The sequence below is a fragment of the Pituophis catenifer genome, unplaced genomic scaffold, assembly GCF_029215685.1.
Source record: "Pituophis catenifer annectens isolate HBS135680 unplaced genomic scaffold, rPitCat1.0.hap2 SCAF_1, whole genome shotgun sequence".
NCBI lineage: Eukaryota > Metazoa > Chordata > Lepidosauria > Squamata > Colubridae > Pituophis > Pituophis catenifer.
Window position 1 is genome coordinate 311,166,493 of NW_027256881.1, and position 288,358 is coordinate 311,454,850.

Here is a 288,358-nt window from a genome sequence, read left to right on the forward strand (position 1 = left end):
CCCAATAGAAAACATGGCCATTTTATGATGCCCTCCTTAAAATAGCAGGAATCTTTAGTTGTGTGTGTGGGGAGGGGGGAGATGTTATAAAAAGCTGACCCCTCCAGTCTACAATATTGAACTTCAAAAGTGTGTGTGAACTTTATTGCTTTCATTACATTACTTTACATTGCTACTATAATGTTCAGAATGCAGACACAGAATGGGTCCTCTGGTTTTGGAAGTTATAGTGATACAGTAGAATGCATTGTTCATAGCTCTTCTCCAGATCAATATTCAATAAAGTATCGTGCAAATGCTGCAAAGGTCAATACTTACAAGATTAAAACTGCTTAGTAAATGCTGAAAAATTTCAGTTTTTTTCCCCCCCTTTCTTTCAAATGCAGCCTAGGAAAACCAGAGCGGTAGTATCAAGGCCACACGAAGTATTAGTACTGTTTTAGACTGCTTTAGTAACACTATATCTGGAATACAGCATCCAGTTTTCACCACTATGATACAAAAAAAAAAGATGTTGTGACTCTGTAAAGGGTACAGGGAAGAGCAACAAAAATGATTAGGGGGCTGAAGGCTAAAATATATAATGAACAGTTGCAGGAACTAGGTATGTCTAGTCTAACGAAGAGAAAGACTAGCAGTGGCGTGATAGCACTCTTTTGATATTTGAGGGGAAGTTATAGAGACAAATGGGTCAACCCATTCTCCAAAGCACCTGAGGGCAGCTGAAGAAGCAATGGATGGAAACTAATCAAGGAGAGATCCAAACTAGAACTAAAGAGAAATTTCCTAACAATGAGAACAATTAACTTCTGGTTTGCCAGAAGCTGTGGGTGCTTCATCACTGGAGGTTTTTAAGAAGAGATTGGACAGTCATTTGTCTGGAACGGTCCAGGACTTCCTGTTCAAGCATTTATTTCAAGCCATTAAAGCAAAGATACAAATTCAGAATACCTTCTTTAACTCTACTGCATGGGCTTCCATCTTTTGTTGCCACAGAGTTAAACTGGAATGTTCTGTAACTATTTCTAGTTATTTATTATTAATTCACTTTCACCATTGCTTTTCTTATTTTCAACTGCACAAAGTGAATTGTATCTATTGACACCTAAAAATATACTGATTTCCATCTGCTAAGCCTGTTGAACAATTTTTCAAAAAATATTTGGTAACGCAAACAACAACTTAAATCATTGTCAACACGCAAAGCATCCCTGGCCTGCCCTTGAGTTGCCATAGGCAAAAGACGATGGGAAAACAAACTCTGCAGCTGCGACGAGGCAGCATATCAGTCAAAACAAAAGCACATTCCAGCCATATCTCTGTCAAGGCCGTCTCCGCAGTTACCCACAGTGGTCGGAGGGGAGTGATCTCTACAACCCACAAAATTGCTTCATTGGAGAATGTGACTAACAACATATCTTGTGGAGAGGGGGAAAACCGAATCAGAGCTGGAACATAAATTATGTGGGGTCAGAGTTGGCTTCACTTGGAACTTGCGGACATGAAGCGCCTAATAAATAATAAATGGATTTCTTTTGAAGCTTGGCCGGAGGCTCATGATTTAATTAGGTCATCGCTCCGAATCCTGACAATCATATTTAATGGTATGGCAGTAGCGGAGATAACAAAAATTAAAAAAAAAATCACATGCAGTCCAAATTTGTCTAACAAGCTACTTAGCCAACTGATCTCTTTTAACATCAGGATATATAATAAAACAAAAGAACTGGAAGAGACAGTTGAATTGAAGGGGAAATGTCTATGAAAGGTACACTTAACTGGCACTGAGGGGAAAAATCCCTATGCTTTGCAAGCTTTCCCTAATGCTTTGGATGTGCGGACTTTGATTCCCAGAATGCCTTGCTTACTATGACATGCATGAAGCTGTCTAATAACTGAAGCCAATTCCATATTTTCTAATAGTTTAGATTTAAAAATACTGTTGCGTGAAAAGGCAAACAGACACTGTATGTTTGTAACAATCTGGCTTTAATTACTTACCTGTCTTGGGGAAGCTATCTGGTATCAGTTCTGTCAGATAAAAGATGCTATGGGATATACTTTGTTGTAGCTATTCTATTGTTGACTATATGACCCAAACAATATGAAAAGAGGAAGATACATCTGCAAGTGGAGAAAAACAAAACGCTCCATTTTTTATCCTCTTCAAAAGTATGTTGTTTGTCCCCATCTTTGAAACAGAGCAGCAGATCTCAAGGTTGATATAAAAGCAAAGAAATATTCTTAGTCATTTTAGTATCACTGTTCAAGAACAATTGTTATAAGCGGCGTGCAGGAAGGAAAGAAAGAGCTTTGAACTTAAAAGTTGCTGTCAGCTGGTAAAAGGAAGATATGGAGTCCATATACATACAAAGAATATGCTGTATCGGTTTTTCTAGTCATATACACAAAATCTCAAGATACGTATTTTTGCATGGTCTTGTAAAAATGTTGTTGGATCCAGTCAATGGAGGGAAACTGCATGTATACATATCTGACATATCTGAAGGTATTCAGAAATAGAATCTAAAGATGAATGCAGGCAGTCCTTGACTTATTATCATAATTGGGACCATAAAGTTCACCATTAAGGAACACAGCATTAAAAGAGATGTCACATGATCCTATAACTTGTGACTTTCTCTACCAACTTCCCCATTGATCTTACTTGCTGGAAGCCAGCTGGGAAGGTTGCAAATAGCAATAAAAAGTGGCCCCATTGTGAATGCAGCCAGTTAATAAATCCTTGGATTCCGATCACATAATCATAGAGAATGAGGGATGGTTGCAAGTCACCATCATAAGTTTGAGCAGTCGCTAAATGGTTGTAAGTCAAGGACTACCTATAAAAGCACCTCATCTTTATATGTGAAGTTTATTATTTATAAATTTGCATCTAGAGATAGTAAAACTTGGGCATGATACTTTGCTTTTTAATTAATAGCATAAATATATGGATGCATTCATTTATCTTGCTTATTTGCAGTTGTCAGGATAGAATCTGTTCACTCCTTTAAAATGAATTAGGGATTTAGCCCAAATGTAATCACAATTAAGGAATGGGCTTCCACTGGAAATATTCACTGCATTATTTTGTAAATTTTCTTCAGGTTTACACTGTTTTCCTTTACAAAACATTTTAAGGGCAGGTCAAAGTATTTCTGATACCTTATCACAAAAGCCCATTCAAAGGCGCTTTGTGAGTGTGGCAGAGAAGAGATCTGGATGAATCCTGAATGAATTTCTAATTCATGGATTAGGCTTGTACCTACGATGCTACACTTCCTACACTCAGCAGAGGAGGAGATATGGTGCTATTTTTTTAAAAGCAGGGTTTATATTTATACATTTATTCTATAGAAAGTAGATCGCTCTTTACTGTTAAATGCATCCACATACTGTAATTCTGAGCAATTAGACATACTGTGTGGATAGAGATGCCCCCTGCCTCTGGGAACAATGCCAGTGTTCAAATTGTTCCCAAAAGTACTACTGAGAGTTGAATGCCAGCACAGGTTGTTTGGCAATTTCAGAGGAATTATGACATGAATTCCTATTCAAAAGCCTGAAGTCACAGAGAGTTTTAGCTCCACACATCTAAGGTCCAAGTAGGACTTTGCCACCACCCTAATATGGGGAGGCAGAGGCCTTCCATGGCCTTACACATTCACATATGTAAATATGTGTTAATGTCAATCTGATAATGAGAATAAGCTACAAAGGAAAACAAGAAAAATGCCAATCCTCTCTTGAGGATACAGAAAGCAAGGCACAACATTGTACCTTATTGGCCATTGCCCTTGCTTTCTCTTTTACATCGGTATAGTGTAGCTTTCTTTTTAAATGAATTTTAATATAGTTTCTTAGAAAGAGTCAATAACATAATGAAAACTGAAGATATGGATTGTTTTCATGTGTCAACTACACTGGAAAATTTAACAAGCATGGTTGTACATGCTGTACTTATACTCAAACCGAACATTGGGCCTCACCGTTTGTCTTGTAGTTAAACTGTAGGAATGTCTAGATGTTTGGCAATATTTAAATCTGATTTAACAATTAAAATTAGTGCCCATCACTAGATATAAGCAAAATTTAGCAATTAGCACAGTTGGTACAATTAAGCAACTGTCAATTAGCTGCAATCTTTCATACTGTACATACTTAGTTAAAATAAATAAAAGTTTTATCGAAGCAGACTTGTAATGATTGTATTATAAGAAAATATCATTGTTTTTTGAGAATATCAGACTATTAATATATTTGTAATTCTATACTGTAGGTTGGATATTTTTTGTAATATTATTTTAGCCATTATTAGCCTTTTATATTAATTAGGAATTTGTTCTTGTATCTGTATTTTTAAAAAGGTTGTGAAGAAAATAAGTTTTTGAACAAGCTACATTGGAGAAGTCAAAATCTCCTCAATTTTGAGCATGCCAATTTTGGGGTTTATCATAAGGTATCAGGTATTTTATATTATAATATTTGGAAAAGGAAGGCTAGCACAAAAATGACCCATATTGCTATTTAAATTCTAGGCAAATTTTCTCTCTAATCATAAACTCTGCGTGCTATGAAAATGATTTGGAAGAGTTGCTTGAAGAACATGTGAACACATGAACATTTTTCTGCTATTCATTAAAGCAGCCCATTTTTTTTTCAGGATACTGACCAAATTGCAGAAGTAATGCAGTTGCTAAAAGGATTTGATTCAAAAGCAGTCATATAAGTGGTGGGTTCCTCCCGGATTGGCCCGGTTCCACCAAGCCTGTAGCAGTGACAATATGATGTCACCGAACTGGTTCTGTCCCCCGCCCCCTGCCCCCCCCAAGTTATTGTTACCTTTTATTTGGCCTCAGCCCCAATCTAGTGCTGCCTCCTGAGTCCCAACTGATTGGCTAGAAGGAAAAAAACTGTTTAAACTCTTGCCGCAGGGCTTCAAAGGGCTGCCCTACAGCTGATCAGTGTTAAAAGGCAGTGTGGTGGTAGATCGGTGCCTCCAAAAACAAATGAGTAGACTGGTGCCTCCAAAAATAAATGGGTAGACCAGTGCCTCCAAAAACAAATGAGTAGACCGGTACAGCTCTGCAAGCAGTTAAAAGCCTGGTAGACCAGTACCTCTGCTAAATCCTAAAGAATTGTCACATGACCATCAAGCCACGCCCATGAAATAAGCCACACCCACAGAACCAGTAGTAAAAAAATTTAGAACCCACCCCTGAGCCATATCTTGTTTTTTTTTCCCCAGGTTTGGGTTCAGACTTAAATATGAAAGAACATGAGGTTGCTTTAATGAATATTAGGTAAGTTCTGTGCTGATGTTTGAAGAAGGCCTATAACGCTTCCTAATTATGTTTAAAGCACATTAACTGTTACTAATATTGAGAATATTAAATATTCTCAAACTTCTCCTTGCATGCAGTTGACAAAGCAGAAGCACAGGATTGCTTATTATGTAGTTATTTGAAATATTTTCCTACTTTATTTTAATAAGAATAATTCTTATTCATCATGTAACTAATCAAACACAAAGGCCGAGATCCTGACTATCTATGGGCAAAGTTCTATTCATGGAATTCCCCAGCAGGAGGAATGAATATGCCAGCTGAAAATCTATTATGAAAATTCAGGATACAGGATATTTTGAATACCAGAGAGTCATCAATAGAAAAACTGATGGCAATCACCTCCATCCAGGTTCCATCAATGAACCATCCATTATTTCTGAATTTTTTCCATCAACAGAAGAAGCTCTGTCATTCCGGTTAAGAGATACCGTGGATCCAATGTAAAAAAAAAAAAGAAAAAACTTTTTTCAATTAGCTTATTGTTAATTGCAACTTTTTGTGTTTTGCTCAAACCGCTAAAGCTAAAAATTTCTTTAAATTCTTGTTATTTGTTTCTCTTATCACAACTTTTCACAAGCTGTGCATAACTTGCATCTTTTTTCTGCTGTCTTAAGAAAACCTTGATCATTTGAAACCTAACACATTCTATTATTATTATTTTTAATATAGAAAGTGTTAAAATATTGCTGCTCATCTTCTTTTTTTAAATAGCTAAACTCTTCTGAAAAATTCACAACTCTCTGCTCCATTCCGAAATACTTCAACTGCTGTTCTCTGGCACTTCACATTTGGTTTAAACCACTTCAGTTCAAAGTGATTAGAAGCTTGAAATATGTCATTTTAAATTTAAATTAACCAGCTTAATATTACTAGCACACTTTACATAACTTAAGCAAATGGTTATGGTTGTTGTTTTTTTAAAAAAAGAAAGATTGCCGTATTCTCTACTGTATGTCTTTGTATTTCCTATAAGTATATACTGTACATATATATCAACATCCACATGAATAAGATAAGCCACAGAAAATATATGGAAAGTTATTATTTTGCTGAAGAAAAAAATTGCTGAAGTTCCATAGAACTTTGATATGGAAAAAGGACACATTAGAATTGCATAATTATCAAGCAAGATTTAAATGTCCATATTAAGATATTTACCTCAAACTGTCAAAACATTTCCTTTAAAAATATATAACAATTAATTTCAACCTTACAAAAGCAGTGCAAGAGGAACTCTTTTCATCATGGTATCATTTTCATCACAGTTTCAAAGAAAGTGAACTCCTTTCTCCTTTACCAGTATGCCAGCTTATTTATGTAGATAACTCCTTCCCTCCCCTTCTTCCCTTTTAAGAATAGAAATTATAGCTAAAATACAATGGGGAGACTTGAAAACAGGCCCTGCCTGGTCATCTTTGGACAATAAAAATGAGATGTGCTTGCTTTTCTTTTAGGCAAAGATAGTTGATGGACAAAACTGGCCACAGGTTAAAAACTGATATTAGAGATCTGCAGGCTTCCTTTTCTGGAATGGGTTTCTAGAGCAGTATCCCATAACCATACTTCCAACTAGCTGTCATTGTCATTATCATTATCCTTCTGGCATCAGGTAAAGGCTGACTAAGGCCCTTATATCTGTTGTATGACTTATGTATGGAAAGTTCAAGTTCAGATCCCAATATCTCCAGTTACAAGTTTAGGACTCCTGTCTAAAACCAGCATACAGTTAGTCCTCAACTTACAACCATTCATTTAATGTTCAAAATTACAACAGCACTGAAAAAAGTGATTTATGACTGTTTCTCACACTTAACAACCTTTGCAGCATCCCCATGGTCATGTGATCCCAATTTGCCTGCTTGGCAACTGGTTCGTATTTAAGATGGTTGCAGGGGTTATGTGATCACGTTTTGACTTTCTGACAATCAAAGTCAATGGGGAAGCCAGAGTCACTGAATGACCATGTTACTTGAAATGAAAGGCTGCAGTGTGTTAAGTTGGAAGAAGAGATCGCCTCTCCTTCCAGCTTAAGAAAGTACAAACTCTTGAAATGTAGTTGTTCAAAAGGATTCTTTTATTAAGCAGGAGTGAAAGCCATCCAGCTAAAGCACAATCTGAATACCTTTAGGCAAAGCAGTAGGATTAAAGTGGTAGAGACCCCTCCCTTTAAGTCAGAATGCAGATTTTAGCCAATACACAAGTATGAAGATGTTTTCTTTACTATTTCCTTTGAGAACCCAAACAAACATGCATTCCCACCACTACCCTTTAAAGTGAGACAACTCACACGGCTATCATATAAATTCCTGCAGGTAAAGGGAATCTCAGGCTTCCTTGGCGCCAGGATATAGTTTGTAAAATATCTGATGACACAGGCCACGCTAGTAAATCGAATCCAAGTCCCCCCTTCCTCCACTTGAATGGCAGTATCACTTTTAGGGATCTGACACAGGGGGCTTTAAAGGACAGGCTGTGATTGAATGTTGAGTCTCCAACTGCAATTCACCAAACACAGTTCTTTATTTATTTGTATTCCACCTTTATTATTTTAACAAATAATTCAAAGTGGCAAACATATCCAACACACTTTCCTCCTCTTATTTTCCCCATAACAACCACCCTTGGAGGTGGGTTAGGTTGAGAGTGACTGGCCCAAAGTCACCCAGCTAGGACTGGGACAATGGTCTCCTGCTTTCTATCCTAATGCCTGGATCAAACAGGTGATGATTGGGTTGACATCGGTACTGTTTATCACTGGACCAAAAAATATAAAGATGATGAACCAGGAAGAACTAATTTGTGTGATCAAAAGTGAAGTGAATTACCCATGACAGCAACCAAGAGTTTCATACACAAAAAAGATGAACTTATTAAGAATTGGTACATCACTCAAAAGAAACTTAATTGTTAAGCTTGGTAACTCATAGGATGAGCCACATTACTGATGTTTTTCAATATCAGGAAATTTCTGCAAGATGGGTTCCTTGCATGTTGAAAACAGATATGAAAGCTTCAGTAGTTGAAATATGCTGGCAGTTATTGTCATGTGGCAAAAATGGAGGGAAGGATTTTTTTCACGTATCATGATAGCCTCATTATGGTCTCATTATTATGATCTAGAAAGAAGTGTCAGTCCATGGAATATGATAACAAAGATTCAACCATGAGAAAAAAAATCAGATCCCAGCATCAAAATTTATGGATATAGTTTTGTGGAAGCAAATGGTTTTCCTTGAATCTGGGAACACTATCAATTTAGCGTGTTATATTGCAACACTCAAAACTTTGAAACAATGATTAAGCAAAGTTTGGAAGCACCAGAAGGAAGTGTTTCTGCAATATGACCTCACTAATACAACATGAGCCATCTAAGAGCTAACTACAAACGAAACTCCTCTTTTACCCCATTCATCATATATTCCAGACTTGGTAAAATGCAACTTCCACCCCTGTCCAAAATTAAAGGCATTCCTTTGTGGATAGCTGTTTAATTCAAAAGAAGAGGTGGAGAGGACTGCCAGGACCTTGTTAAAGAGATAAAGTGTGGAGTTCTTTTGTGATGATTCCATGAACCTTGTATGTCACTGACAGAAAAATGCAGCAAATGGTGGCAATTATACAATATAAAATAAATACAAGTAACAAAAGGGCAAATTGCAAGAATTGCTTTTTTATTTATATCCCACCTTTATTATTTTTACAAATAATTCAAGGCAACACACCTTCCTCCTCCTAGTTTCTCAACAGCAGCCCTATGAGATGTCTTGTGTTGATAGTGAGTGACTGACCCAAGGTCACCCATCTGGCTTTCGTTGCCAAAGTGGAACTTGAAATCGCAGTTTATTTGTAGCCTTGAGCCTTGACCACTAGACCAAATTAAACATTCATATTTAAACTAAAGCTAAGACTCAACATTCACTTGATAGCTTATAATCGAACTAAAATTATGGAGAAGAAAGCATATAACCTTTATATAGTTTTTGATTTAATGTTACATAACAGAGGTACAATTAAAATTAGCAATTGATGGGAAATTCTATGAGTCATGGGAAAATCAAAGGGCTTTGTCAGCCTTTTAATGTAGGGCAGGTCAGAGTAAATTTCATGAGGACTGCAGGAACTCTAGTGTATTGCTGAAGGTTATAAAGACAGAATCTTGGAAAGTTGACAGGTTTTCGCTCTCCCCTCTTGTACCAAAGAGAAACAAGGTGGGGCAATCTTGAATTCCTTTGTTATTACCTCCTTCTTCTGGAACTAAGTTAATGTTTACAAAACAACTGTTGAATACCTTTTTCAAAGTTATCTCAATACTCGTCTATAGGTATGCATCTGTAAGTGCTTTAAAGGCAATAAAGGTGGACATCCATGACCAAGAAGCTAAAGACAAGGATTGTGTTATTTTTTATTAGATGTGACCAGCAAAGAATAGAGTATAATACACAATCTGAGTGTTTGATGGTTGAATTCTCATTTGATGGTTGAATTCCCATGGCTCCCCCACTTTGGTGCTTCCTCATAAAGTTGATCAACCAGTTGGTGATCAATATCATGGCTTCAGTTCAATTTTACTGCCACATGGTAATAAATTCACACAGTTTATTGATCATAATTATAAGTATCACATATAACTTCTTGAATGAATAAATAAATAATAATCATATGCTGCCTTAATTCTCACAAGTTGTTCATTTCATTTCTATTTATTTGTCTTTATAAATCTTCAATCCAACCTGAATATACAGAAACAATATGGGTAGATTCTAGTAAACATAACTTTCCTTGCCATGTTCATCAAATAACTAATCTTATTCAATTTGGTAATCTTAAATCTCAATTTAGAGTAACTAGTACTGCTTATATTATCTTCCATTTTTAGCTACTGTTTATCCAAAAGGATGTGCATCTGCAAATTGTAAATAATTACAAATGTCAAAAAAGATCTACAGAGATTTGGAAGGCCCAAGATTTTAGCTGTTTGGAAGTAAACTGCTCATACAACCTTAATAATGATAGTTATTTCGGGTCATAGTGCAAACAATTAATATTCATGGTATCAGTTTCCAACAGTTAATAATTTGGTATAATACAGGACCTTCATGTTTGCTTTGCTTCTTATCCTTATTGGTAGCCATCTTTCAAAAGGTCACACAGAAAATGTTCCATAGATTTTGGTTTTTTTTCCTGCAGGGTCAGATCAAGTATTTTAAGCGTATATCTCATAAATAAATCAAATAACATAAAAATGAAAAGTATGGGAAAATAGCAGTGCATATTTTGCAATGTGTGCTGAAAAGAAGAAATTAAGAAAATGGCCCTTCAGTGCCAGTGCATCTTAGTGACAACTTATTTTCTTGTGCCAATTGGAGAAACAAGATTAAAAATGAATGTAATTCTTACCCAGGCTTCAGGCCAATAGAAGTCAAGTTAAAATAATGTTGTAAGTCTCTGGAAGACAAGGCTACCAGTCACTTTCTCCCTTCCCAACGCTTGCTGACACACACATTTTGCATAGTAATATAATAATAATGAAAACATTTTTTTGCTAGAAAGTGTTCCCCTGTCAGTGTGTTTTGGACACCACACTGTATCACAGAAAATAATGGGGAGCCTTTGGATATTTCTTATAAAATTATGACAGGAATGTTTACTTAATAGAGTGATCTTCTATGTACTATGGTAAAGGCTAATTTTTTAAATTCAGAAGAATCATGTGGTAATCTAAGATTGGCTACGGGTGTGGATTTCATGCTTGCAGTTTTTTTCCTTACTGTGAGGGGAGGGCACAAATGACTTTTCTGCATGCTAAACAAATAGATTAAAAAGTAATAATTCTGCCTAATTGTTTTTGTGTGTTCAATTTTTCTTTGGGTAACAAGTTTCTTAAAAGAGAAAACAAAACAGAAAGAAAACTATAATGGCATGAATGGTTATGTGAACTGGTTATAGTGTCTGGTGAACTAAGGAGAGACTCAAGTTCAAGTCTCCTTAGGAACTTATTGGGGATCTTGGAATGAATCACTATGAGTCAAAGCTGCTTCACAAAACAGTTGTTAAGGAGAAAATTAGAAACAGGAATTAGGGTCCTAGAGGAAAAGTAAAATATAAATCCTAGAAATAATTAATAGAGTAATAATTAAAAAGTTCTACTTCATACATGCTCACATTTGCTTGTTTGAAATCGCATGCCTTGATTTTGTTAATTATTTAACTAACCCACAAGTTTTCAAAGTAAAATCAGGAGGCAGTTGTGCTATATAGATTTTTCCACTATCATTCCCGTTGCTTGCAAATTGTTTATAAGAAAAACCCAATTTTTTGACTATAATCTGTTTTAATGACTTCACCAAGTAAAGGCGACGGAATTAGTGGAAATGGTATAATTGACTGTTGACATTTTTAAAAAAGGATGTATCTATGGTTTTTTTTCCTGTTTAGAAACCATTTCAGGACTTTTTGCTCAAAACTGAAGAAAATCAAACTTTGATTTTAGGTTTCAGTGATTGGAATGATTTTGTAATTATAGAAATGGCTTGAAACGTTGTGAAATGCAAAGCAAAAAGTTGATGTTGTATTATTTTTGCAACCAAAGAAAGTTGGAAGTCATTCCTTTCTTTCTCTCTCTACACTTTTCTCTCTTCTTTCCTTATTCTTTTAACTTATTTCTTTTACATTATTATCTTATAATGAAACTTAATAAAATGTATTAAAGAGACAATGCCTCACACAAACAATCATGAGCGTGAATAACAAAAAATAATGTGAAATCTGTGGCCGTACTATCAAAACTCAGCCTCTCTGACACATGAGCAAAAAGGAAGGAGGCTTCTAATTGCCCAGTTGTAACCACTATCTTGATGTCACCAATGAATTCTCTCCTTCTCCAGTGTTACCAGCCAAAAAGAAACCATCCATCAATATGCCAATGATAGGAGATTAGAAGGGCATAGAGCAGTGATGGCGAATCTTTTTTTCCTTGGGTGCCAAAATCGCACATGCATGCGTGAAAGTGTGTGTGTGTGTGTGTGTGCCGACACCCATAATGCAATGCCCCCACAGGCCCCACCCTCTGCGCATGTGTGTGTGACCTGTTTTGGTGCTAGCAGCTTCCCTGAAGCCTCCTGGAACCAAAAATGGGGCACGGGGGGGCGCCGCACTCCCCCACCCCCGCACATGCACACATGACCCCCCCACTCCAGGCATGCACACGCAACCCACACCCACCCCCCGCACATGTGTGCGCGTCTCCTGGCAGAGACCCAAAAATCAGATGGCCGAGGGGAGGCGTGTGGGCATCCGCGGTAGAGCTGATCTGGGCATTGGCTCGCATGCCCGCAGAGATGGCTCTGCGTGCCACCTGTGGCATGCATGCCATAGATTTGCCATCACAGGCATAGAGTTTTGAGAAATATTGAGTTTTGACACTTGGTATACTCCCAGTTCTATAAGCCCATGAAACAATTATTCTATGAGTTTCAAAGATGGGAATTTTGACAGAGCCATGTTTTCCTCTTAATCATGGTAAACTGAGTGCAGATTATTGTGCTTTGAAAATGCTGCACCTTCACAAGCCACTAAACATTAACTGCCTGGAAAACACATAGATTTATGATACTAAAATGTGTATGTAAAGCTGGTGTATTAACTTATTACTTACTTATTAGCCATTATTCAGATTGCAAAGATGTGCACTGCTGGATAGTAATGAGAGACAAACAATATTAAGTATTAAGCAATGACTTCTACCACTATAAGTTATTCTATTGTAAAATAAAAAATTATATGCCAGTATAACCTCCCACTTCTGAGGATTTTCTTCTATTGTCAACACACCTTTTCAGATTTAGTTTATTTTTGTATCTAGACTAGGGGTGTCAAACTCGATTTCATTGAGGGATGCAACAGGGTTGTGTTTGACCTCAGGAGGCCAGGGTGGGCATGGCCAGCTCAATGTCACTCATGTCAGGGGCACCTGTGGTGACTTGAGCGCTCTGCCAGCGAAAACGGGCTCGCGAGCTCCGTTTTCCGCTGCGTGGCCTCTCGCAACCTTCTGCCAGTGAAACAGAGCTTGGGAGGGCTGCCCGTGGCCCTTGTGAGCTCCATTTTCGCTGGCAGAGGCACCACAGGCCAGTCCTTCACTGTTTCCAGGGCAGACCCATGCGCCAGATCTAAGCACCCCGCGGGCCAGATCTGGCCCCCGGGCCTTGAGTTTGACACCCCTGATCTAGAACTTCTATGCATTGTATCTACATGTTTTGTCCTTTTGCTTCTTATTAATTATTATTATCGTTGGTCGCACAGTCAGCCAAATGTTTAGATCACATTTGGCATTTTTATCCACCTAAGTCCTTCCCAGGAACTGGATAGGCAGATGTTGTTTAGTGATGTTAAATATATTGTTGCAGGATATAAGCTATTCAGAGTAAAGCTGCCTTTTGCAGTTGACTGATGGTTGTTCACTCAATGCCAATGGTGTTCAAGTGATGCTCCAGATGTTCTGGGATTGCACCAGTGGTGAAATCTGAACCGTTTACTACCGGTTCGCTGGCTGCGCATGCGCAATGTGCACCATGCACCAACGCGCAGTGCATGCCAAAAGGAGGCATGCAGTAAGTAGAACAGCGAGTGAGGGGGGTGATCAGCTGTGGCACACAATCTTTTTTTTTACTTTTAAAAGCATTGCTTTAAAAGTAAAAAAAAAAAGCCTCTGACGATCGCGCTGCTCAGCTGGGATCATCAGAGGCTTTTTTTTACCTTTTAAAGGCATTTTTTCTACAACCTCTTTGAGGTTGTAGAAAAAAATGCTTTTAAAAGGCTCTGACGATCCCAGCTGAGCTGCACGATCATCAGAAGCTTTTTTTTTTTACTTTTAAAAGCATTTTTTCTACAACCTCTTTGGCCAAAGAGCTGGGCATGGGCTGGGCGTGGGCAGGGGGGCAGGGATTTTTGCTACCGGTTCTCCGAACCACCCGCCGCCATCACTATCGGATCGGGTGGTCTGGTCCGAATCGGGAGCATTTCACCCCTGGATTGCACCCAATTTACTATTGATATTAGCTTTGCTTTCTTTTGACACAGTTGTTCTATTTTTATTTGTAGGTCTTTGTATTTAGTAATTTTCTCTATTCCTTTCTGTTCTATCCTGCTGTCTCCAGATATTATTGTTGTTGTTGTTGTTGTTGTTTTGATTACTTGCACTGGGTGCCCTCCTCTTGTTAACATTAAATATTTTTCAGAGTCAAATAAATGTAACCCGCTCACTTTCTAATGCCTTGGCATGGTTTTTAGATACGGGGGGTGGGGGTGGGGAATGAAACTATGTCTTCAAACAGTTTTTCATAATGAAATGTGACTGGCAAGTGTCATTTTTTTCTAAAGGGGGATGAGTTACTGCACCTTTAATAAATTTAATCCACTTCTGATTACAGAGGAAGAAAGTTCCTTTTTTAATCTTACAGGGAAGGAATATTGCAATAACTGTTCCATCAGTTTTTTAAAATAAGATTTGCTAAAGGTCAGCATATCTCCTGGTCACATATGCAGCAACATTGAAATTTTTTTGGCCAGGGAATAAAATAGATTCTATCATTAAAAATAAAAAGCATGAGGACATCTTGCAAGCCCACAGGGTTTTCCCCCCAGAAAGAGGAGACATTTTGTTATCAACCAGCAATCATAAGATTTTTAAGCAATATCTCTAATCTGCCTCTCTTTCCTCCCTCCCTCCTCTCCTCTTTCCTTTTCATATCAAGGTCTTTTTATCTTCCAATTTTGCATCTAAAGATGAGGTGAATGCCATTAGCTCAATTCAACCTCAAGTGTAGTCAGATGTGCCTGTGATTTCTGAAAGGCACTGTCTAAGGTCACATTAAAATGTATAAGAGCTTTTTCTATTCCTGAAAAGGGGGCTTATTATCTATCCATGGTGTAAAGGAGTAATAGCAGTGGCTACAGACATGGGTGAAACCAAAGAGAATGTCAGAACTCAGTGAGGGGGGTTCCTAGGAAATGTCCAAGATTTCCCATTTAGAATAGCAACCTTAGGAGTTTGGGGACAGAATAAATGATTTTCACTAATTCAGCCACAGGTTTAGTGTGTTTGTTTTTTCATTTAAGCAATGGAGTTTTGTTTGTTGTTTGTTTGTTTTACCAAAAGTTTTAAACTCCAAGTTGCATCTTGAAAACAAGTGGCTTGCATTTATAAAGCTGTAACATTCTGGCTGCAAAGAATAGATCCTGCACAGTTGATCCAAATTCATACAGTCTGGCAGAAGAGAATTGTCTGAATCTCAGTTGCATCACTACAGTTCTGGGTTCAAATAGACTAGGGGTGAAATCTAAAAATTTTCCCTACCGGTTCTGTGGGCGTGGCTTAATTGGTGGGCATGTCTTGGTGGTCAGGTGACCCAGTAGACGTGGCTTGGTGGTCAGGTGACCCAGTGGGCGTGGCCAATAATAAATAATAAAAATAATAAATAAGGTACACAAACAATAAGAGGTACTAAAAACCAACTTTTACTCTTTACACACACACAACACAACTAACTCACACACAATGTAAAAGCAGCTGTACTTGACCCAAAATGGCCCCTGCAACAAGCGGGAACCTCACACAGCCACAAAAAGCTCAAAAACCAATTTTTACACTTTACACATACACAACACAACACAACATAACTGACTCACACACAATGTAAAAGCAGCTGCACTTCACCCAAAATGGCCCCTGCAACAAGCAGGAACCTCACATAGCCACAAAAAGCTCAAAAACCAACTTTCACACTTTTTCCACCCAAAATGCCACATACAGCTTTGTGAGATTTTGTGTGTTTGTGTAGTTAGAGTGAAACACTATAGATACTCACCAAATCTCAGAAAGCTGGACAAATATTTTATTTTATTATTTTATTTTATTTATATTGTTAGATAAAAGCAGCTAAATTTAAAACTTCCTTAACTTTAAATTGCTATGTCTAAAAAAAAAATAAAACTCCTAAAAAAACCCCCAATTAACTATTTTTTTAAAGCTCCCCCCTACCCCAAAAAACCCAGCTACTTACCAAATTGAAGGCACAAGGCAGGCAGGCAGATTGAGTTGCTAGCTGATGCAATGGATTGCAGCAGCCAAAGCAAGGCAGGAAAAGCGAGCGAGCCCGAAAGAAGCAGCAAGCTGCCAAGTGGGCAAGTGGGGACCAGGCGATTGGGTGGGCATGGGCGGGGGGGGGCAGGAATTTTTGCTACCGGTTCTCCGGTAGACCCTCTCTTGTTGTAATATTGATTTATTTAGTAGGTTCTCAGAAGGCACTGTATCCTTCATTGACTTTATTAGCCATGTTATGTGACCCCTAACACTATATGTCATGATGCCACTGCTTTTTAATAGCTCTTGATTCTTCCCATTTGATTGTCTGCTCTGAGCGATGGTCAAGACACTCAAGTTTGGGGTACCAAATCTACTTCATGCCTGGTCATTCGCACATATGAAACTGCAAAAGGTATAACCTGTGCTCTAACTTCACAAAAATCACTTTCCACTATTTCTGTTCTGGCCTTATTGCTTATTGTACCCCATATTCAGCATAAAATCTCCTGTGTGGTGAGATATTGAAACATTCTAATTTATAATTCTGTTTCTGCCGATATGGCCTTTTCCTGCACTGAACCAACTCAAGACTTTTATTGTTGGAGGCAATAAAGAAGATTTGATGTCCCACCATTCCATGAAGAGATGACTGGACCAGCATTTCACTTTTCCTTCAACATGAGATCAGCATCCATTAGCACATCAGTACTAATAAATACTAATAAAAATATAGTACAATAAAGCTGCTTGTTTTCAAGTGGCATTCATTCATTAATATATTAGTATATTTGTATAATCCCAACCATCTCACAAGAGACCAGTGGTGGGTTGCCCCTGGTTTGGACCAGTTCGCAAGAACCGGTAGTAAAACCGGCAGGAGGCCCCGTCCACTACCCCAGATGGCATCATTGGTGATCTGTGCATGCGCAGAAGCAAGGTGCATGCACAACCGAAGCGAGTGTGCACGATCCCTTTGCAAACCAGTAGTAAAGGTAAGTAGAACCCACTCCTGCAAGAGACTATAGCCTGATAGCATAGCGAGGTCTTGGGTGACTTGCAGAATGCTAAGAGGGATGGAGCTAACCTCACTTCTAGGGAGAGAAGATTCCATAAGATTCCTTCACTAGCAACCAATACAAGTGTAATGTGTATTACAAACTGTATAGGACCACTCTAGAGGCCTGCACTGTTGCATTTCTATTCCAGCTGAAACTTCCAGATACTCCAAGGGCAGCCCCAGTGGTGGGATTCAAATAATTTAATAACCGGTTCTCTGCCCTAATGACTGGCTGGGTGGGTGTGGCCAGGGGGTGTGACAGGCAGTACTCGGCCTCCTGCACCCCCCTGGGAGCAAAAATGGGCCACAGGGGTCACTGTCCCCCTGTGCCCCGTTTTGGGCCTAGTAGGCCTCCCTGCATCCTCTTGGGAGCCAAAACGGGGTGTGTGGGGATTCCTGGGAGGGGAGGGGAGGGGCCAGCCAGCAATTTAACAACCAGTTCAATTAAACAACCTAACTGGCTGAATCCCACCACTGGGCAGCCCCATGTAGACAGCATTACAGAACTCCAAACATGAGATGATTAGGGCATGAGTGACAGTGAGCAGTGTGCCCCCCAACTCAGGAACTGGCACAACCCATACACAACATGACATCTCCACTGAGCCAGCTGAGAGTGAATTTAAGCAACTTTGTCCAATAGAATGCTGAGGGAAATAAATGGAGAGCAAGAGAGAACCATTTTTTTTTCTTTTACATTTAAGGTTCAGAACCAAACCATTGATGGGTTTCAAAATTTTTTACTATCGGTTCTGTGGGCATGGCTTGGTGGGCATGGCAGGGGAAGGATACTATAAAATCTCCATTCCCACCCCACTCCAGGGGAAGGATACTGCAAAATCCCCATTTCCTCCCAATCAGCTGGGACTCAGGAGGCAGAGAATAGATGGGAGCGGGGCCAGTCAGAGGTGGTATTTTCCGGTTCTCCAAACTACTCAAAATTTCCACTACCAGTTCTCCAGAATTGGTCAGAACCTGCTGAAACCCACCTCTGGACCAAACATAGGAGACATGCATAGCTCTGCCTTACAGCAATGAGCCATTATTTCAAGCATTCATATTGCCTGAAGCAGCTGCCACATTCTGCCTCAGGTTAGGCTGGCCCTAATTTTATTCCTCATTTCCTAAATCAACTTGTCCCCTTTTTAAATCCTAAACTACGTTGTATTTCACAATGTGTGTTTGTTATTTATCCCACATTATAAAAACCACCAGACTTACAATAAGCAAGTCACTTTATCTTTTTATTTTGTTGTAATGGTGTATGTTGAACCTCACCAATGGCCTTCTAAATATAATGTTATTGTTGTTATTTTCAAAGGAACATCAAGGTTTGTTACAGGTAATGTGAACAATTGACAATGGCTGTCCATGTTCCAACTTGGTTCTCTCCCCCTCCCCTTTTGACTGGAAGAGCATTGGGCCAAGGGATGTAAGAGCTTCCAATCTGTGGTGATTTTCCTTCAGTGCCAAGGGCAATGTTGAATTACCAAAGTTTGATGTCTTGAAGAGACGGCAGGCATGCTTTTTCTACTCTACAGCATTCGGCTGAACTCCTATGACCTGGCAAAGAAGCTGCACTCTCTTGGTGATCACACAGTCAAAGGAAGCACTGGGCCTTTGCTGCATAAAACAAAGGCTCACTTCCCTATGTTTAACAGTTCTCTCTCTCATTTTAAAGAATGAATGCATCAAAAGATCAAGATAGAAGGGGTTTTTTTTTTTTCTTATGAGTTGCATTATTTTAACAAGTGCTTTGTTAGTATGACTGTCATGAGTTCAGTGGCATTCCATATCCCTTGAGATCAAACTAAGAGCCTTGCTGGATCAAACCAAGGTTTAATTTGTGCAACATCCTGTTCCCACAGTAGCATCTGGAATTTAGAGGCATGTTGCCTCAGAATAATATAACCATTATTGATTTGTAGTCATCAATATCTTTATCCTTCCTTAATTTGTCTGCAGTGTTTAAATGGCTGGCAAGATTACATCTGGTGGTGACAGTTTCCATTCCAGTTCAGTTATGCACAACATAGAGTAAATATTTTTAAGTGCAAAATTTCTGTCAGTAGTATTTGGCATAAATTTGTTATGATCATATTATAACCCCTAACCTAATCCTAATCCAGTAATGGCCAGTTCTTCAACTGCATACCTTGGATTTACTGTCTTGACCTAATCATGTCACTATGCTGGGTCTCTCATCACCTTTGATTTTGGTGCAGAAGAACGCTAAGCAGACAATCAAAGCACTTGGAGCCAGAAGACCACTTAGTTAGTCTGAGCTGTCTACATGCTGAATACATGATGTGAACATTATCCTTGTTTATATTTTTGAGGTATAATGAAATATTCTCTCTAGGCCTGCCAAATTTCTTGTTTTCATAGAAAGTTGGCATTACTTAAACTACTTGTATTATGAGGTAAGCCAGGTTTCCACAACCAATTCAGTTAGCATCCCTGAAGTTCCCTGGTAAATTGTAAGAATAACTAAACACACTTGTGGGGTTTTATATGTGTGGGAAAGATCTATTTTATAATCCTTTTGAAACAGTGTTGTACACTACTAATTCCAGCTAAAGCAAAGATGCACAAACTGGTGCTCCAGGAAATAGATGCAGTTTGTGAGGTGCTTTTTCCAGAGATTTCTAAGAATTGTTAATGTAACTTCTAATATGACAGAGGGAGGATATGATTAAATTCAAGAGTGGAGAATAATCTTATTAAGTTTTCTTTGACTTCTTTGCAGTTTCATAGAAATTAATGAAATCAATTTTACTTTTTGTATCCCTACATTTTTGGAATGGCTTCTGGAAGATACCATAAAAAACTAAGTAGATTCTTGGACCTCCAAATTTGCTTATCTTTGTTCTGTGGTATACATATTCTGATGGTTTAACATTGTCCTAATTGAATGTTGAACCACGTTCCAAGGCTGAGATATAGCAGGAAGTTTTGAATATGGCCATGTTCCCAAATGGTAAAGTATAACATAACATGTGAGAAGTAATCCTATCACAACTAGTTTTGTGGTACGATGCTTGGAATATACTAGCAACATACACCAGACTGTATGTTATGAGACTGTATTGTTTTATCTTGAGGTTTTAAATTTCGTATGCTACTTACTTCTTTTAATCTAAGATGATGCAAAATGTTTTAATAAACAAAAACAAGCATCTCTCTCTCTCTCTCTCTCTCTCTCTCTCTCTCTCTCTCTCTCTCTCTCTCTCTATCTATCTATCTATCTCTATCTCTATCTATCTCTCTAGATAGATATGCAGCGAGGAGGAGGTTGTGGGGTTTTTTAGTCAAATTTTCATTTTGTATTTTAAAAGGGTCTGGGAGGGGGGAGGGTTTTTTAAGGGGACCCGGGAAGGGGGGAGGGGGTTGTAGAGATGGACCGGTGGGGGGGGTCCATATAGCTACTGTGTGGGGTGGTGGGTTGGTTGAGCGCAGCGGAGGAGACGAGAAGGGTAACCTAACCGGGGCTCCGGGTGGCGAAAAAAAGGGCAATTCCATCAATGTGATAAGTGGGAGGGGCAGGTATGGCGGACGCAGGGGGCCACATCAAGTGTTGGGGGTGCGCATGCACTGTCTCCAAGTGATTGCACACTCCGGCTCCCAATGCGCAACTCGTGTCCTGGGTTGCGCAGAGTTTCAGGCCCAGGGTCCGCAGCTGATGTTGTGTAATGCCAGGTCGGTGGTTAATAAAGCCCCCCTCATTTGTGATCTTATTTCGGAGGGGGGGGTGCAGACCTGGCAGGTATTACGGAAACCTGGTTGGGCCAAGGGGGGGGGTCCCCCTCGTGGAAATGTGCCCGCCAGGTTTCCGTGCATTTCATCAGCCAAGGGCCCAGGGGAGGGGTGGGGGAGTGGCGGTGATTATTAGGGAAAGTCTTTGTCCGAGGGAGACCACTGTTCCTCAGATAGCCGGATGTGAGTCCCTTTGTGTGAAGTGGGGCCGTGGGGTGCAGATGGGTTTGCTGGCCACGTACCTGGCTCCCTGCCACGTGGCAGTGACCCTGCCCGAGCTACTCGACGTCATTGCCGGGGTGGCGGTTGATACCCCCAGACTTATTGTCATGGGGGATTTCAACCTTCCATCTGTGGGTGAGGCGTCAGAGGTGGCTTGGGAGTTCATGGCTTCCATGACGGTCATGGACCTGACCCAGGTAGTTCAAGGCCCTACTCACATAGGGGGACACACTCTGGACTTGATTTTTATCTCTGGTCAGTGGTTGAATGATCTTGGTAGAGGGGATCTAGACATCAAACCCTTGTCATGGACAGATCATTCGCTCCTCCACCTGGACTTTCCTACCGCTTTCCCCCATCGCAGGGAGATGGAACCGACCAGATGGTTCCGTCCCAGGTGCCTGATGGACCCCGAAAGGTTCCTGACGGAGCTTGGGCCGTTTCCTGAGACTCTGACACACGACTCGACTGAAGAGCTGGTGGCCGCCTGGGAAAGGGCGTCCGCTGGAGCTTTGGACCACGTCGTGCCTTTGCGGCCTCTGACCCGATGCCGATCTCAATTGGCTCCTTGGTTCTCCGAGGAGCTGAGAGAGATGAAGCGTCAGAAAAGACGCCTAGAGAGCATTTGGAGGACTAGTCAATCCGATTCTGACCGGACACAGGTGAGGTCTTATATCAAGACCTACCTAGTGGTGATAAAAGCAGCAAAATCTAACCATTTTTCCACTCTTATCGCATCTGCAGAGAACCGCCCAGCCGCCCTGTTTAGGGTGACCCACTCCCTTCTTCGGGGGGGAGTGCGGGAAGATCCCTTGCAGGGTCGTGCTGAGGATTTTGTGCAATTCCTGCACGATAAAGTCGCTCAGATTCGGGATGGCTTGGACTCCGATTGGATGAGTCCACGGGAGGAGACGAGGGCAGGTCTTGAGAATGTTATCTGGGAGGAGTTTGATCCTGTGGCTCCCGAAGATGTGGACAGGGTTCTGGGTAAGATTAGTGCCGCCACGTGTTTATTGGACGGTACTGGCCTCCCAGGAGGTTACACGAGGCTGGCTCCAGGGGATTATAACTGCTTCTTTGAGCGAGGGTGCCTTTCCTGCCGCCTTGAAAGAGGCAGTAGTGAGGCCCCTCCTCAAGAAGCCTTCCCTGGACCCGGCTGAATTAGCCAACTATCGTCCGGTCTCCAACCTTTGTTTTGTGGCAAAGGTTGTTGAGAGCATGGTGGCATGACAGCTTCCCCGACACCTGGATGAAGCTATCTATCTGGACCCGTGCCAGTCGGGCTTCAGGCAGGGGCACAGCACAGAAACGGCATTGGTCGCGTTGGTGGATGATCTCTGGAGGGCTCGGGACAGGGGTTGTTCCTCTGTCTTAGTCCTATTAGATCTCTCAGCGGCTTTTGATACCATCGACCATGGTATCATGCTGCGGCGGTTGAGGGGATTGGGAATAGGGGGCACCATTCTGCGGTGGTTCTCCTCCTTCCTCTCCGACTGCTCACAGTTTGTGTTGGCAGGGGGACAGAGGTCGACCTCGAGGCATCTCGCATGGGGAGTGCCGCAAGGGTCAGTCCTCTCGCCCCTCCTGTTCAACATTTATGTGAAGCCGCTGGGTGAGATCATCCGTGGTTTTGGGGTGAAGTGTCACCTGTACGCTGATGACACTCAGCTGTACATCTCCACCCCAGACCACCCCAATGATGCCCTTGATGTGATGTCTCGCTGCCTGGAGGCCGTGCGGGTCTGGATGGGGAGGAACAGGCTCAGACTCAACCCTTCCAAGACTGAGTGGTTGTGGCTTCCGGCGTCCCGATATAGTCAGCAGGTGCCATCGCTGACTATTGGGGGTGAATCTTTGCCCCCCACAGAGAGGGCTCGCAATCTGGGTTTCCTCCTGGACGCACGGCTGTCTTTAGAAGAACATATGACGGCCGTGGCCAGGGGGGCCTTTTATCAGGTCCACCTGATTCGCCAGTTGCAGCCCTTTCTGGATCGGGACGCCCTGTGCACAGTCACTCACGCCCTTGTTACCTCCCGGTTGGACTACTGCAATGCTCTCTACATGGGGCTCCCCTTAAAGAGCACTCGGAGGCTCCAACTGGTCCAGAATGCGGCCGCGCGGGTGGTTATGGGTGCAACCCGTTGCGCCCACGTGACACCCCTCCTGCGTGAGCTGCACTGGCTCCCAGTGGTCTTCCGGGTGCGATTCAAGGTGTTGGTCACCACCTTTAAAGTGCTCCATGGCATAGGACCCGGGTACCTTCGAGACCGTCTTCTGCCACCAATAGCCTCCCACAGGCCAGTCCGCTCCCACAGAGAGGTCTCCTCAGGGTGCCATCAGCCAAGTCATGTCGGCTGGCGACACCCAGGGGGAGGGCCTTCTCTGTGGGAGCCCCAGCCCTGTGGAATGAACTGCCCCCAGAAATTCGTAAGATTTCTGACCTCTGGGTATTTCGCTGCGCAGTCAAGACCCTATTGTTCCGCCAGGCTGGGTTAGCAACATAATTTTAAATTGGATGTTTTAAATTTTTGGGGTTTTAAATTAAGCCAAATTTATTTAATACTTTTAAATTATTTTAAATTGATGTTTATTCTGTTTTTAAATAGGCTGTACACCGCCCTGAGTCCTTCGGGAGAAGGGCGGTATAGAAATAAAATTATTATTATTATTATTATTATTATTATTATTATTATTATTATTATTATTATTATTATTATTATTATATCTATATCTAATCTATATCTATCTAACTATCTATCTATCTATCTATCTATCTAACATAGATTACATATTTGTTACTTATATGCAAAACAGACTTACACCTACATTTTCAATAAAATGAAGGAACAGAGCTATTCCTTGGAGAATAATATTTATAGTTTTTTATACCAAAGGAAGAAGAGTCTAGTGTTCTTGTTGTCACTCACTGGAAACAGACTGTATCTCACTCTCAGCAACTATTGCAATATCTAAAACAATAAAATGGACAATCAGTGTGGTGGAACTTTCCATAATAAATCTGTCATGTTCATTTCAGAGTGTCTGCAAATTGACCACTTCCCTAAGTGGAAAAATCATATCGATTTGCAAATTGACACTTTTCCACTTTTCTTTTATGTAGGAAAATAAATCTTGAGTTACTATGGTGTGATCTTAGACACAATGCACCCTTCTTCAACTTGGTACCTAGCCAGATGAGATAGGGCCAAAATTTTCAGAATGTCCAGGCACCGCAAGTCAGATTATGGACATTGGAGGCCCAAACTACAAGATATTACATTATCATTCTACTATCAGTGGTCAAACTTCCTCCTTGCTATTGTGCATAAACTTCAGGATGCATTTGCTTGAATGCTAAAACTGCTTTTCGTCCCCATCATTGCATCATACATTAATAGTTTACTGGCAATCCCATCAGAGAAAAAGAGAGAGACTTGCCAATTCCATTTACTGTGTAGAATGACACTCTCCATTTTCTGAAGGTTTCCCCTGAAGGAGGACCATCAAATTGTGAAAGACTCATGAGATTTACAGATGAAAGCCAACTAAAGTGCCTGTTACAAAAGCTGTAATGATTATCATAGCCCTATCATAATATATTTATCATGAAGTCTTATTCTACCAACACCACCATGAATTTGGAAAACAGTACACATACACACACAGTGTATACACACACACAGTGGAGAGAGACAGGGAGGGAGAAAGAGAGGGAGGAAGGGAGAGAGAGAGAGAGAGTCATCCCTCCACTTAGCAATTGCAATAGATATTTAGTTCCTCCCTCCTTTTTTGTGTTATTCCGGCCATCTATGTATCTCTAGAAAAATGATGTTTTTACCTACTCTAACTAAACTGAATATAGAGGGGAAAAAACATCCAAAATGATACCAAATCATCCGTCAAGATAAGAGCCTTAATTCTAAAGTTAATAAAATGAATCTCTAGGAAGTGCAACAGTCCTAGTTGCTATGACCTAAATAAAATATATTTGTAATTATCGCGGGGGGATGGGGGTGCCAAAAACACATTTTTCCCCCAGAGCCACACAAATTGACATGACAAGAGATAAGGAGAAGGGCATTTTATGAGCCTCCACAGTTTGAAGGACTTAATAATAAGCCAGAGAATATTTCCACAATGTGTGCAGTTTTCAGATGTCAAGGTACCATGATGAATATTTACATTCTTAATTCTCTATTCACAGCTGATGCCCCAGTAGACTAAAACCTTGCACAAACTAGCTGAAAATGAAGGTGGCTAAAGAAATCCATTTCCAGATTTCAACGCCACTCTCCACTTTGCCCACAATGATATCCCAGTCATGTTTACTGTGACTTCTAATTGTGGATTACCAGCTTCTTTAATCTTCTCACCTGTGCTGGGAAAGCAGGTATCAATTGCTTTCCTTTCTGTGGGTGGGTCTTTTAGGATTCATGGTTTCTACCTTTTTGCGTGTGCCTCCTGCATCTCACTGGAACAAAGGATCTTGTTTCTTCTTGGATTTTCTCCAGAATTCGTTGAAAAACAATGTTCTTATTTACTGTCAGCATTCCAAAATGGAGAAAAGATAGAGTAAAAGTTCAACCTGTCTCTCTATAATTGGGAATTGGATGATATCATGGAATTTAATATATTTCAATTTTAATTATTAAATATATTATCATATCATAGTATTTTAAATTATTTCATTGCCATTCTTTGGAGAGGTAGTAAAGAAAATTAATCATTAAATTTTGTCCTTAATGAAATGCTGAAACTGAAAGTAACTATTACAAAATTCAGCATTGAACTGTTATGGATATAATATACTTCTCTCTTCTTCATGTGAATGTGCTTCCATTACATATTTAACATAAGGAGATACTTTATGAATAGTCAGTCCTGGTAATTTTAAAAAATGCCTTTTTTTCCTGTCATTTCTTATTTCATCATAAAATTTAGGAATTCTTTAGAAGGAGAAGAACGTGTCAGAGAAATTTTCCTGAGTAGAAAATGTTTACAATTTGTTATTGCACTTATTTTGTTAGAAGGTGAGTATCATTCTTTCTCCAGTAATCTACAATCTCCCTGGCTTTCCACACTTCAGTCAAATCCCATGGGAAATATTATTGATAGAACTGCCATGGAATGTTTTCTATCGGAATGTGCCTTGCCCTGGAGAAAGTTGGATAAATAATCTAATTGTTTTCTCCTGAAGAAATCAATTCTACTTGAAACTTATGTCAGGATTTCACCTGGAATCTTCCCCAGCCATTCCTGAAAGTGGCAGAGATCACAACATATGCAATCTTATAACTGAGCTATGATAATAACCCATGAGATAGAGATAGATTATAATATTGTTTGATGCTCTTTGATGTGCTATTTGACATCCCATCTGCCATAATTCCTCTTAAGATACTGCATCTCAGTATTTTGCACATGTCATTCTAACTCTAAACAATTGATACTATGAACGAGTCTGAAAATGTTAAATTATACAGTGGAATGTAATTCAAAATATAAATCATTGGATTAAAGCATTCAAAATTACTTGATGAATTTGATAAGTATTATTACACACATACACATAAACTGCTTCTTGACTATACACATTCACAAAGTGGTTTACAAAATGCTCTTAGCTTTTATCCTCCCACTTCTTCTCTTTATTTTTAAATATTCATAATTAACTGTTTTGTTAGCAGGTTCATTATTTACATTCATATCCAGTATGTTAATATCAAATTTCACTTTATATTCTTATTTCTTAATTTGATTTCTGTTTTCCAACCATGTATAAAACCTATTCCTCACTTTATAATAATCCAAATCTTCTCTTTCTTTGATCTCCATAGTTAATTTATCCATTTCGGTGCATTTGAGGATTTTCTTTATTATTGTTTCTTCTGACTTCCACATTTGCACTAGAGTAATTCTGGCTGCCGTTAGAATATGCAATATAATATAATAGAGACTTTTTTTCCATTTTTCTATCAATCATTCCTAGGAGGAACATCTCTGGTTTAAAATCTATCTTTTGGCTTATAATCTCTTCCAACTACCCTTTAATTTTATACCAAAATTTCCTCATCTTAGGGCACATCCACCACATGTGGTAGTATGTCCCTAGTTCGTGACCACATCTCCAGCATTGAGGTGATAAATTGGGGTACATTTTTGCCAGTCTCGCTATGCTAAATGCCACCTGTAAAACATTTTATAGCTGTTTTCTTTGTATGATACTGCCATGGTCAATTTATAATTTTTCTCCCACAATTTTTCCCATTTATCCAATTCTATGGAATGTCTGAAATTCCTAGCCCAACTTATCATCGTTTCCTTTATTGTTTCTTCTTCCTATTTGTATCCTAATAGGTAATTATAGATATTTGTAATCATTTTTCTTCCCGATACTAATATTAATTTATCTAATTCCAATTGTTACTATCTATTCTCATAGAGCATGCTTTCAAACTGCTATGTGAAGCTGAAGCGAGTGATTGGAGCTCACCCCACCACACAGTGCTAGGACTCAAACCACTGGAGCAGAGACCATCTCCAGAGTCATTAAGCCACTGAGCCATCACACCTTGAATGAATGAATGAATGAATGAACATTTTCCATGTTTGACCACAGAAGAAAAGATAATCAGTGGCACTTATAGAGTCTGTAGGGTTGCTCTTCTAACCAGATAACAGTTGCCATTCATCTATTTTCTTTGAATAGAAAGAAGCATCTGTTCTATGCAACAGACTGCAAAAATAACAGGTCACATGGGCCCTCTTAGAAAAATTTTTCGTCTCTCTTCCCAGACACAGAAAAGCTTTTGTTCAAAAATGATGGCTGCTATCAACTTTGTGTACATAATTAAAAATACAAAGAAAATATATATTTCTTGGAGTTCAAGCTATTTATATATGAGGAGTCCTTGGTGCTCTCTGGGGAGCACCCAGCCCTGATAATGTTACCTAGTTTGGGTAATGAAACATCTGCAAGAAAACAACCAAGCTCAGAGAGCACCAAGGACTCCTCATTTTAGCCCTGAGCTACAAATATTCTCCTTTATATTTATTTATTTATTTATTTATTTATTTATTTATTAATTATAAATATTAATTAAATTATTAATATATTTATTTATATGCAATACTATGTATGTTTGTGATCAATTAATATAAATCATATATGCTACATAATTGCTCCATTTTCTTTTATTGTTTAACATCATTAAATAAAAATAATAGTTTATGTTATCACTCCATAAGTTGGGTTTTTTTTCCATGATGGTTTTCAAGTTACTTCAAATTAGATTGATATGTATAATGACTGAAATGATGGTTCAGAAGCGGGATCTGGTATTATTAGAATATTGAAGGAAAAGAACTGGAAAAGTGGTGATAAACATTTGTAATTATCCTGTTAAATCCTTTGTGACACCTCAGAGATAGGAAATAAGAGAACCTGCAATTAAGACAATGAAAGCTATGTCAGGTCACAGTGGCCCAGGACAAAATTGTATCTGTACTATAAGAATATCAAGCTTTCTAATGTCATCAAATTCCATCAAGGAAAATAACAGATAAGTGATTTGTTCATGCATAAATATTCTCTAACAAATGCTAATTGGCAAAGTGAAAACCAAGAGCAAAGCAGCTTCAGAGAACTGGCAAATTTGACGATAATTTCTTACTTGCAGAGTCTGCTTCCGTATTCTGTCATATTTATATTTGTTAATTTAATAAAGAATAATTTGTTTATTAATTCTTTTAAACCTATGCTGATAAAAATATACCTTTTTCTCCTAAATCAATTAGAGGACTTTTTTTTTCTTTTTTTAGTATTTTGGATGTTGTTTGGACAGAAGGGTTAATTGAAACCTAACCAATTTTTGTTGTATATTACCAAAAAAACAAAAAAAAACAAACAGGAAATCAATATGATGTCAGACAAATTAATTATCAATAGTGTACAGAGCTAAAAATAATGGAATGAGATTATCTACTTAGCTCTTTTTGATGGACTCTTTTCTATGAGCCTTTTGTCTAGATTATAGCTTTAATAAGTACATTCTAGGAAAAGAATGCATCCCTTAGGAATCACGGATATTTTGGTAAACAATTGGCTCGTTCAATAAAAAGCTGCACCTGAATTCCAGTTCTTAATTTTAAATTTAAGTTCATTATCTTTCATGTTATTCAAGAATCCCATACAGATATCCTAATCAACATGAATTCTTACTAGGAATTCTCTTCCTCTCCTCCCATTTTCTGCGCCTTCCCACCCACCGAAATCTACTAAAGGCATTAAAAAAATACAGATATATCACTGGATTGAAAAAACATTGACAATCATGAGAAGCCCACCAAATAGTCCCAGAGTTGAACTATAATAGCATTTTGATCACCTCATACTGCCAATAGTTCATATCTATGCATTTGACCCCACTTTTCTCACCAAAGCGCAAAAAGCCTTCCAGATGAATAATGCAAATCATGTATGTCTGCTTAAAATGACATACTGAAACTTGTAGTGATGTCCAGCATCCCTTCTTCACTTATTTCAGTGGACTGATTGAGACATAATGTTAATCCATAGTTCACTGTTCCAAGAATAAACCAAGCCTGCCTCCAATTATCTTGTGCTTCGCCTTCTTGCTCCAATATGACTATAGAAAAGAACCAGTGGTGAAATCCAATTTTTTTTACTACTGGTTCTGTGGGTGTGGCTTGTTGGGCGTGGCAGGGGAAGGATAATGCAAAATCCCCATTCCCTCCCCAGTTCTGGGGGAAGGATATTGCAAAATCCCCATTCCCACCCCACTCTGGGGCCAGCCAGAGGTGGCATTTGCCGGTTCTCCGAACTACTTAAAATTCCGCTACCGGTTCTCCGAACTGCTCAAAATTTCTGCTACCAGTTCTCCAGAACCTGTCAGAACCTGCTGGATTTCACCCTTGAAAAGAATGCAAACAACTGCTCTTCCACTTTAGATTAACAATGGTTTTAATGACCTGTCTGCACCAAAAAATCTGCTAGCCTTAACTTGGATAGCAGAAATATGTGAACTTAAAACCATAGTTATGAAGCTCACTTGTTTCCTGTAAAAATTAACTGTAGTCTAGAATTTATTCTGTGAGATTGAAAATGGGAAGAAGACCATATCAGTGAGGAGAACTGTGTAACCCTTTGCAATGTTTTATCCCTATATTTTGGTACAGTCTTTAAATTGGACTAGAAGTCCTTCCAAGGTCCCTTCCAACTCTGTTACTCTGTTAAATGATTCATCTTTCAGTCAGGCTACTGGTAATTTCCTTGACATTAAACAGGTAATCCATTCATTAAGAAAGATGTTTTGCATCAGGCATTGGCAATCAAATGTGTTCTAATATAGCAGTGGTCATCCACAGGAAGTGAAAGAAGAGGCATCACATACTTCATAACATCACTTCTTGGTTGCATTCCAAAACCAGCACACGTTACATGATTTGTGATATTTGATAATAATGTCACGATGTATGTGATACCATCATGGCTGCTACTGAACAGCTATAATTACAACTCCCATATTTTTTGTCACTGGTCACATTTGCTAAGATTGATAAGAGTCAAGCAGGTCTGGAGAAATATGACTACAATCTTTGTTATGTGAGTTTGTGGGGAATAGTGCAAGGAATGGGATAAGGAAAGGAAATGATTAAAGCTTACGGAAAGAATAGCACTCAATCAGCTTCCTTCTTCTTTCAGACATTGACCCCAATACAAAAGTAGTTGGTTTTCTTAATTGTTATCACTAGTTAGCACCCCATTTATTCATTTAAACCAATATTTAATCATGGCAACATATCATCAAGAATTGATTAAAAAAGCCAACCATTCCAAAATTAAGAATATTGAAGACTGATTCCAGCATCAGACTCAGAAGGGGATTAAAATGTGAAAAGACATGTAAGAAAAATAAGGGAGACAGATGACAAAGGTGGCTATGGAGGAATGATAAGAAAATAGTAGAGGAGAGAAATGAAAATATACAGTATTAGAGGTACATCTTCAGTAGGATAGGATAGGATAGGATAGGATAGGATAGGATAGGATAGGATAGGATAGGATAGGATAGGATAGAAACTAAATTAAACTAAACTAAACTAAAAGTAATTAAATTAAATTAAATTAAATTAAATTAAATTAAATTAAATTAAATTAAATTAAATTAAATTAAATTAAATTAAATTAAATTAAATTAAATTCTTTATTGGCCAGGTGTGATTGAACACACAAGGAATTTGTCTCTGGTGCATAAGTTCTCAGTGTACATACAAGCAACAAGTGATAAATCATGATCATAATCATCATAAAATATATCCATCATAAATCATAAGATACAACATTTAGTGATAGTCATAGGATACTAAATAAGCAATCAACATAAATCATACTAGAATACTAAATAAATCAATTAATATAAAGCCTAAGATACAAGCAACAAGGTTATAATCATAAGAAGATATGGAAATAGCTAATATGAAAGATGAGAAGGATAATAGTAATACAGCCCTACTAGGTAGTTGACAGGAATTAGTTCTTTAGCAAAGTAATGGCATGGGGGAAAAACTGTCCTTGTGTCTACTTATTTTGGCGTGCAATGCCCTACAGAATCATCTTGAGGGAAGAAGTTAAAACAGTTTATATCCAGGATGGGATACGTTCTTTTTCTTAATTAAAGCAATTAATTTTGCCATTTTTCAAACTCTTTCACTTTTTCTATGCATTCTTCCATTGGGTTTTTTATACATATAAATTTTTATTGAAGTTTATTATAATACAAAATACAAATAGGGGATAATACGGGAATAGAGAAGCGAAAATAAGTGAGAAAGAGGTGTGAGGTAAAGAAGGGGAAAAACGTTGTAGGTCAGCGGTTCTCAATCTCAGCAATTTAAGATGTTTGGACTTCAACTCCCAGAATGCTGGCTGGATAATTTGGGGTGTTGAAATCCTTAAAGTTACTGAGGTTGAAAAAAAATGTTGTAAATCTCTAAAAACAATCTTGATTTACTTCCTAAGGCAACATGGGATGTACTGTATTTCTCATGTTATATTAACAGTAGTGTCTTGACTCATGACCAGAAATATAGCTTATATAAAAAATATAACAACTTATCATGTAATATCTTCTCTATAACCAGCACCTGACCAGACATGAGCAACAGAATTTTGCTCCAGCAGAGGCTTACAGCAAATCCTGTGCACAATTCATAAGATAGATAACCATTAAACCATTAAAATAAATCAAAACCTCTCCCTTTGGACAAAATAAGCTATTTCATAATGAATTTTGTGTCATTTCTCTCCCCCACCTTGTTCCTCAATTTCAAGAGGCAAGCAAAACTTATTTGTTTTTTAATGCATATTATGTAAGCATGTTTGTTCCCAGATTGAGCGTTGGAGTGCCAACATGCACCAAGGGAACACAGAGATGCTGGCACAACCTTAATGATCGGATGCATTTATATCCAACCCAAAAAAGGGGGAAGGGAGCAAACAGTTATATCTCCTGTCAACATTTCTTATAATATGTTCCTCAAAGTTTCTTTCTGACTAAGTACATTTGAGAGGTGTGCTGTAGGTAGAGAAGAAAAACTAGTGCAAAGGAAACCAGGAAAATAAGAGCTTTGCAGTGACTTTATGTGTAACACCATGGTCACAGCAGAAGGCAACATTTGGCAATATACCCCTTTCTATCACCTGTCTGGGACCAACCATTCCAATTTGGACCTGCCTCCATCACTAACTATTCACTTGGTGGCAGGAAATAGGAAGATGAGACAGCAAGTTCTTACCATCAATCAACCAAGACTGAGAGTTGTTTCTCCTCCTTTCTAGAATTGCCCTTTTCATTGGTCTTCCTATATGTCATTATGACCATGATGAGCAAGATATGCAGTAGGAAACATGGAAAAAAGATGGGCTTGATAACCCAAGTGAAGGAACATCTGTGGACTAGGAGATTACTTGTTGATGCTTGTTCATTTATTGGACAAGAACAATATCCATGGGGTCAATTGTAGTTGGGGATGGTGCTTGAGGGTGTCTGAGTGGCCAGTGCACCTCAAATGCAGTTCATGGCTTTAGCAATAATGTTTGGCCATCACCAGCAGTCAGTCATTAAACTGAGTAATATCAAAGTGGGGAGGACGTGTTTAGCTACCTTGTGTTTCTTTCTTTAGGGATCTACACTTTACCTTGGGGCTTCTAGCAAGAGAATTCAGGATTGTATTGACAACATCTCATAGGACATATAGGTTATCCTCCATTAATGATCACTCATTTAGTGACTGTTCAAAGTTACATAGGTGAATGAGTGGTGGTTATACCAATTCTCAAAGTTTTGACCTGCATGGTAACATGATATAACATGGGTGCTTGGAAACTGGTTTGCACTTATGTTTGCAGCATCCTACAGTCATTTGATTACCATTGTTCTGTCCCCGTCACACACGCACACACACCAACAGACGTTCAAGAGTTAAAGACCAAACCAGCCGGCAAAATCCTTTTCCTTATGATAACGGAACTTGGCAACAACCTAGTGGCTGCCTGCCAAGAGTTTATTACTTACGAAGAGGAGAGATAACTTCTCCCCGCTTCTGGTACATCAAAGGAAACAGCTCAATAATTACAGAGTCAATCAAGTCCAAAGATAATCCAGCAAAGTCTATAGCAAAAGTCCGGCAATGCAGAATGGCGTGGAAGCTTTCAGCTTTGTTCGTAACAAGGTTTGACTGGCCACCACGCTCCCTTTTATATCCTGTGGGGTGTGGTCAGTGACTCAGCCTAATCTCGGGCATGCCTTTTCTTCTGTTGCGCGCACTTATCTCTGCAACGCTGGCGTGGATCCAGCCAAGACTCATTACCCTCATCACTGTCCACCTGTGGCTGCATGCACGTGCTTGGCCCCGGCCCTATCTCTTGCCCTTTGGCGGACACCGAAGGCATTGCCAGAGAGGAGGGTCCTGGAGAGGGAGGACTTGCCAACTCTTCTCCTTCACTCTCGGAGTCCTCTCCTGCCGATGACACAGGCTCAGGTAATGGAGCCACAACAACCATTTGCAACCATCCTTGCCAGCTTCTCACAAATTAGGTCAATGGGGAAGATGGCAGAGAAGGTCACAAGTTACTTGGGTAAATCTTCCTAACCTATGAACCACATCCAAGATGCACCAGCCACTCAAACACCATCAGGCACCATCCCCAAGCTTCTGTACTTATGCTGCACCTCCCTAGCCACTTGCATGCCTTTCCCAACCATTTGTGAAAATATGGTACCTATTTTCCCATGCAGCAGGAAAACCCCACTGTACTCATTCTGTGTCTCCCTAGCACTGGACAAGCCCTCATTCTGTCTCTCAGCCAGAAGCAGTGACTTTACCTGCATTATGGCCTTCTTGTGAGCTGCCTGAGACTTCCTGCCAGCTTCTCCATTGAGTTTGATTGTTGGAAGCTAGCAAGAAGTTCCAAAGAGGTGCTTGCTTAATGACCCATAATTCTTGCTTAAAAACAGCATCAGGGGCTACAGAGATTGCCATCTCTTAATGATGCAGCCATGTGGCCTTACGCTTTATGACTGCATCACTTGGAAATTCCTGCCATAATTGAAGGACTACCTGTAATGGAGATTTGTAATCTTCAATTGGGCACAATTTATTATCATTTCTGGCTTAAATAAGGTGTGAGATCTTTTAACATGAAAACTCCAAACCAAAATGAATTTACAACAAATAAGTATTGAAACACAATCTTTTAACACGATTCATAAACACATAAACTGGTAAGCAATATCTACTGTAAAACAAGTGAGACTTGCAGGATTCTCAATGAAGAGAACATTTCTTCAGGACTGTAGTAAGCAACGTGCTTCTATGAATTCTTCCTTCTTTCCCATCTCTATGTTGGTTTTCTATTGTTTACCCACTCATCCCATGATTGAGCATACTAGGTCTTCAGTGAACTGTTTTATAATGTTTCCTCCTCATAAACAATTATTTTCTTTTGAAGTATTTTTAAAGCATATTTTTACAAACTATTTGCTGCAGGTTTCCCCAAATCTGCTGATACCCTCTCCTTTGATGTGAATGGTACTGCATAAATACGTCTGCTGTGTAAGCAGGTACAACAAATACCTGTTAAGGAAAACAAAGCAGAGAAATGTGTAATTTTATACTAAAGAATTTCTAAAAGGAAAAATATTCATTTTTTAAATATTTAGATAAAACATATGCTTCCATTACAAAATAAGGCCTGATTTCAATGTGTGTGTGTATGTGTATGTGTGTATGTATATACCTATGTATGTATGTACGTATATATGAAAGGAGATAGATAGATAGATAGATAGATAGATAGATAGATAGATAGATAGATGTGTGTGTGTGTAAAGGTAAAGGTTCCCCTTTATGTGCTAGTCGTTCCCGACTCTAGGGGGTGGTGCTCATCTCCGTTTCAAAGCCAAAGAGCCAAAGGAAAGAAAACAAATACTGTACCTTTACAGGGAGGATACATGGGATGAGGGTGTGGCTAACTGATGAGGACTTATAAGTCCGAAATAGATCTATCTTAGTCTCCAGGAAAAAAAAAAAGCCTAGAAACTAGTGGATTGTGATTTCACTGAATTAGGGCTGCATAAAAATCTTGGTTTACGTAGGAAGAACCTAGCTAAAGAGAAATACACATAAAGCCTACAAAAAGGAAAGAAAACACACACACACACACACACACACACACACACACACACATATATGTCTTCTCAAGTTTTCGCGGGTGTGTGTATGTAAAAAGTTAAAATCTTGGGTGTTTTCCCACATCATTAAAAGTCTGTTGGTTGAAATGCTTAAAATCCTGGCTAAAATCCCAGCTTAAGATCCTCCAAAATCCCAACAAAACACTTTGTGAGGTCTTTTGAAACTCTGGCTAAAATCCGAACCAACACTTTAAAAGTTTTCTTTTTGGCAATGTTTCGACAAGGTCTCTAACTTGTCATCATTGGGCCCCTACTTTCAGTTTAGAAGCTGTGGGTATGCTGCGAGATCGGAGTTGTCGCTTTTCTATGTTCGCTGCTGCTGACGTATGCTGGTTATCCTGCAACTCTCTGTCCTCCAATCAGGATATATATACACATACATACATACATACATACATACATACATACATACATACATACGGATATATATATATATATATATATATATATATATATATATATATATATATATATATATATATATATATATATATATAGTGAAAGGCTAAAAATGATTAGTAGGGAGTTTAAAAGGGAAGATTAGAAGATAAAAGCTTTATTTAAGATAAATGCAACAATGCATCCTTGTCATTTCTCTGCAGTGGCTCTGCAGTTTGCTGCTTAACCGAAACAAAAACAAAACAAAGTGAGTTTTCTGCACTTCTTTTTAACGTTTGAGCAAACAATTGAGTTTAATATTAGAAACAAGTTTGCATGTGGTTGCTTAGGAATGAGTAATATTCCTTGATGCCCTCTGATATGCACCAGACTGCTCTGGGATGTTTTTGCAATTCAGCTTGAGCAGTTACCAGAGTATGCAGTGCCGAAGAACATGACATTGTAATCTTGGTCATGTTTTATTTATACAGAGCAGTGGAGCCGATAGGGTGTGTTAACAAACAAAGATGATTGCTTCAGGGGCAGTCTCTCATCCTGAGGTAATTAAGACAAAGTAGCTTCCTTGGCCGAGAGATACCCACTGCAGACAACCTTTTGTTTTCCTTTGCTAAAATGATCTGCCTCAACCAGGCTGGCAGGCCTGTATCTATAGAAATTCAGTGCTGTTCTTTCATTGGTTAAAAGGCGCATCATTAAAGGGCAGAACATAAATTATACTTCTTCTTAAAATCCATATTCCTTAAAAGCCACCAAATAGAAAATGTCAGACTCCAAGAAAGAGCTGGATGCACTGAGGGTGGGGGAGTAATAATAACAACAAGAAGAGACAAAGATAAATGAGGAAGCCAGGAAACTCCTAAATTAAAAGCATTATCTCGATGGCCAACTACCATTGTTTTGTACCACATATTGAGAGAGATTCAAAAGCTATGATTTCAACCATTTATCTCTTTTAAGGAAAGATATGAAGGAAATGAGCCAACCTGTTGCTGTCTAGATACGCTGGAACTGCAACGTATCTGTAGAGATGATGTTACCTACCGGTAGTTTGGTAATGAAACATCTGCAAGCAAACAACCAAGCTCAGAGAGCATTAAGGATTCCACAGTTCATTCCTGAGCTACAAATCTTCTCTTCTATATGTTGGAACTGTAACCACCAGAATTCAACAAAGGCTATGTTGCTGAAAAAATCTTGGCGCTACAAACCCCAATACATCTAAAAGGTAACAGTTTGTGGAAGACAAGTCTAATATAAAGTCTAATTCCAGGACTGACTCAGTGATGTTATGTTGTCTTACACAAAGAAGAAGGCCTCCTGCCCTTATTCTATATATTGAAGTGGTCCTTGCTAGCAGCTGACTATTACTTCATGATATGGTGACAGAATTTGTGAAAAGGATTATGTAATAGTAATGAACTGCAAACTGAATATGTGAACGCAAAAAAGATCAATGCCCTGTAGTTTTAGGTTGTATTAATAGAAATATCATTTATAAATCATGACAAATAATAGTTCCAAGCTATGCTATTTGGGGGAAGATCCTATCTCAACCACCATATTAAGTTCTGGGTATCACTTTTTAAGAATGATTCAGATATATTGGAACAGATTCAGAGTACAGTAACAATGATGATAAGTAACAATGATAGTAAGGGGACTAGAAACCAAATCCTGTGAAAAGAAACTGAAGAAACTGAAAATGATTAGCCTCAGAAAAAGAAGACTTAGGTGAAATCTGTTATTTTACAGATATTTTAAAGGATGTCACACCGATGAAGATGAGGATCTATTTTCCATCACTCCAAGTATGGATGCAGAGCAATGCTTTCAAGTTCTTTTTAGGTGGATTCTTACCAAATATTAGACAAGAAAAAAACCCACTTCCAAACAATAACAGCAGTTAAAAGGTTGAATCGGAGAACTTGTAGATTCCCTTTCACATTTAAGCAGAGGATAAAGCTAAACACATTTTGAGAATGTTTTAATTTGGATTCCCTGTACTTAGCAAAAGACTTCACGAGGTTTCTAAATGACTCTTCAGTCCCAATGATTGTACAGTTTCTCCCAGGAACATGTAGTAGCAGTGTAATATCTTTACAGGGTTCCCTTAAATATCTCCATCCTCCAAAAGATGAAAATAGCTGAGGATCTCGGCAAAAAAGCTAGGAACATCCTTATCGAATCTGCTTTCTGAAACACGTACTCATCTGTCCCCTCAAACCTATGACTCTTTGACTGTTATCTTTCTAATTATGCTATCCTAATTATTAAATTTTTTGAGCATCTTTAACTTGCGAATCTTTTTCAGAGAATAGGCTGTCAACTGTTGGAATAATAAATTACACAATGGCGTTTGACAACTAAAGATTTAGCAGAGATGTATATATTTGCCTTTGTTCCCCCCACCCTAAAATATGTTTACAAATAAACATATCATTAAAGAATAAAGAGCAAAATAAAAATTATGGTTTTTTTGTAGGGTTTTATTGGCAATGTGACTTGCACAGTATGGTTCAGTTTTTTACTTCGATTCAAATTTCAGAAGCATATTTGTGGCATGAACATGTGGGATTTTGAATTCAAAATATGTTTCCCAAGTTGTTCTGAAATATCCCTTGAATATTGGGCAAGGAACAGATTTTGTTTCTGCTTTTTTTTTCTTTAAAAAAAAGAGCACTAGCTTCTGTTATGAAAGGAATTTTCAAATGATAAAAGCAAAATGAAAAGTTTGACTATTATTCTATAAAGCTATATACCCTTATTAAAGAGAGGATTGTTTCACTTTCCAAGTCTTATAGTTTTGCCCAGAAAAATGAAATGCCAGCCCTGTTTGCAAATATACTAGTAGAGGTACAAACTGCAGGCTTAATCTCTGTAGTCTCTCTTTCAGTTAGCAGGTCACACAGGCATTTAACCCCAAATGCACAATGGATATAGATGTGTCTTCATGCTGTAGTATATAGATAGAAAAGTGTTTTTGTAAATACTGTGAAACCTGGAATTCATCCATAGTCTCCAGATGGACAAATAAAATTCAAGCCTTTATATAACCTTAAACCATTCCATTTCAAGTACTGGATGTACTATGAGACCAGCCATACAGAAACGTTTTAGGGATGCAAGCCATCTCCAATGAAATGTTAAATTGTCCTGCTTGACATATGGAATGATCTTCTCCAGATTGTTTGAAAATCATTAATTGAGAAGTGTGGATATAAGATAGGTAGATCAACACCCCTACATTTGGTAGACAAAGATCAAGAGCAATATATAGTTCTTCCTACTGTGAGTTAGATTCCTCCCTCCCTTCCAAGATTTCTCTAACTTTTCTCTTTTAATGACTGGAAAAAGTCATTAAACTGGGAACACTTTTGGAGCAGGAAGAGACATGCTAGCTGCTTAAGGGAGAAAGTCTCTTTCTTCTAAATACAGCATAAACCCTTCTTTCTTTCTTTCTTTCTTTCTTTCTTTCTTTCTTTCTTTCTTTCTTTCTTTCTTTCTTCTTTCTTTCTTTTTCCAAGTTCAGTAGGATATTGATAAGCCTCCAAGGAATTGGTTTTGTCCCATATAGCAGGCAGCTGGACAGAAAGTATCACCAAGGTCTTCTTTCATTCTGGGCTTTGTTTTTACAAACTATTTACAGCTATTTCAGGTTCATCCTATCACTACTCCACATACTTTTGGAGAACTATGGATACAGTGTAGAGCTAGTGCAATTAAATTTGTTTACATATATTTGAAAATGCCCTGATCTAAAAACCTGCACTGCTTTGTAAACAATTGTGCATATTATTACACTGATCACATTAAAACAAAAGTGTTGTCCTTTCCTCACCAACATTTCTGTCCTGAAAGAGGTTGAGGGGAGATATTTAAAAATGTATTGTTGTAACATCTTTGAAGGTACCCAACTAAAGCTGCCTTTAATTAATATCCTTTGAAGCATTTACCATTTCTATTCTATTCATCCCATTCTATCAAAAAATTAAAACACGTCTGAATTTTTCCCATTACAGTCTGTGGATGGGTATTTCCCCCAAATCAAATTTCATAGCAACTCAGATTGAATCAGGTTGCTCTCAAATCTCAGAACACAAACTTGAATCAAATCATGCCTGTTGTGAATCCCTCAATCTCCAAGTCATATTGAATCAGAGCTGAAGTCAACAGGCCTCATAAAAAGTTAAGTCGAGACATTTCTTTTTAGGACAGATCACAATCATAGACTTACATGTTATTTGCTAGTTTAGGAATAATACTGAAACCATGTAGATAAAATTATGTAAATAACTATCTTTATTACCCTGCATTGTTTGAAAAATCTTAAATGCTGCTTAACCCCAATCACTGTTGAGTATCAAAATTGGGGGGGGGGGAAGGACCCATATCATGATCCTAATGTGAATTCTCTATTTTTATGTAAATTAGCCATCCATGGTCTCCACGTACAATGTTTTTTCTCTTCCTCACTTCTGTTTCTTCAGGTTTTGTCAAGGAGGGATGGGAATCCTTTTATATAATCCTACAACCCATACATCTTAAGACAGCATCATTAATGGTGGAAAATGTTATATTTCACAACTAAAGCCAGTTTCCTTACCTCTAGGTAAAAGGCTATCACTGATATTTTCTTGATATCTACTTAGTCTATCATTCTCGGTAAAATTTCTTCAGCTTCCTTTCTAGAACAATCTTAAGTTTTACGTATATACCCAAGATATCCTCAATGCGCGTATGCACAATGTTTCTTAGATTACTCTAATGCCTATGCACATTAAAAGTTCCCTTCAGTATGTTGCTGCTTATCCAGCAGGCACTACTTGCTGGATTCTTTCCCCTCGGCCAAGGCAGCTTTGGTAGGCAGGTTCTTCAGCGAGTACTGGGGATGACCGGTGAGAAGGACCACAGGTACCTACCCGTGAGGACAGCCAGCTTTGGTATGTTCCATGCCTTGAGTCTCAAGCCCCCTACCTGGAAAAGGGGCGTTGGTCCTACCTGATACGCCCATTTTCAGGAGGAGAGACTCCAGCCCCAGAGAGGTCTGGTCCAGGGTATCCTTGGGGTGTTGTTACAGGTACTATGTCCTGAGACCTTGCTGTGACATCGTCGAAACTGGAAGCATCAGCAGAGGGCGTCTCTTCAGTTTAAACTCAGTCTATAGAGCTATAGGACAAGAGTCAACCCATGCCTGGAGTCTCTCATCCCCTCCTGAAAATGGGCATATCGGGTAGGACTAACGCCCCTTCCCTTTTTTAACTCCGAACACATTTTCAGTTTCTAATATTATTTAGATTGATCTTTCATCAAAACACACTGCTTAAGCATATTTACTTGATATGGGTAAAGTTCTCTTAACTCCTGCTGTGAACAAAGTGCTCCCCAATCATTTTAATGGTGAAGACTGTTTGTGCATCCTATACACTATACAAGTCTGGAATGTTCTACCTGATTCAGTTGGTTTAGCTACAAATTTTCAGTTTCAGTCACAAATTGACTTCCGTGGACCTTACATCATACTTAAATGATCAGTAGAGGGAGGCGTGCACTAACCTGCCTATCATCCCTGTCGTTGTATTTTTATTCATTTATTCTTGTTCTCATTTTTATTTGACAAATTCTAATAAATAAATAAACAAACACTCCCATTCGCTTCATTCTATTACAGCCTTGATTATCACATTATTGTATTAGTGCACAATAATATGCATTATTTTTATATTTGATGGTTTTGCTTTTTTTTTAGTAATGCCACTTGTCTGTGTTGAGTGACTATATAAATAAATAAAATTTGAATATGAAGTCCAAGAAACTAGACTTACTCCTTGAACAAGGAATACAAGTACTTGAGTCTCTTCGAATAACCACGACTTTGCTTTCAGATGAAAAACTTTCCTTTTATCCACATATACAAAGGCAAAAAGGGAAATCGAACAAGTGTTCTTACAAGTTTGAAAGTACACTTTCATATTGAATTAGTGTTCTGAGGCTGCTGTATACAAAGAATTTAGCAGCATATTTTAACAACCCTCCCCTCCCCGTAAAATAATATGGAGTCTAAAACATTTTTTTAGTTAAAGAAAATGTCTTCCATATAATCCATGCTAGTTTGAACTCCTTAAAATAAGCAGTAAAGACAATATTTGGAGATCATGTCAAATGTCCAATTTATTATTTTTTTATAACTTGAAACTGGAACAAACGTTGTTTGAATGAGTGTACAAATGAAATGGTAGACACATGCTGAACTCAACAATATGACAGTAAGGGGAGAAAAGAGGCCAAAAGTTTTGTACAGAGAATAAAAGGAACAATAAATATTTTACTAAGTGATATTGAAATGACATCCTGCCATCTCAACATTTGTATCCATAATAGAAAATGTGCTCCGGTTTTTTTAAATGGAGCACAAATACCAAGCAATAATAAATAGTTCCAAACTTGTTGTAAAAGACAAAACCTCCAAGTAAACAACGAAAGCTCATACAATAAGAAATAGAAAAAGGTAATAAAAATAGTTTACTTGCTGGTACAAATGCAAACAACTGAAATCAACAATACTTTGCTTTGCAATTCTAATACAAAGAGCACCATAAAATGAGTATGCCTGTGAAAATAAAACCTTGGACTGTGATCAGGACTAGGATGAAATGCTGAAGTCATGGCAGTATACAAAAAGTACAACTTATTTTTTATTTTACATCCTTTTATTTAAAAAATGGTCACCCCAGAAATGCTCTGTGAATGAATTTTAACAAGTGTGGGACAGGCTTGAAATATGGAATAATTTTGACTTAAACAAAATTTATTTTTTTCAATTGTAACAGCAGAGATAACTAGGATATGCCTATTACATTGTGCCTTGTAAAACTGGAATCCTAAAAGCAGAAAAGGAGGAGTCCTGATAGTTTCACTGAATATAACATTTGTGCTTTAGAATACCACATACTGTATTCTCAGGTATTCAAATCACAGCTGCTGGTGGTTCAGAATTGAGTTCATCTACAATGAAAAAGAGCCTAAGTGACAGATCTTGAATTCAATTGATTACAGAATAAAGTGAAACTAGCATCTTGGAATAAAAATTATACTCCTGAATTTTGTCCAAAAATATTCCAGAAGAATTCACCGTCCATATCCCAATTAAGGAAAAGTCAAATGCATAAAATACTGTGGAATATGCCTTTAAGAAGTTAAATTTATTATCTGCTATTTGAAGTTCATTAGAGATACATCCAGTGAACTGTCTTTCCACAATGGATTTTTCTTCCAGCATTATTTTATCCCTAATTTGGATGAGATGGAATAGGTTAGATGCATCTTCTTTTCCTGACCATAGCATTTTTTGAAGAGAGTTACATTTTGACATTTTGCACTGAGAACGAGACCCTCACCTATTTGTCATTGTTGTTGTTCACTGCACCTAAATTTAGCAAAAGATGTTCTCAGGGATGGAAGAAATTGGGAAGGGGATAAGACTGCTGGGAAAGGAGAATTAATGAAGATCTATCTTTCCATAAGTAGTATCTCTCCACTGCACAAAAAACATTGCATGGTCAGGAAAAGCCCTCTTCATAACTAAGACATTTTAGATCTAAATCTGTGTTTTGTTTTTGTGATCAGTTTCTCTCAATGATTTTTTTTCCATAACATTATTAGAACCCTCTTAGGTAAAGTTATCAGTAGCTTTTTCATCAGACTTCAGCAATTTCTCCCTGCCTTACTCCACCCAAATAAAATAAAAGATGGAGGGGAAAGATAACTTAGTCAATAAAATAAGTACAGAATTTCATCCTAGTCCTTCAAATATTTGTAAAATTTATGGAATGTACAATTAGGAGTCAACAGTAGCAGCAAAGCAGACAAAAGAACATAGACTGGCAAAACCTGTACAATGGTCCCTTTCTTACAGAAAGGGGAAAAAAAGTAGGATGCGCCTGGACCAATTTTTACTCCACTGCAATTCACAGTTGTACTCAACAGAATGCTGCTCTTTCTTCTTTTTTCCCTTTTAAAATGACTTCACCTGAAAGCTGTGAAGAGAATAGGGTAGAAGGTGGAAATAAACAGGTACCCTGATCCCATAAAGTCTCCAGATCAGGCCCCTCTGAAGGAAGAAGGCTTTACATAGTAGAAAACCTTGCACTGTTGGGTGAGTTGAGGTCTGGTTACGCATTCCCTTAACCCACAGTTGACAGAGTACTACCATCTGTTCAATGATGAGAGAAGGACAGCATACAGACCATTTCATCCCTCAGGATATGCAGTGCCATCTAATTCAGTATCGCTGGATACCTTAAACACACATATATGTTTTATGGAACGTATCTAGAAAGTTTACATTTGCTAGGAAAAAGTCACCTCCCTTTGAGGGGAATTGTGGAATGTTAAGTCAAACAAGTTCACAAAAATGAAATTTCTTCTAACAACAGACAACAGCCAACCACCTAGTTCAACTATACCTGGGAAGGCCTTGATACAAGGGGTCCAGGCAGCTTCAAAGTTATTACTGCCTTGAAGGAACAAGCAGTTTTTTTGTAGGCCATTTCTGACAGAAAAAATATTTATATATATATATATTTATATATATATATATACATATATATATATACACATGCACACAACTAAAATAGTGAACAAAAATTTTAAATGAAACAAAATTTAATACCCCTATCGCACCCTCCAATAATTAAAAATAATAATTGTTTTTTTTCTTTTACCCACAGGTTGTCAAACAACCGTTTTACTTTACCTTCTTCTGTACAATAAGGTCTTGACATACAAATTTTTTTTACTATTTTATCCTGCCAAATTAAAAAAATATATTATGGCAGCCTGTTTGTTTGTTTTTATTTTTATTTCCAAATTCACTAACAAAAAAGTACATTAAATCCCTTTAAAAGGACAAGCGTACAGTTAAAAAATTACAAGTTCCAGTAAAAATACAGCAAGTGCCTACATTATATGAATCAACCAATATCAATATTCATTCCAGAAGAAGAGGGAAGGGAGAAGGTGGGGAAGGGAGGAAGAGATAAAAATAGGTACAGGTCAGAAATGTGATTTTTTTTTTTTAATCTGCAAAGCAATAACAATATTAAGCATTTTTTTCTACGTACTTTTTCTACATGGTGTAGCAGTCACCTTTTAATCCCCAAATACAAGTTTCTATACATTTTTTCTTGAAATAAAAATTCAACACCCAAGGCAGAAAAAAAAATACTAAAACTCAGACTTTACAGTTACAGTGACAAGAACAAATTTTATAGACCCACCATTTAAATTTTACTGCAACATTTTCAAGGAAAAAAGAGAAAAGTTTTTTTTTTCTGGTTTTGTAAAATGCCCAGGCATTCTCCATTATTACAAATACTGGTCCACTTTTACAGTAATCAAGAAATTTTAATATATATAATATATACTAAAACCCCGTCACCAAAAGAAAACAATATACACATGGCCATTATGGCATTTTTAATAACCTATTAAGCAAACTTTGAAAAAAAAAAGATTGCTCAAACACACATACACACATTTTTTTACCCTTGTATGTATTCAATACTGTAAACGTATTTTAAGACAGAGTGCACTAAATTTAACTTTTTAAAAAATTAGCCGTTGTTCCTGAATTATTTTTCATTCAATGATAACAACTTGCAATTTGTGTCATTTGAGTTTTAATTCAGCAGTAAATCATTTCCATTCCATTTCCTAAGCAGCGTTGTCCTGAAAAAAAAGAGAAAGGCTGAGAATAATTCAGCAAATGGATGTCCGAAGTTGTGCTGGATATACATCTTCATTTGATTGGGTCTTATGGCAGTTTCATGTCCACTATCTTCAACCAGGCTTTTTTTTAAAAATGTAAATGTGGCTCTTTGTTTTTTCATCTAAAGAACATACCTTTCTCGTTCTATCTTTTCTGAAAAGTCTTTTCATTTCACAAAAATTGTTTGCATGTGTCTCAAGAGACTGAAATAGGAAGATCAGTTTTCAAGGCACTCACATCAAATTGAAATGGCAGTAAAAAAACTGTCCAATAAATTATTATTAGTTTTTTATAGTGCCAGTATTGTGAATGCCATGCTTAGCAACACTGACACTTAATCTCAGATGTCCCCCTTTAATAGTTCACCCATCTCTGGGCCAAGCAAAGACAAAAATGCTGTAATTTCTTGTTTAGAAGCCACTGGTCTTCAATGCAAACAAATAAACAAAAGAAAAATAGCTTTAAAGTGCGGGTCAACAGAATCAAATGTAAATTTTATAATAATGTATACTAACTATATCAGGGGTTTTCAAATTATTACCTAGAAAGTCTTAGGTTATGAAGATTTGTATATGGATATGTGTGTTCACGTGTGTTTTGTTTTTCCTTCCGTCCAATGTGTCAATTCTTGGAGACTGCCTGCAAGTTTTCTTGGCAAAGTTTCTCATAAGTGGTTTGCCACTGTCTCCTTCCTAGAGTTGAGAGAAAGTGACTAGTCGAGATAATTTAGCCGGCTTTGTGTCTAAAGCGTGACTAGAACTCACAGTCCCCTGGTTTCTAGCCTGATGACTTAACCACTACATCAAAAGCACACAAACATATACAAACAGATAAAGATTGACATTTCAGCTTAGGGCACCTGTTCTGATCTGAAAGACTAAAAGAACAGCAAAGAATTAGAGCTATAATAACTCGCAAAAAAATATTATATGTCAGGATGAAAGGATCTTTGTAAATAAGGGAAAGCATATTGTTCCACATCTGATCAATTAACATGTCAGTTAAAGAAATTAGGCTTTGCTCTCAGTCAAAATACTCAAGTTGAGGAGAAGAAAATGAAGAAGAGCCTCTATCTCTTCTAGCCACTGTCCATGCTTCCCTCAGAAGAACCATGGAACTAGAAACAGAAAAGCAAAGCGAATAAAGTGAATAAACACTACAATATATTTTCTTCTTCAAATCAATGTTATTTACCAAATGAAGGTTCCGAATTAAAAGGGTTTTCAATAAAATATTCAAACAGAAGTAACAATGAAGCGATTAGTGACTTCAGTAATTCAGGGAACATTTCAGCAACTCCCATTAAAAGAACCTCTATTTACCATTTACAATTTAATTGGAAAAAAGATTTAATATATATGAAGAATCTCCAATAACTATGCAATGTGTAAAATGGGACTGAAATGTTTGTGGCAAAACAAATGTACAAAAACAATGTATTTTTTTTTAAAAAAATGCTAAATTAAAAAATGCATAAGCAAAACATCTTATTTAGAATGGCTGGGTTCTTAAGAAAGTTTTAATTTCAGACATTAAGAAGAGCTTTGTATAACTGTATAAATTCAGAATTTATGAAGAAATTGTATTTTACATTTTGCTTTAAAGGACTCAGGTCTGCAATTTCAAACTCAAGAGTTTAGTGAAATCAAGCACCTTTCATTTTAGTACCATTTGAAAGGCTGCAAAATTTAAAACCTTCCTAACAAATTTAATTCTTACAAGTTGTCTTAATGGCACCCACCTAAAAGACTGGTTGTTGACCTATTTTCCTTACAATAACATAACTGTGCATTATATGAGAATGTTAATGAAAAAATGCCTCTTCAGTTCAATTGGTCCTTATATAATATTTGCTGTACTTAATGCGTCTATCATTGTTGGGTATGAGTTTACTACTGAGATCCAATGAAAAGGTTTACTATCAGACTTAAATTTTCTTAAGAAACATTTTGATTAAATGACCATAACAACAATAAAAACGTTGCTGTGTTTAATGTAAAGTTGCTGGCCTCATAAGCCAGTGCAAATATACCTGTGGGCCAATCAAAAGTTAAACTTTCACTAATATGGGGAGCAACATCTGCCTTGTGTCCACTCGTGTTTTGAACTAGTTTAAAAACTATGAAGATTGTCTAAAGAGTTGTGTCATGTTTTATGCAACCATACAAGAGCAACTTTTTGAAGGAAAATGCTGTTTACATTCTAATCTCGGGGTCTAGTATTCTTACAAGTGTTCCCATGAGTGTTTAACTGTGATGATTAGCAGCCTTATGTATTGGCTTCAGCATGCCATTAGTTAGAAATCTGTACAAGCTGACTACAAATCACCAGCAATATAGGGGCCTGCCAGGTACTTGAAAATCTCTGCTTCTGTATCTCCAGCAAGCAGCCAAAACAGGAAGCCTTTGGTGAACTACCATATGTGGCTGGTAGGCTGTTTCTAAGGCAACTATTAGGGTGTTGGATGTTATGCTAGTTGGTATCTGCTAAATAATGGGCAAAGTTAGGGGGACGTATAATCTTACTATTTATTCAGTTGTTCTTTGAAGTTGGCCATTTCAAAAGGAGATGAACTTTAAATATGAGCCCAATTTAAGCATTATTTTAGGAGCCTGAGGAAGGCTTCAGCTGATTTCATGAGAACTCTGTAGATTCACATGTAAATCGCAGGCATTCCATGTGATGAAAATGCATATATATAAAGGCACCTTTCAAATCTGTTCATCAGGGTTTCAGAATCATACATTGATCCTGTCTGAACATAGCATGTTCAAGAAGTGTTACCATAACTTACAGAGTATGAGAACACCACCCATGGCCCTGCTTATTCTCCATACAATTATGGCAACATAGAGGATAATGCCAGAAGAAAAATTAAAGGATCCTACAATGAAGCTATAAATGTCTGTGTAATTTATAGAAATATTGGAAATTGAGTTTGGAGATATATTTATTCATTCAATTAAGTCATTCATTCATTCAATTCGTATAGCTGCCCATCTCAAATCAGTGATTCTGGATGATGAAGTTCTTGGAACAGTAACTGAAACAGGCAAAATCACTATATTTCAAACAGATAACGAACTGTTCCTAAGATTAAACCGAAGGGGTAATATTACATTCATGTTCTGGAGATATACGTTTTGAAATAATTTCAAACATTCAACTTTATCAGATAATCCTGATTCTAATAACTGAAAGAAAAGCTTCTCCACAGTAGGCATAATTTTATACATGTTTGTTTTCTCCCAAGCTACTTGTTTTTATCTAAGCTAAAAAGTCCCAGATGTAATGTTTCCTCACAAAGCAATTGCTCTTGCCCCTTGATAATTTTGTTGCCTTTCATGCACATTTTCCAGTATGGGGTTTTTTGTTTTTTGTTTTTTTGGAGATGCTGTGGCCAGAAACATACACAGATATCTGAGTATGATTACATAATGAATATAACTATTAAATATATATCTTTATATATTTTCCAGTATGGGGTTGTTGTTTTTTTTTGGGAGATGCTGTGGCCAGAAACATACAGATATCTGAGTATGATTACATAATGAATATAACTATTAAATCTATATCTTTATATCTTTATAAAGATATTATAGTATCAGGAAATTTAGTTATTTTTATTCCTTTTTGATGATCCCTACTGTGAAGTAACACTTTTACTGTTGTTTTTATAAGAACTGTACACTGCTTCGATGTTATCTTTAAACTAACTATAACTATTTGTAAAATCCATTTCTGGGTGTATTTGTGCCAGCTAGACCTCATAAAAGGACTCATGATATTAGGAATAAAATAAATAAAATACTTTTTATTCTGAACTGCAATGACCTTCTTAATGCCCAGTTATGCAGTTTGAAAAGAGTTCTATTAGAGCTCTTTGCAATCTGTTGTTTTAACCACCTAAAATAATGAAATGTCTTCAGCAAATTGGCCACTAGCTGCTCAGCCTTAATTTAAATCATTTATGAATAAGTTTAAAAATACTGGTCCCAAAAACTAATCCTTGGGGAAAGGGCTAGATGATACAACTTCTATTTGTGATTGATATGGTTTCAAGTGAAATATCTAGTTTTCCAGTGACATAGATAGGTACACTATAAAATTCTGTTCGTTATCCATCTTGTTTAAAGTACATGTTTTTACATTAGCTAAATAGCTGGCAACCAATTCTTTGCTGCAAAGTGTTAGAATTGTGTGAAATTTCTTTTCAAAAAAATTATTAGAAAAAACTAGAGAAAAAGGATTAACCTATTTTATAATTAAATAATACCTATTTAATCAGAACAACGTTTAGAAAAAGTTCATGGTATGGTAATGATTTAAGATTTAGAGCAGCAGTCTTTAATTGATTAATCAGCTTTAAAAAGCATATTCACGATCTTTAACAGGGCTTACTCTCAGAACAATATTCTCAGTATACAGTACAATTGTACAGTAAGTAAATAAAGAAATCTATGATTAATTGGGCAACTTTTTTTTGTTAGTCAACTAATATAATTATAAAATGCTAATAGTAAACATCATATAAGAGAAAGCATTTTTTCCTAACTATTAAAACAGGCTGTCTGATAGGTAGTTAATTTGTCCAGTTTGGAATTGCCAAACACATGAACAACACTTTGCAGAATTTCAGAAATGGATGTTTTCTACCCCAACCTGAGGATGTTAAAAAAAAAAAAAATGACTGGGAACTTTTTGCACACAGAGCATGCAATATGCACGCCTTCATTTCACACACATGGAATGACTCCTCTAAAATGAACACCTACTCCAACATATTCTAAAACAAAAATGTATCTTTTTCTTCAGAGATTTTGTTTACTCCTAAGCAAATTTATGCAGATTTAACCTGATTTGATGGTTTTTCAGTGAATGGCATAATCAAAACATCATTTTACTCATATTGTGTATGCATTTCTTGATGCACACATATACTCAAAAAAGTTTACTAATTAAACTACTCTTCAGTTAAAACACTCACTAGTCTTTTGCTGCATATTGGTATAGAATGGTCAGTTACTGTAAATGTACATATTCGGGTTATCAAGTGAAAATTACCGTGTGCATAATGTGTAATGTGAACAAGGATAAGTGGCATGCCTGCAAAAAAAAAAAACAAAACCCACAATCAAGCTTTTCTTTCTGTTTTGCTTCCTAAGATTGGCAATGAAGCTCTCAGGACCCTGAGTTTCTCCTTATTTAATGAACTGTAGAAAACGGCAGAAAAGAAAATGGATAAGGCATTTAAACAAATTCCCTAAAAATAATGCACAAATTTTGCTATTGCTTTTGTTATTATAGCTGCCTTTAGAAAATTTGGTGCCCATTTTTTTTATTTCTCAAAATGTTTATTTTAGAATCTGTTAAAAATAATATTTTAAATAAAGGCCTCTATTTTAAGTGGCATCATCAGTGCTAATTTTTAAATCCAAATCCAAAAGAAAGTGCTAAAATTTTAAGATTGTTATCCGCGATACTATTTAATATTTCCTAATTCTCAAATGATTTTTTTTTCTTTTTAAAGGACAACAACAACAAAAACATAAAATGTTGGCTTCTTCACAAGAAATTACACATACTCAGCGTAAGATTCAACAAAGCAGCGGCCCTCTAAAATTATAATTTAAATCGATATGTATTCTCCCCTTGTAATGCAAAGAATCTCAGGTTACTATTGGGGAAAACTAGAATGGGATACCCAACAAAATTTTAAAGGAAATCTAAAATAAAAAAGTATTAAAAAAGTACCTGCACATGCCAAAACATAAACAAAAAAACCCAATAAATACAGAAATTATTGCACAGTTAAAAGGCTTCACAATTTTTACTGCCTTAACCAATCCTCAGGTTTAATAGAACTTTGTAGACACAGGTTATATTTAAGTGCCAAATTCTGGCACCTGCCATAGTTACACTAAGATATGTTTATGGAGGCAAGTTAGGTCAGCTTTTCTCAATTGGCAATAGTTAAACTGTACAATTTAAATGTTACCTAGACCCCTGCTTTTAACCCAGTTGGGGGTGGGGGGTTTAACTTCTTTCTGCCTGCTCAATTTTTACATCATTTGTCAGCAAGTGTTCGCCATGCCACTTTTTCATGTGTTTCTCCAGGGTGCTGTAAACACTGAAGGGCATCTGGCAAATGTCGCAGCGGTAGACCTCCTTCCCTATCTGGCCATGCGTTTTCATATGACGTGTCAGCTTACTGCTCTGGGCACATGCATAGTTGCAGAGCTCACATTTGTAAGGCCGCTCTCCTGTGTGGCTCCGGCGATGCACCGTTAAGTTACTGCAGTTCTTAAAGACCTTGCCACAGTATTCACACGTGTCACTCCGCCGTCCTTCCTTTGAACTGGGTCGACCGGGACCGGGTCCACTGATATGAGGGGTGCTGCCTCCGCTCGCCGTCCCACTGCGCCCTGAGAGACCACCATCCAGCATATCACCTGGTGGAGTAGAGAAACGCAGGCTTCCGTTCTCTGAGGAATGCTCAGAAGAAGTTGCAAAGGGGGATTGTCGGGAGTCTGTGAATCCTAGAAATGGATCCTTCATGAAGTGCCTTGATGCTGCATATCCTACCAGCCACTGAGAGTAAACATTTTCAGAAGGTATTATTGTTGCTGGTGGCAAGTCCAAATCTTTTTCTATCTTTATTCTTTTCGAGGAATTGTTTAAATTGGGGCTTGTGATAGGGGTGGGCTTGCGAGGGAATAGCCCTGGGAAGGGTTCACCTGGCCCAAAGTTTCTCCCATTCACTGTCCCTTCCTCAGTGCGGTCAAGTTCTCCAGCTACTGAGTCTTCATCACCTGTGTCTCTCTGGCAAAGGTCTCGAGGGCAGAGATCTCGCTGATCTGAAGACCTTTTCATGAAGCCACCTCTTTTCTGCTTTTCAGCCAGCATGTCACTGTATTGCTGGATGGTACCGAGGCTTACATTCTCTATCACTTTTCCTAGGACAAGGGATTTTTCATCTGGCAGCGATTTGGAACCATTCTCTCGGTTACGGCTTAGTTCTGAATCCATGCTAAAGCTTGACTCAGGTCGACTTTCATTTTCCAGCTCCTCTTCCTCCTCCTCTTCCTCCTCCTCTTCTTCATTGTCTTGGCCTAAAGAAGGATCACTCTCATTCCTGAAATCTGCCTCACTAGATTTTAGTCCCTCTCCAGTAAGTTCACTTGTGCCAGGCTCTGGGGAACTTGTAGCAGATAATCCATCATCAGACCTCCCTGTCATGGATCCAGCTTTGTGCATATGTGTTTTCATATGGCGTTTTAATTTGCTGGCTTGGGAACAAGCGTGGTCACAGAGTTGGCATTTATAGGGCTTCTCTCCTGTGTGACTGCGCCGGTGGACAATGAGATTGCTCTGAAACTTGAAGGTTTTTCCACAAAATTCACAGGACTTACTCTTTGCCTGAGGCTGAGGAGGCGTAGTGCTGCTTGGAGGCATTGGTGGCAATGGAGGGGTGTTCAGAAAAGGAGATTTAGGGCTTGGCTGGAAAGGATTCAGTAAGCGATGCATAGGGTTGCTGCGACTAGGCGAGACTGGTGGTGGGGTGGCATTGTTTCCTGCCAGTTCTCGAAGCCTTCTGGAGAAATCCATCGCTGGCGACTCAATTGCCATGGGGTTTAAACGCATGACTCTGTCAAAGGCACTAGGATGCTGGGCAACTAACCCCATTTCTTCGGCACTAAGGCGATGTGGATCCAGATGATGACGAGGTGGTGGACTGAAGAGGGGAGGTGTATTAGGAAGCCGACCCTCACCAAAGCCAGGATGATCACGCAGGATGGGACCTGTCATTCGCAAGAGACTAAAAGGGTTATTGTCGCCTAGGAAATTCATCAGCGGTGACTGTGCAACAGTCTCAGGTCCCAGAGGAGGAGGGATGGTGATGCGTGGAGTAAGGGAGCTATTTGAAGGGCTAGTTTCCAAGTAGATGCGGAATCCATGTGTATTCTGGGCATGCTGAAGCAAGAACCAAGCGCTATTAAAAGGGTGCTTGCATGTTGTGCAAATATAGCTTGAAGGCTCATCTTTACCTGTTGCGAAAAAGAAGGGACAGAGAAAAAGGGAGAATAATTAGAAAAGTAATCTAGAGAACTGTAAATAAACTTCCCCCCCAACAGTTGCAATGTAAACATATTTAATAAAGAGGAGGCATCTGTTCTTGTTTAACATAAACTGTACATGCCTGAAATCCATCTTCATCCTAAACTCGGTCCTAGTTTATAGCATAGAAGTTCTTTAAAGTTTTAATACCAACATAGAAGAAACCAACTTATATTTCTCCATATTCCAATCCAAGGTTCTACTCAATCACATTTAGCATCCAGTTAAAACTGAATATTAGAATCATGTCTAAATCTGAAAAATTAATCTTGTGTACAAATACAAATCATTCCATCATCCCCTTTATCAAAAGCTTTGATAAACCGATGTTTAAGCTACTATAATAATTGAATAATAGCTATTAGAACTGCATTTGAATTGTGTTTAATGAAACAATCATACCAATTATTTAATAAGAAAAGATCAGCAATTTATTTGCCTTTCTAAAATATCCTTCTTTTTCCTTGAAATATCCAGAATATAGGTTTGACAGTTCCTAGAAAGTTTTATCAAAGGCAACATAGGCAACCTGTAACTCAACATTCATGATTTTACAAAGTATAAAATGGAATACTGGACATGCAGGACAGATTGGCTATCAATATTTAAAATGTGAATCCCTTCATTGTGAAACACTAATTCAGATAAATTCCTAGGTATTCTCCTTGAATTTTTCAAAGCAGCTGTTTTATGAAGAAAAAATTAACATTTTCTAATCCTGGTTTTTTTTTTGCCCCCCAGCAACAACAAACAGGAATGATAGATCAGGAGAATATCATGTTTCTTTTCCCCCCTGACTTCTGCTTTACTAGAAGATAATACATACACACCATAAAAAAGAAACATGGCAACATGATCAGACATACTAACTGCTAATGGTACATGGGCCCTGACATTTAATTATTTTGATCATGGGTACTTGCCCTGAATATGACAAGACACAATAAATGAATGTGAGCCAGTTCATGAATGAAACAGCAAACTGTCTTACTCTAATATACAAGCTGGGAGGGAAGATAATCAGTAAGTAAACCAGACAATTTAAGTACACAGATACTACTTCCCAAAGTGTTGGCTATATTAAGAATTAAGGTGTACTAAGAAATCACAAATGGGTGGAGGGATATTCATGCCTTGAGAATATAATACTCTCATTCCCACCCCCTTTCCCTCCCCAATTTTAATAGTGGGCAAATGGCCATAGAAATGCTGGTATTTCCAAATGTATGCTAGAGCTTTGGAACAATATGAATTTCAACTATAGCTTTCTAGAAGCAATTAATATTGGTGTTATAGTCCAAAATGTAAGAAAGGCCTCTTAATCCTAGCAATTGAGGCATTTGAAAGAGAGAAGGTGTTTTATGCCAATTCTGAGGTTGATTCAACAGTCAGTGCTCCTATTATTATTACGACTCAGAGTTAAATATTTCTTTCTTCAATCTAAATGTGAAAAAAAGTCTAGACCATTAATGCTTCTTAAAAACACAATGGTAGCATAAAAAATGACAGAAATCACAGAGGTATGTTAAAATTTATAGTATATTCTGTCAAAAAGCTGTTTTAACAATACATTTTGCCTCAGCTTATCCATGAATGGATTTTAACAAACCCTTTTTTTGAAATGTGATCTAACAGCAAATCAAGTACACAATCTTACAAAGCCACATGGCTTCAAAATAATGAATGTTCCGCTTCCTTAAACTATTTCATACAGCTAATTATTTTTTATTTATCAATAATAATTTATACCACTTCCCATGCAAATATGACTTGAAGCAATTTACAAATAAAAATTATACAATAAACTAAAGCACTGTAAAATCATCTTAATTAAAATTGGGATGTGGGTAGAGAAAAGGAAAGCAGAAACCCTGAATGAAAAGGTAGTCTTCAATTCAGTCGTATTCCTCCTGGAATACGACTGATCCTGGACCTCCGCGCTTTCCGAAAGGCCCTGAAGACTTATTTATTCCAACAAGCTGGCCTAGCTTAAATGGTTTTAATGGGGTTTTTAAATTTTCGATTTTATTGATTCTGGGTTTTAAATTGGGAACTTTTCGATTTTGCAGATCTGGGATTTTAAATTGGAAATGCCGATGATTTAATTTATTTTAGTTTTTTCTTAACTTTTGTACTATATGTGTTTTAAGTTTGGCTGTCCACCGCCCTGAGTCCCCCTCGGGAGAAGGGTGGTATATAAATTGAATTAATAAAAAAATAAAAATAATAATTGACACCTAGAAATATTGGCTGGATACTCATGGCCGAATGAGTCTTCGATTTTTAAAATCAGCAAAAGAATTTACTACCAGATACAAGGGATGTTCCTGCAAAATAGCTGTTATATTGAATTAAAAGAAAGACTAAGACCGATTCAATCAAAATAGTTTCAAAATGGCAATTCCCTAGCCATTGGCATTTGTTTTCTGCAGCTGAGATTTTTTTTAAAGCATATACTGTACATTAAAAATTCACCTTTTCGACATGCAAAAGAAAATTAATCTGTTTCACTTCTGCTTCCCTTTCAAACCCCACTTATTAAAGTGTGTCCGACATAAAGATATTGGTATGAAAATCTAATGTTGATAAAAATAGGCCTTCTTTCGTTTCATTTCCAAGGCCCTAAACGTTTTTTATTCAGCAGCCTCTATTCACAATGCTAAGAGACTGACTGGGACTCCCCAACTACCAAGGTTCTGACAGATTCATTTTGAGGGTTTTTTTTTTCCTTCTATTTCTGCCTGTTTCACTTTTCACAACCCTCAAAGGCTCTCCTTAGATTTTCCCTTTATTTTATATGAAGTTCTATTTTAAATAAATAAATAAATGAATAAATAAATGTTCATTTCCATATTATCACTTCATGGTTATCTTGCCTCAAAATCGCCCTGAGCAGTGTAAATGCTCACTTTTAAGAACAGAACAACGTCAAAAACTCTTTGAAGATCCACTCTGAATATTTTTATATGCTAAAACTTGCCAAGTATTTTTAAAATGCTCAGATGGTCAGATAGCGCTGTAAAGTGATTGCTATATAGTGGAGGCACAATGCCTGCTTTGGAAAAAAATGTACCGTAAGGTTAGTTTCAATGTGTATCTAAGTTGTCTAGCTTGGCTTTGCATATTATACGTAAGTGGGAAAAAGACATTTGAGTCAATTACATTCTTTATTGTCACTAAGGGTGAATTAAATGTTATGGTGCGGAGGGCAATGTTCTATTCAGTTGGTCTAAAAGGAGTATTCCATTCTTTTGCTCCATTTATCTATTTTCCTAACATTTCACACTTTTAGCATTCTGGGTCCACTGAATGTGATCAATATTGCTAACCCTAAGGTGCCCATTTCTCCACAATTTGGTGTTCCTAGAAGACTGATATTTTCCTCTTGTATACCAATGGTACTCTACTACATAAGGTTTTATATTGTGAGCAGAAGTGTGCTACTTGAATACAGGATATTTCCTGTTCCCATTATACATTACTCAACTTCTAGCATATGGCCATGAGAAAAATGCAGTTCCCCAACATGTTAAACTTGAAGAAAATTCAATTTATACTTCTTTCTGCTTCCTTGCTTTGTTCAAGCTTATTTCTTTTTTTATTGCTATTACTTTTACAATAAATCTGTTTAAATAATGATCCCCATCATTACAATGCACAAATAAAGTAATTCCTTCGTAATTTCCATCTGCATTCAGACTGTGAAAACTGCAGTTCTCCCCCTACAAGTACCCTGTTTTCCCCAAAATAAGACATCCCTTGATAATAAGCCCAATCGGGCTTTTGAGCGCATGGCAATAAGGCCAAACGCTTATTTCAGAGTTCAAAAAAATATAAGACAGGGTCTTATTTTTGGGGAAACATGGTAGATTATAATATTACAGTAACTTTAGTAACAATACTACTTGTATTTTGCAACCCATAATAAAGTACATCTACAGTGACTACAAAGTAACTTGGGCGTCCTCCTAGATTCACGGCTGTCTCTAGAAGAGCACTTGACGGCCGTGACCGGGAGGATTTTTCATCAGGTTCGCCTGATTCGCCAGTTGTGTCCCTTTCTAGATCGGGACTCCCTACACATGGTCACTCATGCCCTCGTCACCTCTCGTCTGGACTATTGTAACGCTCTCTACATGGGGCTCCCCTTGAGGTGCACTCGGAGGCTCCAACTGGCGCAGAGTGCGGCCGCGCGGATGGTTATGGGAGCAACGTGGAGCTCCCATGTAACACCTCTCCTGCGCGAGCTGCACTGGCTCCCGGTGGTCTTCCGAGTGCGCTTCAAAGTTCTGGTTACCACCTTTAAAGCGCTCCATGGCTTAGGACCTGGTTATCTACGAGACCGCCTGCTACCACCAATAGCCTCTCACCGGCCAGTACGCTCCCATAGAGAGGGGCTCCTCCGGGTGCCGTCGGCCAAAGAATGTCGACTGGCGGCCCCTAGGGGGAGAGCCTTCTCTGTGGGGGCACCTACGATCTGGAACGAGCTCCCCCCGGAGATACAGAGGATCCCGTATCTGCCGCGCGCTTAAAACATTTTTATTTCATCAAGCTGGCCTGGCCTAAATCTTCTCCTTTTTAAAATTTTTAAACTTAAATTTTAAACACTAATTTTAATTTGTATAATTATGGGATATTTTAAAATTGAGCCAAATTGTTTAATCTGTTTTAATCTATTTTAAATTTTGTATTTCTGTGTTTTATCTTTTGGCTGTTCACCGCCCTGAGTCCTTCCAGAGAAGGGAGGTATAGAAATCTAATAAAATAAAATAAATAAATAAATAAAGTAACACAATCGTGTATGCAGGACTGATATTACAAATCCTAAACTTACTGTTGATATTATTTTGATTCAGAATTTGGTTACAACTGCAAACAGGGCTAAACAGGAGCAGCATGAGATCTATTATCTCATATTTAAACAGCAACATTTCTGAAGGCCATTTTCAAGAAGGGTTAGATTTTCAATATAATTCTGCAAAATGGATTACTAGGAAATTACAAATGGGAGGTTAGATTAAACCCTCTGGACTGGAGGATGGATTGTGCTTATCAATTTGATTCCGTCAATAACAATGGATATTATTTTTTATTTTTTAACTTTAATTATCATATTTAAGATTTTTGACTTCTATGAATCAGATTTCTACAGAATTAGAATTTTGATTTACTGATCAAAATATTTGTTTATGTATATTTGACAAATATGTATCTTTTTCAGGAAAAAACAGGACATTCAACTAACTGCTTAGGATGATAATGCCACACTGATTCAAAAGATATAGTCTTGTGCTATTATGATACCCTTTTGAATAAAACTTGTTAGATTTAAATCACTCCATTCCTCCAGAAGCTTAAGGTGGCCTCCACAGCAGTCTCTCCTCCAATTTTTTCCCTCAACAATCCTGTTAGATAAATTGGATTAAAAGAGAATAAGCTTCCATGGCAGAGTCTGATCTTGAACTGGGGACCCCTTAATGACTACACCATACTGGTTATCATAAGCTAATTATCTCAGATGCATTAGTTTTGCAGATGACAATATTATTTTGAATTACATACTAGCAGTATTAAAACAAAAGGACAAAGGAAAGGGTTATTGTGTGCACTTAGCTTTGAACAAAGTTCTCTGTCCTCAATCAATTTACCTCTTCTCATTTTTAAACTAGCATTCTATTAACAGCAGTGTCAATGGTAAGATTATTTACAAACTAGACAAACTGTTCTATTTGATTTTTCCACATTTTAATTTCTAATACTAGACAAACTTAGTTAAATGTAAACAAATTAACTGTATAGTATATGAACATATGTGCTATGTTAACAGAATAATGTATGACTATTCATATATATTTTTTCCTTGGAAGAATAATAAAATTAATTTTAAAATGCAATAATTTCTTCAGATAGCTCATATCAACTCCTTATTCCAAAGCATTTTTACACAAAATTCACTTTTGGTATATAAGTATCATCAATGATTCTACAACACCACTTAGATTTCTAACAAACGTATCTCATTAGATTAAATAATGAGCCTCGAGTATCCCATAGCTTAAACCTATACAAGTAATTAATTTGTACATTTGCTGAACCTACCGGTCTATTTTGAAATATATATTTTTTTCTGAAAATAATTGTTCTCTTCCTTATTCTGTGATGGCTGGCATTATGTGCAAAACCTGAATGCATTAAAAAGGTAAGCAAGTAAAGCAAAGCAAAGCACATCCACAGCTCAAGACAGGGCTTCCGCAAACAGTTCTGTTTCTTGCTGAAGTTTTGTCCTGTGCTGGAAACAAGTTTTTTTTTCCCAATGGACACTCCACAAAGAATGCTGGACAAATTCCATCCTTTGAAGTATCTTTAATTTCTAGCTTATGCAACCCTTTTTGGTGTTTGGGGGGCAGGGAGATGCTAGTTCTTGCTTTATTCTGATTTAAATCCTTGCTTCATTGTTCTATTCTGGTTCAACCTGTCTCCACTTCTCTAAACCTAGATACACAAGCAATCAAACTCTTGCAGACAAAGATCTGTTTATATTAAAGATAAAAAAAGTTGGGGAGTTTAGTTCCTGGTGGCAACAGTTGTTACCACTAACTGTTTTACAGGATTAACATAAACAAGCAAGCAATATGGGTTCAAACTCAATTCAAGCTATGTGGCTACTGTTTCTCTTAAGAGTTAAGCTTCATTTAACTCAGTGGTTCTTTAAAATGAAGAGTTATAACATTATGTAATATTTAACATATGTATAAAAATTGTTACTTAATTATGTATTTGGATTCTAAACCAGATCTGACTACGTCTTTGATTCAATAGATGGAAGGTCTACTGGACAAGGAAGTAGAGTATCAACACTGAATATTCTTCAACTATTTGCAACAAAAGGGCTGACTGTGAGCAAGCTTTAGGATGCAATATGTAGAAAAAGCAACCACCATGTAGAATTCTCCTGATCTATTTCCAAATGTAAAGGCTTAAACAGGAATTTGCTTCCATTTGCTTATATTTCATAAAAATAAAAACAGTAGTTAACATGTTTCTATCAAGGTATATAAGCTAATTATAACAGGAAGGATAATGTAGCAAAACAGTGCTTTCAATTAAGCATTTTAATTCAATAATAATTGAATTAAAAGTGTAGTTTCACTTGCTTTAGAATTTTAAAATGGGAATTAGTAGAATTTTAAAAACAGGAATCAGTAGAATTGTGTCAGACTATCTACCTTTTCAAATTTGTAAGATTTCCTGTTTTAATATTGTTTTTAATCAGATATAGGCTAAAGTTGTTAGAGATAAATAAAAAATAACCTAGTTACAAATACACTTGAATTTAGAATATAATCTGTATGCATGTCTGAAAGAAATATACCACAAAATCTTAACTTTTAAGAAAACGTTGAAAGGTTCTTCTTAGAAATCAGCATCAGACATCATAAAAAACAGTGATTTTAATGCTACTTCAGTTCAGCTTTAGAAACGTTGGAAAATAACAATTTGCAAGAATTTAAAGCAAGCACATGTTTCAAAAGCAGACATGTTTCCACTTCCTCTATTGCCTTCATTTTTTTTCTTCATATAATAAGTATTAAGTGACTTCTCTATTTAAGGGTTGTTTTGGGATTGTTATTATTATTAATCAGGGTGGATAAAAATCAATGATTTTTTTAAAAAATCAAAAAGATCAGATTTTTTTTATTTAAATTGGATTTTTTTATTTAAATTGGATTTTTTTGATTTAAATTGGATTTTTTTGATTTTTATCGAATTTATTTTAATAAAAAACTTTTGGTGTAAAAATCTATCGTAAGATAGTTTTCTATTTAAGATACATAAATAATTTAGTTTATTCAGCATGAAATGGAGCTTAGTTATATAGCATGAGGCTGTATATTCTGCAACACTGGGACTATCAATGAGTCAACAGTAGGTCAAAGGAGTAGCAGAGACGACAGTTGCTCTTTAAAAATTATGATTTAAATCGAGTTGATTTAAATCAAGCCTTTTTACTAGTGATTTAAATCATGATTTAAATCAACTCAATTTAAATCAAATCCACCCTGTTATTAATCATCGCACAGTCAGCTAGATATTCAGACTGGGTTTGGCATTTTTGTCTAACTATCAAGTCCTTACCAAGGACCTGGAATAGGCAAATCTGGATGTTTGACAGTGTTACAGATATCATCACAGGATAGAAGCAGTTCCAAGTAAAGCTGTCTTCTGCAATTGACTGACGGCAAATTTGTCAATGCCTATGGTATTCTATGATGATGGTGGTGGTGGTAGTATATTAATGCTCCTAATAAAGATAGTGTGAATGTTCAATTAAACCACGCCTTTATTCAATTATTATTGAATTAAAATGCTATAATTGAAAGCACTTTCAAGACTTCTTTTAAGAAGTCTTCTCATAAGCTGAATTTTTTTTAAAAAAAGGAAAAGCATTTGGTTTTGTTTCTCAATGAACATATATACAGAACTGCATTATATAAAATGGACGCATGGAGGCTTCACTGATCTGAAGTTTTACCAGAAAAAAAACATATCTGATCACCATGTTTATTTATTTTATTTATTTATTTATTTTATTTTCCAATTTATATACCTCCCTTCTCCCTGAGGACTCAGGGCGGTGTACAGCCAAGATAAGAACATAGAATACAAATATTAAAAACAATTAAAAATATATATAAATTTGGCCCAAAAGTTAAGAAGTCACAAACTGATTAAAAGAATTTAAAAATTTCTTCTTAAGCCAGCCCGGCTTGCTAAAAAAGATGGGTTTTAAGGGTTTTATGTTATTCAGGAAGGAATGACACAATCATATGTAATAACTAGTGAGTCTATTTTGTGTAATAATTTGTGGCTATCTTAGGCTGTCATTAGGATAAACAAGATATTTTTCCCCCCTTTCTTTCTAAATCTGCTACTGGTATCCTGCCAACCAAATCATTTCATGATTCAAACATGGCCACATGAAAGCAGTCTTGGAGAATCAATTCACATAATTATAGTACGATGGCTCCATCAAACAACAATTTTAACAAACATATTTATTTATTACATTTTTATATTTCTCATATGCCCTATATTAAGATGACCCTGGGTGCTGCATCAATGAATTTATCAAAGGCAATGTGGAATTTAAAAGGCATCTCCATGACTTACTTGCTCCCATCACCTATAAAAACTGTTCTGCAGGCATATTAATATATATTTGATTTATACTTTTCTCTGTTCTTGACCAGCACTTCGGAAGAGGACATTCAACTTATCTAAAAACATTCTTATCCATCTTGGCATTACCCTGCATGATAATCCTGCTTTCTGTTTATTTATTTAAATATATCTAATTTTTAATCATTTTATGTTTTATTGCCTTTTAAATTGTATGCATGACACGAGGGTATTTCAATTCTACAATTCTCTGTAATATACATTAGAAAAGGTACATGTTAACTACTATACCAATGGGAATCCATAAAACAGTTGTGCTTAATTCTGGTTACAGAATTACAGCAAAGAAATATTGCAAGGTTGATGCAAGCAGAACAGTCAGCACAAATGTTTAAATTAAGTCTGGGTTCACAAATCATTTTAAACTAAAACGTGGTTTCATTGGTTTTGGCTTGATATGCTGTAAATCCCTCATTGTGGCTTAGTCCACCAATCATAATTGATCAAGCCACAGCTTAACATGCTGTATATCTCTGGTATAAAAGTATTGATATACATTGGATCAGTCTGCAGAATTCATGATGCTTTAAGAATTGTTCAGGACTGAAAAAGGATAGGGGGAAATTACAGGAAATGATTTTACAAAGGCTGAGGTACAAACAGTTATATAGGAGCCCTGGTGGCACAGTGGTTACAGTGCAGTACTGCAGGTTACTTCTGCTGACTGCCTGCAATTTGGCAGTTCAAATCTCACCAGGCTCAAGGTTGACTCAGCCTTCCATCCTTCCGAAGTGGGTAAAATGAGGACCCAAATTGTTGGGGGTAATATGCTGATTCTGTAAACCTCTTAGAGAGGGCTGTAAAGCACTGTAAAGAGGTATATAAGTCTAAATTCTGTCCCTATTGCTATATCCCAGAAATATGTATGGTTTTATTAAAGAAAAATGGGGAATCAAGATTTGTAATGGAAAAAATATTGGTAAATCTGAGCATCTGATTTGGAAAATGCTAAAAGAAATATGACAGGCAATCTGGTGTAGTGGATAAGACATCAGGCTAGAAATTGGCAGATTGAGCATTGTAGTCCTTGTTTTAGGCATAAAGCCAGCTGGGTGACCTTGAGCCAGTCTCCTATGTCAGCACTAGGAAGCAGGCAGTAGCAAACCACTTCTGAAAAAGCTGCCAACAAAACTGGACATACTAGTCCAGGCAGACACAAGAAGTCAACACTGACTCAAAGATGTGCACACATGCACACATAGACACACAGAAAAAAGTATAATAGATGGGGTTATATTCAGCTCAATTTATGACCTTCCCAGCTGGCTTTTGACAAGCAAATCCATAGGAGAAGACAGATTTGCTTAATGACCATGTGATTCACTTAACTGGGGTGACTCATTTAACAACCATGGCAAAAAAAAGGTTGCAAAATTGGGCAAGGTATATTTAACAGCTGCTCTGCTTAGCAATGGAAGTTCTGGTCCCATCTGCGATCATAACTCAAGGACTACTTGTATTTCTAAGAAATAACAAGCCTTGTGGGAGAAGACATTACTTACAAGATGCTCACTATTAGAGGATGACTTCTTAAAGCAAGACTTTAATTTCTAAGAAATAATACTATTTCACTTACAAGAGCTGGATTGGAAAATTATTTTATCACCATTGGAATTGTTATCTCTTTCTCTCACTATCTGTTACTAAATTAAATCAGAGCCAGAGCAGGCCATTCTGCCCTAGACCAAAATAGAAGGAAGAGTTTGCACTGGAAACAATCCAGCTTCCTTGCTGTCAGTCCTTCACTGGACTTCTAAATGTTTACAATGCTACTTCTTCAGTAACTCTGAATTATACAATGAACAAAGATGTTCTGAATGTAAACATGCACTGGACTTCATTTCAACACAGCTATGCCATAGTAATGTATGTGACTTCTATTTCAGTTTTTACTAAGTAAATCAGGTTGAATTATAATAAAATTCAATATATTACTAATAAAATATAAACTAATAAATATATTATTTACTAATAAATATAAACCGACATGCAATTTAGGATTCATTAACATATGAGCAATACATGCATTTTTTTTCAATGAAAGCCAATATGCCAATTTCATTAAGGATGCCATTGGCAAAGGTTTTGCCAATTCTGTCAGTAGCAATATCTTAAACTGAAGAACAAGCCAGTCATTACTGGGAGATCAGGGACTCACATGGAATCACATGAAGCATCAGAAAAAGTACAGATGCTCGTTTAGACTTTCACTGTGCATAGAAACTGCTCATGGACAAAAATTCTTATGTTGTAGATGGACCAGTTTTAGATAGAAAACTCTGTCTTTAGACAGAACCACAATATTGTGGTAATTATACAGAGATTGACTAGAGAGAAGAAAAACCATTAAATTTGTGCATAAATATATCCAGCTTATTTTACAAATTAATAACACATTTAACAATACCAAATTTTCAGGGTGCTCAGCCTGCTGTCCTCTCAGTTCTGCTTCCAACCCTGTAGAATAACTGGATGCCCTCACATAGGTGATGACAGAACCTTAGCCAGTGTTACGAACATCAATTACTTTGTTTAAGAACCTTGAGTACAAAAACATTATGCAAGTTTAGGGATTTATCTGCATTTCCCATATGATCTGAAAATAAAAGAATTGTGAAATTCATTATATACTCATCAATACCTATGATCAGTATGAAAAAACAGAAAATGCTTTTGTCTTCCAAAAAGTGGCAGGTGGCGGGTCAATAAGGAGAAAAGTCTGTTCACAAAAAAACCAACCAGGTAATATTTAAGTTAGCCCTTTGCAGTCCACCATTTCAATAAAATCCACATAATTCATAAATGCTTTAATGACTTTTAAAAAAAAAAACAAAGGTAGGTTTAAAACAAATATATTGTACTGCAGTTGACAGAAGATAGATAGATAGATAGATAGATAGATAGATAGATAGATAGATAGATAGATAGATAGATAAGAAATCGGCTTCAGAAAAATAGAAATATCATTAATTTAACAAAGAAACCCACATTACTATAAGATAGAAAAGATCTGTCCATTAGTGAAATGAAAAGGCCATAGGTTCTAGGATATACCCATGGCAATATGCTTTTGAGAAGAAGGTTTTTCAAGGACATTTTAGGCTGCCTCTTTTTGCATAAGACATTCAAATACATTTCAAGTACTTTCAACCCTTGTTATATTGTATGAAATAAACTGGCAATTTTCCTTTAAAATCTAGCTCCTACACAGTAATTGTCTAAAAGCTGGAGCAAGAGTTTTTTCCTGCTTTTTTTTTTTCCTGTTGTTTCTAGAGGAGAATTTTGAGATGCTGATGTTACAAAACTGAATTTCAGGACAGAATAATTCCATAGTTTGGAAGTCAAGAGAATGGACGGTAATATTAAATGAGAAAAATGATGTAAATCACATAGTGCGAAAAAAGTGAATTTTAAAAAATGACATCAAAAGATAAGAAACAAATCTGACATAATGTATTTTCTTGACTGTACATGGGTGAAATATATTTTAACATGACATATATTGGGGGATATTATATATCTATTCCTAGTTTGTACATGAATGTGCTTTTATTTTAATTCATTGCTTTAACAATTATGAAGTCATTATTCTGGCTTCTTCAAATCCACAAAATCTCCACATTCAAGCAAAAGGAGTATTGTAAGGGCTGTAAATCTTTTTTTAATAGAATGTACATTAAGGTATGAGGAGATAATTGATGTTATAGAGAGCATGGATGTTGAATTATATAGGTTATCTAAAACAAAGGGGACTCATTATTGAAGCACTACAAACAAGTAGTAATGTATGTATATTGTTCGGAATGGCATTATAGCAAAAGTGTTCAGGTCCACAGAGATTTATAAAACACAAGGAAACAGCAGACATGTTCTTGTAAATTTGTCTCATTTGTCTCTGAAGTTAACGGTTATTCCCTTGATCTGAATTTGCAATAAAAACATCCTAGAGTTTTTGGGGAACATTTGAATATTTAAATGGTTCACAATGGTACAAAATTACAGAATAAAAACTGCTTTTGTACATTTTAACGAGGTTTAGAGATTATTCTATTTTTTCTTGTCTCATTATTTGTTTCATATGTTTTTATATGTTATGATGGAAGATACTGTATATATTTCAGTGAGAAAACAAAAAATAATTCCATAAACAGCACAGTTTGAAGTATCTGCATATCGTTTATAGTATGGATGATCAGAATAAGTGATTTTTCAACCCCTTCAAAGAATGCTATTCAAATAGTCATATAAAATTAATAGAGTAAAATTCAACTTTAATTTTAAAAATATGTTTTCTAATAGCTACTTGTTTCTCTGTTAATTTTGTAGCTATATTTTGCCTTCAAAATCCCAAAGAAAAATTAGATGATATTGCACTTTATGTGGTTGAAGATAGAGTTTTTCTCCTACTCCGAGCACCACAGTCTGTTCAGGTTAACCAACTGCAGTGTTAGAATAACTCCAGCTGACTTGTCACAGAATACAAAAGTCATCGGCGACTGAATGTTCTTTTCTGCACCGCAATTAAGACGAATCAATACGACGTGCCACAAATGGTATTTTACTCTCAATAAGAACTCGGGCTGAGTTTATTCAGAATATTTTAGCGCTTCCCCAGGGGATTTTGGTCCGACGCAGATGGCAAATAAAGTACTCAGCCTAGGGCTAGAGCACATTATGCTAATTCTAATGTCAGATGTACTTTAATATACAGCTCTATTTAATCACCCCATTATTTCACATTTCCATATGAAAAAACCTGCGGCACTTCTGCAGAGCTTTCACTCTGCGACAATGCCAGCTTCCTTCAACTAGCTCACTGTGAAATGGGAGGGGGATGCAAAAGGGAGAGAAAGGAAGCTTGGTCATTCTAGCCAGTCAAAATGCTACAGTTTCAAAGTTGCAACGTTCCTGAATTTAAAGTGGATTGCTCAATATAATTAGCAAAATTGCTCTGCTAGGATGCTGATGAACATGCACGCAAACTGAGGAAGTGCTATTTGGAGTTAAAACACAAAACAACCCTTTCCCTCACCATTCCATATGTGCATGCGACATACACACACATCAAAAGCATATGCAAAGGAGGGAAAGGGGGGAAATGCTGTCACACTGCAATGCAACCAATATTCACAACACTGTCGCTATCAAAAATGCCAGGGTTCTTGGCTTTGCAGCTTCTGTTGCTTGACATGGCTGGCACAGCTGCCAACCTACAGATGTCTCAAAATAAAACCTTCCTTCCTCCTCTCCCCAGCTATACAAAACTGTAGTAATTAAAGTAAAAACCGTAAACCTTCAGCAATGATCATTACTCTTTTCTAGTATCTCCATCCCCTTACTTCAAAAATAACTGGTTGGCATGAGGTAACTTCACCCCAAAGCCCAGTTGATTGTTAAAACCAAACAGTATTCAATGTGAAATTAACGATTTTTCTCCCTCCCCCCCCCATTCCGCTACATAATTTGTTTGCATACCGATCTAAGGATGGAATATTTCAGGTCACTTAATGAGGATTAACTGTTCCTTAACCACCCTGATGTAATCACAAAATAAAGCAGAATAGTTAAATGGTGGGGTCCCCCTTCCAGGCTAACCTTTCAAATGTATGAAGTGGGTATTCTAATCCATGTTATCGATTGTGAGCACAAAACAGCAAGGTATTCATTACTCTGGAGGAGCTGATGCAGAATACAACAGTGGGATATTATGTATGTGGAATAGCAAGAGACATAAAGTGGGGTACATGACTCTTATCCTCACACGGTGGAACAATTACGTTAATTACTCCATAATCCTGCTTGTTAATACAAGCCTCCATGGTCTGTTGTATTATATTGTGAATCAAATTCCTAAAATCATAATGATCTGGCTATAGAAAATATGAATAGCGCAGTTTTGGTAATAATGACAAGCTAACTAGAACTTCAATATTTCATATTCTTATTCTTATTTGTAATTATCAATGGAAAAAATAATCCAAGACAATATAACTAGATTGCCTACATGATGAAGAGCTATAATGTTGCATCCTTGTGTTTCTAATATATAAACAGGACAATAAGTGTACTTACTTGTTGTTTGTTATTTTGAATTTGGCGCTGCCCAACTCCAGACGGATTCTGGGCAGCTCACAATAAAAACAGAATACAAATACAGTAATAAATAAAAAGTACAATACAAGAAATGACAGAATGGCAGTCCAGACAACATCAACACAAAAAGAAAAATATATAAATTATCTTTAATAAGTGAGATTCTATCCATCCTATCCCCAAACCTGGAAGAACAGCCAGATCTTTAAGGAAGGCATGTCCAACCCATGGCCTGCATGCGGCCATGGAAAAGCTAGTATTACAGCTCAAGATTGTAAACGTTACCATTATATGGATCATATAATGTTATATGTTATTAATTATATTATATATGAAGCCCATGACAATTCCTCTTTACTCAATGCGGCCCATGCAAACCAAAAGGTTGGACACACATGCTTTAAGGCCTTCCTGATGGCCATAAGAATAGGAGCTATCTAGTCTTCATCACTGCAGAATATAGGGATTGATAGATGACATTGTTTAGTAAGTGGACCCAGCATACACCAATTTGGTCAGCTCTTACCGCCTGGACAGAAACTGCAGGACATAGGTTGTCCCTTAAATAATCAGTTAGGCATTTGAGGTGATAACCAGCACCTTGAATTGCACCCAGAAGCAACGTGGCAACCAGTGCAACTCTGCTTTCTGTGGCTTTAATTAATTGTTCTGTTTTCTCCACTCTGGAATGAGATAGACTAGGTCTTGACCTTCTATGTGACTTCCTTTTAGATTTCTAAGGAATGCTACTATTTGCCCCCTTATTCATTTTTTCTCAAGACTAAATATCTGCAGCTTCTTCAATCTCTTTCCCCAGTACTTAGTGTCTATTATCCTTTTCTGAAACTTCTGAAAACTACTTCTCAGACTAACGCTTACAGTATGTGTCCAGAACTATACACAGTAGTTGAAGAAATACAAGAAAACCTGGACTTGTCCAAAGGTTAGGGTTAGGGTCTCCGAAATTTGGACACAAGTGAAGAAGAAAAATATTACAAATGCTCTGATTTGAAAAAAAAAAAGTTGCAATCCTTAGATTCAATATTGAACACTTCACTTCTCAAAAATTTCTAAATAATTCATGTTTAAACTGAATCTAAAATTTGCCATTTTCAGAAATCATGGCATGGGAAGCAGCTGCTTAAGCAACACATGCTTGAGATATGCAATCAGGCTTTGCCTGCTTCAACAAGGATTTGGAATAAAGTCTTTGGCTCTCGTGCAAGCACAGCCCCTCTCTGCCACATTTTCAAGCAGGCTGTTTTTTTCAGACTTCTGCATGAGCCAGAAAAAAAGGTGAAGCTTTTTTTTTTTTTTTTTTTTTTGCAGCCCTAATCTCAATGTATTTGTTGCTGCATCTTAAAATCTATATTTTGCTCACTGGGTTGATATGTATTGCATTATTGACCAAAAGGCTATCGATATTCACTTAGCTTTCATGTAAATACCTCAAGATCCTCAATCTTGACTATATTCACAGCCACTCAATTTGCATGAATATGGGATATAACAATTGCAGAAAATTGCTTTTTTTCAGTCTTCTTATAAATAAAAACAGTGGTCTAGTAAATGGAGGATGTCCAAAAGCAAGATGTTGACAAGTGCAAAGATTTCATATTTCTATCAAAACATCTGTATAAATTGACCTGGAATAACAGTAATGCTTAAGTCTCCTGTCTGTTGCATTCCATTCCTGATGACTTTATGGCTAATATCCATATCGTTTTTGGCAACAAAACAGAAGTGCTTTGTCATTGCCATTTCTCAATAAACAGAATGTATATTATATATATACAAATACAAATGTATCCATCAATTTTGTCAGGATATGCAATTTATGAAAAATTAGAGCCAAATAGGAAGAAATAATATAATAGTAATAAGAAAAGGAAATATATCTAATTTAAACCAATTCATTAATTCTATATCACAATACAGGGGTGAAATGCTACCGGTTCAGAAGGACCGGTAGTGGAGATTGGGGCTGGTTCACCGTACCAATAGCAATTGCTGGCTGGCCATGCCCCCAAACCGGACCATGTACCACAGCCCTGTCATGCTTCCCTGCCTTCCATGCAGCCTTCCTGTGGCCAGCTTGCAAAGGCAGGCAAGTGGAAGGCCATGTGGAAGGCAGGCAAGCATTGTTGGGAGCGTCAGCGATCTAAGGAAATGTCTTCTTACACCTTTTCCTCCCCATTCCCCCCCCCCCCCGTTTTTCCATTTCTGTGCCTAGATTCTGCTAATTACACCTTCTCCCCATTCCCCGCCCTCGTTTTTCCATTTCTGTGCCTGGATTATGCAAATTACACCTTCTTCTCCCCATTCCCCCCCTCGTTTTTCTGTTTCTGTGCCTGGATTATGCAAATTTCACCTTCTCCTCCCCATTCCCCCACCTCATTTTTCCATTTCTGTACCTGGATTCTGCTAATTACACCTTCTCCCCATTCCCCCCGTCGTTTTTCCATTTCTGTACCTGGATTCTGCTTCTGCAAGAGAAGGCTCTGATGTTCACTTGGATGATGGAGGGGAACTCAAAGCGTTGGGGGCTTCAGAAGGGCACATTGTGCCCTTCAAATTTTTTTACTACCAGTTCTGTGGGTGTGGCTAGGTGGATGTGGCTTGGTGGGCATGGCAGGGGAAGGATACTGCAAAATCTCCATTCCCACCCCACTCCAGAGGAAGGATACTGCAAAATCCCCATTCCCACCCTACTCTGGGGCCAGCCAGAGGTGGTATTTGCCGGTTCTCCGAACTACTCAAAATTGCCGCTACCGGTTCTCCAGAACCTGTCAGAACCTGCTGGATTTCACCCCTGCTTTCTATCCTTTGTCCACACACTGCTTCATATATTACCTTTCATTTTTTAAATTGTTCTCCCCTCTTTTCAACGAAGAACCATCCAACTATGACTTTCTCAGTCATCTCCTTCCTTCATTACAGATTCACTCTTCCTTCATATATATTTACTTTGTGATTCAAATATTGTTTCTTTTGGAAAAGAAATTCAAATGCCACAATAGCTCTATACCCACAATAATCTGAATCATGAAAGCAATAATATTCCTTGTGACACTCTATGGAACTGAAAGTTGGATTTTGAAAAGGAGAATATAAATATTTATGCTTTTGAACACTGGTGTGAGAAAGACTTCTGAGAATATTGTGGACAACCAGGAAAACACACCAATGGATCATCAAACAAATCAAGCTACGATTTTCACTAGAGACATAAATGACTCAAATTATTCTTTTTCAGACCTATTATGCAAGGATCTAGCTCTCTGGAAAAGGCTCTAAAGCTCGGAAATGTGAAAGGAAAAAGAAGAGGGTGACTAGCAGCAAAATGGATTAATTTGCAGTGGTGATGAGAGGACCATTGGAAGACCTAAATGTCCAGGCTAGGGACAGATCATCATGGGGAAGATTTGTGTAGTCACTAGGAGTCAAAAACAACTTGATGGGACATTAACAGGGGGCTTTGTTTCTGTTTGTCTCGTGAAACAGGGCAGAGTAGAGGGGTTGGAGTCCTACTAATGAAGTAGTGTCATCTATAGTGGGACCCAAAAGCATGTCCTATTTGACATTATCCCTGCCCCCCAGAGATCCAGAGAGGCTCCCGTTCTGATTATGTTCAGGAAGTTATTAAAATCTGTCTGTTCTCCAAGTGATGTTTAAGCGGCATTGGGATGAAGGGGTCAAGGTGCTGGTTAAGTCATATTGGATGGTTTGGGAATTTATGTTTGTCTTAAGCCACTCATGATCCCCCTTTTTTTTGGTCCTTTTTTTACTACTTAATTCTAAATTCTAAGTCACCCAGAGTCATTGGGAGCCAGGTGGCCTATAAATTGTATTCATAAATTATCTCCATATGACCAAGTTACCAAACAACCTCTTTTATATTGGTTACTCACTTTTATAATCTGCAATCATTCATTCTTGAGCATATCTCTTGTTTTACCACACCTGCTTCTTAAATTCCCCATTCTTACTACATTCAATTTGCTTTTATGAACTACCAACTCTCATATCTGTAAAAAATATGTAAAGCCCAAACTCATTCATTTATCCCTTAATTTTGAAATCATTTTCTTTGTTGGGTCATATAATCTAACATTTGCTGTAATGTATTTGCTACTATAGCACTAATAAAATATTGGAGTTTCAGGTCAGGAAGCAACTATTTTAAAAAATCTACACAGCTGACAATTAATTGTCATATTTCCCTAATGAAGTTGTCTGTATAGTCTCAAAGTCTGCATAATCATTATTAACCAAGATTTATAAATCACCATCAGTACAATCCATATACAGTATCAATTTATTCAGAAATAAGACCAAATTAATTAAGCAGAGTTCATAGAACTTATTTTTAATGCCACTTTAATTGTCTTCACTATTTTGTAAACCACACATTTTTAACCCAGTATTTCTGGTTGTAGTATTTCTGCATCAGATTTGATATCTTTTGGACATAATTTATGTATAGAAATAAACTTTTGTTACTGATATTTCTGATATTGTAGCTACTACTGTCAGGCCCCATTCTTCAAAAATTGCTTTAAGTATTTCTAATGTTATAGCACACTGATGGCGAACCTTTTCGGCACCAAGTGCCAAAAAGATCGCGCAGAAACGTCACGTGCACACACTCTGGAAAAGCTGAACTTCTGGGTTCTAGAGTACATGTATGCCCGATGATCAGCTGGCCAGCACACATACGCAGGCCAGTTTTCGGCATTACATTTTAGCAAAAAAGATTTGCTAAATCTTTTAATAAAAGTCTCAACATTTCAAAGTTGTCTGGATCCTAAATATGTTTATAACTTCCTTAGATCAAAACCTTATTTAACTTTTTGCTTCTATTTCTAATTCTTTACATTCTTAAACTCATAATTTTTCTTTTGTTCTAGAAGAAAAGTAAACTCACTAGGCAGCTTTTCAAACATTCCAGGGATCTCTAAATAGACTTAGAATAGTAAACAAGCAATTTTTGATTTTGAAAATCAAAGTGGAAATATAAAAAATATGGATTATAAAATAAGGGCTTTCAGTATACAAAAGAAAATGGTTAAAGCTTTGACAATCAAATTGGAAATATAGGTGACAAGCCAAGCCAATGATCTGAATGACGACAGATTTATGGTTTTCTGAATTTATGAAAAAGATTTGTTGAAGACTTGAAGACTTTGCAATGGGAAAATTGTATGAGTTTGCTCCCTAGTCTTTATATATTACTGTTTTTCCTATGTAACTCAGTTTACTGATAACCATAGAAATAATTATGATTGAAATAGTTACAGTAGCAAAAGAAAAAAATCCTCAAAATGGAAGTGGGAGAAGCATTACACATTGCTCCTTACCACGTCACTGTATACTATACTGTATGTTTAAAAAATCCTGCAAATTTATTTTAATATTACTCTGGGCAATCTTCTCTTGTAAGGTATGATGAAAGAATAAGCATTTTAAAAGCTTTGGAAAAATGCACTGCCTGAAATTATTTTTAGAACAATTTCTGTAGCATTGCTTCGGAGTTGTAGAAACACTCCAAATCAGAAAGTCAATTTTTCTTCTATTTGCAGAAGTGTGCTGGTTTTCACTGGAAAGGCGCCTGTGTTTTGTTTGGCTGCTGTTCACATACAGCTTTGGCAGGCTTCCCTTGGAGTGCTTACAGTGGATATTGCTCTCACATACAGTAGCATTCCCGTTTTAAGCATCCCAGCCACCCATTTTCTTTTAAAAAAAGAAAGAAGAAAGAGCTGCAAGAAACTTATTTGAGCAACTTTCTCTAATGCAGCAACAGAAGGGGTAACCAAGGGTGATGTCCACCTTATCAAAAACACCTTTAAATGGAAAGGAATTGTTTTAGCATATAGCCATATTACTGAAAACTTTTTATACAGGAGGAGTAAAGCAAGAAAAGGAAATACACACTGATAGTGTCAAATCAATAAGACAGAAGATGCTAGGATTCCATGATATTTCAAATCCAGAAAGTTTACAGATAATGAGATGCTAATTGTGTGTCTGCCACCAAAAAACAATAACTATATGGCTAGTTACAAACTATACTTTGAGCATTCCAAAATACATGCCTTCCTTAAAAAACAAGAAAGTAAATCAACATCACAAGAAAAAGGAAAAAGGAAAACAGTATCTGCATCCTTCTCTAAACCACTCAGCTACATATATTCTCTTCTACTGAAACTATAACTTTCCATTATATCTAACCAGCAAAGCAAACTATTCAAGCTTTCTCCCTTTTGTTTCCTGAAGTAGTTCAATTCCTGGATTCCTTATTAGCACCTGTTGCATCCTGACTTTCTGCATGACATCAGTTTGTGGAATAGTAGCTTACAATTACTACATTTTATTTTGCAATGTTAGGTTTGCAATCATCTAGAAAATGAGAGTAAGAGATTGAGAATCCCTGAAAAATGAAGGAGTGTTTAACCTTACTCCCAGCAACTCTTATTAGCAATATTAAAAGCTTTTAGTAACCCTGGAAAATATTACTATATATTATTTAAAAAGCTAGTGCACATACAACCAATATCAATGTTACAGGCAAGGTCCAAAGGCAAGTCTACTTCTGCACCCTTGCCTAATTGTATAACATCTATAACATCTATAAAATCCTGAATGAGTTTGGAGGCTCTACCATCCAATCCACCGGGCCTTGAAATTGTCCTTCCTCAAGGATTTGCCTCCATATTGAAATTTCTACTAATAACACTGCCTTTTATCACTGATTCTGAACTTCTGCAGGAATGCCAATGGGACCACATCAACTTCATCTACTCCCTGCCTTTCTCTCTCACAAGGGAAAGAGGAAACACCAAAGAAACAAGAACCAGCCGATGTGCTCCAAAATAGGGGACAACGCCAAATAGTTCTAGAGTAAGCCATTTCGTTTTCATATGGAGAAAGCGAGCCTTGGATGAAATGGAAGATGGAAGAGAACGCCTACCATAAAGACATCCATAATCAAAGAGTAAATTGTATAAATCCAGATGTTTTATTTGCCCAAGATATGTTTAATTATTAGTCTTTTCTTACTGCTGTTTAAAGATTTTATTTACCATCATTACTGACTACTTCTTTTGTTGCATTTTTTTTAAAAATGTATGACATGTTACAATTTTTTAAATTTTGTAAGATTCCCAGAAAATATTAAAAGATATTAGATGTTAAATAAGTAAACAATAAATTAGGGAGGAGGCATCAGACCCTGAAGAAGCTATTCTCAGTGACATCCCACATTTCTTCTAATATATGGTTGTGCCCTGTGTACTGGCATTACTTTTTTAGAAACTTCCCCATTAGAGATGTTTCCTGTTTACACCTCTTATGTTTTGCTTTATATTCTATCTACTTCACTCTCTCCCTTGTTTACAAAGGTTTCATTATGTTTTCAACTAATCAGGAAGGCTGCTAATACACAATTAACATGTGATTATGAAAAAAATAGCTTCCAGAAGAAGGAAAAGTAATTAAGTACAGAACACTTTTCAATAAGTGCTCACTTTAACCCATTGTCAGAACACTGTCTAGGTTAGTCCACAATGGATGGAACAGATGCCAAGGGCAAAATGTTAAAAGCAAATAAAAAGGACATTATTTTCTTTGAAAAAAATAATCAGTTGCGCAAAACCTTACACATGAACAGCTTATTTCACTTGTTTCTCTTGTGACCTCCAGCTCTTTTTTCCCGTTACTTTTCTGGAGTGCTCTTCAAAAATATTGTAAAAGAATTATTCATTTTTTCTTTATTGTGAAGCTACATGGGCAAATCATCATCAAAATGTAAACATGGTTAATAAATTAATCATATAGTGCTTTCATTGTCTGCCTATTTTCATTGTCTGCAACTTGATCAAAAATCTATGGGACGTTTTTCCCTTAGAAGACATAGCCTTTCCCAATGTGCAGTACAAAATGGCTTATTTTCATAGACCCATCTGTCCATCTGCTTTCTAGATCTATCTACAATGTGCTTATTCACACAGGAATGGAAAATGCCAGACAACCAATATTGGTTCTTCAGAAAACCTTTCCACAAGGCACGAAGAAATCAATTAAAGCTAGAGTTTATATGTACACGTAGTACTAGCCATTGCCAATAGCCTAACAGGAAGAAATCAAAATGGTTATTACAGATATATTTATTTGTTTGTTTGTTTGTTTGTTTGTTTGTTTGTTTGTTTGTTTGTTTCCATTTCTATACCGCCCTTCTCCAAATAGGACTCAGGGCGGTGAACAGCCAAAGTAAAAAACAGAACATACAAAATTTAAAAAACAGTTTAAAATAATTAAATATTTTGGCCGTAAATTAAAACAATCCAATTTAAAATCAATTTAAAATTTATGGGCACATTCTTTGCCATATGGCCTATTCATATAACGAGTCACCCTTCTTCTTACAAGATCAACATACATGAATTGGTGTTTATAGTATTGATAGCAACCAAGAGCTTGTTCATTAAACTTTCTTTTTTTAGCTCAGCCCACCACATATAATATAGACTGGTAATCTGAAGCTATTCTCTCTTTTTCCCTCTTGTAACAAGCCAATGTTGCATCAAAATTGGTGTGGCCGGTTTAGATCTAGCAATTGTCAAATATGGATCTCAAAGGCTCTAGTGTTCTGATGTTTTATGCCAAACGTCTGTTGCAAAATAATTTCTCATAGATTATATATTGTTAAAGTTCAATCTTGAAGGGGGGAAACATTAGGGATTTTTCCCTTTAGTCCCTATGTTCAAATATCCCTTGAATTTTAAAAGTTACAGTGTAGCAGAGATCAACCAAAAACATACTGTTTCCTTGCAAAGCGGAAACCATCTTATTGTACATAGAAAAAATAGAATTCAGAAAAATATTCAAACTGTTTCTAAGGTCCAAATTGTTCTCTTATGATCCTCCAGCAGTAAACTAAAGGTGTCCAATGGTCCACCTTCATTTGTTAATTTATGCAAAGTTTTATATATAAGCACATAATAGTTCTTAGTTTAGCACAACAGTAAAACTGGTCAAATTATAACACAAATCACAGCTGAACAGATATATTAATTGTTCCTTTTCTATACATTAGATTCTAAATTGTGTATCCCATTGCAGGCTACTTTTTTTCTTAACCACTCTAAATCCCATTTGTTGCATTGGCATCTTAAATAATGCAATTTGCATGGTTAAAAAAATGCCATTTCAACTAAATTGGGTCCAAAGGATTTTCAGAACTGATATGAGTGTCTGTTCAAGTAGATTTGGATGATCAGTTTACCAAAGGTTTTCATTCATTTTCTCTCAAAACCAATAAGGGGTTATGCTTATCAATATTATAGATCCGTGATGGCAAACCTATGGCACGCATGTCAGAGGTGACATGCAAAGATCTCTCTGGGCACGCGTGCCGTTGCCAGCTGCTCTTCTGGTTTCTGCATGGGCGCCAGCCAGCTGGTCTTCACATGCGCCAGAGCGCTGGAAACCCGAAGACCAGATGGCCGGTGTGTATGTGTGCGCCGGCCACCTGGTCTTTGGGCTTCCAGCGCATGCATGCGTGCCAGCCAGTTGGTCTTCGCATGCGCCAGAGCACCACGCATGAGTGCTAGAAACCCAAAGACCAGGTGGCTGGCATGTGCATGTGCGCACGTGTGTGTTCCGGTTTGGGCACTCAGTGCCGAAAAAAGGTTCGCCATCAGAGTTATAGATCATACCGGAATTGTCGGATTTAATTATCCAATAAAGGAATAAATCCTCAAGCCAATTTCAATGAAAAATCTTCTGGAAATTCTGCTTTATCCAAGAAAGGAATTTTGATGATAAGCCTAGGACCAGGACAATATGGAGGGAGTATAAATCTTATCAAACCCTGTGCATTTTTCCTGCCCTAAGAAGCAGAAACAGAAAGGCAGTAACAAATTCTCAATTTCATTTCCAAAACCCAAACATGAAGGCAAGGTTAGTACCTCATTTACTGGAATGATTATTTTTCCAGGGGGAAAAAAATCCAGCCTTCCCTAATTTCACTAGTGGGGATTATCTATTTTAGTTATGTTTCTCCTATTCATATCTATTAAAACTAAAAATGAATATCAGTTAATTCTAGTTTAAGGCATTCATATCCAATGTTAAAAATACCTTCTTTCAGAATGATGAAATTAGTTCATTTGTTACATGTTTAAAATGTAATTACATACAACACATTCAAAGATTAGGCTTCTTATTTTTAAGATAGCACAAATAGAAAGTAAAACTTTGATAGAATGGTTAACACATGCCATTTAAAACTGAAATTTGTAAACATTTTAGATTGATGGTTAATTTTTTTTTTCCACCAAGTTGTTTTAAAGTATTTTTAAACTCTAAAATGTCTGGTCCTTTAAAAATTAAGTGGTTGGTAAGGGAAAGAGGAACACTTTACATTGGTAACTTCAAAGGCAGATATCAGCTTTGTGGGGAAAATGTATTTAGAAAGCAGTTTTGAATTCTAAGTCCATAATTTATGAGATTTTTAAGGACATACAGTATTATATAATAGATTTTTTTAATGAGTTAAAATTATGAAAGCTAAAGTACATGAAAGGAACACAAATTTGGGACAGACTTTGGTGTTAAGCTTTTTCAATTCTATTCAAAGCAAATCTTCTCTTCACTAAAAAAAATGTGACCCACCTGAAATAGCAATATTATGCTGTTAGTTAAAATTAGGTACAGATATGTCAGTCCAGTACGATTATTGTAAATCTACAGCTTTTATAAGCAGAACCTTAAAAGCCCCCACCACTAGTATGTTGAGAAAACTCCTTCTTACCATTCTTATATTAAATGCTGTGAACATTTTTAGCTTCTGCTGCATGCAAGGGCTGCACTGATCTGAGATTAGTACTATATACCCTTGAACCCCATAGTATCAGGGACCTCGGTAATCTGATCCAATTAGGGTTTGGTCCTGCTCTGTTCCAGAAGACAATACATTATACATATTGTTCTGCCGGTGGACTTCCACTGGCAAGAAATCCCACCTTGGGTTTCACAGAGTTTCCCTTTCTTTCTGGAATCCAAATCACCGAAGCCCCTTGTTTTCATCTTTCCCAGTTAGTCAAACAGCTGCTTTGCTGCTTCTTTGCACAATGGTCAATCTCCCTCCCCACTTGCTGTAAAAACAAAACTGGTGAAAGAAGGGTAAAGATAAGCTGGGCACTGGCTGGGTGGAGTCAATGTGAGGAGAGCATGCACCAAGAATAGCAGGAGTGAGGACCATTAGCAGCATAAAAATTGTTGTAGATGATGACAAGCAAAGGACCTACAGAGAAAAGTTTTTCTCACTAGTGGGAAATGACCCAGTGGTTCTCATTCCTATTCTTATTCTTATTCCTATCCCCAATGCATATATGTCTTCAAATACTAAATGTTGAACAAATCTGGCAAAGTCGGTTTAAGCAAATGTTTCCATTGGTCTAACCTTATGGTTCTTTCATCCCATTTTCATGTTAATTTGCTTTTTTTAAAAAAAAAAAAGAGAGAGCTGCATTATTCTTCCTACCATATGTTTCTAACTATGGCATCTAATACAGAAAAGAAATAATTGAATCATGGAATAGAAAGAGACTTTTACGGTAATTTATTTCTATACTCTCCTCCAATTACTGAACCCATAGTATCTCTCAAAGATGTCATTTGCTTACTACTAAAGTATCTCCAATGAAAGGTAACCTACCACTCAGTGGTGGAATTCAATTTTTTTAATACCGGTTCTGTGGACGTGGCTTGGTGGGTGTTGTTTGGTGGGCGTGGCAGGGGAAGGATACTGCAAAATCCCCATTCCGTCCCCACTCCTGCGGCCAGCCAGAGGTGGTATTTGCTGGTTCTCCAAATTACTCAAAATTTCCGCTACCAGTTCTCCAGAACCTGTCAGAACCTGCTGAATTTCACCCCTGCTACCACTCCATAAAGATGTTATATCCACTGTCAAACAGATTCTATTACAAATTTGATCTTAATGTTTAGCCAAAATCTACTTCTTTGCCACTTCCATTCAAGTAATCTAGTCCTACCCTCAGGAATCGCAGAAAAATCTCCTTCCCAACAGTCCTTGAGATATCTGCCTTCATAATTTCTCTTAAATTCTCTTCTTCAAAATCACATGTACATTTTTTTCAAAGATGCCTGAGGAGTGTGAATAGTAGTATATTTGGTACCCAGATCTCACAGAAATTCCCAGATTAAAAAATATATTAAATGTAGTATATTTTAAAGATAGCATGCTGTTTTTAAAGAGTGTTTTCCCTTATATCTATTGAACCCTCAAAAGCCATCAGAAAATGAAAAGACCTGTGCTTTGGCAATAGGTTTGTGAAGATGTGAGGCAACAATAGAGGCCTATACATACATTTAATCAGTCATGAGGAATCAGTTTATTATGTGCTGCAATTCAGTATGATTCCCAGGTATTATCATGACTTAAACAGTTTTGCTATATATGTTTCTATTATGTTAAGAAAAACTAATTTTGCTACAAGTAACCAGTGACTGCTACAGTAGTTATCACTTCTAAAGCTTCTCCAGATAAACATCTCACAGGAAGCCAAAAGAGATTTTTTTTTTAAGTCAGAAGGTTTTAAAAATGGAAAAGTCTAGAAACAAAAATCTGGCCCAGTGCCCCATTCTCATTCATGCCAAAATAAGTATAAATTGGAGCCTTGCAAGAAAATAGTTAGACAACAGCGTTGTCCATAGTAATATGAATGGGAATTAGATATGATCAAATGGGCTCATTGCATTTTCAACAGCACATCCAATCTTCTCCTCAACTCCCCCACACTTTTAATGGAATACATAACAAATGATACTGTAACCAAGCAACCAGTCAGATGAAGAGTTTCAAAGTTCCAGCATGTGATCATTTTTGCTGATGATTTAGGAGAACAGGATCCAACCAAAGAGGTGATATTCCTTTTCCAATGCCCATGATTATTCCTCACTGGTGTTATTTTTCTCCTTCAAAGCTTAAGAATGTTCCGTTTTTAAGTTTTCTTGTGCATAAACTCTTTCACAAAACAGAGGGATGTTTTTGTATTGTCAAGATGAAATTATTAGTCACTTGCATATAACAATAATTTCTTCCCTTTTCATATTCTGACTGTAACACAATTTTACACACATGCTTACAGACAGGTTTGTGTTTAAATTCTTTATTTTTGCACACAAAGCCTATTCCTGAGGGGAAAAAATGCAAGGAAATTGCATATCTCCTTATGTGGACCATAACAAAGCACAAAATCTGCCAAAACCTTTTGAAAAGGAAGGGCAGTGTTATCCTATTTTAGTTGCCTACTAAAGTAATAACCTCTCCTCTGCTCTAAGCACTGAATGAACAAGATCAGAAAGAGAGATCTGTACAGCAGAGGTTGTCAACATCAGTAGGTAACTGAAATATGTTAACACTGTCCTTAAGCTGCTATAGCCTTTCTCCTCATCTTGATCCCAATGACCTCAATGCTGGTTGGTTCCTCTGCCCTCATCTCATTACCACTCCAGCCCACTATTCTGGGTATAGACTGATATCAATGACAATTGTTTTTGATACAGGATGCATCTCAGAAAAGGATTAATTATCTCAAATTACAAATATCTGAAGAAGACCTACCAATTTGAAAGATCCCATATTGCCACAAATATACTGGTATGTCTCTTACTTCTTCGTAATTTTTTATGAATGTATATCTATGGAAGCTGTTTACCTAGGGAGGACTTGTTTTGCGGACCTTTGAACTATTCCCATTTCCCACCGTTGAGCAAAGAAGAAAAAGACAGAGCTGAAGGCCAAACAAAGCAGAATAGAATAGAATAACAGAGTTGGAAGGGACCTTGGATGTCTTCTAGTCCAACCCCCTGCCCAGGCAGGAAACTCTACACCACTTCAGACAAATGGTTATCCAACATCTTCTTAAAAATTTCCAGAGTTGGAGCATTCACAACTTCTGCAGGCAAGTTGTTCTACTTATTAATTGTCCTCACTGTCAGGAAATTTCTACTTAGTTCTAAGTTGCTTCTCTCCTTGATTAGTTTCCACCCATTGCTTCTTGTTCTACCCTCAGGTGCTTTGGAGAATAGTTTGACTCCCTCTTCTTTATGGCAACCCCTGAAATATTGGAACACTGCTATCATGTCTCCCCTAGTCCTTCTTTTCATTAAACTAGACATACCCAGTTCCTGCAACCGTTCTTCATATGTTTTAGCCTTCAGTCCCCTGAACATCTTTGTTGCTCTTCTCTGCACTTTTTCTAGAGTCTCAACATCTTTTTTACATCGTGGCAACCAAAACTGAATGCAATATTTCAAGTGTGGCTTTACCAAGGCATTATAAAGTGGTATTAACACTTCACGTGATCTTGATCCTATCCCTCTGTTTATGCAGCCCAGAACTGTGTTGGCTTTTTTGGCAGCTGTTGCACACTGTTGGCTCATATCTAAATGGTTGTCCACTAGGACTCCAAGATCCCTCTCACAGTTACTACTTTGAGCAAGATACCACATATACGGTACCTGTGCATTTTGTTTTTCTTCCTTAAATATGAACCTTACTTTTTTCACTGTTGAATTTCATTTTGTTAGATAGCGCCCAATGTTCAAGTCTGTCAAGATCCTTCTGTAACTTGAGCATATCTTCTGGAGTGTTGGCTATTCCTGCCAGCTTGGTGTCCTCTGCAAATTTGATGAGTTCCCCATCTATCCCCTCGTCCAAGTCATTGATGAAGATGCTGAAGAGTACTGGGCCTAAAACAGAACCTTGGGGTACTCCACTGCATACTTCCCTCCATGTAAATGCAGTTCCATTGAGGACTACACATTAAGTGCGGTTAGTCAGCCAGTTACGAATCCATCTGGTGGTGATGATGTCTAACCCACATTTTTCTACTTTATCTAGTAGTAGGTTATGGTCTACTTTATCAAATGCTTTACTGAAGTCCAAGTAAATTATATCAACAGCATTCCTCTGGTCCATTAATTTTGTCACTTTGTCAAAGAATGCAATAATATTAGTCTGGCATGATCTGTTTTGATAAACCCATGTTGGCTTTTGGTTATTACTTTGATTGCTTCTAGGTGTTCGGTGATTCATTGTTTGATTATCTTTTCCAGAATCTTCCCTGGCATTGAGGTCAGGCTGATAGGTCTGTAGTTTCCTGGATCTGTTTTTTTTTTCCTTTTTTGAAGTGACACCCCCCCCCCCCGAGGCTCCTGCAGTAATTAGAGCCCCTGCCCATTTCCCGGGCATACTCTAAAAGATCTGAGACTGCACTGGTAGCAGAGCTCTTCAATGAGCGAGTCTGCCTGTCAAAACAGCAAAAAGATGGTGGATGCGGCGGCGATTTGCGGTCACAACGGGGTGAATGCCGACGAGGCCAGAGACTCACTGGGTGTTTCCCGCAGCTCCAGGCCAACTCCCTTACCCGGATCGGCTGCAGAGGGCACATTGCAGATCAAGAAAAGAGCTGCAGTTGCTCACAAGAGCTCCAAGACAGCCAAGAAGGACGTGCACAGATTGGAGAAAGCTCTAGAGAAACTGTGTGCACTCACAGCAGTGGGGTTGTGCCCAGGGGAGGCGCTAGCGCCTGAGCTCTCCACCAGTATGCAGTTGGTCATTGCAGACACCATCAGACAGAACATAGCTGCTGAAATACAGCAGAGCAAGTGGGCACTTTCTATAGCATCTGGATTCTCTCTTGATCCAGGATTAGGCCAGGCAGCCCAGCTCCCGGGGGAGCTTTCAGCCTTTCCAGGGCCCTACTCCCCTATCTCCCAGCGAAGCCAGTCATCGCTCTTGGGGGAGGAGGGGAAAAGGGAAATAGAGCTCTCTGACGATGAGGGACTGACACCAGATCAGCTGGGTTTTTTCAGGGCTATTCTGCCCTGCCCTGTTCAAATCCCTCCTCTTTAAGGCTAGAAATTCGAGCCGCCTAGGGGTAGATCATTCAGTTCCAGATCCAGCTGCAGGCTCAGCTGATCCCACTGACCCCCTCTTCTCTGAACAGACCATGGAGGCTGGGGTCATCCCCCCTGAAAATGTTTATTGATGTGGTCCAGAGAGAATGGGCTTCACCTGAGTCAGGCCCCAACCCATCCTCTTCTGACAGGAGGTTCTACAATGTGGGCCCAGAGCTCACTAGGGCACTCCAGATACCGGCAGTGGATTCCCCTGTGGTTGCTCTGCAATCCTCTTCTGCCATACCTGGTGATCCTGAGGAGACCCTGAAGGGCTCCAAAGGACCCATCAGGCTGCGGCCTGGATGGTCAAAGCCTCCATGGCCACCTCATTTTTCAACAGGGCCTCATTGATCTGGCTTCACCAGCTGCAAAAGAGGATCCCGGCAGGCAACATGAGGGCACACCAGGACATTAACAAACTTGTGGCAGCAGTGAAGTTCTCTGCTGATGCCATGATTAACGCATCCAAGTTTGCCTCCAGGGCCATGGCTTCTTCCGTTGCATTGCGCCACCTGCTCTGGCTTTGTCAATGGCAGGCGGACACACAGCATAAGTGGAGGCTAGCCTCGGCCCCTTTCAAAGGGGAGAAGCTCTTTGAAGATTCTCTGGACACCATCTTGGTGGAGTCGTGAGACAAAAGAAAAATCATGCCATCCTGCTCTTAATGAGGCAGATTTCACTCTACCCCGTATTTTTGCCACCCCTTTCGGGTGACGGACACAGGTGCAGGGTTTCCACATACCCAGAGACCCTACATCCCCAGACAAGAGCAGCAGCAGGATCGTTCAGGTAGAAGTAGGCAACTTCAGGCCAAGCGGCCCTTTTGGGTCGGGGAAAGTCGTTCCTTTCGATGCTCAAAGTGACTGCAGGACCAACCCTCCCATCGGGGGTCGCCTGGCCCTCTTTGCAGATCGATGGGAGGAGATTACATTGGACGCCTAGGAGACAGTGAGGTCGGGCCTCTCCCTAGAGTTCCTCTCCATACCCCTGAGGTTTTTCATGTTGTCCCATTTCAAGGGGCAAGTCGAAGAGAGTCCTCACGGAAACCGCTATTCAACATCTGTTGGAAATTCACATGATCCAACCGGTTCCAGAGGACTAACAGGGGATAGGATTATATTCCATCCTCTTTGTGATTCCAAAGATCCCAGGGGGGTGGGGGTGACGGGCAATTCTGGACCTGAAAAGGCTGAATCGCCTACTAATCTACAGGCAGTTCCAGATGCAGTCACTCCAGTCCATTCTGGAGAGCGTCAGAGAGAGCAACTTCCTTACGTCAATAGACCTGATGGAAGCTTACCTGCACGTTCCCATCTTACCGGCACATCAACAGTTTCTCCACTTCTATTATGCTGGCTGACAGTACAGGGCCCTGCCCTTCGGCCTATCATCGGTGCCCAGGACGTTCATGAAGCTATTAGCTGTGTTAGCAGCACATCTCCGGGCTCTTCCCATGTGTGTCCAGTGCTACCTGGACAATCCTCCTCCAGCCCCTGGGCAAGGGAGGATCTGTGGATCACAATCCAGGTCACAACCGCCAAGGGGGTACCCATTCCAGGTCCCTCATGCAAGAGGCCAAACAACTAGGCCTCTGGGTGAAGAGACACCTTCTGTCCATCTGGGCAGAACATATTTCTGGAGTGACAAATGTGCAGGCGGACTGGCTCAGCAGGGCCACAGTCGACCACTCGGAGTGGCGCCTGCACCCGACATTATTCCAGGAGCTGATGGATTGCTTCAGACGGCCTGCCATGGACCTGTTCGCCACTCAGGACAACACACAACTGCCCAGATTCTTCACAAGGTTTGCGGTACTGGGGGCGGAGGGGATCAATGCTCTTCACAGTCCTTGGTCTCGGGGACTTCTCTATGCCTTTCCTCCTCTTCCCCTCATTCCAAAGGTGATCTGAAAGGTATTGGTGGAAAAGGCAGAGATCCTTCTTCTTGCCCCCCACTGGCCCAGAAGGCCATGGTTTGCCGACCTGGTCAACCTGTCGATGGCCAGACCTTGGAGGATACCACCAGACAGTCTCTCCCTCAGCCAGGGAGCCTTGCTCCACCTGGACCCGCAGTGGCTCCAACTGACTGTCTGGCGTTTGAGCAGAGACTTCTGAGCTGGGACAATTACTCCTCCAGAGTGATTCAGACTATTACAGGCCTCCAGGAGGCCTTCCACCAATCAAATATATGCTGCGACCTGGAAAGCTTTCTGCGCCTGGTGTTCCAGGTCGGGATTGAACCCTGCATCAATCTCCATGGCCCAGATACTGGAGTCTCTCCAGGAAGGGCTAGACAAGGAGCTATCACCCAACACTATCTGTCGACAGGTGGCTGCCCTGTCCTCAGTCCTATCTTGCAGGGATCTGGAGTCCCTCGCTCAGCACCCTACCATGTGCAGGTTCATTAGGGCGCAAAGAACCTACAGCCTCTAGTGGTTCACAGGTACCCTACATGGGACCTGATCAAGGTACTGCACTTGCTGACCGAGGCCCCCTTTGAACCATTGAGATCGGCCACACTGCATTTCCTAATCTGCAAAGTGGCCTTCCTGATAGCCATAATATCGGCTAGACAAATTTCAGAATTGGGGGCCCTTTCTGTCCAGAAGGACCTTTGTATTTTCCACCCTGATAGGGTAGTCTTGCAGATGGATCCCTTCTTTGTTCCCAAGGTGAATTCCTGGTTCCATCGGGCTCAGGAACTCATATTGCCAGACTTCTGCCTGAGTCCTATATATGCCCTGGAGAAGAAGTGGCACACCTTGGACGTGAGGTGGGTCCTCTGCATGTACATTAAGAGGACTTCTTCCTTCAGGAAGACAGAGTCCCTCTTTGTGTCCTTCTAGCCCTCTATCCTGGGCAACAAGGTCACTCCATTGACGTGGGCCGGTGGATATGGGCGTGCATCACCAAAGCATATGAGCTACAGGCTCTTCCTTTGCCTCGGTGGGTGACGGCCCACCCCACAAGCAGCGCAGCCATGACAGCGGCGTGGACTACACAGGCCTCTCTTGAGGAGGTTTGTCACGCAGTTACATGGTCCTCTCATCAAACATTACAAGCTGGACACCTTCTCTTCAGAGGCCTTTGGCAGGCGAGTCCTCCAGAGGGTCCATTTTGATCAGGGGACTTCGGACCAGACTGCGGCCCACCCATAAGACAAGCCAGCTTTGGTATGTCCCATTCCTGGATGCTATCTCCACCACAATGGAGAAGGAACGTTGGTTTTACCTGATACGCTCCTTCTCGTTGGGTGGAGATAGCATCCAATCTCACCCTGGGGACTGTCTGGTCCCGAGTCCAGAGGTGAACACAATTAACAAGGAGACACGTCAATCTGTCATTATGCCTTCGCCAAAAGCTGGGGACCGTTGGTAACAGAGGTGTGTCCTCACAGTTCTGACAGTCTCAGTCCAATCAGCTAGGAGATGAAATCAATTCATTTCTGGATGCTATCTCTACCCAATGAGAAGGAGTGCATCAAGTAAGACCAACGCCTCTTTTATCAGCTGAACTTTAAGCAGGGAAGAGGCCCTTACAATTTTCCATCTGAGGGAAGAAAGAAGTGATTAATGGCAGGACTACCGTAAAAACTAGTTCTTCAAAATTTATAGCACAGGTAGACAAGTATGAGGCAAAGTTTTTAGGCAGGCAGATTGATAAGATAAAGAATCAATTCTAATAACACTTTTTAAATTAGGATGTCAGAGCCTAAATTATCCTGAATGCTCTCCAAAACATCAAGTTGTTTTTTTTAAAAAAAATCTGAATTGCAACTGTATAATATTCACCATATAACACTTAAGCCTGGATCAAAACCTGTATATTTATTTATTTTAAATGTGCAGTTCACTATATTCTGAAGGTTCAAGACATAAATAAAAAAGGAAAAACAAATATTCTGCCCTCCAGTGGAACAGAATAAAATATAATCAAATATAGTGAAAATGCTATATTTTACCACTTTAATTCATAGACCTAGAGCCAATCAAAAAAAGTTAGATTTATATAACTTCTAGGAATATACAGGGCTAGGAACTGAATTATTTTTCCTATAATTCATGGCTTTGTGCCTATATTATATAATAACCATAATTGTTATGTAATTAATATAGATATATCTTGAGGCACTTTCCTAATATTGGTTAAGATTATCATGACGACAAGTAATGAAGAAAATGCCTGAGGGAATTAAAACTTTATCAACTTTATCAAGTAGACCAGGAAGCAGACTCAATTTTTAACTCAACTGTGTGTTTTTCGTAGAGTTGTTATAAGTGACTCATTTCTAATATTTTATTTTATTAATTCAAATTCTTGTTATTTACTTGGTGATTTATAGTTTTTCAACCATCTATCTCAAATATATTTTCACCTAGCTAAAAAGCAAGCTGGCTAAAAAAAAAAATCTCTAAAATATTATACCAAAACAAAATAAACCAGATAAAAAGTATGAAATTATCATCAGTCTCCCAACATCACACCAGGTAATAAGATTGGAACAGAAAAGAAAAATAAAATTAGAATTCAGTACTTTATTAAGGTCTTAGCAAACAGCAGTGCCTGGCTGACCTTGTTTGGCTTCAGAAACTATCTATAATTGTTTGACCAAAACCAGATCAATTTTCAGCTGACACTTGGGAAAACAACCACCAGCACATTCCTCAGTTATCTAGGAAGAAAGCAGCCAGCTCCTAATTCACATCAATATATTTTACAAAAAGGTGAAACAAAAACCTCAAATCTAACAAACTGAAAGATAATAGGTTACAAAATGAAAATAATCAAGTTGCTCAGACTTCTGTAATGTTCTCCCTTACCTTTTCTTAAAGAAAACTTTTTTTAAAATCTTGATTTTGTAAACCACTGAGAGGTTGACATTAGTACCAGTAGGCATTATGGCTCTTTTAAGGAAGGTTACGTTGCTTTGCATTTTTGACTTAGATCATGGCAGTTAACCTTTTAGGAACACAATGAACAGATCACCAATGTTATTTTCAACAAGAGTAATAGGTAGATATGCAGGTCAGTCAACCGGTTAAGGCTATTTCTCAAATGACCAGCTAAGTGGTCAAGAACAGCAAGCAATCAAGTGGCTGACCTGACAGTACCTCTGATCATATTACTTTACTCTTCCGGCTCATTACCAAACAAGTATTAAGGATTTCCACACAAAATTCGCAATTTTTTTTCACTCAGTGTACATCACGCATTTCCTTGAGATCTGCTCAGTTTTTCACAGATTGCGCTCAAATGGGATTTTGTACTTAGATTCTTAGCAGATAGGATTGCCAATTCTTATCAGTTAAACCCACACATTATAATGATCCTATGATGAGCAACTATGTCAATTTTATGAAGAAGCTAAAAACTGTTTTGATAACTCTGCCAAAACCGGCACAAACTGATCACTAAATTTGCAGATTGTGCCAAAGTATAACCAATTGGTACACAGGTAATCCTTACTTAATGACTGTAATTGGAACCAGCCAGTATATTGCTAAGCAAATTAGGCATTAAGCAAAACATCATGCGACTGCTCCTCTTAGCAATGTTAGTTCCAATAGTTGTGGTTGTTAAGTAAATCACCCATGGTCATTAAGCAAAACATCACATAACCATGACTTTGAGGCCTCCTGCCAACTAGAAAGTTGCAAATGGCAATCATGTGACCATGGGATGCTGCAATCATTGAAATGTGTGACGGCTGCCAAGCATCCAAATTATGTTCATATGACTACAGGCACACAGCAATTAAGTGTGAGGATAAATTGTAAGTCACTTTTTTCAGCACCATCGTAACTGTAAACAGTTGCTAAATGAATGGTCAATAAGCAAGGACTACCTGTACAATTATCTTTTGATCTTCATGAGATTCAATAGTGAAATATTTTCAGAGAATCTAATGTGGTGATCTATTTATGTAAAGGTGATCTGTTTAGACATTTGATTTCAAAACCTATAGTAAATGTATCAGGAACGTTATGACACAACTTTGTATACACAAGTAGAATGCTAACCTAGAGAAATGTCCCACAGATCTTGCCCTGGACTATCTGATCTATAACGTTCCTTCAGAAGCATTCAGATGGACTCTATGAAAGTGGAGCCTATCCTGACCTGTCAAACCACAAGTAATGTCAAATATAAGTATTTTGGGATTCTAGGATTTAAAAGAGGCTTTCATCTCCAGTACCTGTGGTGTCATGTAGATTCCAAACATCTTTGCCCTAGATGTCCTAGTCCAGTGATGGCTAACCTTTTTTTCCTCGGGCACCAAAAGTGCACACGCATGTGTGATAGCACATGCACGTGTGCCCATACCCATAATGCAATGCCCCCCACAAACACGTATGCAACTCCATGTTACCCCACCCCCCTGTGCAGGTACGTGCGACCCCCCCCCTCACACTCCCCTATCCCCTGCGCATGCATGCACAACCGCCCCCCCCCCCCAATGCCCTGTTTTGGGCACAGCAAGCCTCCCTGAAGCCTCTGGAGGCCGGAAGTGGCCCTTTTCCGGAATTCCAGTAGGCCCGTTTTTCGCCCTCCCAGTGCCTCCGATGCAATGCTCTTAAAAGTAAAAAAAAAGATTGCGCGCCACAGCTGATCATCCCCCCCTCACACACTGTTCTACTTACTGCATGCCTCGTTTTGGCATGCACTGCGCATGCGCACCTCGCATTTGGTGCGTGGTGCACACTGCGCATGCACAGCCAGCAAACCGGTAGTAAACCGGTTCAGATTTCACCACTGGTCATTAACAATTTCTGAGCTGTAAAATCCAGGAAACCCCTAGCTGGTAGCACAGCTGGCTTTCTTGCCACTTAGTGGTCATTTGTTTTTGCAGCCCTGAATTAAAATGTTCCTTGGGTTCTTTGGAGAATATATACTTTGGGGGAGTTTAACAACAGCTTTTATACCACACTACTCTGTTTTACATTGGATTTTTTTCTTTTGCATAGTATGCCTGGCCATTACTAGTAGTTCAGTGAGCCTTATTTTTAATATTAAAAAAGCTAAACTTAGTCCTTAATATTTACATCTTACATTATTCTGAGGTAATTTTTCTCAGGAGAAAAAATGAGTCCCATTTTAACCCTTACACATTCATCATTATTTTCTGATTATTGCTGTTCTTTCAGTACTACTCTTATGTACTTGTACTATATCAGGGTTCCTTTGATGGAGAGGGAAGAATTTTTTGTTCATTTGTCCTCTAAGATGCAGTCAGAATATTCCACAACTGCTCTGTACCAATGCACTCTACTGCTGAGAGTGTAATTTTTTTTAAAAAGAAAATCAAACGGCTCCTAACTGAAGTAAAGGCAGCTGCTTACCTATGTGTTAATTACCATAAATATTTCACTTTACTCAATAAAGGACACCAGAGTGAAAATAAAACACTGATGGGATTAATCTTTGCAGATCCATTCCCCCATGTACTGGATACATCTAAATCTTGTAACATGAGAAACTTGTTTTAATAAACATTGCACAGTCTGTCTTTGAATCTGTGCAACTTGCTTGCCTTCTGTTTGCTGGTACTTTTCTTGTTCAATTTGCAAACAGCTATGTCTCCCCGAGTGCACTATGAAAGTTGGTATGCTGCATATTGAACACCACAGGCCCATCAATTTAGTATGACACAAATTTGCCCAGTGGAAGGATGTTTTGCACTGGGCTATTGTCCACAAACCATTATTTGTCGAAAAACAAACAAAAGGGGAGAGCGTCTGCCAGTCCTCTTACAAGAGTCTTTCCCACTTTCTGAAAATGTGAGATAATGAATAAAAATGTTCATTACGGAATTATTCACTTTTCTTCCTGATTCACATCCCAGTAATTACCATGACCACTCTAATAAAAACTGCTACAAAACGAAGGTCAACTAGCAGTTAGAAGTGTTCATTTTCATTTCAATGTATTCATCTCTGGCTCCTAATGGCCTCATTTTCTCCTATGCTCTTTAATAAATACCACTGAATTACAGGTTAAATAGCTAAATTAAATTATTGCAATTACAGCGCACAGAGCACTGAAGCTGGTTTACCTTTCCCAGTTCAACTACAGGGGAAGTTTCAATGGCCTGAGAATTCTGATTGCTGTCAATACACAGATTGTTTGAAATCTATGTTTAAATGGTCAGATATTTGGTTACATTTTCTGCCTCTTCTGGGCACCCCCCCCCCAAAAAAAAACACTTCTTGGGCAATTTTCTAGGAGAAGGGCTATCATGATTACAGCAAGAATTCAATTTTAGGACTGGACTCAATATAATGCAATTCAGGGGCAACCCCCCATTTCCTCTATGGGTTTCTTCATTATTTCCTTTTGCTCAGAATGTATTTACTCTGATTCAGTAGCTTTTACACGCAGAAGAGTTTAAGCAGAATTTTGCAAGAACAAAATTCTCATTTATTCCAGTGACTGGAAGTTCTTTAGGCCTTGGAGATTTGAAAAGAATAAAGCATTCCTTCTCTAGAGAATGTTTCTCTCTTTTTGCTTAAAATAATATGATTTTTTCATATCATTTTAACTTGTGGTCAAACCTTTATGCTATTGATTCTATTTGATTACAAGCTGGAGTGTAAGATACCTAGAAACCTTGTTGGAAAACCAGCATAGATGTATTATGGATATGGTAAGGAATAAGCACAATATTTTCTAACTTTTTAGAAAGAATTTAATAAAGAATGAGTTCTCATGTCGTTCCCCCATATTTTGAAGCAAATGAACTATAACCTTTCCATCAAAAATAAGGGGGACAGAACATGAGCTCACACACAGAATCAGAATAGAGCTGGAAGGGACCTTGAAGGTCTTCTAGTCTAGCCTCCTGCTCAACAACACAGGGGCACAAGGGATCTCCTCTCACCAGCAAGGTTTACAGAACTGGTTCAGAAAGCAACTTCAGAGCATAACTGACTGCATTTTTTAATAAAAGGGGAAATTCTTGAAGTTGCTACAAGTTTTTACTGTTAAGAAAATAATGCAACCTTGCTCCTTTGCAACGGGAATGGAAAGAACAGTTTAATAAATGTGAAGGTTTGAGCTGCCACCAGCCTGCAATTATTTTACATGAGCAAATTAAAAATGTTCTTCATTATTTAAATATATTCCTGCATTTATTTACATAGTTCTCCCTCCTTCAGCTTAATTATTTAGCATACTCTTATAAGAATGAATATCTTAATAATGAACGCTGTAGAAATTGTTTTTTTAAGGGTTTGCTTCCAAAATATATGTGAATTTCAGCTACATTTGTTGTGGAACAGCTCCCCCTGACTACTTCATTCCTAAATCTGCAAAAACAACATAAAGTAGAACTAATGAGGGGGAAGGTGAAGGGATTTTTCCCAGTGTTTGAATATTTACAGATACAATCAATCCCTTAGTACTACTACTACTAAATATGCATGTAACTTTTATTGTAAACTGCTCAGAGTCACTTAGAGGTAAGATGGACGGTGTAGAAATGTAATAAATAAACTTACATTTGTGAGGTTTATTATCCCAAAAAAATATTATTTTATTTTTACCTATTAATCCACCTGAACAAATGTCCCATCCTAAATGGAATCATCATATTTTTTTGTCAGATATTCAAATGATTTATTTACTGTATGTATCTACAACTATATTTGCATGATATAGACATGTGTAATAAGTATCCGCCAAAGCCATTATTATATTTAGATAGGGCATATCAAAAGCAGTATTATATAAAAAAGACCTGCTAAGAAACTTAGGTTGATCAGAAAATGTCTAATACGGGCACCTGGTTCATCATAAATGGTCAGATTTGCAACAGGTGAAGGGACTGAAGAAATATAGCAGTGCAGCTCATTCCCTTTCATATACTTTTTCAAATTCTCACTTCTAAATTATAACACCTGGGGGGAGGATGAAGAAAAAACCCTACAATATTTAATGTTTTGAAAATCAATATGAGAAAGAAAGCAGCTCATTTAAGATGTGACATTTAGCCATATTTTGACACAGCATGAATGAACTTGAATTCATGTACTTTCTCTCCTTGTATCTTTCTGTACCTTTTCATTTGTGACAAATTACAGTTTGCCATTGCATCAAAATCATCGAACTATTATTTGCATTTGCCTTTCAACCCAGAATTGCAAAACATATCAGCCTATCATCTAAAATTCAAGATCACCAGGAAGAGGATGGGAGATAGTACTGCAAAACAAGAGAGGGAATGTCAAGACATTCCTCTTCTATCAGCCATGATGGAATATTATATATCTGGCATACCAGACTTCTCAGCAAATATTTAGATGACATGCAATAAAAGCGTCAATAAAAAGGATTATAAGAAGCTCTCTCTCACCCCAAAATTTTGTGATATGCCCTATATACAAGATTCAGATATAATAAAACAAGACTAGCAAGAATAAAAACAAATAGAACCAATAGACTTGAATCATGGTATATATATATTTTCTGTAGAACATTTGAAAAGTAACAGCAATTAAATATAAATGATGACCTACCAACTGGCCTTTCAAAATCTATGGAAACAGCTCTCATTGTGAGAAAGAATAACTAATCTTCTTTTGAGCCAAATTTAAGTGTAGACTTGTCCATCTGACAAACTGCTACCAGTTTTTCCCACCATATAATAAAACACACCTGTAATAATTTGTATGACTATACATTAGAATGGGAGTAGAGGAGAGAGTTACAGTTGGATTCTTCCCCCAATCTTATATAATCTAAGGATGGGATTTTCAACTGTTGCCCTGTGAGATAAAAATAATTGAATAGTTTGTTTTTCACCAGGTTACATCAAAAACAGCAAAAACTATTTAGTTGGAGGAATCATTTTCTGTCCCAGACAAATATGCAGGTAGCTCTGAAATAAAGGAATTAAATCAGATAGACATGGACTTTTTGATTTGGTAATACAAAGGCTATCTTGCAAAACCATGTGCATTCTTTATCAATCACACCTACATGAAGACATGGACAAAGAAAGGCAGGTTCACACTTGCCAACTGGCCCAATTAATATTGTTATGAGATCTAGGCTGTGAAATGGGTGGGTTAGGTGATAGTTCACACTTATAGGAGCAACTGTTCACACTTTTGTAAGAAATTCCCCTTGGAAAATGACATCTGTATCTATCCTTTGTCATACCTTTTCTCCATGTGAAAGGCTTAGAAGGATACACTACTGATTCTTTGTAATAAATGTGCTTTGGCATTTTATATTCCACTAACATGCACACACCAAATAATGTCACAACACAGAATGCAGCTAAATGCTATTAACTATTAAAGAGGGGGGAAAGAGAGGTATGTACAGCTGCTGTTTTCGTGAATAGCCACGTGTTTATCAGAACATTTTATCTGTGTATTTCCAAAAAGAAATGGCCACCCACATGTTCTCCCCTTTATGGTTATATCACAACTTTGGCCAATTCTCTCACTATTACAGTGCTAAAAAGGCTTTACCAAATACTAGAAATTATATTAGGATACTAGAAATTATACAGTTGGCCCCACAACCCTGAAATCTACCTATCTATTGTAACCTGGAATAGCTTCATTGTTTGAACTTTATGGACCAATGATTAATTTACTGTAATGTAGCTTTTCTACATGTTTGAAGTATTTACAAGATGTACTATTTGAAAGTAGCTATTACTTCTGACTAGCTAGCCATTTCTATTTATGAGTATCGCCTGACTCTGCTGTTGGAATCATTTTTTACTGTCCCAGTTTTGACTCATGACTAGTGGTATTCTTATTGGCCTTCCATACCTCAGCCTACTTGCCCTCTATTAATATGCATTTTCTAGCTTTCACTCATTGAACATTTGAAGGTAAAGGCTTTAAGTTTCAATAAGCTATTTTTTTCACAAAGCTTCACAGAAAAGCTTTGAAAGAAAACATCATAAACAGAAGCATCTGATAACTAAACTATTTTGCGCTGCACTCTAGTTCACACTTCAATTATTATAGGAATGAAAATGTAAATGCTCCCTGCACACCCAAGGCTAGCATGTCAAAGAATCCATCTAGGCTAGCCTTCTATTTGACATGCTGGTTTTGCACAAGCAACATATTTCATAATGTACTTAGAAGAAATGGAGAATATTCAAATGAGCCAGCCCCCAGTTGGATGTAATTTAATGCTGAGTATAGCAGTCCTCTGAGTCATGAATGTATTCTTCTACATGTGAGAGTACTACATTTTTCCTGATAACACTCATCATTAATTATGCAACTATGCTATCTTGTTCAAGCTATGGAAATCCATGATCAGATTTTTCAATGGATCAAAACAGACATACAGACCATGGCATTCTCAAATCTAGATTGTCTCCCCAGAAGTTCTATTAAGTACCTATAAGATAGTCCAGCATTACGTGGAAAACTTATTACCTCATAATTTTCTCTGCCTTGCAATTAGAGATTTAATTCTCACTTGAACTAAATGACTAAGTTTCTATTTAAAGAAAGGAAGTCAGAATTATAACCCACATTGCCTTTGTTTGTTTGCTTAATACAACTTTTTTTTTTAAAAAAAACAGAGATAGACAGCTACAGGGCAAACGTCTTCCTACAACACTTTTGGCAGAAAGGGAATGAACAGCACATCCCAATGAAGAATTTTGCACAATATTCCATGAATAAAATGCCAAAGGGATGATGGAACTGGCAAGAACAGTAACGAAAATTAGAACAAGAGAAGTTTTGGATTAAGCTCAGGATGATACCACTATGGGCAAGGAGGAGAAGTTAGATGAAGAAGATAAATACAGTTGACATTTCTGTGGAAAAAAGCTGGAGAGATACTGTTGGTCAGGATTATTAATTGGCTAGCAAATTATAGAGATTTTATTAAATGTCAAATAAACTCCCATTGAGTTTATGAGCCACACATTCATATCCCTCAGCATTTAATCCTAATCAACAAGTCCTTTTCTGAAAGAAAAACATATGTTGAATGTGGATTTAGGTGATGAATTTAAAAACTGTTCCTTGATAAACACGCTGAAAGAATTTGTTCAAAGGAGGCAATGGACAGTCATTCCATGTTTTTTCAGAAATGAATGTCCAGGGACCATTGAGTAACTCCTTCATATTTATGAAAAAGCAAATACATTCGAATATCAAAGAATATCAGTGTAAAGTAGCTGTATGATTTGCCTGGGGATGGCTGACTTTGAAGTGTGAGAAAGCATCCCTTCTTTTATTCAGGTGTCAGCCCAATCTTTCCCCCAGGTCAGGAAAAGGAGAGCCTGAGGCCTAAGCACAAAATGAAGAAACCCTATAAGTAAACCAGATTAATCAGCCTCCCTGGGGCTCTAGCTTTTGATGACCCTTCTCTCCATACCTTTATTCTTCACTCCCAGTTACCAGCATAATTATCTCACTATTATAGTCTGGTTAAAATTTGTTAATAAGATAGAATCATTGATCCTAACAATGTTGAGGTTTGGTCACTGCTGGAATTTAAAGTCACAATTTTGTAGCTGTAAAAAACTGCCAAGACCTGAAATGGAAAACAAATAGCTATGCTTTGTTTATATTCATTTTAATCTTGTTTTTTTTTTCCTGCATCACATCCTCACCACAGACCATTTGGGCCAATATTTCTATAAAATCCACATCAACCATTTTTGTCATAGAAATTTCCATTTCAGTCTTGCACATCTCCATTTAGAAATATTAAGAACTAAGTGAAGGAAAAGAGCTAAAAGCTCAGGACAGCTGCTGGCAGTTAAAGGGGCAATGCCAGGCTAGTTGGACAAAGAAGCTGACAAGTTCCTTTGTTCTATGGTCAATCATTCAATGGCTATGTTCTCACAGACTGAATTTAACCCTTTTCTGTGGTTGCAAAATATACAAAATTATATACTAATCACATAACACATTAAGTCATAAGAAATGAACCAATGTCAAAACTAACCAGACACAATGTGTATATAAATGCAGCTGCTAAGTTGAGAGCTATCTTAGTTAAGTATACTGTAGGAATACAGTTGAGGACTCACAACAAGTACGGTAGTATATTTAAACCAGCACCAGATAATATAAATGTATTCCCATGATAACTCTGCTGCAGTGATTGGAGGCCCTAGCAACCACCCTGAATGTGACAAAAATAAAGGTTAACAGCCAATATGCTGCATGTTAGCCAGTATAATAAGTATGTGGATCATTTGACCAATTGTATTTATTTATATGCATACTCCTGACAAGCAACCAGACATTTTATTATGGATGTTCATTTTATTAGCTTCATATTTAAATATGTTGTATTTTTTGTAATATAAGGGAACTTATTCCTATGTAAATATATTGAGCACTGAAGAAACAAATAACAAAACAAAACTGTAGTCTAATAATCAAGACTGTGCTATGATTTGACTTTAAAATATAAATCAGCTCTTTCACCTAAAATATTTATTTTTTAAATCTAAGTTGGTAAATATGACTGTTATGGTTCTTGTATTTGGTATGGAAGGAAAAACAAGAATTTACATGTATTTCCCAACTTAAATAATGCATATGTCTGTCTAAATCTTCTCCTCTCTGTTCCTCTCTCATTCATACATTCTTCTCTACTCACTCACACACTCTGTTCCTCTCTTTCACTCACACATTCTTCTCTACTCACACACTTAAAACCATTAAGTGCACAGTCCAATATTACCAGCTGCTCCACTATTGTCCTACGATAGCTACTTTACATATGCATGTCAATACTATACTTGCAATTGCCTGATAAATTTCCCTTTGAGGATATCCCCTAAATACAAAGTTTCAATGGAAATGTGTAGTACAGACAGAGATAATGCAGAGTTTGGAATCACAACCTAGCACTCTGAAAATCTCACAAGATTATGCTTAGTTTAAAATAATTAAGCATATCACCCTTTTCTTCATAAAAAAGGAAAATATCTTCTGCTATGAGTTTTACTATTACTAGCAATACAGATGTCATCAGAATTGCAAAACAAGTTCTCAGTATTTTGTCACTGTGGAAATCTATTTATATTTTCCAGCTGTTTCTTCAAGGTGCCATGTGGCATTATACTGCTACATACCTTGAACACTGAGTCAGCACTACATTTAAGTGGTTTTGCCCATTCCAGAAAATCCCCAAGTTATTTAATTGCAGTTTAATAGGCCAAATCTGCCAATAGACCTTGCCAGTCTCTGCTTCTTTATACTGTTCTCTTCTAGGAGCTCCTGAAGCACTAAATAAGTAATTCTCTAAAGTTTAAACCATTTGCCTCTGTTGCATTTGAAGCAGAAAGGATAAAAAGAATACAACTTGTAGAAATTCTCAGGAAATTCTAATCCAAATCAGCCCAGTTCCATTTGCTTCACATATGTCCTTTCAACATGTGGGGGGAAAAGGAGAAATCTTAATCACTTCAGGGCAAGATTCAAAGAGCAGCTATTTGATCTATTAACACTGAAATGAACATTATGCATTTGCTATGATTATTATTTGGATATGACTCTGGATATGTTATACACATACATATATCCACATTTATCTATATAATGAATTTATTAAATTTAAATATGAGAAAATTTTAAAACCTCATTTGAAACAAAGAAATTGTAGCTTTGATTTGCATTTTGAAAACTCAAACCCATACCCTAACAACAGCTGCTCAATATGTCAGAATAATTAGCCTATGCAGATGCAATAGCACACTCACTGCTCCCACCAAAGCAATAAATGTTACTAATAAATAATTTGAAACTAAATATGGACTGTGTAAGAATATGAATATGGATTTATATACAGTTTATAGTTGTTTCTGAGTTAGAAATCAAGCAGATTTTTCTACGCATTACAGTAAGCCTCTAAGTTTGCATTTCAATATTATTCATTTAGCATTCTTCAGCATTTGCCCCAAGCAACATTACAAGAAACGCCTAAGAAAGATTTCAATGCAGGTATTAACAGCTCCCACCCACTGGATGAAATGACATCATGCTAAAAGCAGAGGATTTTCCTCTTTCTTGGCTGTAACAAGAAAGGCAGCTAGTCTGATCTTGTCCTCTGTCCCACGGGCTGCCTCCTAAGATATGTAGCTCCATTGCCCCCCCCCCCACTCAGTCAAAGTCCCAAATAAAGCTTAAGAAATCTTTCTTAAGAGGCAATCTGTGGAATAGAAGATTAAGATGAAATTTCAGACTCCTGAATCTGAGATTTCATGGAGCCATTTCCTCTAAATTAAATAAAACAAGATAAACTTCCTTACCTAAACTTCAGTTCAGAAACACTTAGTCTTTCAGCATCCTCCCAGCCATTTACCAGGAATAATATCTTTAAATGTCTGTGCACTTCAGTTGTGTAAAACAGCTGGTTGTATTTAAGCTAATCAGGCAGTTTAAGACTGAGAAACATGATTGAATTTTCCAATGTAAAATTTTCAAAATTTTATTTTTTCAATTTTCTCAATTGTCAATACATTTGAAATGTAATACATTTCATTACCAATACCTAGGGAGCTACCCTAAAAGTATCCAATCTTCCTGTTGCAGTTATATTGTGTAGAACAGCTCCCCATGTGGCTTGCCTAAGTACAGGTTCTAAGTACAAAAGCTGTTTGCTACATACTCTACCATGCCAGCCAAAATACATACAGTACATAAGCTCTTAAAAGATCCATGCTATGTTGCATTTTAAAGCAGCTATCTATTTTTGCTTATGCTAATCTGTCTTCCAGTGCAACTAAGTGAAAACTATATAAAAAATTGCAACTGTCCAAAAACTACAATATTTAAGTGGACTGCAAAATGTCAGCTTCTGCTTAAGTGATCAGTTGCATGAACAGTTTAAAAAAAACATAAGCAAAGGAATTGTTTTCCTTGTCTTAGAGTTAAAGAGGAAAAAAAGCATAGCACATATTTCTTCCTAATGATATTTATCTTTACTCTTTTTTTTAGAATTAAAATACTGTCATTTTTCTATTTAGGGGATAATTCCTGTTTAGAATTCAGCAAAAGAGAAGGTGGGAAGGATCATATTGCCATTTTCAGGCACTTTTACCTGAGTAAAGCACTGATGAATTAGGCAATGTGCATCACTTTACCAAATACAATTCTTTTTACTGTCCCTTAACTTCAGTAGGAGGAAGCTAAATGTGTATTTAACTCTTAAAGTCATCAAAAATTACAAGTGTTTCCAACTTTATTATCCACTCTTAAGACTTTAAATGTGCTTTTTTTTCTTTTTTGTAACAGCAGTGAATTAATGAATGGGAGATAAATATGAGACAATATAGACAATAGAAGCCAATATTCTGGAGAAGGATATCAAGAATCATAAAATAAATTGGTTTATTTTTGGCAGTCCATCACTATCAAAGTCCACCAATAGTATGGCCACAAGAATCTATATCTGTATATTTATAAACTAGATGAAATTATCATAAATTGTTATCTTGGCTCTCTGTCAGTATGTGTATGAACTGTATCTGGCACCAAATATCTATCTATTGACAGATAGCTATATCTCAGCAGCCAATGCTGTCAGCCACTGCTGATGAGGGCTGGAAGACACTTTCATCAAAGTAACATCTGTTTTCAATTTTCATTTATAGATGTGGAAACTCTTCAGCTGGACATTAATCATTCTCAACAGCAGCAATTAGATATGTGAGACATATCAGAACAAATCAAATTAGCCTGTATCTTTAAAAAAAACCCACAGAAATAAAAGAGAAGGCCAGAAAGCAACAAGCTTTTATGAGTGTAGCAAAAACATTAAAAGAAAATTAAGTGCATCATAATAGTATTAAAACAGGTATGTTTTCAAGCGTTAACTGTTTCTAATCAGGCAGAAGAGAGACTCTTTCCAAAATGCTTAAGAGATTTTGTGTGTGTGTGATGTTCTGATATGATATAAGTCCCAATTTTAAAGCAGAAAAGATATTTTGACTGTAGAAGAATTTGGACCAGGATAAGTCATGCTTTCAGAATTGTGCTATTTAGAAACAAAGCCAAGTTTCTCTCCCTCCTCTCCCCCCTCCCCCAGTTGTTTGTAGATAAAACTGCAAAGACAACATTTAAGAGGAATTGGTAGTAGGTTGGTTTCATGTGATGGATACAAAAAGGAAAAAAGCTGATTGGAATGAAATATAAAAGGACTAATTGAGAAACCATAATCTAATCAATTAACATATTGAAAATATATTCAGTCAAGATTTTATTTACCTTGACATAGTAATGTCAACAAGCATTACAGTAGCAGAGAATAGAAGGTGGCTGGAATGAAGATTTTCAGCACTGATATTCTCTGAAATCAAGAGTCTAATTTTGATTTATTTCAGTAAAAGGAGAATTGACCTGAAGGTCAAATTGAATGCCAGATGTACAGTCATTTCCATCGAGAGAAAATTTCAGACTGAGAATAGATTGGAGGACCAACCCCCCCTCCAATTGTGGGAGACCCACACAGACAATGTTCTCTAACATTAACAACTTCTTTTCAGCTTACATTATATGAACCCCATGAACTTTAATAAGCTTCTAGTGCCTTAAAAGATTGGAACTATCTAATTAAATCAATATTCAAATTAATTATATGAGTTTAATAGCTGGGAAGAAAGACCTTGATAACAGAGGCCAAAGCCTATGGATCTTATTCATGAAAAAATTAGCACTGAAGATAGCGTGACTCACACATAATGCAAAGCAGAAAGAACCTTCTCCAATCCACCCACAAGGGCATGTTTCAAACACCCGCTTCTCCTGCTTAAAAAGTTCCCAGCAGGGAAATCCAGATGTTTGGCATATTTTATCCAGACATCAGAAAAGAACACTGACATCGGTCAAGCCAATTCTATATTATCCCATACAAGAAATATATCTGCAACAAATATTGCTCTTTTCATACTTATTTTATTATTTTATTTTTATTAGTCATATTTCTATGCTGCCCACTCTCCGAGGACTCTGGGCGGCTTACACCAAAGACAGTATACTAAATAGCATATTGCCCCCAACAAGAGCCTTGGTAGTACAGGGATTTAAGGCACCCTGTTATTAAGCTGGTTATTAAAAAAACCAGCTGCCTGCAATTACTGCAGGGTTCGAATCTCGCCAAGGCTCAAGGTTGACTCAGCCTTCCATCCTTTCTAAGGTAGGTGAAATGAGGACCCAGTTGTGGGGGCAATAAGCTGACTTTGTATAAATATACAAAAGGATGAAGGCTATTGCTGAGCACATTGTAAGCCGCCCTGAGTCTTTGGAGAAGGGCGGCATATAAATCAAATTAAAAAAAAAAAAAAAAACAATCTGGGTCCTCATTTTACCCACATTGGAAGGATGGAAGGCTGAGTCAACTTTGAGCCGGTGAGATTTGATCCGCTGATCTGCTGAACTAGCAGTCAGCTGAAGTAGCTGCAGTACTGCACTCTAACCACTGAGCCACCTCGGCTCTTTTTAAACTTTGGATATCTTAGGGAACTTTCCCCAACCTGGACAACTCCCATCATTCCCAGACGTCTCTCTGAAGGTCATGAGAGTTGTATTCTATACAACTGTCAGTGTCTGGATAAAGGGCCAAACTGGATAAAGCTGTCTTAGAATAAGGATAGTTATTTTGATTACATTGTCACAATCTCTAAAATAACTTTCAGTAAAGCCTGTTTCTATGCACTTGATTGTTTATTTTAGGGCAATGGAAGTGCCTGTATCCAGCTTTGCCAACTATTTTTCAAATGCATCCAGAAGATGTCCTAAAAATTTTCTGCCAATCAATCATTGTAGTCACATAATAGTGAAGGACATCTTTGTCTCCTACAGTATACTCATAATCCCTAATTCACCTGCACCATGGTATACCTTTTTAAAATTATTATTTTAATCAATAGTTCTCTAGAACAGAAAGAAATCTCTGTGTGGAAGCTTGACAGATATTTCACCCTTACTTCAATTAGCAGCAACGACAAAACTCAAAATGGAACCAATAAAAGTTTTTTCATCCCATCACTATTTGGTAACATAAGTGACTATTTGGGGATGGGATGGGCAGAGAAAGGTTCATCACTCTTCCATATGTACTGAAATTCAGACATAGAATAGAGACATTCTATGCTTACTATTAAGTTATAAAGATCCTACATTATCTTAAATTCAGATAGTCTATTTAACAACACATGCATTTAAGACTCTAAACTGAATAATTTTTTAATCTATCCTGCATTCAGAATCTATTCAGGAAGATTCTAAGGTAACTTACAAAATTACAATAAAATAACAAATCATAGTATAAGCAGATGTAACATAATCCTAAAATAGCAATCAGATGCAGCATAAAATATTTTAAAACAGTCCAGAAGAATGGTATCATTCATTTCAAAAACAACCAAGTTAGGTTTCACTGGAAAAAGATGCCATACAAAGTGCATACTGCAAATGAAAATGGCTGTCCTTCACTTATCACCTCATTTAAAAAAAAAAAAAAGAGCAACTGCATTCCCTAGGCATCTTATCATGCAAGCAGACTGATGGAAGAAGTAAGCATTTGTTTCATGTATCTCAGTTTCAAATCTTAGTGGGGTTTATGGATTACCACTAGTGCCATAATTTTATATTATGGAATATTATATATATTCCATAATATATTATGGAATATTATACATTCCAAGCAACTATAGTTGAAGACTATCTTTTGGTGGCCAAAGACAGGACTTGATATAGGTGGGTGAGAGGCATAAGGGCCACCACATCACGAAGCTACTCAAGTCTTGGATTTGGAGCTGAATTCTGAGGATTTTGTTAACTGTGCCATGCCAGGAGATTGATTGATCAATTGATTATTAATAGCATTGGTGTTATTTCTTAGTGACCATATAGATGAATTTTCCTATTGACAATCTGTCTCTAACCTGGTTTTTCAGATCTTCCTATATTGTACTCATTGCCATCTTCCTTGCTGCTGGTCATCCTCTTCTCTTTCTACAGCTATCACTAGAGAGCTAGAGTTTATACAATGTATCCAAAATAGAATAATTACACTATCATGTTTATTTGTTTCCTATTTCAAAATAGAGGGAAACGTGCTTCAATATTTTGGCAATCATGGTCAAACATGGTTGTGAGAACCACAAAAAAGCAAAATCAGGACTATGTGCAAACCTGGGCCACAGATTGCTCATCCATACTTATACCTTCAATTACATTAAAAGACAGAAATTAATCTGCACTTATGAGGCAATTTGTCTCTTCTTTCCAGGAGTCAAATTGTCACCAAGGTATCTCCTATATGGCATGTACCGCAGTAGTCTATCCTTGAAGTCTCTAAGGAGGCAATAGCAACAGCAATACTACCAATAAAGCGAGACTTAAATTCCTATCAATGCTTAAAAATATCTCTGAATGTAAATCCCCCACTGGCTGGTTATATGTTGCTATAAATAAAGCTATCTAAGTGATGTAAGCCACAAAGATTTGGCAGTGGTGGCTATTAAAAAAATTATGACGGATGCAGGTGTCTTACAAAGTAGAAGCCTAACCTCAACTCAACTATTTTTCAGCCAAGGATGAAGTTTTCTCAGCCTTCTATTATTTCAGAATATTTTATTTTACACTTAATAAATGTGACTTGTGGAAACAAAATGACTTTGCTCCCTTTTCTTAATTTCATCTGTTCCATCAGCCAAGAGAAATACACTAATTTATAACTTGAAGGGAGCCTGGAGATACTGTCACCCACCATTCATCCAAATTTGTCACTAGCATCCCATTAAAGCCATAATTATTTTTTAATTAAAACTAAGGAAACTGGCATGCATGTGCCTACTTTATACATCTGTTATGGGTTAAAATAGCTTTTTTTTATATAAAAAATGTTTTTTAGACCGCAGTCTTTTGTGGCCACAGTCCATGCCAAAGAAAACGCAAGCTTGCTTATTTTCTCTGTGGGGTGCAACAGCGCCTGTGTATGCCTGAACAGATTCGACTGGCCGTGAAAAGAATTCTAAATAAAACACAAACATGGAATTTGGCAACCCCACAGAAGCAAGCTTAAGACTAATTCCAGCATGCGAACGACTCACACAGCAAGTCTGGCTCCACTATAAATGAAACCAGGCTCTGTAAAATATCCAGTAAAGTTTGAGAGACCAGATTTAAAAGGACAGTGTTGTTATTATTATTGTTGGTAATATTATTATTCTTACTATAATAACTGTATACAGTACCTGGTTCCTTATATTTCTGTATGTGAGTGTGTATGTATGTGCAAATGTGTGTCTGCACATGTTTGAGAATTGTGCTTTCCATCAGTCAACAATTCCAATGTTTATTTACAAATTAAATCAAAACAATTTTGCTTGTGGACTTGGGAAAGCCTGAAATAAGAACAATGAATGCATTATATTACAACTGACCAAAACAGAGTTAATTAAAAGATATTTTACTGATTCAAAATAAATCAGGAATGGAGAAAGTTACCTTGTTAGCATGCTTGAAAAATTAAATGCTACTAAAGCACAATCCCCAAAGAGGATACCACATTATAGAGATCACAAAAGGAAAAAAAACAGGTAGAGAAGCAATGATACTATAACTGGGACCATCATTTGCTTACACACATTTGTACAAAGCTAGAGCACAAAAAGGGGTGGGATATGAGATATATGTGCATATCTGTGTGTGTGTGTGTGTGTGGGTGGGTGGGTGTCTAGCTACACAGATATAGTATCATTTTGCATATGTAAGGAATAAATTTCTGCTAGGTTTCTATCAGCGATGAAATCTGGCCGGATCTATCCAGCTCACGCAAACCGGTAATGCCGGCGGCTGGAGGCTCTGCCCATCCGCCAGGATGTCATTACGTCTCATTTTTGACCCTCAGAAGAGGCACGTGCGTCCATAGCGCACAAGCACTCCCGTTCCCGAACTGGTAGCGAAGGTAAGTAGATTTCACCACTGGTTTCTATAATATGAGAAAAAGGACGTTGGTCTTACCTGAGATGTTCCTTCTCTGTGGATAGTGGGAGAGTCCAAGAATGGGTTCAATAATGTCCTTTCTGCCCAGAGACTGAGTGATAAATTGAAGTCACACCCAGGTGCCTCTGCCCGTGGCTAGTTTTCAATGAAGGCATAGCTATGAATAAAGTCTGTCCATGCCCTGAGTTGCCCCTAACTCTGGACCATATGTTCTCTTTAGGTTAGACCCTCCCACTATCCATAGAGAAGGAACGTCTCAGCTAAGACCAACGTCCCTTCTCCAGTGTGATAGTGGGAGGGTCCAAGAATGGCATTTACCAAACCCTACTGCTCTAAGGGCGGGAAGCCGGTTGGGCCAGAGTCCCCCTGTGAAATGCACCTTCTGTAAGACCCTTCTCCCAAAGGCTGCATCGGCTGACACAAAGGAGTCTAACTTATCGTGCCTAATAAACAGGGACAGGAAAGCCAACGTCGCCACCCTGCAAATTTCCTCTATGGAGGCTTGGGTAGCACAAGCTGCCATCATGGCTGCACTCTTAGTTGAGTGCGCTGTTACCCGTCCAAGTAAGGGCAGAGCTTTAGATTGGTAGGCCGTGGCTATGCAGGCCCTTAACCATCTGCCAACCGTCGATGGGGTTACCCTAGAGCTGTGATGGCGAACCTATGGCATGCGTGTTACAGGTGGCACACGGAGCCATATTGGTGGGCATGTGAGGTCAGCACCGGCACACATGTGCACACTGGCCAGCTGATTTTTGGGCCTTCTGGGACCACCGGAAGTAGGGAAACTGGCTGTTTCCTGTCTCCGGAGGACCTGGGGGGGTGGGGAAGTCTGTTTTCACCCTCCCCAGGCTCCTAGACAGACTCTGGAATTATGGGTGTGGGCATGCGTGACCCCCCCCGCACGATCCTTGCTTTTGGCACACGATGACAAAAAGGTTAGCCATCACTGCCTTAGAGCCTATGAAGGATGGCTGGAAAGATACAAGGAGGGACTCTGTTTTCCTATCCTTGGCCGTCCTTCTGATATAGATCCAGAGAGCCATCCGAACACCTAAGGTATGACATTGTCTTCCCAGGGCATGGGAAGGTCCTGGACAAAAGTTAGGTAACACAATCTCCTGGGCTCAATGAAACCAGGTGTTAATTTTTGGAATGAAAGAGGGGTCTAATCTGAGAACCACTCTGCATGAATGGAATACGCAGAGGTTGTCTCTAACTGACAGGGCCGCTAACTCCGAAATACGTCTGGCCGATATTATGGCCACTAGAAACATGACTTTAAGGGTCATATAACTGAGAGAAGTAGTCCTTACGACTCGAAAGGTGCCAACGTGAGCACCTGCAGAACCATAGTGGGATATCTATGGACCATAGGCGGACGCAAGTTAGCCGCCCCTCTGATGAATTGCTGAATCACCGGGTGATGAGATAGGGGTTCCCTTTCCCCACCAGTCAACACCATGGAGAGGGCCGCCACTTGCCTTCGGATGGTGTTGTGCAAGAGACCCCTATCCAGCCTATCCTGGAGGAAGTCTAGGACCTGTGGCACAGAGGCTGCAATAGGGTCAATGGTCTTTTCCAAGTGCCAAGTGGCGAATGCCTTCCAGGTGGCATTGTAAATCTGGGTAGTTGATGGCTTCCTGGAGGCCTGAATAGTCTGTATGACCTGGAGGAATATTTGTCCTCAACTGCCAAAGGGTCAACTGGAGCCATTGAGGCTCCGGATGGACCAGGGCTCCCGGCTGAGGGAAACCTTCTCCTGAGGGATCCTAAAGGGCCGCGACACCGATAAGACTCACCAGATCCGCGTACCACGGACGCCTAGGCCAGTGAGGAGCCACCAGCTGGACCTCCGCCTTTCCACTAGTACCTTCCTCATGACTGCAGGGTTGAGAGGAAGGGGTGGAAAGGCATACAGAAGACCGCTTGGCCAAGGGCTGCACAGAGCATTGGTCCCTTCTGATCCCAAGGTCGGGAATCTAGTGAAGAAGCATGATACTTGGGCATTTGTCAGGGAGGCAAACAGGTCCATGATCGGGGGACTGAACCTCTGAGACATCTCCTGGAAGATGTCTGGGTGAAGTCTCCATTCAGAATGGTCAACCATGTGCCTGCTCAAGGAGCCTGCCTGCACATTCATGGACCCGGCAATGTGCTCCGCCTTTAGGGAGAGGAGATGTGTCTCTGCCCAAGTACCAAGGTGATCCGCCTCGGTCATGAGCGCCCTTGAGTGGATGCCCCCTTGTCAGTTTATGTGGGCTTTCACCGCCACATTGTCGGTCATAATCAGGACATGATGTCTCCGGACTAGGTCCTGAAAGTGGTGAAGGGCCAGATATGCTGCCCGAAGCTCCAGCCAATTTATGTTGTTGGCAAGCTCCGCTGGTGTCCAATGCCCCTGCAATATAAGGGTCAGCAAGTGGGCTCCCCAGCCGACAAGGCTATCATCCGATGTAATCACCAACCTGTCAGGCTCTGGGAAGAGATGGCCCTTGTTGAGGGTAAAACTGCCCTTTGCAAAGTGGTGCAACGGACCAGACAGTGAATAGATACGTTGCTTAGCAAAACACACAGATACTCACAGACTCTAAACGTTTAAAGAAAAATAAACAGTCTTTACTTGTAGTAAAAAAAACAAACTTGGCTTCTCAAAACAAAGATAACACTTCTTCAAATAATCACAAAATGTTCAACACAAAAACATAGTTTGCTTACAATTCCAGTTCTCTTCAGTAACACAGACACAGTTCCTTTCAACAGTTCAACCTTCTAATAACAGGAGCAGAAGAGAATGAACTTCCTGCCTTCTTTTATGTCTGCTTAGCACAGCCAATTAGTCATCTTGTAGCAGTTAAAGTTACAGAACATAGTTTTCTATATTTTACCTACCCAACCGTAGGATAAGCATCCAACAGCCCTTGACCAGAGCCAGTGACATCCACCATTGAAGTGAGTGACGAATCAATGATGACACCATAATTCTGACACAGGCGTTGCTTCTCCTGGACCACTGGAAGGGAAGCAGGAGCCACTGCAGGGGACGGGTGTGCAGCCGTGACCAGGGAACAATGGACACGCAGAAAGCCATCTTCCTCAGTAGATGAGATAGCAGGGCCACCATGCGCCTCTCCCACACCTGATTCACCAGGGCCATCAAACTGTCTCTGCACTCTTGAGACAGATACACCTCGCTCAGGGAGGTGTTGATCACTGCCCCAAGATGCAGAATTCGTGTCGCTGGCACCAGATGGCTCTTTTTGAAATTTACGGAAAAGCCATGGGCTTGTAATATTTGAATTGTCGTACGAACATGCTGCTCGTGATGGAGATGAGGCCTGGATGATGATGTCATCGAGGTAGCACTAGAGCCGGACCAGGATGGATTTCAGGTGAGCTGCCATTGCCACCAGGACCTTGGTAAAACACCAGGGGGCAGAAGCCAGCCTGAAGGGTAAGGCCCAGTATTGATAGTGACTTGTCCCATAATGAAATCTCTGGAACTGATGATGTGCCAGCAGACTCAGCACATGGAGGTAGGCCTCCGTGAGATCGATGGAGGCCAGGAAGTCGCCCACCCGTATGCCTCCAAGATGTACTGCAGGGAGCACATCTTGATATTCATGTAGACCAAATGGGTGTTCAGAAGTTTTAGGTCCAGGATCGCTCTCCGCCCCCCTGAAGGCTTTGGAACAGTGAACAGGATGGAATAAAACCCCTGCCTCCTTTGGTCCTCTGGGACCGGCTCTACAGCATGAATATCCAACAAGTGTTGGATGGCCCTTTCCATTAGACCCCGTTTTTCGATGTTGGAGACGGGGCACCAGACAAAGCGATTTGGAGGCACAGAGAGGAACTCCAGAGAGAGGCCTAACCTCATCGTATTGAGCACCCAATTGTCCGTGGTGGTTTCCTCCCATTGTGGGGCAAAGAGAGCCAATCTGCCACCAATGGGAGGGCTGGTCTGATAGTCACTTAGGCCTACGGAATGGACAGCTTCCTCCTCCTCGAAAGGGCTGGCGGGACTGAAAGGGCTGCCTCGGTCGCGAAAACCAGACCTCTTCAGTTGGTGATCCTGTCTCTGTGGCCCAAACCGTTGTTGAGCAGAGCTGTCCACCTCAGAAGGCCAGAATGCTGGCCTTCAGTAATAGGGGGAAGGCCTGCAGTCTGCCCCCTGGAACATACCTGGCAAAATCTTCCTCCTGTCTTTGTTCTCAATCAATATTAGATCAAGGGCCAAATAGCCTAGCCCCTTTGTAAGGGGCAGAAGCCAGCCTCCACTTTGATCTGGCATCCGCTTGCCAATTGTGGAGCCATAACAGTGTCCTCGAGGTGACAGAGGAGGAGAGGGTGTAGAAGGCAAATTTTACCGCATTTAAGGTTGTGTCCAAGGAAAATTGGATGGCAGCCACCAATTTGTTGATATTTTGGTGCAGGCGCGCATTCTTGCTGGCAACTTCACTTGTAACTGGCTGAGCCAGAACAAGGAAATGCGGTTAAAAAAGGATGTGGCCGTGGCCGCCTTCACCACCCATGCGGTGGTAGGTCTTATGGAGGACAAGTTACACCTTCTTGTCCTCAGCTCTTAGGTTGTCTTCCAAATCCCCAGCCACAATAGAGATTGAGGAGGGAAGGTTCGCTACAGGTTCATCCACCACAGACAGTTGTAAAAGATCAGCCAAATCCAGACCTGCGTTGTAAAAACGCCTGTCATTGCCTTTCGGGGTGGGAAAGGCTCCATTGTTTTTGAATAACCTCCAAAAATAGTTTGGGGCAGGGATCTCCTCCTGCACTGATTTAGGCTTGTAAAGGAGTCCTTCAGCAGGGTCTTGATGTTGCCTGCGTTCCAAATTTGTTAGTGGCTTTAGCCTTGTGAAGTAAAGGCTTTAAAAGGGCTGGAGAGAAGAGTTCAGTAAAAGCCGGAGGATCCAGTGTCATGTCCTCATCCTCCGAGAGCTCTAGATCTCTGTGCCCGTCATCACCCCAAAGGGAGTCCTGACTTCCCATTGAATGACTGTGGGAGTGATGTTCCTGAAAGTCAGGTCTGCTGGCTGAAGGCAAGGGAGGAGGAAAATACGACATGCTCTCCTGTGCAAAGGAGTCAGGGCGGTAGGTTTGCTGTAAGCCTGCAGCAATATCTTGGGAAATGGCCTGAGAAATCATAATTCTCATGTCCTGAGATATGTCAGGCCCCTGACTGCCCACTGGGCAGAGCCCTGCTGCAGTGGGAGTAAATGTGGTGATAGGAACTGACCTGTCAGAATTTTCCTGCCTGCCAGTTGCTATGCAAGCAAAAGGATCCAGATTTTTTTTTCTGCTGTCAAGCTGTATGGAGACAGAAGGAGATAACTCTTCTGCTCCCTCTAGCGGTTCCTCCAGCAGAACTGCATCTTGTGGCTGAACCACTGGCTCTGACAGAAAAGTGCGCAAAGTGCTTGGAGCTGTCAAGGGAGAAACTGGCAGTTTACCATGTTTCTTTGCAGCCCTTGAAAATTGCTTTTCCAGGACTTTTAAGCGCCTCTTAGCATCCTTCTCCTCTGTGCTGGAGATTCTGGAGGACCCAAGAGCCTTAGACTTAATCCTAGCAGCTGCTCTTTTAGAAGCTGACCTGGATTTGGCAAAACCCTTGCTGCCATGCTCTATAGAAGCAGGAGAGCAGCAGTTAGCTCCGTTCCTGAACTATGGAGCTGTCTGCCATTTTGACAGCTCAGTTCTGACAGGGAAGGCTGAGAAACAAATCAAGGGCTTTGCAAGATAACAGCCTGCTCTATGATGGCAGGAAACGTTGTGGCGGTTCTGTCAGCACCTGAACTAGCCAGTGAACACACCACAGCAGGCAAAAAGTCCAATTTAACTCCGTCTCAAGCACCACTGTCAAAAACCGGCCCCAAAATTGACACAGGAACGTGAAGCGGCTTGACAGCTTTTAAACCGGCTCACACGGCTCTGAAAGCTACAGCGGAAACAATAGTGCGATCCCAGCAGTGCCAGACGAACTGGGATAGCCAGCACGTTCCCATTGCTCCCAGTCCAAAGGGATTCAGGTCGGCGACATTGCCAGAAGAACTGGATTGGCCAGCACAACCTAGTACACGGAGCTAAGAAGAGCCTTGGTGGCACAGCAGACTAAAGCACTGTTAAGTAACACCAGCTGCCTGCAATTACTGCAAGTTCAAATCTCACCAGGCTCAAGGTTGTCTCAGCCTTCCATCCTTTCGAGGTAGATAAAATGAAGACCCGGTTTGTGGGGGCAATAAGCTGACTTTGTATAAAAAAGAACACCACTGGGGGAGGAGGAAGCCCTACTAACCAGGTATATACAAAAGTATGAAGGCTGTTGCTTAACGCATTGTAAGCCGCCCTGAGTCTATGGGGTGGCATATAAATCAAACCAATAAATAAATAAACAATAAATAAGCTCTGGTGGCGGGAACGCAGAGGGAGAGCTCCTGCTGCCTCCGAAAATGTCCAATATCCTAAAACGCAAGGGGGGAAAAAATCCTGTCCTTAGAAGAAGTCCAAGAATGGATTCACTGATGTTTTCCAGACTGTCCAAAATGTCTCACTTGGGCAAGACTGAGTTGAAAACTGAGCCAGAGGCAGAAGCACTTGGGCGTGGCTTCAACGTATCACTCAGTCTCTGGGCAGAAAGGACATCATTGATCCCATTCTTGGACCCTCCCACTATCACACTGGAGAACTAACATAATGTAGATGTTATGGGCGACCTGAAAAAAACAGGAGACATCATCATCATTCCCTCTAAAGCAAATTCATTTGGCTAAATTGGCAATCTACTTTAGTCTATAAAATTCTAAATAATGTAAGATGGCAGCAGAGAGGTAAAGACAAGTCTAACTCTTTGCTGCCACCCAGTAGTTGTCTAGTTTGCAGGAGATATGAATGACTTCAGGGGACTGAATTGATTTATTTGTGCTTTAGTTTACAGGAAATATTAGCAAAGTTAATAATTTATTTTCAATTATGGTAGTTCTGCAAATTTTATAGATAGGCATTTTTTCCCCCACTGATGAGAATTCTTGCCTCACATTGGGCTCCAGCAAGCCATTGTATAATGTCCTATTTCTATGGCTTCTCTTTTCTTGTGTGCATTGTTTACAACTTATTTTTCCACACAGCTTTCAAGTCCTGCCTTGATAACAACACGTAACCATTCTTTGCAGTTTTGGAAGGTGAGAAAACCACCTAGATGCAAAATTGCTGACATGTTACTGTTTCATTTTCATAATTCACAGAGCAATGGAGGAAGGGAGGCAAGGCATCCGGGAACTATTTGGCAAATATTAGTGCTTTCACAATCAACTTTCCTTGCATCTTTCCACTGCACCAATTCTATTTATTTGCATATTACCAAACAAATACAAGCAAAACATGGAGAAAAATACATTAGAAAATTATACCATTTCTTCTGGAATAAAAATATTTCTGTGATTCCATGACCTGATGTAACTTAAAGAACAGGACAGATTGTTTGTATTTTTCTGTTGATCAGCTGTAGTAAAAGAGGGTAAGAACTGAGTTCAACTCATTGGGTTCTCTGCATGCAGTCTGCATTTTGAACCCAACAGAAGTGAAAATGATTGCAGGTTGGTTTCAAATTGTTATGAGGAACTGGGGGTGGAGGGATGTGGAAATGCCGGTAGTGTGAACATTTCCCCTATTATCTGACTGAGAGAAGCTTGATCCAAGCAGATATAAAATGCAGAGTTTTTTTGGGGGGGAGGGGTGGTTTGCCTGCTATTTTTGTATTTTATATACAACAGACAATCATATCAACTATATTTATAAGTACTGTGATTCAACACATTTGGAGAATGACAAACTGAGAAAAAGTGAGCTAAAATTTCCTACTGTGACATATATGATTTTTTATTAGTGGATAATATTCTCCAACATTTTTCTTAAAATTAAAAATCTGAAAAGTATATATTTCGCCTACCTTGTAAAGGTAATATTATAACCTCACATTTTTTAATGTCAGCAAAATGTTCTCCTTTTTTTCCTCCAATAATTTGTAGGTATGCTACAAATTATTCCAATTGTACTCTGTATTAACAATACGAATCATACTTTCAATACTATTGATAAAAATCTGAAGCCCTGGGCATTTAAAAATAAAATGCAAGTATTTGTTGAAAAAACACCATACCATTTCTGGAAATCTTATATGGCTGATAAGCCTAATATAAATGAAATAATAGAATAGAATAGAATAATAGAGTTGGAAGGGACCTTGGAGGTCTTTTAGTCCAAACCCCTGCCCAGGCAGGAAACCCTACACCACTTCAGACAAACTGTTATCCAACATCTTCTTAAAAATTTCCACTGTTGGGGCATTCACAACTTCTGCAGGCAAGTTGTTCCACTTATTAATTGTTCTGTCAGGAAATTTCTCCTTAGTTCTAAATTGCTTCTCTCCTTGATTAGTTTCCACCCATTGCTTCTTGTTCTACCCTCGGTGCTTTGAAGAATAGTTTGACTCCCTCTTCTTTGTGGCAATCCCTGAGATATTGGAACACTGCTATCATGTCTCCCCTAGTCCTTCTCTTCATTAAACTAGACATACCCAGTTCCTGCAACCGTTCTTCATATGTTTGAAAGATCATTTTAGGATCCTTTTGATTATTGATTATGAGCCTAAAATTTCAAGTCATAAAATTAATGAAAATAAGTAATCAAGCTTAACTCCCAATCCTCCAACAGCAGTTATTACATGTTATACAGAAAAACATCACTATGCTAAAACTCACTTGGATTTACAGGAATTAGATTTGTAGTATCCAATAATTATTGTCAAATTGTTTTAAAGGGAAAGTTGCATTTCTTCTTTGGATTTATTAGGATGTAACCTTATAATTTGATTACAGGGATGTTTCTTAAAAAAGGATTTTTTTACAAAATGGAAAGGTATTTTATACATGCCACATAAAGTTAAAATTCATTAAACATGTTCATTTTCAGAAATATATTTACACATTACATACAAGTAAAATGCTGGTTATTTACGGGACCGCCTGCTACCACCAATAGCCTCCCACCGGCCAGTACGCTCCCATAGAGAGGGGCTCCTCCGGGTGCCGTCGGCCAAACAATGTCGGCTGTCGGCCCCTAGGGGGAGAGCCTTCTCTGTGGGGGCACCTACGATTTGGAACGAGCTCCCCCCGGAGATACGTAGGATCCCGGATCTGCGCACCTTCCGCCGCACGCTTAAGACTTTTCTATTTTATCAAGCTGGCCTGGCCTAAATCTTCCCCCTTTTTAAATGTGGAAATTTTAAATTTTTAAATTTTAAATTCGTCTTTTTATAGGGGTATGGGTAAGGCATTTTAAATTGGGGAGCCATTTTAGATTTAATTCTGTTTTAAACGTATTTTAATTGTTTATATTGTATGTTTTTTAACTTTGGCTGTGCACCGCCCCGAGTCCTTCGGGAGAGGGGGCGGTATAAAAATCTAATAAATAAATAAATAAATAAATAAATAATCTGGATACCTTCGAGACCGACTTCTGCCACCAATAGCCTCCCACCGGCCAATTCGCTCCCACAGAGAGGGACTCCTCAGGGTGCCATCGGCCAAGTTATATTGGCTGGCGACACCCAGGGGAAGGGCCTTCTCTGTGGGAGCTCCTGCCCTGGGGAACGAACTGCCCCTGGAAATACGCAAGATCTCCGACCTCCGTGTGTTTCGCTGTGCCCGTAAGACTCTGCTGTTTCGCCAGGCAGGGCTATCTATGTAAATGATTTTAAATTGGGGGTTTAAAATTTTGGGTTTAAATTCGGGCCGAAATTGTTTAATACTTTTAACTATTTTAAAACTGTTGTTTGTACCTTGTGTTTTTAATTGGCTATACACCACCCCGACTCCTTCGGGAGAAGGGTGGTATATAAATTAAATTATAAATAAATAAATTATAATAAATAAATAAATAAACCTCTGTTGCTTGGATGTACATCAGAGAAGGTAATTTAATAGATAGTATACAGTACAGTAGATCTATATGATTTCATTTCTTTACACATATACAGGCAGCTGACTGTATGAACTGATTCTTGTGAAAAATGTTGCAACTAAAGAGTAAATAAAAATAATTTCTTGGATGCTAGAACTATCATGATCCATTCAATCATATAAGTCATCATTAGATTTATTTCACACCACTTGATAAATACTAGCTTCTAGTAAATGCATTGAGGCCTGATTTGACCTGATATAATTAATATATGAAACAATATTTAAATAAAATAGAAATAATGTGCTTTGATTTGTTTATTAGGAATATAGCCTCAATGACTAAATGGATAGGTTACTGGATTTGGCCATATTTAATGAACACTCAGTCCACTAGAAGACCTTGTGTGCTTATCAGCTCCATCTGAGAATATACACTATAAAAATTAGAAAACACTTTGTGCTGCCAAAAGAATTACAAATAATATGAATACATTATTCTCTGAAATAAAATATACAATGCAAAAACAGCTATTATTTGTGGCTGGCCTGCCCTTTGCAATCAGATGGCCACTGAAGTCTGCACAATTCAGTGGTGTTGATTTTTTGTTTTTTAGGAAACCCTTAAAAACTAGGATAGTTCAGCAGGCCCAGAGGAAGGATGGTTGTAACTCTGCATTTGATATCAATTATTTTTGCTCTTCTTATATATAGGAGAATATATAGGAGAACACTATATATTAGTGTTCTCAACTTTGTGTTTATTTATTTATTTATTGAATTTATATTGCCACCTATTTACCCATGGTGACTGTTGTTATCATTAATGGTTTATTGATATTCAGGGTTGTTGTTTTGTTTTTAATGTGTAATTATGAATGTATTCTACACCACTCAGAACTACTTCAACACTTAGGCAATTTATCAATTATTTAAATAAATAAATAAATAAAATAACTTTCTAATATGGTAATAAACATCATAATCCAGATTTACACGTTTTGTGACAACCAGCAGTTGTTGTTTTTTCCATTTTGCAAGTGCAAGGAAATTTCTGTTACTTATTATGACAAACTCAGCTTCCCTCCCATTTTTGAAGTCCCAGGAAAACAATAATAAAACTTTTTGAATTCCTTGGCTGATAGCCTACATTTGGTTTGGCAAATTACAAGTTGTTGTAAATCAGGGATAATATGATACATACAAACTAAGATTGGTCAGATCACAAATTATTAAGGAAAATCCTAGCAATGAAAATGTCTATTTTACAGGCAACTCACTGCCACTATCAAGAACATTACCGTGTTTCCCGGAAAATAAGACAGGGTCTTATTTTCTTTTGACCCCTGAAATATGCCCTTGGCCTTATTATCAGGGGGTCTTATTATTTTTGAGGTGCAGGAAGCCCCTAAATCTTGGCCCGTGGCAAGGGGTCTGGTGCCGGAGTGCAGACCAGCTGCTTCACCGGTGCTGATCTCAGCTGGCGAGGGGGAGTGGCAGGTGAGATGGGGTGAGGCGGCACGAGAAGCAAGATGCATGGAGTGAGATGGGACTCCCCTTGCCATCTCTTCTCACCTCCCTCGCTGGGCATGGCAGGAGCTGGAAGTCAGGTAAGACACGGCGGAGAAGCAAGATACGTGTCTTACCTGACTTCCAGCTCCTCCATGCCCGGCAAGGGAAGTGAGAAGAGATGGCAAAGGGAGTCCCATCTCGCTCCATGCATCTCGCTTCTCCACCGTCCCTCTCCTCCCCACCTGCCACTCCCCCTCGCCAGCCAAGATCGGCAAGCCAGATTCGGGGATCTGAACGCACTGCTGCTGCAGGGAGGAGAAGAATGTGAGAAATGGGCTCTCTCACAGCGCCTCCTCTCTCTCTTCTTCATCTGGCTCACCAAATCTGGCCTGCTGATCTCAGGTGGCAGTGGCAGTGGCTCTGACCCGATCCTCGCCAGCAATGCTGCGGGCAAGAACCGGCCATGCCGATCCTGCTTCATGGCTGCGCAGACAGCCCGCACCAACCACTGCTCAGAGCTCCAGTGCCAGTCCCCCTCCCCCCAGTCTCAGGTCGACAGGGCTAGGGCCGGCAAAAAAAATTTTGCAGGCCGCTCTTTGCGGCTGCCACTAAGAGAAGGGGCGTGCGACCTAGGGTTTGCGGGAGTGGCCTCTGCAAGGCCATTCCATGTGGATGGCAGGTGCATGTAGGGCCTGTGGGGCATGTTCCCACTCCCTTTCCCCCCTTCTCCAGCCTCGCCTCCTCATGTCATGTTGTTTGCGTGGTAGCTGCGCATGCGTCTAAGTATTTGGGGGGGGGCTTATTTTAGTGCATGTGCTCGAAAGCCCAATTGGGCTTATTATCCGGACAGGTCCTAGTTTCAGTGAAACACGGTAATACTCAGTGGAGGGCAGACATCAATAATTTTACCTCTTACAGATGAACTATTTGTGTAAGCCAATAGCCTTTCTATTTGACTTTAAAATAGAACCTCAAATGTGTTACTTACATAGACTGTGTAACTTGGTCCTTCTTTAACTAGAGATTCACACAATTTATATAGAAAAAGATTAAAAATATTTAAAGTGCAGTTTTAGGAACATTTTCCAAATGCCCTTGTCATCTCAAATATTCACACCTTCTGTAAGTTCACAGACTTCTAATTCTTTTAGACAAATTCATTTTTTTAAAAAAATAAACTTGTTTTGTATGTTAAAGACTGATCATATTGAATCATTGAGGTTTTCATTTCCCACTTCTTGGAAGACAAAAAGAGGCTAAACACTGTTGTTCTGATCTTACAAAACTGGCTAAACTTAACAAGATATACCAGAAAATCCCTTCTTCCCTATATTTATTTTCCAATATTCCATTAATTCTATGCTACAAAAATAGTGGCACAACACATTGAAAGGAGCACTTTGATTCAAGTCAGCTCTGGGGTAACTTATTTTAATTATACTGGATGCAAACTAGTGGTCTTCAAAATTTTGACCTATAAAAGAATTAATAATGCTACACAAAATATTAAGAACATTCTACATTAAAAACTGCTTTGTGCTCTCATTTCAAGAATGATTTTGAAAAGAAGAGGCTCTGGGGAACTTGTAAAATGATAGATAGATAGATGGAAGGATGGATGGATGATGATGGATGAACAGACAGATGGACAGACAGATTTATATTTACTGATTGACCTCTGGCTACTTTGACAGTAATAGATAGATAAGGGGGGGGGAGGAAGGGAGGGAGATGCATGAGTTTTTTGGATAATGCATTACTCTTTTTTGTATTGAAAAATGTTCACCAAATGATTTAATTCTATAACCACCTATCCCTTTGGTCAGTCATAGTTATAGTCAGTCATGGACTAGATTGACTGACAGTGCTAGACCCATCATGTAATTTCCTTGTTTAGGCTAACTCGTTCTCAAAACAGACAATTGTGACATGCTCAGTAAAATATGGCTTCTCAAGATGTATAAATCAAGCAATAGAAACATGATATATTAATATTCTGGGAAATATTATAGAATTTATACTGGAAAAAATACATCAGTTTGATTATATTTCAAGTTTACTATGATGGTTAGAATTGTGCAGAATATCTGAAAAAATTATCCAAATGTACATTTTGACCGGCTTTTGATGCCTTGAGGGCTCGCAACTTGGGTGTCCTCCTGGATACACGGCTGTCTTTAGAAGAACATCTGACGGCTGTGGCCAGGAGGACTTTCTATCAGGTTCGCCTGATTCGCCAGTTGCGTCCCTTTCTGGATCGAGACTCCTTATGCACGGTCACTCATGTCCTCGTCACTTCCCGCCTGGACTACTGTAATGCTCTCTACATGGGGCTCCCCTTGAGGAGCACCCGGAGGCTCCAACTGGTCCAGAATGCGGCCGCGCGGGTGGTTATGGGAGCAACATGGCGCTCCCATGTAACACCTCTCCTGCGCGAGCTGCACTGGCTCCCGTTGGTCTTCCGGGTGTGCTTCAAGGTACTGGTTACCACCTTTAGAGCGCTCCATGTCTTAGGACCTAGGTACCTACGAGACCGCCTTCTGCCACTGGTAGCCTCTCACTGGCCAGTACGCTCCCACAGAGAGGGGCTCCTCAGGGTGCCGTTGGTCAAACAGTGTCGACTGGTGGCCCCCAGGGGGAGAGCCTTCTCTGTGGGGGCACCTGCCCTTTGGAACGAGCTTCCCCCGGAAATACGGAAGATCCCTGATGTACGCACTTTCCGCCGTGCCCTCAAGACTTTTTTATTCCAACAAGCTGGGCTGGCCTAACTCTTTTTAATTGCTTAATTTTAATTTGCTTTTATTTTATTTATCTTATTTTATTTCGAATTTATATACCACACCTTCTCCCAAGGGACTCAGGGCAGTGTACAGCCAGCTAAAAACATACAATACAAACATTAAAAACAATTAAAAGGATATATTAATTTGGCCCCAATTTAAAATGACAAACCAGTTAAAAATGTTTTTTAAAAATGTTATGTTAAGCCAGCCCGGCTTGCTGGAAAAAGAAAGTTTTAAGGGCACGGCGGAAGGCACCGAGGTCTTGAATTCTCCTTATCTCTGGGGGCAGCTGATTCCAGAGGGTAGGTGCCCCCACAGAGAAGGCCCTCCCCCTGGGGGTCACCAGCCTACATTGTTTGGCTGATGGCACCCCGAGGAGGCCCTCTCTGTGGGAGCGTACAGGTCGGTGGGAGGTCATCGGTAGCAGCAGGAGGTCTCGAAGATAACTAGGTCCTATGCCATGGAGCGCTTTAAAGGTGGTGACCAACACCTTGAAGCGCACCCGGAAGACCACTGGAAGCCAGTGCAGCTCACGCAGGAGTGGTGTTATGTGGGAGCTTTTAAAAAAAGGCGTGTTTTAATTAGGATGGATCAAATTTATTTAATATGTTTTAAATTGTTTTTTAAACTTTATATTGTATGTGTTTTATCTTTGGCTGTTCACCACCCTGAGTCCTTTGGGAGAAGGGCGGTATATAAATCCAAATAAACCTTAAACCTTAAACCTTGATATGGTAACTAAGAATGCTGTCCTTGTTGGCTATGCACAATTTATTTTCATTCTTTCTCATCCTACCTCTATAAACTCAGTTTTCTCTCCTGCTTCAGATTATTGAAAACCATTATTTCCCAGCCCTGTTATACAAAATTACAATTTCAATATGCCAAATATCACTACATCTCTCAAACAACTGCACACATCGTCTACAGAGGAGTGATGTGATCTTCACATATATTATATATATATGGGAAAACTGCTTGTGAACTAAAACCTGTGTTCTATAGTATCCACAAAGACTCCATCATATAAGCATTTATATTACATATGTGGACATGCAATATGTGTGGAACATATGTGGATATTAGTATAACTATAATTGCTACTTACCATACTTTGCTCTCAAATTAATAACCTTGAATCTAATCTAGTTTTAATTCCGAGAGGTATAGCACACTATGGTGAAGCAAAACTGTTGTGTTAGGTACTAGATCATATGTCAGACAAGTTCTCACTGTCAGAAAAACAGAGATCAAATAGAAAGCAATTCCACTGCCATAGTTTGACAACTGCAAAATATAACCTCTTATCAAGCTAGTATATCTATACCAGAATGTAGGCATTCACCTCAATGCAAAAGATTATTAGAACCTTTATACTCGCTCATACACACAGGCAAATATATAAATCTACCCTTGTAAATTTTTGTTCCTAAATACAAATTAATATATAGCACTGAAAAGAGTTGAGCAGCCCTATCCTCTAAATGTTTAGCCTTATCCCTACAAAGTTCTATTGATTTCTAAATGTGTTCTGAAAGTGTTGTACTTTTACACAAGTCTATCCTTGCCTACCTTCTAAAAAACTAGTACTATATGACTACACATTAAATGGAGAGTAAAAGCACTAAAACAAATCATTTTCATAGAACAAGAACATCATTCGACATATGTCAGATAAAGTATTTCTATTAATATAATGAGAAAATATCTGGAAACATCTTGTTATTACATACGTATACCCAAAAACCTAGGACTAAACTTCTGTACCGATCACTAGTGTGTGAACTTCCCATACTCCCCAACTTGTTGGTTCATTTACTAACAGACATACATTCTCTCCTCTGTATTTTTATTTTTTTTAATGAGGTATTTGCAAAAAGGAGCCTTGGTAGTACAGTGGTTTAAAACACCCTGTTATTAACACAGCTGCCTGCAATTACAGCAGGTTCGAATCTTACCAGGCTCAAGGTTGACTCAGCCTTCCATCCTTTCTAAGGTAGGTTAAAAGAGGACCCAGTTTGTGGGGGCAATAAGCTGACTTTGTATAAATATACAAAAGTATGAAGGCTATTTGCTTAACGCATTGTAAGCCGCCCTAAGTCTCCGGAGAAGGGCGGCATATAAATCAAATTAAAAAAAAAAAAAGATATTCAACTGGTTGACTGCATTTAATAAAAATGATGAGTTGTAAGATTAAGGTAATGCAGATGACTTTACAATACAAATCATCCATAGTGGTTTATTCTGTTGCTAACGTGATGTTGCTTTTAAAAAAGAAAATAAAGGAAATTCTTGTCGAATTTCTGATTAGGGAAATATACCACATTTTACCTAAGTATTTGAATACTCCATCTATGGTCTGGAAACTAATCTTCAACATGTGATTTTTCTGGCATATAGCTTAATCTTCAAGAAGTAGTGTCTTTGATTATATGTATTATATTATCTTTGTCCAAAACAGTGGTGAAATCCAAATTTTTTTACTACTGGTTCTGTGGGCATGGCTTGGTGGATGTGGTGTGGCTTGGTGGGCATGGTAGGGGAAGGATACTGCAAAATCTCCATTCCCACCCCACTCCTGGGAGAAGGATATTGCAAAATCTCCATTCCCACCCCACTCTGGGGCCAGCCAGGGGTGGTATTTGCCGGTTCTCCGAACTACTCAAAATTTCTTTTTCAACATTTTTTAAAATAATACTTTTTTTACATTCTAAAGGGTTTTTAAACTATATTAACCTTACTCTATAAGCCTTCTTTCTTTATTGAAATTCCTTAAATGGCTCCCCTGTGCCAATTTGATCAGAAAAAAAATTCCTTCCTTTAATTTTAGGAAAACCAGGAGTATAGTAGAGGTTTAAGATAAATTATATCAGTTGAACAAGTCAAGTTACTTATTCTATATCCTGAGAGATTTGTTCTACCTATAATAGCTACCTGGAACAACAACAACTTCAGGTGTATTTTCCCCTGTGATGGCCACCCTGTAATGAAAAATGTCATGTCCAGGAAATTGATTGCTTTCTATGAAATGTTTAAAGGCACAGGATCCCAGGTAGAGGTAGGAATTGCCAGGAGTCATAGTTGAATCCCTTTGCTGATATTCCCTTTTTTTCCCCATCCCCACCTCGGTATCTTGAAAATCCCCATTTGCTTTTGGTTTTGAAAGTAGGCATGCACTCTAATTATAGAGAAGAGAAAGAGAAGAAAACAAAAGTGCAAATAGATTTGTTTATTATTTGGTCAATTATCAGAGCAAACGATTCAGGCCTTTTACCAGTCCTCCTGGTTTTCTGTCTTTCAAATTAGTGTCTCTCCCCAAATATGAAGCAAAGAACATTGGTTTTTATTTTGAGTGTAACCAACCAAAAGCCACAAGAAAAGGCGAAGGCTCATATTATTTTTGAATGGTTTTCCTGGAAGAATCCCAAATTCTTCCCCCTTTGTTTTCTTTTAGATTTCAATTTGAATTTGTCTTTTCCCAGAGGGTTCCCCTGCTTAATATTTGCAAGCCACAACTAAGTTTTAATATAGGTTGGTAGACAAAAGGAGGGAAAACTTTCTTCTCAGTCCAGTGATACATTTATCTCTTTTGATTAGGGCTTTGTTTTTCTGAGCAGAACTCAGGCCATTTCAAGTAAAAGAAGGACTTCTACATTAGGCAAATTTAACCATTATATCTGCATCCTACCCATATTAAATTCATTTCTAAGGTATTGAGAACAGTCTTTTGGAGCAAACGTAAGGCTTGCCCAAGGCCACACAGCAAGCTTCATAACAGAGTGAGGATTTGAGCATAGTCTCACAAATCTCAGCCAAACATCTATCTATTGTATCCCCTGGCTCAGGTTATTATTTAAATACTTTTCTTTTTCAGGTCTCCTTGCATTTTACATGCAATGTTCCAGACTATTATACCTGGCGAAGGAACAGCGAGCTGATGACAGCTACTGTCTCTTTTCCACACCTTTTTTTAAAATGCAAAAATAGAGCTTTCTCTTTTAATATTTCTGAAGCTTGTTGACCAGTGTCAGTTCTCCCCCCATACAGTAACTGCTTTAAAGCACTGCATAGAGCATCACATTAAAAATTAATTACACATGTTATTTTATTGATAGTGCATAATGTAATGAGCACCAGCTGTGCTAAACATCCAAATTCCTTTTTAAGATAGCTATAAAAAGGAAAGAAAGAAACTATACTTCCAAATGCTTCTCATGTCAGAAAGTGGGGGGAGAGAGACAGACAGCAACATCTTGTATGGATTTGAAGCAGAATTCTTTGATTTAGTTCTACATTTGGAATGTTTGAAGAGTTCAGGCTCTTGGACTGGGATATTAGAATAAAATCCAGTTAACTCTCTAATTGATGGACCCATTGTCTTTGTTGCAGCTTTATCCTCTTAGTGTTTAGATTATACAATCTACTTCTACCTGATAACTGTAATTTAACATGAGCGCATAAATATACAATATCAAATGCCTAAAAGCTACAAGCATGTACTTTTAACATCTTTTAATATTTTTATTCAATGTGTTCTCTAAATGACGATGATTCACCAGATTGAATCAATTTAAGTATCTTTTTTCAAATTAAAACTTTGGTTAACTTAGTAACAGCAGAATCACTGTACATGGGAGAAAGAATGCTCCAAAACAAATTTTACTTTTTTCTTAATGACTATGGGGGTTGACTTCTTTTGTGTATGCAGTATTTGTATTTTCTACATTCATCCATATCTGAACCATATTTTAAAACTATGTAAAACAAGGCTGTACTCAGCCATTTGAATGTGTTTGCCTATGAGACCAAACTAAATGAAAACATATAAATGTAGCATTGATTTTGTCTGAGCTAAGTTGGGGAGAGGGGAGTTCACATACTTTACATAGTGCAATTATGACAAACAAATTCAATTTTTCCAGATATTATATAGATTTCACCATAATCAATAATTAATGTTTGCTAAACCCAAACTTCAGCAGTTTTCACCTTATTCAAAGCTGTATTTTCTCAGCAGGGAAAACTCTCCTTTTATATGTACTACCAATATATGCCTTTGTAGTTCTTTGTCTGCCTATGTACTTAATAAATAGCCCACATTCTTCTTACCATTTTTGTCACCTAAGTGGATGTAAAGGGAACAAGGGCAGACTATTTTCCAATGCAGTTCTAGAGTGTCTGGTCTGCATAATTATATAACTGATATAACACAAAAATTGTACTATTATCTGTTCTCCTCAAGTCTTGATGAAAAAAATGTGGATAAGATTGCATTCTCTACTCTGATTACTGTTTTGTTTTCCCATTGATCCTCGGTTTTAATAAACCCAGTCTGGAATGAAACAAAAGTCTGCATCTTGTTTCACTATGAAATGTGCGGAACACATACCATATTATTAACATAAACGCTTCTGAAATAATGCAGCTTTCTAGACAGATTGTATTAATTGCTTCAGACTTTTTTCTTTTCCTTTCTTCCAGCAAGGGTGGTCCAATCTAGATTTCTCATTGGTTGGGCTGGTGTATAAATCTAACAAAAATGAGTTTAAGGATAATAGCGATGAGAAGACAGAAAGAGAAATAACTACAGTATTATTTAATCATATTCCTACATGCATATATATCCTCTAGTTCAATCTCATTATTTTCTTATAGGTATATATATATATATAATCATGTTTTCTTCTAAACTATACCATAGAATACCAACCAGCTAAAGAAATAATAGGAAACAAATATCAAATCAAATATATTAATTTGTATTAATTTAGTAACTATTATTTTCCTTTATTACTTATTTCTTTTATTGTGTTTATTAGACTATAAGTCATTGACCATAAGTCAAGCTATCTTCAGTAAATAGGTACAAAATTGTTATTCAAATGTATAGTAGAGAGGTTCCTAAACGTTTTTGCCATCACACCTCCCTAAGTGTAATCTTAATGTTCTTACTCCCCCCTAAAAATCCAAACACCCAAATGAACACAACTGAGCAATGAAAACAATAAAATGAAACTTAATTTTTAATGAAGGCATAAAAAAATAAAGATCTTCATACCTCCCTTCATGCCTCTGCCTGCATCTCCCTAAGGAGGTACACTTCCCAGTTTGGGAAATTCTTATATAATAGCTACAAAGATCTCTAAAATGGAGAAAAATCCATATAGCCAACCTAAAATACTAAAATAGGACAAGGCCTTCCTCTGCAACATGCTGTGCTGTGATTGACATCACAAAAAAAGCCACCATGCACAAAAGTATAGATCCAAGCACTAAAAAAGGAATAGCTATTCACTAATGGAATCAGTTACTACAAATCAAATCTAAATTTGCTTGCCAAGTAAAGTCAAGAATATGCTTTCCAATGTGTATACACAGAGCTCTCTCGCCAATGCTAAGCTAGACATTAAAATCACATCATGACCTGGCATTAGATAGTTTCACATATTAATCTTTGTCTATAAGGACTGTCCAGCTCACTGACCTGCATATTGTGTACCCTTCCATTGAAATGAATGCCTCTGTAGACAAGTTAGGATCACAGGGCCACAAGAACTCCCTTACTGGTATCATTACACTTCTAACTTTGAATGTATTGTAAGTTCTTTAAAAAGGTCAACAATAGATTCTGACCCAAACACGTGTGTGTGTGTGTGTGTGTGTGTGTGTGTGTGTGTGTGTGTGTACATACATACACACACACACACACTTCTGAGGTCACAAAATAGAGCAAGATAAGTTCTAATGTAAGATAAGGAGTTTATCCATTCAGTGATATATAAGGAAACCACTGAAGTGCAGTAGGCGGCAACACAAATAGTAAATCCTCTTAGTAGTTGTTAATAGATATGTTAAAAGACACAGAAAAACAAAACAGAAAGGTTATGCATTTTGCTAAACTGTGTGCCGACATGTGTGTGTTTATTTGTGCATACATCCCACCTGGAAGACTGTGTTTTCTATAAATACTTCCAAGTCTAGTTGCCTTCATTGAACTTAAATAGTTCTATTAGAATTAGTTCCAACCTCTCTTCCTTCATCTTCCTACTATTCAGAAAAAGCTAATCAAAACAGAAATGATACAAGACTGAGAATTCTGTGATTCCCTTCCAGCTTCTAATGAAAAAGACACTACAATATTTTAACAGAATACAATTCAGCAGGGAGAAACCTCCCAGTGAAGGCAAAAAGGCATGGCAATGGAGATGTGTGCAGGTATTTCAAAGCAACATGTTACGGAATGGGCTTATCTTGCAGTAGTATTTTACTGAATTGACTTTATGTAGAATTTAAAACATGTAGTAGATTAAAGTAGCATTAGCAAAAAGGACAGAGAAATATAAAGACCACTGTAAGCACTCTTGCCATTATAAAATGTTCTGTGCATGTCTCTTACACAATTCATATCACAATCTTCCATAAGAAAATTCTTTTTGTATCCTGCTGAATTCAGTGGGGAGAAACTCCCAGATAATTTCATCTACAATGTTAAAAGATTATTGGGTTGTGTTGGATAGCCATGGCAATCACACTTTGGTAGAAAAGTACCAGGAGCTATGGAAAAAGTGAAAGTGTCAAAGTGAGTCTTTCTTTAATGAGTTGGTCAAAGTATTAAAATATATGTTTTACATTGAACTGTTGAGCTTGGGAGCAAACTGAAACAACTAGTGTTCTATGTCAGTGGTCCCCAACATTCGTGACTTGGCCCCCCAGCTGGGGGACTGTTGCATGTGCATGTGTGTGTGCTGGCCCACTACTCCGGGAGTTGAGCTGTGCTTGCGCATGCATGCACACCAGGCTGCCTCTTGTATGATCCGGTTCCAAATAGGCCACGGCTTGATAGTGGGCCACGGCCTAGGGATCAGGGACCCCTGTTCTATGTGGGTAGCTGCTAGAACTTAAACCTAAGCTAGCCAGTAAAACACTGAATTGTAAAGTTATGCAAAAAAAAATAGGTGGAGCTTTTAGCTTGCAACCAGACAGGAGATCTCACTGTTGCAAAATCCCTGACTGCTACTCTATGATCAGAAGAAAATATGCTGCTGCCATAATATTGCGGTAAAAATGAAATAGGAAAAAAATGAAAAGAAATAACAAATGATAAATACTTTGTATGTGAGCTGTCATAAGTATCCTACATGAGAACCAAATGGTTAGAACAGAGCAGCCCATGATTTCTACTCAGAAAAATGGACAAACCATGAGGAAATTTCTGGAGAAAGGGCAAGAACTGTCCCTTGATTTATTATTTTTGTTGCTGTTTAGAAAATTTATATTGCTCTCCTACTCACACATGGAGACTCAAGACGGCTTACAAAGATACAAAAATCCACAATAAACATATGGGTCAAATTATAATACAACACAGAAGGACCATCAGTGTTTTCATACAAATTAAATTAAATATCCAAGTAATAAAAAGCTATTACAGTTAATTTTGTGCTGAATAACAGCTAAAAGGGAGGACTAAGACCATCTTTATTCAGACAGCTGTTATCCTGAGCCTATGGACAAAAAACAGAGCAAGTATTTATAAATATTTATACACAGGGTTTCTAGAGGTCAGGTGCTGAGCAGTTTATAACTTATATGCACACCTGTTTGATCAGAAAAGCACACACACCCTCTCACTGGCCTTGTAAGGAGTATTACTTGCCCAGTTGGAAAACCCAATAGGAAAGATTGTTTCAGTGGTGGGGCAACTGCAAGATGTGCAAACTGAGAACTACCAAATGTGATCTGCTCTGCAAGAATTTCTCCTTCTTTCCTTTCCTTTCCTTTCCTTTCCCTTCCTTTGTTCCAAGAGGGCAAAATAAGATTTCAGGAAAACAGAATTGCTAGGAGAAATATATTAAATGGGACAAGAGTACCAAAAATAGATATGTACACTTTTTGTATATAATACTATAATAAGAAATGTGACGAAGTAAATGGCCTAAAAACCTAGAATATTTCTCCAAGCACAGATACACACACTTTTCCTTCAAGAAAAGCTAACAGCAGTAGTAATAGCAGAAGGACAGTTCTTTCATGTATTAATGAAAAAAATGCTACTACTAGGGAATAGTGTGCTTTTTTAGATTCTAGGACTGAAATGACTATTTTGTGTAGCACAAAAGGGTGTGGACTGTTTAGGTATGTGTACATGGATGCTATGAAGCTGTGCATAAATAAAGGTAAGCTTATGATTTTAAACTTTGTCACAGTTGATGGCATAAAAGTGAAAGCTATGGAAGGGGACTTGATATATTGAATATGGAGTAAAAGTAGAGAGGATGAAAAAGACGATGGTAGATGAAGATAATTCTTTGTTCTCTTAGATAAAACTTTAATAATGATACATGGAAATTTAATTTCTTATCACCTTTATTGCAAAGCCACTAAAAAATTCCCCTAGAGAATTTTACTTTTAACCATTAAGAGCACTAAGATGTAATGGACTTTCATCAGTCATGAAGTCTAGCATAAGTGCTAACTACCTTTGTAGAAAAATATCACCATGGATAAAGATGAATATACGTTTCCCAGGATAAAGTTGCAGTATCCAATCTAAAACAGAACTACAGCTAGGTGATGCACCAACTGCTAAAAAGCCAATAGTCAAGGACTCTATGTACTTTCCATTGTGCCTGAAAATATCCGTCTTACTTTGAATGCAATGCTTGATTACATGTGTACTCAAAACTTGACTTGAAATTAAGTATTTTTTCAGAACAAATAGTCTTTAGAACAGTGATAAAGCAGCTTATATGACTGTATTAGAAGCAAATTAGTGGCATATAGATTTAACAAATAGACAATAAATAAAACTGTAATGACTGCTTTTATAAACACAGTATATGCTAAAATATTATCTCAGGTTGAGATGCCATAGTATCAGATTGTCCCAGAATTTAAATTGGCATAGCTTTTTCATTTAAGATCAGTCCAAAAGGTAGGTGTCCAACAATATAGGAGTGAATATACAAAGGTGCAATACTCTTTCTGGGTACTTTACTTTTTCTTATCTACAGTAGTCTTAGCTTTCTTTGTTATCACTATTATTGATATCTCTTTATCACAAAGGAAGTATGCGGATATAATAGTATTTGCCTGCCACATTTTCTATATGGGTTTATATTTATATTGCGCTAAGTAAATTGCGTTAGAAGCAAACATACACTGGGAAAATATTAGCAATGTTAACTGCAAAACTCCTCATTCAAATAAACCAAGCACATCATTCAAATAAATGCTAGAGTTGAGGATATGTAATCAGTGTTTGTCACTGACCTTTTGTTATTACATTCATTTTCTCACTTTGCGATCTTGCACATGCAAACAAGCCTCTGTCTTCCCATCTAGATGAGACTCTCTAAAATGGATCCTTTTAGTGGAAGACATCCATATTTGTTATGGAATATTTATTGTATCAACTTGTTGACTGTTTTTAAAAGAATCACAAGATATTAATTATTACTTTTCAAGGCCTTAATGCTTTGGAACAAGGCAAGTTACTTGTAAGTCAAATGTAAGCCTACCAACTTTTAAAATTAATTATTGTGACATTCCTGTCCATATCTTTGTTTTCCGGAGAATGTTTGGTGGCATCAGACTTTAAGACTTATTTTTAGAACTTTGAAGCCCAAAAAATTATCTTCTTCATTGTATTCTACCTATGCTTCAAGTCTTTACCTTTTCTAAAAAATTTATTTTAACATCCTTCAGATTCTGTGTTAAATTCTTGTTCTCTTTTTAATGCACTATTTTATATTGTCAGTATATTTTTTTTAATTATGTTATTTTACATGTTTTGTTGGATGTGGGAAGGTGCAGGTTACAGAAATTAAAATAAAACAAATTTCCTGTATTTAAAACCTAAAGTGTACTTTAAATCTTTTATCAAACTACTTCCCCTATGTAATCCCTTTCACTGAATATGGATTGTTTTTCTAAAATGCTATGACAGCATCATTTATTCACATATAAAAATATGGAAAAATTAGGTTACTATTTCCTTTATGAAGGTCTTATGAATATTACAAGGATGCATTCAGGTCATAAGAAACCAATAAATGAATATTAACCTTGGAAAGTAATAACTAAGCTATATGTGGCCTAGAACTAGACACCTTGCTTTATCTTAACTTTTAAACCAGCCAAGTCTACAAGAAAAAAATTCTCACATTTATTCAAGCTAACATCATCCACACTAGCAGTATATCATGGTTATTTGGTAACATGCATCAGACAATTCAAACATACTAAACAATATCTAAAGGTTACCACTTCTCAAAAGAAAAACCAATATTTTTTCATGTAAAAGGCCTACTGAGAAAAATATATTTTATATTTTATATTATAAGTCTTTTAGGGCAAGGACTTTTATGTCTCACAAATCAGTCTTTGCCAAAGAAATAAAAATGTACAATTGCAATAATAAGCATCATGAGCCTTAGACAATATGTGTGGCTAACTTGCTGCAATAAATGAATAGAGCTACAGTGGTATGAAAGAGTGTTAGAACATGAAAGAAATCCCTTCAACTTACATTTATGTAAAACTGTACAAGTGTAGAATTCTAATGTGTAGAATTCATTGTTTATTGCAAATACTTATATTTCATTCATTCTTGCTTGGTCCATTTCTCACCTTTTTGCTTTTCCTTTTATTCTTTATTCTTTACCTTTATTTCTCCATATAAAATTGTTACTTTTTTTCTTTTTAAGGTCCATCTCTTTATTAGATCATATAAAAGTTGTAAATCACTGATAGTATGCTTTTGTTGCTTATATTATGAATATTTGTAGTAGAAGTAAGTCAAATCCTGATCTTCTGAAAGGATTTTCTTATTAATGGTAGCCTTAATATATTACAAGAAGAAAACGAGAACCTCTCAAAAAGGCATTATTCAAACTTCCTTTACAGCATAATCAAAGATTTGACAAACTTCAATGAAATTTTAGAAGAATAATTTCTCTTTCACAATGATTTTTCCTTTACTATTTAAGGGCTAAAGATGAGCCTAGCGATTCATTTAATATTCTGGTTCCCACTATGCCCAATCAAACTTGAGGGCAACATCTCGTTTCTCCCAGCAGTTATTATTCAAAAACGTGTTACCTCTGCATAGACCTTGCTTATAGCCCTTCTAATTAGTAGTCATGAAAGCCAGCAGTCATCAAATGCTGGAGCAGTGGATATCATTGTTAAATTATGCACTTCATAGAGATATACTTGTTTTGCTTCACTGTATCCTAAGATAGGGACTCCAATTCACCAACTATTGAACTTCTCCCATTGAACTTCCTTTGGATGTTGGCCAAATCTGGGTAAAATTAGTGGACAACTTTTTCAGTGGTATTCAATATTTACAAAGTCTTTTCCATAAAGATTGGTTTCCTTTCATTGCTTTCCATACAAGTCAGTGATGGAACAAAGACAAAATTAATGAGAGGCTTTTATAGCAGTGGAGGGAAAGTGTACAGACCACAAGTATGCCATGTTCCAATGAGATCTGAAGAACACAAATCATCAGGAAGAAAGACTTCAGATGCTAACTGTTATCCAATTAAGTTTAGCATAAACAGCCCAGAGAGATGAAATCTTGATATCAGAGTATCACATTTGTATGAGGATTCTCAGACATTTGATCACAATGCAGTATAAACAAACCATCAGTCCCAGTGTTGGTGGCAACATCTGAGATCAACTAGCCCACACCCCCGGCAAAACAAGACCAAACTGGTTTTAATTCCTGTCTCAGCAATGATAAGGAAGATTTCTAGTGCTTTAGCTCTGTCCTTACATCCAAATGGACCTGATGCTTCCAGAGATATATCATGTTGGCAGATGATCTTCAGAGAGCAAAAATAAAATGTTTCTGTTACCTGACAACTGACAATGACATCCAAATGTGCCTGATGTCTCACTCTGAGACCCGCCAACTGAGATTGCGCGCGCACCACAGCAGGACAGGCTCAGGCAGGGCGGGACTGAGGTTAGAGCACGGAGAGGTGGCGGTGCGATCACTGATGCATGAGGGTGGGAGGAGGCAGTTATGGAGGCCGCCGGCAGCTTTGCAGGCCTGGACGGCCCTGAGGAAAAAACAATAGAAAAATCTGTCAGTGGTACCGATGTTTGAAAGCAGAGATGGAGAACAGGAGCAATGTAGGGCTGGCATGACCTACAATACATATTTGCTTAACAAACTTTAAGGGAAGGAAGAATAACCTTGAGGAATTGGATAAAAAGCCACAACCAAGTTAACTGTTAGGGGGAAAAAACTGAGCCCGGGCCTGTAACTGTAATGTGAATAAGCATCTCAGAAAAGATGCTCCCTTGTTTTCAGGAAGATAACAGGAGGGAGGAGGAAGTGCATTGAGATTGCGCAATGATGTCAGCTTTTCAAGGTAGACCAAACTAGGAAAACATCCATGCAAATACTACTTGTATTGTAAGGTTATACTAAAGAATCTTGCAAGTCTGAATGCAGTTCTCTATCTTTATCATCCTGAGAACTAGGGAGAGTTCTTTCTGATATGCTTTCTTAGTTTACACCTCTAGCCTGGACTCAGATTTGTTTTATCTAGTCACTGCCCTGGTTATGGGTGTTCCTCCTGTTTCTCAAGGTTATTCCTTCTGCCCATTGCACAACTCACAGGGCAGAAAGAGATGGTAGTCAGTAGAAAGGCTTCTCTCTCCACTAAGGCCTTTCCTATGAGAAAGATAAATGACTGATTCTTTCCCTCTTTCTTTTAAATGCCAAATGTGTTAGCACTATTTATCTGTAAACCATCAAGATACATGGGATGGGATTTAGTATAGTAGTAGAATAACTATATAAACAAGTGAATGAATAAAGGCTGCAGTCATAATACCAAAGACAAAACTTGACTATGAAAAGCATACTTAGAGAATCTCTGATGTAGATGATAAATTTTGAGCATCCTTATTTTATTTGGTTTGTCTGTGGGATTTTTTTTGTTTTTCTTTTTATCTGTATGTTCACTTAGGAAATATTTTCTTTGCCTTTGGAAGAGAATATAAATATAAATACATAAGCAATTATTTTGGTATTATTTTTCTTCTTCCTCAGTAACTCTTGAGACATTGATAGATATGCAGTCCTTGATATACAACTGGTCGCTTAACAACTGTTCAAAGTTATGACTGACCTGAAAAAATGGCCTTATGTTATGTAACCACATTTCTGGCACTTGGCAACATAGTCACTTTTACAGCCATTTGCAAGATTCTGCAGTCACATCACTACGCTTTACAACAAATTTGCATAAAACTAACACTTCTGGTTTTTGGCAAAACTGCACCACAGCAAAACCATGGATTCTCTTAATAACCACAGTGTTCACTTGACTGTGGCATTCACACTTACAACTACCATGTTTGCTTAAGAACCACCACAAAAAGTCATAAAATCAGGTCGGTCATGTTTTCTTACCATTACAATTTATGAGCACAATGGGCAGGCTCCATTACAGTCTCAATTTGAGGACTACCTCTATAGAGTCATTAGCATCTTAATCTATCTGTGACTAGATTTTTAGCTGTTTATTGGGTTTTCTTCTTCCTTTTTCTTTTTTAATCCCTCCATAGTATAAACAAAAAGATTACAGGTAGTGTTTAGCTATGTATCATGTAGCAAAATGGCCAGCATCCTAACAAACTTCTGTCAGTCTCCGAAAATGTGTGATTTATTTCTGGAAGCGCCAAGCAGCAAAAGAAATGTGCTTTAAAAAGAACATGCCAGTTGTTCCGTACAAATATAAATTAATACTGTTGTTTTGTTTGTCCTAAAAACCAAAATAGTGATACAAAAAAGTTATATTTAGACAGACATTTTCCAATAGTGTACTAAATAACTGTGAGTTGCTAAAATCTTCTTGATAGTTTGTGTATTTTTGCCCACTCTCAAGAGCTGCTCTGACCATAATTTACCAAGTCAAAAACACCACTTCTGATAAAACAGATTTGTACGCAGGAAATAATCTGTCATAATAACCCTGTAAGAGTTCTCAGCAACATTCCTGCTCTTATGAAGAAACCAAAAATGGAAGAGTGATAGGAGAGGACAATGTATGAGATCCTATAGGCATTAGGGAAGAGCACCGGGGGACATTGCCAGAGCTATAGGGCATGTGTTTAGGAATCAGATTGAAAGGGGATTACGGTTTATGGCCATCCTAATCCAACTCGCCAAGAGAAGAAAAAAAAAAGGGGGGGAGCTGCTTGCCAAGTTACTACTGAACCAGGCCCAGCACACTAACACAAAGTGCCACAACTCATAACTGAAGCAACTTCATACAAGTGCCAGGAATCAAGCTCCCAGAATAAAGCATTTATGGCCCATTGTGGCTTCGTTGCTACTTGAGCTGCAGCCAACAATGCATTCTACATGTTTCATTTCTGCATTATATTTCCCATGTTAAGTTTATACAGAATATAACCTTTCTTTGTTGCTAATAGCTGGAAAGAAGCATTGTACTCTCAAATTGTATTATTCATTTAAAACACATACACACATATCTAAAAATCATCTGTTATTTAGAACTGTATTTAGTCTCTGTTTCTGGTATGTTGGAAATGCTTTCCCTCTTGCTCTCTTGGCAGTCATCAGAATGACTTAAGCAATTAAATAAAAGCATAACACAGACACATATTGCATGAAGTTAACTTTTAGTTAGAACTCAGGCTGCTGTATCCATTTTTCAATAACTAAGTATTTGGCTGCCACCAACAATTACCTGATGCTCTTGAATCAATATACTTATTGTAGTAATCAACTGCAGTTTGTGTAATAAGCTTACAAGTATAATAGTCTGGCAATTTATTTCACGTGAATTTTATAGACAAAGGAGTTAAAAAAATTACAAACTGCGTGTTTGTCATTTCCAACTATTTAAATACAATGCCTATCTACACTAGTATGTACCTCCCAAATTACAAATCTTTGAAAAAAATGGGAATACAACAAAACAAATAACAAAATGCATCATTAAAAAACACCTAAACTATTCACTATTTTCATTCATACTATTAATACTGTCAAATCACAACAAGATATTGGGATATGAGGAAAGAAAATGTAGAGAGATTTCCCTTCTACAGCAATTTTCTACTCAATACCTTTGCTCCCACTCAAGGATTCAAAGAGCTATCAATTTTATTTCAGAAATCACCCAAAATTATTTAAATTATAATTTTCAACTGAGAAAGTGCCTTGATTGGTGAATGTCTAATACTCTTTCTTCCTCCTATTTTTCCCACAACAACCTTGTGATGCGAGTTGGGCTGAGAGAGAGTGAATGACTCAAAGCTAGCTTTCAGGAGTAAGGTAGGAGTAGAACTCACTGTCTTTTAGTTTCCAGGTCATCACCTTAACCATTTGACTTTGAAAACTGCTTGTGTTCAATAAAGGACTGCATGAAGGAAGAGACTGAATCCAGATAAGATATCAATCTGCTATGATTAGCAGAAACCCTTATCTAAATATTGGAATACAATCTGTGGAACATACTGTGAACATGTTGTGGAACCTGTTCATAAAATATATGTGTCTTGGGACTGCCATTTAATAGTAAAGGATCCCTGGATCTACAAGTATTTAAATATATAAATACTTAAAATTTGCTATCTGTGACTATTTCAGAATTAGCCTGATCTGGCAACCTTGCTTATATCATACTTCTCACAAATGAAGGTGAATTTACATGTCCTAGGACAATGTTGCAGTAGCCAATATGGATCGGTCACTGGGACCAGAGGTTTTGTCTTCCGAGCTTTTGGACTTGGGCTGGAGCCCATCTTCAGTGAAGATGAATCTTGGTCAGTTATCTCTGGTCCCAGTGACTGACTCAGATTGGATCCTGCATATTTATTGTATCATATAATAAGTTCTTTCAAATTGGACTATGCTTGAAGAAGCATTAAATGGTACAAAAAGACTGCTAAGCTGCAAATCGATACCTGGTATTATGATTATATTACTCATATTACTTGAAAGTTCTGCAAAAGTTGTCAATTGTTTTCTCTTATCTATAAACAGCTTATTTGCCAATTATCTGCACATTACCTTCTTTATGAACTTGCCTAAGTATGAGCAGAAACAAACATTCCTGGTCACAGATGTCTGGATGCTACCTTTCAGACTATCTGAAGGGGAAAAAAGATTTCTTTTTAATCTATTTAAGTGACGAGTCATTTAATTTACTAGTAATGGCTTAAATTTGTTTCAATGTTTCAGTACAGTTATATTGTTTTATGTCTTTATTAACTACTATTGTTACTGGATTTATTCCATCTCAGACACAGTTGAGGAAAAGTATTGTATAAATACTATTAAAAAAATAAACTATAACTATTACTTATGATTTCCTCCTCCTATTTGCCTAGAAGGCCTAGTTTTTCATTAAAAATAGCATTTATCCTCCTCATGTTTTTCATCTATTTGTCCCGGTCTGAAAACTATAGCTAGCATGGTGATCTGATAGCTACAGATGTGAATCCAATAGAAATACTTCATCCTTGGCACTGCTTTCAGCACTTCAGTCTGCATGGACTGCATTTGATTTTGTCATTTATCTTAAATGGCTAAGAGACTACCAGGGCAACACATTTGTGTGAAGTTGTTGCCAAACCACAAGTGAAGGGCCCTAAATCCTTGGCATAAATACTTGAGCTCTGCAGCATCAAGAAAAAATATGTGTCCTTTGTGATTTTTATTTTTTAAACAGAGTCTGGACCTTCAGATTATTTACTCCTTGCTCTCCCACCTTCTCATTTCAAATTATTACACAAACAGGTAAAATAAGATACTGACAGAAATTGCACCTACATTGCAATCTGGAAGTGACTTGTCTGCCGAGCCAATGAAAGCAAATGGCAGATGTGGAATGTCTAAATATATATAAATAATTTTGCTTGGCATTTAGAAAATGCATAGATAGATGATCTTTTAATACTTCAAGAAAGAGATAAAGAAGAATAAGAAGAGTAAAGAAGAATTCCTAAAATATTTTAAAATTTAAGTTTGTAATTGCTGAAAAAATGCATGTCTATTCTATTTAATAATGTTACAATTTTTACTGATGTTCTTAGTTTCACCAAACCTACAATGTATGAGTATTGTTGATTCTTTATGTATCCCACATTCACTGGGATAATTGCTTCCCAGAGAGAGAAAACTTGTCTGTAGAAATCACAAATCAGGACTAGTCTCACTTCAAAACAGCCACAGGCTGAGATTACATTTTCAGAAGTCTTTTTTTTGTGACAATTAACCCCCTCCCTCAAAATATACAAACACACACACACACTCATTTGTTTTTGAAGCTCACTAGACAATTTTACTCTGATTTTTCCCCACTCTTATTTTCTTTGGCTATCATATCTGGGTTTAAAAATCCAGACAATCACTAGATGTCAGAAAAGAATTCTGAATTGTTGCCATCTACTGAGGTTCAAGATTTTTGCAGTCCAAATTTTTTGTATAGATATTTAGGGTTATATAGATACTTTTCTATAGCCCTGTAGTTCCCTAGACCCAGAATTACCTTAATACAAAATGGCTACCAATATCATTCCTGCTCTTCCATTTTCAAAAGAAGCAAAAAATATCCACGCTGAAAAGAAAGAACCCAAGTTATTGTCATTACTCTTTCGTTGCACCCGCTAGAGTAATTTATTTTCATCTGAGGAAAAAAAAAATACTGATAATTCTCTCCACAAATAGGACGGAGAACTTTGAGAAGCCATTTTCACAGAACTTGAAAAGGCACATACCATTCAGCTTTTTTAACTTCTCTCTAAAATTTAACAAACCAGACTGCACAAAGGCCACAGGCCTTAACATGTTATGTAACTTATTCTGACCAAGGCTTTGCAAGTTTTTTGCACAAACCACACCTCAATTAAATACGAGGGTGGCTAATATCTTCTGCACTGAGTCATATCCCTTGGGCTCTTGAGTAGTTGCCAAAATAATTCTAAGACAGTCAGGCCTACAGTCTCTTCTGTTAGACAAAGTGATTCTTAATAGGTAAAAGTAATGAGAAAAATTATTCAAAACAACTGCAGATGAGGCAGAAAAAGCAAAAAATGCAGCCTTTCCCAACCTAGTCTCCTCCAGATATACTGAACTATAACTCCTCTCCCTTGCCAACCCATAGTCCTAATAGCTGAGCTAACTGATGGATGAATTCAACATATCTGGAGTGTGCCAAACTAGGAAAACTACACTATCCTAGAGTACAGGTAGTCCTTGACTTACATTCATTGATCATAGTCCTTGACCATTCAAAGCTACAATGCCACTAACAAAAGTGACTTGTGACTTGTTTTCACACTTACGACCATTGCAGCCTCCCCATGGTCATGTGATCAAAATTCAGACACTTGGCAACTGACTCATATTTGTGATGGCTGCAATATCCCAGGGTGACTGAGATTTATGGACAAGCAAAGTCAATGGGGAATCCAGATTCCCTTAACAACCATAGTTATTAACTATTACTAAGTTAATAACTACAGTGATTCACTTAGCAACTGTGGCACGAAAGGTCATAAAATGGGGCAAAATTCATTCAACAACTGTCTCTTTTAGAAATAGAAATTTTGGGCTTGATTGTGGGTATCAGTCAAGGACTACCTATATCTAACACTGGCACGAAAGTCAAAGATTATGACACCTCTGGTATGCAGGTAGTCCTTGGCTTACAACCACTCGCTTAGTGACCATTCAAAGTTATGCTGAAATAAGTAACTTGTGACTGATAAACACACTTATAACTGTCACAGCACCTCTGCAAGGCACCTCTGCACCAAGTACCATGATCATGATCTTGGTACTTGGCAACTGACTCACATTTATGATGGTTGCAGCATCCCTAGGCCATGTGATTGCCACCTGAAACCTTCCGAGGCAGCTCTTAATAAGCAAAGTCAATGGGAAGCCAGCAGGCAAGGTTGCAAGTGATAGTCACGTGATTTCTTGCTTAACAACCATAGCAAAAAAGGTGTTAAAACTGGTGTGGTTATTTGATGCCTCACTTAACAACCGCACCACTTAAAATGATTTTTCTGATCCCAATTGTGGCTGTAAGTCAAGAACTATGTGCATCACCTATAATTTTAGAATTAAGAATGGGTTAAAGAGAAATAAATAAATACCAATTTAATAGGTGGCACTTACCATGAAAAGAAAACAATTACATATTTGAATTATGCTTTGAGACAAGAGATAAAAAATGTGCAATATGAAAATCTACATAAGTGTTCATGTAGACAATGTTGCTTAGTACCCTAATAGCCGAGATATTTCATTGTAGAAACGTTGGTTTCAGCTAGCTCCTAATTGGAGAATGTAATGATTATTTCCCTACTGCAAAACTTATAGTTTTGGCAAGCTTTAAGATTTCTCTAGTTTCATTTCTGTAGTGCTATTATTTTTAAGAGACATCAAGGTTAAACCCATTGTAACTTTTATAAATATTCTAGATTTTGGAGAAAACCAAAGTATCAGGATATGGTGGAATAATAACAGAAGCAAGAGGGACTAATAAATTGTTACAGGTTTTGCTTTTACAGTTCTCATATTTTACAGTAAGCTTTTTTGTCACATTTTCCTGTAATGTAATATTATTATCAAACACCATTTTTTTTCCCTACAGGCATTTGAAATACATTATGTGCTTAATTTACCCGCAACATAGGTCTGAATTTTTTGAATTTGTATTCAGTACTGGTTCAAATACAGCACAACAATGCTGCTTAAAGGAAATACAACTAAAACTGCTTCTAGTGCTGGAGAAACAAGTCGTATTTCTATTTAACAAGGAATACACACACACACACACACACACAATAGATGACAACTGCATACAGAAAGTGATTTCTCTGTTGTTATTTACAGTTGTTTGGATTTTTGCAGTTCAGATATCCTCAATCAATACACTTCTCTCATCTTCATGTTGTCGAAGAGAACATCCTCAAGAAAACTTAGTATTTTAGAATTTTTAAAAAAATTGTTTAGGAGAATGGAAGCAATCTATCCTCAATATGTATATAATATTGACAACCCAATGGAAGGGAAAATTGGGTGAAGGACAGAAGGCAGGCAGAATTATTTGGGGGTGGGGGACACTGAGCAAAAGCTAGTTCATATTGCAAAATTTTATTGCATTATCACAAAAATCCAAATTATATCATTATAACAGTAAATTCCAGATTATAATTCGTCTTCCTGATCAACGTTATTGGACTTTGCCAATCACAAGCAAAAATTTGCCTTAGAATTTGATCTACTGGAGTCCTATTAAGCCAGCTTTAAAAGCTAAGAAATGTTTTTTACAATAATTCAATTTAAAAATTAAAATTCTGCCCTTTCCCTTAATGTCCATATATATTATGTTTAGAAAAAAATAAATGAAAGCAAACTGTCAATGCATATTAATTAAAAATAGAGAATAGGTTTGCTCAGTTAAGAAAATTATATTTAATACTAGGACCGCATTTTCTTATCATCACCACCATCACTGTTATTTTATTCTTTTTCCATTTTTCAAAGGTTTATGCTCTCTAGTTTAACGCACATACATATTATAAACACAGTAATAGAATCATAATTAATATGAAAATATTAAATCAAGGTAATATAATACAGCAGATCTGAATCATGTGAAATAACATTTTATTAATATTTTCTGTCTTGTTAAATGGAAAAAAAACCCAAATACCAATAGGATTCTCTTGTAGATGGAAAACAGACTTATACCACAGGGGATATATTAGAATATAAAATACACTTTATCTATTTTGCATATTAGTATATTCTTTAGATCGTAAGGTATCATTAAATTACAGTTACATGCTATACCAATTTTTGAAGTAGCACAACAGAAGAACCAGGTTCAATACTAATGTGAGTTTTCATTTTTGTCTTTCCTATAGTGAAACAAAACTTGGAACTGGACTCTCCATATCAGAAGCTATCAAGAATGTTCAAAAAGTGCACCCCCTCTGCTTTTCATGGAAGAATGCCAGTAAGTATGGCTTGAATTTAAGTCTGCTTTTGAACATGCAATCTCTCTGGTACTTTGATTTTCCTGTATGGCCATTAGGGAAACAGAGAAAAAAACCTCTATAAACCCCACAGGTCTCTGGAGCAGTTTACTTCACCTACTAAAAGAATCCACTTCACAGCAAGATAAGATGGATTTTTAAAAATAGAACAATTAACAGTAATCAAATTCACTTTTACTTTTACCCTGTCATCCAGCAATCATCCCCAATGCAAATGAGTATGAAACAAATAGTTTCTTGGCCTAGATTAAATATCGTTACTGCAGATGGGAACCTTGGGTTGGAGACTGTAGACACTGATGAATACCAAATACATCTAAGATTTTTTTTATACTTCCTCTCTCATCACATAAACTACATATATGCACACAAAAAGAAAACGAGAGCAGTCAAAGAAAATCAAACCACAAGATCCAAATAAAATTTAAAACATACACAAGAGGCTTGGGTTGCCACATTTAAGGTATGTTCCTCATTTATTTTCATCTGCATCTAAGATCTGTGGGAAAACACTGCTAATGCATAACTGTATCCACATTTTTTAAAAATAAACCAAACAGAAACCTGTGCAAGAACACAATTTTTGCACTCACTCTTTTTTCCTTTGCCTTTGATTGTCTGAGTAAGAGTAAGCTTCTTTTAAGACTCTCCTGATTTTCATAATGGAAACATGACCATTTTCTTTTTGTGTAAACCATACACAAAATTATTTATTTATTGACCATATTGCCTATTTCTTTACATTCCATCTCCCTCAGAAATTTGAAAACCTCACACAATTTTTCAAGTTAAACTGTTTTTTTTACTAAAGAATTGCAAACTGCTTCCTAGATATTAGAAACAAAATGCAAACTTATATATTATGTAGACCTTCACAACTGATATACATTTATGCTATTTAGAAAAAAATTATGCATACATAAAAGACAGCCACAATTATCCTAGGTCCCATGGAACTAGCATACAACATATGTTCCCAGTCAAAACCAGAAGACTATGGCTCTCAACAAAATTTAGGTGTATATGTCAACTAAACTGGGATGTGAAGCTGCTGTTGTCACATATGAATCTTAAATCAATCTATCCTTTAGTTAATTTAACATCTCACCACTGTAAATACAGAAGCAAAAGCAAAGATTAGGAATTTGAAATTACACTGAGGGGGGGGGGGGTGGATTTCATGTGCAAAGCATTTGGATGCTATTGAAACAAAAGATGCTCTAAATCCTGTGTGTCTTTGTGTTACAAAACAATAGCAGGCAAAAGGCTATTCAAGGAATTTTATTGGCTACTGACATTCTTAGCCTTTTTTACCTATGAACAATCATACTGTTATATCAATGAGTAGATAAGTGGCCCAAAATTTAAAGCAACGCTGCCTGTTATGGATACTGATTCAAAGTCACTGTTGTACTTCTACAGAATTTTACCATTCATAGATATTTAGACTGTCTTCAGTTGCCTCCATATACAATTCAATTTAGGAAAGAAATATTATAAAGCCTTTCCAAAACCTAGCTGATTCACTCTTTCTTATTAATCATGTAAATAAATATTTTTACAAAAGAAACTGGTAGTCAATATATCATAATGCACATAAAACAACATTTACAGAAAAAGAGATAAGAACAAGTACACATACAACATGCTGAAGGATAACCAAGACCATGAATGTTCACCAATGCACCAGCCAAAATCTCAAATCAAAATGCATAGGTAGCAAGGCGGGGTTTTTTTAATGTGTAATGTGTAGGATCACGTAGCAACTGATTTCTAACAGCCCCTTTAAACCTGCTTGCTTTTTTTTTTTTAAAGCAAGCAAGGATTTATTCTAAAAATGCATTTCTTTACATCCAGAATTCCTACTGATTTTGTATAAATGAGTCATAGATCAAACAAGAAATGTGGAAAGCAGGAAAGAGAGGCTGAAAGTGAGGGACACTGGCATGGAAACCTGATAGTCCCCTTACTGCCTCCCCCCGTCTATCCCACCCACCCCCCCATGCCAAGACATTAATTCTCACAAGTCAGAGAAAATTACTATGCATGAATGCAAAAAGCATGATCAGGAGTAATTAACGTGGCTTCATATGCAAATTTTATTAATGCAGAAGTACAAAGTCATTATGCAAATGAAACTTACGTCAACTCTCTTGACAAATATTCATCTCTGAAGCTCAAGTTTCTCCTTTTATTGAAAAAAAAAGTGCTTTGAATTTAAAATAAAAGAGAGAAATTGGGGAGGAGAGAAGTGATGAAGACTTTATGACAAGTTTGTGAAGTTGGTTTTCAACCCCCCAAAAATCTTGTATTGTTGGGTGTGTGCTTTTTTTCCTTGTTGTTGTTGTTGGCAGGTACACGACAGAAAAGCTGGAGGGGGGGGGGGAGAAAGCTACCAACAGCAGGCAGCCAATCAAAACGCCAGCGGCAGTAATGAGTGCGATTGATGACTGTTTGGCTTTACTGCAGGGTAATGAACTAGAATCCAGTCTGAGGAGAAAAAATATGAATATTCATGAAGCTGTGCTCCTGCCTTTGATGATTAAAGAAATTTTTAATATTCAAATAAGCGCTTGCCAAGTGATTAACAAAGAACAAGCATGCAGGAATATGGAAATAGAACTGCGGAAGATTGGGGAGTCACAGCCTGAGCAGCAAAGACAGCACAAAATTTCACAAACAAGATAGGCAGATAACCCAATTGAAGCCATACAATTAAAAAAAATTAAATCATTGGTTCAATGTTTTATCAGCTGCTTTCTTTTAAAAATGGGGGATAGAAAAAAATGCCTAAGTGAGTAGCAAGATTGGATCAGGGGAGGGAGGAAATCATAATTAAATATACTGTTTGCTCACAGACGAAAAGCCCATTTCCTCATAAAGCATACCCTGAGAAGAAGATTGGGCTTTTTTAAAATAGTAATTATGTTTTGGTTAAAAACCGATGGAGCTACAGAAAGATAATTCTACTGGGAAACTTGATGCACTGGTTTTCATTATATGACTTTGGAAGGTGTGTGGAGAATTTTATTATATCACTACAATCTACAACAGGACTTCTCAAGTGGAAAAAAGCTCAGAAAGCTATAAATAGTGAAAATCTATAACCTGGGCAATGCCAAACCTATACAGACCATCAGATGATCAATGGTTTTTGTTTTAATGTTATCAGGCTGCTCCCAAGGGATATTCAGTCATTTGAAAAGCATCCTGTGGTACGCTGAGTGCTAGAAGACCTTGTGTTTAAACCTGACACGTCTTTCTGGCAAATGGAGTTGCAGGCACTGTTGAAAAAGCAGGAAGGTGGGGGTTTTTTTAACCACATTTCTCTGACTCTGTGCCTCCTCCAAACTGTTGTAGAGGCTTAGGGATTGCACAGAGTGTATGAACAATTTGAGAGAACATGAGACACAATGGACAAGTTTCAAATCTCCATAGAAACAGCATCTTTCGGAGAGGTCATACTTTAATAGGAGAGCATACGCTTTGTGTGAAGAACGCCCCAGATTCTATCCTTGGTATATCCTGTTAAAAATACTTCAGGGCTAGAAAAGTCCTAAGAAAAGTCACCATGAGAAGCAAATTGGTCTGCACTACACTGGAATGGTCTTGTTTAGCATGAGGAAAGTCACCGTGTTCAACTGCATCAAATATATGAGATGCCAAGGTAAAGGTACAGCAGATCCTCTTCATGGCAAGCTCTAATCCTTGCTTCTTACCAGTGCCTTATGGAGCAGTAGAAGGCAGTTTCAGATGTTTATCCTTGGAAAGGAAAAGTGAGAAAATAAATTTCTAAATCACTGGCCTTCTGTACCAGATTTCTGTCCCATTTAACACCTATCGTGTTTCCCTGAAAGTAAGACCCTGTCTTATATTTTTTGAACTCCAAAATAAGCACTTGGCCTTATTTTTAGGGAGGTCTTATTATTTTGGGGCGCATGGAGCAAGATGGGGCTCCTCTTGCTGTCTTACCTGATTTCCAGCTCTGCGTTTAAGTATTTTCAGGGAGGGCTTATTTTTGGGAAGGAAGTTTATTTTAGCACATGCGCTCAAAAGTCCAGTTGGGCTTATTATCAGGGGATGTCTTATTTTTGGGGAAACAGGGTATCAATGCCTTCATCTATCGATGTCTTATGAATTCAGCGTTACTATTTAAAAACTCTATGAAAGAGTCACAATGAAACACATAATAACAATGTTAAATGATAAACATGGGTGTCTCATTCCAAATACCATTTATTAATTAGATGACGACATCAACTTTTAGGCAGTTTTGAATAAGAAATGTTGAATCCCTCACTATTGCACGGTTAAGTATTCTATGATATTCCAGAGATGAGAAACAACATGTTCAGAACTTCTAAGGGCAAGAAAAACAAGACTTTTCCTCTTTTATAACTGTATTCCATAGATCAACAGTGAATAAGCCATTGGTGGCTAAAACCACAAAGTGAGCAGGACTACATGACAAATATGGGAGGAGTTAAATTTGAGCTTTATGGATTCCATTTCATTATTTACTTGAGATCTATCTATATGATATAACTGCAGTTGCAACATAGCATCAGTTCTCAACAATCATAGTTAGTTTGTGCTTCCAAGGACCACAAAAGGGGATTATACCACAGAAAAACAATTAGAACTACAATAACCATTTTACCCCTTTTCTTCAGCTGATTATGGAAAGCTTTGCCTTTTTAAAAGCCCAAACATGCTAATTTAAATATTAAATTCTTAAGTTTCACAAAGATGGTCTTTCAAAAGTAAGGTCAGTAATTCACATGGGGGGAAAGGGGGGGAATGGAGAGAGCGGGAGAGGGAGGGAGGGAGAGAAAAAGAGAGAAAGAGAGAGAGAGATTCACTTGTTTGATAAAGCTAAGAATCCTTCATACTCATAGCTGTGCAGTTCTGAAAATGTACAGTTGTGAAAATGAAATGTAAAGTTTCACAATTCCTGGTCAGCTATTTGAAGCCAAGGACCACAAAGGAAAACAAGAACAGTTCTGTAAGTATTATTTCCCCGGCACTGTAACTATATGAATTTATCCTTACAGGAATTTTGTTTTTCTTTCATGAAATGCATCCATGGAGGTTTCAGCATAAGACCGTAAGAGATTTTATCCTTTTTCCTTCTGCAATTTTCCCTATACATCACTGTCCCAAACAGTCCTTCCCTTGTATTTGAGAAAAGATATGGATATTTTACAGTAACATAAAAGGTCCATTCTCTCTGATCTCATATGCAGATTGCAGCTTCCATAGTATATTTTTCACTTATGGGGGGAGGGGGGATTCTAGTAAAAGTGATATATGTATGAGTATTATGCATATCCAGCATTTCAAAAAATCTATTATTACAGATTTAGAATGAACGTTGACTTACCTGAACGTTCCTTCTCTGTGCGCTGATGGAGAATCCAAATTATGGGGCAGTTCCTCAGCTTGATTGCTAGACTGGGTGAATGTTTCTTTAAGAAACATCCTTGGCCACTCCTCCTTTGCCTGGCTAAGCCCCAGTTCATTCGCGAAGTCAACAGAAGATGGTACAGTCCTGAAACAACGGTATGAGACAAAAAAACAGAGCAGTCCTGGCTGGGAGCAGCCGAAGGGATGGGTTGGATTCTCCATCAGCGCGCAGAGAAGGAACGTTCAGGTAAGTCAACGTTCGTTCTCCAGCGCGCTGCTTGGAGAATCCAAATTATGGGATATACCCAAGCTAGTTAGAAGTAGGGTGGGAGGCTGCGTCATCCCGGGAAGAAACAGCCAGGACAGACTGTAGCACTCAACGACCAAATGAAGCTTCAGCCGAGGCAAAGGAGTCAATTTTGTAATGTCTAACAAAGGGTGTCAAGGTAGTCCATGTCGCAGCCCTACAGATGTCAAGGATGGATGCCTGGGTAGCCCAAGCCGCTGAGGTGGCTGCGCTACGGGTAGAGTCTGGAAGGATCCTCCCTGGCAGAGGAGTCCTCCTGGTGCGGTACGCCGTGACGATGCAGGCTTTGATCCAACGACCAATCGTGGATGATGAAACTTTCATGCCGAAGGTAGAAGGATTGAAGGACAGGAACAAGGCCTCGGATCTACGGAACGAAGCAGTCCGCTTGATGTACCGACGGAGAGCCCTCTTCACGTCCAAGGTATGCCATTGTTGTTCAAGATGATGGCTAGTCAGGTAAAATTAACTCTTGGGCACGGTGGTATAGCGAGTTTACCTTAGGTAGGAAGGAAGGATCTGTACGAAGCACAACCTTGTTGGGATGGAAAACACAAAGGTCAGGACGTACAGACAACGCCGCCAGCTCGGACACTCGTCTCGCCGAAGTAATCGCCACTAAGAAGGCAACCTTAAGAGTCAGACATCGAAGGGATATAGAAGCCAGAGGCTCAAAGGGGGGTGACATGAGGGCTGATAGAACTAATGGCAAGTCCCAAGTAGGGTATCGATGGATAGTAGGAGGACGGAGATTGGATGCTCCCCGTAAAAAGGTCCGAATACGGGAGTCTTGTGTCAAAGGTCGACCGTCCACGGGAGACAAAACTGTGCTGAGGGCCGCCACTTGACGCTTCAGGGTATTAGGAGCAAGGCCCCGATCCAAACCCTCCTGTAGGAACACAAGGACATCAGAAGGAGATGCAGTTGTAGGGTCCTGATGGGACTTGGAACACCAGGTGCAAAAGGCACGCCATGTGGCGTCGTAGATACGGTTTGTTGATGCACGCCTAGCAGACTGCATAGTGTGGATCACGCTAGCCAGGATGTTGTCCTTCCTCAGGCAGATCCTCTCAAACGCCAGATAGTCAACTGCAACCATTGAGGGTCTGGGTGCAGCATGACCCCCTGGCTGAGAGATATCCGGGCGTTGGGAATGTGCCAAGGACGCTCCACCGAGAGACTCCGGAGGTCCGCGTACCAGGAGCGACGCGGCCAATTGGGGGCGACCAGGATGAGATCCCCCTTCTCCTCCAACAGTTTGTGAATCACCCGGGGGATGAGTGGCAGAAGGGGGAAGGCGTAGAGCAGGCCCCTTGGCCACCTGCTTCGAAGTGCGTCGCACCCTTCTGCTCCGGGACTGGGAAACCGGGAGAAGAATCTGGGAAGGTGGGCGTTCAGGTGTGTTGCAAACAGGTCGACCGATGGAAGGCCGAATCGATACGATAGTTCTCTGAACAAGGCTGGGTGCAGGCGCCACTCCGCCTGATCCAACTGAGTCCGACTTAGCCAATCTGCCGTGATGTTGTCGATCCCGGATATGTGCTCGGCTGTCAAGGAGAGAACGGTCTTCTCCGCCCAAAGCAGCATTCTCCTCGTCTCGTCCATCAGATGCCTGGAGCGTGTTCCCCCTTCCCTGTTGATGTGTGCTTTTGTTGTTGTATTGTCCGTTAGGACTAGAACATGACGTCCCTTCAGATGTTCTGAAATGACGGAGAGCAAGATGGACTGCTCGTAATTCCAGCCAATTTATGTCGTGTTGTAAGTCCCGAATGGCCCAGCGTCCCTGGGTCACTGACGACATCAGATGAGCGCCCCAGCCGAACTGACTTGCATCCGTCGTTAGGATCAGCCGATTGGGTTCCAAAAAGAAGGAGCCCCTCCGTATGGACGGGGAGGTCCATCATTTCAGAGACAACCGTACTGCAGTTGGGAGGACAACAGTGATGTTTGAACATGCTCGGAGGGATCTCTGATAAGGCAGGAGGAACCATTGAAGAGGACAACTGTGAAGACGAGCCCACGGGACAATTGAGATGCACGAAATTAGTTTGCCGAGCAGTTGGGACAAGGTGATCAGGGGAACAGATCTGAGGGACAGAACTCTGGTCACCAGGGAGTGGATGCTGTGAACCCTGTCGGGGGACAGAAAGACACGACAACTGACTGAGTCTATGACAGCTCCAAGATGGAGAATGCGAGTGGTGGGCGAGAGCTGACTTTTGTCGAGGTTCAGGGAGAACCTGTGCTGTTGCAAAAGACGAGAAACTATCCTGAGGTCCTCTACAGCCTGATGTCGAGAGGCAGATAGGATGATGTCGTCCAGATAGCACATGACCCTGATGGGGACTTGTCGCAGAGATGCCGCCAAGATTGCCAGAAGCTTCGTGAAGTGCCTGTTGGAATAGGCAAACCAAAGGAACCATCTATGTGAAGGACAGATCGGGACATGCAGGTAAGCCTCCTTGAGATCGATCGATGTCATAAAATCGCCTCGTCGGACGCCCTGCAGAATCGATTTGAGCGACTGCATTTTGAAATGGTGATATCTGACGAACTTGTTGAGTGCCTTCAGGTCTAAAATCCCTCTCCAGTCCCCAGAAGACTTGGGAACGAGAAACAGGCGTGAGTAAAAACCGGATCCCCGTTGTTCTACCGGCACGGGTTCGATGGCGCAGATGTCGAGCAGATGTTGTATTTCTGCGTCCATTAGCGCTCTCTTCTCTGGATTGCTCGGAAGAGGGCACCGAAGAAAGCGGTCTGGAGGGCTGGAGAGGAAGTCCAAAGTGAGGCCGAACCTCACGGTCTGAAGAACCCAAGCATCTGTTGTAGACGAGACCAATTGGGACAAGAAATGGAGAAGACGACCTCCAATAGGGAGCTCTGCGGTATAGTCACTTGCCCCTTCGGAATGGTCGATTGGAAGCCCCACGGTACTGGCGTCTGGTGTTGGGCTGACCTCTGCCTTGATCCCGGTAGGCAGGTCGTTCAGCAGCTCGATCTCCTCCGTGAGAGTATTGCCTGGAAAAATAGGACCCGCTGGGCCCGGAGTCAGTCCAAAATGGCAGCCGCTGGCCGTAAGGAGCAAACCTCCTGTCATGGCATTTGTAAGAGGAAGGCATAACTTTCTGTTTATCCTTATCCTCCACAAGTATAGGGTCTAAGGCCTCTCCAAAGAAAAGAGAACCCTTGTAGGGAGCAATGCCAGCTTCCACTTTGATTTGAGATCAGCCTTCCAATGGCAGAGCCAAAGTAAACGCCGAGAGGTGACATTGGAGACAAGGCCCGAGAGGAAAATTTAGCCGCATTCAAGGACACGTCAGCACGGTACTCAGTGGCTGCCACGATCTTGTTTATGTCATGGTGGAGCCTGCTGTCCTCAGGAGGTAGCCGTTCCTGTAATTGGCACGTCCAGATTAGTGATACGCGGGCAAAGAAAGAAGTAGCTGTAGCTGACCTGATGGCCCAGGCAGCTGCTTGGTGAGTCTTGCGGAGAGACAGCTCAGCCTTTCTGTCCTCAGCCCTGAGCCCGTCAAGCACATCGTTAGAAATCACTGAGGATGACGTCAGTTGAGCCACGGGTGGGTCCACAGAGGGTAATTGTATTAGATCCTGAAAGGAAGGGTCTGAACAATACAACCTCTTGTCAAGTCCGGTAGGAGCAGAGATGTAAGCCGGTTGTGACCACGATCTTTGAACCACGTCTGTGAATAACTCAGGACATGGGATAAAATCCTGATCCGGTTTCTGCAGGTGAAATAACATCATGAGGATTAGGATCAGAGGCCTGAGAAGGTTGAGAAGGAGTAATCCCCACGTTCGTGGTAACTTTGGCCTTGTGGAGCAAGGATTTAAACATGGAAGGACGGAAAAGTCCCGTAAATGCAGGTCTTTCCGGAGCTAGGTCTTCATCCTCAGATTCAATTCCCCCTCCTCGAGTTCTTCTTCCTCCCAAAGGGAGTCCTCTGTGAGAAGTGATTCCGGACGATGGGAATAGGCACGTCGTGGATCGTCTTATAACGGAGCCAAGGGAGGATGAGCCAGGACAGGAGCATGAGGCACTTGGTGAGGAGCAGAAGCCAGGATCCGAGAGACAGTTTGAGACACGAGATCCTGGATATCTCGAGACAGAGAAGGTTGAAGGCCCTCTGATGGGCGAAGGCCAGCTGCCGTGGGTGTAAAGGTAGCTTCTGGAGGAGCCTTACCCGAAGGTTGGGTGACAGGTGCACTGGATCCCGGAACCACTGAAGGGAAGGCCGCATCTCTTAAGTGTTGTACATCGGAAGAGCATTGAACAGCCCCAGAGTGATCTTGAGACACCTGGATAGGCCTGTCCGGAGACATCTGGCGATGAGATGATTGGGCCCTTTGCTGGGCAAGAAGATACTGTCTTTCAAAGGCCTTGCGTTTTCGTTCCTCAGCCCTATCCGCAGCGGCAGAGTGTGCGGTAGGATGAGGGCTTGCAGACCTAGCCCTGACATCACGATGTTTGGAGGCTTTGGAGGGGGCCTTTGATCGCTTTCTGGCCTCAGGAGGACTATAGGCCTGCTCAATTTCAGATGACATGTCAGAGTCAGCCATTGTGAAGGCTGCAGACAAGGTAAGTAATTGAAGATTTATTTATTTTTAAATCAACAATTGATGAAATGTAGATCAAGTTAATAAATTGTAATCAATTAATTATTATTTTCTTTTCTTCTTTTTTTTTTTAAATAGGAACAATAACAACAGAAGCAAGAAATCAAACTGCTATGTTGGTAAGTCAATAATTGGCAGCAAATTATGTGGGCCAAAAGGTGTCCAAAGACCCCCAGGCCGCTTCCCCTCAATATAATTAATTTCTCTTTTTCCTGAGAGTCTTAGAATTAATCAGGAGTCTCTTTCTGTCAAAATTGCTTTAAAAAACGATCGCGGCTTGAAATTGCCGCCAATTGCCTATGCCCCGAAGCGCTGACTCCAATTAATGGCAGGAAGCGAGAAACCGTTAAAAATTGCGCACGCGCGGCTCGAACCCAGCCGCCGATCGCCGCTGCCACTCAGCGCTCGTCAGATGGATGGCGGGAAGCAATTAACAGGTCAAAATGGCGCGCGGCTCGAAGCCAGCCGCCGAGCGCCGTCACAAAGCGAAGGGGCAGTCAGAAGGGCAGATTAGCAGGCGCGCAGCTCTCCTACAAGCCGCCCAGCGCCACAACGAAGGCAGAATGCGAAGCCGACGATAAGGAGTTAGCTGAGCCAATGCAGGGACTCCTGGCCGCCAAATTTAAACGTTTTTTAGAGCGATCTTGTGGAAAAGGCGGAGGTGGTAATTCCGGCGATCCAGAACCCAACACAACCGCCGGCGGCAAATACAGTCACTCGGAGGTGCCTGATAGGTAGTGCTCCAAGGAATCAGCAGAGGCAGCGGAGGGGAGCCCCCTGGCAGATCCCCAGGGCGTACTCACCCACCGCAGCAGTACCAGAGTTGGACTGATCAGAAAAGACACTGTTAAAAGGAAAAATAATAATGATGTTTGGAGAAACCAAATTCTGGAAGTTCTTCAGTCAAAATTGCCAGAGCCAAGGAAAAAAACAGTCTCTTGCTTGACTGAGTGAATGAACTGGGGCTTAGCCAGGCAAAGGAGGAGTGGCCAAGGATGTTTCTTCAAGAAACATTCACCCAGTCTAGCAATCAAGCTGAGGAACTGCCCCATAATTTGGATTCTCCAAGCAGCGCGCTATACATCACCGTCCCAAACAGTCCTTCCCTTGTATTTGAGAAAAGATATGGATATCTTACAGCAACATAAAAGGTCCATTCTCTCTGATCTCATATGCAGATTGCAGCTTCCATAGTATATTTTTCACTTATGGGGGGAGGGGGGATTCTAGTAAAAGTGATATATGTATGAGTATTATGCATATCCAGCATTTCAAAAAATCTATTATTACAGATTTAGAACAAGCACCTCACATACCTGGTATGTTTAGATTACCTTTTATTAAAAGGTATAAATGAATAGCCTACCCCAAACAAAGATTATGTAACAAGAAAACCCTACAAACTGCAAGAATATTTTTCCCATTATCAGTTGGCTTCTCTCAAAAGAGTGTAGTTTTGTACATATGGTTGTATGTGTGAAATCCAACCTCTACCACACTCATAGAGAAATGGCATGGACATAAATCACTTTACCATGACCTGCAGCTAGTATAATCCACTCACGGCTCATTTAAACATGTGGGATTAAACATTTTTGTAGCGTTCTTAGGTAATCACACAGACTAGAAGGTTGACTTAATATGGCTTGTGAGGTTTTACTATTTTTATATCTTTATTTTTTTCCTTAAATTGAAATATCTAACATTAGCTGTTAGCTCACATTAGGCTGTATGTCAACTTGAACAATTTTCTTCATTCTTTATCAAACATGAATGGAGTCTTCTATTTCATACATCCATACTATAATAATACGAACAAGTCTATGAAGCATGTAAACAATTCAAGCAATGTTTTAGAACAGTTCTACTATCTCAAATATGTTTATTTCAGAAAAAAAGCTACTTCTTCTACTTTCGTAAAAGCCCTTCCTTATGTCCACAATGGAATTTGTGGGGAGAATGAGAACTATAAACTATGTATTAACTAAAATAACTTGTAACTTATTGCAATTTTAATGTGATTTTATACACTTATATTTATGGTTTGATTTTAATGTTGTAAACCTTGCGACAAAATGGGCGGCAAACAAATTTACTAAAATAAATTACCGTATTAAAAAAATCTCAACAATTCAAAAATTCTCAATGCCCACCAGCAGGAAGGTTCTTAAAGTTAGTTTATTAATAATAATAGAAATATTTTTCATACCTTTGTGTCCTCTGTTCAAGAATTCTGATGTATATACAAGCCTAAATAAACTCAACTTTAAATTTATTCCAACAATACTGGGCCTGGTGGCTCAGCAGACTGATAGTATTGTGATTAACACCAGCTGTCTGCAATTACTGTAAATTCGAATCTTACCAGGCTCAAGGTTGACTCAGCCTTCCATCCTTTCTAAGGTAGGTAAATTGAGGACCCAGTTTGTGGGGGCAATAAGCTGACTTTGTATAAATATACAAAAGTATGAAGGCTATTGCTTAACACATTGTAAGCCGCCCTGAGTCCCCAGAGAAGGGCGGCATATAAATCAAATTTTAAAAAAAAACAAAAAAAAAAAACAAGAGATTGTCCAACAGAAGTGTCTTTCCCATGTGTGTGTTTGTGTGTGTATGTGTATGTATGTATGTATATATGTATGTATGTATGTATGTATGTATGTATGTATATATATATATATACACACACACATACACACACACACTCATGTCCTGAAGACCTTGGTTAGGGATCTCAAAGCAGCTCTAAATCTTTTGAGTATACACTTTGCTAGCTTCAAGAAGATTCAGACAGCAAACCTCTACACTTATTGATTTTCACAGATCTATTAAACTTTAATTTCCTATCATAAATACATATAAACAACCAACCAAGATTCACCACTACTTTAGGGACCTGGCTAAATATTCAAAGCCTTGGGTACATTAGAGTTGAGGATGGAGTTTTAAAAAACAGTTTCACTGATAACATGTACGGGATATAAATCAATCAAAAAAACAGCTGGGAGATGGGAGTAGCTAAGTCTCATAAGCACATATGAAGACTTTGGAGGTAGCAATTTAAACTTAAATAGCAGGATGACATAGTGATCTTCAGAATGCAGAGCCCTCTCAACATCAATTTGTCCATAGTGTAATATCTATACATTTGCAAGAACACTGTTGTATGCCACATTAAATTCTGAATGTGTTTTAAGGTTCACAGCTAGCTCAAGCAGAGCATTATTTCAGCCAATAGAATCTTACAATACCCCCACAAGATCAGAGAACAAAACCTGGAATAAACAGTAGGGGTTTGCAAATCCTTTAAAGGAATCACTTTGCCATGCACAGGAACAGTTACAAACCATCTGTTTTTGAATTGTTAAGCTATCCACATCTTTTTCCAATCCGACCCAGTTGCTTAAGAAGCCTTTTCCAGCACAGCCACTTTGCTTTTACTGGGAAAAATGCAAAGTGAAATGGCTGTGCATGGAGATGCATGCAGACACAGCAAGGAACAGCTTTTGATACAGCCATGTAAGCTTGGCAAAAAAGTCAGCTGGCTCCACCAATTCATAAAAAGTGCTTCTTATATACTCTAACCATTCCAAAATCCTTCTTTCAAGGGTTATGCACAATCTTAAAAACATAACACTTCCCTATGAAAGAACAGATTTAGTTGAAAGAAAATTATCTTTCTGCCACAAATAATATTTTTATTTATTTCTTAGCTCAGAACATAAATAATTACAGAAATACCAAAAAACTTTTACATAGTCTTTGAACAAATTAAAAGCTCTATGTATTCTATTACTTGGATTATGATTCCTTCTCAAATGCTAATCTGAAATAATTATTGGGCTTACCATTTTAAATTCAGTATATTAAAACAACACTCAGTTGTTCTAGGAAAAATAAAATTAACAGCTCTGCCTATTTCACTTATACTGGGACAGCCTCTAGCACTTTTTTTTCAGTTCCTGGAACCATTGTATGAAAAAGACTGGGAAGAGGCAAAGTGATAAAAAGATCTAATCTGCAATGACAACAAAAACCATGCACCAAAAGGAAAAAAAATGGAAAGAGGGATAGCAATGAGATAGGATAATGTTTTTATACCATGGTCCAAACTGATTAAAAAGTCTAAGATTTTTTCAAGACAATGTATATTTGCATTGTATATTACCTATGCATCACTCTCCCTATCCATATATGAATATAGGTATGTGATTAAGGGGGAAAAAAATCTGTTTTTAGAGGATACATATAGGAGATTACATCTTAAAAGAGACATTTCTTCATGAGAACCAGACAGAAAATGACCCTTCTTAGTTGGTGTCAGATGTTTATTTTTTACTTCTCAGATTTATATAGCCACCCATCTCACAAAACAATTGATTCTGGGCGGCATGCAACCAGTTTGCATTCTTTGCAGAGTTTTCCTTCAAAATAATAAAATATGTAAGGAAAAAAAAACCTGTCTAACTTCCACCTGAAATCTGCTCTGGCAAATACTCCAGAACAGATTTTAGAGTCTATAAGAACTGCAAGAATGAAGAAAAGGCTTTATTCCCTAATTTGATGGAAGATGACAACATGCTGCATGCTACCTAAATACTATAGAAGCTGATTTAACTAAAAAGCTTAAAAAACAGCTATCAAGTGAAACATCAATTCCACTCTGAAGTGATTTACCTAGTTTGCTAACTTTTCACTGCCAAATATTTTTACAATATGATCTTTAGTGGCAGGATGTCTTGGTTAGATTTAGGTTCCTTTCAATCTGAAGATAACACAATAAAGCCATAATGAGTTGAATGATTTAACTTAGGTTGCAATGTGAACCCTTTGCATTGTGATTTGTAAATAATTATTTATTCCACTCTGAAGTGATTTACCTAGTTTGCTAACTTTTCACTGCCAAATATTTTTACAATATGATCTTTAGTGGCAGGATGTCTTGGTTAGATTTAGGTTCCTTTCAATCTGAAGATAACACAATAAAGCCATAATGAGTTGAATGATTTAACTTAGGTTGCAATGTGAACCCTTTGCATTGTGATTTGTAAATAATTATTTATTCCTCAGCAGACTGTGCAAACCCTTTCAAAAATGTGGTTTATTTAATACCATATGGTTAACCATAGTTTACCACACTATGTGAACTACTGAAAGCCTATGTTCCAAAAGATATCAGAGGTTGGCAATAACAGCCAGAACAAGTGTGCTAAACAGATGAATTCTAAATCTTGTATATCGAGGGAAGTGTTCCAAATACATACAATTACCAATGACATCAATTGTATTTTATTTTAAATTATATAAGGGATAATTCCCTTAGTCAATGTGTCTGTCTTATACTTCTTACTTCTCTTTGTTCTTATATAAATGTTTAAATTTTTTCAGTAGCTTTGTAAATATTCAAAACAACTTACCAAAAAGTACATTCAGAACAACATAATGTAGAATAAAAAGATAAAATGCATAAATCAACCGCAGACAAAAAGCAGCCATTAAAGATAACCTGAACCTTAAAAGAACCTAATTATTAATCACTAAAAAAAAGTTTTGAATATTTATGCAATAGTGGTTACTTCCTGTGTAGAAAAGCCTTCTGAATTAAAACGTCTTCCCTAGAGGTGGAACAAGGTGAGGCAATTGTTACCACGGATAACACCAAAACCTTAATACTTTTGACAGACATTTCCTCACACAGCCAAAGAAAAACAAAATAGCATATCATTTATGTTATTCCTTGACAGTATTACTTAATTGTTTATATGAATCATAAAATCCAGCTCTTTTTAACAGATTTCTAATTTTGTACTCCATGTGCCATCCTGTTGACATCAAGTTTTGAGATGTATTAATGAATGAGTTTCTTAACCAAAGCTCAGGGGAAGGTATCATACTGGTTAGTCAGCAGTGGAGGCAGATTTATTTCTTAACCGAGCGTGTTTACAGACTTTTTTCCCTTTTTTAAGGCAAAAAAAAAATAAAAAATACAGCAGCATTATTTGTTTCGAGGTCAAACAATAGTCCTGGCTTCAGCATGAGAAAGGATATGTTCAGTTCATCTTTATCATTTTAGTAAAATAAATGCCAATGAGTTTCTGTTTTGCTTTGTCTTCAAGTGAAACTGTATATACTCAAATAGCTCCCTGCTTTATGCCAAATGTGAAAAAAAAAATACAATTTTCTGTGGTCTCTTGTGTTTCAAACCAAGTTTCTAAAATGTCACTGAGCTTTAAAAAATTGAGGAGGGCTGAAATTAATTTCAACAAAGTAGCCCTTTTAACCCTCATTTTGAGACGGTACATGGCATTTTAATTTAAGTACTGTGAGCCTTCTTAAAAAAGATGAGCAAGATCTGATTACAAAATCATCAATAGTCTTCCAATTTAGCATTCTAAACAGCTTCCTAGGTTTTTGTTTTCCCCTAACAAAAATCAATCCCTCTTTCAAGCCTTTAACGAGTGATAAGAGGAAAATATGCAGTCATATTAGTATTTGCAATAAAAAAGAACAGTAGCATTTCAAATTACTAATTTAATAAAGATTGTTATTATACATTACACTGGGCTAGTTATTCCTTATGATTCAATATGCAAGTAAACTGGATTTAGCAGAGGTTTGGTTTCTACTGAGGGTTATACCATTATTTAATATAATTAAACAAACTGGTAGGGAAAGCCTCTGTGGATCTGTCACTTCTATTGCAAAGTATTCCCACCAGAAATTTGTGGAAATTATAATATATAAACTTTGAGTTTTGTTTAATTTCTTTGCCATGAAATACGAAAGTTATCAAGCATTTTCCAAGGCTTAAGGGAAGGGAAAAATACATTTGACTTTTTGAAATCATAAAGGTTGGTTAGTAATAAATGATAATATCTAGCAAATAACTGACTTGTTAAAAAGATATGTAGAAACCTAAGTAAACATGCTCTGGTTAAAAAGAAAGGTTCCTGGGCCTTCTTTCTCATTCTCTTTTCTTTACTCTTGTACTAGTTAACTGCATAGATCCATATTTGAATTATGAATAAGTGGTGTTTTTAACTATGTAAGAAGCAGAAAATGTTTAAAACATCAGAATGTGAACAGAAAAAATGAGATAATTTATATATATATAAAGTTTATTGTCACTGTACGATACACAGTATACCCATACAACAAAATTCACATAACCCCCAAAGACCAAGCCCAACACACATGACAATCCCCAGACACATCCCCACCCACCAAAAATTCCCCACCCCTAAACCACCCAAGCAGAACAAGTAATGCTGTTCAACAGCACTCTGATCAAGTAAATCTCACCATTATCCAGGGACACTATGTAACAGGACAGAAATACACCAGGGAAACAACATTTAAAAAATCAGAGCATCAATCATATATTATAAAACAATTTTTTATTTTGTATAAAATTGCTCTGTATGCAGGGAAAATGAATTATTATAGAAAGTCACAGCCAACTGCAACCTTCCAAGATGTCCACATTCAATCAAGATCCTAAATGTAAGATTTGGTATGTATAATAATCAGGACAAGCAGTTGTGTTGACTATCTTAATTCCTGCTATCTCTTAATAGTAAAACAATTTTACCTACTGTATTAGATAAGATGATAGCAGAATGATGAAAGAGTGAGGACTGATCTATTCAGGAGAGTTCCAGTAATTCAGATATGGGGGGAAATCATATAAGTAATAAACAATTACTGTAATTTAGAAACAAGTGACTTTTTAAAAACTTCCAGTATTAAAATTAGTTTACATAGGTCTATTTATAAATTGAAAATGAAAATATTGATGATTCAGATTCCTTTAACTATACAGTTAACTAAAACTTCTCTGTAACTTACATGTTCTCATTTTGTTAGCCTAAGATATATTGTAGTGACTTTATTAAGAAAAAATAACCAAATGAATAGTTGTTGCCTAAACATGTTAATCAAGATCTACAAAACATAGATATCTCTCCTAGTGAGATCCTGCATTTACTTTAAAGAGAATGGGAAGAGTTCCCATTCAATTCACAGCCTGGTGACTACATGGATACAATATATTCATGTACACTTTTAGTGACAATATGAAAGAAGTTTGCCAATGTCTTCTTGTAAAACTTTTTCTAAGGTCATCCAAAGCTGTAGAATAAACCAACCATGGAGAACATGGCTGGAAACTCTAGAAGCTGTAGTTCCTATCCATCCAGAGAGAACAAGGCAGGGTAGACTGCACTAAATAGAATAATTATTCCATTTAGAAGTGGCAGGAGATTTCAAATGCAAAGTCCTTACTTCAATGAAGAATTCTATTTTAATATAGTTATGGATATATTTTAATAGAAAGAAATCCAGAAGTAAAGCGGTATGTGAGTCAAATCACAGGAAAAGGTCACCTGCACAAAACAATATGTTCCAATAATCTACATGAAATTTAGCTGATGTAGACATCACAAGCAAACAGAGCTTGCTGAAACCAAGCAAAAGCAAGACTGTATTATACCAAGTGCTTTTAATCACCATCAGCTTATGTCTCTGAAAATTATTTGCACATCAAACCCCAATTTCTCCACTTCTCTAGGGAGATACAAACAGCAAAGGAAACAGAGGTATTGTTGGGTCTTATTGCTTTTTTCAAGCTCCAAAATTGACACAAGCATTGTCCTTAAGCAGGATGGGAAAAGGCCATTATAATCTACATTCAAATTTTCCTCAACAGGTCTGATCAAATGCCAATATCACGTTTTTCTTTCTGCAGGTTTTAATGCCCTCAGTTCTATATCCTAATTTCTTTTGTTAACTGGAAGCGGGGAAAGAATATCTTGCTGCTGTTGGGGAAAAAGTGCTGGGTTTTCCAATACAGAGCTTAGTTGGCAGAGGCAACTGCTGGTTGGCATAATCCACTCGTTTGACAAAAGTACTATTTCTGGGCACACACTCAAAAACAGGTAGGAAGCAAATCTGGAGAAATGAGTAAGTTTAAAACAGCCAATAATTTTTTCTCCACCAGGAAAGTACCCAAAGTAAATATGATTTATTTAACCATCTTTGACATATCTCTTTGCACTAGACTGCAAAAAAATATGCCTGAATTTAAGAAAGAATTAAGGTATTTTTAATTATATTCACTACAGAATTCCACAGTACTCTTTTTTTATTTATTTATTTTTTATTTATCTGTCAAACACATGTAAGATAACAGATATAAGTATAAACATGATTATGAATACAGGAGAAGGATAGAAATAATTGAGAACAGTAGGACAGGGATGGTAGGCACGTTGGTGCACTTATACACACCCCTTACAGCCTCTTAGGAATGAGGTGAGGTCAATTGTCCAATTAAATTAAATTAAATTGTCCAAATAAACAAGTTTATTGTACGCAAATATTAGCTGCTAGTAATAAAAGCTGAAATATCTAAAAGCTAACAATATTTAAGTTGGTGTTGAGGGTACACTACAGAATATTTTAACAGTCACCCCAGTTGTGGATGAAGGGTGTTTTTATGAACACAAAGTACCACCACAAACAGCAAGAAAACAAACAAAAATTCATTTCAAGCACAACAGCTTCTATTTTAATGTTGTTGGGTATTGTTTATGAGCAATAGAAAGTATTCCAATTTTTTTCTTTTACCGCAACAAAGCCTAGTATCTGGTCAACCAAATTTTACTTAGATCTTTATTCAAGTAGGAAAGCAGCAACCATCTTTTGGTAGCATGCATAAATTTGTCACAATAGTGTGACTCTGAGAGGTGGCACATTCCCTATATAAATATAAGGAATGCAGCAGCAGAAAGACAGATGGACACTTTGGTTTATTTATGCCCCCAATTGCTCACTCATCAAAACTATGCAGTCAGAAGACTCCACAAAAATAATTCCTAGTAGGAAGTCATAGTAGGCTGATTGACATACTGCCAGTTCTGATGCTTCTTCCGATTTAAGTTACTGGAAAAGTATCTTGGTTATCTATCCTTCGGCATCCAGTCAACAGGACTCTGCCTACCATTATATAATAAGTTATCTATAGCCACTGATCCTGGATCGCTTTGTGCCTTTTATTTTTCTAATCTCCTCCCTTTGGTGGTAATCATGCAAGCAGCAGTACAAGATGATATTGTGCACATAGCCTTCCAATTGGATTTGATAAATCCTTAAAAGTTCATGAGTCTATAATGCCTGTCATGAAGCATATAAGCCCCTCTGTGAGAGAGATGTGTGGTTAATAAGTCTGATATATATAGGTGTATGTATGTATATGTCTGTCTCTCTCTCTCCCCCTCTCCCTCTCCCTCTCTCTCTGTTTATCATTTATTAACCACTCATCTCCCTCACAAAGTGGCTTATGTGTTTCAGAATACACATGCAGACACATACAATACTCAACTTACGACCATAATTGAGCCCAAATTTCTAGTGTTAAGTGAGTTTTGCCCCATTTTATGATATTTCTTGCCACAATTGTTAAGTGAGTCACTGCAGTTGATAAATTAGTAACACAAGTGAATCTGGCTTTCCCCATTGATTTGCTTGTCAAAAGGTTGCAAAAGGAGATCACATGACCCTGGAACACTGCAACTGTCATAATATGGCAACTGATAAGCATGTAAATTTTGATTACATGACCATGGGGATGCCACAAAGGCGGTAAGTGTGAACAATGTTCATAAAATGAACTGTTGTAAATCGAAGATTACCTGTACTTTGCCTCATCACTGAGTTAAGTTTATATACAATTGTCCGATGTTATTTTATGCAGAAAATAGCCTTTTCAATACAGATAATTTTTTCTCTGTGGTGACAAAATTTCCTTAGAAAGAATTCTTAGCTCTATCATAATGTCATGGTTTCACTCTTAATTAAAGTTCCCACAAACAAGGCAAACTTAAATCCTGATCTCCACCTTCTTTTCCACATTATCTACATAATCATAAAAATTAATTACGCCCTTTGGGTGATTATCAAACTTGATCTCTTTCTCAATTTTCCCATATTACTTCCTGTAATTTCATGGATACAATTCTCATAGTTTCAACATTTTGGCCAACATTTCAGCTTTTGCAATCGCCTAAAAAGTGGCACAACTGAGCCACTGCCAGTTGTATATTGTGTGAGAAACAGCCACAGTCAATATAGAATAGTATCTACTTTCCACAAAGTCCATCTACCAAACAGAATAACATGCATACATGTACAAATAAATTATGTGTCTCTTCATTATTTATTCTATTTTATCCCAATTCTCAATTACTGTCCTTCGAAGTAGCTCATATCAACTAAAGAACAGTGTTAGAAATGAAGAGAATGCACATTTAACAAATGGAGAAGAGCAACCTGCCAGAATACAGAATGACTTTCAAGATCATCAAAGCTTACTTAAAGATTCATGACCAATTATATAGTAAAAACCTGCCTACCTCTGTAGGTAGGAGATGCATGTTGTCTACTTGACATGGACAAAAGAAATAGATGAGACTAACTTCATGACATAAACATGGGAACGTGGGAAAAACAATGCCAATGTTTTTTTTAAAATGTGCAGATTTATGAGATAGGATTGTATTTACTAATACAAGAACAACAACTAACTCACAATGCCCCAGCAGACACAGAAAGTGAAAAATTAAGAAGCATGTGTATGCTTTGGGGGAAAAAAACATTTTTAAGAAAGGAGCCTCAGGGGTGAAATGCTACTGTTAAGGACATGTTTGGGCGAAACGGTAGTAAAAAATGCTACCGGTTTGGGCAAACCGGTATTTCTGACCATCAGCTGGGCAACGATCAGCTGTGACGCACAATTTATATTAGCTAGAATCGTCGGATTTCCTGTTTTCTAGCTAATCTAAATCACATCGCACAGCGGATTCCCCTCCCTCGCTGTTCTACTTACCTTTGCAGACTCAGAAGGCTTCAAAATGTTCCTTTTTTAGCGCTGCGTGGGTGGCCTCAGATGCGCATGCACATGCGAAGCGCATCCTCGGTAGCAGACTCACAGAACCGGTAGCAGACTTCAGAGGATTTCACCTCTGAAATGGTGAAATGCTCCCGGTTTGGACCGGATTGCGCGATCCAGTAGCGATGGAGGCAGGTGGTTCTGAGAACCAGTAGCAAAAATCCCTGTCCATCCCCCCATGCCCAGCTGAGCCGTGCAATCATCAGAGGCTTTTTTTATTTTTAAAGCATTTTTTCTACAACCACTTCAGCCGAAAAAATACTTTTAAAAGTAAAAAAAAGAATCTCTGATGATCGCGTGGCTCAGCTGGAATCATCAGAGGCTTTTAAAAGCATTTTTTCTACAACCTCTTAGGCCAAAAAAATGCTTTTAAAAGTAAACAAAAAAAAGTTGGCCACACCCACCCAGTCACATTACCCACCACCACCACCAAGCCATGCCCACAGAACTCGTAGTAACAAATTTTACATCTCACCACTGCTGCATAGGTTTGCTACAACTCAACTTTCTTTCTGTGAGGCTGATTATAGGTCTTTTAGCTTTTTATTTTCTGAAACCCAGCAACGAACAGTTGCCAAACTTCAAAAACATTTAGAGAGCAAAGGTCACAATATTTGGTCTCCCCAATGAATGAATAGAAAAAGTAGATTCATAATCAGTGGGGTCACACAATATGCTAATATACACTTTAGCCATGGCTTGTTGAATAAAATATGGTTTGTTAAATAAGTAATAATTTGCTGGAATCTTTTACAGTGCTAGGTCAACATCAAGGTTTACAAATAAGTTACTGGATTCATTCAACTATACCTAACCTATAATTTGCTCATATAATCGTACTTATCTAGTCCATTTTTTTTGCCTGTTCTAGATTTTGCACAATAGGATCCTTGCAGCAAGCCCTCTTCCCTATTGCAGATTATGAGGCACTATGACAATCATACTGTAGTACAATTGAATAAAAAAGATTTTCAAAATCGGGCATGAGCTGATAAGATGTGAACTGGTATAGTGATAATGCAGACCTTGAAATTCTGATAGTAAAAGAAAATGTTAAGAATCACACTACGATGTGAAATTTACTTCCTGCAGTGAATGTTGAAAGAAGTCAAGAAGATGCTCTTCTAAAACCTTTATTTTACTGGGTCTATTAAAACTCCTCTTTGTCATAACCTCAACACTATTTACTTGGGGATAAAATAAATATTGCTTCCTCCTCGTGAATTCCACTATACTACAGCTAAGCTAGTTGCATTTACATTTATAACTAAAACCAAGGAAGTACTAAGTTGCCCAGAATGATGAATTATTAGAAATGTAAGTGAATTCCAAATTCTCCTAATTCTTCACAACTCAGACAAGATTTGAGTCTGAAATTTCCCAATGCATAACTAGCAGTATTGCAAGTAGTGACATTGGTTCCACATTCCTTCAATCAAAGCCTTGCCTCAGTTTGTCTATTTTATTAACTGTCTCAGTAACAGCCAACACAATCCTTTTGCTGCCTGAGGACTAAGCCAGTTTTTTCACAGGCAAACATCTGCAGGGCTGAATAAGCAGATAATAGGACACGATGTTGCATAACCTATTCCTAACTTTATTACCCTGATTACTACATTGATTACTTTTTCCATAGATATGTTCTTTTAGCGAATTCTTGGCCAACGTAATCAAGTTAAAACAAAGGAATCTAGGGAAGCACCCAAAAACGGAACATCTTCCTGGGATTAATCCCAAAGGATAATGTTCCTATTTTTTAATGTCATTTTTACTTCTTTGTGCTAATTTATTCTTTGAGGATCAAAGCTAGCATTTTAAAAGACATATTTAAATTCAATTATTCAGCAGAACATAAGATCTGTGATGCTTGAAATCTTGGCCACTCACCAGCAAAAAGTAATCCAATAAAAAGGTGTCACCTTGCCTGCTTTTGGCTGCCTTTTGCTTTTAAGCAGACAGGCTGTACTTTCATCCTCCCCTTTCTCATTAAAGATGTACAACCTTTCAGAACAATGAAGAAGTCATAGGAAATCAATTTTTCATAGATGCTCCAAAGATGGTATACTTATGATATAACAAGAGCAGTGACAACAACAAAGCAGTGAACCTAAAAGTAAGCTAAGTGAGAAATGCTATAAGCAGTAGCTGCCCACTATACTCTCCTCTCCTGCTATATTTAAAACAACTTTTTAAGAAAACAGGAAGAATGCGATCACTTCTGTCATAGACTGAATTTGAACAAAACAAACTTTAAGTATTCTTTAAAATAGCCAGGCAATTAAGCTGGATTCCATGAAACAGATCTACATTGTAAATATATGTTATTTTGAAAACAGTGATGTTCATCAAGACACTACCATACCAGGCTCTGTGACAGTTTAAAAACAGTTCTGGATTTCTGCGATCACATGTAAAAAAAAAAAAAAGTGCACGAAAACTGGAGGAAAACTAGCTTCAGCACATTTCAAACTATCATGACACTACTTGAAGTGGATTTATTTTATTTTCTGTGTGGTGTATCTGGGTAAAATTCTACCTGTTTCAGCCTCACTGGGTTTCATTCAGCTCCTGGCACTAGATGGGTAGCATAGAAACTACTATGAAATCTAAATTTCAAGATGATGGGTGGCATAGAAACTACTATGAAATCTAAACTTAAATTTAGGGAATGAATTTTCATTTATGTACACACTGGATGACTTTCGGAAGATCATAATTTCTCAGCCTCAGTTCTTTTATCAGAAAAATGGAACCAATGCATATAATGAAATTATAAATAATTCTTATTGCTATCATCACTTTGTGATAAGGACACAGATTTAAATAACATGTTTTTGAACTGGCTAGGAAATTTCAAGTTAATCTCTGCATTTAAAAAATAATAACAACAGACTTGGGAAATATAGCACACAGATGATATCTCCAAAGGCTAAAATATATGCAGAAAATATTGCAAAAGCCATAGCAGGTTTTGTTTCTTCTAAATGTTTCATTAAGATAATTTTATTAGCTAGACAGCTTTAGCCAGATAGCTACACCACCAACATAGTAAAACAAAATCTGCTTCTACAGAATGAAGATTTTGAAAAATAAAATAAGTAAAACTTTTTAAACTGCTAGCTTATATCTGATATTGCCATTTGCACATCATAACAACCATCAACTAAAATTGAAAAGTATACTATAGATGTTAATTTAATATTATTTTCTAGCTTTAGACATGAACAATTATGAACAGAGTTTTGTGATCTTTAGCTGTATTTACTGACATTCAAAGGCAGATTCTGTCTTGTTAGTTTGTTATAAACGGGACCTCGGGGATTCAATATAGTTTGGCTTTGGCAGCTGCAAAAGCTTTTTTTTCTTTCTCCAGATGCTTTTCTTTGAGACTCGAAAATTATAAAAAAGGAGAAAGAGGAGATTTTTTTTTCTCGAATCTTTAAGATAAGGAACACAATCCAATAAGAACATTTTTCATTCACAGCTGGCACAATGAGTTTCTTTGGTCGATTACGGTCATCAAACTTAAATTGGCCTTTTTTTTTTAAGTGTAGTTTTTCTTCAAGCTTGCGATTTGAGAGCATTTTTTAAAAGTTACAAGAGAAACAGATGCAGAAGAGTCCTGTAATTATAAAACATGGTTTAAAAATTAAAAACACACAGTATCTTGTTTCCTTTTAGTTTAAAATATATTCTGTCTGGTCCAGACCTGTTATTGCATACCTCAAAACATTAACACACTTCCGACTCCATACTTGAGAGGGTGTCGTTTCAAAAGATAAACTCTGAATCTGCTATAGGCAAACACTGCACATTTTTTATTTCCGGAGTAACAGCTTGAGAGAAACATTTAAACAAGAATTTAAGAGAGTTATTCTTTCTTTTTCTGCTTCTCAATGTACTCTTCGAGTTCTTTAACTATTTAAAAGTTGAGGAAATGTAGTTGTGACAAGGAGCAAAAGGATAATAAACCCCCACAGCAAAGTATTTACATGCGTTTTTATTTCTGATTAATACAAAGGAAATATTGTAATGAAAAACAGTTCTAACTGTAAAGTCAATTGTCCCAATCATTTGTTTCCCTGAGAAACAAATCTGTGACAGTCTTTAGAAGGACTTAATTTCATTACCATATTATAAAACTTTGGGTTTTTTTTAACAACTCATTATTTCTCTTCAATGTGCTTTAACAATTCCCAGATGGTCTTTCTTCAATTTTTTTTCTGAATTTCAGTCAGAGATGGGCATCTATTTGAAGCTAAAGAGGCCAAATAAAGATAAGATGCCAAAACTTTATTCTGTACAAAAAGCTTTTGAATTTGATATTTAGAAGTGTGAGGGCAATGAAATGTTCATTAACTTTTAAAAGTTCTTTCCTTATTCACTTTTTTCCTCCTTTGCTGCTGACTTCATACCTAGAAATCACACTTCATAATTTACAGATTTAATTCAATAAACTAATTAAGTCAGTAAAGAATATACTTTTGTTATTGAGGATACTTTTTCACATATAGCAAAATACAAAACAGCTACTAAAATATCTGCGTTATGTACAGTGTAACAACTACGCTTTTTAATTTCATTTCAAAACTGTTTTTCCTCCCCTTTTGCTTTCACATTTACAAACATCTACCATCATCAGGGGCATTTTTAATTATTTTCATTTTATTCAATATGTTATTATTGATACAAATGAAATCAGGGACTTTCTAATGTAAATACAGGAGTACATGAATATCTGAGCCACTGGTTCAGATGTAAATATTCCAAGAATTCTAAAACAGTGAGAAAAAAAGGGGGAGGGTCGTCTGAAAAAATAATCTGAAAATTTTTGTGGAAAGAGAAATATATACACAATTAATTTGCACAAATTTTACAAATGCCAATGAATGAATAAATGCTACCAAAGCCACACCCAGCATTTTAAATTTAGGGGAGAACAGGAACAAAAAGGCTAACGTGTAGAATAGAAGTTATATTGCTCATGAGCAAAGAGAATATTTCATTGTCTCCTGGAGGTAAAAAAAAAGTGTACTCTTGTCCTTGCATTTGAAAATTAGATCAGATTAAATATGTACAGAGATGCTATAGATCTAGCATAAATTGTGGAGCCTTTTTACATAAAAGTGTTCCTATAACATAGCTCTTAGGAGTTGTTTTGCATAGCAACAGCCAAACATATGCTGAGTTTTAAAATATCGGAAAATAATTCAAAATCTATTTTTAAATGTTTTTTTGGGGGGAGGGGAAAGAAACATACAAAACTTCCCCTGAAATATCGGTGGCTTCATTCCCCCACCCCTACCTAGTCACAGAATATATTTTCACAAAGGGAACTTCTAGCGCTTTTTCACAGAGCACACTGTAGACCCAAAATGATTAACACCTCAAACTCAATTTCTAAAGGGATTTGTAATCACAGTGTTTCACATCTTTGGAGTTCAGACTAGTCTTGACTTGCCCTAATTCAGGATCCATCTTCCTAACTTCCTGGTCCCAGTTGGAATTCCCTGACAAAATGCCATCTCCCTTTAGCGAAATTCATCCTTTACATCAACCAGAAGGCATTAACCTTCAAAGATGCTATCGATTCATATTAAGCTATAATGAATACACACATTATTACATGTTATAAATATTATATGGGTGCAAAATCATATCACCGTATCTTCTTTCACTTAATCCATCTGAGCAATCTTGTCTACACAGTGAAATAGAGAGTATGGAATAACCTGGGTGTAGATTTATCTTTGATTTCTAAATGCAGATGACTTTCATCTTCAGCTAGCATACATTCAAGGATGCCATTAATTTGCATCTCTTCAAAGTGAATGTAAGGTGACGAATTCTGGCACTTTAAGCTAAGCACGTTAGTTATTGAGCAAAGTCCAGCCATGCATATCAACGCTTTGCTACAGTAAAAGATCCTGTAATTTCTTCCCTTGTCCTGTGCTTTCCACGGGTTGAAAAAGGCTGGAAGTAGCCAGACTTCCCAGAGTGTGACTGAAAGAAGCTGTTTTGTTCCATTAAATGCCTCAAAGGAAATTCAGAGGCCAACGCTTGTTGGAAAATGCTAAAGCTGAAACCGAAAATTCCAAACACTGTAGAAAGTATCAAGCAAAGCAAAGAATGCATTTAAAAGACTTCAGCCCTCATGTGGCTGGAAAGGGAAAGAAAAGGGGAGAAACTGTTGTTGTTTGGTGAGGGAGTGGAGAGAGGCATCTTGAGAAGGAAATCAAGAGAAACAGAAATAGTGGCAATGGGAAATCTTGCTTTTTAGCAAAGAAGGGAGCGTGGTGGCTTGAAGACAGAGGTGAGCAAACCAGCTGGACTGCTTGCAGCATTAATCAGTAACAAAGAAGCCAGGTCCGCTGGCAGGCTTCAGCCCTTGAACCTGGACTCTGCTCTACACATTTCAACTCAGAATGGTTCCCTTTTTGTTGAAAAGACAGGCTGGCATCAAGCCAAGGCTAGCCACCTCCACCCCACTAGAAGGATGGGGGGGGGATGGGGGGTGGAATAAGAAACTTTTGTGGTTCCCTTCAATTTCAAGATGCCATTTGTTTTTAACAAGCTAATAACGGGGCCTCTTCACCCAACAGTAGGCAGCCAGGTGAAAATTAATTGAGGAAGGGAGGGGAGAGAATAAACCACTTGAAATACAGAATGAAACAATTCAAGGGCTGTTTTCATTCCCTTTATGTCCTGTAGCCTGGACTTTGTCTGTATGGAGTAAGCAGCAGCTCTGGCGTCTAAGGTTTCAGACCCACCTCCTCCAGCCAAGAGTTCAAGCAGACACGTTTACAGCACTGGGCTCCAGAATGACACTGAAAATAATAATAAACGTCTTTTTAAAAGGAGGGCAAGGCGTTTTGAAGCCCCGCTTGTATTTGCTTCCTTCTTAGCTTCCTCTATCCCTTTTATGTGGTCACTTAGGAAAAGAAATAAACAATGGCTGAAAATCGAGATGAGTTATTACTTCATAAACAATCTTTATACAGGCCCAGCATTCCAGCATGTTCTTCACTCACCACCAGTATAAAATAAATTTAAATTTTTCTCTGAGTTACTCAGAAGAATATTATAAATATTGTGGAAAAAATAGAAAAAAATGTTAAAGGCACCTTTCTCTCAAAGCAGAACACTCTGTTTATACATTCATCTTTGCAAGTCTCTCTATGTGTGAATGAGTGTTATCCTTTCTCTCATAGATGGTGCACAAACTGCAGGCATCGTGTGTTTGTGCACCTCATTCACCCTAAGAGGGAAGAGATATTGCATGGTTGTGGCATTCATTCAACCTAGTATCTAGATGAGTGAGTACAGAAGGGGCAGGCTAACATTAACCATTCTCTTCATTAAAAGCTGATTAAAATAGGATTTAGGCTTAGAAATAAATTCACAGGCTAAATCCTATTCCAGAGTTATATGTAGGAAGTCTAGATTATGATCAGATTGGATTAATTATATTAGATTAGGATTAGATAGCAGAGACTAACTCAGTTTTAAATCACAAAGCTTCTTCCCAAATTATTTATAACATTATATTATAGACTCTATGGCAAAAAAATCCTTACATGCTGTTTCTTCTCTTTTACGGGTAGGATATATCATGTAATCTATATATGGAGACATATACATAAACTTTCACAAATCTGCCTCTAAAGCTTTTTAAAATATTCCAAATGTATTATCTCAAGACAAGATTGCATTAACTCAACCACACTGAATCACACCAGTAACTCTTTTCTAAGAGGTGTTCAGTCATACCCATGTACAATAATGGCCAAAATTGTGGAAACCTTTTCGGAAAAGTGTATTTTTGAGGTTTAATAGCTAATAACACCACTTTTTTGGAGTAGTACCATAAAATTATGTATCAATGGAAAGATAATTTAATCAAGAATGTAATGCAACAAAGTTTGTTCAATTATCTGTATTTTATGAAACATTATAGCCAAATAACCAGAAAAAGGAAGCACAACTTGCTTAGGTTGGTATCAGGTAGCTTTCCTTCCTCTGATTGTAGCCAATGAGCATGAGTGTTTAGAGAACCAATCAGGTGTCATCTTATTTTGGCAATGAGCCACAGTAGGATTCAGTTATTGGTGTCACGCATTGAAGCTGAGAGGAGGATATTTGTCAGTGTGTTATGTAATCGCTATCAAGTTGGTTGGGGTTTTTTTATGTTCTTTCATTTAGCGAGCTTGTAAAATGTACTAAAATTAAAGTAATGGTGCAAAGAGTTGACTGGTCACCCAGAAAGCGATGTAAAATAGTATTATTAAGTGAACAAGGCTACGGTTATAAAGAAATTAGAAGAAAAATTGGTGGAAACTTAATCAAACGTGGCATTTCTAAATTTCTGAAGAAGTATAACGAGACTCAGTCACTACAAAACCACACTGGTAAAGGCAGGAAAAGGTGCACAACAGCAAGTGATGATAGAAGAATTAAGAGACTGTGCCTACGTGATAGAAGAAAATCATCTGGGTGTATACAAGATGAAATGGTGCAATGCAATGTGAAGTTGACTGTTTGGCGCAGACTGCAGGAATTTGGCCTAAAATGTAGAATTCCACAAAAAAGCCACTTTTATCTCTCAAACAAAGGTTGAAAAGCATTACATTCTTGATTAAATTTTCTTTCCATTGATATATATATATTTATGGTACTACTCCAAAGAAAAGTGGTGTTATTAGCCATCAAACCTCAAAAATACACTTTTCCCAGATGGCACCTGATTGGTTCTCTAAACACTCATGCTCATTGGCTACAATCAGAGGAAGGAAAGCTACCTGATACCAACCTAAGCAAGTTGTGCTTCCTTTTTCTGGTTATTTGGCTATAACATTTCATAAAATACAGATAATTGAACAAACTTTGTTGCATTACATTCTTGATTAAATTATCTTTCCATTGATACATAATTTTATGGTACTACTCCAAAAAAGTGGTGTTATTAGCTATCAAACCAAAGCTATGGTGGCAAAACATCAGGAGTCTGCTACCAGACTCCTGATTTTTTTTCCGCCATAGACTAATACATCTTTCCTCCTTCAAGGAGAAGATCAGGACTAGCCAAAGTTCCTGGCTATTCTTACGACCCAGAAGAAAACATGTCTGTCGCTGCACAATACTACAAAATTAAAGTACAGCATCTCACAGAAGACTGTGTAATGCCTTCTAATGTTTAAAAAGCAGATACAGAATTATTAACAATCAACCTTATTATGATGATCAGCCCCACCAACAGACCTTCCCAAGCTATCAACAAATTTTCCAAATGAAAACTGAAAAGGAATAGCCTGAAAGAAGAGTGTGTGTATAATGGGTGGAGAGGTGAGAGGGAGGAGGTGGGAGGGAGCTGTCAAAGTGGAAAGAAAGAAGGCAAAGCATCTATTCAACAACCAGGCATGCTGACCAAGGTCAGCTGGGGAGACATGGCCCCTCTAGCAGCTGCACAATTATGCCTAAATTATGCAAGGCAGTGAAATTCCAAAGACTGGAGACTGGTCCTCCCAGGCAAGGAGACACAGGCGTATGGGACAGCAAAAGGGAGATGCTGAATGATTTTAATTGCTTTGCCAATTTCTAAAGGCTAGATTAAGATGTGCCATACAGTTTTGCTAGCATAAAGGCAGATAAAAGATCCTAATGAGAGAGGGGGGAAGGAGGGGCTTAAATTGCTATGCAGTAGCCATGATCAAAAGGTTAAAAAAAATCACCCCTCCAAAAAAACCACACCACAATCAACAGAGGCCCCAGCCTCTCTCCCTCCCTCCCCCCCCCCCCCCAAATATAGGCAGGCAGGCAAGCACAGCTTAATTAGCTTAACTTATCCAATTTTCAAGTAAAAAAGAATACTGCATGTTGTTTTGTGTTTTTAAACAGGTTTATGTTCTCTGCTCATGATGCTTCTAATATGGGTAAAGTTTTCTTTAATCTATCCTGCTTTCTTCAGTGAGCAAACTTCTCCTTTCTTGCTCATGCAAATCTTATCATAAATGGATTTTAAGATACTAGCAAATATCAAGAAGCTGCCGTGCCAGTTTCTTGGTTTTTTTAACACATATGGATGCCTATGTGTGCACATGTGGATATGCACACACCACAAGATGGTACAGCATGAATGAACCACTGGGGGGGGGAGAAGGACAAAAAGAGGCAGCTGCTTTAAATACAGCACTGATTCACCCCACTTGTTGAGGGAATGCTTTGCTCTGCCCCTTCCATCACCGTCTCCCGCTCTTAGAGTGCTAAATAGTGGAAAACACACTTTACTGCTGCTGCTTGCTAGCAATTCCAGGCATTTATTCCAGTTAAGGGGTTAACGATTCATTTCCACTACTTCTCTCGAGAAAACCTACAATAAAAACATTGGCACACGAAAGCACTCTGACTGCCAGAATGCCACAGCGCAAGTGAAAAGTCCGTTTTGTTTTCATTACATCGCTGGGATTTCCGGCTCAGCTCCTTAGCTTAGATACTAAATCCCAAGATATCCCAACCTTTAAAAAAAAAAATAGACCGTGGATTTTCCTTTTGAGATTTCTGCAATTCACCAAGTGTCTCTTTTTGTCAGTGGCAATGATGGGTTTTAGGATTCTCTTTTCAAGAAAAGGAAAAAAAATGATGATAATAATAGATACACATGCACAATAAAGCACACAAGATAACATTATGTGAAGCTGCAGTGAGCTGGGTCTCCTGGAAATGTAACTTGGTTAAGAAACTTTACCTCTATTTACAGTTTAGGAAACAGGCAAGACTCCCTTCCTCTCTTTGGATAGGATGCATGCTTTCAACTCCCACCCCTTCACCACTGACACTTTCAAAATTCAAGGCTAAAATCGATGCCCTTCTCAGCACAACCCTGAAACCTGAGATGTTCTTATGCAAATATAAATACACACATAAACATGACAGAAAATATTCTGTAAACTGCTATACAACTGCTTATTTGCTCAATGCAGTACAAGTTTAAATATGGTCCGAAAAAGAGAAACAATCTTTGGAAAGACTTGTTAAACTGCCTCCCAGAGCATCTGCCAGGGAGTAAAAAAATGCAAAGTGACAAGTCCCTCTCTGCAATCAAAGCCACTCAAAGAGGTGGTTCCCCCCAACTCATCTGTACAAATGGGGCAGGGCTTGAACTGTGGCATGGCAGACCCCATCTTGCAGACTTTGAACCCACCATGAAACTCCTGTTCTTTCCAAGTAAAGAACTACCTTCCCACAAGGCCAAGAAAGGAAGGGCAAAGATTTTCAGATTGTTGTAAAAACAATTCAGAGTGATTTTAATTGATCACCCAGTTGTCAAAGCATTTGTTTTTCTATCAAAAATCATAGGATGGGATGCACTGTTGTCTTTTTCAATATGTGTACTTTCTTCAATCAATTCTTAACCGTAAAATACAATATCTTTGCTTACCTTGTAACACATGCCAGGAGTTTGTGTTTTCTTTTTATTTTACATTTAAATTATTATTGACCTGTCCATTATTATTTTTCCATTTTTTTTAATAGCAGAAAGAGAAAAGCTGACAAATTAGCAAATATCATTTTCTACCAATGTTTCCTACATCTATACAATCCAAAGCATTCAATATGTTAATGTGAATAATTACCTGTTCTGTATAATGTGTGTAACTTTCTTTGTACAAACAGATACCCACAAAAGCTTTGATGTTGAATTTGGACCAATCAACTGGAATATCAAATACACCCTCCAGTTCAGTTTATAAAACGCTTCCAGTAGAAAACAAATTTAATAGATTCTTCAAAATAATCAATCTTTTTAAGCCCTGTTCTAAGGAGAAGCAGCAAAACTGTTCCCTTCTCTTTCATAGATAATTAATTCCTTCTTATGTGTATATGTATATATGTGTACCTGTGTATATATGCAGTACACACTCAGAATCATCCACAAGAGAAGTTATAACAGTCAAGCTGGTGGCCTGTTGGTAGCTGCATGGTCAAAGGCCCATTTCCTTTCATATATAACTCATGTAAAAAAGGGACTGATTGATTTGATGGAGCAATCATATCCACCGTCTTGATTTTCCAACCCCTCTTCACCACTGGCATCCCGGGCACACTTCAAAAATACTCTGGAAGAAGGGCCTTCAATTTTACTCTCAAGCAAACTCTGAAAATGCTTCTTCCAAAGCATTTTCAAGCTATGCACAGCCCTAAAATACATACATCAGAGAGATGTTTACAACAAGGATATTTAATCATGTAAACCACTTATGCACACCGGAAGACAACTTGACAGTACAGACAAAAAAAACTACCTCTGAATTGTGCTGATTATATGCATATGAGACTCCAGTTTGTTTACTTATTTATTTGAAAAATGTATATGGCCACCAACTTATTCACTCACAGTGACTCAGAGTGGCTTACAGAAATAAAATCCCAAATACAAAATCCAATAAACCCACATTCCCTTGTTGACAACAATCAAACAAACCACTCGATGGGCTCCATATCATCTTGGAGTTTCAAGGCCCGCTGGCAAAGCCATGTGCCCAAGGCCTTTCAAAAGAATGTCAAGGTGGGGGCCAATCTTATCTCTGCAGGGATGATTTTCCATAGGGAAGGAGTCACCATAAAGAAGGCCATTCTTCTTGATCCCACTAGATGAGTCTCCTTAATAGAGGGGACCTATAAATACTCCACAGAGTATTTACAAGTAGTCTGTGCTGAAAGAATGTACCATATGACATATATATATATATTTATTATAGGTAATTCTCAACTTATGACTGTAATTGCCCAGAATTGTGATTGTAATTTGTGTTGATCATTAAATGAATCACCACATGACCATGCATTTTACAATCTTTTCTGCAGTAGCAGTCGTTAAGCAAATCCATTATCCACAATGGGCATTTTTTGCTGGAAACCAGAAGTAAATATCGGTTTCCAGCAAAAAAATGTAAATCATAGTCATGTGACCATGGGACAGTGCACATGGTTGTTCAACGCCCAAAATGTGATCACGTGACTGGGGGGAGCCGTCGTCAGAACTTCAGATCCAAGTTGTATGTAGCCCTAAGGAGATCCATCATAACCTTCACCCTGTTGTAAATTGAGGATTACCTATACAGGGGGTCAAGGTAACTTAATTGTATAACATATATTCTGCAAACATAAGGTGTCAATATATACGTTCCCATTAACAGGAATTGCTAAAAACTCATAATTCCTTGCCATGTAATGTGCTATAATTCACGTATCATTAAGCCCCCCCCCAACCTCCTCCAAAGTCAGCTCAACCTGCATTCTGATGCGATCCTGTGCATTTTGTAGCCCTCCAGTTCCTAAACCCTAAATTAAAAGAATTGGGTAAAAACCCAATATCTATATCAGCAGAACATCTATAGAATCAAAGCAGTATTATGTAATTACTGTGAGGTGATAGATAAATAGACAGACAGACACGCGCACGCACACAAACACATACACACACACAAATACTAGTCTCACCTTAGGCATGAAAGCCAGCTGGGTGACTTAAACCAGATGCTCCCTCTGAACAGGGCTGTTGTTGTAGGGAATACAGGAGAAGGAAAGAGTACTCTGTATGTTCACTGCCTTGAGTTACTTATAAGGTAATAAAGACAGAATAAAATATTTTTAAAATATAATAAATACTAATAAATACTAATGATTTTCCAGTGTAGCCATGTTGCAATAGCATTCTTATTTCCCAAATAGCCCAACTAGGAAAAGATTGTCTGCAGTTTGTTTGGAATTCACTGTGTGGTCTGGAAGGTATTACTGGGAGTAACTAATCAGACTGTCCCCAAAATTTGTTTATATGTAGTTGCTCCTGCAAGTAATCTGCAAACAAAGGGTTTCTTAGCTTGTACCATCAGAAAAAGATCCAGATGGCATAAAAGGATACATACTGTTCCTAGATTGGGGAGTTCTGCTCTCAAGTCACTCACACCCTTGTAAGCTCCTGTTTAGAGTATTATAATATATTCTACAGGAGTTGCCCTTGAAGAATATCTGGAAGCTTCAGCTAAATACAGTGACATGGGCAGTTATATGTGCTTCTAGAACAGCACACATGACCCTTCTGCTCCACATGCTACACTGGTTGCCAGTCTGTTTCTTGGTCCAACTCAAGATGATGTTTTAATACCCTGCATGGTATGAGTTATTTGAGGGACTGCCTGTCTTGTCAGAACTGGCAGAAGAAGCATGCTACAGGTCCCATCTCCTAGGGAGCTACACTTGACCCAGAAGACAGGCCTTTTCTGTGTGGAACCCATCTTATGAAATATCCTCTCATTCCCCGAAATGAGACTGGTTCGATTGCTGATTTTCTGGAAGTCCCTCAGAACCTTATTATGCCATCACGCCTGGGGTTCCTGAGGACTAGCGAGGTACTGAGGTAACTCCTTTGTTGCTGATATCCATTGCCTTCTCTTAGTCTTTAATTGCAATACTTTGAATTTTTCTGAATTTATATGTCTTTTATATGTTAAATGTTTTATTTTATTGTATGTCACCCAAATCACTTTTTTGTTATAGAAGTGGCCATATAAATTGGATGGATGGATGGATGGATGGATGGATGGATGGATGGATGAACGGACAGACGAACAAACAAATGAAATTAGCCACTCTTATGGTTTATCATGTCATCTGAATGAACCCACTCAGTTCTTTGGAATAAAATTTCCTAAGAATTATATAAAACACATTTAAGTTCTGTTAAGAAGAAATACGTTTCAATCATTGTAAAGTAGAAAAAAAACCTTAGCCCCTATTCTATAAACCACTTCATATAATGCTTAAGCCAACTTGTCATTTGAATTCCTTATTTCAAATTTCAATTTTGTCCAATATTTTTTGTTGAGAGATGAATGACATAAGGCACAACCTGGGTCTTTTCCTATTACAGCAACAGCTATTGGTTGTGAATACAAAAGCAGCTCTCTATAGTTAAGTATTATAAAGGATGAATGGCATGTGCTATTCCTATCAAGGTAAGTGCAAATAAGAGGTTATATGCATGAACAAATATGTTTCTCTAACCTTAATCTGTCTGCTCCTGATTCTGAGTTTAGCATGATTCATTTGCTTAGCTGATCCGTGGACATTTCAATCTTCAGTGCTTCCATCTCTAGGTTTCAGGAAACCTACACTGCATGCAGCAATTTGAAGATTTACATGACTGTGTATTATTTATTCAGCTGCACTCCCAACAATGATTTATCAAAATATCAGACTGAAATGGTATCTCAAGTCATTTGACATTCACTGTAAAAAGACTATCCAACCAATCACACATATATTTTCAACATGCACTGGTATAGTGTTGCGTAAAAACAACAACAACCCACAAATGAACATATATTGCAATAGACTCTCTTAGTATTGTGAGCTGAGATGACGAAGGTCAGACATAAAGGGGAAATTCAGAAAAGAGACAAACCTGTAAGTGATACATCACCAAAATGTGTCATGCTTAGTATTACCTCTTTCCTCAACAGCTATTTATACATATCAATCCGTGTTTCCCAATCTTTTCTCCAAAGTGACTCATGAAGAATATTCAGCTCTGTTATGGAAAAGATCTTCACCCCTAATTTAGAAGGATCACCTCTTCTGCTGACAATCCATCTCCCAAAGTGCATTGGTAAAAGGAACTGTGAAGATGTAGACTAAAGTGAGAACAAGAACGGCAGATTCCTTTTGTTATAGCTGAATAAAAGGCTAGATCCAAGTCTTTTTGGTAGTGTAAAGATTAAATAAACATGAAGCCTCATTACAACGAAAGTAAATGCCGAGATTAATCTAATTCAAAATATGACCATATTAAAACATGTGCCAGCAAATGCTACTTTGGTTTCATGTAACCCAAGTTAGTCACTGCCAGTCAGCCACCAGCAAACCAATCCAACAACAAGGATTCAACATACCCTAGGTGTATCTAAGACAGATCTCCATTAATAAGCCATGTCCTTGCCCATAAGAAGAAAGACTCAAAAGAGGATCCCTCTTCAATATTATACACAGAAATATTCCTAAATCTATGAACTATGAAGGATGTGGGGTGCAGATAAGGGCCAATTCAGGGGTGAAATGCTACCTGTTCGCACCGGTTCGGGTGAACTGGTAGTAATAAAAGCTATCAGTTTGGGCGAATCAATAGTAAAAAAATACTGAACAGGTATTTCCGACGATCAGCTGTGCCATGCGATTTATATTCGCTAGAAAGCAGGAAATCCTATTTTCTAGCGAATCTAACTTGCGTGGCACAGCTGTTTCCCACCCTCACTGTTCTACTTACCTTCAAACGGCTCCTTTTTCTGCCCAAAGCACATTTGGTGTGTACTGCACATGTGTGCATGTGCAGCGTACATTTGACACGCATTGTGCATGCGCGGGCAGTGAACTGGTGGCAACCCATGGAGGATTTCACCACTGGGCCAACTGCATACATTTTCAAACACTAGAATTTGAATTTCGATTACATTAAGATGCAACTTCCCAACTAAAAGAGTGAACAATGATAAATAAATTAGATTAATTTTCTATGACCTGAAACAAAAGAATGAATATACATGGACAGGTCTTCAATACTAGAATATATATCTGACATAGCAATAGCAGCTAGACTTATATACCACTTCACAGTGCTTTACAGCCCTTTCTAAGCGGTTTACAGGGTCAGCATATTGCCCCCAACAACCTGGGTCCTCATTTTACTGACTTCGGAAAGATGGAACATATTGCAACCAAGTACTTCTCATACATACATTATGCTCACATATATTGCTCATATTTTACTTCAATTGCTTGGGCAAGTTGGTATTACTTCTTAAAAGTCTTTCTTTCTTTCTTTTTATGAAAGAGAGAAAGAGAGAGAGAGAGAGAGAGGGAGGGAGGGAGGGAGGGAGGGAGGGAGGGAGGGAGGGAGGGAGGGAGGAAGGAAGGAAGGAAGGAAGGAAGGAAGGAAGAAAGAGAAAGAAAGAAAGAAAATTTATATAGCTTCCCAACTTACTCTCAGTGACTCTGGACAGCTTACAAAGATAAAAACCCAATATAAAAAACAATAAAAAGCAATAACCCCTGAGCTCCCTGGAGACAATGATCAGTCAAATAAGGTACTTGGTGGAATCAAACCAGGTCTTCAGAGCCTTGGGAAAGAGTGTCAAAGTGGGGGCCAATCTTATCTTCTAATACACAATACAATGAGAAAGATGTAAAAAGGATACATAGATCATTGGTTGCTACCCAAAGGAGCAAGGAGTGGGATTCTTCATGTAACAAAAATTCTGCTCCAGTCAAAATGACAAAATTACACTTCAAATCCTTTCCTTTTGTCTCTATGCATCTTTTAAAAATAAAAAGTGACTTTCACAAAACACATTTTGATTGTACAATTTTATCCATAAGAAATTTATACATGTGAATAGATTTTAAAAAAAAAAATAAGTACATTTGTTGTGGCTGTTTACTCCAATAGACTTTGGTGGCTTACAAAATCTAATATTTAGTTAAAACAATTAAAAACCTAGATAAAATGAGATAAAAACAGCCGCAATAAAAGATGACATGGGACACCCCAAACAGCACTGAAAATCCAGATTTTATGACCAATAGATAAGAATGGGATACAGTCGGACAATAATTAAGAGAATATCTCCCCATAGTTGATGTAAATCAGTAGAGTTAACATGAATTGCAGAGTGCATTCAGATGTACCAAACTAGAAAAGTCTAGTTTAGGCTTCCACACAGCCATCTATATATTTAACCAGAGGAATAATTATTCCTTACCTTTACTTAACACATATAAACGCAGCATTTTAAAACATGAAAAAGTGTTCCAAAAGGAAAGGAGAAAGTAGTTCTCTTCAAGAGGCCAGGAAAAAGGTGTGCTACCATATTCAATAACAAACAAGAAAGACAGGCATTTGAACAGACCTAAGTATGGACTCATAGCAAGCTTATTGCTGCAATTATATACATCTGGATTGGACGTTGGTCTTACCTGATACGTCCTTTCTTGATCAGAAAGAAACGGCAATCAGATTGGAGAAGATTTCCTCTATGCAGCATGGACCAAGTCTGCTCAAATTTGCATAGCTCCGCCCTCCTATCCCAGTGTTTCGGCAAGGGCGTTGGCGCAGACTGACGTGTCTTCCTGGAACGACAAAGAATTAATGTCCACCCACCCCAGCCAACCCTGAGGGCCAGAAACCAAGGGTGGGGCTGACTGCCATTTCTTTCTGATCGAGAAAGGACATATCAGGTAAGACCAACGTCCAGTCTCTGAAGGAAAGAAACGGCAGTCAGATTGGGGACATACCAAAACCGCATATCCACTAGGGAGGGAAACTCCAGCCCGAAAGACCTAGGAGCGAAGCACCTCCTGCAGAACCCGCCGGCCAAAGGCCACAACTGCAGATGCAAAGGAGTCCATACGGTAGTGTCGGATGAATGGAGAAATAGAAATCCACGTAGCAGCCCGACAGATCTCCTCCAGAGGCGCTTGGGTAGCCCACGCAGCGGACGTTGTCACACTTCTGGTTGAATGTGCCATGACATGGTGTGGCATGGGAAGACGCTGTTGTAGATAGGCTGTAGCTATGGTGGCCCTGATCCAGCGGCCCAGAGTAGTACTCTTAACATGGGCCCCAATGGATCCCAGCTGAAAGGAAATAAAGAGAGCCTCCGTCTTGCGTAGGGAAGCAGTTCTAGCAATATAATTGATTTTTGGAAGGAAAGCCGGATCAAGTTGAAGGACCACCCTGTCCCTATGGAATATACAGAGGTCACTGCGGATCGAAAGAGCCGCTAACTCCTATATACGACGAGCGGAGGTGATGGCGATGAGGAATGAGACCTTGAATGACAAAAAGCGAAGGGAAACTTGACGGAGAAGCTCAAACGGACACAAAGTCAGCGCGGTAAGAACCTTGTTGAGGTTCCAGGTAGGGTACCCTACCCAGGTAGGGTATCGATGAATGGTAGGCAGGTTAACCGCAACACGTAGAAAATTGCATATGTACGGGTGACGAGAGAGAGAGTCTGGAGAACCACAGGAGAGGATCGAAGCGATGGCCACCACCTGGCGACGGAGTGTATTTGGAGCCAAGCCGGCTTCGAATCCATCCTGAAGGAAGGAGAGGACTTGAACAACCGAAGCAGACAGCGGGTTCACGGAGGAACGTTGGCAGTAGGAGGAAAAGGAGCGCCACATGGCCTCATAAATTCAGGTAGTTGAAGGACAGCAGGCAGCTTGGATGGTGGAAATAACCTGGGAGGGTATGCTGGCCGTCGTCAAGAGGAGCCGCTCAGCCTCCAGACGGTTAGATGGAGCCATGCGGGATCCGGATGGCGAAGGGATCCCTGTCAGAGCTATTCTGTTGTCCGGAATGCGCCAATGGGCCTCATTGTCGGTCGCTGGCTACCGACAGTGAGATCAGGTCCGCATACCATGGCCGATGAGGCCAGTGAGGAGCAATGAGAACAAGTTCCGCCTCCTCGTCTAGTAGCTTCCGGAGAACCCGGGGGATGAGCGGCAGGGGAGGAAATGCATACATCAGGCCCAGCGGCCAAGGACTGCGTAGGGCGTTCGTAGCTTCGGCCCGAGGGTCCAGATAGTGCGAGAAGTACCTGGGCAGCTTGTGGTTCGCAGAAGAGGCAAAGAAGTCGACTAAGGGGCTCCCGAACCGGTTCGCTATGTCTTGAAAAAGAGCCAGAGGAGGTTCCATTCCCTGTGGTCGATCACAGTGTGGTTGAGGGCATCCGCCTGAACGTTTGCCGTCCTGAAAATGTGATCCGCCTTGATGGAGTTGAGGTGGGCCTCGGCCCAGCAGCCGAGTAGAACGGTCTCCTCTAGCAGGGACGTGGAGTGGGTGCCCCCCATTTTGTTGATGTGCGCTTTTGTGGACATGTTGTCCATCAGGATGAGAATGTCCTTCCCCTCCACCTGAGCGTGGAAGTGGATGAGGACCAAGCGGACCACCTGCAGCTCCAGGTAATTGATTTTGCGCTGACGATCGCGAAAGGACTGCTGACCCTGAGCCATGTGATGTTGCAGGTGGGCACCCCAGCCCGTCAAACTGGAGTCCGTTGTGAGGACGAGATGACACGGCTCCCGGTAACTGCTGCCCTTCAAGATAGCATCCGAGATCCACAACCGGAGAGAAGAGATGACATGCTGGAGGAGGGACAGCGAGTTGCTCCGTCCGGATCGCTGGTGGGGCAGGAGGAGCCACTGCAGCTCCCTGCTGTGTAAGGGAGCTGCAGTGCTGCAGACTTTGAGCAAAGCCTTCTCGGATTGCCCTAGTCAAAAGGATTTCAAAGGCTTGTGGCAGTTGGAGAGGAGCTGCCTGACTGGGCGGATCAGTAAGGTCTGGAGCAGGCGAAGAGCTCTGTGGGGTGAGAGCCTCAGAGACAGTCTGAAACAAGGGCTCCTTTCCAGGGGGAGGAACGGGGCCTGCCAAAGGGGGACAATCCAGAGACAAATCCCTGGAGACCCGGCCATCCTCCTGGTTAATGGACCCTGATGTAGAAGGGGTCACGAGGCAGGCAGTGGGGGAGGAGGCTGAGCTTGAGCAGAAGCCCTGGAAAACGCCTTTTCAATCGCCTTATGGCGACACTGCTCCTCCCTGGATGAGGAGGCAATAGCAGGGGCCGCGGAGGTTTTCTTACTCTTGGCCCTCTTTGATGGCGGGGCTGCGCAGACGGACCCTCCAAAGGGTCGCCCAGATGGTGGCTGCGGCCCGATGCCGAGCTGGGATGACTGCTCTTGCGTCCGGATCTCTCAGCCATCACAAAAATATTCAGGGCTCTTAAAATGGCCACCGCGGGAAAATGCGCACCAATTTGACGGCGAACAAACTCACTGAGGCGATCCATGCTCCAACATCGTCAGGCGGAGAGACCAGATGAATCGCAGGCTCCTGGGTGTTTAAGTGCTCCGCTATGCAGGAGGCTTACAGAAATCGCTAGCTCAAGGCTATTACTGCGATATTAGTCGCAGCGAGGCAAGGCTCTAGCCAAAATATGAGCTGCTAGGCGAAAGCCTTTGAAACGCAGCGGAGGCTTTTAGCAGCGATCGGAAGGCCGATAACAATGAAAGAAATCGCCGAACGTGGAATCTGACAGGCGACAGATTCGGAGCCGGCTCCCTGGCTAGTGGCGATAATCAGCAGTCTAGATGTCAATAAATTGTAGAGAAAAGCACTAGAAACTATAGAATTTAGCAAGTCAGACAGGCTAGGCTGGAAGACACGTCTATCCAGCATAAACCGAGTCAAAACACTGGGACAAGAGGGCGGAGCTATGCAAATTTGAGCAGACTCGGTCCATGCTGCATAGAGGAAGTCTTCCCCAATCTGACTGCCGTTTCTTTCCTTCGGAGAAGCACTATAAGCCTAAATAACACTATCATTAGGACAGTTAAGTGTTTCTGTTACAATCATCTGCATTGTATATAATTTCTTTATATTCTTGAGTAAGATCATTTAAAACGAGTTAATTTCTATAAAATTAGATGATAGTGGTATTATGGGGCAGAATATAAAAACAATATATTAATACACTATTCCCGCTGCCTCATTTTAGTACACAGGCTAACTTAATTGTTTATAATGAAACAGCTAGCTATGGCTGATGCCAATAGTGAGCAGAAAAGTAATTAAAAGTAGCATACCTGTTTCAAAGCTATTTAATTTGTAAAGCAGAATTATAAGGTTATACCCAGCACTCTAATCCTGTGGGGTTTTTTTGCATATAGTACATGGATGAGGAGTATTGTTATGTAATTTTTGCATTTTCAAACAATTTGTGAATAAAAACTTATCTGAAATGTGCAGTTCTTTGAATTTTGCAATCATGAACCAAGATATGCTAAAGCATAGTTTCTGAAATTCTTTCCAATAGCCAAATGTGTCTAATGCTTCCATGTGCCATGGGAAGCATGGAGTACATTACAAATACTTTGATGCTCTGGGCCAAGAGGGAAACAGCTTACAATGGAGCAATTAAACAACCTCTCAAGCCATTGTCCAACTACTTTTCTTATAAAGATACTTTTCCTCTTCATCTGACTCTTTAACTCTATATTTCTTTTATCAATTTCTACTACTGGCCCACGTCTAAAAATGATCTTGCCAACAGTAAGATAGAGTCCCAACTACTTTTATATAATTTCTTTTCACCATTCCACACAATTAGAAAGAATAAAAATGCATGTTAAGGTAAACTTATACAAAAATATGTATGATCATTGAAAAAGTGTACCCAAATACTGTATGTGTTAGGACAAATAGGAAAACAATTCATCTTAGACAAAATGGCAAACTAGAATTCATATATATGGAGAAATATGCACCAAAGTCTATAACAAATTAGTGCTTGTTTTTTTTTTTAAAAAAAAAGCCCTCAAACTTATTTAATTGAATTTTATATATTGTATATACTCGCAGATAAGCCAAAAATTTGTTTCAGCTTCTCCACAGATGGGCTTATCTGTGAGGCTATACTGTGGTATTACTAGTAGTAGTAGTAATAATAGTAATATTACTATTACTGTCGTAATACTTTTTTAAAGGATCCATATACCTTATAGAAGCCCATTTACAGCAAACCCCAGAATCATTTCAACAGTGAGGTTGGCAGCATATAAATTTAATAAATAAATAAACAAACAGCACATTATTAACCAAAATAATACTGGCCTATCTGCAATTGGTAGATTTGTCATGGTATTTTGGTTAAAAATTTGAGAGTATGTTTATCCACAAGCATATACAGTATTCATAAAATTAGTGTAATTTACAGATTCATCCCTCTGTAACCTATATCCCATAAAACAACAAGCAGTACTGCTTGCTTCTCTTATCTAACGTATTTTCACTTAAATAGATAAAACTGAGAAAATAAGAGTCCAAAGCCAGTAGAGATAAAGATGCTCTATAAATGTATGTGGTCTAGAATTCAGTAAAGGTGACTATTCATTTCACCTCTCAATGGTTTCCCTGATTTCAAGGTATTTATGCAGAAAATATGCTGGTAAACTATAGACTCTGCTTATGGTAATTTCTCCCAAAATGGAGATGGAGGATGCCCTGTAGGATGCAGTATGCTAGCCTTCCTTTTTTCACCATAGCTGAAGTATGAATTGTGCAAGTTATATACATAGTACAATGCAACAGAAGATTATATCATTGACACCTGCTTGTGGCTAGTCTACTTCTGTACTATGAACATAAATCTGCCAGGAGCATGTAAGACAGAAGCAACTAATTAGCCAATTTCACTTCTCCCACACACAATAAGCGAAGAGCCTTCAATTATAAAAGCACAGATGATCATTTCAAACTGAGGCTGTTAGCCTGGAATTGTCTCCGTAGCATTCAGATGCCAGACCAAAGATATAGAACATCACTGTAGTTTGATTATACCTACTGATTTTTGTCCTTTTTCTTCAAAGAAAGCACAAGAGGCCACAATAGAGACCCCTCCTTTAAATCCTTCCATGTGAAACGAATTTGAGGAAGGAAGTGGCTTTGGGAAAGGAATCCTAAATTATCCACTTCCATGTGCCATGATTATAATTCAGATCAGAGCCCCACATACTTACTTTCAAGTAAAAAAACAGGACAGCAGCACACTTCATAATTATGATAATGTGAAGTTTAACTTTCTGGCACAAAAGCTTTTTGCATCTTGGTTAGTTATTGTGTCTAGCCTAATTTATCACAGGATAGTTGTGAGACTAAAACTTGAGGTGCTAAGTCACAGTAACTTTTGTATACAGTCCTCAGTTATCTTTTACAAAGATGGAATATACTCAGTTCCTTCAATCTATCCTCCTTACATTTCCAGTCCTTGTTAATGTTCACTACTGTTGTGGTCTACCAGCAGCCTGCGGAGCTGGCAGCGGAGTCAGATAGTGAGGAGGCTAGAGAGGACCATGGGCCAGTCCTGGAGTCTGGGGAAGGCCCGGACAAGGGTTCTGCGTTGGAGGCAGAGATGGGGCCAGGGCCATCTGGGAGTTATGCACGGACTCCGGAGCCTCCTGAGTCTGACATCAGAGAGGCAGAGGAACAGCAGGAGCCTGTTCCTAGTGCACACATGCACAGAGCTCCCAGAAGGCAAGAGCAGTTAAAGCAAAAGGGACGACTCGGGAGTAAGGCCAGGAGATGATTGGCCCCTCCCATAAGGCTTAAAAGAGGAGCAAAGGCACGTGGGCCCTTTGCAGGAAAGCAACGTTGTTAATTTTGTTTCCAGTCAGCGTCTCTTGTTTCTGAACTTTGTGGGGCTTTGCCAAGAAAGGCCTTTGGCAGGGTGCCAAAGAAGATAAAGGTTTGTGATAAACCCAAAGGACTTTTTCTGAAGGACTTATTTTGGAATTAATTTGGACTAAGCTGGGAATGAAGTAATTCTCAGCTGTTATAGTAAAATAGGTTTGTTTGGGACTAATTGTGTCTTGTAATGACTAAGCAAGCCTAGGTCACATCAATTACACTATTCCATTTTCTCTGAACCTTTCTTAAAAGGTGCTGACCAGAACTGGACAGAACACTGTGGATGGGGTCTGATTATCTCAGTTTTGACTACTATGGATTATCTACCAGCTATCAAGGATTACAGCTACTAAGATTAAAACGTTCAACCATTTATGAAGCTGCTTCAAGCAATAAATATCTCCAAGGGTAGTGAAACTTTCTAGTCAAGCATCTTTCAAACTGATGCTCTCCTGGTTGAAAATTATGGCAGGTGAAATTCAACATACCTGGAGAGCACCTAGCTGAAAGAAATGATGTGTTAAGCTCTAGGATGACACTGTCCACCCAAAAAGGTTACTAGCTCTTTCTAGACAGGAAGGGCTATGAAATACTTTGTGTTTAGTATGAGACTATCTTTGAGACCTGATTTATTTTGGTGAGTTCATGAGCTGCAATTGGTAGTTTTGTCCTCTGGCTCCAATTTCCTAGGATAATTCTTGATTCTCTTCTAGTTCTTGTCTACACTCAGTCCTGATTCTATCAACCAACGTACATATATCACAATCCATACTCCCTTTGACCTGACTAGTACCCAGCATACAGTCCTAGTTCAGTGCTTTTTCAGCCTTTTGATTTCAATCTATCTGCTACTGCAGGAACTCAAAATAATTCTTTCTATCGTATCCAGCAACATGTCTTTTACTTCTATCTACTGAAGATGCCATGATGGCTTGTCTGACTCCCAAATGCTAATATGGGGTGCCTGAATCCATAATGGTACACAATGTAAATGACTGTCTCTAGGTAGACAGCAATAATAATTGGCTGTCATAATATAAGGAAAGCTAATCCATGCCACTGAGTTAATAATCATTCATGCAACATACATGTATTTTACTTAATTTGGAGGAAAAATAACAATTCTACATTTTTCAAACAGCTTCTTTTCACAGCAACCTATGACAATGTTTAGCTTCCAGTACATATATTGTATGTGGTGGCTCAGTGGTTAGAATGCTTTAGTAGCAGGCTACTTTTGCTGACTGCCTGCTGACTGCAATTTGGCGGTTCAAATCTCACTCAGCCTTCCATCCTTCCGAAGTGGGTAAAATGAGGGCCCAGATTGTTGGGGGCAAGAGGCTAACTCTGTAAAAAACCGTTTAGCGAGGGTTGTAAAGCACTGTGAAGCGGTATGTAAGTCTAAGTGCTATTGCTATTTGTTTTGTCTCTCTAGCAGTTTAATTATTTAAATGACTAGAATAAACATTCATAGGACAGGGGCTGCATTGTAACCCTCTTTTTGATATGTTTCTCCTCCACTCCCCTGAAAAAATCTGACACCCTCATTAAATATTGAACTATCAGCCTATACTGTTCCTATATTGGCTAATTATTCTGGGAATTATAGTCCAAGACAAAGTGAGGGTACTTTGTTCATGAAGCAGAGACTACTGCTTTGGTGAACGGACTAAAAACTGACTTTCTGTTGTATCTTCTACAGTCTTTGCAGCAATTAGCACAGCTGTCTAATGAATTTCAACTACTGGTTTCTTCGGTCTTCGTCACTCTAAATGTTGTTCTCTCATTCTATTGCTGTGAGCTGCGGGCTAACATTGCTACATTGCACCAAACACAGATGTGATGCAATCTTTCCCCCACAGGTTTCACTTTCTAAGCACCTACGCACATAATCAGAACCGTCAAATGGCCCTAAATTTTCTAGACTGTGCCATTTCCACCTGTAACAAGGGAATGGAAAGGGGGATGGGGGAAATCTTTTTGAAGATTCACTATGTTAAAAAAATACTAGAATGTACTAGAATGCCAGTAAAAAAAAGAAGAAGCTAGGATCCTTTTTCTTATCAAACTAAATTTGATTTTACAAGAAGTTATTTCATATGGAAAGGCATCCAAGCATGTAAAGTATGCTTGTAAAATTTAATTTAAAAAATCCTTGCTATGAGACAATTTCAATTGTATTTCAGCTGAATGTTATAGAGACAAAATAGGACAACTGGGGAGCAAAACTGACAAGAACCCAAGTCTATATTCTTATTATAAGGACCAAATTTGAAATCTGGACTATACTTTAAAATAAAATTCTAAAAACATCATGAAATCAGAGTTTTGTCACTAGATATGCACATATTTATTAATATTTTTGTCAATTCTATTGCCAAAAAAAATCTTGCAAAAATGTCAAGTGCGTTTTTTCAGTGTTTGAGTCAGCCAGGCCTCTGGTCTCTTTCAAGACTATGTCATCTCTGCCAGTATCATGCTTTCTCACTCCTGTTTTATTTTAAATTTTTAAAATTACCTCATACCACTTTTTTACATTTTTCAAGCTCTCTATCCAAAGGGGAAAATGACACCAAAAATTCCTTAGTGGCCATATTAGTATGTAATATGAATAAAACATAAGTATTAGGGCACAGAATTGTGGCAAAAAAATCTTTGATTCTAAAAAGTCACTGATTTTTAGCAAAAAAAGAAGGGAGGGGGGAGGAAGGGAGGGAGGGACGAAGGAAGGAAGGAAAAATTGCTGAGGATATGACCACAGAGTAAGAAATATGTACAGTTCATACATAGTATAGGGAAGAAAATTAATTCTACTGTAAACTGCTTTCAGATTTTTTAAAAAAATCGGAAACTACATATGCTATAAATAAATCAATAATAAATAAATAAAATTGGCTTCCAAAATATGCACTAATGAAACACTGGTTTTTAAATAATTTAAAAACAAAATCAGACCATTCTGTGCACAGAATTAGATAGGTCTATCAGTAATTATTGGCAATGCCATCTAGAAACTTCCATATGTGAAGCCATGATATTTTCCAAGTACTAAATTTGAGAAACCAAAATAAAAAACAGCTAAAGCTTTTATGCCAGGTTAGACTTCCCAACACAGTCTTGCTTGTTGTTCCAAATATGCTTTCTTCAAGAGGCAATTGGACTTTCTAGTTTTTCTTTGAAGACATTTCGCTTCTCATCCAAGAAGGTTCTTCTTGAGCTGAAGAAGCTTCTTGGATGTGCAGTGAAATGTCTTCAAAGAAAAAGCTTTCTGGATGAGAATGGGCGTTGTACTTACCTGATACGCCCCTTCTCTCCTTGCTGTCACGGCAGTTTCGACTCGGTCCTATTGGGCAGCTACCTGTCAACTACCCACGCCTGACTGCCGTGACAGCCTGGGAGGAGAAGTGAAACGTCTTCAAAGAAAAACTAGAAAGTCCAGTTGCCTCTTGAAAAAAGCACCTTTGGGACAACCATGACCTGGATGACTGAGAATCTCCATAGACAGTCTTACTTGTTATTTATGGAAACAGTAAGAAGGATCTTCAGGCTGATTCAGCAGCTTTCTATGTGTTATGACTGAAAAGAGGGAGAAGGAAGAATAAATAGTAGGTCAATCCAAAAGCCTTCAGTTCAGTAACTTGCATTCTCCATTAAGTCTGGGAAACACTTTTTACTGAAATCTGGGATAACCTGTTTCAAAACAATGTACACATCATATGGACTTTTATTTCCGTTTCCTACCTCCTTAAGGAAGGAATCCATCTGGAGAGAATGCAGAATGGTATACCATCACGAGATCTCCCTGGAATCAGTATGGATTTATTTGTAGATGATTTTGGTTTAAATTAAATCATTCGGCTCACAATTATTTCATCAGCTCGTTACTATAGACAGTGCTTATCTTGAACATCCTTATTTCTGAAAACCACATTCAGTAAGTTAAACAAATCAGCAGCTACAAAAAATATAATGGTATATAATGGAAAACCTTCCCTAAATCAGACATCCTTCTTGATTCTACCCAAATCTCCTACAATAGAAATGTAACTGATCATTGGGCTATCACTATAGATATACAGTATGTACAGTTATTTGCTAGCACTGCAAAACGTAAGATTTATGCTTTAACATTCTCACATGATTCCATCCATAATTTTCACTAATTCTATTCACCTATCTGGCTGCATATATTAAAACCCAGCAAAATTTTGTAAATACAAGCACTAGTTAGGACAGGCAGAGTAGTTTTAACGTTGGCTTCCTGTAATTTTAGAGTATCCAAACACCATAGTAATTTAATAAACTGGCTAATCAAATGTGCAAAATATTGTGCTCCAATGTACAAGATTTACAGGTCTTGATCTCCAGATCATGTGAACGTCACAAGTTCAACATTAAATATCCCTATTTGTCCTCTGCATATCATTAAAGTTTCTTCATTATTGAATACATATTTTATTTATCTACTTACATTGCTTAACAGTTAATTCTAATTTTTTGTGCATCAAGACAGTCTCATTTTTATCACTCTATATATACTTTCAAACTAATGGAATAAGAACATTTTTCACAACACAAAACATAAAAAGAAACATAAAAAGTGGGAAAAACTATTCCCTAATACAAAAACTGTCAAATACTAATGAGACCTAGGAAGGAAAACAGATCATTCATTAGGATTACAGAAGGAATGGTTAATATTGTCAAAAAAAACCCAAAACCAACTATGATACCACCAAACAGAGGGGGTTTTGAAACTACAGGACCTACATGTGGAAAGAAAACGGAAATGTAGTCATAGGAAAAATACCAGTTCAAACCAAGTGCACCCACAGGAACATGGTCACTTGATTCTGCCAGGATGCAATTGTGAAAGGAGCAGGTTAAAAAAGTGAGAACATTCAAATGTGCTTGCAGGTGCTGTTTGAAATGTATTGCCCATGAACTAATGCACTACATATTTTTGTCCTGCCTCCCAGAAAAAGAAAGGTAGAAAAGTTTCAGCCAAACCCAGTGCTTAACTTCATCTGGTTACGCCACAGCTCGGAAAGGTGGTGGGAAGGGTGGCAATGGAAGCAACATTCATACATCACACTGAAGAAAAGAAAGTCTAAGGACGTGGCATGAGTTTGAAAAAACTAACTACATTCCCTTTGAGAACAATTCTTAAGCTATTTCTGTTTTTTCCTCTTCCAACCTAAAGACTGTTATCTTTGAACAACTTGCTCTTCTCATGAATTGACAGATTTATTTTCAAGAAATAAGGGACACTTATCTACTTTTCCTTTACTGTTAATCTACACACAAAGAAATAACAAACAGAGCTTGTCTATCTGAAATGCAATGGCTGCAGTCCTCAGAATTCAATTAAGCTCAAATAATTAATGCTTCTGCCATATTCAATTACTTTTACATGTTTGAGGCACTGATGTTTTCCCCCTTTATTCTTTTAATCTTTATTTCTCTTCTCTTATTTATTTTTTCTAAATTTGTTTTAAAGTGCTGGTTGAGCAGGAAAAAAAATATAAATATGAACATAATTTGCAGTTCAAATGTTATAGTCTCCTTTTAGCTGACATAGCATGTCAATTGTTATGTGCCTTTGATTAAAATAACGTTTTAAATGCTTTGAACAAATATATCTCCTCCATTCTTCTATTATTTTACATATTTTTTAGTAGAATAAAGAAGTTTTCATTCTTCCTGTCGTAGCACAGAAAAGCCTAAGAATATCTTTTGTCATAGAGAAAGTGAAAATATTATAGGCTGCTGATTACAAAAAAAAAAAAAAAGAGGAGGTAGGAAAGTGGGGAGGGGGTACAGAGAGAGTGAGTGCACTGCTTTAGAGATTAAGTTTCCCTTTTATGAAATCGTATTTAGTCTCTTTCTTTTTTTTAACAAATCTAACAACAATGCTCTACAGACTCTCACTGGGAAATACCTTTAGTGTTAAATACAGATTCTGATTTTCTTGGCTAATGCAGAAAGCCTTTCTATTGAAAAATAAATAAGGGGGTTTGGTATATCCCACTAAAGCCTTTTCAGTGAATGACTTTTGTAGGATTTTTTTTTTTTCATGGCTATCCTCCATGGCTGTAATATGAAGTTTTTATCGTACTATTGAAAACTATCCTGTGCTGTTTTAAAAAAGAAAAGAAGAGAGAAAGAGAAAAAGCGAAGAAGGTGAGCAAAAATCTTTAACTAATATAACAGAACAATACTGAACTTGAGCTTTGACCCTAATTTTAATACCATCTTTTACCAAAGGAATTTGAATCCTGGATAGAGAAAAATCAAATGAACCCCATATTTTTATCTTATTTTCAGATTCAAAATCTTCCAATCATTGTCAAATTAATCTTTCTTTTTGCTTGGGAAAAAATCAAGACCTCCAGTTCAACTCTTTTTTTTAATGGTATGCTTAATATCATTCTTACTCATTCTCCCTATACTTGACGAGTAATGGGGTTTTTTTTAACTTGCAGGCTTGCAATTCTGAAAGTGAAAGTATGCTGAAGGCCGGGGTGAAATCCAGCAGGTTCTGACAGGTTCTGGAGAACCGGTAGCGGAAATTTTGAGTAGTTCGGAGAACTGGCAAATGCCACCTCTGGCTGGCCCCAGAGTGGGGAGGGAATGTAGATTTTGCAGAATCCTTCCCCTGCCACGCCCACCAAGCCATGCCCACAGAACCGGTAGTAAAAAAATTTGGATTTCACCACTGGCTGAAGGTAACCAAAATAAAAAGCAACTTCATAAAACTAGAGCTTTTATAGATGGAGAATGTGACAACCAAAATATAATTGCTAGCCAAAGGCCTGAAGAATATGGAAGAAGAATTGCTGTGATTCATATAGATGTATATTGCAAGGATCAATGCAGATGAAGTCTGCGTGTGGGCACATGTACCACACAGAGCTCGTGGCCTCCAAGGACAACCATTTTATTTTTTTCCCATGGAAATGAATGTCAAGTCTTCATGTTTATACAAGAAAGCAAAGGATTACCCAGGAGAGTCAGTATGTATGGTAGTTAAGCAGCTGGACTGGGACCAAGGAGATTCAAATTCAAATCCATACTTAACCAAGGAGCTCACTGGATAACTGTATACCTGTCAAGCTTGTTATTGAAAAGATAAAAGGAGGGGTAATCGCCATTTACACAGTCTTGAACCCCTACAAGAAAGGTAGAACATAAATGCAGTACAAAAATAAATAAGGAAAATCATTGAAGCAAAGTTTAAATTTGGTTTTCATGTTCTCCTGCCGTTAAGAGCCAAACCAGCTCATATCTCTTCCTCTGAATTTTCCTTCTTATAAGATGTGAAAAGGGTGAAGCTAGAATTTATATTAAGCACATCTTTGCATCATGCTTCTTAAAAGAATACAATTGGCTGTTTCTGGGAGGAATCATAGCAGATTCTAGTGAGAAAAAGGAGAAATATAACTATTTTTTCCATACTACTTCTGATGAGACTCATTCTCTCAAAGCTAATATTTGTATTGGAAGGAAAATATCCATTGGTACCAAAGAGGAATTCCTCATCATTCAAATTGCAAGTTCAGAATAATTACTTTTCACAACATCATGAAAGGTAAACCCTTAACTGTTTCCTATTTCTGAGATTCTGCCAGTAGCATTTCTACAGTAGCCTGTGTCTGCTATTTCTGAATTTTAAAAAGAACTATGCACAGTAAATACAAATAAAGTATGCATTTACTGTCACTTAATAGCCCAATAGTAATTTTTTGGGATGAGGTTGTGAATAGGTATCTGGACTTGGAAGTTGAAGATGGTTAGACCTGATTGGTAGGTTGGATAGAGATCTTTAGAGAATTTCAGATCTATCCTGGGAAGACAAGACAATCTCAAACTATTTGTATATTGTTGCCAAGCAAATCCCATGGATATGTTCTTTAAATCACCAGGAGGAGCAAGTTCAGCTCCAAGAGAACTTTTCTTTATGTCATTTTTGATGGATAAACTACAAAGGGATTCTGCTGCATATTCAACAGGCATCTCTTATTCTAAAAGGCTGGGATATGGTCCAAAACTAAACTCAGCATGTAGGGGGAAAATAACCTTTAAAGGTGCAAAGTGTAAATGTGCAGATATAAATAACTTACACAATTTGAAAGTGAATTCCATAGCTGCCCTGTGATTTGTGAAGTCTGAAAGTCAAGGACAAACTTATGCAACTCTTTTACCGATCATGTTACACAGATTATGCCTGTGTAAAGGTTTTTTTTGGGGGGGGTGTTGAATCAGTCTTGATTCTTGGTGATTATATGAACAAGCCTCTGCAGTTTTCTTGGCAATATTTTCAGAAGGGGCTTGCCATTTTCTCCTTACTGAGAAGTGAATAGCCCCAAATCACCCAGTTGGTACCCATACTCAAGACAAGAGTAAAACTCACATCTCTCCACTTCTAGTCTAACTTGGTGTAGCTGTTAAAGGTGTTTTGCTGTTAACTGGGAAGAATATGAGTTCAAGTCCTGACTTAGGCATGAAACCAATTAAGAGACTTCGTAGTCTCCCTTTCTCAGCCCTAGGAAGAAGGTAACAGCAAACTACAGTCAAAAATGTTGCCAAGCAAACTGCAGGGACTTTTTCATGTAATTTCCAGGTGTCAAGCCTGGCTCAAAGTGACAATTTTACACCTAAAAGTAGAGCTATATTAGGTTACACTGAAGTTATCATATCTTCCAACTTTAATATAGCAGATTCAGTGTCTTGTGTTTTGGCATTAGGAAGCCTAACTTAAAACTCACTACAGATAGTCCTTGACTTGTAACAATTCATTTAGCGACCATTCAATGGCATTGAAAAAATGACTTATTTTTCACACTAGTTTTTCATACTTATGATCTCCATGGTGACATGATGAAAATTCAGACACTTGGCAACTGGCATGTATTTATGACGATTGCAGTGTCCTGGGGTCATGTGATCACCTCTTGTGACTTTCTGACAAGCAAAGCCAATGAGGAAGCCAGATGCACTTAACAACTGTGTTACTAACGACGACAGTGATTCATTTAACAACTGTGGCAAGAAAGGTCATAAAATGGAAAACTCACTTAATAACTGTCTTGCTAGGCAATGGAAATTTGGGGGTCAATTGCAGTGATACATCGAGGATTACCTGTATAAGTGAAAATGAGGGGTATGTCTTTTATAACTTACAAATATAGGAATCTTTTTATATGAAGTCAGATCATTGATGCCTCTACCTAGTAGCAGTGTTGGGTAGCAACAATTATCCATGGTTTCAGATAAGAGTCTTTTCTAGTCCTACCTCAAAACTCCAGGGAAATCCTCCTTCGAGGCCTAGGAATTATCTAGAGAGCATGTTAAAGCCAAAGCAATGGAAAAATGGAAGACTAGACATTTCTAAAAACAAAACAGATCTAACACAAAAGCCATTGTCTCTCTGCCCATCAGTCCAGGTTTTTCCAGAAGTTCCTGAGCTATATAGCTCTTACATCTATAACTCACAGCAGCTCCAAGTTGACTGGCAAGTCATGAAGGCTCCTATCCTGCTAGAGACAATTTATTCAGATGCAGCCTGTTCTAATTGTTAAAATAAGATTCAACTGATTGCAGCTTGACTAGATAGAGGCCAAGTACGTTTATGATAACTATCCAGGGCTTAAAAGTGGGGGGGGGGAGTCAATTTCTCTCAGAAAGCCAGCCTCTTTCTGTAATGCCTCTTTAACAGGGGTGGGCAAATGTGGCCCTTTTACAACCTGTGGACTTCAACTCCCAGAATTCCTGAGACAGCCAAGCTGTCTCAGGAATTCTGGGAGTTGAAGTCCACAGGTTATAAAGGGGCCATATTTGCGCACCCCTGCTCTTTAATAATGTGGTTATCTGCTGAGTAAGTACAGGCCACTCATTCCCTGAACACAGTCTCAGGAAGGCCTTTACATGCCCATGCTTACAAGAACATCCCAAACACCATAGAAATAAAAATATTGTGTTCTTGTGACTTCAGACAAGTTCATATTCATTTTATTCTTAACTAGCAAAAAAAATAATTTCAGAAACAAAGCATGCATAATTATTTATACAACCCTTTTTTCTTAGAAACGGTTGGGACATCTAAACATTAGAAGCCACAGGCCTGTTCAAAGGCTATGAAGCCAATAAGATCAGTTCTAGGTAAGCCAGAAGCATCCAACTTCCTTGCCTGCAATGCAAAACTAAGAATGTGGTAGAGAGCAACAGATTTGTATGGGTAAAAACCTATAGAATCTTCACTTTAAAATCACAAGACCATCCCACCGGAACAACAGCCTAACTAAAACAACATGTGAACAACATGAGGGATATTTTATCATGCATAGTGGATGTGCAAAAAAGCCAAAGTATTTGGATACAAATAAATACACTAATTCAGAAGAGTATTAAGGACAAATTTTCAATAGAAACTGAAGACTTTTCTTTTGAGATTAAAGGAGAGACAACTCGGAAAAAAGTCATGGAACTTTCTTTTATATATGAGAACTGCAGTGAGATTACTATATGGTCAAAGAGTAGAAAAATTTGACACTCTCCACAATAGAACTCTCACTTCACTACAATAGGTGAAGATGATGTAACTTACAGAGATAGCTAAATTGACTTTCTTGATTAGAGAAAAGACAATATATGCACTTAAAGCTGACTGGAAACCCTTATAGACTTTCTGCATGAAAGAGAAAAGAAATGTACTTATAAATTGTGATTTTAATGATTAGAAAAAATGAATAATAGAAAACAATAAGCTTTTTTAAAATATACAGTAAGAGGTAATTTTGTAATGATTTTTTCTGCAAAGGAAATCAGAAACTTCCTTCCTTTTTATTTTTATTTTTTTCTTTCTACATTTATGTCTTTTTTCTTTTCTTTCTCTTTTTCTTCCTTTGTTTTCTTTTTTCTGGATTAGTTTGTGTTAATGTTTATGTTGTCTTTAAAACTTTAAATATATATGTGTGTGTGTGCACGCGCACATTCACACACATATGAATAACAGACTAACTAGGGAGAAAGGATTATGCAAATTAAAGTTTTATATTTGTAGGTCCTAACTATCCCTTTCTTCAGAAATATATTATATTCCCATTGAACAACTGCCCTGTTCTCTCACTGTTCCGTATACACTAGCATACACTAAATGCATCTCTATTAAATAACTACTTTAAAATTCAACAGTCTTATCTTCTTATATCTTCTCCTGATATTCTTCTGCCTGGATTCTGTGTACTGATATTTACCAAAGAAATAGCTAAGGAGTATTAAGCTATGGGAAGGCTGCCTTTTGTAAAATTTCAAACAGTGCTGAGCGATCTGATATGAGGTATGGCCCCTCAACATCTTTTCTGCTATCAACAAGCCTCTCGTAAACCTTAACTCACCCAAATCACTAGCAATTTCCACTGATTGAGGTAGGAAATGCACAAAAACTCTGCCAGATTTCCTAAAGTAAGCTCAACATGGCTGTAAAAAAAAAAAAAAAACCCTCCCCAACCCATGAAATCCGAAGGGAAAAAAAGACCCTCCCCACATATGTTATGTCTCCACCCCTGATTAGGCATCATTACTTTTCACTGCAATTCTCCCTACCCTTTGAAAATATTGTATGTACCCTTTGGCTACAATACTTTCAAAGTTAAAGATTAGACAACTATAATCATGATGACACCATTCTCATTGGAAAAATATGCAAGTTCAAGTAAGTGTTCTAAAATTTTAATTTCTAGGATCTTTTTGACTTTTTTTTTTGGGGGGGGGGGGGGTGTCTGCAAAATGTGAAAGTACCTAGTCCTTAAGTGTCCATGCCAATCCACAGAGCTAAGAATTATCAGTAGAAAGTTGTAATGAATTACTGAATGCAAGCAAAGATGGGATAAGGAGATGATTTAAGGGACAATATCTGACTTCTCAGGCTGGAGAATCATAACAGTCTGTTATATCTGAACATCTGACACAACACAGACTAAAAGTTATCACTAAAAACAAGCAGATTTTCAGAGGGCATTCCACAATTCAAGGATCCAACTAAACCCTTTACAAACTGGGATCAACTGGATTCCGAGGTTTAGAATCAAGAGGATCTTCAAAGTCTGTTATGGCCTTATGCACTGCTCATAGGTAATTTTGCATTTTTCATTCTGTCAAGAAGCCTGTCTCTCATTTTTAGAGAAAAGGGGTGGGACAAGGAAAGGCTACCTCTGCAGATGAATGAACGTAAAACATGCTGTACCTGCAATGTTCTCCTGCTTGGGGCAAATTCCTTTTGTAGGCGTGAGAACACGGTCTTCTTCATCGGGTGTGACTTGGATCCCGATTTCCACTGGCTCTGACACTTTCCTGAGCTCGGAGCGTGATGGAGGGGGAGGACTGCTCTTATCCACGTTCTTTTCATAGCAGGCACCACCAGCGCCATGGCACTGTTTCTTCTTGTGCTCTATAAAAACCAAGATGTCTCCCAGGGGAAAGTTCATCTGACACTGTCCACAGGTTAATAGGTCAGGGTCTGTTCCACCCAACGCAATGCTGAGCCCAACTGGCTCTCCTAGTGCTAGGCTCTCATCCTCATGGGTGATGATGGCAGTGTCCACGTGGTCAGCCTCTGCTTCGTTTGGAAACCCAAAAAAGGTGAAGGTCAGGGAGAAAGGGAAAAAGAAAAAAAGAAAGAAAAATAATTGAGAGCAATTGGTTTAAATATTCATATAGTTGTAAATTTTTTTTATCTATTTCCCACCCTGCTTGTCTCCACTAGCGATCTGAGTACATTTTGCAATCAAGTCTGTCTGCAAAATAAAATAATAAGCATATCTAATTAGGCTTTTCTGAATCAACCATCCAACTCCACAGCAATGGATTAATAACAGGGGAGAGTAGAGTCCTGTTAGTCATATCCAGAACCAAAACTGGTAGGATGCATTGGACAGAGCCAGAGATTTATATCAAGTTGTAACAGAATCCATGATTCAGTTAAGCAACTCTAATCAAGCATCTTTTTTTCTTTATAAAGCAAGAAACAATACTAAACTATTTGACTATGGAAGCCCACCATTAAAAATAATTGACATTGCAAGTATTTTATATTACTGATTTTTCTGATACTTTTAACAATTTATTGATCATATAGTGTGTTGTTTTCTCAAAAAAAAAAGTTGTAAGATTAAGCTCGTTGTACTGTGATATTCTTGGAACTTTACCTATTTCTAGCTTTTTATGGCCCAGTCACCCTCCAAAATATTTTTTAATTGCATCCATTCCGTGGCCACCATTCCAAGGACTGTTGGAAGCAATGAATATGCAATACATTGGACTTACAAATATAGTGAAGAGGCTGATTAACCTAACAAGGTAGCACTAGCCATGTCAAATAACCATGAAAAGCTTTGGCGACAAGCAGGCACCTGTTAAAAATGAATTTGAATGGAAACGGTGCTCAGTGCATCACAGTGAAATTAATTATGTCACAGGATTTATTAAAACTATAGGGATAAATCATGCTTACAGAAAGCAGGTTTTTTTAGCACCACACACATTGTATATAAGTGAGTTTGATCTGACTGCTGCTTTACTGCATCACCTTTTCAGGATGACCAGAGGAGGAGCAGCTGTTTTGCCTCTGATTCCTGGCATCGTAAGCCTGTCTTTCCCAAGATGAAAGCCATTCCAGGGAAAAGGATTTTTCAATCACTATTGTTCCGAGAAGGTGACAGCAATGATGCCAGAAGGAGATTTATACAAATTTGCCAAAACCAGTTTAGAGAACAAGTTTCTGTGGTTCCTGACGTCTGCAATCTCTTGGAAGGCAGCACAAGACAGTCACAGGTTCTTGGGCTTGTCTTGAGCAGGAAGACTGTCTCTTTCAACCCTACCCACAAAGCAAGCCTGAGGTCTACAAGCAGCAGAAAGTGACACGTCCATTTGCCTTAAGAGAAAATGCAGGGAACTGATCCCACACCCAAAACACACCACTCATGCTTTGTTCTGTCCCCTGCATTTCTTAAATGCTCGGCTGGGGGAAACAGTACCCCAACTTGGCCAATCACCTTAATGTGACATGGCTCAGGGTAAGAATGAAAATGTACCCAATCCCACACATGCAATCTCTGGCTGATTTAATGCTCCACCTGAGAATGCACACTGAGCTTATAGACTGGTTTGTGGATGGATCATGGTGGTTTGTCCAGAATGAATGGCTCCCTAGATTCAGTCTCTCAAATGCCACCCATGAAAACAGTCTTTCATACAGTTAGGTTTTCTAAAAACAACTTTAATTTTCTCCAGAAAACTTTCACAGCTAAACCATGCTTCCAACTGAGTAGGTTCAGTAGGCTACTTCAATCTTTTTCAACTCTTAACAGTCCTGCTCAGAGGATGACCTTAATATCAATCATTTTTTTTTATTCCAAGGTCCCAATTCTGTAATGTCACAAACCCTTTTTTGCTTCCTTTCAATTTCTTTTACAAAATTGTTGTACTTTCATATCTGAGTAACTTTAAGGCTTTTTATTTTTATTTTATTTCAATTAATCAGTATGCAACATTGAGGTTTCTAGCATAAATATCTCAATAAGGAACTATACAGAGAAACCCTTTATAAAGAACCAAAAGACAAATTGATGAAAAGGTCAAACATTCTTTTAAAAAACATCTCAGTTCAAATTTATTTATTTAGTTTATAATCCTATCCACTTATTAGCTGAAAGAAAATGAAATTTGTTCAGAACAGTTCTCAATTTCAGTCCATAAATATTATCTTAAAATGCTAAAAATTAAATGGGAGAGTCGATTTCCCAATTCAGTTACACCATGGTCCGCACTGATCAAATTTTATTTATATAAATAGTCTTCAGAATACTCAATATATCCTCTCATTACTTAATATAACTAAAATTTTGGGACAATCTTGTGTTTGCAGAAGATAATAATGTACTAAATATAGCTAATTCACGATGTTAGAAGGATGCAATAAACTTTTGTTTTGTTTCATTTTGTTTTTATTTCCAAGGCAGGCTAACTGCAAAACCACACAAAATATGGACCTCGATCAGGCACAGTTCCCAATGGCTGGCAGGGTTTTGCTCTAAACAAGAATTTTATCATTTGGCCTGATCAATGCACAGTGAATTAACGACATGTAAATAAAAGAGATGAGCCATTGAAGTTTTATCAAGAGAAGGGAATAGTGAAACTCCGCAGGGGAAAAAAATGAACACATGGAAATACTGGCATTGGTGATTTGTTTCCAAATTTCCTGGAGATCTAAAAGCAGCAGGACAATGTAAAACATTTGTCATACTTCTGAATTCTGAATCCCCAAACTGAATGGGAAATTTGCCTAGGCAGTTTTTAAAACTGCTATTTATTTTTATTTGGATTTTTTTGTTTTGTTTTCTAATAATAAAAGGGAAACTATCTAACCAGGAGGCTAATCCCCCAGTTTTAATTAGATCAAAAGGCATCTAACTTCTGTTTCTGAAAAAATATTGCTAATTAGTACATGAATGTAGTCAAATGCAGTTTTGCAATTTATACACAGGAGCTATGTATATAAGAAAAATAACTGAATGCATCGGAACTTGGGCTTTGTTGGATTCATAGTACTTTAGATTAAGCCCACGCTAACTGCCTTCTCTTTACAATTAATGGAGGTGGATGAACAAGAAGTCAGCCTAAGGAAAAGGAGATGCATGCATGAAAGCTTCTGAGTTTCCTGTACTTACTTGTAGCCAAATTAATCCACTAGGTAACTCAAACACTAGGCATAATGCATAGTGTGTGAAACCCATTAATTACTTTCCCTCCATCCTTTCCTCAAAGTTTACTTTAAAAGTGGCTGGTAGACAATGCAACGTAATTAATTTACCAATTTATTTTATGAAAGGACTCTTTTGCCATCGTGAAAATGTAATCATAACCCTAGTGCTGAGCGGGAAGTGAGTGGATTTCTGTGCGAACGGTTTGTCACAATGCAAAAGGTAATTATTTAGTGCTTCTGTTCCCTTTAATGATCTAACATTGAGCAATACTGTTTATATTGAAGAGAGCTTGCACCTTTAATTACCAATTACATATACATAATTTTAGAGCCAAAAGGGAAAGGAAAAACCGAGGGCTGTGAAAAGACTCCTTTAGACAACATATGCATCCTTTCTCAAAAAGAATTCCTATTAGGTGGGAGCAGAGTGTCAAAATATTAAAACACGCACACACAAAGGAAGATAAGGTAAAAGGATCGGGAGAGCCAGAAATGAACCTAGGTACAAATAAGGAGCATAATGAATGGAAGTCAGGAAATAGATAAAATTCAAAAAACGTGTCTTGGCATTTCCTTAACACCCCTGCTTGCTAAAGTGAGATATGTGGCTGAAATTACAATAGGCTAACTATGTATGTGTTTTAATATGGAATGGGAGGGAAGTTTTCAAGCTTCTTAACTTTATGATGTAGGAGATACTGCTTATTAAAAATAAAAAAGAAAAAAGAAAGCAAATGAGAGGAGGAAGGAGTAGAAAAATTCAAAGTAACCAGCCTTCCAGACCTCATATGGGTTGAAATTTCAAAATCTCCTTCAACTGCAGTAGCTGATTTTTTTATTAAAAAAAAAGAAAAGTATATTATTCAGAATTAAAATAGGATTGAATATATTTTAAAGAAAAAAATCAATTTCCCCAGTTTGCAAGACAATTTAGAAATCAAACATTCTTAAAGTCATCAATTTTCCCATTTTATTTGGCTATCTTGACATCCTGTGGTACGCGAGTCTCATTAGCATCTCATCATGATTAGTAAGTCTGTGTGTCCCATTTATCTAAATCTTCTCCCCTTTACTCTCACCCAAGTAAATGGTGTGCACAGTACACACACACAGTAATTTTTCATTCTCTGGAGCTATCACATTTTAGAAAATCAGCTTTATATTTCCTTCTTACGCAAAGTTCTCTCTCAAATTATCATTGCTGTTTTCAAAGAAATCAATGCAAGTTATTTAAACAGTCATTTTAATTCTGATTAAATTTAATAGCCCAGACAGAAAGCTATGCTGATAAGTGGAATAGTGCAGTCCTATACATATCTACATACAAGTAAACTCTGCTGAAGTTAAGGAGGCTTATTCCCAGGGAACCAAGTATAGAATTGCAGTATTATTGCAGATTAAATTATCTGGAGCAGGTAAAAGTAATGTTGATAGATATACTCCAAAGTAAGTGGGGTCTTTCTTCAGTAATAATGGTTAAAAATGTAACTCACAGAATTGTATTCTATTTTGAAACGGAATTAAGAAAAGGCAACCCAAAATAGCAAAAAAAAGCAAAAAAATATATATAGCAACTAATCATTACAGAACTAAAAAAGCTCATTGTTAATTATCAATATATTGGTGAAACAATAAAGGAAGCCTAAGAGGCAGCTTACTATCTAATGAAACCTACTATATAGAAAATATTAAGTATATAATTGTATACACTGACACACACACAGTATATATGTGTGTACATTACCCACATTAGTCAAGAAAAATATGAACATCTGTGATCAGAATTTAATGAGAACTTGGAAGTTTTTCCCTGCATAAGATAAATGAAAACATGGTGACATATTTTTTTTAAACTGGCCATTTATTCAGTAAAAAAAAAAAAAAAGCAAAAAGCAAATGCAGTACAGCTCTGTATGGGTTCATGTAGAAATAGAGTGATGTAAACCGGTTTTTTTTGTTTCAAAATTTCATGATCTCATCTAAACGCAGTAAATTCAGAATGCGTCACCCAACTGAGCACAGAAGGGGCATGATCCACAAGACAACCCTCCTAAAAAAAAAACCCAGTTATTAACTTCAATGGAATTTCCATAAAAAAACAGCCAAGGCCAATAATCCAAGATGAGAATGTTATGCTCTAGTATGGTAATGCTTAAGACCTTCTACAGTTGTAGACTATGTTTGCCTTAGCTCTTCCAGGCTACATTCATAAATTCAAAAATGACAATGAACATTAGGTTCTGACAAATCCATTAGCAAGAGAGCACAAAATCACTCAGTTCTTCTTCACTCACACACATATACACACACTCCCCCCCACACACACACACACTTGTACACAAACACACAAAGGGAATTAATACATAACAATCCAAACCTTTAACCACATTGTTTAAACATATCCACCAAGGCACACATTCAAAACCTCTTTTCTGTTATTAAATTCAATTGAACTTAAAATTTAATTCTATAAATTTGGAGAGCCTATATACCCACACTTAGGATAATAATGTTCTATAATTAAGAGATTTTATTTAAAAAAAAATCAAGATGTTAGAATTATAACAATCGTGTAAAATATCCTTAAAAATCAAATAGGCCAGATGTTATTAAATTAAAAGGACTTGTCTTCATTAAACCTGGGTAACCCAGCCTGTCAAAACTAACTGCTTATCATTCCAAAGTGTGTGTTTTCTTCCAACACAATTGTAGCATCAAAAGGTTTTCATTTCATCTGACTGAAGCATAGCATAGTTAAGTGGCTTAATAGTTACTCCATTCTTCATCAGGGGTTTGCAAACCAGCTCCACTAACCCTTTTCTTTCAGTAATGTTAACATATTTACAGTTGGGCAATTGAAGATACAATGAACTACACATTAATACATGTCTTGCTTGCAGGAGGGGAAGAAATCAGTTTAGGAGCATTATAAAAAGAGAGGTATTGGATATGAATCAAGAAACAATCAGACGCAAATGCAAACTTTTTAGCTGCTATGCACTTTGAATCAAGATGCCTGGGGGATTTTCTTCTTCTTTTTTATGATTTATAGCTGGATTAAATGCATTGGTATAGCCTGTGAGTAAATTAATAATGCTGCATACATAATATGCATGCCACACTGTTTACTGTTATGAGTTTAAATGTTTGTTAAATCTATTTGCCTGTTTTTACGATCTCCGAACTTTTTATGAAAACAGCAAAAGGAAGGACCCTTTTTGGCGGATGATGACTTCCTGTACCAATTGACACATTGTGCAAAAACAAAATCAAGTCTGCCTCTATGCAGTCATCAGACAACAGTTAGTTATCTCACAATGTAACTATGTGTCTCTGCATGGTCATATTTTTATTCTTAAAATGTAATTTGCAAAGAGCTCTCTTGAGATCAAATTCTGTTTCAAAATACTTTTTTTTCCTTGCAACACTGTAAACTTTTTAAAGGAGAGGAGAAATAGTTGAACATTTAATACTCTTTTTTTTCCTAACCTTATCACCTATAGTGGAGAAAATAAAAATTCTTACTTTTTTATAGTAAAAAAGACGGCATTAAATAATGGATTTTTAGGAATTCTTAAAATAATCCATTGTTCTGCCCTTCTTTAAAAATTAATGGCAAATGATAATGCTCTCTCTTCCATGCTTGCCAATAAGAACACCAAGGTTCTGTGCAACATCACAATTTTCTCAAAGCCAGAAGCCAATAGAAATGGGGCTGATACTACGTGTTGCTTAGGTGTTAAGCAGGTGCTGCAATCATCATAGGTACCGTAATGTTGGTTACGATGTAAATCTCTGCAGACCAAGATGAGCAGACTGTAGATTAACTATATCTGGCTGCGCTTTGTAATGATGTATTGATGAATCAAGCAGCATTTGCCAGCTGCACCACTCTACAGGGAAATCCTAATTTCAGAGGAATATCCAACAGGTTCCATATTTTTCCCCTCAAAGGAACTCAATGCACTCCCGCATTTTCCCATGCCCTGCACCAGAATTTGAGGATTTTGGTAACACGAAAAAAAAAAAACTTTGTATTTGAAAACTATGCTCAACATCCACCAAGGAAATTGCTTTCGTCTTGAGATTCTGCTCATAAACACTCTTTTAAATTGTTAATGGGTATATAGGCATACCACTATGCCTATACACCCATTAGAATTACACAGTGGCACATTAAAAACCTGGACCAATCACTGAGTGAAGATTCTGAAGACACTAAAATAAATACCCACAATTCAGGGAAAACATTATCCGCTAATCATCCCAATTATTTGTAATTTTGTTTGCAGATTCATCTCAATCTAGACTTTGTCATTGTAACAGCCTATCCATTTTCTTTTCCCTTAAGGAGAAAAAGTTATACTTTTTTCATATACCTCCATATTAGTGTCCATATAAAATCAGCATAAAAGAAAAGAAGAGAAATGGTGTTTCCTGCAGACCAATATGAATGAATGAATGAATAAAACAAAACTAATCTGATAGTGTAAAATGGCTCATCACAACCACAATTTGCAAGTCAGCAAACTCAAACTCATAGAGTCACATAAATCTTGTAAGAGGTGTAAGAGTATATTTCTGCTCAGAAACAAGCACCACAAAACAAGGTGAATTCCTACTAAATGACTATAGAATTGCAACTGAGAAGTATTTTATGCAAAATTAATTAAATTAGACTACAACAATCCTTTCGATTCAGATAAGTTTCAGGTGTAGATATGGCCAGGCAGATAGATGTAATTTGCTTATCTTTGTTGGTTGGCAGGCTTTACAAATATGAATGGTATACATATGTAACGTGAACAGTTTCTATTCCACCTTCTTAAAGTATTCCCAGCTGACAGAGAGAATGAGAATACAAAACATCTGAAATCCACTTTTTAAAATGGCATGTACAAGTACAATGCAACTTTTGGGAAGATTTCCATAACCTGCTTGTCCTTCACTCTTGACCATTGAAGGCAAGCAGTTCTACTTCTGTTTAGGACTCAAAGATAGGAGACTGCCTTGGTAGGCACATATAGGTACATACATACACATATTTATACTGGGCTGCTTTGCAAAACTACTGGTCAAGCTATAGATGTGAATGATTTCCGATCACAATGGAGGAACCAGCATTAACCCGGATTTTTGAAGCAGAATTGCTTAAATTGCCTGGAATTGCTCATTTGGAATTAATAGATGCAAATGGCACTCACACGGCTATAGTTTCTAAACCTTTCTCTTTTGAAGAACTTGCCTTTGGTTTAAGAGAACAAGTTAATCCTATCCCAAGTTTGATTTGGGATGGGGAGGATAAAAAATAAAATTATTTAGCACAAGTTTAATTATTCCAGCAAAGTCTCATAGTGACCACTTTAAAACTTGCGAAGTGCTGGCTATAACTGTAAAGAACAATAGGTTATAACAACTTCTGGAAGACTTGGTGTTACCCTAATCTGCTTCTCTCAATTTCTTTCTTGAAAAATGACTCTGCTTGTCTAATTTAAATAAAACCTACACGAATATCTGTATATTTTGCTAAATAAACTAGTTATTCAAGATGCAGAAGAAAGAAAAAAGATTTATTGCAATTGAGAGACTAAAATACATAGGTCCTTGTACAGACCATAAAAGCCATAAATCTTCACAGATAAATCAGGGACTGAGATGATATGATTGTGATAAAAAGCTTCCTTGATGCCTGTGTAAATAGATGTGTTTTAGTTAAAACCAAATAAATAAATGAGGAGAGAGAATCCATCCAGATAATTTTTGTATTTTGGCTGTAGTAGAATAGACTTTCTAGACTATAAATTTATAGCAAAATATAAACAACAAGTGAGAAAAAGTTAATGTAATTTTTGCTGTGGATTGAAAACAGGCAGCATCTTTGTCAAATGTCCACCACAAAAGGTGGGGGTAGTTTCCAAGGGAATTGTAAATCATCATCATTATTTACACCAAGTTCTATTGGTATTATTTTTCAAGTTACACAGAGGTTTTGGGTGTTCTGACACCCAACAAATTTTGTCAGATTATTCCAGAAGCATTAAAAGAAATGAAGTAGAGATGATGCTCTGTGTACAATCACATACATTTCTACAATACATTCTTACTGTACCACATGAGTACACACAATTCCCAACAAGCATTTAAGCACTCACAAAATAAACCTATCATTCGATTTTTCCAAGAAATTTTCTGCATTCAAAAATTTTGCAAATGGAAAACTAAATATATTTATAGAAAACACTCAAGCCATTTCCTATTAATGTCATGCCACTAATGAAACTCCCAAATACCTCATTTGCCAGAAAATTATATTCCTGCATTATGTCCATGACCACTGCTTATCCTTCTCCTGTCTATGCTGCAAGAGATATATCCTCCTTTTATGTTTTCAATTCTATCTTTACATTTTTGAATGTATGTTCTTACAGAAGAACAAGAAAAATTAAAAATCCCCAATATACAGTTGAAACTTAATTGACTGAAACGGTACTTTTCCAAAATAAAATGGAAGAACAGAACAAATGCAAACGCTGTGGAGAATCATACTACATGAACAGGGAATTCTAAAGGATTCTATAAGAGCATTTTATAAAACTAATTAAGCAGAAACAAGAGAAAAGTATTATCCTAATAACTGCTAAAAGATTTCCTTACATATCAATAATGCCCAGTCTGTTTAAGCACATTTCCCCTAGATCGTTATGCAGTTATATTCATAACAATATACCCACTTTGTGAACTGTGCTAAATGCACTAGAGTCCTGCACAAGTCAAACGATGCTTTGCAGGATTATATAACCAAATAATTTTTCAACATAAAGACTCTGAAATAAATTGAAACTGCACAAATGCAAATGTATTGTGTCCTACCTCTTTAACTGTCTAGATCAGAACGGTTTTGGGGATGATCTCTCGGGCATCCTTAAATCACACAAGCCCAAATGAAACCTTAAAATACAATCTGATGAAAACTTAGTTTTAAGGTCTCACCAATATAGTGAGACCTTCTTAGTAAAAATGCATCTGTGTGATTTTTTTCTTAAATCAGATGTTCTTAATTTTATCCGCTGCTTTTAACTTCAACTAAATTCACCAAGAAGAACACATTTAAAAATCAGGCAAGAAGAATATTCAGAAACAAAATTAAAGAACAGGCTGAGCATAACAAGTAGTTTCACAAGCGTGGAATATTATTGGTGATACTTCGATTACCAACTACTATTTTCTTTCTTTTATTACTGTGAAAAGTTTTTTAAGTCCCAAGATTGAAGCAAGTTGTTAGGGACAAAATTTGAGGCTTTCTAGAGCCTACATGTATTCTGGGGTTGCGAGTGGATGTTAGGCAGGGAAAAGCTCTTCTCATCACTTCATTTCCAAGTTAGTCCAATAAGCTGCCTGCTGTCTCTCTGCTTCCAAGAAACTGGATGGGAACACTAAATGAAGTGGAGAAATGATCAGATAAATTACAGGCCCTGTCTAGCTGAGAATGAAGGGTTCTCGTATAGTAAATGACAGCTCTACTCTTTTGTCTGACCTAATTTATTTCTCTTTGAAAGTTCAAATAGAGCCCACTGCACCGTCAATGGAGAATATGTACCCATAGATTGTGCCCTGACATGAGAGAAAAATTTGCAGAAGAGTTAACAAAACCCGATCCTAACAAACTTCTACAAAACCTTCAATACCTTTCTTCTGGCAAAGCTGTATCGCTGGATCTTTTTATAACTCATTATATGGCATACATTTCAGCAAGAAAGGATTCAAGAGATTCAATTCCTATAAAGCTGGTCAGAGGAATCTGGGAAGTCACAAACACACAATTCTATACCTACCTGCTGTCAAAGTAACTTTTTATGCTGTTTATGATGATCTGTATCTATGCTGTTTATGTGGAACCTCTATATATTATAACCTCCATATTATTCTAAGAAAGGTAAACCAATGAAAATAAGCTTGCATGGCTCCATACATTCAGAGCCATAATTAAGGTGTTTCTGAAAGGTTTTGCCGCATAAAACTACACAGAATATTTAAATACATTTGATAACTATGGTTTCCCTAAAAGTAACTTGAACAAATTGTATGTACCAGATGAATTCAACAGTATGCAGTTATCAATTATAAGTAACTATACCACGGACTAGTGCAGTCCTTGTAAGATGTGGTTTCCTTAAACATTCACCTTTGTATACATCAATTTGTTTACTATTGTTCTAATCAACTGATAGACATGAACATCTGCTCAAAACTGAGCCGAAATCTGAGTTGATATACAATCCCCTTTCCCCACCATTAAACATACAGCTTTTAAAAGTTTTTAGTTTGGCCAGGATATTTATGTTGCTCACAATGTGTATCTATATGATTTTACACAGAAAATGTGTACATATTGACGTAAGTACATTCTCTGTAATTCTTATTCCGTTAGGCCTAAACAATTCAATCTCGTTAATCTTTTTTATTGTTTAAAAATAATCCCATTTCATGTAATATCCTTTCAGGTTCAATATGTAAAATGTGTACAAAAGGCAAATTATTCGCTGTGCATAAATATATACGAGCACATACACTCAATGTGTGAAGGACGTACTCCTTGCTTTTGGTTAATCAAGCCACTTGGAATTCAGAAAGTAATGACAAGATACTAACAGTAAAAGACACTTTTAAAAGCTAATTTTAATTAAAAAACATCCATCTTGCCAGAGTTGTTTAATCAGTCATAATTTGCTTAGAAAATAGATTTATCTAACTTGCAATCTCTCTCATCTTGTACTATACAGATCTCGGCATGAAAATCAATACCACAACTTTACACCTAAAACATTTTGTAGGCAAGGATGGAAACCCGACTCCTCTCTATTATTGCCTTGCCTTCAGAGATGATGGGAAACAAAATCTCTATCAGACAGGCTATGAGCGTCCCCTAGCTGTCAAGGCAAGCCACTGATCACCACCAACGTGACTTCAACTGAAAAACTAGGAAAGTTTATTTTGGAGAGTATTTTGTAATAACAAACAAGAGAGTGCAGAGCAATCTCAACAGAAAACGGAAAAGAAAAGCCTTGTTATGTGTTGAGTTAAACTAATGGAACAAGCTTCAAACCCACTTCATTCTGATAAGGGAGGCTGAATGTGCCAACTAGAGCCAATGGCATTAAAAATTTGGCCTCTTTTACCTGGACCAAATTCATTTTTTGAACAGCCTTTGTTCAACTCACACTTCCATTTAACTAGAAGAGACACACAATAACCTGGCTTTCAATGAACCACTCTGCTTGTGCGTGTGTATCTCCATGCTTACTAAAATGCTTAAATAAGCCTAACAAATTAATCCCTGTATTTGCCCATCAACAAAAAGCAAAACTGTTCCTTATTCCTTGGTGTATTTATTCTCCTAAACAAACTAAATGATTCAAAGGACATCTAAAGATGGCAGACTAAATGCTAGCCAACGTCTAAAAATTAGCGAGAGAAAAGGGATAGAGTTTTAAAACCAAAATAGGTCTCATAAAATATTTTACAGTCTGCAATTTTGACTAAAATACATCCTGTACAATTTATGAACTACAATTCAGGGTAGAGGTGTGGACAATGGAGGAAGCAATAAAATTCAGCGTATAATACCTGCTGCATACACACGTCCCAGTTTCATATTTTATACAGAAATTGAAACCATTTCTACAAATTTATTTCTAACTAATTCCTGACTTTAACCAATCTCTTAGCTTGGATGTCTGTTTAGATTCCTGAATTGCTTCTGGGTGAGAGAAATCCTTTTAGTAAAGAAAAAAACAGAAAACAAACTTTAAAATATTTTCTTTTTACTGAGACTATGGTGACGTTTTTCAAATTAGCATGGTCCAGAAAAGGAAAACCAGCAAGCCACCTGTTGAGTAGAAGAATTCTAGAAATCTGGCAAATTTATTTTTGCAAAGCAAGGGTGTGATTCTATTATAAATCCTACAACAGCACCCTGAAGAGATTGTCTTAGAGGAGATTCAGCTCTATATTACAATCAGAATTATTTTGATGGTTGGTTTCTTTGATTGCATTCTAACTTATCAGTTCATTTTAAAGCTATAGTGCTGCTGCTCAAATCTTACTGTTTTAGCTATTAAACAAGAAATTCTGTTGTAAAAATCTAATTAACATTATTATGTAGTACAGAAAAATCCTAAAATATTTGTCTGCATTTTCCTCAAGATCCATTTTAATTTTCTAAATTAAACGCAACTCATTCTATTTTCCCACTAAATCCTTCACTAGAAAACAAACCACAGGTTTTCTTCCATCAACTCATTAATCTATCACTGACAGATTAGGTGAGGTACATTTATCAAGAAGGAATTCAGAGAAATCAGAGATATTTATCTAAATAAATAAATTTAAAATACTGTAACAATTAAGTCAGAGTGCTGTCACTGAAAGATAGCAACAAAACTGACCTGACCTGCATCTGGATTGTTCCCTTAAGATTGAAAATCCTATACATACTTACTTGAGACTAAGCAGCACTGAACTCAGCGGTGCTTACTTCTGAGTAATCATACAGGATCAGTCAGTAAATATTTTTTTCTCTCAGGCCATAAATATTTTCCTTTCTGCCTGTTCACCGTTCAAGGTAAGAATCTTTATTTCAGCATCCAGAGACTAAAATCTAAAGCATTCCAATGAAAGAGGGTAGAGAGAGAAATGCCTGCCTAACAGAGCCATCCACCTTGAAAGGCAGTTGCCAAGCTGGTTGACCCTTCCTCTTTCAGATACTTGCAGTTTTCAGAACACCTCATATTCACTGAGGAAAAAAATACAGGTGGAGAGGGGAGGGATTTTATATGGATTTGTTTACTTATTTGGTCCTTGTTTGTGCTTCCCGTCCAACTTCTTGGTATTTTTTCTTTCCTTTTTTTTAATCATACTATTCTTTTAAAAATTAATTAATACCTTCCTGAAAATTGGTCCAAATAGATCTTGGTGAAACTCTCTCTCCCTCCTTCCCTCCCTCCCTGCCTCCCTCTCCTCTCTCTCTCAGTTCTGACAGTTGAAACAGTGTGACATTTTCTTGGTATTTTTGTCTTTCTTCCCCACCTCTACTCACATACCCAAACATACACATCATGTGTGCCCATGACAAAAGATTATCTCCCTGATTTTGCTTTCTACAGCCTAATTCAAGAAGCCTTCCTCCTGAAAAGTGGAATGGGAGACCTGAGGAAGAAGGGAAGTACCTGAAGACTTTTTAGCACCACTGTAAACCTTAAGCCACAAGTACAGAGACATTTGGGAGAATCTTTCCAGCAAACCTTGTTAACCACCTCAAAAGTAATGATGGTTGGTTCTCACAAGAGAGAAAGGAAAGTGAAATTCCCAAATCAAGCCAGATTCGAATTTCTTCCCAAAATGTGTGCACTGTGCCTGTTTCGTCTCCTAATACCAATATCTGTGACTGTCTTTATCTTTTTCTACCCCCCCCCCCCCACACACACACCACCCTCTTTACTATCAAAAATTAAAGTCCACCTGCCAGCGTTTAGAAAACAGAAGACTTCCTTGGAATAATTTGTAAACAAAAAAAGAAGAAGAAGAAGAAGAAAAATCCTTCCTTCCCTTTTGGGGATTTCATAAACTGGCTAGGGTTTTTCTTCAGAAAAAAATAATAATAAATACAGTTTGCTCGAAAGGCATGACAGGTTTTGCCCGAGTTTGGGTTTTAAATCCACTTTAAAACCCAGCCATCCACTCCCCGCTCAAAATCAACTTAAACGCCGATACCAAGCCTATCTTCCTCGGTGGTGCTGCTGCAGCTGAGTAGTAAAAGTGGGGGGAATGCAAGAATGGGGGGGGTGGAGGGGGGAAGGAGAAAAAAAAATGAAGTCGCTGGAGGAGGGGGAGAAAAACAACATTCAGGAGCCAAACGCCATCCCGGGTCGAGCGCCTTCGTTCTCCAATCAATATAATTCCGATGTATTCTCACAAATAACATTTTTATCAGCTGTAACAAAGGAAGGACCGAGAGCGACCGCTGTCACCAAATGCTGCTTGGCAGATGGCTGCTAGTCCTAGACTCTCGGGGGGAGGGGAGACGCAGGGCCGTGTGTGCATTTATGTTCGTTTAAATTTGGAGAAATCTAACATAACATATTCTATTCTTTCCTGGCTTCTCCCACCCCCCCAGCCTCCAAACACAGTCTCTTCAACTCAGCCCTCTCTCCGGGTCTCGCCCAGGCGCGCGCCTCCTTCCATTGCTTCGCCCAGCTCCCCGAGAGCAGCAGCGGCGGCTCTCGCAGCAGCCCGGGCGTGCAAAGGAGCTGTTCCTTGCAGCGTCCGTTTGCATTTCTCTCGGTTCTGATCTCGCTCCTTTTTCTCTTCTGCAATATCCTATCTCTCCCCCACCTCTCCGTCCCGGAATACTACTCCAGGTCCATCTCTTTCTTGGGCAGTTACTTCATGTTGCACCTAGCTGTTGTTGTTTTTTAAAAAAAATGCCAAGCGAGAAAGCAGGAAAAAAAACAATGCTGCTTTGCAAATCCTCAAGGCACTTTTAACAGTGTTTGGCGTCTATTGCATTTCGAAGTATTCGGGACAGCACAGAAAGATAAGGAGAAAAATAAAAGGTTGGTTGTTGGTATCTTTTTTTTTAATTTTACAGTCCCGTAGGTTTTGCAACAAGAAGCTGAAACCGAGGGACACTGACCCCTTAGTTCGACCCCCCACGACTCCAGACAACCAAGTCCTGGATCCCCACCCTCCCATTCTTGCCTCCGATGTGTGGAGTACCTCATTCTACACCTCTTGGCCACCCCCCCCCATTCCATCCCCATCTGTTTGAACTATTTTGGGCCACATTGGGATCTCAGCAGCACCTTGCTCTCTTGCAGGATTAGAAAGTGGCGCGCTTTTCACAGGACTTCTCTAGCTTGCTGCTGGCGCGCGCTTCATTTTGCAAAATGGTGCTGCCATTACTTTGCGAGGTCCCACCAAAAAAAATTCCCACACTTCCCCCCCCCCCCCGCACACATACATCTGCCTTCCCCCCCACCCCCCACCCCGTCTTCGCCTGGGCTCTCGCCACACGCCCATCGTATGCAAAACCACCCTACGCTTTGTGCCGGGCTGCCGGACCTCGTCGAGGGAGAAGTCGATCCAAAGGCTCCGAGCCTGCCCGACTACCTGTCCGTCGCTGCCATCCCTCCCCACCCCAAGTCCGGTCCTATCTCCCATTACCGAGCGGGGCTTCCCTAATGGGGGGGCGAAGCAGCCCCAATCACTGGATTTCCCCCCCCACCTCGCCTGCCACGCTCCTCCTCCGCCTCCCCCTTCCCAGCTCCCCACGCCGGCCTCGCCGCTTCATCCCCGGCCCAAACGTTCCCTCCATGTGGTTCTCATTACGGATCTCCCTGCCGCGCTCCAGCCACCTTCCCCTTCCCCGGCAGCCGCTGCCTTCCACTCGCGGCCAACTTTGGACCCGCCTCGCCTCTCCTCTCCTCTCCTTTCAAGCTCCTGTAGTTCACCCCTCACTCCTTCCCCGCCATCCCCGGTTCTCTTTCCCCCTCTCGGCCGGCTCCTTGGCCTTCTTCCTTCTTGCTCCCCCCCGGTTGCCCACAAATTCTCCCCAAACTTTCTCTCCCTCGCTCGGCACCCGGCATACACCCCCCTTTCGCTTCGTTCTCCCCCCCCCCCCAGCCAACACACATACACGTCCCCCTTATCCTCCCAGGCATCCCCGCCGCGGCCAGAATCTCCTTCCTTCTTCCCTAACTCTCCAAGCCCCTCACTTTCTCCCACCCACCAGCACCCCTCAAATCCTCCCTGACCAGTTTCGCGCAAGGCGCCCAAATCGCATCCAGGTTCGAGCCCCCCCCTTCACTTCTCCCCACATACGTTCAGCTTTCCGAGTCGGTTCCTCGCGAAGCACAACTTACGCGTGATAATTTCCCTTTGTGATAAGTGCTGCGGGTTCCCCTGCTTGCGACGGGACATTGCCCTGGCATTTACACGGTCATCGCCCGGAGAGCTGGACTTAGGTAGGGGGGAGCGGAGGAGGGGGGGAGCGGTCGTCTTCCTCCTCCTCTTCTTCTATGCTCTTCTTGACGGATTTCTTCTTTTAAAAAGAAAATAAAGAACTCAAAAGAGAGCAGCACTTTCCCCCCTTGACGTTCTCAGGATGAGGTTCTTCGTCCAATTAAACAAACATCATAAATGAAGTGGGGGAGGCTTGGCTTTTATTTTCACAAGACAACTGTCTTTTGGGTTGTTTGGTTTTTGTTTTCCTTTTCCACAGCTTCCAGATCTTTTCTTGAACTTCACCAAGCGCTGACATTTATTTTTCCAGAGTGGTTAGAAGAAAAAGAAAGGGAAAAAAAAGCAAAGTGCACTTCTTCCATCAGGAGGGTTTTCTTTAAAAAAAAAGGAAAAAGAAATGAAAATTGAATTATATGCACACACGCTCGCACAAAAGTAGAAAAATTGGTATTTGCCCACACGCAGAGAAAAATGCAACAAAAATACCCTTGCTGAGTTAATTAGAATTCTTTTTTGCTTTGCTTTTTTTAAAGGGATAGCCCAAACTGTGTCTCCTCTTTGCCAGTTCAAGTGCTACTGTTTGAGGTTGCTTTTTTTTTTTTTGCTTTTTTTTTTTTTTTGCTTTGCTTTGCTCGCACCACTTTTACCAGTGCTTTTTCCCCCCCCTCCCCTCGCTTGGCACAAGGTCTTGATAGGAAGGAAGCCCCCCAGTGCTTCTGGGTGAGTGCTGGCTATTACTAGGAGATATATTGCAATGTGAAGATGGCGGAGTCCTGGTTCCCTGGGAGCGCTCAATCTCTCTATGGCTGGGTCTGCCTCCGTACAATGGGATAAAATTCAAGTTCAAGTGCGGACGTGACGTTTAATCTGCACTAGAGACAAAAAAGACCTAGAGAGTAGGAGCACTGGGGGCGACTAGCGGTGGCTTTTTAACATTGTACCCTGCAAGAGAACAAGAAGGGGGGGGAACCACCCTCAAACACACTCCCAGCACACGCGCGGCTCCGATTGCTTCGCCAAGGTTGCCTTCTGCAGAGCCACAGCCAAAACGAGATTCAGGGGAAAAATAAAAAGAGGGAGTAATCCAGTAGACGGGAGGAGATGCCTTTTTTCCCAAATCGTCCCCGCTCCAGTTACGAAAAAGCAGCAGCAAAGGTCTCGCAGGTCTTAGGAAGAGGGAGGAGGTGACAAGGACCCGGGCCATCCTCGCTGCCGAAGCCGCCGCCGCCCGCTGGCAGGAGGCCCAAATGGGACGGCCGTCTCCCGGGGGAAGCAGGGTGTAGGTAAAGGGGTTAGTCGAGCCAAGCAGGCTGGCTCCGGAAAAGCAAAGGGGAAGAAGGAAAGAGTTGGAGGTGGCTACGATCGGCTCAACCCGGAGAAGCAGCCGGAATGAGGCTTGCAGCGAGCGCCCAAGGTCCGCGGAATCCATCCTGTCCTTGCTCGATCCACCTGCTCGGAGAGCTTCCAGGCGGCTGGATCTTGGCCTCAAAAAGAGATTCATTCACTTCCCCCTTTTCAACTACAGCGCTCCCTCGCTCTCTTCCCTGCACGCAGACTGGCGGCGGCGGCGGCGGCAGTAGCAGCCCGACTCTGCTCAGAACACCTTCGCTGTGTATTTCCAACAGTTTTTACAATAACACAAATATCTGCGTGGGGAAAGAGATATTTCTCTCCCACCCCCTTTCTCAATGTGAATCGCGATTGCGGAGGGAGACACGCACACGCCCGCCCTACTCTCACTTTCTTCCCAAGCGCCTCACCACTTTACGTGAAGAAGGATCCCCTGTAGATTCCCGGGGCTCTGCTAGTCCAGACTGGAAGTGGCGTTGACCTAAGCAAGCGGGCTTGCAAGCCAGGTTAAAGCCAAAGGGAGACTCCCTCCTCCCCAGCCTGACTCCTGGCGCTTCCACAGCCAGAGCTGGGTAGTTCCTTGGCAGCGGGACAGACGCGCCTTGCCATCGCCTTCAACTTCCTCGTCTAGCCTGCAGGCCTGGGCTTCTACCTAACCTTCAGTGCAGACGGTCGCTCAGGCTAATGGGTGTCTTCCAGAGCGCCCCCCTCCCCTTAATGGAAACATTCCAGCTTTGATCAAGGAGCCGGCATTCACCAGGTGTCTTACAAATAAAGCAGTTTTAAAAGATCCCTGCTATTCAGACGTTCGGAGTAAAGGTAGCAGGTATGAGGGCTGCCTGGTCAAAATGATTGCTTCCTTTCCACAGCATGGCAGTGAACTTGGAGCGCGCGGGTGAGTGGGTGGGTGGGTGGGGGGCATGATAGGGCACATGGCTTGTCGATTCCCTGAGGGTGTCATGCCTCCCTCTCAGCCGAGCCCCCATTCTGGGCTGGACTGCCAAGCCAGCTGGTGTCATCAAACGCAGGCAAGCACAAACGCCAGAAAGGATATTCAGTAAGACCTGGACATCCGAAGCACCATTCTGGCGCTATGTCCCCCCACCCCACCACAGGTCTAAACTCCACTTGTTACAGTTGGTATTTTCCTTGAAATATGAAGCAGGAGTTAAGGCACCTATTACTTGACTGCAGCCCAGCTCGGCAATTTTTGCCCATGTTTTTGGGTCACTCCAGACTCACCCGTTAGCCTGAGTAATCGTCTGAACGCAGAAGTAACTAAATAAATATAGTTGATTGCTAGATACAGCCTCTCAATCCTGAATAAACAAGACATAACAGCAGTCACCCCTTGAGCAAATATATGGCGAACTCTCCCACGAGAGTTCCTGGGACTGTTACTCAGTGGCCTACTCCTCAACAGAAAAGCCCCTGGGGTGCCGCGTAAGTGTCGCGAAGTGCACCCCGTGCAAGGGATCCCGCCATCTCCGAGCTCGCGCGATTTCATTGGCTCCTCTTTTTTTTAAAAAAAAAAAAAAACGCAGCCCACCCGGGCCCTGCCACTCAGCATGCCTTGCAAGCGTCTTAACGGTGCTAAGCTGCCGTCGTTCAAGGCGCTTGAAAACAGGCCAAGATCGCTGCGAGAAGTTGCGACTAACTGCGCTCACGGAAGTTGTGAAGTGACGAAACTCCTGAACTCGCTCTCGAATACGATATAAAGGGGTTAGCGTGCCATATACCAAAAGGCAGCAGTCGAATCTATTTTTCCTCAGGTGATCTTACCTGAAACTTTTGACTGTTATCACCACCCTCCCTCCCTCCCAAACAACTAAGAACAAACAGTCTTCTTTCTTTCGCCCTCATGCTTCACCTGGGAAGTTATTTCCTCTTGGCTACATTCAGCACTAAATTTAAGCCAACTTGTGGTGGACTCCAGCCTGAGTTTGATCTGGGACTGCTGAAGCGAAAAACGATGTTTCTTTCTAACTTGGAGCTACTGTTGGAAGAGAAATTATCCCTTCCAGGCAGTTTTAAGATTCCGCACTCCACCCATTCATCAGTATGGGCGAGAACGTTGGGAAGACAGCCATTAGCTACGCGCACGTGGATCGGTCTTGACAGACAGCGGATGGTGGGGAGAGATAGATCCGTCTGAACTTCATTCACAGGTTGGCCAGATTCGAGTTGTGGTTCATAACTCTATAGCCATAGGGTTAAATCATGAAGTTGGGTTCGACGTCACTCTAAACCACAACTAGATAAGTACGGATTAGGAGAACGTGTGAATCAAGCTATTTAGTTAATAAGCTAAGCGAACACAACCAGCTCATGCGAATAAGTGCCCTGCATTTCCAAGAGAGATTTAAACATATCCAAAGGCTATAGGAGCCAGCCTTCCTTCCTTCCTTCCTTCCTTCCTTCCTTCCTTCCTTCCTTCCTTCCTTCCTTCCTTCCTTCCTTCCTTTTCAGTCCTACTCAATTCAATTCGACTTATTCCTGAACAGAAGACAGGTATATAGTTAATTTTTTCACTGCAAGCGATGGAATTTGAAAAGTTCTTGCCCCAGCAATGCACATTTACTCAGGATTAAGCCACCCTTTACTCAGGGAACTCTCTTCCAAGTAACGCCGAATAGGGCTGAGGTATCTATTTAGCTTCCCTAGCTCCGGTTTTTGTTGATCATAAGCAGGCGTTTCTGCTTCCTCTTATATGTGTTGCCTGACTTATCTACCCATCCGTCGAACTTTCCCTGAAATCTAACGTCCAAACGCAACTTCTCCAGATTCCGCTCGCTTCGCCCTGTCTTTAAGTTTTCATCACCGCCACCATCACTGCTCCTTTTAATAGTGCCATCGATGGTGATGCCAGTCCCTCACAACTTGTTCCCAACCGGGCTCTTCAGGGCAGCCGTCCCCGGCGCGAGGGGGTGCCCCGGCGCTTAAACCGACCTGGCTGGCGCTCGGCCAACCTTCCTGGGCCTACCGCTCAACGGTTTTGCGAGCAGGGCCAGCTACTGCACGCCCGCCTCTCCAGTCCGTGCCCTCTCGCTTCTTTGCAGCTTTTACTCGGGCTTGGCAGGGTTTAGGCTACAAAAGAACGGAACACGGTACCACGGGCAGGATGATCTCCTCGTGGGCGAGGAAGCCGCTGTGAAGAGGGGGCCTGTTTCTCTTGAGATCCGCACGCGCTGTTTCCCAAACTTGTCCAAACAATCCTAGGGAAAAAGAGGAGGGGGGCTCTTAAAGGATCCGCTGCTGGGTGTGGGCTGAAGGAGTTGAAGAGCCTTCAGGCTTTTGAAGGAACAGCAGTGATTCTTATTGCTCCCCCCCCATGCATAATTAAAAAAAATAATAGATCTCATGTCCTCCCTCCCATTGATTCTTGTTCACCATGAAGGTTTAAAACGCGCCAGTCCCATTTGGCGCCAGACTTCGGGGTGGGGAGACTCAAGGTAGTTTCCCAGCACTTAATCTAAATGGAGGGGGAAAAGTGTGACAGAAAACGCGGCAAAACTCAGGAAATAAAATCTCTAGGAAGCCACTTGGCTATGAAGTTCCACGCGTAAATTTTTTTCTCGGGCAGAATTTCTATCATAACTTCGCCGAGAATTTTATTTCTTTAACTGACAATATATTTTTCAGCGACTATACGCCTACCTTTCTTCTTGAGCCTGAGATTTTAGCGATAAGCCAAATACATCTCTAAGAGTGAACATCCTATTTGTTTATATTTCCTTACTTATTTTAACACTTACTTCTTTTAAGTATTTACATACTAAATTTCACCTCCTCCGTAAAATTCACTTTGCGCTTTCTGCTGAATATATATATATGCATATGATCCGGTCATAAACAGTTTTACTTCTTAGGATCAGATTAAAATAATCCTTTCTTCTCCTGATTCTATTTGGAATCAGCTCGACAAAAAGAGAAATATTCCTCCTCGGCAACCTTTCAGTGAATTAATGGGTCTTATGTGGCCACCACCCTGCCTAAACTAGACTCCTGCACGCTTCCTTCCGAATCTCCCCTTCTTAAAACTTGGGATATATAATGTCTGAGAACTGACGTTCTCAGGCTTCTCAAGGTCCTAATTACTCATAGTTAATAGAAACGTGAAGTTAAAAATACTCTTTAAAATATACCGCCATCCTCATAAAACACAGCGAATAAAAGAAGCGGATTTGGAGCTCAGTTTAGAATAAGCGGCGTTTATAAAGAGAAAGAATTGTCAGAATTAACTAATATGAAAGACGATTGCGAATTCTGAGGCAAGGGTAGCAACTCTTCGTGCAGAGTTAAAGATGGGTGTGGTCCTGAGAATGCGTCCCATAGGCTAAAAACCTGAGAAGTACGTTAAATCTTTAACATCCCCCCCCCGATCATATAACTAAAAAGATGATGATCGAAGTGCACCTTGAATGTTTTTGGCTAGTCCTACCAGGACATTTCAAAGGAAAAGAATCAGGGGAAAAAGATGTTTGGCGTAGGTCATCGGAGAAGAACTTGGCCGTCCCTCTCTCTCTCTTGACTAAAATACCCTCGGGCAGGAAGCATTCAAAACCAGGATGACAAATAAATGATCGGAAAACGCACACACACAAACTTGTTCTCGCTTCCCCTGAGGATCGGCGAGGCCAGTCTTTCCCACCTCTGTGCCTTTCAGAAGGGACATGCAACAACCCCACCACACCAAGCCAATGGGGAGACACCCCCTACCCACCCACCCCCGGGGAGCACCGGGATGGCGAAAGCTGGTCTCAACCACGGAGGGGGCGATTTGAGGTTGTTGGGTTTTTTTTTCCCCTTCTCCTGGAATGAGCTCCAGCGGGGGGGGGGGGGTGAGGGGGTTGAGATGGAGGGGGGGAGAGAGAGAGAGAGAAGGCGGAAAGGGAGAATTCCAAAGTGATTTCTCCGTCTCTTCTTTCTCTCCGTCTCTCCCCAGTCTGGCACTTGCGATCATTAACACAAGCGAAAGCTGTTAATGTCTTGTCTCACAGCTCCCCCTTTGGTCTCGTTGCGCTCCGCGTCTCGCGTTTAAAGTCAGATCAATAGCCGTCTCTCGCTAACCTTGACCTATCCCTCGACCCCGCCTCCCTCTGCAGCTGGCCCGTGGTTTGGCCCCTCCTCTTCTTCCCCTCCCCCCACCGTATCCCTGCTCACAATCGGTGACAGCAGATAAGCTAGGAAGACGCGATGCCTCCTTCCCAGGGCAGCAGGAGTGGGGGGGGGGATATATTAATAAATGACCCTGTTTTCTCCCCTCACCCCTCCCTCGGCCTCTCTTTCAAGCCGCCAATCATCAGGAGAGCGCCCAGGCCTAAGAATTCTTAAAGAGTTTATTTCTAATTGTTTGTTGCTTTGTCTCAGATTCTTATATATCATTTTTCCCGCCCTGTTCTTTTCTTTTTTCTTTTTTTCTTTTTCTTTTTTATTTCTTTTCTCTTTTCCTTTCTCTTCCTTTGGGACACCGATAAGTTGCAAAGGAGGAGGGAGTCGCCGGCAGGCTTTCTAAGCAGCTGCCTGCAAGTCGTGGAAATGACAGTAAAATCTTGGCAAAGGTTCCAAGGCCAGCGATTCACTGCCTCCCCGCGGCAGGCACTCAAAGGATATTGATAACTTTGAAAACAAGGAGGGATGTGTCTTCCCGCCCCGTCCCGTCCCACCCCCACCCCAGTCCAGCAGCGTGAGGTACTGTGGATGCAACTCAGCAAAAGTTGCAAGCCGAGCATGCGAATGCCCTCATTGCTTCGGACACGCCGAGGAGTTTTATCTTTGGGAGCGACGACACTGGAATCACTACCGGCCACGGCTTCCTTCCGGGTAGACATGATTAGGATCCAATCGCAACCCAGCATTTGAGAGAAAGGTAGAATGAATCACACTTGGATTTATTAAGGGAGAAAACCTGGAAAGCACGAATTAAGCGGCGTGGTTTTTAAAGCAACAACAAAAAGAGAGAGAGAAACCTCTCTAACTCTGAATACGTTACATTAGGTATACTAGATTGAAACACCAAGCTTAAATCAAAAGTACCTTCCCTTACAGAAACTGACAGAAAGGAACGCAGATCTTACAGGGGAACTAAAGGTCCCCTCTTCAAATGGCCCATACTTATTTCCAACGCCAACTTATTTTAGCAAGAATCGAGGCCAATGGAGCTCAAGCCCATGAAAATTAACTCGGAAGGAAAGCCCAGCCGAGTCCAGGGGCGCTTTCCTTCCGAGTCAACCGTCCGTGAAATGCCTCTTTTTGAATGAAGAATGAAGCTGGACAGAGAACGAAAGTTATTTAAGGTTGCTGGGCTTAAGAGCGTTTTTTTTTTTTTTTAAAGCGCCTTAAAAGCCTCTGCGAGAATCCGGATATTATCTATGATCAAGAGCTTGAGGGTAGCTGAAAAACCCAGCCGTCTACGAGATCCGACGGGAGGACTTCTCGCCACCGCCGGACTTGAGGTTTATTTCTTTTGCCGGTCCAATGCAAGTTTTGTGGCGTCTTGAACTTCAGCCTGACTTAGAAGGGAGACACGCACCGCTCCCCTTTTTTTTTCCGCTTTCCAAGATTGTGGGCGTTGCCATTGCCGCAGCAAAAGCCTTGCCAACCTGAACCGAGGGTTCAAAATACACCTTTTTCTCCAGCCCGCCCTCCGCGGGAAACTTTGCCCCGGCACCTTTCGGCTCAGAGCTAGCTGGTTTCTCGAGCCCGGCGCATACCAGCCATGCTGGAGTACACCTTCCCATTGTCCCTAGCTAAAACAAATTAGTAGCTACGCTGACAAAGGACTGATGTGGCAGCTAACGTGGTTGGAGGGCGCCGCCGGGTTGGGAAAAGGCTAGGCTGGTGGTCAGTTCTGTTGAAGCAGAGGCGTGGGGACGCTCCACAAATTCATGGATTAAGGAGCTCATCCCATGCTAGCTGGAGCAGAAGGAAACGGGGGTATAAGCAGAGAGCCATAGGCTCCCTACTGTATGCAGAGACCGCGCGGAGTAGGGAGGCGACGAGTCTGGTGGTGGTGATGTTTTCCTTCCCCGGTCTAGCACGATAACTTGGTTTTTTTCAAGGCTGCTATCGCAGTCTCTTTCTCGTGTAAAGAGACTAAAGAAAGGGGGTGGGTGGGGAGAGAGGGAGAGATGCAAAGAAGGCGGATGGACCCGCTTGTCACTCCACCTTGTGAGTAGATGAGGAAGCGCACGTTTGAAGCAGCCTCTTCCGAAGAAGCGCGGTTCTTCGCCGCAAGACTTTCCGCCCTTGCGCTGACCTATCCGCTTTCTCTTCCAGACGAATCCAGAGCAAATCCCCTGATAAAGGGACCCGAGACGGATTTCCAGCTTCCCAAGCGAGTCTTGTTCCTTCTCCTCAAAATGTGCCACCCTGTCTGCTCAAAAATTTAGTGGCACTTTATTCGAGGCTGTAAAGGCAAAAAAGCTCTGGGTAACTGGTTAATCCAGCTCTAATCCCTAAACAAAATACTATTTTCAAGGAAATTTCAGATAGGATTCCTTCTATTCACTAAGGATAATAACAGAAATTAATGGCTGTTATTTCAACTATCTGTAACAGCACTCCTGCAAAGCAGGCCAGTTTAACCCAATTAATCAGCACTTTGCCAATCATTTGAAACCTTTTCAGCCTTACATTTAACAGAATAACAGAGTTGGAAGAAACCTTGGAGGTCTTATAGTCCAACCCCCTGCTCAGGAAACCTGTTCCACTGCTCAGGAAACCCTATACCATTTAGTTGTCCAATCTCTTCTTAAAAACTTCCAGTGTTGGAGCATTCATAACTTCTGGAGGCAAGTTGTTCCATTGATTAATTGATCTAACTGTCAGGAAATTTCTCCTTAGTTCTAGGTTGTTTCTCTCCTTGATTAGTGTCCACCCATTACTTCTTGTCCTACCCTCAGGTGCTTTGGAGAATAGTTTGACTCCCTCTTCTTTGTGGCAACCCCTGAGATATTGGAACACTGCTATCATGTCTCCCCTGGTCCTTCTTTTCATTAAACTAGAATACCCAATTTCAGCAACTGTTCTTTATATGTTTTAGTTTCATTCCAACATTTCATTCTATTAATTTTAACAATTTTAACATACCTATTAGTTTCAATGTTTGGTTGAACTGGTGAATCTGTTGATTGTTTTATAAACCATTGGTTTGTGAAACCGCATTTTTCTAATAATGTAAGCTGCCCAGAGAAATACAACTGCAACAACCAACATGATATCTCTGTTTCAAGATAAGAAAATCCTGTCTGTGCCAGGCAGAGATATGAACTATGAGACGGTAGGAGGGAAAGGTCAGTGAAATTCTAAAATTCTCTGTTTCCACTTTGTTAGAAACAGTAAATACGGTGGCTGCCTTGGCCCATCATCCTTCTCCTCAGAGCATGCTTTCCTGACCACAGTTCCTTGTACAAATGATCTTCCTCAATACATTTCTTTCATTATCTCCCATTTTTCAGATTTAGGAAATAAGGTGAACAGGTAGGGTTTGCCCAATTTCTCATGGGTATGTTAAGCCAACATTCATTCTGGTGTTCTGACCACTAAGATACCACCTCTTATTGATTCTGTAGATCAGTGTTTCTCAACCTTGGAAGCTTGAAGATGGGTGGACTTCAACTCCCAGAATCCCCCAGCCAGCAGCAGAATCTGGGGGATTCTGGGAATTGAAGTCCACCCATCTTCAAGCTTCCAAGGTTGAGGAACACTGCTGTAGATGGAGGAAGTTGACCAAAAGTTGAAATTTGTATTGTGATTTCTTGAGCTCCATGTATACTGAAGTGATGACTCAATATGGAACCAGCATACTTTTCCTTCCTGGTATTTGTGGTTTTAGTGGGGTTGACTAGATCACTAAATTTGAGGATCCATTATTGACCAATCTATTAATTAAGAAGTTGGAGAAAACAAGAGAGTGGATGTTCCTTCTGTGCTACCATGTTTTCCTGAAAATAAGACCCTGTCTTATATTTTTTGAACCCTGAAATAAGCGCTTGGCCTTATTGCCATGCGCTCAAAAGCCTGATTGGACTTATTATCAGGAGATGTCTTATTTTGGGGGAAACAGGGTATATCATCAAGAGGTTCTTTGATGAGAATTCTTTCTATCCTTCCTTTCTATTTATTTGTCTGGCTTTGGTGGAGATAATATAGATAGATTTATGACCATAATTAAGCCCAACATTTAAGTTGCTAAGCGAGACATTTGTTAAGTGAATTTTGCCCCATTTTACAACCTTTTTACCACAATTGTTAAGTGAATCACTTCACTTGTTAAGTTAGTAACATGGTTGTTAAATAATTCTGGCTTTCTCATTGAGTTTGCTTGTCAGAAGGTCATAAAAGGGGATCACATGACCCCAGAGCAATGCAACCGTCATAAGTATGAGTCAGTTGCCAAGCATCTGAATTTTGATCACATGACCATGGGGATGCTGCAACAGCTGTTAAGTGTGAAAAACAATCCTAAGTCACTTTTTGAACATTCACTAAATGAACTGTTGTAAGTCAAGGACTACCTGTATTCAGAAGAGAAATCAAAATGCCCCTACAGAATAAATGTATAAAAAGTTGCTCACCAAGACACAGAAATTCTGTTCTTGGTGCATAGATACTCGCTGTGCTCACCCACATATAAATAGCAACACTTTAATTGGCTATTGTGATCTTGTTGCTACACCAGAGAAGCTTGTCTTCTGCTTTTTGTCCCAAAGACCTGAATTTCATGGCTGTATCAATTTTAGACTACTGTAAAAGCCCACACAAGAATTTTAGGAACTATAGTTTGATAAGCAAGAATTATTAAAATTCCTCTTCTCTTTCCCCTCACACCCCCCAAATGCCATTGCCACAGCAATGAGCAACGTGAATATGCCTAAAAATTTAGAAGGCTAGAAATGCTATGCCTTTTTTTTTTTTTTTTGCATATCTAAATTTCTGCTTTCGTTGCTAGGGCATTCTACTTTTAGCAGAGCCCAATTTCCATTTGGAAATCTGAGGTGTGAAGAAAATTGCAAAAACATACATCTTCAGGATCAATGCATTTATTGTCCTATCAATTTCCAGGGACTAGAGCTAACTTCAATAGGCTGGACTTAGCCAGTAGAGTTTTGATGATACTTGCCAGGAATATATATATATCAGAATTTGCCAATATATATTAGAATCTGCATTCTCCATAATAAATAAATAAAGCCTAGCTTATACACAGCATTATACAGTTTTTAATGTAGCTGAGGGGAAAGTAACCTGCAGCCTGCACTCACCCCACCCCACCCCACATCTTCAGAATATAGTGCCAAAATATTGTGGCGATGCCCCTCCCCCATAATTAAGGGTGGGAAGGAAAACTATTTTGTTGTCAAAAATTGGCAACACATTTTCGAAGTATTTTCTTGCCTTGGGAAAAGTTTTAAGAGGGATTGGAAGAGGTTCAATTTCCTGGGAGGCCCTGCTTCCATTCCCACCTTTACCCCCACCTAAAATGAGCCAACAAAATTGCTTCATCCCTTCCTGTGACATTATCACAGCCTCCAGTGTTTTTTCAGAAGATATGAATTAAAAATGGGGGATTGCTATAACAACCTATTGCTCAACAAGTCCAATTATTCCAAATATACATTTACATAGTTCAGAGCATCAGGATCTAATTTAAGAATGATGAATTTGAAATCACTAGAACAACTTAGTCAAGACTTTAATCATAGAACAAGTAATAATACATTTCCATGCATGTCTACTCAGAAGTAAGTAATTTAGGGACTTCCAGGATTGCAACCTTAATACAATTATCTGGGCTCAAATAGACTATTCTTTTAGTAACTGTCATTACATGAAACATGTTTGCATGACCATTTGTATCCTTCTCCAGGTGACTCATAATGCACCTGTTATTGTGCACTATATTATTGTGCATGACTAATGATACATAAAACACCTACTATCTCAGTAAACTGGTAGTGATGAGGACAAATTAAATCTTTGTAGGTAGTCATTGGTGACAGAAAAGCACTTTCACGTTACTCAAGAGCCCTTTAGTATATTCTTGCTTTGTTGGCTCTAGGACTATGTAAATTAAGCCATGAACATCACAAAAAATGTGTTCCCACTGGCCTTGTTCATGATCCTTAAAAGTACTTTTTAAACCAGACAGACTGAAGGGATTTAAAAGAAATGAACAACATTCAAAACATTTAGATGCAGTGAAAACATTTGCAGTCCCATTATTCTTGTCAACCAAGATGAAACACTGAACCTACTGAGGACATCTAACCTGGGAGTGATAATCGTGGATTGAACATTAAGTGTAGCTTATTGTTTGCAAGGAATTGGTAATGGTGTTTGTTAGGAATGCAGCGTGAATGAATTTAACTAGAGGAATATCATTATTCTCGTCTTTTGGGGAACCAATTATTATTAATCTGTTACAGAGCACTTTAATTGGGCAAAATGATTCAACAAAACTTATTTCCCTCATTCATCCTCTTGACAGCTCTGTGAGACATGTAGAGATTTATTATTTCCATTTTAAAGGTATATGAAGTACCATAAGGTAGAGACTGAGAAGAACTAATGAAATATGCATCTCAGAAAGCTTTATTATTATTTGCAGTTCTAACTCAGAGTTAATTTTCTAGCTCTTTGTTTAGAACCGCAATACTTAACATGTAGTAGTGTTTATTCAGAAGTAGGATGATCCTATATTCACCTTTACAGATAATTACAGACAATTATATGGTTCCCTCTGGGTGTTGCTAAATTACCATCTCCTAGCAGCCCTGGTCAGCACAGACTACCCAATTTGGCACAGACTAGGGGCAAGTTCATGCTGTGGCTTATAGTTCAGCAACATCTGGAGGGCAACAATTTCTCTATCCCTAGTTTATAAAAGGTATCTTCTATTTGAAGGACTGCTCAGCTGGTTTAAAAATGAAACATAGAGCAAGGCTCAAAATTCATGATCAAGAAGTCTTAGAACCTGAAAGTCAACTGAGTAGATGCATGCATTATGCGTTGACAATTCTTCAGTTTGGCGTGAGGTTTCCATCACAAGTTAAAAATATATATTTCTAATTTGCTGAAGTGGATAAATCAGTAGGGTGATTAACAGAAATCTATAGGCAGACACATATTGTATATCAGTGTTTCTCAACCTTGGAAGCTTGAAGATGGGTGGACTTCAATTCCCAGAATTCCCCAGCCAGCACTGCTGGCTGTGGGATTCTGGGAGTTGAAGTCCACCCATCTTCAAGCTATCAAGGTTGAGAAACACTGTTGTATATGAACAGTTATGCACACATGTGCTATGTTTCATAGTTTTTGTTAGAGTTTAAGTGGCCTTTCTAAATTTCCACAGGTTTTTGGCAAGGAATCAGGAAAGTTAAGAAGGCCTTGAAAAGTGTTTAAATGTATAATGTAGACATATCTATGTCTTTTTTGTGGAACATCTTATCAAGTGTGTTTGCATGACATGTTAAACAAGTCTTGCTGGTTGAATGCACATGCCATCTTTTTGCCCTCGTGCCATGCAGCTTCTTAAACCTTCTCAGTGGCTTTAAATTCCACTTTAAAATTCTGTTTAATAGAGAGCGAAGTTGGCTAAAAATGTAATCAGTTTACTTATTTTATTTTTGAATTTACAATAGGTCTACAATATAGACCACCCCAATGATAAGACTCAGGGCATGATATAACAAAGCCACTAAAATAATGAGTGATTAAAAATAACCTAGATATAAGGATGCAGTGCTCAAAATCAGTGAATTAGGACTTTCACCTCCTTGCGGGATATGTGGACAGAGAGTGGTATGCCTATCTCTGGAGGAAGCATATTCCAGACCAATGGGGTCACACCCCATGCATTTCCTGGCCCAGGGCTGGGGGTGGGCATGCGGTGATTTCTACAGTTCTTCTTAAGATATTCACACCAGATAGACAGAATCAATTTTGGATAGGCAGTGCCTGATGTAATCTAGGGCTAAGTTATACAGGGCTATATCAATCTTACCACATAGACCAGACAGAAAACATGTCCAGATAAGCTAATTCTACTTTATTGCAAGGCTTCATTAACAAAATTTTGTAAGTGTGAAAGTACAATTCTGCCATCATCTTTACCACCCAATAATTTAGTGAGGTTCCTCCTAAGCATCTTGCTTCACCCACTATACAGCTATGAGCTATGCTTATTTGTTCATTTGTTTGCTTGCTTGCTTGTTTAAATTTCTATGCTCCCCTTTTCTCCTACAAGGTGATTCTGGGTGGCTCTCTGATCTGACCATTCCCTAGACAGTATCTTTCTGCCTATTCTTCCAAGGTTATTCCACATACAATTAGATGCTGAGAATGGAATAACTTTGGCACTTTGACTTGGGGCTGAAAGCTCTTGGTAACCTCAAAATCTGCAGTGATAGCCTGCAATGGTGGGGTTGTTGTATTCTGGATCTAATACAGTTTCCCATTTGCCTCTAAACCGGGCATATAGAGTACACTGGAGTATTTTACTCGATTTTTAAAAATAGAATTCAATTGGAAGCTGGTAAGCTAAAGGTAGTAGCTTCTTTAGTTCCAAGCATCCCAAAAGGTCCCATATAGAAGAATAGCCTTAAACAATTCTGTGTGTCAAAACATGACAAACAGATCAGAATAGGATAGACACCAGCAGTCCTAGTGGAAAAGCAAGGTTAGAGCCACAGAAACAACCTGCTCCATAAGTGCTTTGTAATCATTGTGTTTCCTGTGGTGGCCTTAATAGGTTTCTCACTTTGTGAGTGTGGCCACAATCCTTTCTCAAAATTCCAGACTGGGCCTACTAGCCCAAAGTACTGGGGATTCTTGGCTTAACGTATAGTGCAAACATATCCAACCGCAGCTTTGGCACCAAAAAAGCTTAACAACAAGTGTGCTGTGCAAAAGGCACATACTCCTGTGTTGCATCATTGTTTTCCAAGTTGCACCAATGGCTTTTCTTGCTTGGCCTTCAGAAAAAGAGAACGGGAGAGCAAGTGAATCCCCAGATGCTTTATTTTGCTTCCTGCCTGGGAACTGTGGGTCAAGGCCATAATTACAGATCAGCTGTTCAGTTCACCTCAGCTGACACTTTGAAATGTAATTTAGGATGATTAGGCAACCCCAGAGCCGACAGAATGGGAAGGGTGGCGGTGGGAGCTGCTGATGCTGTGGTAAAAAAAGGGGGGGGAAAGGCCTCCCTGATGCCAAAGCCTTTTCGAGCCAGCCAATCGTTCCACCTGGACCCCACCACAAATTATTGTTTTCAATTAACACCTGTGTGCTCCTTCCCATTCAATTTATTGATGTCGAATTATGACAAACACTGGTATAAATAAGTTATGCTGTGGTTGTAAAATGGAAGAAAATTTTGTTGTAGCAATTATGTTCAGCAAGATGACAAAATACATTTCTAATGCTGCGCTTGCCACAACTTGGGGAATTTAAACCTCATAATTTCCATTCATTTCAGATAATTTGGAGTAATTTCTATATGTAATAACTTCTGTAATGAAAAACACAGCAGTACCAGAGTGATTTCGGCTCTGCTCTTTTGTTTCCATTGGATGGTTGAGGCCCCCATGGCATAACATGGCACCAAACGCATAAACAACCCCCTCCCAGTATTTCCCTTTCATATAAGTTGAGTAATTCTTTCAGCAAAATCACAAACTAATACCAAGACTGAATCGCTGTCCATGAAATGAAAAATAAATTGAGTTAAAGAAAGTGAAAGCATATCCAAGGCCTTGGATGTTTTATTGCAACTTTATTGAATTGTAGCCTTCTCTAGGCTCTCTCACATATCCTGAGGGACTCGGCTTCCATAGAAGGGCAGAGAAACACAACTACTGCACTCATCCCTGGATCAACCCTACAGACCGTCAGTGCAAATCTCTCTGGACAATTTTCTTTCTGGCCAACTTTAAATGGAAATAAAAAGGGGACATTGAAAATAAACAGTGAGTGGCTAGTAGCTAAAAAAGAGAAGTCGTTTGAAGGTGTTAAGACAGAATTGTTTCTCATGCATTTCTACCTTCCAAGCTCTTTAGGAAATAACATGTTGGCTACATGCAGATCGGAAGCCAGGTAAATACTTGCTCCAATTGTCTCTAACAAAAACTATCTTTGTTGCCAGCTTCTGAAAAATAAATATGTGCCATCCCTTCACATTTGGAGGGCATTAAGTTAGGAATGCTTACCTATAATATGTTGTTTCAGTGAGTTAGAGAACCCTTTTGTCTCATGGATTTACAGCTTTATACTTACATCAACAATAGCTTGCTAGTTAATTTTTCAGGGCAATGAGAAATGAAACAGCAATTATTTAAAACTTAAATAGGTCCAAGAAGACATATCTTTGGTTTCATGGCTGTTTAGTGCAATGTTCCAAGTAGAATCGATGTTTCATTAGTAGATCTATCAGAAACAGATTGTATTAATACCCTGTCAATTATTAGAAGGACTGTTTGACATATCACATAATAGCTTTAAATATGAATATTAGGGAAATAAATTGATTTCCCCCCCCCCCAGTAAAGCAGTTGGGATCCTAGCAGGTATTCAGAAGGCCAAGAGACCCAACAAGACAGGCAGCACAGCAAAAAGTAGATGCAACCATTCAGTAAGAAGGCCTGTGTGTGATACAATGCAAATTAACATTTAAGCAAAACGTTTCAAAAGTAAAAACTCCTGCAAGCTGAACCTGATCTCTCGTGACTATATGGACCTATCCATGTAATTTGCTTGAAAGCAGTGTTAACTGACTATGATTGCTTTCTCCTGGGATCAATGAAATCAAATGAAATGAAAAATGAAAACAAGGTAGGTAGCAGCAACGAAGTCATTCAAAATCTAAAACAATGAGAAATTTTAGTGACAACTCTTGAAGGTATTCTGCATGGTTCAGGGCAGTGGTGGGTTGCCCCCAATTCAGACTGGTTCGCAAGAATCGGTAGTAAAACTGGCGGGAAGCCCCGCCCACCACCCCGTATGTCGTCATCAGCGATCTGCGCATGTGCAGAAGCTTCCTAAAGGTAAGTAGAACCCATCCCTGGTTCAGGGCTAGAAAAACTGGGAGCAATGTAGTCATTTGGTACCAGTTTACTGTTGTCCATGTTTTTCCAGTGGCTTTCTTTTTTTTCTAATGGTATTCAATTTTTTTCATCTGCCTTTGTTTTCACATTTTCCTTACTGAAGAAGATTCAACAGGACTATCTTGGACAAGATTAAAAAAAAAGACGCTAGAAATCTCTCTCAGAGCTTAGTTTAGTATAAGCTTGTTTATTGGCGTACAGTTGGTACTTAAAAATTGCACACATTTCTTCTGTGTTCTCTACCTCATTCCAAAAGGTGTTAGCATTCTTCTGGTTCACTTGCATCTCTCCCTTATGTGTGTTTAGCAAGAAGTGATTTCTAATTGAATTCAATTGGATTTATGCCCAAGCAAACTTTCATATGATTGCTATCTTAAAGAAGTTAGCATTTCATTAAGTAAGTACTAATCTTCATTCTACTGACCCTCCTGGTTGTTTGGGTAAACAAGTGACAAGGATTGTGCAGCCCATGTCTTAAATATGTTTCTCTACTGCTGTGTTTCCCTGAAAATAAGACCCTGTCTTATATTTTTTTGAACCCTGAAATAAGCGCTTGGCCTTATTGCCATGCGCTCAAAAGCTCGATTGGGCTTATTATCAGGGGATGTCTTATTTTGGAGGAAACAGGGTTTTAAGCATCTTTTTCCTTTCTTTCTTTTCCTAAGTAATGAATTTAATCTTTAGCTCCACACATTAAATTAATCTAATTATTCACATGCATCTGTACTTTCTTATAGAAGAGGACAGTTAGTTCTTTTCTTTCAGAAATCCCACTTTTAGTGTAGGTAGTTTCACTGGTGGCAGATGATCTTGGATACAAATGGATTTACCATCCCAAAAACGTTTCCTTTCTTTCACCCTCTTATGTATAAATATGTACTTAAAAAAGAAGACAGCTTAGTTAAGGTATCACAGGTTAGAGTTCTGATAAGGAATTACAGAATAGGAAAAAAAAGTATTCATTATAATTCTTTAACAACAGTAACATAATAAAACAAAATGGAACGTGGAGCTTTTTGTACACTTTTAACTTAATTTGGAAGGATAGGGTGGAGAATTTCCTTACCCAACGATTGATCATTCCAGACAGCTGTAGAAGAAACTTTTACAGACCCAAGAAAGATGCACCACTGTGCAATACAAAGGCAAATTTGAGAGGCATCCTAAAAACTGATAAAAAGGTGTGGAAAGAAAAAGTGAGGAAGGGGAGCACGGAACAGAATTGTCATTCCTGGTGCAGAGCAGAGACAGAGCAGACATTTTCTGGGAGAGTGTGTCCAGGAGTTACAGCCAGAAACATCAACATTATTCTGTGGATATTTAATGGCCAGTGGCTATCATAATCCTGAATCAGATTGCATGGCTTTCTGCCAAACAGATATGATTGGATAGCACATGAGAGCTGAAAGTTTCAAACTTTACAGGTAGTTTTCAATTTACAATCACAATTGGGACCAGAATTTCTGTTGCTAAGCAAAGTAGTTGTTAAGTGAATCATGCCCAATTTTATGACCTTTTTTGCCATGGTTGTTTAGCGATTCACCGCACTTGTTAAGTGAATCATGCCGTTGTTAAACAAATCTGGTTTTCCCCATGGACTTTGTTGGTAAGAAGCTGACTGGGAAAGTTGCAAATGCCAATCATATGACCCTGGGATGCTGCAGTATAAATGTCTACCAGTTGCCCAGCAACCAGTTGATCACATGACCATGGGGATGCTGTGACGGTCATAAGGGCAAGGACCCAGTTATAAATCATTTTTTTACCACTGTCATAACTTCGAATGATTGTTAAATTAATGGTTCTAAGCCAGAGGTCTGCAATCTTAAGCACTCAAAGAGCCATTTGGACCCATTCCCCACAGAAAAGGAAACACTGGGAGCCACAAAACCTGGGTGGGTGTGGCCAACTCGATGTCACTCACTTCCACCAGTCACATGACCCCGGCCCCCATGCCATGCTTACCCAGCCGGTCATTAGGGCAGAGAACTAGTTGTTAAAAAATACCGGGAACCACAAAACCCTTTTGACATTTCTCTCTCCCCCCTCCCTTCTCCCTCTCTTTCCCTCTCTCTCTGTATCTCTTTATGTCTCCCCCTCTCTCTGTATCTCCCTGTCTCTGCCCTGGTCACTTCTCCATCCCCCACCATCGCCCTTACCTTCTCAGGCCAGGCGAGAAGTGACTGGTAAGGGAGGGCGAGAGGCGGGGCCAGCCAGTGGTAGGATCACCTGATAGGGAGCCACAGCAGTGGGCCCAAAGAGCCTCATGTGGCTCCGGAGCCACAGGTTGCTAACCCCTGTTCTAGGCCAAGGACTTCCTGTATTACCTGTGTTCTTTTGCTTTGATTAAACTGCTATTACTCTACTGGGAAAAAGCCAATACAAAAGAAAAAGGCAATATTCATGGAAAGATATCATCATGGTTCAGTCTTCAAGTTCACCAAAATATACCCCTTCTCATCTTTCTGTCCAGGTTTACCCTTAGTAAATATCCCCTTGCAGCTGTGCCTTTAAACAAATTGGTCTGCAGCAGATTACAGAAAACCAATACCTTCATTTCACATCCTGAAATTGCTACTCCACCAGCCTTCTGAAAGTTTCGTGGCTATGCTCCAAAAGGCTGGTTTGAAAAAGCAGCTATTCTGGCTCCTTGAAGAACTGATCACTTCAGAACCGAACCAAGTGGTTTCTATAAATGTAGATATAGTATAGGTAAAGAACAAAAGAGAACAGGAGGCAAATCTAGGCTCAAAGAAAGTGCTAACCTGACACGTCTTGCACGAGGAGTAAGAGCTGATGCAGAAATGTTTAAATCTTTGCCTGAAAAACTAATTTATTATTGACCTTATACCTCAAACTTGAGTGAAATAAATACGGTGGTTTGCAACAATAAAAATGCAAAATATAAAACAATACACATATAATACAATAGAAATCAATCACTGGAATAATTAACAAAAACTTGGGAAAAGAGATAAGTTTTACCATCTTCCTAAATGGTAAAAGAGAAAGAACCAATGGATTTTAAAATGGTTTTCAGGCTATGGAAATTATTGACTAACAAACAATTTCCCCAGAACTCCTGATCTGGTAATAGAAAATGGTCTCTCAGAGACCCTCATAAGGTTATCTCAGAACAGCATTTTTGAAATTCTGCCTTGGGTATATTCCATAAGCTAAGAGCCATACAGAATGCTCCCTCCTATTGTCCCCCATCTATAAATTGATATTCTGGAGCAGAGGCATATTCAGAATGGTATCTCCTGATTTATTTATTTATTTATTTATTTATTTATTTATTTATTTATTTATTTATTTGTTCAATTTATATACCGCCCTTCTCCAGAGACTCAGGGCGGCTTACAATGCATTAAGCAATAGCCTTCATATTTTTGTACATACCTGCTTAGTAGGGCTTTCGGGGCCCCCCAAACGGTGTTCTTTTTTATACAAAGTCAGTTTATTGCCCCCACAATCCGGGTCCTCATTTTACCTACCTCAGAAGGATGGAAGGCTGAGTCAACCTTGAGCCTGATGAGATTTGAACTCGCAGTAATTGCAGGCAGCTGGCAGCTAAGTGCTACTTAACAGCACTTTAGTCCGCTGTGCCACCAAGGCTCTTGATTTAAGAAATTGGACAGGTTTGTAGTAGTAGAAGTGGTCCTAGACTTAAAAGATCAACACTAAAACTAAAAATGTTCTTGGAAGCAATTGGCAATCAGTACAGCGTTTTCAATACAGACATCCATCTTACCTTGGGCTGGTCAGAACCTGGCTTCTACATTTTGCACCAGTTGCAATTTCTGAGTATTTTTCAAGAGTAGCCCAACCCCACATGAAAGGTGTTCCAATAGCCAGATGGGTTGTAACCAAGGCAGGAATAATTGTCACTGTCTGACTGGCTTAGAAAAAATTGCAGTTGCTCTTTGCCAGAGCTTCTACCTACAAATCCAGTAGAGCCGGAGTGTCAAAGCACTATCTCAAACTGTGGTCATTCTGTGGAAATACAATGCCCCACCAAGAACACGATTTGCCTCAATCCCAGGGTCTAGCTTTTTCCTTACCAAAAACACTTCAGTCTTGTCTGGATTTAATTTCAGTTTGTTCTTCCTCATACAGATTAGTCTGTGTGCCAGAATATTGGTTGTTTCCTCGGAATTAGGCACAAACATCTGGATGCCATTATCACACTCCAAAGCTCATGGCATTCTCCAATAGTTTCATATGCATGTTAAATAAAATATGAGACAAGATAGAACTTTATGGAATTCCATAGGTCAATAATTTAGATGCTGAACAGCGCCACCTTCTGGATTCATAACAACAAAAAGGCCCAGAGCCACTGCCAAACAGTCTCTTAGGCCTCGTCTTGCCAGATAGCCCAAAAAGATAATCTGGTATACTGAAGGTCACTAAGAAGCAGGAGAGAACCAGCTGAGGGCCACACTCCCCTCATCTATTTTCTAGTGGAGATCATCCACTCAATTGAAATCTCAATATCATATTCTGACAAAAATATGTACCATAAGAAACTTCCTAACAAGTGAGGACAATTAACCAGTGGAATAGCTTGCCTTCAGAAGTTGTAGGAGCTTCATCACTGGAGCTTTTTAAGAAAAGATTGGACTATCTGAAATGGTATAGGGTCTCCTACTTGAGCAGGGGGTTGGACTAGAAGATCTCCAAAGTCCCTTCCAGCTCTATTCTGATTGATCAACCTAGGTACACCACATCCTCCAGGTATGTCTGGACCCGTGAATCCACTACTTTCTCAATCACCTTAGCTAAGTATTAAATAGTTGAGGTATGCTGCAACCAGTTACCGGGGATTTTTCACAAGATAACCCTGCACTGCTCCTGATGCCAGGATGGCAATGCTAAAGTGCTAATAAGAGAACAGACAAATGTTTAGCAAATGGAACCTGTAGTAATGTACATGGACAAAAAGGAGAAGTTGCAGATGCAAAGAGACATACCCCGAAGAAAGTGAAAACTAATGTAAATACTCCTTTGTGTTAAACTCACCTCCTGGTGACTATGTCTATGTCATTTTCCTTGCAACAATATGCAGAAATGATTTGCCAATGTCTAGTTCTAGGATTTTTTTCCAACTTTAGTCTACAAACCTGAGAAATTCTGCTGGCCTCCCATCCAAGTATTAACATTATACTGTTAATCTGACTTGGCTTTTTCAAGCTCAGATTTGAGCTGTCATATGCTGGGGCCATCCATTTTTTTAAAAAAAATATTAAACATTTTTTAAAAAGTAATTTGGGTCAGGTTTAACCACTAAAGAAATCACACTGAAGGTCCCACTGTTGCTGGATCACTAACATGTCAGTGAAACTAGGATGCCAGCAATCTTCAACTTCATTTCTCCTGTAGCTGTTAGAAACCAAACATATCCTAACAAAGGACGGCATCCAGTTTTGGTCACCACACTATAAAAAAGATGTTGAGACTCTAGAAAGAGTGCAGAGAAGAGCAACCAGGGTGATTAGGGGACTGGAGGCTAAAACATACGATGAACGGTCACAGAAACTGGGCATGACTAGTCTAGTGAAGAGAAGGACCAGGGGAGACATGATAGCAGTGTTCCAATATTTGAGGGGCTGCCACAGAGAGGAAGACGTCAAGCTATTTTCCAAAGCACCTGTAGGCCAGACAAGGAATAATGCAGTGGTGAAATCTTCTCCGGTTTGCCACTGGTTCGCTGCCTATGCATGCGCGGTGTACATCAAACACGTGCTGTGTGCATATGCACAGTACATGCCGCAGTCCACACCAAATGCATGCTGCATGCACGTGCATGCACAGTATGTGCCAAACGCAAGCTGCGCACGGAAAAAGGAGGCTTGGGAAGGTAAGCGGAACAGCGGGGGGGGGGGAACAGCTGTGCCGCGTAATTTAGATTCACTAGAAAGCAGAATTTCCTGCTTTCTAGCGATTTTAAATCATGCTGCACAGCTGATCATCAGAAATACCGGTTCAGACCAACCGATAGCTCTTTTTTTACTACTGGTTCGCTGAACTGGTAGCTTTTATCACTGCCGGTTCACCCAAATCGGTGCGAACCGGTAGGATTTCACCCCTGGAATAATGGATGGAAACTGAACAAGGAGAGATTCAACCAGGAAATAAGGAGAAACTTTCTGACAGTGAGAGTAATCAACCAATGGAACAGCTTGCCTTCAGAAGTTGTGGGAGCTGGAAGCTTTCAAGAAGAGACTGGACTGGAAGCTTTCAAGAAGGGACTGGACTGCCATCTGTCAGAAATGGTGTAGGGTCTCCTGTTTGGGCAGGAGGTTGGACTAGATGACCCGTAAGGTCCCTTCCAACTCTGTTAATCTCTTAATCTGTTTTTAGAGTTGAAATTTTAAATTCACCTTGTTTGTGCTCGTTGCTTTGGCTGTAGTAGCCTTCTCCAGTCTAAAAATCCTCTAGGGATTTCATGCCCCATTGTCCTTCACCCAATATGGCCAGGGAAATAGAAGAATTTCCAGTTTGTCATGTCTGGATGGCAATAGTTTTGGAAAAGGTGCAGTGCACAATACTGAATTGCCTTGGGAACAGATTGCTCTCAGCCAGGCAGCTTAAGTTATAATTATAGGTCAAAAGTCACAAGGCCAGGCACATTTACTGACAGATATCTCACTAATCTTTAACCTCTTATGGCAAAGGATTTTCAATGAAAATCAGAAAACAAACAAAGGTTGGGCACTAAAGGGTAGTTACTCAAATGATTCCAGGATAGGTTCAACCATTTATTTTGCAAAGTTTTTTTTTAATGACCTATCAGACAGAAAAGGTGCACTGTATTCCTTTCTTGTCCTGGCACATAGACAAATACAAAGATGTACTCACCGGTAATTACCATCCTGATGGCCCCATCTATAAAAGCCAATTAAGCTCTGCCACATTGATGTTCATAGGTCAATGCCATAAACCAGAAAGTCCATCCTGAGGCACCTTATTTGCACAGATTTACACAAGTGCAGAAACAGGCTTGTCGATAGGAGTCTTAAAGAGAGACTTAAGTCTTCAAAACGATGGCCAGGTGTATGAATGACCTGCAGTCACCTTCTGACTTGTGATAAGATCAAATTAAAAAGGCAATTGTATTACAGGTGATGGGGGGAGTTTGCAATGTTGTGAAATAGAAACAGGACAATTTTAGTCTTGTAATCAGAATCTGAAAGATTGTTCTATAACAAAATAACTGAGGAGGTTGTCATGAAAACAATTAGTTCTTCCATTGGTCAGACCTTAACTGTGGGGTCCTTAGTGCTCTCTGAGCTTGGTTGATTTCTTGCAGACATTTCTTTCGTTACCCAACCTAGCTCAGAGAGCAACAAGGGCCTCTCATTTCAATCCTGAGCTGCAAATATTCTCCTTTATCAGACCTTATCTGTTTAGGGTAATAAAGATGACAAGCAATGCACTTTCCCTAGCTCTGAAGTAGTAAGTGATTTCAAGTATGTATTCCAGATTCTGCCTATACTTTTTCGCCTTCCAACCCCTTCTTTTTAGGGTAGAGTTTTTCATAAAGTTAAATATTCATGAGCCTCAACTTCAAAACCCAACCTATAACCTAACAGGACTTACATACAGTATATGTCTGGCTGCTCACAAATCTGGGAATTAAATATCCTTTCTACTATTGTATGTATTCACCCCAGCCATTGCCAAGATATTAATAGAAATACATTAAAAAAAAACTTTCCAGCAGAAGCCACAAAGGTTGATGTTCTACTAAGTATTCATATCACATGGATGTAATTAATAAAAATATAAGCCCAATTATTTTTTTAAAAAAACTGGTAAATAAAAAAAACCATACTCAATAGATAATCTCTGCTTTGCTAAGGACATCCTAGATCAGTGATGGCTAACATTTTCCAGACCAAGTGCCCAAAGGGTGCAAGAACTCCCAAAATGCAATCTACATGTGCCCCCTGCGCATGCGTCTCCCTGTGCATTCGCATGCATCCCTGCATGCGCATCCCCCCTGCCATATGTGCGCACCTCCCCGCACGTGCCATCCCCCACCCCCCGCATGCACAGCACAGATCCAAAAACCAGCTGATCAGCGGGAGGCGTGTGTGCATGCGCAGTGGAGCTGAACTGGGGTGACAGCTCGCGGGCCATCAGAGATGGCGCTGCGTGCCACCTCAGGCACCCATGCCATAGGTTCGCCATCATGATCCTAGATGGTCTATTTTCCCATATATATTTTTCAATAATTTATTCATCCAAAAAATATTCAAAATACATTTTTTTGAATAATATTTTTATGTAACCAACTAGGGCTTAAAATGTTAAACTGTGTTGCCAAACTTTGGAAACTGACTATTTTGAAAAGTTATGGTTGCATTAGAATTGGTAGTTGTTAAGAGTTATTTTGAGATGTTTAAGGTTCCTGACATTAAGAACTGAATGCAAGAGATGCGTGGTTGATTTATTTTTTAAAAGACAACTTCATTTATTAATTTAAAAAATCAATAAGTTTTTCTCTGTCACAGATCTTTGATATTCTGTAATGTTTGAGAAATATTTTTTTCTTTTTTTCTGAGGTATATTTATCGTTTAACATCGAGTATATAATTCATATCGTTTCTCCCTTTTCTATTCTTTCTTTCTTTCTTTCTTTCTTTCTTTCTTTCTTTCTTTCTTTCTTTCTTTCTTTCTTTCTTTCCTTCCTTCCTTCCTTCCTTCCTTCCTTCTTCCTTGCTTGCTTGCTTGCTTTTATTATTAATAAAAAGATGAAGCTCTTCGAAGGACATTCAAGTAATTTCTTCAATCCCAATGATTCTTATGTATTGTTTTCTCTTTGTACTTGCTTCAGCCTTGCTAAACATAGTATTTTTTTAGTCTACCATCTGCCTTCATTGCATGCCCAAAGTACGTGAGCTCCTGTTCACTGATCATTGCCTTGGGGGAGTAATCAGCTTCTATTTGATCCAGGATTGATTTTGTTCTTCTTGAAATCTATGATACCCTTAGTAATTGTCCCTAGATCCATAATTTGAAGGTGCCCATCTTTTTTTTCTTTCTCTTCACCTCTCCTCACCAAGCTGAACATTATGTTTGGAAAGATATTTCTTTAATTCAGGGTTTCCCGACCTAAGCATGTCAGCACACATGTGCATGTGTGTGTGCGCGCGCACACACACAGAGAAATCCAAAGTAGGGTCTTGAGCTCCCAAAATTCCCCACTCAGCATGAGAAGTTAGGAAACTAAAATCAGTGTTTTTGAAAGCTGTCAAAGCAGGGAAACTTTGTTTTAATTGTTTAGATATTTATGGTTCTTTATGTCCTCCATAATTTTTTCTAAGCTTCTCATTGCTGACTTCCCTTTTCTTTTCTTTTCTTCTTTTCTTTTCTAGCATATCTAAACTGAATTCTAAGGAAACAAAATTAGCACTATTTTTTGCTATTGAATGTAAATTCACTAAAATTTTTCACTTTTCAGTTTTTACTTTCACAATAAATTTGTAAATCTTTATTTTCAGCTATTCATTCTATACCTTTCCAAGTCACTAAATAAGCCCACTCCAGATCCATTGTTTATTTCAACTGGTATATTATCTAGCATTCAAACCAGTGGGGAAATCCAAATTTTTTTACTACCGGTTCTGTGGGCATGGCTTGGTGGGTGTGGTGTATTTTGGTGGGCGTGGCTTGGTGGGCATGGAAGGGGAAGGATACTGCAAAATCTCCATTCTCACCCCACTCCAGGAGAAGGATATTGCAAAATCTCCATTCCTACCCAACTCTGGGGCCAGCGAGAGGTGGTATTTGCCAGTTCTCCGAATTACTCAAAATTTCCGCTACCGGTTCTCCAAACTGCTCAAAATTTCTGCTACCAGTTCCCCAGAACCTGTCAGAACCTGCTGGATTTCACCCCTGATTCAAACAATGAAATATTATAGTTCTATCTAAAAATTTTTGACAATAATATTGAGGTAGTTTATACAGTTATTATTTTCTTTTCAATTATATTTTAGATGTCCTTTTCCTACATGTTAGCCATGGAAGGAAATTGTGGATGCTTTTTGAGAGAAGCCCTACATAGTTAAATAAATTGTGTTAGAGCCAGGGCATGGATAATTATTGCCATATCAGACTGGCTTAAGAACAGTGGTGACTGGTGTACAAAAATAATTTCTGTCATCTGAAGTGTTACAGCTAATGCAGGGTGAATGAGCACACAAAACCACAAACTTTCAGGAAGAATAAACTTTCTCTGAACTTTCAACTGAATAATTGAATTTCTGTCTTGCCCAGGCTGAATCTCAGGATGTTTATAATTATCCTGTTCATTGCCAAACCAACAAAATGTTCAAGGCTGTTGACTATTTTTTAGGAAATAAATTGAGCTTCAAGTGACTTCTATCAGCAGTTTCAAATAGATATTGCTATGTTTATTATGTTATCACACAGCATAGTTTTAACTTATTTTATGGTTCATGAATATGTTCTAAACCACCAGGATTCCATTTGGAGTTTATAGTATAGAAATATTCTGAATGAATGAAACAGAAATTATGGGATATCACAGAACACCAACCATGGTGCCAAATAATAATACCATCCCACCAACTTCTGAACATGATACTTTAATACAGTGCCCCCCAGTGGCCAAGCTGGTAAGAGCGATTGTCCATGGAGCATTGACAGGCTAAGAAAAAAAATAGTATGATTTTCCTCCCTCCAGTTCCTAGCTTAGGCCACCTACCAACACAACAAAAGCAGTCTTGTATCTATATAATGTTGAGTTAAATTTGATAGTATAGTTTACAATATACTTGTTTTTAAATAAGTCTAATGGACCAGTATACTTGTAAGCGGGCCAAATCTCATTTGTACTTGCTATGACGATATGATTGGTTAAACCACATTTTGCTGTGCCAGTAGATATAAATACACAATAACTTTAAATTTTTGTTTTCAATTTATCCTCTACTGCATAAGAATGATATCATTTGTAGACTTTTTTTAATAAAAAAATGCTTTTGCTAAACACCATTCCAAAGGAAACTTGCAGACTCTTAATGTCTTTAAAAGAATATATATGCTGTATAGGAGATATGCTGCTCCTATTGTCCCTGTTGTGAAATGACTTGCCTACATAACTGATAGGACTGATAGATACTACAATACAAACTGAATTTATCCTGTATCTCATAAATAGATGCATAGGCAGCTAGAGCCTGGTTGTTGAATATTTGGTTTTCCATTCAAGATTCCATGGTAGGGCAGATAAACCACATTCTGGAAAAAGATTTTAGATAATTTATTTGAAGCATTGTGTTTTAGGAGGTGGCATTAATTCAAAATAGTCAACGTTTTGTATTTTGGGATCAAATCTCTGAATTGAAATCTGAACCAGCTGCCAAATCCTGGCTGTATAGGATCTCTTCCATGTTTATTTCTTTAAGTGGTGCACCAAAATCGAAACAATATTTTTGGCTATATAGAGGGGATTATATCTTCATCCAAACAGCTCTTAGCACACCTGCATAGCCTAAGGTGGCTATAACTGTGGTTCATAAAGCTGATTTTATTTAACCACTATAAATTATAACAATGGAAGTGGGTGCATGCAGATTGCAAGCATGAGTTTAACGACGGTCCTAGCTTTTTTCCTTGATGAACTGAAGTTGTCCAAAAAGGAAGTGGTGTGGTACAAGGAAATCCATACAACAGTAAATACTTTGATGTTGTATGTTTGCTGCTTTATATATGAATACATTGGCTGCTAGAATGAGCTCGAGAAGCCCTCATTGTACCTTAAGCAGAATAAAGTTTCTGTTTAGTTCACTCCTCATTTTAGAACACTTGTTGATTTGTAAAAACATAAGATATCTGTTGTATTAGATATGTGGTCAGTCCAACTGAGTGTCCTCTTTCCAGGGGTGAAATGCTCCCGGTTCGGACCAGATCAGGTGATCTGGTAGTGATTGTGGCAGGTGGTTTGGAGAACCAGTAGCGATGGTGGTGTGAGGCTCCGCCCATCCGCCCGGGTGTCATCACTTCCTGGTTTTAACGCACATGTGCACAGAGGGTGTGTGCGCACATGTGACGCGCACAACTGCGCGAAGTGCATCCACGCACACAGCGCATGCACTTCCAAACCGGTAAGGAAGGTAAGTAGATTTCACCCCTACCTCTTTCCCATAATAACTAATGAGATGCCATGAAAAATCCTTTACAGTAGTCCTCCAGATATTTTTCTTGTATTTAAAAGTTCCGTATTACTTTCTTGACTTATTGCCATTGTTAATCTTTTAAAATTTCCTTAAAATCCTTTTCTTAAATCCAACTGTTAATTGCCTTCACTGTATATGATACTGTCATAAAATTGGAACATAGGTTCACCTTGTCCAATACTATCAAGTCTGACTGGAAGAAGTTTCCAGTATTTTAAGTAAGAGGGTTTTTTTCTAGCTTTTTCTGGAGTTATCAGAGGTTGATCCTTAAAGATGCATGCAAATACTATTAACGATCCCTGTTTGGGAGCAATGATGGCAGAATTGCCAGCCAGCGTTACTTTTCTTGTGAGAAATATTTGAGACAATATTTCTAATTCCTAATTTAATTTTGACATTATTATTTACATTTACTAATGCACAAGATCGCATTTTATATAAATAGATTGTTTGTGAACTGAACGGAGATTGCCTGCTACTGAAAATTCTAATTTGTGTTGATAGCTACAGTACAAGTTAGGTTGTTCAGATAACACAACGAAGTAATTCCAGATGTTATGGAACTACAGTTCCCATCTCTGTTCCTATTGCTTATGATAGGACTGATGGAGATTGGAATACAACAATATTTGGCCCCCACTCTAACACTCTTCCGAAAGGGGCTGAAGACCTGGTTCTGCCATCGGGCCTGGGGAACCCAGAGCAGGATAGAGCCCATTAAGCAGCTTGTGTGATCTGCTGTCGCCAGGGCAGGGGGTGGGAGGTGGGGGAAAACATTATATTGTATTGTATTGTATTGTATTGTATTGTATTGTATTGTATTGTATTGTATTGTATTGTATTGTATTGTATTGTATTGTATTGTATTGTATTGTTATTTGATTCTTTTTTATTAGTTTTATTGTTTTTAAATGAGGTTTTATATTCTGTAAGCTGCCTTGAGTCGGCATGTGTGAATAGGCGACTAAATAAATAAATAAATAAATAAATAAATAAATAAATAAATATTTAGAGAGCAATTGATTGGCAGCCTCTGGATGAGTAGACTCACTAGGGCAATTAGATTATTTCAGATTCTGTGCAATAGATTTATGAGAGAGATTCCTCTTTATATTATTTTGAAATATGTTGGCTCCTCCTGCTTATTTTATTATGTAATGGCAAAACATTATTGCCACAGTGCTTTGTCCAAAATGGGTAAACATTTGCAAAGAGAAGAGTGTATTTTGACCTTATACAGAGAAAGTTGTTGATACTAATTAATTTTAGGACCTTTTTTCATTTTTACTATAGAAAACTCAAAATAGCTTATATAAACATTTTAAAGGCCATTTTACATACAATCATGCTACAACCTGCTTAATTTTAGCTGTTTATGTTAAATATAATTTAACTTAAAGTAACCACATAACAAAAATAATACTATGAAAACTGACTTCTGCTGAGTCGGATGACTGATCCAATCTAATCCAATACTTACCTGAATTTACTTACTGGCTGAAATCGATGTTAAAGTGAGTAAACCAGGGCTAGAAGCTGAAATCAGATAAAAGATATGTATACTATCCAACTCCCCCCCCCACCCCATGTTATGTCTTTACCACAAGGGGTCAGACCTCAGCTTACATTAAAAACTAAACTTTCCTCTTTGTGCATATTTTTTTCCCAGAGTTTTAGTCATGATCTCATTAATGTACCTTAATCTTGTGTTTAAACCTTTTGCTGAGAATATTCTGATCGAATATCATCTTTGAATACAACCTTTCTGCTATCACAAATTATTATTTCACTGGAATCCAACCACTCCAGGATTCATTTGGCTTAATTTTTGTTTTGTTTTGTTTTTGGTCATATCAAGGTCTAAAATGGGAGGTATATTTTTTGTCCCTTGAAGATCTGGGTAGAAAGTATCATTTCAGCAGGTGCAGACTTGCCTGCTGCTCTGGCATAGTACCCAATTGGGTATAGCTGCCAAAATACCTTCCTTTAGCAACAACTTAGAAAATTTAAGAGCCTTATGCTGGCATGGACCTGGTCATCCCACTGAGTCTTGGCCCAGATAATTATTCATGACCTGAGGTCTGGAATTCCTGGGCTCCAATAAAAACACTCCAGCGTGAAACAGTCAAGCGATACTGTCAACAGTACCAGTTCTATACAGACCCTCTACTAAGAAAAAGAATACAAATTGCCAATGTGGTATAAATTTTATGTTGGTTACAGTTAAGGCTTGCTAAGGAGCTTGGGTCCTAAGTGAGCCCTAAATCCTGGTTCTGTGACACTGATCTAAAAAGTACCTGTGAAATGTAGAAAAGTGAGAAGAAAGAACCAAATCTTTTTATTCTTCAAGGCAGAACTGCTATTGTTTCCATGTACTTTGGTTCATCCAGGACAAAATATGCAATACAGTGTATATTTATTCAGAAGATTTCAAAAGGTTTCTCATTGATTTCAATAGTAGGTTAAAATAAGCATTGATTTCAAGGAATCACAGAATTATAGAGTTAGAAAACACCTTAGGGATGATCTAGTCCAACCTCTTTCTCAGTGTAGGATCCTTTAAACATCTCTAACAGTTGACCATTCAGCTTTTGTTTGAAGACTTCCAGCAAAAGAGAACTCATCGTTTCACTTTCACTTCAAAGGAGAACACATCACCATTTCACTGATTGACAAATTATACAGGCAGGACAGAATTTTCTAATATCTAGCTTGAATCTCTTCCCTTGTCATGTAAACCTATTGTTTTGGTCCTGCCCTCTAGGATGAAAGAGAAAAGATTCTTCCCTTTCTGGTTGAAGACTCTTGATCTATTTGATCTTGCTATCATGTTTCAGTTGTCTTTTCTGTAGATTGAACACCTAGTTTCATATCTATCATAGGGCTGGTTTCCAGACCCCTCACATTCTAAAATAATCCTCCTTTGTTACTTTTTGAACTGGGAAGCCTAGAACTGGATAGAGCATTCTAGGTGGGATCTGACCAAGTCAGATAAAAGTTGAATAGTTTTGGAAACCACACACACACACACACACACACACACACACACACACACACCACAAAAATATGTACAGATGAAAGAGTCACCCAGATCCCTTTCGTAGTACTACTGCCAAGCCAAGTTTTCTTAGCTTCTTCCTCCTGTTTGTAATAACCAAATGCAGAACTTTGCATTTTTCTGTGTTAAATTCCATTCTATGCATTTAGCCCATTCCAGCTCCACTATTTATTGATTTCAACCAATGATCAGCAACTTATATAAATTGTCTTGCATCAGTTTTCTTATTTTCAATGTGACAATACAAACTTCAGCTACTGTACAGATGATAGATTTCTTATCTGCAAGAAGAAGGTTCACCTAGTAATTATTAATTCGTCTGTGTATTAGTACAGCACAGATAACATATAACTATTCCAAATGTTCCTACAGAACATTTACAGTCTAATGGCAAATGGTGGACTGTTTCTATCTCTCTAGTTCTGCTTGACTAGTGTGATTTTAGAGTTCCCACACTGCGGACATGCAGACAGGAGGATATTGGGACTGGCCCTAGAAATGCTTATTTATTTAAGATAAAAGTATTTGATTACTTTGCAACCCAAGTGCTGATGAGCTGTGGCAACCTGCTGACCTCAACCTAATGATCGATATCTTTTTAACCTGTGAGTATTTGTTTTGCCTATTCACCTTCCAGAGACATTAGAAACACTGATGATAATATTTATATTAGCTTTTGTTCTTCTGCAATTCTTCAGTTTGAAGAGTAAGTGTCAGCCAAAATTAGAGCAGTAAACCTGTTGGATTTACTGGATATTCAGCCAGTAATTCACTATCAGCCTCCTAACTCATATTTCAGCTTTAGGCATTCCTATCTCCAATCTGATCAAGGCACTTCCTACAACCACAGGGGCAGCAAGTATGATTCTCAGAAATTTGGTTTGCAATAGCAGTAATGTGTCCTTCTTGATATAACTTCCATTTGTGTGCTATATACATAGATTCTGGCCCAAAATCTAAGCCTCAATGTTTTAAAGCTGCATATATTGGTTTTTCACACTTACAAAAGGAGAAGTGCTCTGTGGTGGATCACAATTTTGAGGCTAATTGGGAGACATAAGTATGGTGTGAATTTTGTAGTGAAAATCTACCCAAGATATCCTGTTCCCCTATATAATCCAGCCTTGGTGCTTGTCTCTTTTAGCAAAACATAAAAAAAATATTTGTAAAATTTCAAAATGGCATAACAGACTATTTTGCTTGCCAAATGAAGTACAAGCTTCCTACTGTTTAAACCCAATGGGGATTTGCAATATGACAACAATAGCATCTGCGCCAAGGAGTATTGGTATTTTATGTCCTGCAATATGAATTGTACTTAGAAACAACAGTAACCAATGCAGCTCTCAAAATAGTGGTGTTGCATGATCAAACCAACCCATAAACTTACTTACTTAGTCCCTACATTCTAGACAAATTGTAGTTTCTAACTGGTCTTCAAGGAGAACCCTTTATGATTGTAGGTCATAATTTTTTTACAAACAAACAAATAAACCCAATATATACTAAATTGCAACAATCCAAAAAAAGAAGTAGGGCGAACAGAACATTAGCAATAACTTTTCCTGGTGATGGAAATCCTATTAAATAGTCTCCTCCCTGAAGCCTGGCACCTATCTTGAAAGAATAGTGGATGGGTTTGGCTTGGTGGGTCAGATAACTGTGGCATTGTTATCATTCTGTTTTTATTTTCTTTCATGTTTAAATACTCAATTGTTCACTATTTATTTATTTATTTATTTATTTATTTATTTATTTATTTATTTATTTATTGGTTCGATTTATATGCCGCCCTTCTCCGGAGACTCAGGGTGGCTTACAATGCGTTAAGCAATAGCCTTCATACTTTTGTATATACTTGCTTAGTAGGGCTTTCTCCCCCCCCCCCAAGCGGTGTTCTTTTTTTTATACAAAGTCAGCTTATTGCCCCCACAATCCGGGTCCTCATTTTACCTACCTCGAAAGGATGGAAGGCTGAGTCAACCTTAAGCCTGGTGAGATTTGAACTTGCAGTAATTGCAGGCAGCTGGTGCTACTTTAACAGCACTTAGTCAGCTGCGCCACCAAGGCTCTTTCAAGAGTTAAGTGATTATTGTGTATACAGAGTTCATAACTAAATATTCAACAAATTTCTTGTTAATTACCTGCTTCTATCTTCATAATAATCTTCAGTCATTTCTAGAAATGAGCTGCAAATTTGAAATTATCCATTTCCCCCCCCCCCCCAATAGTAGGCCCAAAGTTGCTTATATTTTAGAGGTTACACATTTCTGATCCCATTTTCAAATACAACCAGTCTATTGTGCGTTTGGGGCCTGCATTTGTCGCAATTTCATTTCTGCGGGGCTTCTACTTCAGTGAATAACGGAAGAATATATGAACCGGACTCATCATCACAATCCTCATTTGTTGTGTGCCTGAGGGACAAGCTTTTTAGTAGGCCAGAGAGAGAGAGAGAGAGAGAGAGAGAGAGGGCAAAAGAGATCTTGCTACTGCTGCTCTTTGGTTTGTTGGTTTGTTGGTTTGTTTGTTTCTCAGAGGCCAATGTGACTGCATTTTTTTCTGCCAAGATATAAGCTTTGTCTCTTGCAAACCCAGGAGACATTAAAAATAATTAGAATATGCTGCTGAAACATGAAAATGATAACTTTCTTTCCTTATTTATTTGTCCCTCTTGTGCTATTAACCTGAAGAGCTAACTCTTGTCTTGGCATCTTCCCAGGAAGAGATTGTGCCGTGCTCATTGCCCAGACTTCAGAAAGCAGCTTCTTGGTTGATTAAGAAAGTTTAGCCCCACTTGGGAATTGGATTTCCACCTGCTCAAACAGTTTCCTCTCTGCTGAGATATCATTTTCCCTTATTTAGTCAGTTTTTTTAAAAAGGAAAGCAAACATGTATCTATTAAGTGTTTGTTTTCAAGGCTGATCATTTTGACTTTATCAATTTTTTAAGTGATAAACAGGTCACTAAAACCATTTTTAGAAACAGCTTGTTGTAATGGTGCTGGCAAGGGATACAGATTTTATCTTGGATGAGAAGCAAAATATTTTCATGGTGAAAGAAACAAGAAAGACCAGTTGCCTTTTGAAAAAGCACCTTTGGGACAACCATGAGCTGGATGATTGAGAATCTCCATAGATATTTCCAGTGGGAAAATCTTTTCATTCCTTATATTTGGGCATTAGGTGTTCTAAGAGCATAAGAGCTTGTGTTATTTTCCTGGTCATTTGCACCCTTAATTTGTTTTCCTCTCAGACAATAACTGTGTGAAGAAAGAAATCCTATCTTAGCATTTATAGAATAGTCATGGTCTCAACATCTAGCATCTTGAAAGCAAGGTTTGGGGAGGTTCTTATTTGAAATAGAAATAGCACTTAGACTTCTATACCACTTCACAGTGCTTTACAGCCCTCTCTAAGTGGTTTACAGAGTCAACATATTGCCCCCAACAATCTGGGTCCTCATTTTACCCACCTCGAAAAGATGGAAGGCTGAGTCAAACTTGAGTTGGTGATAATTGTACTGCTGGCAGTCTGCTAGCAATCAATAGAGTTAGCCTGTAATATTGCATTTTAACCACCACACCACCATGGAAATCCTAAATGGTTAACATGAATGTATGAGAGTGATCAGGGTAATTAGACTGAGCAAGAAAAATGATCAACATTACTCTAAGCCATGGAAGCTCACAACAGTGGTGAAATTAAAAAATTTCCCCTACCGGTTCTGTAGGCATGGCTTGTTGGGGGGAGGTCATGTGACTAGGTGGGCATGGCCAACTCGACATCACTCACATTGAGGGGCTATTCACTGGCCCCTCCTCTCCCAGCCACTTCTTGTCACGAATGGCAGGAAAATGGGGAGGGGAATATTCCTGTCTACCATGCTTCCCTCAGTCTGTGCTGAGATTGAGGAATGGATGACAGGCAGGAAAATCCCCTTCCCCATTTTCCTATCTTTCACAAAAACGGCTCCATTCCAGCTGCTCCCCCAACCCCCTCCCTCCTGGGGACTACCTTAGAAGGGACAGGCTACAGCAGCTCCATTTTGAATGGAGGGAGAAAAGTTAGCATTCTCTCTGCTGCATTTAACGTCGAATTCTGTGGCAGAGAGAATGCTAACTTTTCTCCCTCCATTCAGAACAGAGCTGCTGCTCCTTTTATGGTTCCCTCCCAGCTCCCTCCCTTCTAAGGACTACCTTAAAGGGACAGGCTGCAGCAGCTCCATCTGAATGGAGGGGGGAAAGTTAGCATTCTCTCTGCTGCATTTAACATTGAATTCTGTGGAATATCGAGCGGCCGGAAGAGGTGAACCAATGCCAATAATCCCTAGCAATTCTCCTGTACCGGTCCGAACTGGTCAGATTTCACCCCTGGCTCACAAATGACTTTAGGTCAATCACTATATTTCCCTACATGGTGGAGAGAATTTAGAGGAAGGATTATTATGTACTCCTTTTTGAGCTCAAAGAAAGGTTGAATATAAAGCATCAACTAAATAAAAGCGCTATTGCGAATCAGTGTAAACAGTGATCTATTTTCTGATCTATGTACATAGACCTGGTCTATGTAGACCAGGGGTGGGCAACTGTGGCCCTTTTACAACCTGTGGACTTCAACTCCCAGAATTCCTTAGCCAGCTTGACTGTCTCAGGAATTCTGGGAGTTAAAGTCCCCAGGTTGTAAAAGGGCCACAGTTGCCCACCCCTGATGTAGACCCATGGTTAGTTATAGTATAAATCAGCTACTTCTGTTAGTTTGATGGGCCCTGGAACCTCCACTATTTTACTTTTCTTTAGAGTAATGCTCAACATCAAGACATGAATTTTAATGACATTGTATTCTTAAGGTAGGATGTTACTTCAATTTTAGTCAATGAGGAAGGAAAAAACTGGCCTGGTGGGTTTGGGCTTCTTCTTCTTCTTTTAACATATGGATGAAATTACTGGCAGAGGTCTTCCATTGGTTTAAGGTGAGGTATATTGAGACAGAGGGGTGTGATGGCTTAGCAATTAAAGATGCTGAGTTCATCAGCTGGAAAACTGACAACCTGGGTTCGAGACCCAAGTGCCATATGATGGGGTGAGCTCCCATTATTTGCCTTAGCTCCTGCCCATCTAGCAGTTCAAAAGCAGAGAATATCTAACTGTTTCCCCCAAAATAAGACATCCCCTGATAATAAGCCCAATCGGGCTTTTGAGCGCATGGCAATAAAGTCAAGCGCTTATTTCAGGGTTCAAAAAAATATAAGACAGGATCTTATTTTCGGGGAAACACAATAGTCACCCTGAGCCCAGTCAGAGATGTCAATGAACTCTTAGACTTGATCCTTGGAGGCTGTTAGATCAGGGTATAAAAATATAGGCTAAAGTTTAACCTACACAAACTAGAGTTGTTGCTTGTTTATTGCTATTCTTTATCTGCTTGGCCTCCCAAGAGGGAAGTGATATCCTGAAAGAGTAATTCCACAACTTGGGTGTCCTCCTGGATTCACAGTTACAGGTAGGCAGGCAGACACTATGACTGAGAAACTATGGTTGGTGTGACAGTTATAACTTCTCTGAAACAGGACTTTGATGATCCATGCTTTTATTTTTATACAAGTGACTACTACAATATACTCTATATAAGGCTTCCTTTGAAGATCACTCCAAAATTGCCATTGGTTAAAAATGCAATTGCTTATGTACCATTAATCATTCATTCATTCATTTGTTCATTCCTTCATTCATTTTTAAAATTTATATAGCCACCCATCTCATAGGTAGCTTACAAACAATGAAAGCAAATATAAAACCAAAACAATACAATACAACACAACAATTGAAAATCAATATAAAAGTGTGTATAAACCATAGTAAAATATATAAAACTTACAAGCTGTAATTCCATTATCCAACAATCAGTACAGCAGTAGTGGGTTTCAAATCCCGGTGCTACCGGTTCGCTATCGGTAGCGCACGGTGCTTCTGTGCATGCACAGACATTTTTGATGATGTCTGGGTGGGTGGGCAGAGCCTCCCACCGCCACCGCTACCGGTTCACCCAAACCGGGAGCAACGCACCACTGCAGTACAGCCATTGCACCAGTTAGACCACACTCCCATGTCCCCATGTCTATTGGCAAACCAAATCAAACCCCAGGGCCTTGTAAAAAGCCGATAGTTCAGGGCATCTGACCTCTGGGGGATGATATTCCATAGGGCAGATGCCATGGCAGAAAAGGGTCTCTTCCTGGGTTTTGCCAGACAACCTCTGATGTCTGATTTTTTATCATACCTTCAACACCAAGTACTAATAAAATGAAGTTTTTCTCACTGGGCAAATCTTAAGAGCCAAGTTCATTTCTGAAGGAGTTGGTTATATCAGTAAGGTGACCAGACGTCCCGCTTTTGGCGGGACAGTCCCGATTTTTAGCAATTTGTTCCGCGTCCCGCGGCGTTTCAAAAAAGTCCCGATTTTTCATTCTGCCTCCTGAGTCCCGCTGCCTCTTGAGCCCCAGCTGATGGCTAGAAGAAAAAAAAACTGTTTAAACTCTTGCCTGGGGCTTCAAAGGGCCGCCCTACAGGCAATCAGTGTAAAGAGTTCCTGAAGCAGTTTTTTTTTCCCCTAGCTAAGCTGCAGAAACGAAACCGAAACCAGGATCTTTGGTGCAACGTGACAAAATGAGGCAGAGAGAGATTTATTTTTATTTTTATTTTTCCTCCCCAAAAAAGGTAGGTGAAAAACTGCAAACAATGGGAAATTTAGGAGGAGAGTTCAAGATTTTAAAACACAAAAGAAAAAAAAGCTGTATTTAACTAGGGAATTGTAATAATTGAAATACTATTAATTGTATATTGTGTTGAAAACAGAAATGGTTAAGTTGTGGTTCAGAGGAATATATGGGGGAAATTATTTGGTTTATTATTATTGGTAAATATAATTAATTGATTTGTAAGAAATTGGATTGAATGGAAATAATTGGAATATTCATGTTCATATTGATTAATATACAAAAAAGATAGTTTTATAACTAATTGATTTATATTAAAATGTTGAATTTGTATTAAACAACTGTATTACATAATTACATAATTAACCAATGTGAGGATGGATATAAAAATAGATGACAATGGGAAGGGGTATAATATAGAATAGAAGGGAAAAATTGAATTTGATTAAGATTAGAGATGAGGATGAAGGGTAATATTGGTTTTTTTAAAAAAATAGATGAGGAATAAATATGGCAAAAAGGAAATATAGAAATTGTAAATTTAATTGAAGTGACTAAACTCTGTTTAAATTTGTGAACCGGCCAAATACTCTGTTCAAAGAAAATAAATTGTATGTTTGTATGTGTGTTTCTAATTACTGCTATTTATTCATATTTGTTCTCTTTTATTCTTTAAAGTTTAACCATTCATTCTTTATCTTAATATCTTTATATTTGTTTGGGGTTGGCTTTCTTCCCTTTCATCTCTTTTATTGTACAGCAATCTTTCTCCTCAAACCTACCACCTCTCTCTTTTCTTTCCTTACTTTCTCTTCCCCCCCTCTTCTTCTCCTCCCTACTTCCTCTTCCTTTCTCCTTCTCCTCCTCTCTTCCTCCCCCTCTTACCCTCACTCCTACTCTAATTTCCCTTCCCTTCCTTCATCCCTCTCTATTGCTGTATCCTTTTATGCATATGGACTACTCAGAGGGCTGAAAAAGCTATTTTTGACTGGTCCTCGCACTTTTGACCAGTCCTCGAACTTACGACTGTCTTCACATTTTACGTTTTTTGCCCTATCTTATCACCATGGTGAAGAGAAGCAGTTGTGAAATGAGTGACATGGTTGTTAAGGATGCTGCATGGGCATAAATGTGAGGATGGTCATAAGTGTGAGGACCAGTCAAAAGTGCGAGGACCTGTCAGAAATGACTTTTTTCACCCCTCTGGTTAGTCCTTTTGTGCATATGGACCACTCAGAGGGCTGAAAAAGTTATTTTTGATTGGTCCTCGCACTTTTGACCAGTCCTCGAACTTACGACTGTCCTCACATTTTACATTTTTGCCCTATCTTGTCATCATGGTGAAAAGAAGCAGTTGTGAAATGAGTGACATGGTTGTTAAGAATGTTGCACGGGCATAAATGTGAGGATGGTCATAAGTGTGAGGACCAGTCAAAAGTGTGAGGACCTGTCAGAAATGACTTTCCAGCCCTCTGAGTAGTCCCTATACACATAGCCATGGCCACCCGGTCACATGACCAGCTAGCCACGCCCACCCAGTCACATGGCCTCCAAGCCATGCCCACACAATAAGCCACGCCCACAATGGTGTCCCTCTTACCAATGTTAAAATCTGTTCACCTTACCCTATACACATAGCCATGGCCACCCGGTCACATGACCAGCTAGCCACGCCCACCCAGTCACATGACCAGCTAGCCACGCCCACAAAATAAGCCACGCCCACAATGTCCCTCTTTACCAATGTTAAAATCTGGTCACCTTATTATATCAGCTCCTTTCTTTTGAGGATTTTCAGAGGGTCAAAGCTAACAAATCCAGTAAGAAAAACATCTCACTATTTTGAAAAGATCACCTCCACTGCCAGCAAGGCAACATGAAAGATGTTTATGTTGCATAGAAGGATCCCAACATCTCATTTTATCTACAGAAAAAAAGCCCCAGAAAAGTAGGCATTTTTTTAAAAAACAGGAGTAGGCATTTTTCTCTGCCAAAAATGATATTTTCACAAGAATAATCTGTAGAGGACTGCACCATATATCATCAGTGGGTGGAGTGAAGTAAACAGGGCCTTGACTAATAAGGGTGGGGCCAAAACAAGCAAAGATAATTGCTAAACATTTTTAAATGAATAAAATTACAATTCAGTAACATTCTAAAAACATGTTTATTTTTTTAAAAACTTGTAATCCGCTCAACAACCTGACACCCTTGTCTCTGGAAAAGCAGGGGAGGGGGAAAGTGCTTTCATAGTTGCATGATTCTGTTACTATAATCTTACAATATAGACAGTATTGGAACTCATGGTTTTGGTTTCCTGTCCTGTCTGGAGTACTTTGAAGGTCTGACATTAGGTAACCAAGTATCATAATAGTGTTCTGTAAAGATATTCCTTTGCGTTTAGTCTTGTATTTGTCTTTCTCAACATGAGTTTGATTTCTAGTTCTACATCAGGGGTATCAAACTGGTGGCCCGCGGGTCGGATGCATCATGGGCAGGCCACGCCCACCCTACCTCCGCGAATGGGGAAAATGTCACAGAACATCACGTGACGGCAACGTGGCGCTGCAAGTTTGACACCCGTGTTCTACATGAACAATCCATGTTCTTTTCTTGGCAACAATATGCTTTACCATTTTCTTTGTTTCTTGGTTTGCTTACTATCTGATTCTTGGAGTTGCAAATGCACTTCCACACGTCTAATAATTAGGTCCAAGCATAATTATCTTTTGGGGATCAGTTGTGGTCATGTAGAAGCTGCCACCTCCTTAATCAAAGGGAAGGAGAAGATATTTCTTTAAGGAAAGGTAGAAAATACATTCTTAAATGAGTATCACTGGCATTAAATAGATGGTAACTAACAACAATTGCTGTGCAGAAAGACAATAGGAAAGCACAGCAAATTATTTATTTTAAATGGCAATTTAAACACTATTATGAACTCCAAAGCTTCAGCAAAGGAGGAAACTTGATTTCTTACCAGTTCAAACATGATTTGTAGATTATGCAAATTCTCTGTTAGCAAATATATAACATTCATACTCCTAACACATTCCACTATGCTCAACAGAGATTGCGTTGTAGAAGTCAGAATTATGATATTCAACATTATGGACTGTAGTGTAGAAATAATCTGAACTAATATGGTATAGACTGGAATTAGAATTGAGGTGAAAAAATAAAATTATTTATTTGGAAAAACATCAGAGATTACTTGGTACTAGAAAGTTAACATTAAGAGAAAGAATGCTATTTTGCATTCATAATGTTTGATTTTGTGAATGGTGAGTGGCTTTTGTTTTTATCATGGAAGAAATTCAAGAATGGTATCGTCCACCAATATTTGCAATTAAAATATACCACTTCATCTGCTGTGTATGTAAATCCATTCGTGCATATTGTCTGTCTTTCAAGACAACTCCATGAATAATCAGAATCTTTAGAGAAGAGGAAAAAAAGCTTCTTCTGCTCTCTTTTCACATTATAGATAGACTTCAACTTATGACCAACAATTCAGACCAGATCTTAATTAAGTGATGTGGTCATTAAGTGAATTGCATCTGTTTTATGACCCTTCTTTGCTTAACGTTAATTCCGCTTACTCCATTGACTTTGCTTGTCAGAAGAAAGATGGGAAGGTCTCAAATGGTGATCGTGTGACCTTGAAAGGCTTCAACCATAGTAAATACATGCTGCAGGAATATTGCAATGGTCGTAACAGAACTTTTGTCAGCGCTGGCATAAATATGAATGGTCATTAAATGAATGGCTGTAAGTCAAGCACTACCTATACCAGTGATGGCTAACCTTTTCTGGACTGAGTGCCCAACGCGGGCATTGCAAAATGCAATACGCTCACGCCCCCCCCCCCCTGCACATGCACTCCACCCTCTGTGCACGCCCCCTGCCCCCCATGAATGCATGGCAGAGACCCGAAGACCAGCTGGCCAGCGGGAGGCACCCATGCACATGCGCAGCAGAGCTGAACTGGGGTGACAGCTGGCATGCCATCAGAGGGGGCACTGCGTGCCACCTCTGGCACATGTGCCATAGATTCGCCATCACGGACCTATACATTTGTGCTTCTTACCAATGCATTTTCATTTAGAGTTTTACACCCCCTTGGTTCATTGAGAATAGGACTTTCATGTGTCTATGGAGATTCTCAGTCATCCAGCACATGGTTGTCCCAAAGGTGCTTTTTCAAGAGGCAACTGAAAATCCAGTTACCTCTTGAAAAAGTATCTTTGGGACAACTTTCATGTGTTTTACTATGATTATGTATCATACAAATGTGTTTCTGGTGCTTGATATATGGCATGAGCTTAGCACCAGCCAGGCTTCATAATAATGATGCATTACAGTAATATGCATGCAAGATGGAGAATATAGTCATGGAGCTAGTGGAAAAATGAAATAGTGGAAAGAAACAGGTACCAAGCAAAATTTGAGCAAATTCTCAAATTTATTTATACCTTCTGGTTCTCTCTAAACTCTGGGAATATATTCTGGTTCCAAAGTAAAAATATTTTCTTTGCTGGAATTCTTGTAGTATCCCTACAATCTTCTTAATAAAATTTGCTCTTGAGGACTCTGCTGTTCAAGCTTGGGTAAAAGGTTTACTTTCAGTTTAGGCATCTACCAACAGCCTGAGCCTTATTCCCATTATCAGCAATAAATATTTTAAATTTGTTGGTACTAAGAGCAATGTTCTAATCTGATATCAAATTTCAGTTCTCTACTAATGTTCACTAATACTTCTTTGTTCCTACAAGAAGCATAATCACTGAAAGGACTGTTCATCTTATGTTATACAGAAAACAGGCCCATTGCAGAAAATCACATCTTAAAGTATACAGATTCTTCAGTATGCTGGGACTGCAACTCCCAAGACCTTTCTTTGGGCCATACTAAAGTATGTCTGGCTGAAGACTGGTTTATTAGTTAATTGTCATATGCAAGAATGAAGAAAAAACTTGTAATAAACCAAAACCAAATCAGACCATTTAAACCCTTTTTTAAAAATTGGTATTAGTGTAGGTATCTAGACCAGTTTTTTTCCACCAGGTGGAATTTATAATCTGCCAGGTATGATTGAGCTGGAGTAGTCCTCAGCTTCAGTTAGCACAGGAAATGGTGAAAGATCATGGAAATTGTAATTTAACATCAGCTGGATGGTCAAACATTTCCATTCTTTTCTAAATTGCTTAGCGCATTGTAAGCCGCCCTGAGTCTCCGGAGAAGGGCGGCATATAAATCAAATTAAAATAAAATAAAATAAAAAATAAATGACACCTGTATCGAAGTATTGTCAAAATACAAGATCACAGTAATTTAATTATAATAATAATTACTTTATTGTCATTGTACGTGTATACACAGTATACCCATACAACGAAATTCACTTAACACCCAAAGACCAGGTCCAACATACATAACAATCCCCAAACACACTCCCACCCACCACAAATTCCCCACCCCTAAACCACCCAAATATCCACACAACAGACCAAGTAATGCTGTCGAACAGCTCACTGACGGTGGCCCTTTAGTTCATTGTTGAGTGCAATTATAGCTCTGGGATAAAAACTATTCAGAAAATGTGTAGTCTGAGTTTTAATTGTTTTAACTGTTCTGTATCTTCTGCCAGAAGGCAACAGTCCAAAAGGATTGTAAGCAGGATGGGAAGATTCTCTGAGAATGTTATGCAACTTCCTCAAACAGCGAGATTCGAAGACGTCGTTCAGCTAAACGAATTTAAGCATAATTCTTAAATTGATTATATTTTAACTTGTTTTAAGTAGGTTGGATTCTTAGAAACAAAAGGGGTACAAATAAATGAATAAATGTTAATGCTGGGTCCTGTTGTCTGCATTAAACTTATATTTATGTTGACTAGAACTGCATCAAAGTGGGAGATGCACGAGCACCATCAGTTAAACCAATACATATATATACGTACATCAAAATGATTATTTTTTTTAGCAAGTACACCCGCAGAAATTAAAATAACCGTTTATATAAGGAAAGGAGACACCTTCAACATTGGGAGATGGTTTCAGCTATTTCCAGATTTTTCTCAAAGATACAGTAAGTGTAGGTCTTGTCATTCCAGTATTACTTTTTCTTTTAATAGATGTCCTTCAAAACACCTGGTCTGAGTTTTGCAAAGGAAAACTAGACCTTAAGTGTAATAAAAAAATAAAGAAAGAAGTATTTATTCCTGTCAAAATCACAGACAACAGGCCATATTATCAAAATGAAAATAATGTACAACAGGCCATATTATTATTTATTATTTATTTATTAGTTTGATTTATATGCCGCCCTTCTACGGAGACTCAGGGCGGCTTACAATGCTTTTAAGCAATAGCCTTCATACTTTTGTATATACCTGCTTAGTAAGGCTTTTTGACCCCCCCCAAGCAGTATTCTATTTTATACAAAGTCAGCTTATTGCCCCCACAAACCGGATCCTCATTTTACCTATCTCGGAAGGATGGAAGGCTGAGTCAACCTTGAGCCTGGTGAGAATTGAACTCGCAGTAATTGCAGACAGCTGGCAGCTAAATACTACTTTAACAGTAGTTTAGTCCACTGCGCCACCAGGCTCTTATCAAAATTATCATTATCTATTCATTATCAAAATGAAAATAATGTATCTTCCTCATATCTATACAACTTAAACCAAGTAACACAATCTTTAATCAATGGTTATATTTTACCCTTTCTCTAACTAACTCATGTATAACTTATGCTATTTCCCCACTATTTCTCATGATATTTGAACCTGGCAAATATCCTGATTAATTAACATAGTAAGCTAGTTTTCTGGTTCATATGCAATGAGAAACTGTAGTTCAAAGCAGAAGTATTAAAGAATTAAGTATAAAGAAAGAAATGGACAAAAAGTGTATCATACAGGCAAAATTCCTGTTCATGAATCTGCTTCAAGTAGTTATTAATACTATTTAGGCATCCCATATTTGCAGAAGAGAAACTAATACATTTATTTGTTTATTTATTTGTCAGACTTGCCATATGTGAGTGCAGTTTGCTATAATTCTCAAGCACCCCAGGAACCCCACAAAATGCATTTTTTCCTTCTTTAATAGCCATGCAACACGTGCCAAAGTATGATCCAGGAGCATATGTATTATTGTTTGGAGATATCATATTTCAAATACTGTATATGGATACAATCTACACAGGCAGATTTTATGACTATAAAATCCTATTGAGGCAAATGTCTTGGGATGGGCTAAAACTTCATCTAGGCAAAACTGGCCTAGATGAAACTAATGATCAGGGCAAACACATAATCTAGAGACAGTTGAAGAATCAGCCTGTAGAAAGTTAGCACCCACCCCTCTTCTAGAAGAATGAAATATTCTAGGAAATATTAAAAAGGCAGAATATTTCCCCTAAAAGAGAAATAGAAATCTTAAGGCAAACTCAGCCCCAGCAGATATATTTTGGTGCTAGTTTATCTACAAGACAAAAGACCTTCAGCTCCAGGGTGATAGGATTAGCTCTCACTCGAGATCCAAACCAGGACAAAGCCATTAAGCCATAATAGGAATTGCCCCAAACCCCTTCATTACATCACCCAGCAAGATTCAACCAAGCCTGGGACTCAAGGCAACCTACAAAGTTACCCCTCCATGGCCCCATGGGAGTCTGACAACCAATCAGAATACATTTATTTCACAGGAACAGGAAGCAAGTTCAAAGCCCAAGAGAAGGTATAAATCTCTCTCTCTCTCTCTCTCTCACCCATGTGCTTGATTGCCCAGGACCTCAAACCATGTGGTCCTGTCCAACATTAAACCATCTTTCAAAATAGCTTCCATGTTTCCAGTGTCTTTGTCCCCACTTGGAACTGAACCCAGATGGACATTACTTCCTACAAGCCAAACCAGATAACCAGAGTTCTAATCCAGAAAATACAAGAACATGTCAAAATATCTCCTAAGTAAAGTTCCAAGAAATCAGAGTAAGGTCCAAGACAAGGTTCAAGGTAGCAGACTACAGAGGGATAGAAAACACAGATATTGTTTCCAGTAGTGAGTTACTCCCAAATAGAAAAATTTATATGTGAGGTTTCAAATCTCTCCCCATAACATCACTGACATGTACATTAGTCAGAACACTGGGCTTCTCAGAAGCTACAATAACTCCTAATAGGCTTAGAGGTAATTCCAAGGAAATTAGATTGTATTTACAGGGTCCACCTCTTTCATGCTTGCTATTCTGAGTCCAAGATCTCTGAAATTCCTTGACTTCAACTCTTCTCTGGCTCATTTCATCTTTGAAGAATGAGACCTCCAGAGTAAGCAAAACATTCTTCTTCTGTGTTTTCTGAAGGGAACGTCAAGATGATGGCTGCTTAAAGATGGAACTGTCCTATACATTCTGCACTATTATTCAAACTATCCTTCAATCAATCTGTCAATCTAGAATTATTATGCTTCCATTTCATTTTACAGTTCTTATTTTTTATACAGTTGTTCTAATATTTTTCCTGAACATGAAGAATGGAAGTAATTTATTTTTACTTTTTAAAAGAAACCTTTCTTTTTCAATAACAAAGAGCAGTACTAATATTTTTATTTAGATGCATGTAAAATAAACCTGGCGTGTCATAAGCTACAAATAAGATAAAATAAAATATTGGAATTCTGGCAGAGTAGACAAGACTATAGGTGGGCATTGTGAATACTCTTAAAAATACTCTTAGGAAAGTAAATAAATTCTCACATGTAGCAAATTAGCGGTGGAATGTTTGATCTGTGTTATAAAACAGAGAGATAGATGCACCTGGGAAATAATTACCAGTGATATGAAATTCATGTGATACATTTTCTACGCTACCCTATAACAAAAACTATTTTTAGGTGGCACACAAATCAGGAAGAAAGCAGCATCCAGTACAATATATAGGGGAAAAAACAAAGTGATCTGGAGGAAAAATATGACAAAAAATTGTCAAGTAATACAGAGAAAACTAATTAGGAAACTAATTATTAAAGAGTTTGAGGTTTTAAAAACAGAATGGTTGCCTGGTTGTTTGTCTTGTGTCTAGCATAACCCAACCCAACCCAACCCATCTTGCATTGTTTCTTTAACCACTGCACTTCTCCATAGTCAGGAGAAGTTATTCATCCTTGAGCAACATAAATTCTAAAGGAACCAATTTAGCTGCTACAGGTATTTGCAATTGATCTGAAGACACTGCTAGTCACCTAGATAGCTTGGGTACCTGATGGAGTACCTCCCCAAAAATCACCATGATTAACTAATTGATGGTGTGCAATCAAATTTATATTGGGAAGAATAGGCTCAGGCTCAACCCATCCAAGACCGAGTGGCTGTGGTTTCCGACGTCCCGATATAGTCAGTTGGTGCCATCATTGACTATTGGGGGCGAATCATTGGCCCCCACAGAGAGGGCGCGCAACTTGGGCGTCCTCCTGGATTCACGGCTGTCTTTAGAAGAGCATTTGACGGCCGTGACCGGGAGGATTTTTCATCAGGTTTGCCTGATCCGCCAGTTGCGTCCCTTTCTGGATCGGGACTCCTTACGCACAGTCACTGATGCCCTCGTCACCTCCCGCCTGGATTATTGTAATGCTCTCTACATGGGGCTCCCCTTGAAGAGCACCCGGAGGCTCCAACTGGCGCATAGTGCGGCCGCACGGGTGGTAATGGGAGTGACATGGCGTTCCCATGTAACACCCCTCCTGAGCGAGCTGCACTGGCTCCCAGTGGTCTTCCAGGTGCGCTTCAAGGTTTTGGTTACCACCTTTAAAGCGCTCCATGGCTCAGGACCTGGGTACTTGCGGGACTGCCTACTACCACCAATAGCCTCCCACCGGCCAGTACGCTCCCATAGAGAGGGGCTCCTCCGGGTGCCATCAGCCAAACAATGTCGACTGGCGGCCCCCAGGGGGAGAGCCTTCTCTGTGGGGGCACCTACTATCTGGAACGAGCTCCCCCCAGAGATATGGAGGATCCCGGATCTGCGCACCTTCCGCCGCGCTTTAAAGACCTTTTTATTTCACCAGGCAGGCCTGGCCTAATTTTTCTCCCTCTTTTATAAAAGATTTTTAATTTTTAATTTTTTTTAGTATTTTATATACTCAAATTTTAAAATTGGTTTTAAATTGATTGGGGTTTTAAATTTGTCTGGGCCAAAACTATTTAATTTGATTTTAATTCCACTTTTAAATTTTGTATGTATGTATTTTATTGTTTGGCTGTGCACCGCCCTGAGTCCTTCGGGATTAGGGCGGTATAGAAATCAAATCAAATAAATAAATAAATAAATATCAACTCTTAGAAACCTCTTAGACAGATATTTTCCCTGGTTATCTGTCTCAATGTAATTGAGTCTATCCACTTTGCTGCTGGTGATCCTCTTCTTCTCTTTCTTTCCATCTTTCCCAACAACAGTGCATTCTCCAGAGAGCTAGGTCTTTTGTAGAATGCAAAAAAGTTGACCTTGACAGAGATAATCCATTGTGTGGATTGGCAGTGACAAAACAAGAAGAAAGACTCAAGCCCAAAACAATATGAAGGGAAGGAGGAAATGGCTCCCACCCACCCAGTTTTATAGGGGGTGGAAAAGTAAAGCATGATCATAAGTGCAAGATTCTGTTACTGAAGCCAATATGATAAAGTGGTTTTAAGCTTGGTTGGAGTTACTTTCATAGCCTTGTATACAGCAGAGCTGACATCAATCTTATTGCTGCTTCTTAGCCATTGTAATATTTTTCAATTAAAAGAAAACTTCTTTGTACCATAGATAGATAGATAGATAGATAGATAGATAGATAGATAGATAGATAGATAGATGATAGATAGATAGATAATTTTATTTCTATACCGCCCCTCTCCCGAAGGACTCAGGGTGGTGCAAAGCCAAGTAAAAAACACAATACAAATCCCAATTAAATTTAAAAATTATTAAAATTATTACATTTACGGCCAAGATTCGTTAAAAACCGAAAAATTTAAAACTCCGAATTTAAAACTCCTTTACAAAGATAGCCCTGCCTGTCGGAAGAGCAGGGTCTTGAGGGCACAGCAAAAAACTTGGAGGTCAGAGATTGTGCGTATTTCCGGGGGCAGTTCGTTCCAAAGGGCAGGAGCTCCCACAGAGAAGGCTCTCCCCCTGGGTGTCGCCAGCCAACATAGTTTGGCCGACGGCACCCTGAAGAGTCCCTCTCTGTGGGAGCGAACTGGTCGGTGGGAGGCTATCAGTGGCAAAAGGCGGTCTCATAAGTACCCAGGTCCTGAGCCATGGAGCGCTTTAAAGCTGGTAACCAACACCTTGAATCGCACCCGGAAGACCATTGGGAGCCAATGCAGCTCACGCAGGAGAGGTGCACGAGCTGCACCTCTTTACTTTGTATATGAACAGTTTAATAATGAAGTAAAGACAAAAACATAATGAAGTAAAAACATACACTTGTTGGATGAAATATAAATCTAGTGACCTCGTTTGTTGTTGTCCTCCAACTCAAAAAGCATCTCTGAAGAATGTCCGAAAGGAGCTTTTTCCAAAAGACAACCGGACTTTCTTGGTTTTTTTCCATTGAAAATGTTTGGCTTCTCATCCAAGAAGCTTCTTCAGTTCTGAGACAAGCTTTGGGACAACTATGACCTGGATAATTGAAAGTCTCCATAGATATCTCTGAAGAAGAATGCATGGTCAGGCACACATTTTCTTTCCTTTTATAAGGCTTTGAATATATTGTATATATTTTTGACATTTTGAATATATTTTTCAATTTATAAGATTTGATATATACAGATATATATTTCAAAGCCTTATTATCTATTTATTATTTTATATCTATAGCCAGATAGCTATAGACCACTATTTTTTCCTCCCCTTTTTTTTTTCCTTTTACAGAAGCTAAAATAAAGCATGGCATTCCTGATATTTTGATTCATTCCTTCCATCCTTTTTATTCAGTAAGATATTAATTTCCGTGTAATAATGTGTGCTTAAATAGGCTCCTCGGCCAGTTCCTTCTGAAATGTCATACTTGTCACACCTTTGGAAGGGTGAGATTCTTCCTCCATGACTTTATTTGTGTCCCCATCTTTCTGCACATATATTTCCTCTTTTCCTTTATGGAATCCACTTACAAGTGATATCAACTTGTCTACATATGTCACTTGCTGCCTGCATAGCCATTTATCAAGTGTCTGAGTCTGAGTGCAAACTTCCACATTTCTCCAAGTTTCTCCTAACGAGGGGAAGATGTATGCATGAGTGAGATTGAGAGAGGAAAGAATTAGAAAGGGAGGCAAGGGCAGCCTTTCCTGTTCATGGAAAATACAATGGAACATTACAGAGAATGCATCTGAAAAGCAATAGCACCAGCAATAGCACTTAGACTTATATACCGCTTCACAGTGCTTTTACAGCCCTCTCTATGCGGGTTACAGAGTCAGCATATTTCCCACAACAATCTGGGTCCTCATTTTACCCACCTTGGAAGGATGGAAAACTGAGTCAACCTTGAGCTAGTGGGATTTGAACTGCCAAATTGCAGGCAGCCGATAGCAGAAATGGCCTGCAGTAAAAGCACCCTAACTACTGTGCCACCGAGGCTCTAGAAAAAATACAATTATAAACAGAAACTGATGGTTCCTTCTCTCCTCCTACTCCTGTGTCTCCATAGAAATTTAGGTAGCCAATACTGGACATGTTATATTAAGAATACCTGAGCTATTTTTGTGAAGCAGAAGTATCCAGCTCCCTGGATACTTAGCATTCCCACTTCAGATCACAAACATGGTGCTCAAGAACCCTGAAGCAAAAATTACTATAAATTTGGAAGACAACATTTATCAAGTCCTATTGAATAAAATAATTATCACTTTGTGCAAAGGAGCTTCATTTGCATCTGTGAATATTTAACTATTATCAATAGGACTTTAATCTTGGAATAAAAATAGGTGCATTACATAATCATAACTTACGACATTTGAGATCTATTATTTCTGTCTCCCCGCTTTCCCTTTTGACTTGAAGTTCTATTATTTATTTTGAAGTTTCGAATTCTTTCTGTGGAATAGCTTCTCCAAGGTTGTTCATTGAGTGTGTGTGTGTGTGTGTGTGTGTGTGTGTGTGGTTTTTTTTGTGCTACTGTGAGTCCTAGCTACCATCTCTAGTAAATACCATCAGCTCCAGAGGTGGGTTGCTGCTGGTTCAGACCAGTTTGGGTGAACCGGTAGTTCCAACCATTGGCTGGACCTGCCCACTGGCCCTGGCACTATCCCGTCCTATGTATCTCACTCTCTGACTCACTTGCCCCGCCCATGCAGCCCAGCTGATTTCCACGCCTTGCCTGCTCTATTCACCATGGCTGCCCGAGAAGGTGTGCTGAAAGCCGCGTGCAGGAAATCGATGTGTGTTTGAAACGGCGCGCAATTGTGGAAGGCACACACGCAAGGAAAGCAAGCGTACATATCCGCGCTCACATTTTTGGTTCTGCACTAGAAGAACTGGTTGTTAAATTATGTGAAGCCCACCTTTGATCAGCTCCTACTGGTTGCCCCAAAGATCTGATTTGAAAACTGGTCTTCCAAATTTTGATCTCAAAGTCCAGGAGTGCTGGTCCTGGTTCTGATGCAAAGGGGGCCCTTTCTTTTGTAAAAGTATGATATGTCCCAACAGTGATTACTAAATCTAATCCTTTCCCCTCTACATCACCATTTAGATCCCTTATCTCCAGTGGTGGGTTTCAAAATTTCTGTTTCTAAGCAAGACAATTGTTAAATGAATTTTCCCCATTTTATGACCTTTCTTGCCACAGTTGTTAAGTGAATCGCTGCAGCTGTTAAGTTAGCAACAGGGTTATTAAGTGAATCCGGCTTCCCGATGGACTTTGCTTGTCAGAAAGTCGCAAAAAGTGATCACATGACCCCGAGCCACTGCAACCGTCACGAGTCAGTTGCCAAGCATCTATTTATCATGTGACACAGGGATGCTACAACAGATCGAAAAACAGTCATGTCCCTTTTTTAAATGCCGTCGTAACCTTGAATGGTCACTAAATGAATGATTGTAAGTCAAGGATTAACTGTACACTAAGAAAATGCAGGTGCCTACTGGTCATGGGGAGAAAATTCCAGAAGCCTCTTGTGTTTTCTATTTCTCTTTTCCTACTTCCTTGAAATGTATTTATCTGTTGTATTTCTATGCCTCCGTAGAGCCAAAGTTCTCGTAAGCCATTCCTTTTCCGTTCCTCAGTTTCCATAACAGCAGCAAGGTTATCAGAATACTGATAACCTCCATTCCACAAATTCTCTGCCTTTTTCAGCCACTTCTATTCAGCTCCCTTTCCATTTATTTCTTGAGATCTAGAATCTCATTTCAGGCATATAGTTATGGGATCACTGAAAGGAAATATCCTGGTCACTCCTCCATTCACAGGACAGACCCACCTCTTCCATCTGTTTTCTGGCTATGCCTGGTTATCTGGAAGATGAATTACTTCCAAATAAGAGGAAGTATGTATGCATTGTGGGCCCACTTGACTTACTGCTAAACGTATTGCTGTCTATTTATCCTATCTTTCACTCTGACCCTTTGTAATTCTTATTCTTAAAGCTGCTAGACAAGCCAGAATAATTTTGTTTTTCTCTCTACCTAAAAACTCCCTGGAATTGGCTGGCTACTCACAGATCAACTGTTCCTTCCATCTGACCCTCATGATTCCTTTGATCCCTTATGATTCATCCATCTGACCTTCATGATTCCTTTGAAACAGCAGAAGTGCTCGTTTCTCAAATCAGCTGCTACAGAAACTAAAACAGATAAGAAGCTGAAACTCTTAAATAAAAACACAATTCCCCCTCCCACAAGTAGGAGAGTCCAGTTACCTGAACTCTATCTGCCTCAAATAAAACAATGTGTTATTTGCTTGTTCTTCACCCATCAATTTATGTAGAAAACTAAAACACTATTTTTTTTTCTGGAAAAAGCATTCAAATATCACTTCTTCTGACACAATCGTGGCAAAATTTCTGAAATTTCTATTCCAACATCTTTGTTGTATTACAGAGAACATCTTAGAATTGTTTTCCGACCCCAAATGCAATAGCTGCTTCTCTCTTGCCACATTCAAAGGTTTTGGGACAGGCATTACCCCCATATACACATTACAAACTCTGTTGCTCACTCTGTATTGTGTGTGTGTGTGTGTATTCCAGTTCAACTTGTGAAAGCTAGTCATTCAACACTTTGCAAAAGAGAAATTTTAATGAGGACTGATTCACCTGCACAGGCATCACTTATCTCATCTCTTTATTACTCAACACTTAATGACTCATAGCTGAATGTGTGAACAGACTCCATTAAACGTGTTGCATTTGAGATGATGTGAGTGTAACCTTTCTGTGTTGTCCCTGGCAGGAAAAGAGAACAAATCTTAGTGACTTTGTGTGATCATAAGGCAAATGTTTCCCACTCACAAGCCTAAATTGTTTCAAAATAATGTTTTCATTTAAAGGAGGGAAATGAGCTGATAAACTTAGGCTGTGCCCAGATGTGACCTTCATTCAGTTCATAGCATTGCATTTCTGGTTGGGGAATGGAGGAATGATAAAGTTTTCAGAACTGCAAGATTTGTTTTTGCTAAGTGCAGGGAATCCTGATGCATCCCGTCTATAGAGGTGGGAAAATCATGACCAGATGTTCTTAGAAAGTCCACACGTTTGCTTTATTCACCTCTCTATCATTCCCTTCCTATTCCGTCCCCACAGTAATCGAGATCATACAAACAGGTGCTCAATAATCTGTGCATGCATCGAGATTTCCGGCTTGCTGTTAGGCACACGTCATGCCATGCACAATGCACATTTAAGAAGGATGCAGGGAAGCAGTTTTAGATCCCTGTGGAAATTCTAGGCAGATCACATTCAATAAATAGTACATCTGTTCAACATGTTGGGTTCTTGGTGTTCTGTTCTCTGAGTTTGATTGTTTTCCTGCAGACATTTCAGTTCCAAGTTAGGTAACATCATCCATTTAAGGCATACTAGCCATGTATGATATGGGCCTGGTAGTGAAATGTTTGTGGGAAAATAACCAAGCTTAGAGATCACTAAGAATCCAACACTTCAAACTTGAATTGGATATATCCTTTACTATTTAATTAGTGTATAGCATATTTAATATGTATGTGCAAATTAGTTGAGTCATAACCAGCTGAAATGGTACCCCAAGCTGCTTTTTTAATGTGCATTGTTAATATTTCATCAAGATAATTTCATGTGGCATTGTAAAGTCATCGTTGTCCTTTATATATCCTATTTTTCTTTTTTTCAGCCTTTTTCCTTCCAATGTAGTTAATCCGTTTATTTAGAAGGATCAGAATGCTTTGAATATGAATTGTTTCCTTTTTATTTATTTTATTAACCTATATCCTACCTTTATTTTGCAGAACTCAAGATGATTCATACAGGATTCCTTTATCTTATTTTCCCCATAATAACAACCCTGTTAGTAGGTTGGACTGAGCAACTATGCCTGGCCCCAAGTCACTCATCTCCTTCTGTAACTAAGGAAAAGCTAGACCTTGTGGCTTCTACTCTCTGGTCCAGCACCTGGATCGGTGCACCAACATAGCTCTCCAATTAGTGTGATTCTTCAAGCTGGTACTCAGAGACCATCAAGGACTCCCACTTTTCCTAAATGCAGATAGTCCTCAACTAACAACCACAACTGAGCCCAAAATTTATGTTGCTAAGCAAGGCAGTTGTTAAGTCAGTTTCCCCCCATTTTATGAGCTTTTTGCCACTGTTGTTAAATGAACCACTGCAGTTGTTAAGTGAATCCAGGTGTTAAGGCTCCGAGTAATTAACTCAAGCAAATCAGAACCTTGAGATTTGGCTCCTTCTCAAATGTCTTCTTTAATGAGTACACCATATCGGCACATCTTCAATGGACAACCAAATCTAAATCTTTTGCCTGGTTTCAATATAATTAAACTAGGAAATAACCCCATCCCCAAGTGTCACAGGTCACATTGGCCAATTGAGTTAATTGGCAGGCTGATCAGGCACTCCTTTCCCAACCTTATCTGTTGCCAGTGGAGATAACCTTGGTTCTCACGAGAAAACTCTTCATTGTGTCTAGTAATGCATTCCAACCTTCTTCCCCCCCTTCCCCCCTGTTGCAACTGAGGAACAGAGAGATGGCTGTTCAGTTCAAAGTTGACACCAGCTTTCCCCATTGACTTTGCTGATTGGAAGTTGGCTGGGAAGGTTACAAATGGTAGTAACATGACCCTGGGACACTACAACTGTGACTAAGCCATGCCAGTTGCCATGCATCCAACTTTTGATCATGAGACACTAGGAATGCTGCAATGGTCATAAGTGTGAAATCTGGTCATAAATCACTTTTGTCAGAGCTGTTGCAACTTTGAACAGTCACTAAATGAATGGTTGTAAGTCAAGAACTACCGGTATATTTCTTGCTATGGGAACATGCATAATCTTTGTACACTTTCACGTATAAGATGCTAAGTTTTAAATCCCACAAGTATCCTGAAAGTTCATTATTTTGAATGTGGATGCTCATCTACTTTTCTGATCATCTTTTTTGCTGAGAATAAAGAGAATATCTGTCTGCTTTTGCAACTCTATTCCACTTGCTAGAGATATTTCACTTTGGGGATGTTTATTTCTCATGCTGAAATTACATGTAGGCTTACAGCTTGCTGTTCTTAACAATAAACAAAGAGGTTTTTTTAATGTCTGAAACTGAGAAGGTGGCATCAGATGAGTCATCTGATTGTCCATGCTACGCCAAATTCCATTTCAATAAATACACCTGCCATTTCCAAGTTAAAGAGTGATGCTACCATATGTTGAAGAATAACACTAACTGTTAATACTAATTCTGAGGAAAGGAAAGTATATCATTGCTTTCTAGGCACAATTTCCTTATACATTAATTTACCCTCACATAAACTCGTTAATCTTGTCATTATTTTTTCCATTGCAAGTAACAGTCACTTTCATTACAATGTAATCCTTGTAAAGCAGGGGTGGTATTCACTTATCTTCGCTACCGTTTTGCAAATGTGAGCATGTGCAGAGTGTCAAAAACGGGATGTGATTACATCCAGCTGGGTGGGCGGAGCCTCCAGCTGCTGTTGCTGCCAATTCGCCCGAACCAGATAGAACTGGCTGAATACCACCACTGTTGTAAAGTACCCAGAAGCTTCAGCTGGTACAGAATGTGGCCATGCATGCAACTTGGGGTGCCCAAAAAAGGCACATGCAACATCTTTGCTTTGTGAACTGTACTGGGTGCCAGTTTGCTTCCAAGTGCAATTCAAGCTGTTGGTTATGATTTACAAACTCCTACACGAACTGAGCCCAGGCTACCTACAGAACAATCTTTGTCTGGTTATATCCGCCTGTTCCAGTTGGTCAGGCAGGGAAGGCAGGATATAGACCTGTCAGTTAAAGAAATTTGACTGGCAGGGTCCAGAAAGGAAGCCTCCTCTACTGTTTCCCTTGCCCTCTGGAATATTCTCCCCTCCGGTGAGACAGCCCCCCCTCTCCTGGCCTTTCGCAAAGGAGTTAAAATATGGCTCTTTGTCTTCCTCTGGGGAGCCTAGAGGAGCACAAAGCTGTGGGGCTGGCAAGTGCCCTGAAAGCCCTCTCTTTACCTTTTCATTAATTTGGCAGTGTTTCATCATCCTTGTCTCTTTCTAATTTTTTTAACTTTTATATACTGTTTTAAAAACAGTATTATATACTGTTTTTATATTTTAATGCTTTATTGTACACTGCCCAGAGTCCCTCTCTGAGACAGATGGGCAGTTCAAAGTGAAAAATAAACAATAAAAGGAAATAACAAAACAATAAAAAACAAAATACAAAATACTGGTGTAAAGGTGCTCGAGAAAAGTTACTAAATATTAAGCAGATATCTGCCGCTACCGTCTAAGATTTGGCCAGGTTAAATACAGTTTAGTCTAATTAAGGAGTGTAAGTGCTTATCAGTGATTGGACCCTGTTTTTTTCTGCAAATTAAAATTCTGTCTAATATTGCAAAATAAAATTGCTGATTTTCTAATTTAAAAAAAAAAAACCTAACATTTTTAAACATTGGTCTCTCTCTTGTTTGTTACAGTGACCAACAAAAAGTTGTACCAACTTCTTAAAGGTGATGCTCTGGGATCCAGGACAAGAGCATTTTCTGCTATAGTGCCTGCCTTGTGGAACATCAATTCTCCCCCCCTCCCCCGGTGAGATCCACACCTATCCTCAGTGGTGGGATTCAGCCAGTTCTCATCTATTCGGGAGAACCGATTGTTAACTTTCTAAGCAGTTCACAGAACCAGTTGTTGGAAGAAATCTTATTTTGTTTTTTTTCACTTTATAGGACTAATCCTGTAAGGAAGGCAGGAAGGAGACATTCTGGTGTTGTTTCTAGCCTAATCTTTATTACCCTGTTTACAGAAACTGCCTCTCTGGTTAACCCTTATTACATTGTAACAGCTAAGGTGAAGCACCCATCAATGTGAGTGATGTTGAGTTGGCCACACCCTCACGGTCACATTACCACCGAGCCACGCCTACCCAGCTGATCATTCGGGCAGAGAACCAATTGTTAAATTATTAGAATCCCACCACTGCCTATCCTCCTGACCTTCCGAAAGTGCCTGATGACCTGGTTCTGCCAGTTAGCCTCAGGCCCCAATGGGGTACACCAGGGTGAAATCCAGCAGGTTCTGACAGGTTCTGGAGAACCAGTAGTGGAAATTTTGAGCAGTTCGGAGAATCAGCAAATACCACCTCTGGCTGGCCCCAGAGTAGTGTGGGAATGGGGATTTTGCAGTATCCTTCCCCAGGAGTTGGGTGGGAATGGGGATTTTGCTGTATCCTTCCCCTGGAGTGGGGTGGGAATGGAGATTTTGCAGTATTCTTCCCCTGCCACACCCACCAAGCCACACCATGCCCACCAAGCCGTGCCCACAGAACCAGTAGTAAAACAATTTGGATTTCACCACTGGGGTACACCACTCTGGAAGTGGCATTCAGATTAAGATAAAAAAAAATCACTTCTCCCCTTGTGCTTCATGCTACCCTGCCCTCAACTTTCAATTCTATATTAGTATTAGTATTATTTATTGTTTTACCATTTTAATGTTTACTAATATTTAATGTTTATAAGCTGTCCAGAGTCATCTCTAAACTAGATGGGCAGAATACAAATCTAACAAATAAATATGGAAATATAGACATATCTAGCAAGCAGGCCCCAAGGACCCGATTATGACTGATGCTTTTTAATTGGTTCATAAATTAACTGGAGTTGTGAATAAGCAATTTGAGAGCCAGTTTGGGCTGATCCAAAAATATTTAGAATGATTACAACGTAAAGGTATGGTGGTCAGCTTCAAAAGAATTCTCCAACCTATGGAAAAAGACACCCACAGTTCAGTGTAACTAAATGTGAATAGTGGCTTATACTATTCATGGATAGCTGAATGAAGGAACCGCTCCAACAAGTGGTTGCAGTGAAAAAAAAGTCTATGCTGAGGAACATTATAAAAAGAATTGAAAATAGAACTAGACTTATAATAATTTCATGCAAATAAATGTCCCAAAGGTGCTTTTTCAAGAGGCAACTAGACTTTCTTGTTTTTTCTTTGAAGACATTTTGCTTCTCATCCAAGAAGCTTCTTCAGCTCTGACAGGACAGTGGGGAATGGAAGGATTTATATTCCTTGCAGACAGCTGGTAATCTGCATCTTTTTAAAGGGTCGTTGAAGCACTTGGAGGTTTATCTGTGTCCTCAGGGTCACCTGAGTAGTGCTCCTGGTTCTGTAGTCTGCAGTTTTTTCTCTAGAAAGTGGAAATCCATTCCTACTTCCACACCATTCCAAGGGTGTCCATCCCAAATTATATAGCTAAATGTCTGTAGAGATTCTTAGTCATCCAGGTCATGGTTGTCCCAAAGGTGCTTTTTCAGGAGGCAACTGGACTTCCTTGTTTTTTCTTTGAAAATGTTTTGCTTCTCATCCAAAAAGCTTCTTCAGCTCTGACAGCTCTGACAGCTCTGGATGACTGAGAATCTCTACAGACTTTTATGCAAATAAATGGTATGTCCACATTAAGCATACTACATGAGTTTCCAATCACCATATGGTAAAAGAACTGGAGAAAGATTAGAGAGATGTGCCAGAAAGGGCAAAGAAACTGACTCATCCAGTTAAAGAAACTAACCTGGAAATACATGGAGGCATATAACATTTTTCCAGATTTGAAAGAAATTTGAGAGTGCAATTTGTTTCTTCCTTTTTGGTACAGAATAATCCAGTAAAGCTGATGGAGAGGAAATTCAGAATAAAGAATGTACTCCTTCATTAACCTCCTTATGCATTGTAGAGCTTAAAACGTTGGATTAAATCAAGAAGACTCAAGTTCAAGTCCATCTTCTAGCCAGGGAAGGGACTATTTCTCAACCCAACTTATGTCATTGAGTTGGTTTTGTGCTTCCCAAATATGGAAGACAGCGGTGTGGAAAGAAGTTGGAGAGACTACATGAAAGGCGGGATATAAATTGAACAAAAAATATAAGGAAAAGTACTTAATCTTAATCTTAATGAAGTTTAGTTATGACCACTCATTTGGTGGCATTAAAATTGGAAATGGGGATATTATTGGAGAATAAAGCTGACTGGTGTACAGTCATACGCGCTAGAGGTGTTGAGTATATATTTGTATATGAATGAATAAGACAAATTAATAATATATTTAATATCTTCTGCAGGAGACAGTATTACAGGAGTGTCAAACTGGCGGCCTGCAGTCCAGATGTGTCACACACAGGCCACTCCCACCCCAGCTCCGCAAATGGGAAAAACATTGCAAAATGTCATGTGATGGCAACATGACATAGCGAGTTTGACACCCGTGCAGTATTACTATCAGCATCAGTCTGGGGAGACACAAATAAGTGAGATAGTCATGAATAGATGTGCAAATTCATACACTATTTGAAACACTACTATTTCTGTTTTGTTCTGGGGAAAGAGTAACAAATGTTACCTTCCGTAACCTCATAGTTTGCTAGTTTGGCTTTCCTTGCCTTCTCCTGGAGACCTGCTATTTCTCCTTCTCATCCCTTGGGTGACAGATGGGCTGTTGGCCTATAGGATCATTCAGTGAGACCTGCTATTTATGGTGGGAAGAGCAAGGGAAAACTGGAATAGAATTTGTAACATTGCAAGATTGCATCTCTCTTTCTCCTTCTATGTCTCCTCAGCTCTTTTTGATGCCACTACTAAGCCCCTCTCTCCTATATACCCCATGCCAGTGGTGGGTTGCTACCGGTTCGCCCAGGATTGGGAGAACTGGTAGCAGAGACGGGAGGCTCTGCCCACCCTCCCGGACATCTCTGCACATGTGCAGAAGCGTCGTGCGTGCACAAGAGCACGAGAGCACCCACGAGCAAACCGGTAGCAGCCGAAACTGAAACCCACTACTGCCTCATGCCCAATTGGGTGAAATAGTAAGTGCCAGTAGGTCAGTCCTAGGAACAAAAACAGACCTAGTGCATGACTTAAAAGAATTGTCAAGTAGGCTGAGTTTATTTCATGAGCCAATTGCATCAATTCAGTGCACATGGGAGAAAGGGAAAAAATGAATAGACATTGTGAATGCACACTTTCTCACAAACAACAGCAACAACAACAACAACCCAGTGAAGCCCAATAAAACTTCACTGCAGCAAATGCATTTTGCCTGACTAGATACTGCCAATATTTAACAATTGTATGTTTAAAATGCAGGTAGGTATATTGCCTCTTCCCATTGCCGGAACTAGGCTGGCTGCATTTTTTTTTTAACAACAAAGATATTTGTCTTGACATTCCTATTGAAGTTTTGGCATTGCCATGTTGCTTAAGCTAATTAAAAAAAATGTCTTTAAATGAAAAAGACTGCATATTTCCATCAGTCAGCGATCTATTAGTCATGCTTGACCATCTGTTATTTAAAGGGAATATGACAAGATGATTGTTATTTTTTTTAACATGGCAAATTGAAAAATGTGACTTTTTGATCTGTATTTTAATTACAGCCCCCTTCTGCCTGAATCTCTCATGCACTTTTGTAAGAATAAGGATTGGCTTATGGAAATAAAATGGTGCCCTAAAACATTTTTTCAGTCATCTTTAAGTTTCTTTCCCCATTCCATCTGTCCACTGGGTGATGAAGAGACTTGCTTACTTTCTTTCTTTTTTTTTCTAAGAACAAAGTAAATGAAAAGATCCTGTCTTCATGAAATGTGACATTTGGGAGTGCTTATTCCTTGGGGGCATCAGATCAATATTGCAACATTGAAAAATAATAAGTCCTGCAGCTTTAAGAGAACAAAAGCAGGATCTAGAACAAAATTTTGTAGCATGGTATCATTTTTTCCCCATTCACATTACGCACAAAAAACTAAGAACGTTCAGTTCTTCTTGTTTGTTTCCCAAGAGTTGCATTTGTTCTTCTGCAGCCCTCTTGAAGATTCCAAACCTATGCACTTTGGGGACAAACATCCTGATCTTTGCTATAAATGCAATGCTATAAACAGTGTGAATACTGAAAATAAAGGAAATACTAAGAATTATCATATTGTAGAAAATATCTACTTGAATATCCTGCTTCCTATGGTGTTCAATACAATGCTTCTGGGATATCCTTAGTACAGTATGAAAGAAAATCTGCCTCTTCACATTACAATCCATATAGTAGCCCTGCCTAATAACTCAAGACGCAACTAAAATTCTCTTCAGAACCAGTGTGCAATGCAGTTTTCACAGCCAGCATGCCTCATGGGGTCAACTTAAAAAGAAATCACATATATCCTTGTAATTGTAAAGTGGGATAAATGTTCCATAATTTTTTCATGTCACTCCATTCCACCTTCTGTTAGCTGAAAAAAAAAAAGCAGACTATTAGCACTGGGGAAATGGTAACTTAACCCAGGTGGAGAGAAATCTGGGAAGAAGCATTTCAAATCACTCAGTGATATGACTTGCTGCCGGAGGGGAAAAAATCTACAAAATACAGTAGTATGAGTCTTTGGATCCCTTTTGTAATGTGTATTTTTATTCTGTAAATACAGTAAACCTTTATTATATTTATAGTGCAATCACACCAGGAATTAATATATACCCTTGATGGCGAACCTATGGCACGCGTGCCCAAAGTGGCACGTGGAGCCATGTCGCCTGGCATGTGTGGCGTTGCCCCTTCCTCTTCCAGGTTTCTGGCACACATGCATGCATGATGATCAGCTGAACTTCGTGCATGCAGTAGTGCTGGAAACTGGAAGAGCTGGTCTTCCGGTTTCTTGCGTGATGATGTGCACTGGCTAGCTGACTGTCGCACATGCATGTGTGCCAGAAACCCAGAAGACTAGCTGTCCAGTGTGCATGCACATGCCAGAAACCGGAAGTTTATTTTTGGGCGTGCGCATGCGCCCGGGCCAGCTCCTCTTTCGGGTTGCGACCTAAACAAGCATGCATGTGTGTTCCCTTTTTGACACTCGGTGCCGAAAAGCTTTGCCATCATTGGTATATACAGTTCTGATCACTATGGAGCAAAGAACAACAAAAATGAAGGGGTGATGGTGTAAAGAAAGCTTTGAAGAAAGCTCCTTGGCTGCTCTTTTTTAGCTTAGAAAGAAGTCAGGCGGGGAAACATGGCAGAGCTATATAACATTGTGTACTTTGGAAAAACTGGACAGTATTAGCTCTCTAATTCAGTCATTGGAAGTAGCTTTAGAAAAATTCAGAACCAATAAAAAGAAGCACACACACTCACACACACACACACACCCCTACACAAGATAGATAGATGGTAGATGGTAGATAGATGACAGATAGATGATAGATAGATAGATAGATAGATAGATAGATAGATAGATAGATAGATAGATGATAGATAGATAGATAGATAGATGATAGATAGATAGATAGATAGATAGATAGATAGATAGATAGATAGATAGAAAGATAGGTGGGTGGGTGGGTGGGTGGGTGGATAGATGGATAGATGGATAGATGGATAGATGGATAGATGGATAGATGGATAGATGGATAGATAGATGGTAGATAGATGATAGATGGATGGATGGATGGATGGATGGATGGATGGATGGATGAATGGATGGATAGATAGATAGATAGATAGATGGATAGGTGGGTGGATGGATAGATAGATGGTAGATAGATGATAGATAGATAGATAGATAGATAGATAGATAGGTGGATGGATGGATAGATAGATGGTAGATAGATGATAGATAGATAGATAGATAGATAGATAGATAGATAGATAGATGATAGATAGATAGATAGATAGATAGATAGATGATAGATAGATAGATAGATAGATAGATAGATAGATAGATAGATAGAAAGATAGGTGGGTGGGTGGGTGGGTGGGTGGATAGATGGATAGATGGATAGATGGATAGATGGATAGATGGATAGATGGATAGATGGATAGATAGATGGTAGATAGATGATAGATGGATGGATGGATGGATGGATGGATGGATGGATGGATGAATGGATGGATAGATAGATAGATAGATAGATGGATAGGTGGGTGGATGGATAGATAGATGGTAGATAGATGACAGATAGATAGATAGATAGATAGATAGATAGATAGATAGATGATAGATAGATAGATAGATAGATAGATAGATAGATGATAGATAGATAGATAGATAGATAGATAGATAGATAGATAGATAGATAGATAGAAAGATAGGTGGGTGGGTGGGTGGGTGGGTGGATAGATGGATAGATGGATAGATGGATAGATGGATAGATGGATAGATGGATAGATGGATAGATAGATGGTAGATAGATGATAGATGGATGGATGGATGGATGGATGGATGGATGGATGGATGAATGGATGGATAGATAGATAGATAGATAGATGGATAGGTGGGTGGATGGATAGATAGATGGTAGATAGATGATAGATAGATAGATAGATAGATAGATAGATAGATAGATAGGTGGATGGATGGATAGATAGATGGTAGATAGATGATAGATAGATAGATAGATAGATAGATAGATAGATAGATAGGTGGATGGATAGATGATAGATAGATAGATAGATAGATAGATAGATAGATAGATAGGTGGATGGATAGATGGATAGATAGATAGATGATAGAAAGATAGATAGATAGATAGATAGATAGATAGATAGATAGATAGAGTGGTGGTATTCAACCTGGTGAACCGATAGCGGCAGCTGCGGGAGGCTCCGCCCAGATGTCATCACGTCCCATTTTTGACACTCTGTGCATGTGCAGAAGGTCCTGCGCATGCGCAGAGGTGTCGCACGCGAGCAAAGCAAGCGGGCGTACACACTCACATTTGCGAACCGGTAGCAAAGGTAAGTGAATACCACCCCTGGATAGATAGATGAGAGATGGATGAGAGATAGAGAGAGAAAGAGAGATGATAGATAAATAGATAGATAGACAATAAGTTATTGAATTCATTGCCACTAGACCTATAACTCACTTTTTTCAGTGCCGTTGTAACTTTGAACAGTCACTAAACAAATGGTTTTAAATTGAAGTGAGGCTTTAGAAAGAGTGCAGAGAAGAGCAACCAGGATGATTAGGGGACTGGAGGCTGAAACATACAATGAATGGTTGCAGGAACTGGGCACGACTAGTCTAGTGAAGAGAAGGACCAGGGAAGACATGAGAACAGTGTTCCAGTATTTGAGGGGCTGCCACAGAGAGGAGGAAGGGGGTCAAGCTATTTTCCAAAGCACCTGAAGGCCAGACAAGGAATAATGGATGGAAACTGAACAAGGAGAGATTCAACCTGGAAATAAGGAGGAAATTTCTGACAGTGAGAGCAATCAACCCATGGAATAGGTGTTGCCTTCAGAAGTTGTGGGAGCTTCATCACTGGAAGCTTTCAAGAAGAGATTGGATGGCCATCAGAGAAGTGATGTAGGGTCTCCTGTTTGGGCGAGGGATTGGACTAGATGACCTACAAGGTCCCTTCCAACCAATGGTTTCTTGTGCCGAATTGATCACTCTCCGTAGTGTTCTCTGTGGTGCAAGAGGGTTATAGTTACAGGCTTGGGAAAATTGCAGTCGGAGTATGACTGAAGGCCACAAAGGCTGAAAGGAAAATGTGGTATAATGAAATATGCTTAAACTTGTAACATTCAACTGTTACATACTATCATTGCAGGGGTGAAATCCAGCAGGTTCTGACAGGTTCTGAAGAACCGGTAGCGGAAATTTTGAGTAGTTCGGAGAACTGGCAAATGCCGCCTCTGGCTGGCCCCAGAATGGGGTGGAATG

The 288,358-nt window shown here is 38.7% G+C and overlaps 1 protein-coding gene across 5 annotated transcripts; it reads right to left on the bottom strand.

The window, feature by feature from the left end:
- Positions 1-52,441: 52,441 nt before the first annotated feature.
- BCL11B (BCL11 transcription factor B) lies at positions 52,442-221,939 on the bottom strand. Of its 5 annotated transcripts, none has more exons than XM_070931549.1 (4): positions 221,419-221,939; positions 203,981-204,349; positions 135,939-136,145; positions 52,442-54,453 (listed from the first exon to the last, which is right to left on the bottom strand). In XM_070931549.1, exons 1-4 carry the CDS (start codon positions 221,474-221,476, stop codon positions 52,442-52,444), a joined length of 2,646 nt encoding a protein of 881 aa, XP_070787650.1. In that variant the 5' UTR covers positions 221,477-221,939. The 5 variants fall into 5 exon arrangements, with proteins under 5 accessions (XP_070787650.1, XP_070787651.1, XP_070787649.1 ...); XM_070931550.1 differs by having other exon boundaries at positions 203,981-204,352; XM_070931548.1 differs by lacking the exon at positions 221,419-221,939 and adding an exon at positions 220,597-220,717 and having other exon boundaries at positions 203,981-204,352.
- Positions 221,940-288,358: the final 66,419 nt, after the last annotated feature.

Bases quoted from the DNA above. Each gene is read 5' to 3' on its own strand.
- BCL11B (XM_070931548.1), bottom strand. From the start codon at position 220,717: ATGGGAGATAGGACCGGACTTGGGGTGGGGAGGGATGGCAGCGACGGA. The intron at 204,353-220,596 runs GTAGGGTGGTTT...TTCCAAACGAAG, and splicing joins CCGGCAGCCCGGCACAAAGC to CAGAGGCTGACCACGTGGAC. The intron at 136,146-203,980 runs GTACAGCATGTT...TTTTTTCCTCAG, and splicing joins CAAGCAGGAGAACATTGCAG to GGCCGTCCAGGCCTGCAAAG.